We start from the raw sequence: 249,176 nt of genomic DNA, 5'->3' as shown, positions 1-249,176 counted from the left end.
ATCTTTAGGTTGCTAAGGCATACATTTCATCTAGGCCAAAATCCAGTGGAAACGACTGAGGTGTTGAGAAACTTTGAAAGATCTCAAGAGTGGCGGAGACGAATTAGTCCAGTGGGGCCTTGGGCATCTTGGTCCGCGTGCAATGTGTAGCAATACCACATTCCCTCTGGAGGTTGCTGCCCCATATGGGAATCCGGACTTTTCAGTTCAGCCTTCTGGTAGCCAGCAAAGGGCTCCTCCATTACCCTTTGTGTGCATATGTCCTTTGTTTAAGACAAGCGCTAGCTTTGTTTGAAAGAGGCGGCATGTGTAACCTCGCACCTAACACCTACCTCCTCCGATCGTAAGTGTGTGAGACAGGTGGAGCTCCCCTATTTTCTTTGCTTGGATCAGCACACCCGGCTGCAGACAGGATATGTCATGAGGGGACGTCGGCTCGGAATCAAGAGTTCTCATTTTGTCCCTGGAGTGAATAATTGGCCCCTGGATAGAGAACAAGATCATTGTAGCAAATCCAACATTTTCTAGGGTCCTAAGTGAATTGTTATCCACGTGTTATCTGTTCTTGAGATTTTGAACTCAGCGTTCAGTATTTTATGCTGCACTGTTTAGTATTTTTGTAAGTTTCATAGACTCTTTCCTAGGTTGTAGGTCATTTACACTTAGAACTTGGACCATTAACCTTGGTGCTGGGGATAGAGATTAAGTGATTTTCCTACATTAGCATATGACTTTGTCTTTATAGGCATCTTTTAAACCAATGTGAATGCTAGGGAACTGTTGGAAGTGTATTACAGGGAGGCTTTTCTTTAATGTGTGAATGATCACTAACACGACTTGGAAGTTCTCTTACAGGGAAGAATGTACCGAAGTTTATCTGGTTAGTGTGTTTGCCCAGTAGCCAAGAAAAGCGCACCCTGTACTGTGGGTTCCATTCCGAATGAGAAATGGTGGTCATCTCATCCATCGTCCTGTTTGTAATACACAGTTCAGTTGCCCAGGTGGCTTATAGAAGCATTCTGCTTTCATTTCTCAGCGCAGTTAGTCACATCCTCATGGTCTGATTCGTGGGCCCCATGAGCAGGAACTTTGTGATCAGCAGACGCACCATCTTCTGTCTTTCCCTTCGTGGAAATTTCTGTTTATTGCTCCCATAGGCTGCTTGCATTTGACCAGGCCAACTGGTTAGGAAGCTAAGATTGCAATCAAAGTGGGATGCTTTGGGTTAAGCAAATAAACCAGTGGTTTAAGTACTGCACAGCTGTCCAACCATTGTGCATTATCAGTGAGTTGCATCATCAGTGTGGATATATGGATATCTCATGGTCTGTTTAGTTCCTCAGGACCGGACAGAATAGCCCCGGCTTTCCTGTTAATGGTCTGGCTCGTTGACTGTCCCTAGTGAAGACCGTGCCCATTTCACCAATTTCCTGAGGGTCACTGGACTTGGAAAACGTTTAAAAATGTGACTTTTAAAAAAATAGCTAATGACCAGCAAGACCACCTGCTCACAGCCAACTCTACATGGGACATCGTGTTTTTCATTTAAAACCAGTCTAGTACATTGCTAAGCTGGCATGGCTTTTCTTAAGCCAGCCTTTTCTCTTGCTTGCTAGGATTTTTTTCTTAAGTGTTGGTATTCATCTTCTGGACTAGCCTTTCCCATCTTATTTATATCTTTTGGAGAAAAATTTATTTGCTTGAAACATGAAATTGACCTCATAGCCCGGCTTCACTCTGTGGGGATGTTTGTTATGAATTTTGAGGAGTAAACGATGAACCAGCACCCAAGTGCTTCGTCCCCTGGCGCAGTCCTTCACTTCCTTGTCTGCGTGCCGCCCCCAGGAGGGGCACCCCGGGGTAGCTGGTGAGGGGGGGGGGAAGGGGGGCCTTCCTCCAGAGGATTTGTTCCGTGCGGTTCTCTCCGAGTTGCACACGCATTCTGTTTCTCAGACTTGGTTGTCTCTTGCCGTTCGCTGGTCGTAATTGGGATCATTTGCTAAGCCCTGATTTGCTGAACACGAGCATTTTGTCAAGTGATCTTTCCTTGGAGAAATAACTGGCAAGCACGCTTTTAAACCCCTGTGTGTGCATGAAAGGAAATGCACTCGGTCCTGACGGCCATGGTATTTGTGCACTGCTGTGTTCCAGCTGTAGGACTCCACGCCGAGTGATAGTGCTGAAGATATTCTCATTTGTTTATAGACTCTACTTTCTCCAAGATTCCCATTTAAGGGCTTGCCCTTTGTCTTACTTATCATTTGTTGGAGAAGTTTCCTGTTTGTTTTCTAACAAAATATTGGGGTAACTTCGTTTACTCAACGAAATAAAAGTGTACATTTGAAGAGTGCCTGGACGGGCTTAGGAATGCCCATGTTGCTCTCAGCACATTTGGGAACCAGAGAAACCTCAACACTGGTTTTGGTCCTGTCTTTTTTTTTTTTTTAATACAAGGGTTTTTTGTTTTTGTTTTTTTGTTCTTTTTTTTTAGCATTTTAACGCACCGGGAAGGTGTTTTGGTCTCTGCTGCCCGGCCATCTGCATGGTTTTTTCAGTGTTCGGGATCACCCAAGATTCTGGGATTGGGTCTGGTGCATGGACCTTGGGTTTCCCCGCTGTCCTTCAAAGAAAGCAAACCTCTTCGTGTATTTTCTGAAAATTTTGGGATTCTTTGTGTGATTTAAGAAAAAACTATTCCTCTGCTTTAAAAAAAGATTGAAAGCCCCTCGTGTAAGATGTGGATTCACTTGCTGACCTGAGCACTGACTCTCCTCATTCAGTCGCTGGACCTCTGCACCGGAGCTGTGTGTCTGTGTTGGCCCAGGGAGCCCTCTATTGACGGCTGTCTGGGTAGCCTCTGACCCCTGCAGGGCTGGATGTGCTTCCTGCTTTATTTCACCACATGCAGCTTGGAGCGGCGTCCTCCCTTGCGCTCCGGAGAATAAGCTGGTGCCCCAGCTTCCCAGCAGATGCCCACCCTCCCACCTGAGGCCCGCACGTGAGCCCTCCGAGCGGGTGATGCAGTGACAGAAGATGTGTTCTCATTTTGGAAAGGTGTAAATTAACTTGGCAGTGAGTAACATGTGCTTTCTAGGAGGCTATCCCATTTCCTGTGGCTTCAAATGCACCCTGCCGCCCAATACGAGAGGCGCGGACTTAGATGGAGCCGCCATCTGGGCTGCGGACGGGGACCCCCCACCCTGGGTGCCGGGACTAGCGTGTCGCCGCAGCGTCCTCTGTGGTCCCCCTTGGGTGCTCCTGCTTGCCGTGCCCTCAGCACCTCTCTCCAGCATCCCCGCCTGCCCTCCCTTCTCAAGCACACAGGTTCTCCTTTGGCTCAGGGCTTGGTTTCGTTCCTATTTAAGATGTCCGTGGTCGCTCAGACTTGCTGGGGACCGGGCCTGCTTCTGAGCTCTTTGCAGGCGGTTGGCCCTCTGGCGCCCCCTTGAGTATGTCTCTGTCTGCCTCGTGTGGCTGGGGAGTTGGCACCAGTGGGGCTGGCTCCAGTCTGTGCTGCGTGCAGGTGCTCCCGGCCCCGTCCCTGCGGCCTGTCCTGCTTTACTGAGCTCAGCCCCCAGGAGTAAACTGGAGTGGCAGAGGCCCGTGGATATTGCCACAGAATGTTAGGGAACATGTGCGTGAGCTCTCCATGCTTGTAGCAATTAAAACAAAAGCAACAAAGTAACGATGATAAAAAGGGTCCTGAGGCCACACAGCCTGTTTCCAGACTCCCCTGCACTAACCAGTTGCTGACCTTGGGGAGCTGGCCCAGCATCTGGTCGGAAATGGCCAGGGGTGACACTGCCACGTTGCATCAGGGACAGGATTAGGCCGGTTAATAGATGTGCTCTCCCAGCACGGCCCTGGGGTCAGCAGCCCCGGACGCTGGTAGCCCTCCTGGTGTCATTGCAGGGCTGCCGGCTGGGGCCTCGTTGCTCATAGCTCACCTTTGCACTTCTGCCTTTGACCTGCCTCCCACTTTGACTCTGCTTCCTTGGTCCCTCATTTGAATTCTGCCGTCTTGTCCGTTTTGGATGCTTCTGTTCAACCCAGACAGCTGGGCGGGGTCTCCTGCTGGTCACGGCCCACCAGGGTGGAGAGACGTTTGCGGCTGGCCAGATTTCCACTAAAAAAACCAGCGTGAGTGGGTGGTGGGCAACCCCATCACAGACTGCCTCAGGGAAGTCGTCCTGAACTCCGCCGGAAGTTTATTGTCCCCACTGCCTTTCCTTGGTTCAGAGGCAGAGTCAGGGCCGGCTGCACACATGCCTTGGGTTTTTTTTTTTTTATGTCTACTCTTCTTTATAGCTTTAAGGGGACTTAAGAAAAAAAAACAACAACTCAGGGTCACTAGAGTACAGGAAAAATAAACCAAAGACTAGTCCAACCTAAGATTTGGAGCAACCAAAGATTTGTTTTCAAATAAATAAAGATCTTCAACGCAACACTTACGACAAGAAGAAAGCACACATTTCATTCTATAAACACAGCTGTTTAAAATGTGCTTTAGTTCTGTTTTGGGACCAATTAAGGGCACAGAAGGGGTGGTGAGGCTGTGGGAAGGGAGAGGAGATGCAGGGGAGGAGAGAGGGCGGAGGAGAGGGGTACGAGCACCGAGGCTGGCAGGGGCATGGGCCCAGAGGCGCTGACCATGACTGCGGGTCATAGCGCTGGGCTGTGGTGGTCGCCACCAGCCGCTCTAACCAGCTTCCTTAGCCCTAATCCCCTAATCTCTGCAGGTAAGAGCCTCACCCATCATGATTTCTCCTGGAAACAGAGCTTATTTGAATTCCGGAAGTCTCAGTGTTTGAAGAATGGTTTGCATTTTAGAAACTGATTTTAGAAATTTGGAGGTGTCCATCTCCTTGGCCCGCAAGCACGCTCATTGTTCACAAGCAAGTGGTTGCCTGGTTTCTCTTCTTGGGGCACGGAGTTGTTTCTGTCCCCAGTGCCCAAAGAACCCACGTTTACTCTGACTCCTGAGTGTTCTCCCACAACCAAACCTTTCTCAGTGTGTTGGTGTCAGTCCTAACGGTGGCCGTATATAATAGGAATCAAAGGGAAAATAAAATTCACCGAAAAAAAATGAGAATCAATGGGGTGGACGGCTCCCCGGTCAGAGCCTCAGTGTTCTCTTCCTGGAGCGGTGGCCCCAGCAGGACCTCCTTGCAGGGTCTGGCAGGCGCATCGCTGGCCCACTCTTGCCCGGACTGGATGGGATTAAGTCATGGCTAAGGACTTGCACTGCAAGCCGGCCCTTTTGAAGTGACCTCCCGGCCCACTGAGCAGATGACCCACACTACGTCTTTCAACACCGCCCCCCCCAAGCGCGGACACCCCTGAGCAGGTTTGCGGCTGGTTGAGCAGGAATTGGGGGGGCAGCCCCCCCTTTCACGGAAATGATGAGCTCTCCCAGACGATGGTGCCAGAGCAATAAAATCTTGGGGCGGGGGGAGCGTCAACTCCAGACGCCTCTGTGCTTTGTTGCGACGGCCGTGGTTTGGAAAATATTGAGAAAGAGAACCAAGTGGCTACCGTGAGTCTGCATGTTCATATGGTTCGTGTTTGCCTTGGAATACCCGAAAACCCAGCCCTTTAATTTCACTTGAGTCAAAGTGATACATTGACTGAAACGTCCCGTCCTACTTAAGTGGGGGCGACGGCCAGGCTGTGCGGCACTGGAGAGGGAGGGAGGGCTCACTTGCGGCAGAGCGCATCGCCTGGAAACGTGCCGCTCTGTGGCTTCTTGCGTATTCACACACCCGTGTGGACGTGTTGAGCTGCTCCAGCTCCCCAGGGCTCCCCTGGGCTCTCACGCTGGACACTGTGGGCACGTGGGGCCTCTGTGGCCCGGCCATCCCGTGCATCACAGGGGGCTTAGCATCCGGCTTCCGGAACCCCTTCCTGCTGTGACACCCCCACATGTCTCTCTCCACGGCCCCAGTCACCCCCGGCCAAGGACTGCTGCCGGAGACAGTTTTGGCTGTTTGGGACTTCCTGTAAATGCCATCACAGGGTATGCACTCTTCATGTCTTCTTTTACCTGATGTTATTTCTCTAAAATTAACCCACACGGTGGTTGGTTCCAGTCGCTTGCCCCTTTTCATCACTGAGTAGTATTCCACGGTGTAACCGGACCGCGGCGTATGGGTGCATGTGTTGTTGACGGAGGGGCGCCCAGAGCTCTGCAGAGTCTCCTCCTTGTCTTCTGTATGTGTGCGTGCTTGTTTCTCCGGGGTGTGCACTCGGGAGGGGAAGTGCAGGGTCTTAGGGTAGGCCTGTGTTGAGCGTTTGTGGACAGCGCCACACAGTTTTCCAAAATAGTTATACCGATCTTTATTCCTCCCCGCCATGAGAGAGGATGCCAGTCGTGGGAGCTCTCGTCCAGGTTTTAAATGCACTGCAGGGTGAACGCAACCCTTCTGATGTGCTCAAAGTCACTTTGTGTTGAAATTCACAGTAGGAGGATTTAAGGTCACAGGAATATATCCAGAGTGTGCCAGTTTTAATAATGCTGGGTCCACTCCCAAGTTATTCTCCAAAGGATAAAGTCTCATAGCTCAGAACAACATAAAACCCTTTTCTTCCTGTTTACCATTTTTTGAAGGCGTGCTGAGTAATCAGATGCCAGGCTAACCAGGTGACACTGAGTCTTGACACACATCTTCCTAATCCTTAGGGGTGGTGGGGCAGGATTCGTCCCATTCGAAAACAAGGAAAATGAAGCTTAGCTAGCGGGGCTTTGCAGAGTCCCCACATTCGGTCCATGGTGGCATAGCTCGTCTGTCCTGTGCTTGGCTCCCACCCCGGTGTCACAGCCTCTGGGGGATGGGCAGAGAGTGGTGTCCACTTACCGTGGATGAAGTTTGCGTGAGTGACAAGGCCGGCCAGCTCACCATCCCGCTGCCCACTGGGAGGGCAGCCCCGCCCGTCTCCTGTGCCTACAGCTTTCCCAGAGGGGCCCACGCCGGTGCTCGGGCAGCTGTACCACCCCTTTCAGAGACACACTTGCCACCCTCAGAGCCAGTTCCCAAAGCCCAGGGCAAAACCCTGAAAGCAAATACCCTCGTCTAAAACCATCACCACTGCTTGTCTTTTTAGGTTGCTTTTTAAAATCTATCTGTATGTGTATTCCGAGTTTTCCCCAATGGGTGTTTTTTACTTTCTAAGGTTATTTAATTTTTTTTAAAGGTTTTATTTATTTATTTGACACACAGAGAGACAGAGCACACAAGCAGGTGGAGAGGGAGAGGAGAAGCAGGCTCCCCGCTGAGCAGGGAGCCCAGTGTGGGACCCCCTCCCAGGACCGTGGGATCATGACCTGAGCTGAAGGCAGATGCTTCACTGACTGAGCCACCCAGGCGCCCCTTTCCTTTCTAAGTTTAAAATACTTTGTCTTGAGCTTGAGTTGCCAGCCCAGGATGGCTGGAGCGCCCCCGTCCTCCGCTTCCTGAAGACAAAGGGTCCTGGTTCCCCAAGACCTGCAGTTTGGTTTTGTTGCAACCCAAGGGGCTTATTTTGATTCCAGTAATTGAGGAGCACATCTGCCAAGTCTACACCCTCTTGGAATTCAAGTCCTGGTTTGAGAAGGACCATGGGATTCACTGTGTGCATCCGAAGCGCAAGTGTCTAATTGCACGTTTCAAATATGGGGCGTGCGAGCCTCCTGGGCATCGTGTGCCGTTCCGTTGGGATGAGCTCAGCACAAACAAAGCCTAAACTTAAGGATTAAATTCTCCTTTAAATACTTATGGGTTTCCAACTTCTGGGGAAAGTATGCCTGGGAAAAATATCTTTGGGGTTTCATCAAACACTTGGAAAGTAATCTGAAAAATTTTCCAAACCCTGGATGGTTCCAGCCTGAATCCTAATTGATACTTAATAACTACGTCTATAGGGGCTTTGCCAGTCTATTCTTAGTACTGTAAATGGACAAGGAGACATCTGTACTGAGGATTTGTGCTGGTGCAGATGAGGTCTGAGGGTCTCGCGGCCCTGGCCAATCTCTCCATCATCATAAACCAGCCTCCCCACTACCAAAAAAAATATCTTGCCTGAAGTCACTATTAACCAGTACCAGAATCAGATCTTGGGTCAGTTTCAAGTGTATTTATTCATCCTTCAAACCATTATTGAGCACCAACTCCATGCCAGGTATTTAAATTTGGTTTGTAGTTGCGGGGAGATCAGAAGTGAAGGGAGGTGAGAATTTGGACAACTTTGAATTTTGACCATTTTGATGAGTTCACGGTCAGTGGGAGGACGCTGGGCCCAGGGAGTGGGAAGGACGCAGTGTGAGTGCTCGGGTCACAGGACAGGACTGGGGGTGGGAGAGCCCAGACAAGGGCAGACTGTGCAGGGTGAGTTCAGTCTTACTCTTTCTCAAAATTTTTTTCTGTCTTCCGGGTCCTTTGGTTTCCACATGTTTCAGCTTGCCTCTGTCTACAAAAGGTGTGCTGCAATTTTGTTTGGAAATGTGTCAAGACGTAGAGATCAGTTTGGGGAGAATTTGCAACTTAATTACATTGAATCTTCCAGTCCATACACACAGTATCTCTCTCACTTTATTTAGGCCTTTTTTTAAAATTTCTTTCATTGGCACTTAATGAAACCTACAAGTCATGTACAAGTTTAGTTAGATTTATACCTAAGTATTTCATTTTGGAGGAGCAATTGTAAAGGGTATTATTTTCAGGATTTCTGCTATTAGTTGTCTATTTCTGCTATTAGTTGTTTAATCATAGAAATATGGTTGAATTTTATATGTTGACCTTATATCCTGTGGCCTTGCTAATCTCATTAATTCTATCCATTTATAGGTTACTTAAAATTCTCTACATAGACGATGATGTATGCAAAGGGGGATAGTTCTTTTTCTTCTTTTCTAGTCTGTCTGCTAGTGATTTCCTTTTCTTGGAATATCTCACTGGTTAGGCCTTCCAGTAAAATGTAGCAGAGGAATATGGTAAGAATATATATACTTGCTTTGTTTCCAGTCTTAAGGGAGGTAATTTGGTCTTTCTCCATCAGTTATAATGCTAGCTAAGGAATTTTTGTAGACGTCCATCGTCAAATTAAGGAAGTTCCCTTTTCTATCAGTTTTCTGAGCATTTTTGTCATGAATGGATGTTGAATTTTGTCATATGTTTTTCTGCACCAATTTTGATATGATCATGTGTTTTTACTTTTTTAGTCTGTTAATATGATGGAGTATGCTGATTGAGTAAATACTTTTTTAAAAATAAAATTTAAATACTTCACCAGCCATGCATTCCTGGGATAAACACCATTTAGAAGGTTTTTAACAACAAGTTCAATTTCTTTAGTAGATAGAGGACTCTTAGATGGTCTGTCTCATCTTGGATGAGTTCTGGTCATCTGTGGTTTATCAGGAAACTTTCTCATTCATCTGTGTTGTTGAGTTTATATGCACAGAGGTGCTCAAACTATTAACTTCATTAGCCTGTTAGTGTCTGTGTGGTCTGGTCATAGCTCCTTTTTATTCTGGATATTGGTTTTGTGTGTCTTCCTTCCTCTCTCTCTCCTCTCTCTCTCTTTTTTGATCAGTCGTGCTAGAGGTCTGTCAAATTTTATTGGTCTTTTTGAAGTACCAGTTTCTGGTTTCATTGCTTTCCTCCATTTTTCTGTTTTCAATGTCATTGATTTTTGCCTCTCACCTTTATTATTTCCTTCCTTGAGCTTGCTAACAGAGCGTGACTCATCCAGGGAGCGAATGCCCTTGGGTCGAGCATGCACAGCCGGGAATCTCTATTTTTTTTTTTTTAAGATTTTATTTATTTATTTGACAGAGAGAGAGACAGCAAGAGAGGGAACACAAGCAAGGGGAGTGTGAGAGGGAGAAGCAGGCTTCCCGTGGAGCAGGGAGCCCGATGTGGGGCTCGATCCCAGGACCCTGGGATCATGACCTGAGCCGAAGGCAGACGCTCAACGACTGAGCCACCCAGGCGCCCTGGGAATCTCTATTTTTAATATTAATAGTAAGCGCCATTGCTCCTTAAACACGTACTTGCACCCTGACCCTTGGGCACTCACCAGTTACTAAGCACCTGATGATTCTCTCATGTGTCTGCCCAGCAGCCCTGTGCGGTTGATCGGGCTTACTGTCCTCATTTACAGGCATGAGGAGAGAGAAGGGCAGTGACTTTCCCTGGGGCACACAGCAAGGAAGTGCTATGGCAAAGACTCAAACACAGCCCCTTTTTTATGGTGCCTCTTAGCCAGGATAAATTAAAAAAAAAAAAAAAAAAAAATTCCGAAGTCTCCCAGGTGAACACAGCAGGCTAGCTTACCTTTTGCTGACGTACTTCCAGAATTTCAGTCGGTGGCCGAGCTCCCGTTTCCTACTGACTCATCGGCCCGTCCGCCTCCATGTGTGAGCAGGCACTCCACAGCGACCTCAGATAGAAGCGAAGTAGCCAGGGCTCAGATGACTTTAATTTATTGGCAGGAAATGTTAGTAAAGAACAGTTAACCTTGAAAAGTTTGTACATTTATGGCGTTCCGTTTTGATGAAGAATTCTCGTAAGCCGGAGACGTCCTTCTGTGGAGAAAGCTGCCATTTTCCCCACCAGAGTTGGCTCTTTCTCCAGATGGAGCAAGAGCGCGTCACTCATGGGAACTTTTTAACCTTCCCTTCCGCTGACCCGTCCCAGGCTCGGTCAGCAACACTGACTCAGAGAGGTCCGACTCTAAGTTAGAGTTGGAACCAGAAATTTCCCCGACTCCGTCATTTGGATGAATCTCAGGAACAGGTCATGGGGGGCTGCCCCTCGACCTTCCTGAGGTTGTGGGTGTGTGCACTTCGTCTGCTGCTCACACACTTGTTCAGCTGCTGGAGGTCGATCTGGTTGCTGTCAGTAAATAGATGCTGACTGTGCGGCTCTAAGCTGTGGACTTAACGGGGGTTTCCGTCTGCTCCAAGTTCACGGGATGCAGCCATCGTCCTACATTTAACAGGGCCTTGGCGGGGTGCTGGGGGGAGCCTCCTGGCTTGCATGCAAATGCCCCACCAGCCTCTCCCTCCTCTCTCTGCTCTGCAAGATCCCCTCCATGTGTTTTCCTTCGCTCCCTCTGTCCCTTCCTCTCTTCCTTCTTGTTTTTGTTCTCCTCGTCCCTCCCACTCATTTTTCTTTCATTTTCCTGTTTTGCACATTTCCCTCTGAAGTAATACATGCTCACTGTAAACGTTTTTGTTAGGCATGGAACAGAAGAAAAGAACTACCCCCATAATATCATCATCCACATGAGTGTACATTTCTTTCCCTTTTTTTTTTTTCCAAGATTTATTTTTAGAGAGAGAGAGTGAGAGAGCACATGAATGGGAGGGAGGGGCAGAGGGAGAGAGAGAGAGAATCCTCAAGCAGACCCCCCGCTGAACATGGAGCCCAACACAGGGCTCGAATCTGGGACCCCAAGATCATGACCTGAGTCAGCTCAGGAGTCGGATGATCAACTGACTTAGCCCTCTAGGTGCCCCTGACTGCATATTTCTTTTTGGCCTTTTTATATTCCTTTTATGTATTTAGGATTTCTTTTTTTTTTTCTTTTTTTTAAGATTTATTTATTTGAGAGAGAGTGTGCGTGAGCGGGGGAGGGGCAGAGGGAGAGGGAGGGGAATCCTCAAGCAGTCTCCCTGCTGAGTGCGGAGCCCAAGGCAGGGCTCAATCCCAGGACCCCCCAGATCATGACTTGAGCCAAAATCAAGAGTTGGCTGCTTAACCAACTGAACCACCCAGGCACCCCTATATGTAGGATTTCTTTATATATTTAGGATTATACCCTTGATATGATGCTGCTCTCCTGTGTTTTTGCCTAGTATATTTCAGGAGCTCCCCCTCCCCCCCGCGCCCTGGGGTCATGTAAAGAACCATCATTTTTTGTGGTGGTTCTAGGGATCCCGGTGTACATCTTTAACTTATTGCAACCTAGTCAGGGTTACTATTGAATTACTCCAGAAAAATGCAGGGCCCTTGCAACAGTATATTTCCACGTATCCCTCCCCCTGACTTTGGGCTCTTATAGTCCACACACTGTAAGCCCCACAAGGCAGTGTTACAGTATTTGCTTTAAACAGTCCAGTTTATCAATCTGTTCGTTTATTGATTGCGCTTTTGATATTGTATCTAAGAAATCCTTGCCTAACCACACGGTCACAAAGACTTTCTCCTATGTTTTCTTCTAGAAGTTTTATTGTTTTAGGTTTTACATTTAGGTCTAAGATTGGGTGGAGTTAAATCTTGTGTGTGGTGCGAGGTGTAGATCAAGGTTAATTTTCTGCATATGGCAGTTCTTCCAGCACCTTTTGTCAAAAATACCCTCCTTTCCCCATCAAATGTATCTTTCATCTTTGCAAAAAAACTTGACCATTTACATGTGGATCTGTTTCTAGACTCTCTGTCCTCTTTGTCTCTTTCGACACCAGTACTACACGGCCGTGCTTCCTGTCCTGTAATTACAGGGTTGAGCTGCAGTGTAAATCTTCTAACTTGGGGCTTTTCTCAAAGTTGTTTTGACTACTTTATGATCATTGTATTTCCATATGTATTTTAGGATGTGCTCATTAATTTCTATCAAAAAACCACAAAAACTTGCTGGGATTTTGATTGGAATTGCATTTAACATATAGATCAATTCGAGTTCCTCAAATTTTGGTCTGTGAACACAATGTATTTCTCCATTTATTTAGGTCGTTAATCTCTCTTAGCAGCTCAGTTTTTGGTTTATAGGTCTCGATCATCTTTTGTGAGATTTAGACCTAAGTATTTCATATTTCATAAACAATAATAAATGGTAATTTGGAAATTTCAGTTTCCAACTGTGATTTAGATTTGTTGATTCCTCCTTTCAGTTCTCCAAGTTTTTGCTTTATGTATTTTAAAGCTCCATTATGAAATAGGGATTTTATATATTCTTAATGAGTTGGCCTTATTATCATTATAATAAGTTCCTCTTCATCCCTGGAAATATTCCTTGTTCTGAGGTCTGCTTCGATGCTAATACCACCACTCTGCTTTCTTTCGATGAATGTATGTCGGTGGGCTTACATCTTTCTGTGCCTTTGCTTTAACCTGTCTGTAGCTTTCTAAAGTTGGCTTCTTATAGGCAACATGTGTTGTACCCTGCCTTTTTCTTTTTTTAAAGATCTTATTTATTTATTTATTTGACAGAGAGAGACACAGCAAGAGAGGGAACACAATCGGGGAGTGGGAGAGGAAGAAGCAGGCTTCCCGCGGAGCAGGGAGCCTGATGCGGGGCTCGATCCCGGGACCCTGGGATCATGACCCGAGCTGAAGGCAGGCGCTTAATGACTGAGCCACCCAGGCTCACCGCACCCTGCCTTTTTATCCAATCTGATAACCTCTGCATTTCAGTTGGATTGTTTAGACCATTTACATTTATTTATTTATTTATTTTTAAAGATTTTATTTATTTATTTGAGAGAGAGAGAATGAGAGATAGAGAGCACGAGAGGGAAGAGGGTCAGAGGGAGAAGCATACTCCCTGCTGAGCAGGGAGCCCGATGCGGGACTCGATCCCGGGACTCCAGGATCATGACCTGAGCCGAAGGCAGTCGCCCAACCAACTGAGCCACCCAGGCGCCCTAGACCATTTACATTTAATACAAACTTTAGCATAGTTGGAGGTGAACCTGCCATCTTGCTCCTTGTTTTCAATTTGTCTCATCTCTTCTTTGTTACTTTGGTCTCGTTTTTCCTGTCTTCTTTTAGATTAATTGCATGGCTTCTCTGATTCCAATTTGTCTTTATTATTTGCTTGGAGATATTTAAAAAGTTGAAAGTTCATTAGGGATGTATAGAAAGTAGAGGTTTTCCCTAAAATAACAAGACCAATTACAAGAAGATTGGTTAAGGAAAAGGTCAACAGTAACGATGCATATTTGGATTTGCCTCTGGTTACCATTAGGAAACCGAATACACTTAACACTAGAAGCATTTTATTCCTTAAGCTCACAGTTGCAGTATCTGTGATTGGAATCATCAAAGGAGCAAAGTGGAGAGTTCTGGAAATTAGGGGGAGACTAGGTCATCAGGAATGACGTTCTCACCTCTGCTCCCCTTCCCTGTGGTTCTCCTTCCTTCCCTCATGCTAAGGTGGGAAGCTGCAGATTGCATGCTCCAAAACTGCCCTTGCCAAAGGATATTTCTCTCAACTAGAGTTTTCCAGTTCTTACCCTGGTTAAGTGCAGTTCTTGGGTGAGCTTGCAAGTCTCTCTGCCATAGCAATTCTAGGGAGCATTTTGGGGCTGACAGTGTGCCAGGCCCTGTCCAGCTCTTTACCCACATTAATTCATCTACTCCCAACAACACTCTGGGATTCACACTGTTATTAGCCCTACTTTATGAGGCTCAGGCCCTTAAGGAAGCTGCTGGGATTTAAGCTTGGGGTGTCTACTGATCAGAACCTGTGGTCTTAACCCCTAAGCTATCCCAGGGATGGCCCATCTTGCTTAGATCTCCTAGTTCTATCTTTCCTTCCCAGTGGCTGAAATGAGTGATGGGTAACTTCACAAGGCCTTCTAAAACATCTTCCCCTTCAACTGTGAGCCCTGTGCTGGTGCTCCGGAGGCAGAGGGGGTGAGACACGGTCTCTTACACATGCTTGTCATAAAAAGAGGTGAGGGGACAGGCAGCTGTTGCATAGTGATGCTGAGTGATGAGGCACCCGTAACTCTGTGCCTCTGTCTTGCTCCCAGGTGTGCGGCTCAGCTGAGAGTGAGGACAGTGGGGTCAGCTGGTCTAGGCCAGGTTCAGCAGGGCTTGCCTCTGAGCTGCAGGTTGGATCCAGTTCTACTCCACACATCTTGGTTCTGTGCCCAGTTCTCCAGGGGTCACGTGGGGGGCATGGTCTCCTTGTGGCCATGGCAGAAGCCCATTGGTCAAAACAAGTCACACTGCCAAATTCAAAGTCAAGAGGTGAAGAGTACTCTCTGCCTACCAGAAGGCCATGGTAAGCCCCAAGGTGATGGGGCTGTAGAACAGTCATCTAGCAGGGTGAAGAACTGGGACCAATGGCTCAGTTTACCTTACACAGCTGAGTAAAGTAATTTGCATGATAAATGCACAAAGAGAGGAAGCGCTCGATGCTAAGGAAGACAGAGTTGTCAGCAGCTGCAGCCCACCAGCCACATATCTTCACAGAGCAGGTCGCGTTTGTGCTGGGTCTTAAGAGGTGGGGTGGTGTTCCCCAGGGGGAGGGGGTAGAGCATGTGCAAAGGCCCAGGGGTGCAAAAGGCCCCCGTGGGTTCAGAGGGCAGGAAGAAGTTGGGTGTAAGTATCTGCAGGCGGGGTAAGGGGTCGGGTGCAGGAGAGGGAGATGACCAGAAAGCTGCCAGTAATGAAGCCAGCTGCGGTCTGTGAGCACTGGGGTGTCTCAGTTGGGCTTGGGTCTTCCGATGATACTTCTGGCTGCAAAGTGAGCAAAGAGCAGGCGCAATAATGACGGCTGTCATTTATAAGCTTTTAAGTAAGTGTCAGGTACTTCCTACACCTGATCGCATCCGAACCTTACAACAACCTAGCGAAACAGGTTTGGGGTGTTTGTTTTTTTTAACATACAAGTCTGTGAATTTTTATTTAAAGTCTTTCCTCATGGGCCAAGCTTGATGAGCTGGAGGCTTGAATGTGCTCTCTTGTAGGGGAAGGGAAAGATCAAGAGCAGTTCTCAACACGCCGTGTGGTTCCAGTTATTTGACATTCGAGACCTGGCAGAGCTGGGCGGGGGTGGGGGCGTGGGGGGGGGTCGACTCCGGAGGGCCACGAGGCGGTGGAAACATCCAGTGTGGTGGTTGCCATTACGCGGGTGGAGACGTTTGTCAGAACTCCTCAGGCTGTGTGCGCTTCATTGTGTATAGAGGTGACCTCTTGTAGGGTTGATTTAAAACCGCCCCTGAGGCCTCCTGCTGGTGAGAAGGGGGGCCAGAGGAAGGGGATCAGGTCTTCAGAACACATGGCTCTGCCTTCCTCTTTTGTGTCTCGAGGTACATGACCCTTTCTCTGCTCAATGGAGGCTGCTTCTGCCTTGGGGGGACTGGGCTTCCTTAGCAGGAGCTCAGCAAGAGACGAAGAGTGTGGGTTTCGCTTTTATGTCCTTATCGAGTCCTGAAAGCTGAAGTGGGTAAAAGAAGAGTTTCCTAAGTCCCTTTAGCTCCCTTCCCACTTGGGCATCAGGAATCACACCTGTTGAACTTGACCGTCAAGCTGATCACCAGCCAGAGAGGAGATAAAGTCCAGCGCTTCATGGAAGAGGCATCCTTGCGGCACAAGAAGGTGGGAAATCCTTCCCTCCCAGTTCCAGCCAGGGAGTGGGGAGATGACAGGAGATGGGGGTGGTGAGAGCCACCCCACAATGTGTGATGTGGAGGGGAGACCTCTGTGCACCGTGGTCCAGCTCCAACGGCAGGCGGGGGGTGGCTGGCGGCGTAAGCCTCAGCTGCTGGTATGGCCTGGTTAGGGTCAAGACCAGCTAGAGGTGAGCCCACGCTTGCTGTCCTGGTTGAGTGGGGCCCTAAAAAGATATATCCAAGTGCTAATTCCCAGAATCTGTGAATGTGACCATGTTTGGGAAGAGTCTGCAGATGTGATTCAGTAGCAGGTCCCAAGCTGAGTTCGTCCTGGACCACCTGGTTGGGCCCTAAATGCAATGATGAGTGTCGTTATAGGAAGAGGAGGAGGCCACATGAGGATGGGGGGCAGAGGTTGGGGTGACGTGGCCACAGGGGACACCTGGAGCCACCAGAAGCTGGAAAAGGCAGGAAGTATTTTCCTCTAGATCCTTTGGAGGGTGCATGGCCCTGCCAACACCTTGATTTTGGACTTGAGGCCTCCAGAACTGGGAGAGAGTAAACACAAACTGGGGGTGTTGTCTTAAGCACCCCCAGTTTGTGGTCATTTGTTACGGCAGTCCCAGGACATTAATCTTGCCTCCTGTCTTGTAAACAGATCTGGAGGGCTGGGGGTGGGCTGTCCCCCATCAAAACCATGAGGACCCCACCCCCCACCCCAGTTGGCATCTCAGGAAGGGGAGAGCTGAGGGAGACACAGCAGTGAGAGGCTCCAGATGGCACATCCATGGACCTGGGACCAGAGACTTTCCCATGAATGGAGATGAGGTCAGATAAGAAACTGGGGTACTGCTTATTGTCAGGTTTAAGTTAAGTACTGCTCCCGGCACCACCCCACTCACCCTTTGCAGAAGGTAAACACACACCTCTGAGTAGCTGCCCCGTCCCACGGAGGTGAGAAATGCACAGAGGATGGCGGCTCGGGGGGAGACAGTGAGGATGCGCTGGGCTCTCTGCCCACAGCCTCGGCCCCTTTGCCAGTCCAGCCTGGTGAGGGCTTCTGCAGGCGTGTCCGGGCTCCCCGGGTGGTGGCGGGCCGGCTGCTGCCCACCAGGATGCTGCAGGCACTCAAGGGCACTGGGGGTGCCGTGATGGCCAGGAGGACTTGAAGAGCCCACCAGCGTGGCTTGCGTGGACCTCCCAGACCACGCGAATTCTGAGACTGGCCACTGTCCGCGTTGCATCTGGAAAGTGTTACTCGATCACTAGGAAAATAATCAGGGCAAATCCAGGGCATTTCTGGTAAAGAGGCTGTAAGGAGGCGCCTCTCGGAGCCAGATGACTCAGGGCTGCGCCGAGCGCTGTGTGGTCTGCGAGCCGGCTGGCTGCCCTGGCCTTCCACGGCGTTCTGCTGATTCATGGTGGTTTCCCCCTTGAGGGGCGGTGCAGGGGCCCCTGGCCCGGCTCTGCAGCCACCCAAGCCCTTGCACGGATGCAGCTGATCCTGGGTCTGTGTTAGTGTCCTGCGGTTGCTGTGACAAGTCACCACAGCTTTAGCGGCTCAAAACAACGCAAATTCACTATCTCAAGTCCTGTAGGTCAGAAGTCCGAAATGGGTCTCAAGGGGCTCAAGTCAAGGTGTCGGCAGGACTGTGTTCCTTCTGGGGGCGCCAGGGGAGAGTCTGCTTCCTGGCCTCCTCCAGCTTCCAAAGGCGCCGGGTGTCCCTTGGCTCGTGGCCCCTCCTCCACCTTCAGTGCATGTCACTCCCACCTCTGCCTCTGTCACCACGTACCTTCCCCTTTCTGACCTCTGACCCCTGCTTCCCTCTTATAAGGACCTCCGTGATCACATTGGACCCATGGGGTAATGCAGGCTAATCTCCTCGCTTCAAGATCCTTAATCACATCAGCGGAGTCCCTTTTACAATGTATAGTGGGTGGAACAGAATTCCTGACTCCCCCCCCCAAAATTCCTGTCCACTCGGACCCTCAGAATGTGACCTTATTGGAAGTAGGGTCTGCACACTTGTGAGATCGTGCTGGATTAGGACGCACCCTGATCTAGGCACCAGCATCTTTGTAAGGGAAGGGACATGGGGACCAGGATGCACAGGGAACACGGCCACATGAAGACAGGGGCAGAAGCTGGGGGCAGAGGAGACACGGAATGCCAGGGATCGCCCGCGACCAGCAGGAGCTGAGAGAAAGGCCCACTGACACCTTGATTTTGGACTTCTGGCCTCTGAAACTGGGGGAGCACACGTTTCTGTTGTTTACCGCCTCTGTGCACCCCACCTTTGTGGCTTTTGGTCACAGCAGCCCCAGGAAACGAACTCATCATGTGACAACATTCACGGAGGCCCGGGAGGAGGAGGGGACGCCTTTGGGGGCCACCATTCGGCTGTGCTGGAGACTGTGGCCTGGAGGTTCTGCGCTTCACAACCTCAGCTATGCATGCACGGGCAGGTTGGGCAGCCCCTCTGGGCCTCGGTTCCTTCAAGTGAGAGGGCAGAAAACAGCACATGCCCTGCAGTAAGTGTGAGGACTGCACGACAGGGGACACGGGTCATATTAGAAGTTCTTATTCCACGAGTACTGAGTGGGCACCTGAGCATCAGATGGGGGCTCAGAGCTGGAGGCCAGTAGGGCCCTTAGAGAAGGGAACGGTTCCCTGTCCTCTGATGACAAAGCGGGGTTGAGCCAAGGTCAATGCAAATTTCCAACTCGAAGGTGTGGATGAGTAGGAAGGGGGGACCTCGGCCTGAGCTGCTTAGCAACTTGTATTGGCTTGTTTTGCCATAAACTAAGTCCCGCAGACTGGGGGCTTAAACAACAGAAATTTATTTGACACTGGTCATGACGATGACCTCATTTTAATTACTTTTTTTTTTTTTAAAGATTTTATTATTTTTAAGTAGTCTTTACACTCAATGTGGGGCTCAAACTTACAATCCTGAGATCAAGCGTCCCAGGCTCCACCAGAGCCAGCCAGGTGCCTTTCTTAATTATCTTTTTAAAGACCTGTCTCCAAATACGGTGCCCCTCTCAGGCACTGGGGGCTAGGACTTCAAATGTGACTTTGGGGGTGGAGGGGGGCACAATTCAGGCTAATTTTTACCAGACAGGTGGCTGTTTAGAGGAGAAATGTTTGGCCTTCAGAATCATCTCTCCTTGACAATGTTTGTCATCCCAGGACATGATCTGTTAGTGTTTGCTGCATAACAAAGCATCCCGAGCTGGAGGGGCTTCAAACGGTGACAGTGTATAATTCTCATGCTCTGTAGGGGGCGATCAGATGGTCCTTCTGTGATCTTGCTGGGCTCACTCCTGCGGCCGCAGGTGGCTGACAGCTTGAGTAGGGCTGAAGGTCCAAGGCCACTCATCTGAACGCCAGGCAGTTGGTGCTAGCTGTCAGTTCAGGTGCCTTCATTTGCCTGCATGTGGCCTTTCGTGCTCCAGAAGGCTAGACTGGGCCTCTCTAGAGCACAGCTGTCCCTGGGTCTGAGAGAGCAGAGCAGAGGCTGCAGACCCCTTAAGTCCCAGGCTTGGAACGGGTACTCCTCACTTCCACCATAATCTGTTGGCCAAAGTAAATCACACGGCCAGTCCACGTACAAGGGAGATCGAGTCCACCTCCTGATGAGACAAGGGACAGAGTCACACTACAAGGGGCAGGGCACGGGGATGTGGGTTTCCTTGGGAGCTGTCATTATAATTATCTGTAATGATTTACACGGGCATTTCTCTTTTGAAGAGACATTTTCAGTTTTGACTTGGGGTGAAAGCAGGACCTAATGAGCACCAGCCCCCAGTCATTGAGCTGGTGGCAGTGATCTGAAATACCTGCACACAGGATGAGGTCCTTCTTCCACGTGTCCCCAGGTCGAAGCACCTGCTAGGCCTTGCATGTCTGCAGGTCTCATGAATTCACTTACCCAGCCAAAGCCGGCCACTGGCCGTGGGAGGTCTGTGCTCCATCAGGGGCCGGTATGGCCTATTTAACAGGAACACTGGTGCCACCCCATCACTTGGAAATAAAAGTCTCAGTTTACCTTGGTTTAGGTGAGAAGGAAGACAGAGTGCTGGCACATTCTATTTATTAATGGCTCTGGGTTATTGCCAGTGTTGGCTAGTTTCTCGGGAGTCGGAGAGGGCTCTGTTCTAGTCAGCAAGCATCGGTGAGTTCCTGCCGTGTGCCCCGCAGGGTGTTCATCCTTCTTATTCTTTTGTCTGTTGCTGCACAAGAGACCATCCCAGCCCCTGGCGGCTTGGAGCACAGCAGTCTTTTATTTTGCTCATGTGTCCACTGGATCCGGAGGACCCATTCCAAGATGGTGCACTCAAAACTGCACGTTGGTGCTGGCTGTTGGCTCCTTCTAAGAAGAGGAGACATGGACAGATCAGAAGCTGGAAGAGGCGGGAATCCTCCCATTCCGGCTCCAGAGGGAACATGGCCCTGCCAACACCTTGATTTCAGACTCTGGGTTCTGGGAGAGAACAAATTCCTGTTGCTTTCAGTCCCCTGTTGGTGGTCATTTGTTACCAGCCCCAGGAAACCAGTGCATCCATATACCCTGCTTTTCAGTCTTTGACCACAAACTCCTTATTTGCTTGCTTCCTGGGGCGGGGGTGATTAGGGAGGGTGCCCCGGAGGAGGTCATGCTTGGCAGGGGCAGTGTTCATAGAAACAGGAGTGTGGACAACTTGGAGAGCAAACATGGACAGGATGATCCTAAGGATTCTCAGCAGTTAGCTTGTTTCCCGCCACAGCTCTGTGACGTGGCCTGTTGCTACTGCCATTTACAGGGGAGGACCCTGGGGGACAGAGAGGTCAAGGCAGGTGTGACAGAGCTTGGATTCGAGGCCCCACAGGGGATCTGCAAGCTCAGTGCCGTGAGGAGGGGGGTGAGGGCCCCTCCCCAGCAGGAGGGGAGTCGTGCTGTGTTTCCATTCCTGGCCTCAGCGAGGAGGGCTCCAGCTCACAGAAGGACCCAGCACATGCCCTGGGGGACATGGGAGAATGAGCAGCATCCGGAGACTTGGCTTCCTCCCAGGCAGACAGAAAGGTTTAGAATCTTCCGGAAACACCACACCCTGGGCGTGAAACTCAGGGCCAGGCCTCCTCTGGAAAAGCCTGCTTGTCACTGAGGGAGAAAGCAATCACCGTGGCAGCGTTTGCCAAAAGAGCTGGATTTCCTGAGCAGTTTCCAGTCATGGTCCTCGGTGTTCTCTGGCTCCTGTGTTTGGAGATCGGGGAGACCAAAGGGTGCAGAAACCCCTGGGAGCGCGGGAACGCGGGCGTGTTTTGGACATCGGTCTGGGCTGACCCAGGTTAATGGCTTCAAAGCAGCGTGAGCAAGGAGTTCCATGAAATTACAAAGTCGGGTTCTGCCCTTTCGTAAGGATGTGAAGACTCAGCCTTGAGCCATCTCCATCAGTCTGACCTTCGGGTGCGTCCCCTCCTCCCCAGCTCACAGTGCCTTCCGTCACGCTCATGTTGCCTGGCAATGCCCCCTGGGTCGCACGTGATTGACCAGGGGTGGACATCAGCTACCGACAGGGCCAAGTAGGTTCTGTGTCCAGGAACCGGAACTGGGAGGTGCCCGGGCACAGCCTGAGCTGGTCCGTGGAACTAGGCGGATGTGAAGTCATGCTGGAGGGATGGTCATGTCCACGGGGAGTGGGCAAGACCTGGCCACAGAGGAAAAAGGAAGGGACCCCAAATCAGTGCGGAGAAATGCTCACCAAGGACTGCCGGAAGGCCTGACACCCTCCACAGCTAATTCTAGTTCTTTGAGGGTCTGGACTGTCCTTGGGTTCCACATTAAGCTACCTTCTTTCCAGAAGCCCTCTTCTCTGCCTACACTAACTTGGGGGCATTTCTTTTACAACTTTAATCGATCAAGACCTTGCCCCAGATCTCCCCACCAGCAGGGCCCACACTGCCCCCAAAGAGTTGCCCACCAATAGAAGATGTGGAACTCACCCCGTACCGTTCCTCAGCAGCAAGTCAAGCAAACCCATCCCACTCAGATCCTGGAGGACCCCATGATTGGTACCTGTTAACCCAGAGGTGTTACCGTCTTTCCTGACGGTGACACCTCTTTCCCACTTTTGGTTCCTCTTTCTACACCATGCCCATCACAAAATGGTACCCCCACCCATGTCTCCTTGTCTCAAATTGTTAGCAGTCTTTCATGCAAATGAAGGCTCACCAACACTCTGTAGCTGCTGAATGGGTGTGGCAGGAACAGACAGAGAAGCTGGAACTTGATGTCCAGCCCAAGATCTTCTGATGAAAATAGCTGGTCAGCTGGTGAAGAAGATGTTGGTGTGAGTCCAAGACCCACCAGTCCTGTGGCAGCCTCATCGAGATAGGAGAGAAAGACCTGGTCTGTGCTCCAAGTGGTGAAATCCTCGGGACCATCTGGTGTCACCCACTGTTTTGCACTTCTTCGTGTGGCCTTCCTGTCAGCTTCCCGCCCCGGTTCTGAGGCAGCAGGTGGACAGAGGGCTGGAACCTCTCCCTGATGTTGAGACCAGGCCTGTGTGCTCCCCCTTCCAGGCTGGGGCTGCGTTCTAACCACAAAGACCTTTTCCTTTGTCTCAAACGCTCCATGACTTGACTCCTGCCTGGCCAGCAGACAGGATCCTTTACTGGGATTTCCAAGGATCCAAGTGGTCATTCCCTTCCCAGGAGGACTCCTGGGTGCATCTTGGCCCTTTCCCATGTTCAGAGCTTCTCAGGAACCCACATTCCCCGTGACACATCATCTTACTCGAATTCAAATATTACTTTCTGGAAATTGGATTCTAAGATTGCACAGTGATGGAAAATTGTTGATCAAGATTAAAATTATCTGTCTCTTAGTTTGTTGACTCTAATAACAATAATACTAACTAATTCTTGCCATGTGCCAGACCCTGTTCTAATTTTTCATTAATTAATGTATGCCTTTAAACCATTTAATGTTTTAAAGGCAGCCCATAGAAAGACGCCATTGTCGTTACCCTCAGTTCACAGATGGGGAGCTGAGCACAGGCCAGGGGCTTGGAGGTAGAGGAGTTGGGATTGGGTCCCACCCTGACTGGTGCCAAACGGTGGCACCAACCAGCAGGCTGCAGACTCAGCCTGCCCCTTTGGAGCCTGGGAGGCTGTTGTCACTCAGGTCAGGTGACTTGAGAAAAGACACACACAGCTGGTGCATGGTGGAGTCAGGATCGGAACTCCTCCACGGACATGCAAGGATGATGCTCACTCCCCTGGACTGCCTAGCTTAGCCCCATAAGAAGGATGGATTATCTTTTATCGAGTATCTGCTCGGTGCCAGGCTGTGTCTCCAAATTCCACGTATCTTGTCTGCAAATTCTTTGATCTTCACCTGTTGAGAAGGGTGATCTGTGTCTTCTCTCCCTGACCCTTGGCAGGCTCTGTGATTCAACTAGGAGGACAGCTGAAGTGATGTTCTCTGATTTCCAATGCCGGGTCATAAAAGGCCATGCACCTTCCACCCGCTTCTCTTGGGAGGCTTGTTGTGGGGGAAGTAAAATTCTGACTATCCCGAGACTGCCTTCCAGGAAAAACCACGTGGGGGCAGATCAGTTGAGCCGTCCTGCTGAGCTCCCGCCACGTGGGTGACAGCTTGGATGTCCAGCCCAACTGAGCCCTCAGATGCTGCCACCCCAGCCAACATCTGATGGCAACCACACGAGAGACCCCTAAGCAAGAACCATGCAACCAGGCCTTTCCCAGATGCCTGACCTACAAAAGTATGAGCAAAATACAATGGTGGTTTTAAGATGCAACGTTTTGGGTAATTTGTTACAAAGCAAGAGTAACCATAATGTCCCATCTGAGAAATGTTTGCCAGACTGGGATGTCAAAGAGAAACGAAATAGCTCAAAAACGCTCAGTGGATCCACCCTGCAGCAAACCCAGACTCCCTAATCCCCTCGGGTCACCTGGTTTAGAGGCCAAGGTCATGAGCTGTGGTCCTGCACCGCCTGAGTTGGAGTCCCAACCCCAGCACTCAATAGCCAAGTGACCCTCACCTACCTCAGCCTCAGTTTCCCCATCTATAAAACAAGGCCAACTAAAGCTCCTCTGCTCTTCAGGTTGTAAGAGGGTCACAGGCAGATGCCAGGGAAGCCCTGGGCACAGGGCCCGACACGTGGAAGTGCTTGCTGGACGTCAGTGGGCAGGGGTGGGCATGGTCAGATGCCAGGCCTTGGAGGCTCAGTGGGTCAGATAAGAAGCGGGGGTGGGGGGGGTAGATAAGGAGAGGACCACAGAGGGAAAGGAGAGGGGTAAGGGTCTGGAAGGTTCCGTGGTGTGCAGGGTACTGGGGCAGGGGCTGCCAGGCTGGACAGGAGCCGGGAGGCTGGTGAGGGGATGACACTGTTGAGAGGTGCCCCCCGGTGGCAGCCGTGTCAGCGGTGCCCCTGGAGTGCCTGGCCCGGGAAGGGTGTCCCCAGAGCCATCCTGGACCAACAGGGAGCCCACTGAGTTACCATAAAAAGCAACGGTAAGGAGGTGGGGGTTCAAGTTAGCAGAGCTCTGGACATTTAAGTACGAACTACCCCCACCCCCATGTGAAACCTGATCCTGTGTAGCTTTCCTTCCTCTCCTCTTTTCCTGGGTGGGGACCCAGTTTCTTCCACTCCCCCGAACCCAAAGCTTGTTGGTACATGGGCAGTGGCAGCTGAGTGGACGAGAGCATGAGTTCAAATCCCAATTCCTCCCCACGGGAGCAGTGTGGCCTCTGGAAACTACTTGCACCGGGTGCCCAGTTTCCTGATGACAACAGCACCACTGTGGGGGCGGGGGGAGGGTTGTGTGTGTGGGGGGGAAGTTGACAGGATAATGCATGTGAGGCCTGGTGCCTGATGAGCATCTCTTCTCCGTCCGGGTTTGTCCTTTGTCGAATGAGGGACTTGCTCTGGACCACGGGATACGCCAGTGTTTGGAACAGAGCCCAGCACACAGTAGGTGCTTAATAAGTTCTGCATGAATGTGGAGCTAGCATGAAGCTTCAAAAGTAAAAAAAGTAAAGGGAACAGACAGAGATAACAACCATAAAGGTGCCTGTGCCACTTTTTATTGGCATTTGAGCGGCACCGAAACCCTGGCAAGCGTTTGGGCTTTCGGAACTGAGCCATGCATTTCCCGGCCACTCGCTGTCCATCTTGGCTCCCCATCTGCTCTGACCCTCTGGATGCCCCCGATGCTTGAGATTCCAGAGGGGCCCTGTCCGCCCTGCCGGAGCTGCAGAGCGCAGGGGCTGGTGCAGAGTGACCCGGTCGGAGTGTGCGGAAGGAGCAGATGATTCCCGGTCTTCATGCAGGGACGTGCCACGTGAGGACGGGCTCCCCCTGCCCTTGTCCGCCCGCGGGGGGTCCACACACTCCTCTAGTCCTTCACCCCTTCTAGCCTTGGTTTCTTCACCTGCCAGCAAGGGCCTTGGATTTACGTGTTTCAAAGGTAGTGCCTTCTGGCTCTGAATGGATTCGTATTTGCCCGCACAGGTTAAGGATGCTAAATGCCTGTGGACAAAATGTAACTAGAGCGAGGCTGCTGCACCCCAGCTGTGGGACTGGCCACAGACACTCTTTTCTCCAGGCCTCAGGTGTCTGATCTGCGAAATGGGATCACTTCCCCCATAGCAGATTCCTGTGAAGGCGTACTGGGATAATGAGGGGCAAGCGCCTAGCCTGGAGCGCGGTTTCTTGGTCTGCACACTGGGAATGCGCGTGTGCGTGTGTGCGTGTGTGTGTGTGACGAGTGGAGTTTTCTGCCACCGTGTAGAGGATGGGAGTAAATATAGCAAGTGTGTATTCTGTGCCACAGTTTACAGAGCCCACACCCTTCCCGGTTTTATTTGCTACAATCCCGGGAGGTCACTTCCCTATTCCCATTTTCCATTTGAGGCACAGAGAGATGGGATTTGGTAAATTTGCCAACCCCTGGTGGAAAGTGCTTGGCACCTCGCCGGACGCACAGTAAGCGCTCAGAGGAAACGATAGTTTCATGGTCACGCTGAGGAAAGCGAGCGCGTCCTCTTCTCAAGCCCCAATCTCAGGACGCTCTGGTCCAGCCCTGCGCGCGCCGCCCCCTGCCCCCTCATCCCCATTCCTGCCGCCCGCGGGACTCCCGGGGGGCGGGGAGGGGAGAAGGGCGGAGCCGGGGGCGGGACTACGCCTCGCGGCCCTATCAGCGCCGCCGGCCTCCGGGGGCGTGGCGCGGAGATTCTATAAGAGGCTGCGCGCAAGGCCCCTGCATCCACCGCATCCCTCCGCTGCCCCCGGTGTGTGGTGCCTGCGACAGACCCCCTGTGCGACCCGCTGTGCCGACCGTGTCCACTGTGTGCGCGCTGCTGCCGCTGCACGACACGGGAGACACCGGCGTGGTGGTGATTGGAGAGCCCTGCGGGGGTAAGTGTGACTTCGCTTCCTCCCCTCTCCAGGCTGCGATCCACTCCACTAATCTATGAGCTGAGTTAACCAGAGCAGATACCATGTCTTGGGGCTTACTCTGTGCAGGCACTGTGCTGGGCGCGCTCCCTGCGGCTCAGAACCGGGCTCAGCCGCATGGCCTTTCGTAGATGGAGAAACAGGCTCAGAGAGACCAAGGCACTTGTCCAAGACCTCACAACCAGGGAGCAAGGGAGTCGGGACTCAAAGCCGGTCTAACTGCAGGTTCCTGCTCCTTGAGCCTGGGTACTCTTGCCTCCCTTTGCAGTTCGCTAGCATCTGTTGCATTCCTGTGTACACAGTGGGCGTCAATAAATGGAAAACGGATGGTGTGAATGTGGCAAGGGTTTGAATGTGTCTATCCACGTGTGGATGGTCAGGGTGATCCTAACGGTGTGTGCATTCTGCTAGGGTTTACAGGGCCACGCCCCTTTATGATTTTATTTGCAACAAACCTGTGAGGTAGCCTTTCTCTTCCCATATTTCAGATGAAGACACTGAGGGTCAGAGAGGGGAGGTGAGTTGTCCAGTTAGAGCCAGGGCAGCAACCCAGCTCTCTCTGCCTCTGAAGCTCCGTGTCCAGGTGTGGGGCATGCCAGAGTTCCTGCAGGCTTGGGAACACATGCTGGGTCTCTTCAGCCAGACTGGACATCTGCATACACTCCTTGTGGGGGAAGAATTGTGCTGGAAGCTGAGGACTTGGCTCTGTGGTCCCGGGGAGATCAGCTGCCCTAGATGGACAGGGCCAGGGCAGACCCCTTGTGTGGTGCAGACTCAGAGCCTCCCTTGCCCAGGACTTGGCTGGTGGACGAGTCAGAAAAGGCTTAGCTGATGCCTGCTCATTGAAATCTAACTTGAGCTGGGCATCTTTTATCCAAAGGCTGAGCTGCTGCTCCGGTTGAGAGGAGCAGCTGGGAGCCTGTGCAAATGCCCAGCTTGCCTGGCAAAGTGGGTTTGTACATTTCCACCCTGAGCATTTGGGTGCCATGTTCCGGCAGAATCTGGTGTCCCTGCCTTCCCCAGTAGGGTCGTCTAGGGTCTAAATCTGCCAGGTGAGAGCCCAGGGTCCAGCAGAACAAGATGAGAGGCATGCCCTCTTCTCCAAATAGACTGAGAGGGGGCCTTTGAAGGTTCTTGGTGTTTTGTGCACCTCATTTTCTGCTTCTGCCTCTATCTGGCTGTTTCCACACGGGAAGGAGGAGCAGAAGGTGTGGGAGCTGTATTGCTGGTGTGACAGGTGTGAGGCCATGCCACTTCCCTGCGTTTTCCTCCCTGCACACACCTGGGCAGTCGGCCTCTTGATCCCCATTTCACAGATGAGTAAACCAAGGCTCAAAGAGGTAAAGATCATGCAGAAGGTCTCCTAGCTGATATGCCATGCTGTCACCTCCAGGTTTGTCTGGTTGCAGACCTTGTGCTCTTAACCGCTGGGTCCTGCCTCCTTTAAGACATTTCTTTGCCCAACCACTAACTCCACCTCCGGACCTGACCTGCACACAAAATTTCGTGTTGTCTGAGAGGGGTTCCCGGAAAACCTCTCAGCAGAGTTAAGCCCAAGCCCCCAGGTTCCCAATAATATGCACCCGGGGAGGAGAAAGAGAGCGATTTGGATTCTTTTCAGAGTCTCTGCAGATGTAGGAGTGGGAGTAACATTTATAGTAATACCGGCAGCTGACGTGTACCTGACACTCAGCATGAGCCAGATGTGCCCGGGCTTTACACGGGTCATCTCACGGCCTTCCTTAGGAGGCGGACACTGGGCTGTCTTCCTTTTTACAAGGAGGAAATTGAGTCTCGGAGTGATGAAGGCATGTATGCGACATGACACAGGCAGGGCAGGGGAGAGCGGCCCTCCAGGCTGGGTCCCACCCCAGACTCTGGAAGAAGGCGTTTGCCCACTGGCCAACTGTTTGTCACAGCAGAGCTGGCTGAGAGGGCTTCTCGTGCCATGTGGGATCCGGATCCCTGTCCGACTTAGGGGTGGGCCTGGACAGGGGATGCCCTGACACAGGGGCCGGGGCTCTACTCTGCTGACAGGTACAAGTGTCAGCGTGTGGACAGCCCTGCTCTGGGACCCAGATCAGCCTCTGGACTGCAGAGGAGAGCTGGCTTGGCAGGGGAGGGCCTGGAGCCTTGGCAGAAGAACACGAGGCCTCTGGGAGTCCCACACTTCATCCCTCCCTCCAAGACCCCTCGTTGGATATCTGGCCTTTTGTAGGTTGCATTTGAAAACTGGCTTTTAGAGGCGGGACCCTCAAATGCTGACCTCTTTGGCCTTGTGGGAGCTGGAACATTTCTTTGCTCTGTCACCAGTGTAATTTACTACGTATGGGAGGTGCCTCTGTGTCTGCTTGCTCCAGACCTAGGAGGCTTTTTTTTTTTTTTTTTGTAAACTCACTGGTTTTTGATCAGTCCCAGATGTGCAAACCCAGCATCACTCAAAGGGGCTGATGGCTTGTCAAGAAAGGAAAATACAACACGGGCATCATTTCATTTCATCTTCAGTTAATGAAGCTGAGTAGCTGCTCAGCTCTTCTGAGAGGACAGGGACCCCGAGCCTCTCTGAAAGTCCTAACTGAGGTATACCGCGTTCTGGAACAGGAAGGCGAGGGCAGATCTGGGTGGTGGTTGGTAGGACCCGCCATAATCTTTCTTCTTCTTTCTTTCCTTGAAAAAATTATTTTCATGTGGTAAAATACGCATAAGCACAAAATTTACCATTTTAACCATTTTAAAGCGTAGAGCACAGTGGCATTGTGCATGTTTACAATGCTGTGCACCCAGCACCCCTGTCTGGTTCCGGAATGTCCTCATCACCCCCAAAGGACACCCCGTAGCCATTGTTACCCGGTCTCTCCTCCCCAGCCCCCCGGCGACCACCAGTCTGCTTGCCATCTCTGTGGATTTGCTTATTCTGGAAATCTCATATAAATGGAATGATGTGATATGTGGCCTTTTGTGACTGGCGTCTTGCACTCAGTGTGATGCTTTCAGAGTCCCTCCATGTTGTAGCATGTATTAGCGCTTTGCTCCTTTTCATGGCCGAGTAATATTCCACCGTGTGGATGGACCACATTTCATTTATCCGTCCTTCCATCCATGGACGTTTGCGTTGTTTCCACCATTTGGCTGTTGTGAACAACGTTGCTGTGGACACGTGTAGACACATCTTTGTTGGAACAGCTCTTTGTGTTGTTTTGGGTCCGCACCTAGAAGTGGGATTGCCAAGTCACACGGTCACTTCATAGTTAACTTATGGAGGAAACCGTGTTCTCCCTTCTTGGCTTCCTTCTTGAAGAAGCATAGACTCAGGTCATCTCACTGCAGAACAGATCAGGGCCCTCCGCCATGGACGCAGGGAAATCTGGGTGTTCTGGGGGAGGTGTTGGCATTCTCCCCAGGGTCATGGCAGCAACTGGTGGAGAATCCCGTCTGAGGCATTCTGCCCCAGGCTGTGTACTTGTGGGTGTTCCTGGACAGACCCCACCTCCCCCCCCCCTTGTCATGGCCATGAGGACAGACAGTTTCTCGTGGTTCAGCCCCAGGGAGATTTATCTTCTCTGATTGTCTCAAGTGCTGTGTCAGCTTAGACAAAAACCACAGGTTCCGGGGAAAAAGAAATTCATAATGCGGATCATGCAACTTCTGGACCATCATTTAAAAAATATTATAAATTAGGAAATCCCACATTTTCAACCCAAATTTCTGAACCGTGTCCCATTGTGAGTGCGGGAGGGCAGTATCCCAGAAGGAAAAAGAATAGAGCTTCCATTTCATTCGTAGTCAAATGGTCCTGGAATCGAGCCTGCTCTAAAGTTCTTCCAGACTGGAAAAAACCCACTCTGATCTCTCTAGGGTTGGGAGCTGGATGGCACCTGCTGGGACCAACTTGATAAGAGCCTGAAAAATCCTTCTAGAGCAGAGGCTAGGAAAGGTGATAGAGAGTGCCCCAAGTGGAGGGACCATGTGTGTGCAAAGGCCTGAAGATGGGGAGGGGCCTGCACCCGTGGAAAATGGCAAGGAGTTCCGTATGGCTAGAGTCTGAGCATCAGGCCCCCAGGCCCAGAGTGGCAAGGGTCTGCCCTGAGGGTAGGGTGAGTTTGGATTTCCTTTTTTTTCTTTTTTTCGAGAGTGAGCATGTGTGCAATTTGGGGGGGGGGGCTGGGGGGCAAGGGCAGAGGGGGAGGGAGAGAGAGAATCCCAAGCAGGCTCCAAGCTCAGTGCGGAGCCCAACGCAGGGCTCGATCTCACGACCCTGAGATCATGACCTGAGCTAAAATCAAGAGTCAGGCACTTAACCGACTGAGCCACCCTGGTGCCCCCTGGGTCTGGATTTCCTGTCACGGGCTGTGGGGCTTGCACTTGAGAACAGATTACCGTGAAATGAGCAGTGTTCCCCAAAGTGTGGGGAGCCATCCCCACTGGTCCCGACCGAGCCTGTGCACAGACCCAGCTGCAGAGGCGCCCCCTCCAGGAGCTGACCTTTTAAGTCAAGGCGAATGCGGGCATGCTGCCTGCCCAACAGCTGCCCCACACCATGCTCCCCCCTTGTGGCAAAGACAGAGCTCCCTCGGCATAAAAGTCTGTGGCTGGCGTCCGTGGCCAGCTGGGAGGCCCTCGCTTTGTTCTGTTTTCAACACGTGACGTTTTACTCCTGCCTTCCCTTCGAGGCAGAAGTGATCACGTTCTTTGCAAATGGTGGGGATGGAAAGTTACCTTTTCCAAGGAGAAATGTCCGCATTGAGGGTGCGGGCCACCTTACATAAAGTACACAGTATGGACTGGCGCAGGTAGCCGGGCGGGGTGGGGGGGAGGTAGGTGTGCCGAGGGTGGGAGTTTGGGAAGTGCTGCGTTCGGGTGGGGCGTGAGACTTGAGACCATTACAATCTGGGGCCACAACTGTCAAAGTGGGGCCCCCCTCCAAGGGGGGCGCAGCAGTACCTGGGAGCTTGTTAGGAATGCCGATTCCCAGGCCCCGTCCCAGGCTTCCTGAATCAGAAGCTACGAGGCTGGGGCCAGCAATCTGTTTTAATGAGGCTTCCGGCACTTTCTGGCTCAGGCCTGAAGGTGAGCCCTGCCACCCTATACAGCTGATGAAGACTTGCCTTGGGGCCCCGGCACCAACATGGGGTGGGGATGGCTGGCTGGTGGGGGTGGATGTGAAGTTGTGTGGAAGGTTCTGGATATAGGGCCTGGTGCGACCAGAGAGAGGTCACACGGCCAGACGGGAGTAAGAGCCTTGGGGGCTGGGATGGCCACCTCCGTGCAGGGTCGAGAGGCCCCTTCACAAGCTGTTGGCAGATTCATGGCTTTTCTTGCAGAAGAACACTCAGCTTGTTGGCACTCATTGCTCTGGGGCCTGAGCAAGTGTCCGGAGGAGTCTAGCATCTTCCTTCGGAGCACATTCCCTGCCCCTGTGTGCCCAGGAGCTTTCAAAATACATCTGTTTGTAAGCCCCAAACGCCCCCTCTGGAACAATGAGCAGTTCCCTCAACAGCGCTGAAAATGCGTCTGAGTGTATGTCCAGCGTCGCCGCCACCCCCTCTCTGCCCCACACCAGCTCCGACACAGCCCGTCTGTTCTCTGCCGGGGAAGCGCCTGGCCGCTGAAAACCCTGTTTATTCCCGGGAACCTTCAAGGCTCGGGCCTCACTGGCGCGGAAGGCATTTGCAGCTTTGGCACCGCCGGACAAAGTGCCCTCTCAGACTCGGGATGAACCAGGCCCTGTCTGGGAGAGTCGCTGTCTGGTCCAAGGGGGAGGCCCCCGCCGGGCGCGGGGCTTTATCTGGGCTGCGGTCTGAAGGGCTGTCGGAGGCCAGGCCCTGGACCTGCCTCAGCCCTGAGACTCCGTGGGGACAGCCCCGAGGATCTCCTCCTCCTTGCTGCGTCTCACACTTCCCTTGGTCCGTTCTTAGAAGCCAGAGCGACTTCAAACTTGAAAAAAGTTGTATTCAAGTTTCACGTTACCGGAGAGGAGTGCGCGCTCACTGGTGCGCTGGCGGGTGACTTTTCCCCAAGTGCACAAGCTGCAGGGAGCCTGAGCTGCCCCCCCCGGCCCCTCCCCCGGCCCTGCCCCCCCCCCCCCAGGGGGGGAACCATTTCCTGACTTCTAATGGCATAGGTTGGTTTTGCCTTGTTTTGAACTTGACGTAAACAGAACGGAGCCTGTTTAATCATTGGAGTCTGGCTTCTTTTGTTTGGTCTTGAGCTCTGCCCTGTGTCGTTGCATGCTGATGGGCTTTCAAAGCCTAAGTCAGACCCTGTCACCTTGACTGTACCTCGCCCCCCCCAACTGACGCTCCTCTTTGCATTTGGAGTAAAAGCAGGACTCCTCACCATGGTCTTCCAGGCCCCTGGCCACCTGGCGCTGCCCTCCTGTGTGACCCCATTTCCTCCCAGCTCCACAGCTTTGTGCCTGTCCTCGGTCATGCCAAGACGGGGCCCATCCCGGAGCCTTTGACCTTGTGGTTCCTGCTGTCTGGGGTTCCCCTTCCTTGAGATTTGAGCGAGACCTTGCTGTTCACCCCAGCCAGAGCGGTCCCTGTCCTTCCTCTGCCTGGAGTTACCATCCCATTCCCCAGGCGGTTTTCTCACGCCTTCTGTCTTTGTCTATTAGCTGTGAGGTCCCCTCCCTCTCTCGAGGCAGACTGTCTTGCTTGCTTGCACATGCGAGGGACTCCGTGGCCACCCGGGGGCTTGCCCTGGGATTTCCGTCTGCACGGCGGTGTGGAGGGTCCATAGCCTGGTGCTGCAGGATTCTTGAGCCGTGTGTCTTGGAGCTTGGTTCAGAGCCAGGGGCTGTGACTCACCCTTACAGATACCACCGGATACCATGAATCAGGGATTGCAGGCAGGAGGCTGGTGCCGGTGCTGTCAGCCCCGTACCGGAGCAGAGAGGATCTGAGATGCCTGAACTCACCCAGGAGAAAGGAAGGACCGTCAGTAGACAGCTCCAGAACCACTAATTCTCTCCTCCTCTTCTTACCCTCCCTCCTCTATCCCTGTGAGCAATTCAGGGCCTCATTGTCCCCCTTGAGGAACTGGAAAATCAGAGGCCGAGGGACCTTTTGGGCAGCACGAGGCTCTACATGGTGAGGCCACAGTTCGAACCTGGGTCTGACCTGACATCCACGCTTTTCCTCACGGCCCTGGAGCAGTCCTTGGGAGCCCGTGGTTTCCTGATGTTTATCTGAAGCTTTGCTAAACATCCACACATGGGCAAGAAGGCAGGCGAGGGGCCCCTGGAGTCAGATATCGGGTATTTTGAGAATATATTGATTTATTATCCAGTCACTTTAAAATGGCTTATTTATGATCTTGGTTTATATTAAACACATCTGGTTTTTAATTCTTTTTTTTTGCAAAATGAGCTCTCTTCTCCTTTTGCCTAAGATTTTGTATATTCTCCACATAGTATTTAAGAAATTGAGGGATGCCTTGGTGGCTCAGTTGATTGAACGTCTGACTCTTGATTTCGGCCCGGGGCATGATCGCGGGGTTGTGAGATTGAGCCCCACTTTGGGCTTCATGCTCAGGGTGGAGTCTGCTTGAGATTTTCTCTCTCTCCCTCTCCCTCTGCCCCTCTCCCTGCTCTTCCTCTCTCCCTCAAATAAATAAATAAGGAAAATCTTAAAAAAAAAATCGAGGGGCACCCAGGTGGCTCAGTCGGTTAAGCATCTGCCTTCAGCTCAGGTCATGATCCCAGGGTCCTGGGATTGAGTCCTGCATCGGGCTCCCTGCTCAGCTGGGAGCCTGCTTCTCTCTCTGCCCCTCCCCCCAGCTTGTGCTCATGCTCTCTCGCTCTCACTCTCGCTCTCTCTCTCTGTCTGAAATAAATAAATAAAATCTTTAAAAAAAAATCGATGGGTTTCGCATAGGCTCTTGCTGGCCATCTGTCTTCAGTTGCGGACAACCAGGGCTGGGGGTGGGGAGGCTGCAGGGAAGGGAAAAGCCTGCCTCCTACTGTGTCCAGCCCTAATTCCATGGGGAAGAGTTTAAGGAAAACCGAATGGATCCCATCGAGGAGGGGAGATCCCCCCCCCACATCCTGGGTGTCTGGTGCTTACCCAGATGCTCGTCCCTGGAGGTTCTGGCCAGTCCCGGGATCTGCCCCAGACATGCTGGGGTGTCCCTCCTCCCTCCTCCCAGCCACGGCTTCATTCCTAGAATTTTGGGTGGTTTGTGGGTATGACTGTGATCTGCCCTTGGCCCCACTCACATTTTGCGTTCCCCTCTGTGCTTCCGAGGAAGAGCAGAGCGTGGGGCACCCCTGGCCTTTCGGGCTAGCTGCTGTCACATGGGGCGGACGTGTTCCTGAATGAGCCCGGCTGACATGGGCGGGAGGTTAGAGCTGCCCTGACGTTTCGGAGACCTCACCTTCGGGCCAGCGGCAAGAGTGTGACGATGCATCGGCACTCGCAGACATTCTGTGTGACTGTGAGCAAGTGGCTTCTCTGTCTGGAGCCTCGGTTCCCTCACCTGTAGGACAGGGCCCATAGAGGCCGTGACCCCATCAGCCTGTGGAGTGCGGGAGTGGAGGACCCACTGCAGGGTCGCATCCAGAACGGCTGGCTATGGTGTTTGTGACAAATGTTTGTGGAGCAGTTAATACTCACTGGGCTGTGAACTGGAACACGACTCAGGGCCAGCCAGCGGTGGGCTGGGACCGGCTCCTTGCGTTTTGTTAAATTTTCAGAGACCACCCTTAAACATCAAATGACATGAACTTACAGTTAACATAAGTCCTCTTTACAACGAAGGTAATGAAAACTCAGAACTTACCTTGTCCCAGCCTTCTCCTACACTTCACTGCCGTCTCTGCCCGTGAGGTGATCGGTGCCTGTCCCATCCCTGTGGCGGAAAGACCACACAATGATGTGCCATCTCGCGTCTTTCCAGAAATTCCACCGTCAGTGATCTCACATGGGTTGCTTGAAATTGGCCACCGTGGGAATGTTTGTCCCGAGGGACCTGACAAACACTACATATCAGGGTGATTTTATTTTTTTTTATTTTTTGGAGTTTCGGTGTTTGGACATTTACCGGCATACACTGGTTCCAGCCCTCAGCAGGTGCACACTATGGTGGGAAAGGCAGATAGTATGAGCAGACATGATGCGGCCGTGGTGAGATCTAGGGCACCTAGGGCTTCTTGACTCAGCTAAGACTGAGCCCCGGAAGGAGCACGTCGGCCCTCATGGCACGTGAACTGGGTCATTGTCATCAGTGCAAATGACCATGAACATACGTATGAGCAGTTCCTGCCCAGAGAGTCAACATTAATGCCCCAGACCTGGTTCCTTTTTATTGTTTTGATTTTTAAAATTTTTAAGTCCAACGTGGGGCCCCGCACTCGTGACCCCGAGCCGGCCAGGCTTCACGACAGTTCATGACGTCTCGGAACCTGCTTCCCCAGAAAGCTGGGGAGAAAGTGGCCATGGCTCAAGGCACGTCTTGAGTAAAGTGTGTTTCGAATTTAGGGGACAGTTTTTAAACCCCACATGCGTTACACATTTAATATGATGTTTAAAAATTAGATTTTTGTATTAAGGCAGAGGTGGGGCTGTGAAATACTGTAATGAAGAGAGAATGGTGTTTACTCCCCGTCATTCATCCCGGGCTTCTAGAAACTTCTTCACACACTGCCTCTGCGGTGCACGTAGTGTTGTCATCCTCATTAATAGAGCTAACGCTTACGAAGCACCCATGTTCATGATCTCGTTCGCTGCTCATCACACAGCTCATCCCCTGACCCTAACCAGGCCAGGCGGATGAAGCCCTGCTCCTCAGATGAAAGGATGCTGCTTTCTGGAAGCTTCCTGGCGCTGAAGCATGTCCGCAGACCTGTCTGGCTTATTGACCGCTGAATCGCTGAGGTCAGACGAGCCCCGTGATTCCCGTCTACCATATAGACGTGGCAGCCCGGGCCCAGAGCAGGGACACGCCGTGCCCAAGCCACGCAGCCGGCGAGGGGCCGCGTCAGGAGCTGACTCAGCTCGGTGTTCCCGGAGGGCCTGCACCCTGCACCGTCCTTAGACGGCTCTCCTGACTTCCTCAGGAGGATGCAACCCACACATTCATTTCATAAATATTTATTGAACACCGACGTGTCAGATGTCAGCGATTCAGCGGCGAACAAGCCCGACAGGTGTGGTTGGGGCGTGATTCAGCTGTGACCCTGGAGCTGAATCGTAGCCAGAAGAGCAGGAATCCGTGGGGCTGGCCCGGGGCGAGGAGGGGGCAGGTTGGGGCCGTGGGATGAGCTGTGAGAACAGCATGTGCCAGAGGGAAGAGCTTTGGCACAGCTCAGAGCTGCCGGCCGACAAACGCACTGCTGAGATTCATCTTCCTGGCAGACGCTCCCAAACACGGGCAGAGCCCTGGTGGCGTGACGCACGGAGCCCCACGCGCACTCCCTTTCTGTCACTTGCTCCCAAGAGGCGGGGTTGCGGGCGGCCTTGCCCAGGAGGTGACCCTGAGGAGGTGCCATTGCTAGATTGGGAACATGGGGGTCTGCTGATCCCCTCTGGGCCCACACAGCCCCGGCGGGGCGGCGGGGTGGCTGCAGAGCGGATACCCCGGCCATGGGCTGAAAGTCCCCCACGCTTTCAGAAAGCTGGATTTCACGTCTTGGTTCCACCTCCAACGGGCTGCACGGCCTCACCAACACCAGGCAGTGTCTCCTGGACTCAGTTTTCTTTCCTGTAAAATAGGGTCAGAAACCGCCACCTCCCTGGTGGGCTCCAGGTGTGTTTAGGGGCCCTGGGCAGTGTTGTAGGAAGTTGATTCCCTGTGGCTTTCGTCAGCCAGGCTGGGGTCTTGCCACGGGCCCTGGGGCCTGAAAGCGTCCTTGGTCCCCCTCCCCACCTCCCTGGGGGCCTGACATCTGGCCCGTTCTCAGGAGTCCTGTCTACGGTCACGGGCTTGGGTTTGCAACTGTGGCAAAGGAGCGCCGTTTCGGCTGTGCTGTTCAGTGGTCCGCGACGCGTGACTCCAGCCACCGGAGACAGGCCGGGGGTGACAGAGTGGAGGAGGCCTTCTCTAGAAATGAGGTTTGCCCTTGGCGAGCCTCGGAGAACCAGGGGTCCAAAGAGTGCTCTTCAGAGAGCATCTGTCGATGTCCGGGGTCGGAGGTCAGCTCGCCACGTGGGAGTCACAGGTGCAGCGATGGAGGGAGGCTGGATGCGTGCAGGCCCGGTGATGGAGGCGTGTTTTGGTGAAAGGTCACCATGATGTAAGGTTTTAGTCCCCTGGGGGTGACACACAGGTGTCTTCTAACCACCAGGAACCACCATCTGACCTGCAGGCCAGCGTGGACGGGGCTGCCGCGGGGCCCCCTCCCCTGCAGGCTGGTGCCGGGCACTCCAGGAAGCCCACTCTTGGGGAGACAGGGCAGCGTAAGGAAAGGGTCCTGGGGCGGGATGGGCTGCGTCCCAGCGCTCAGTTTCTGCTCACCCACTGTACAACTTTGGGCTCTTCCGGACACTGCAGAGGCCTCAGTCTCCTCCTCTGTAAAATGGAAGCAGTAGAACCCAAGCCTCTGGATCATCAGGTGGGTGAGATGAGAAATCCAGGGACTGGTGTGCAGTAGGTCCCCCTCAGTGTCAGCCTCCCCGGTCGGTCTGTCGGGGACTGTACTTGTCCCTGGGAAGCCCCGAGCAGCCTCGGACAGTGCACGCATCTCATATAAGAAAGGGTTTAAATTGTCTGATGGTGGGTGGGAAAGGGGCTGGAGTGTCTAGGCCCTAAGTTCTGGTTGAGCTGTTGGGGCGGCAGAGGCTGGAGGGGCTGCGCAGGCCCAGGGTGCTGGTGATGCCCCTGGGAAGTGGGCCTTGGCCTCCTGATTTACCTTGCACCCCCCCCACCTCCTTCCCACAGTGGCCAGTGGGGTATTGGGACCGCAGTCCTGTTCATCCAGTATTTTCTCATACTTCTGGAGGCGTGAGCCCCCGCTGTGGGCAGGGCTGCTGTCCCCTGAGGCCTCTCTCGTGGGCTGTAGACACTGCCTTCTCCCTGTGGATCCTCCCTCTGTGGGTGTCTGCATCCCAATCCCCTCTCTTATGATGACAGCCGTCAGATTGGATCAGGGTTCACCTAGTGACCTCATTTTAACTTAATGACCTCTTTAAAGGCCCTGTCTCCAAATACAGTCACATTCTGAGGTTCTGGGAGTCAGGACCCCAGCCTGTGAATCTGGGGGACCACAGCTCAGTCTAGAGCAGCACTGTGCAGGGTCCCGGGAGGAGAGCCTCTGGCCACCTTGTCCTCATGGTTCTGCTAACGCCTTTGGTGTCGTCCTGCAGCCCAGACTTAGCAGGAGCGGCATGATCTGGGCCTCACTCCTACCCAGCGAGGACCCCCAGGTCCCCTGAGCTCTCGCCAGGCCAGGCCACTCTCAGAACCAACAGTGCGATGGGCATGCTTCCCCTGCGACGCTGTGAGTGGCACGACCCAGGGCATATCTGTGTTTCCCGGGTGGTGACTGGCTGAGGTGAGGCCAAGGAGGCCCTTGGAGAAATGTCTCGTCTCCTGTCCTTTGTGTTCTCTGTGGGGAGCGTGGGACTAAACCCCGGAAACGGTGCTCCCAACTCAAAAGCTGCCCTTGAGGCTTTACAAATTCTCTGTGGGGCCATGCAGACAAGGACCAGCCTCCAAGTGCTGGGCTCAGGCGGCCCCATCAAGTGCACAGTGAAGGCGGCTTGTCTTGTCTTTTGGAATAAGGTCTCACCAGTTCAGGAGAACACGCCGGAAGGATGCACATGGAACCAGCAATTGCTTCCTTGTCTTTTCATGCTTCGGCATTTTGTTTTCTTTTATTAATTGAAATTTTTAAAAACCAGAGACGTCCAAAGGATGGCATGGGCTCCCCACCCAGGTCCGGCCCCTGCACCCACCCTCCTTGGGCTACCGCTTTGCCGTTCCTACCAACTCAGCCTGTCCCCCTAAAGTGAACAGAGGTGGACAGTTTGCCCTATCTGCTTGAGATTTTAAAAATACAAATAATATGTTAAAGATTGAGATGAGGTCCCTCATATTCTCCTTCCCAGTTCCCCATCCCTCACCCTGGAGTCAACCAGCACCACGAACTTGGTCTGGGGTTCAGGTGTGGTTTTACTATATAAACACCCCTATGTACACATATGTACACACAGACACATGTATATGTGTGTATTATATATGTATACGATATGCACATGTAATATACACATATGTGTGTGTGTCTGTATCCATGTGTACCTGTAAGTTATACAAACTGTGGTCTGTATGTTTTAAAGTTGGCGTAAATAGGACCATTAGTGTTATATTCTCCAACTTACTTTTCTAACCCAACACTGGATTTGGGACTTACGTATGCTGACGTTCACATGGCTCTAGGTTGTTCCTTTTCCCTGCTGTGTAATACTCCACCTGACTGCCCCGCCGTCTATTTACCTGTCCCCCCATGAGAGTCGTTTGAATGGTGCCCACTGGTGATTTAAACCCCACCCAGGCTTTAGTCCAGTGGAATCACAGCTGAGTCCTAGGAGCAGTTCTGCTTCATGCCTTCGGGGGTACCTGGCCCTGAAGCTGCTGAGGCGGAGAGTGCCGCAGACCCCGTGCCATCGTGACGCCCAGTGGGTGCTCCGTGACGTGGGTCTCTGCTCTTGCTGCGTCACCGAAGGCAGTCCAGCGTCAGTGTCTTGGCATCTCCGTCAGCCTGGCCTTCTGCAGCTGGGAAATGTTCATATATGGCGGTGCGACTAATCTTGGAGAGGAGTCGGGACCGCAGGGGTCTGCATTACTGGTTTGATTCCCAGTGGGGCAGGCGAGCGCACACACGGCCTTCTGTGCCGTCCCGTCCCCGGGACTCTGCCCCAGAGGGAACTCCCCCGGAGGGAGGCTGCATCTCATCCAGTCCAGAGAATGCCGGGCCTCCCTGCTGGATGGTGGTTATTTTTGTCTGAAGCTCGGTCAGGACCCTGGAGAGTTGCCAGGGTCAGAGTGGGAACTGCCCGGTTCCCATGGCTCCTTGGCCATGCTCAGCCTCGCACTCTGCCTCCCTGCCCCTCCGCGCTGTGCCCCTGCCGATGCCTCTGCTGGATGTTGTCTTGCAAACCTAGCCAACTCAACTGATGAGAGCGGGTTGCGGCTCGTGTGGGGGAAGACCGAAGGAGCCTTGATGGAAGGACACGGCCCCTTGGGGTCCCAGGCGGGTCAGCACCCTGGCGGGGTTCCGCAGCCCCTTCTTCCAGCTCCTCGCCCGCGGTCAGCGCTGCCCCGCAGGTGGGGACTGTGGTTTTCCTCGTCTCTCGCCCCAGCCCGAGTGGGAGCTCCCCGGGGCAAGGCGCAGTGTCTATAGCACAAACTAGATGCCCAGGAAAGCTCCTGTGACTGACGGACTCTCCCTTGGAGGTGAAGCAGAGGCGAGATGTGTGAATAAACACACTCTTTCAAGCCCTGCCTTGTCCTCTCGGACACTCTGTGACCGTCTAGGGAGAGAGGAACCAGGGTAGCTCCACCTCTCCTGTCTGTGGGACCTCGGTTACTGAGCTTCTGGGAGCCTCGGTTTTCACGTCTGCAAAGTGGGGAGAGGGATAGCTGTTCACTGCTCAAGCTCACGCTGGAGCTGGTTTAAGACTGATCGACTTCTCCCCCCACTGCCCTCTGCTTTCCTTCAGAGCTTCCGCGCCCCAGCGCTGCCTCAAGAGCCCAGCCTGCTTGGTCCCCCTGGTCCTCGCTCCCTGCGTGGCGCCATGAGCTGTGTCCTGAACAGAGTCGTCCCCTTGGGGCTGGTGCTGCTGGTCTGCGGAGCCCAAGGCTTTTTCCTGCCCAACGTCACCCACTTGGAGAAGCTGCTCAGCAAATACCAGCAGGACAAGCCCCACTCCCGGGTCCGGAGGGCCATCCCCAGGTCGGACAAGGAGGAGATCCTCATGCTTCACAACAAACTGAGGGGCCAGGTGTACCCCCCGGCCTCCAACATGGAGTACATGGTAAGCGCTTCATCCAGCCCCATCCGCCGCCCTCCTCCGTCTGAGCAGCAACGGGGCCGAGTCCGTGAGAGCTGGGGTGTCTGTCAGCGAGGGGCTGGCAGAGGGGGTACAGTGGAGGGTCTCCCGTGAGCCTGGGGAAATCCCATGCGTAAGGAGCAGAGGGGCAGCCGGCCCTCCAAGCCCATGCCTCCGGCCCCACATCCACGCACGCCCCTCTGTTTCCGCCAGGACCGCTTCCCGTCCTCCCAGCCCCGTGACACACCTGCGGCTTTTCTCCCGTTTTATAGACTAGGAAACTGAGGCCCGAGGTCAGAGACGGTAGTGGCAGAACGGACCGCAGGACCCAGGCTCGCAGCCACCATCCCGCGCCCAGTTTAAACCCTGGCACCCCCACTGCCCCTGCCCGCTTCCTGTCTGCCCAGCCTGTCCCCCCAACACCTCGATCAGCCCTGGGGCTTCTCACCTCCCACGTTGTCCCCTGCTGGCCCGCCCTGAGCCCTGCCTCCTGCGCCCTTCCTGACCTTCAGCAAGCCTGTCTCCTGCTCAGGAGCCTCAGGGCCCTCTGTGCCCAGGATGGAGCCCAGATGCTCCTGCCTGGCTCTGGAGGCCTTCGATCACGAGCTCATCTGTCCTGAGAGGCCACTCGGTGTTCCCCGAAGATGCCGCCAGGCCCTCCCTCCCCCAGGAGTCCTGTCCCCACCTCATGCCTTATCCCGTCGTAAGCAAGCCTCACTCAGAACCCAGCTCCTCTCCCTCCTCTGGACTCTACTGTCCCGTTTCATGGTGCCTTGGGCTCTGATGTAGGTGGTGCTCGTGATCAGGGAGCACCCCGCGTGCCTGGGAGCCCCTCAGTGTCGCCGTCTCTGCCCTCACGAGGTGGCCCGTCACTGGCTACAGGGCAGATGAAAGGCTTGCCCTTCTGGGCAAACACCCTTGGAGCAAGGCTGTCCTTTGGGAACTCGTTATGAAACCATTTCTTCTTTCCCTCAAGAACATGGCCCAGGCATTTACTCTGAAGGGGTTGTGCTAATCTTAGGAAGAGCGGGCACCCCTTCAAAATACTAATGCATCAGCAGCTGGTGCAGGCCTTTTTAGGGTTAAAGACGTAGAGAATTAGAGTAGAATTCTTGGTGGCTTTCGGTGTGGACTCTTCCCCCATCCTTCCTGACACCTGGCCTGGTCCCCGGGGGGGAAAGGACACTCTCCACCTCTCTGTATAGGTTGGCCTTCCTCCTGGGCCGTCTCCCACCCCAAGGCCCTATATGGTGCCCAGCAGGGAGCAGGGAGCTTGACTGAGCCCCAAAGCCCGGGGATCCTGGCTGCTTCCTGCCTCCTATCGGGAACAGGCTCAGTTTACGCTCGTCTTCAGGTCTCCACTCTGTGCTTGTCCAGGCTGTATGGAAGATTCGGTGCAGTGAGCAGGGCTCACATAGGCAGCAGGGAACGTCAGTGCAGCCTCTCACGAGCCTGCCATGCTTTCCTGTCTATTTTGTGTTATTTCAGGGGTGGAGCTGGGATCTGGGTCCTTAGGTCTAAATGGCTTGCCTGTCAGGGGAGCTGGGCCTTCGTTGGTGGTGTTGGCCCCTCTGAGCAGGGGCCCCAAGGCAGGGAGGTAGCACGAGGCCCAGCCCCTCCACCCCAGGCCTGCCTATCTGTTCCGGTCTCCACCCAAACAAGGGGCACTCATTTGAGAAAGTATCTTGAAAATCCAGCTTCCTGCTCAGCCGTGGCTGCTGGGGCTCCGGCCGTGGTCCTTTTGAAATAGCCGTAGCCCTGAAAGGCGGACATTAAAACTCCAAAGAGTTGAGACACCCTATTCTGAGGTTTTATAGGTGGACGGGCTCTGGAGCCAGCCTGCCGCTTGGTAGCTGGGTGACTTCAGGCAGATTAGTTAGTCTCTTTGTGTTCATGTCTCCTCACCTGCATAATCGGGGACAATAAAAGTACCTTTCTCATAGGACTGTTCGGAGGAGTTGATGAGATAATGCACAAGTGCTAAATAAGTGTTAACTATACTGTTGCTGTTACTATTTTAGTGACTTATTATTTTAGTGGAGTGGGACCAGCCCTTGGTGACAGCATGCAGAGCAAGATGAGACCCTGGGAAGCCAGATAAAGCTGGGTTGTTAAAGTTCTAACTTCCTGCTGTGTAACCTTCGGCAAGTTACCTAACCTCCCTTAGCCTCAAGGGTTTTTTTTGTTTTTTGGGTATTTTTGTCTGCAACAGTGGGAAAATATAACTTAACCTCAAGGGCTTATTCTGAGAATGAAATAAGAAAGTGATGCTAATACTGTTCTCTGGCAAGTGGCAGGTGTTCAGGTACAGGGCCTAACCCTGCCCCTGGCACGTAGTAGGTGCTTGAGAAAGTTAATTTCCTTAATATCCAGGTACTGTTTACTGAGAGCTGCTCGGCACCTCGCCTGGGGGCTTGATGCCTGCTCGTTCAACCGTCCCCCACATCCTGTTCCGGCGACATCATGAGCCCAGGTGGGGAAACAGGCTCAGAGAGGTGAAGCCGCTTGTCCACAGTCACACAGCGAGCAAGGGGCAGGGCCTGGCCCCACACTCTCACCAGTGCCCCCCACTGCCTGGCTCTTTCCCTCTTTCTTGCCCCAGTCCTCCCTTTGGGGGGTAGAGAGTGTTCACCTGTGCCTCTCTGAGGTCCTACTACGTGCCAGGCACAGCTGGAGCCAAGAGAAGGGTGGGAGGTGAAGGGCGGGAGGTGAAGGGCGGGAGGTGAAGGGCGGGCCCAAAAGGAGGCCTCGAAAGCAGGGAGGGGAGAGCTGGGTCCTTGTCTGGCTGTGTCCTCTACCTCTAGCCAGAATTTCGGAAGCCTTAACCCCCAGAGATCTGCCAGGGCCCTCCCTACAGCCATCCCCGCTGAGCTGTAGAAAATGTTATGGATGCGGACCGAAGGCACACAAGGTTCACATTGATCAGAATAAATAGTGAACTTCTGAGAAGCTAGTGAGCCTCGGGGTGGGGTCAGCGCCTGCACGCACTCTGCCCTGCCTCCCTGGACTCTGGGAAGGGCCTTAGCTGGCCATGGCCAGAGGGATCTTGGTGTTCCCTCCTGTCCCCACTGCCCTCCCCTCGCAGTGGATGGCGTCTGTTCCTTCATGGAGCATCAGCGGGTGCTTGCTTAGAGATGGAGCCACCAAGTTGGTTCGGGTAGTTTATTGGGGAGCGGGTGATGCACAAGTCCAGAAGACAGGAAGGAGGAAGTCCAACATCACGGTATACTACGGGGTCTCCCGGTGGGAGCGGGGGCTTGGATCTGCTAAGGAAAGAGAGCAGCAGGAGGATCGCCCACCCGAAGGCAGCCTGTCCCCTCCCCACTTCAGGCTGTCCCAGGCTTGGGAGAAGGATCCTAGGCAGAAGGGACACAGTGCTTGGTGGGCACGTCAAGAGAGGAGTCTGATGTCCGAGTGTACCCAGAACATCCACTGCAACCGAAACGGGGGTTGCGTCCAGGGGTGTGCCCCAGGTCCGCAGGGGCGTCTGCCCTAGGCCAGGACTCGCCCTGGATGTTCCTCAATCTCCGGCATTGAGGCCGGAAAGAGGCGGCTGGGCAGGAGGTTGGGAGGTGCTCGGCTTCATGATGTTCCGTCCTGGGGGCCCGCAGTTAGCGCCGTCAGTGTCCCGTTCCCGGCCAGGTCCTGGGGCTCTGCCTGACCGTCTTCCCATGAGCACCTACTGTGTGCCGGGGGCTGGGGCGGCCCCGAGAGGGAACAGCGCCTGCCCGCCTGGCGACTGGGAGGAGGACGGACAGCAGCTGACCGGAGGGCAATGAGCCCCCTGCTTTGTTCACCGTATTCCTTCCCGGGGAGTTATGTGCGTTCCTGGGCCGGTGGGGAGGCAGGACGGGAGGTGCAGCCTGTCTCAGATCCTCTGGCCCAGACCCTGCCCTTGCCCCCCACCCCCTCCCCCTGGGTCCGGGTGGCCTGAGCCGCAGGAGAGCAGGATGGGCTGGGACGGAGGCATTTCTTGCTCCTTTTTCTTTTTAGAACAGTAAAATACACAAAACATAAAATTCACCCTTTCAACCACTTTTAAGCATACAGTTCTGTGGTGTTCAGCATGTTCACAGGGCTGCACCGAGGGCACCCCCAGGCAAGGGGCTTGTCTCAGCATCCCGGCCAAGGGGGAGCCCAGAGCAGGAACTGCGAGGACCGCCATGGGCTGGGCTGCCCTGAGTTCTTTGCTGCCCTGCCCCTCCCCGCTTGCTGGGTCAGGAGCCCGTCCAACATCTGCGTGGACCCCAGTGTCCGAGAACGGAGACCTGGCCTGGGCTCCGTGTGGGGTCCACGCGGGGCCCGTGGCTGCAGGTTTCGTTCTTACACCATCCCTGACCCTGGCGGCCCGTGTTTCCTCTCCCTGCAGACCTGGGACGAGGAGCTGGAGCGGTCGGCGGCGGCGTGGGCTCACGAGTGCCTCTGGGAGCACGGGCCCACCAGTCTGCTGGTGTCCCTTGGGCAGAACCTGGCCGTCCACTGGGGCAGGTAAGAGCCGCCGTGGTCCCCCCTCGCTTGTGAACTGGCCGCCCCTGCAGAGCACCTACTGTGTGCTGGGCTTGGTGCTCGCTGTCTGTTGTCACGTTTAAGTCCTCAGGATCCCCCGTGCCTGTCTGAATGTGGGGAAACAGGCTCAGTGCCCAGGGTCACTTCCAAGTAAGTGGCAAAACGGATGCGAGGCTGCTTGTTGGCTCCAGACACTGATCACCAGGCTCGGGGTTTCTAGCTTGGGGGTTCCATCCCACTGCCTTGAAAGGATTCTTGAGCCCGTTGCGGCAGGGAGCTGGCCGGGTGAGCTGGGAACACGGGGATGTTGCTTATGCAGTGCTGGTTAGAGTGTCTTCTCTGCCCCGGCACGTCTGGGTTCTGCTCCTTCTCCAGGCCCAGCCAGGTTCCACCTGGCGAGCAGCTGTCCCTCACCTTCCCCTCCTCGTCTGGCCATGGGGAGGCTCGCCCTCACCACCCAGGCCCCCTTGCCCGGAGGAGGCTCTTGAGCATGGTCTCTAAGATGCACGCACTTGAGCACCCACCCAGCTGAGGGCTGGTTTCCTTAGGGGATGTGGGGAACGTGCCTTCTCGCTGGTGCAAACTCATCAACCAGCCAGACAACATGCTGTGGACGCAAGTCCTCTGGGGCCGAACCCAGGGCTGGCCAGGGGCTCAAGGCCCACTTGTGCTTTGCCGGCATCGTTGAAAAGTTGGACCGGACTTGAAGTATCCCCTCAAAGCACAGGGTGCCTGTCTTGCAGCCCAGATATTCCCCAGCTCCGTAAGCGCCTGCGTTCAGTGTGGCTGCCAATGGTCGGCTTCCTTTTGGTCAGTGCTTTTCCAGGACAGAACCTGAGCAGGTGTCATGAGGGGTCCAGACTTCACGGAAGTGAATTAACACCTGGTTTTTTTTTGTTGTCTTCTGGTGAATTCTGCTTTTTGTAAAATCAGTCTTCCGGTAGCATGAAAAGAAAATGTCTACAGGGAAAAAACCCATCATTCCTTTGGCCTGGCTCAGCAGCCAGAATATTCCTGGACTCCTGTGTAGCATCTGGCTGTGGGCTGGCATATTTTTACTTCGTGGTAACGGTGGCCAGGACAGCTTTTAATTCTTTCTCCCCTTCTCATATGGTATCAGACAGTTCTATTCCGTAGCCGTCATGGTGATCATTGTCAAGGCTGCCTTCGGGCCATCGAGCCGACAGGCCGAATGTTAGCCATTCTTGGATCTGGTCTTGCTGTTGCTGCATCAGGCTTAGTACTGGGACTGATGGCGGGGGGCTCAGAGGGCTTGCCCCTGCGGGACGCTGAGTGCCGACCTGCTTTCCCAAAGAGCCCCCTTCGTTCTCCGGGCCCCTGCAGCAGCCTGGCCGTGGCACTCTGGGGGATCAGACGGGCACGGGTGTCCCCACACAGCCCTGTGGCTCCGTGGTTCCGTGGCTGCCAGCGTCCTTCTCCAAGCAGGCCCCGGCCACGTCACTGACCACCACCATGCGCTCTGGGCTCTGATGGTAATTGTTACAAGACCTCTAACTGCCCGGCTCACCACAGTGCTCTCAGAAACGGCCAGACCCCTCGTGTCTTCTCTCTTTATCGAAACCGCTTTGTTTACACTTGCTGGTGACGCTGACCAGTGATTTGTGTTCAGTTTATTTTCTTTCCTGGGAAGAAAGCAACGATGCCAACCTGGTGGATGGGGCCGAGCGAGGGGGCCGTGGCCACCCATGGTGATGACCAGGGTGGGGGTGAGGGAGGGCTCAGGGGATCAGATCCTAAATAGGAAGTTTTGGAAAGGATTTGCCCACGTGACAGCAGGGCTCTGCATCCCTGCAGGTTTCTGCATCTTCAGTTCATTTTCTACCTTGTATCTGAGTCCTTGGGTCCCCCCACCAGCAGCTGAGAAATGAAGCCAGTCACGATGATAGAGAAACGTGAGCCTCTAGGCTCTTGTTCGGGGGTGATGGGGACCCATGTGCCCTGTCCCCCATAGCCGGCTATTTTGCAGCTTTCAGACCTTCCCCGGCGTCCCTTCTGTGCATTACCTGGACAGTTACTTACTCACTGTTTTTCTCTGCACTGACTTTAAAGGGACTCACGTTTTCAATCAAGTTGTGTTTTAACAATCATATCTGAGAAATCGGGGGTTCGTGGGCTACATGTATTTCCCCAAATGTACATGGGCATAAATACATAATTGTAATATAAACAATGACTCACTGGGGGCCAGGCAAATGTCTCCTGCACACACAGGTGGCGTGTGGGCCACCCAGGGAAATTCCTGGAACCCAGGCACTCCGGGGATGCCCAGGTGAGCTCCTTGCAAGTTTGGGTCATAGGCACTTACAGCAGGTGCTGGGCAGGATTTGGGGCTGTTTGCCCACAGCAGCCCCTTCTCCAGCCCGCCCCGTGGGTGGCTGTGCCGTGAGCTGTGGTCTCGGTCTATTGCGTGTGTGGTGGCTGGGACGTAACTAGCTGATCTGCCCTCTCAGGTACCGCTCTCCCGGCTTCCATGTCCAGTCCTGGTATGACGAGGTGAAGGACTACACCTACCCCTACCCCCACGAGTGCAACCCCTGGTGTCCGGAGAGGTGCTCTGGGCCCATGTGCACCCACTACACACAGGTAACCCCCGAGGCCCGAGCTGAGGCCTCAGCCCAGCACCCCCAGACCCCATCACTCACCTGGCCCTGCAGGACTGCTACCCAGTTGGAAAACTGCTCTGTCATCACCATAATATTTTCCTTTAATTTGGTATTATTTAAAGTACGGCTGCTGGGCTGAGCTTGGGTTTGTGACACAAGCACAGAAACGGGGAGTAAGCGCTAGAAACTTGTATGGCAATTTTCCATCGCTAGCACATTTTCCTCGTGTGTGGTTTGTTTTTGTTTGGGTGTGTGTGTGTGTGTGTGTTTAACAAACATGGATCTTCAGGGGGTTTAAGAAAAAGTCTGGTCCTTCACCCCTTCACAACATACACGCCTTTAGCGCCAGCACCCTGGAGATCCAGGCCAGACTATGTTGTCCCGCTCTGCCTTGTCCCTGGCTCTGACACGTGGATGTCATCTTTTCAGATAGTCTGGGCCACCACCAACAAGATTGGCTGTGCTGTGAACACCTGCGAGAGGATGAACGTTTGGGGAGATGTTTGGGAGAATGCAGTCTACCTCGTCTGCAATTACTCTCCAAAGTAAGAACAGGGAACATGGTTGTATGGGTTGGGATGCGTTTGCCTGGCATGGAGGACCTTTGCTCATCAAATAATGTGCTGCTTCTTGGAGCACTGCCCTCCCTGTGTATGGCCTGTGGTTTGCATGCTGGCCATGGGGCCGGCCGTCGCCTAGCACCGGGCCCTGCACACAGTATGCCCTTGAGGCATATTTGCTCAGTGACCGAATGACATGAGGATGACCTCACTTACTTGGTTCGGGTCAGGAGTGGCCGTGAGGAGGTGGGATGAGAAGGAATCGCTGAGGTCAGGAGGAAAATAGATGCTCTCCGTCAAGTGTCTGGCAGCCCACAGGCCCGGCGTGAGGGCGGGTGGATGAGGTCATCGCTGCGGCTGGGGGGCACGCCAGCCCCGTGGACGAGCAGTAACTGGCCCACGATGGTGGGATCCCCGGCAGAGTGGCCGCTGGGGCGTGAGGGATATTTCGATTCCACTCTGTATAAAAAAGAAAAAAAAAAACACCTGAAGATCCTGTCAGAAACAGAGTTCTGCCTTTCTCAGCGCCCAGCTGTTTTCTTGAAAAAAAGAATAACGTATGGATGATACACACTAGTCTTAAGCGTGCGGCCCGATGAATCCCACACGTGTCTGCGTGGGCTAGCCGGCGCGGGCGGCCATGACCGAGGCCCAGGGGCTGCGCGTCTCAGGAGGAGGCACGGCGGGGCCGGATGCCGGCGAGTCCCTTCCTCCCTGTGTCCTCACGTGGCCTTTCTTCAGACTCCCTCGTGTCTCCTCTTCTAGGGACACTAGTCCTGGGGGATCAGGGCCTTATCCCGTGACCTCATTTCACCTCACTTACCTCCTGGGAAGCCCCGTCTCCGCACACAGCCCCCCCAGGGCTTCAACGCAGGAATTAACGGGTGGGGGGGGGAGATGCACAGTCAGTCCGTATGGTACGTATATAGCCCTGTAACTACCCCCAGCTCAAGATGGAGCATATTTCCAGGGGCCCAGGATGTCCCCCAGAGGTGCCACCATCCGACATCTCTCCGCATTGGTCAGTGTCTGGTTTGGACCCTCACGCGAACGGACCAGACACGTATGCTCTTTCGGGCCCAGCATCTGCTCAACACCGTGCGTTTGAGATTTGTGCATAGTGTTGCCTGTTCAATGGGCCGTTTTGATTGCTGTGTGGTATCCATGGCCTCTTTCCTCAAGAGTCTGAGCCCCTGGCCATGCAGGTCGCTGAGCCAGGCCCCCGACCTCCCTGGAAAGCCATCAGAAACGCCACCTGACAAGCTTGTTGATTCAGCAAACGCTCGCAGAGCACGCGACCTTCACCATGAGCAGGGCCCTGGTCTGAGGGCCTCCACGCCATCACTCTGTCACCACACAACCTCCCGATGGGGCCCCTGTTACAGAGAAGGAGACAGAGGGCCAGGGCTGAGGGCAGCGGTGGGGTCACACGGCGGGCATGGCTGGGGTCCAACTTGGGGAGTCGCTCTGGACTGCTCAGCGGAGGGAGGCTGAGGGTGGCCGGGGCCGGGCTGAGCTGAGTAGCGGGGCTCTGGATTGCCTTCCTGAGTGAACAGATGGGTGACCAACCAGGTCAACCCCGAAGGAAGTTTCTAGAAGGAGTCACAGAGACTGTTCCCCGGTCACGCATGGCTCCAGCCTGTGTGCCAAAGGCCCAGGCTCTGGGAGAGGGGCTTGGGGATATTGCTCCGCACCTGCTACCTGGCCCCCGGAGAACCAGGCCCTGACCAGCCTCCAGTTTTCCTGCCTGGGAACTTCAGAGGGAGGTGGGACGGTGTCCATGACATCAGGAGGGACCTTGGTCCCAACCGCGAGGGCAGAGTGCTCAAAGGCTCTGAGCCCCTCCGCTTGCTTGCTGTGTGACCTTGGGCAGGTCACCTAACCTTTTTGAGCCCCAGTGGCCTCCTCTAAAAAAGGATGGAATTCCAGCACATCCCTCCTGGGTGTCGGAAGGATGGGGGGACCTGGTTGTAGGAACTTAGTAAACATGAGGTACTCCCTAGAACATGCTGACTTTTACTCCTTTGAGAAACGGCTTAACAGGGGGGAGCTCAGCAGCTTTCCAGTACAAAGGGGTTGGGGCTGGGGTGGGGGGTGGGGGACAGTGTTCAGAGTTGTGTAAGGCAGGACACGGGCAGATGTGGGGCCCGGGGCATGGTAACACACACCCCAACACGAGGGGACCAAGGTGCTGGGGAGGAAGGATGTGTCACAGCTCCCGACCAGCATTCTTCTAGAATTCTCTAGGCTCCGTGCAGTTGCCTCTCCCCCTTTACCCAGCACACACACCCTCCTTCCTCCCCTGGACGGCCCAGGAAGGGGGAGAGGAGGGGCCCCCGGCCCTCGGGTGGCGGCCCCTCCTGATGGTGTGTTTGGTGTGTCCGCAGGGGCAACTGGATCGGAGAAGCCCCGTACAAAACCGGCCGGCCCTGCTCCGAGTGCCCGCCCAGCTACGGAGGCAGCTGTAAGAACAACCTGTGTTACCGAGGTAGGAAGTGACTTCGAAGCCGCCCCGAGTGGCTGTCCCCTCTGTCTGTGGGTCAAACGGGAAAACGGAACACTGAAGTCAAGGTGCCCCCTCCCCCTGCTTGTGCAGCCGTACGTGGTGGGCAGATCCCCCCCTCCAGTCCCGGGGTTCAGCCCCCTGGCTCCCTGGGGACACGGGGCTGCGCTGGCGTGTCCCCTGAGGAGGCCTCTCCCGTGGCCACACCCTGAGCTGGGTGCTGGCCGCACCCGCGTCCCTGCTGTCATTGGCGCTCACGGCTTAAATACACAACAAACCAGACTGTGCCCGTGCCAGGTGACCTCCAGGCTGGGCAGGGGTGGCCTTTCTCCTTGATGGCCTCCTTCCTTCCACCCTGTTTGCCTCTGGCCGATGCCTCGCCTGGATTTGCCGTAAATGTTCACGGTTCCCTCCCCGCCGCGGCCTGGGCAGATGCCCCGCTTTCAGGGGCCGTGTATCCGCCACGTATCCTACCCCTTGTTTCTAGTCGGCCTCTCGGGACGTTTCCACTGTCCCCGCTACTAGAAGTAACGTGTCTGGGGCCTAAAGTGTTGCTCACGTTTTGCAGTATTTTCTCGGGCTCTGTCCCAGGGGGACGGAACTGGGCCCGAGGGGCTAACCAGGTGTTCGTGTTCGGGACGTGTTGTCCCTGTGGCTGCCCCGGCAGGCCCTGTGACAGCAGGCAGGGTCTCCCCGAGGCGCGGCCGAGCAGGAGAGGGTGGCTCTCCACGCCGGGCTTTCCCTGTCAGTCCGGTGGGCTCTGGGGTACAGAAACGGGTGGGCTAGGGTGGGGGTCCCAGACCCGGTCGTGGCCCAGGGGCCCTGTTGTCTCGGCCAGCTGTTCACTGCTGGTTCTGCCCATTGTGGGGGCCGAGGGGCAGGAGGTGCAAGGATCCGGACGTGAGACAAACCTGTTCGTGCTGCTCCCTGGATCGTGTGTCATCCACGGGCAGTGGAGTGTCCAGGGGGCAGATTTCGAGGCTGGTTCTCAGACCCCTCGGTCGCTCTGCCCAAAGACGGGCATGACAACACCAGGCTTCCGTTGGGTACGTCAGGCTCCAGTGAGGGAGTCCACGCATTCGGTGTGGATGTGTTATATTAGCACCTGCCGCGTGCAGGACGTTGCCAGGTGGTAATTGTGGGGATGATCATGGGACCTGACACTTAAGGCCCTACCCTCATAAGACTGGGGTCAAGTGGGGTCATGGCCACGAGCAATGACATGTGTCTTCCCAGGGAGCTTACAGCAAGAGCATTGGCTGTCATCTGGCGGGGTCAGGGAAGGCCTCCTGAGCAGGTGGCCGTCGAGGAGGGAGATGGAGCCTCGGGGTGAGAGCAGGGGAGGGTGCTTCCCACAGGGGCCGGAGCACCTGCAGGCGCCCGTAGGTACGAGGGCGGCGTGGTCATGAGCCCCGGAGACAGGGAGGCTTGTTAACTGTAATTTCTCCCGTTGGCCCACCCCTCTTCTCTGTCTCCGAGGCGGGGCTCCACACGCTTGTCTTTAGTGAACCTCCCCCCCGGATATCCCCGCTCCGAAGCCTGCATTCACGAGACACGGGGTCTAGAGCCCGGCACACCTGCTTTAGGAACAGCATGCCGGCCACATTCCAGCCGCGGGACCCTGGGCAGGCCGCCCCCTCTCTCTGAGCCTCAGTCTCCCTGCCTGGAGGTGGGGGTCAGGGCAGGACGAGATCGTGGGTGGAGGCTGGTGTCTGGGCCCTTCCCTGTGTCCCTGGGAGGCAGGGCCTGTGGCTCCTGTCCAGTCCTCTGGGAGGGGCAAGTCCCCCGTCAGATCCCGAGTGCTGATTTGGGGACCGTGGGAGAGCGAGGCCTGTTGAGGCTTCTCCTTGGGTCTCCCGCTGTTCTTTGCTCCAGCCTAATCTCGGTGCAGGGCTGTTTTCAGGGCCCGTCAGCTCCTCCACGAGGGGCTCCAGGCACACAAGCCAGAGCTGCTCGGGCTCGGGGTTTCTTTCTTTTCTCCATGGTTATCGGAGGTGCGTACTCAGGCAAACTGCGTGCTCTCTTTGGGCCTCAGTCTGCCCATCCATAACAGTGGCAGTAAGAGTCCATCTGTAGAAGCTTTGCTGGGAGGACGCAGAGAGAAGGATGTGGGTTGCTAACACGGCAAGCCACACGTAGTGCCTTATAAACACACTGATTACCCTCTCGGAGAGGTGGGGGTGGGGAGGTATGACTGCACTTAGCACCTTGCACGGGGTCCTTCCTCCCCTGGTGGGGACTGTAGGCCCTCTCCCTGCCTGGGGGCTCATCCATGTGGTGAGCCTGGCAGATACCTTCCTCTCCTTGGAAACACAGCTCTGGTGTCACACCTCCTCCAGGGAGCCTTCCCTGACTGCACAGGCAGTGCACCTGCTTCTGTGCTCTTTCTGCCCCCAGACTCTCCTGGAACCCTGATCGCCTGTTGTTCCAGCTGTCAGTTTGCTCGGAGGGCTCTAGGGTCATGGAGCAGCTGTGTTCTGCAGGCCATCTGAATGCATATGCTGCCCATACACACACACAGTCATTTTCAAAGAACACACGCACACAAAGTCACCTCAGATGCTGGGTTACCCACCCAATGAAGCCTTTGTGCTTGTTTATTTTTGGTGGAAAACACCCAAGTCCCCTTGGCAGGCATCCCAGTTTTCTCAGCTAACCAGGAGGAAAGTCTCCCGTAAAGCAGCTTATCTGCATAAGCTACTTAATAAGCACCAACTGAGGGTGCCTGGCAAGGCCTTGACCTATAATGAAAATGGAGCAGAATTAAAGATAGACCGTTCGAGATGTTTCCGTCTCTCCAGCCTGAAACCGTGAAACCGTGAAACCGTGTGGTGATCAAGGGTGTGGGCTTCTTGGACGGGCAGCTCGACACTCAGCTGTGTGAGCTTGGGCAGGTAGCTTAGCCTCTCTGAGCCTCGGTTTTCCTGTCTGTGAAATGGGGCTGATCAGGCCTCCAAGGGAGCAAGGAGAGCACACCAAGGAAGTGTCGAGCTGGCGGGGAATCATGCAGTGTGGGCCCCGTACACATTAGCCACGAGCTCTGTCCCCACCTACAGAACCAGGTGGGAACCTGCAGGCCGATGTAAGCAATGCTGTGGGGCCCGAGACCCCTGGTCCGGAGCTGGATGGTGCGCACAGTAACCTTGCGGTGAACTTGGGCATGGAATTTCCCCAGGCCTGCGCTGCTCCACACAGGGGATCTTAATTAGGATGTGCTCAAATACAGCCTGTCCTCTGGGTAAGCATTCCACTTTTCATGTGTATGTCTGAGGGCAAGGACTGTCTGCCCATTTTCTTAAATAGTGAGCCCTCAAATGCTTTAGACGGCTTTACCAAACTATATTCGGCTGAATAAAGCCACGATTATGAGGTATAAAAATCCTAAAGGCCAGTGGAAGAAAACCCGGCTCATTCCAGAGATAGCTCTGGCTTTCGGTGAAGGGCAAAGCTGAATGGCCACATTGACAGGAAGAGCAGACCAGAGACAGAAGATGTGGGCCGAACGGCGTTTGCAAACCCAGCGTCTTCGTAAAGATTTCGCCTATAGCTTTTGGCTCCAAATGGTGCTTTCAGAATTCTTATCGTGAAGGTCTTTAAACTCAGCTGGGACTCTTTTCTTCTTGCTTTTTTTTCCCCGAAAGAACTCAGAGAATTCTTTAAGGGTTAGCTCATCCTTCATTCAGCAGATTTTGTTGAGCAAAACTGTAGATGGGAGCTGGGTGTCTGGGGTGGGGGCAGGGGGGTGGGTGAAGCAGGCTGGTTCCTGGCTCCAGGGAGTTTGCAGCTGGTGGGAGGGGCAGGTGGTGGTGGCCTCATGGCTATCAACAGAGCTCTGATAAGGATGGCACTGGGGCTCAGGACTGCCATCCGCCTCCCACTTAAATCCCACCCCCTCTCCTCACCTGGGCTGGCGGCTGTGCGTGGGGTCGGGGGCACTGGCCCGTGAAACAGATGCAGCACATCCCAGCCTTGAAAAGCCCTGGAGAATTGGCCCTCAATTTGGATCCTTGTTTTGCAGAGCCACAAAACACCTGGTCCCCCTTTGGAGAAGGGAGGTCGTTGCTCCTAAGGAGAAGTGGGAGTGAGGCTAGGGGGTTCATGAGCACTTGCTGCCGCTTGAATTTGAATCCCATGCCACAGAGAGGCCCAGGAGGGGCTCCCAAGGCAGGGGTTACCAGCTCTGGTCCTCAGACACCCTTGGGGAATGGGTGTGCACACTAAAGGTGAGAGGGCTCCCCCCGCTCGCCCCACAAAGGTTCGCATCAGTTAGTCCTTGGCAAGGCCATGCAGGCAGATAAAAACAGCAAGACTTTCCTGTGCGTTGGCTGAATTTACAGTTGGGTACCCTGATGGCCTACAGGTGGGTGCTGATGAGCGCCCACAGGTGTCTCTCAGGAGAAAAACTGGAAGATGCCCTGATGCTCATGAGAAATGGAATTTGTTTGGTTAATTAACATGTGTTAAACCTGGGGGTTGTGGTCATGGTTGGAGAAGAGATAATCCTGGGGGCGGGAAACATACTGGGACCCGATGGAGTAACTCTGTTTTTAACCCGGAGTTGGGTCTTTGGCTGGTTGTACACGTTGGGCAGCGAAGCTTCAGGGCAGAGAAAGGCGTTGGCTTGGTTGAGCGATGACTCACAGGGGTGCAGATGGGAGCAGAGTGTGCCCGGCGCCGGGGCGCAGCGTGGTCCAAGGACACTGACGCGGGTCATCGGACTGAGGAAGACCCCTCCCCCAGTGAATACCGGGGGCCAGAGGGACCTCAGGGCAGACAGTGCTAGGTTGGGGTCAGAGGGTGAGGCAGCCTCCCGAAGCCGCTTCCTCGGGCAGGTGGTGGCGTGCGGGAGGAGGGATGAGAAGCCACTGTGATCACCCAGGTGCGGCACTGGGGTTTGCGCCTCCGGGCGGCCCGGCTGCTCCTGGGTCCAAGGCAAACACGGCGCGCAGAGAGCCCGGCCGCCTCGCCTTGGCTGTAGAATTCCCCCTGGCCGGCCCTGCTCTGAAGTGTAACTTTCTCTCTGCCGCTGAACCGACCCTTTGTGACCGTGAACCTCAAGCCAGTCCACTTTCCCAGTTGCCGTTTTCCCCGTAAAGTGCATTTCTGTTGAATCCTCCCCCCACCGTGTTCTCTTTTTCGCCCTCTGCACTCTTAAGGAGAGACGTACAGCCCCAAACCCGAAACAGACGAGATGAATGAGGTGGAGGTGGCTCCCATTCCTGATGAGAAGCACGTCTGGGTCCAGCCGAGGGTGGTCAGACCCACGAAGCCCAAGAAAGCACCCGCGGTGACCTACATGAGTGAGTCGGGGCTCCGTCCTCTGCCCTCGGGCTGCCTCTGCTGGGGGGGCTGGGGGGAGGCCTGAGAGGTCTCCAGGTCAGCAAACAGTGGGGAACGGGGTGGGGGCGGTGTAGCTGCAAAAGCACAGCCCTAAGACATTTTTAAAAAAATGATATTTTTAAGTCATTTCCAAAGCAAGCATCATAGGAGTGGTGCTTGGGTGGCGTTCTCCCCCCTGCCCCCTGGCAGCATTTCAAGGTTAGCCCAAGGTTAGTGCCTTTCAAAGGGGGCTGGGCTAAAACTGGAGGTTCCAGGGGCGCCTGGGTGGCTCAGTTAAGCGGCTGCCTTCGGCTCAGGTCATGATCCCAGAGTCCTGGGATCGAGCCCCACGTCGGGCTCCTTCCTCAGCGGGGAGCCTGCCTCTTCCTCTCCCTCTGCTTGCCACTCCCCCTGCTTGTGCTCTCCCTCTCTCTATCTCTATCAAATAAATAAATAAAATCTTTAAAAAATAAAAAAAATAAAATAAAACAAGGTTCCAGTGGGACGAGCATCCCCGGGGCCGGCTCTGGTGGGCTCTGGCTCTTCTTCACCACATACTGGCTGGTGACTCGGACCCCCACTGGCCTCTGTGAGACTTGGTTTGCTCATCCATACAAGGGGGCAATAAGGCCCATGTGGGGTTGCTGTGAGGATCATGTGCAGTCATGGGGGCCACCTAATATCAGCTCTGAGCTCCTCACCATGGTGCCTCTCAGGGCTCCCCTCGAGGCTCCTGGAGGCCCGCAGATGCAGAATGTTGTGCTCACCCCTCACCCGGCTTTCCCCTGCCCTGCACGCACGCTCACCTCGCAGCTTCCTTCTTTCTGCCCTCACCTGCCCCAGCTGGAGCGCAGTGTTCCATGTCCCCGATGTAGCCCCTTTATGGAAGGTTCGGGGCTCCGGGGGGCATTTTTGTATGGGCACAACACAGGCCTGGGCTGTCTGCCTGGGATTCTCTGTGTCCCCTGAGCCCCCAATAGCATAAAACAGGGCTCCCCCATCCCAAGCAAGGCCGTGCTCGTGCTCGTGTTTCTCCACACCCCCCTAGTTTTTTGGGCTGCTCTGTCCCTGCCCTGCCTGACCAGTCTCTGTCCTCGTGGGCCTGACAGTGTCACTCTATCAAACTGTAACGCTATGCCAAGATTCTGATGTGTCACTAGAAAACAAACAAGGAGAGCTCGACAGAACTCTTCTCGGCTGGAGAAGGCCTGTGAGTCCCAGCCTTCTGGAACCCTCTGGGGCTTCGGGGCATGTGGTGTGGGCCAGGCCCCCTTCCAAGGCCACACTGACTTTCTCAGTGAATGCTCACAGAAAGAGCACCCACGGCACTTGTCCCCGCTGCTCCCCTGAACCTCAGAGGAGGGGAAGGCACGCATCCAAGGTCACACGGCTACTCTAAAGGGCCGGGTCTGGGATTCGAACCTCGCAGCTGATGCCTGCAGCCATTGGGCAGTGCTTCCGCTCAGGTTATGACATGGATTCCAGGATGTTCCGGAAACTTCGTCGGAGTGCGGGCTGGTATCTTTTACCTCAGACCTATCCCCTGTTTGTGTGACATGCGTTCTTGAACTTCTCTCCTAGCCCAAGTTGTCCGATGTGACACCAAGATGAAGGACAAGTGCAAAGGGTCCACGTGCAACAGGTAAGGTCTGGGCTGGGCCCCTCTGGTGCCTTTGAAGGGCCTGCTGTGGGTTGTGGGTCGGATCATAAGTTAGACTGACCGTGATGTCTCTGAGGTTCCTCCAACTGCCACCATTTATTAAGAGTTTGGCCCACGAAGGTGATCTGTGTGTCTCAGCCCAGAGCAGGGCTTCGGAACCTCGGCGCTCCTGACACTTAGGGCCGGATGGTTCTCGGTGGCGGGGCTGTTCTGTGCCCTGGAGGGTACTGAGCAGCATTCGGGCCTTAACCCACTGGATGCCAGGAGCACTCCCACCTCCAGCTGTGATGACTAAAAATGGCGCCAGAAATTGCCCCCCCGTCCTGGAGGGGTAAAATCACCCCCAGGTGGTAATAACCTTTGACTAGGGAGTTGGCCCAGGCTCTGGGTCTCCGTTCACCTGGACATATATTGCAGTTAAGTGTTTCGTCCCCAGTGGGGAGGAGGGGCCCGAATCATGGATGCTGTAGACATAGAGACCTCACGAGGTGTGTGTGGAGAGGGTCACAGAGTGGCCCGGGGTGCTGTGCAGGGGACGTTAGGGCGGGCCCACTATATAACCTGATCTTCCCAAAGCTGGAGGAAGACCTGCCCGGGTGTTCCCCGGTAGTCGAGTGAGGTCAGCTCGCTGATGGACCCGCTCAGCATTGTCCGTTCAGACGTTGCAGAATGGTTGCCAAGAAGGGCGGGTTTGGTTTTGGCCAGGCAGCTGCTAGGCTGCTCTTTCCGGCAGCAGAGGGCCAACATGTGTGGTGGCCTCACGCAGAGCCTCGGGCTCACGGTCGGAAAACCATGTCCACGGTAGAGAGCGGTCCTTACTCCTCTGCCTCCGGCTTCTGGGAGCCGTTCCTCTAAAGGTGAACCGTGCTATTTACAAGAGAAGGTAGCAGCTCCCACTTCATGCCACGGGGCATTGGAATTTGGTTTGCCGGGAGAGCGCCCCCCTTGGACCCTGGCAGGAGTGTCCGGAAGCTGACTTGGAGCGACCCGGGCTGAGGTCGCTCGAGGGCTGGCGCATCCCACAAGCAGCTGGCCGGCATGTCCTGCAGAAGTAAAAGCAGCCAGCTTACTGGTGAGATCAGCAACATGTGGCACTGAGGGGTGGTGGCTTACCTGTCCCCGTGCACGGCTCCAGGGCACCTGGAACGCGGAGTGGTCCCTTCGTGATGACGTACCTTTCTATATTTCTGTACCACAAGCTGGAGAGGAGAGCATCACCCCTGAGCAGTCAGTGGGAAGAAATTATAAGGCTCGGAGAACATCCATCAGATAGCACTGAGAAAATTCCAGAGTCGGGGGTAGTTGGGACCCCCCGCAAACAGGGAGAAGGACTATTCGAGGCTTCTAGTCAAGACCTATAACTCCCCCACCTGCAGACTCAAGCATGTCCACAGCCTGTCTCCTCGAAGGCAGCCCATAAATAAAATAGTATTTACTGGGCCTGTTTCCCCCACTGACTTTAAAAGGTATTCTTGTTCATGGTAAGTAATCCAGGAAAACAACACCACCACCAAAGTTTAAAGGAAAAATAAATAAATAAATGTCGCGGCATCTCCTTGATATCCATGGCAATTTGATGTAGTCCCTTCCCTTGTGCTTTCTGTGCACCGTGGGGTTGTGCGTGATGGTTTTCATTTAAGATTTTCCAAAGTCAAATATTTTTTTTTAAAAAGGTTTTATTTATTTGACAGAGAGAGACACAGCGAGAGAGGGAACACAGGCAGGGGGAGTGGGAGAGGGAGAAGCAGGCTCTCCGCTGAGCAGGGAGCCGGATGCGGGGCTTGATCCCAGGACCCCGGGGATCATGACCTGAGCCGAAGGCAGACGCTTAACAACTGAGCCACCCAGGGGCCCCCAAAGTCAAATATTTTTCAAAGGCTTCATTTCTAAGGGAAATTCCTTTGATAGTGCCGGCTCATTTCTAGTTTTTCACGATTATAAGCACTTGGAATAACACATGGGTCTGACTTTCCAACCTCTGGCTTGGGTTATACGCTCACAAGAAAAGTTCAAGAACGGGAGGATATGAATTTTTAAGGCTTTCTGGAAAGATTAATTTATGCATTTCATGGGCAGGAGCATCATCATTGGATTTTATTCTATTTAAAAAAAACAAACCCTTGAAGTTCGACACCTAGAAAGATGCATCTTCTTTCAAGTTGTATGTTCTTTGATGATGGATGTTTGAGGATTTTTTTTTTTTTTTTGGTGCCTTTAAAGCCACTTTTCTTTCTTCTATGAATTGTCCTTCTGTTCGCATCTCTGCCTTCAACACGAATCTTAAACACGGGAAAAGAAGGTCAGGTTGAATCTGGAATGGTGTTGGTGTGAACTCCAGCCTGGGTAAATCGCGACTTGTTTGGACACCGTGGATTTTGCGTCACCAAAGCTTCTCTCTGATGTAATAGTAGAGCTCTTGAAGGAGACGAACTCGGATGAATTCCTGGTGAGATTCCCTCACCACGTTCACCTCTGAAAACCGTCTGCTTTCTCCTCCATCAGGTACCAGTGTCCTGCAGGCTGCCTGGACAGCAAGGCAAAGGTCTTCGGAACTCTGTTCTATGAAAGTGTAAGTGCCCTGTGTGGACGCCCGTCATGCACTTGTAATTTGTAAGGGAGGCTGGGGGTTTTCACACGACGGGATTTTCTTTCCGCCCCTCAGTCCCAGAGCCGATCCGCGCCTATCTCTGGGCGCACAGACTAGTAAAGCCACTTTGGGGACCTGGGGCTCACCCTCGTGAAGGTCAGTCTCTGTCCTAGACAGAGTGTTAACATGCTCCACTGGATGGGGAGAAAGGGCTGTTTGTCACTGCTCTTAGTTTGTAAAGCCCCTTGGATGGGTTTTCTGAGATAAGCAACCCCGGGAACAAAGACATGTTCTAGGGAAAGGTGAGTCAGAAGTGGGTTGAGATTTGGCCAGACGTCTTGGCTTTTTGTGGGTTGAGGACAAACACCCCGGTCGTTTCAAAAGAAGCCCGGACAAAGATGAATTCAGATGTACTTATGGTGCCCCCCTCCCTGCCCCCAGTCGTCCAGCATATGCCGGGCCGCCATTCACTACGGAATCCTGGACGGCAAAGGTGGCCTGGTGGATGTCACCAGGAACGGGAAGGTCCCCTTCTTCGTCAGGTCTGAGAGGAATGGCGTGGAGTCTTTGAGGTAACTACTGTGGGATGGAGGATTCCTTAACACTTTTTTTTTCTGGTTATGAAACTATTGTCAAAATTTCGAAAAAGCACCAAACAATATAAAGAAGCAGGGGAAAAAAACTATAAAGATGAACTTAACTCCGTAGCTCAGAATTTATCCCCCGCAGACGATTTACCATCTCTCCCCTGAGTGGGTTTTCCTATGTTTCATTTGGGCCGAGTTTTGACCCTTGCTTTTCTTCCCATCCTTAAGTTTATAGGTTTATTCTTGATGAGCATTTTTTTCTTTCTGGAGAATGAGGCTTTTCATTTTTTAAATATATTGACTTTTTTTTTTTTATTGGCAAGATTCTGTTCTTCAGGTAAGGTCTGCAGATGGATGCAGGGCAGGCCGTCCTCCCCACCCTGACTTTCTGGGGAGCGGTGGGGGAGGCCACATCGTGGTCTCTCTGTAGAGTGGGAGGCATGAAGGAACCGGGGAGCATGGAGCCCAACAGTGGCCAAACAGACCTGGCTCTTTTCTCACTAACCCCGCCCCCCCGCCACGCCCATGACCTTGGGGCAGTTTCTTCATTCCTTCTGGGTGTAGCACCTCACTTGTTAAAGAGGGCCCTGGTGGGACCCAGGGCTGACACTCAGCTAGTCCACAGAGCTACCGCCAGCCAATTTTTTACATGATGCAACTCTCCCGCCATTGCTAGGAAAGCTCTGTTACCCAGACACCTGAGAACGTGCGCCGCCCCCATGCCCAGGAGCCCCCGCCCCATCCAGGATCTAGTGCCCAGCCCAGCAGGGACATTGGGGACCCTGCCTCAGCTCCCTACAGCCTTGGGCCATGGCGCATCGCCTCAAGAGAGCTTCCCCGTGTCAGTGCCCATCCCAGGGTCTGCAGCAAGGACCACGGTGACCAGAGCCCCTGTGTGTGTTCCAAGGAGCTCCACTCAGGACATTTCAGAAACCACATGAGTCATTCCCCTTTGAAAGGCCTGCTTCTTCAAGAGGTCTTGCAAAATTCCCTCTTCATCTTAGCTAGGGACTCGGGGGTTGTGTAAACACGAGCAAGGAAGTCTAAACGGAAGCAAAGAACATATTGTCGGAGGCCGAGTGACCTAACGCGGGCCACGCAAGGCTCAGCACGGGCACCAAGGGCTCAGCGGGCTGGCGGGGTCTGGGCCCCGCATGGCCTGACACGCTTGTCCTGGAGCCGCTTCTGGGCCCTCCCAGCAGCCAACTTTGTATCTGGAGCAGGGTTCTTCGCGTTTTAGGGAGTCTGCAAACATTGAAACAAAGCAAATCAAAGCTTTATTTTCTCTAACCTCTAATTGAAATGTAGTATTTCCTGCCGGTATGAATGTTGGCCCCAAACCAGAGTAGCATTAGCAGGGCCAGCGACTCTCTCACTGGGAGAAATCTTGTGCTGTAGACATCTGAAAACACGGTTTCTGCCATCATTACCCTGAAAGGATAGTGGTTAGAAGACTCGCCTCTCGATCGTGTGTTTACTGCATTCACAAGGAACCACAACTATTGCAAAGTTATTTTAATACTTGGATAACAATGTCACTAATAACCGGATCCCTGTTTATCTTTTAAGTTTATTGTATGCATTTTAAAGTCATTATTCTGAGAAGGGGTCCATGGGCTTCCCCAGCCTGCCAGAGGGGGTCTTGGCACAGAGAAGGTTACAAGCCCCACTCTGGAAGGGGCTTTCAGGCTGATGGGAAATGAGTAGGAAAATACAAAGTTGAGGCGGAAAATAAAACGCAAGAGCAATCTTGAACTTTTAGAGATGATTATGTTTGCATTTACCTCATGTTTTCTTTTCCAGCAAATACAAGCCTTCCAGCTCATTCGTGGTATCAAAAGTAAAAGGTAAGCTGGCCAGTCATTCTTTATGTGATCGTAATACACAGGTTACCTTGGGTTTCCCTGGACATTTCATTTTCCTTAGCTATTGATTGAATGTGTTTGATGCCTGTTAATATTGCTGTTCTCAGCACTATAAAGGTTTTTTAAAGGGGTTCCTGATGAAGTCAATTCTTTAACTACTTTCTAAACATATCTGAACTTGATATTGGCCCTAAATTGCTACACCAGAAACAGGACCAGGGCTCCCAGCTGAGTGTCACAGAAATACTAATGCCTGGGTCTAGAGTACCTGATAGGGAGAGTCCCTTTCTACTGGTCGACAGTAGCAGCTGGAGCCCTGTGTTGAGAAGGGTGCTGAAGCCCCATTCTTGGCTCATCAGAAAACAGGGCTTGGTAGACCAGTAATGTCAGCCATGAACATCAAAGGGAAACATGAGGAAGCCTGTGGCACATACTTGCCATCTCTGGCCTAGTTTTTCTATTGCCTGTATTTTATATTGCCTATGTATTTGCCTATTGCCTAGGGCATATTCATTTGGCAGGGTGGGGTGCATCCATGGGAGAGCATGCTATAAGCAGAGGTGGAGCTGTGAATTCTGGTTGCCCAGACTTGGCACTTGACTGGAAGTTTCAGGCAAATGGAGATGCGGGGGGACGCTGCCCAGCCCCTTCCTCAGGAAATTGACCTACAGACCCTTCCTTTCCTTTGGGAAAGCAGTTCTTGTCGTCATAGGCCCTGGTTGCAGGAATATCTAGTTAGATATCTATAAAAACATGTAGCAGCTTTTTTTTCATTTTACAAAAATAATGCCTATTTATTCCAGATAATTTAAAAATACAAAGAAGCATTAAAAAAAAAAAAAGGGATTTGGCCCAGATTCCACCACTCAGAGATAACATTGTGAACATTTTGGTGGATACCTTTATAGTTTATTTTCCCTATGATTAACAGTATTTGTACTGGTAATACATTGATACACTTTTAAAAATTGAAATAGAATTACGTAAATTTGGTCACCGGATTTTTTAAAAAAATAATAATGTATCAGGAAGATACTTCTGTGCCTTTAAGTGGTGTTCTCAACCTAATTTTAATGACCTCCCCTGCCTTCCATTGTATAGCGTCCCGTGGTATACAGAACCAATCCCCTTTGTTGGATTGCTGCATAGATCCCTGGCCATCCAAATGATAGGCTGGACCAGGGGTTGTCGAAAACGACCACCCTCAGGGGCAAATCCTTCCTGCCGTCTGTCTTTGTAAATAAAGTTTCATTGGCACACAGTTGCACCCATTCATTTACGCGTCCTTGTTAGCTGGTTTCTGCTACAGCAGCAGAGTTGAGTAGTTGCAACATAGTGCATAGGGCCACAAAGCCAGAAATATTTAGCCTCTGGCCCTTTAGGAAAAGTTTGCCAAGCCCTGGACTAGCTGCGGACATGCTCTCAGAGACCACAGGTGGCCAGTATTAGAGCCACTTTCTTACCTCTGTTGTTAAAACCAAGTGGCCTTGAAGAAGAGCTCTAGACCCGAAATCAGAAACCCAGCCTCCCACCATGTCCCGTGCAGACCCAGGGTGGTCTCCGGCCTTTGGGTCTCTGCTTCCTCCTCTGTATAATTAGAATAATACTCGCCATGAGGAGAAGGTAGGGGAGCAAATAAAAGGTATCGTTGGTCCCGTGGAGAAACTACTGAGGGTGATAACATTCCTGAGCTGTAGACACGCTCAGGCCATGGGGCTTCTCATCCCTTGAGGGCCCGGAGGTGAGGTGCCCGCGGCGCCAGGGCTCGGCACCTGCTGGCTTCTCATCCCACCTCAGTTCAAGGATCCCATGAGCCCCGAGGACCTGGTCGTCCGAAGGGCCGTCTCACAGGTTGGAGGCCTGAGACCCAGGCTTGCCAACGACCTGACCGTTTCCCGCCATGTTCCTGTCCCCAGTGCAGGACCTGGACTGCTACACGACGGTTGCTCAGCTCTGCCCGTTCGAGAAGGCGGGGACCCACTGCCCCAGGTAAGGCTCACCGGCATCTGGTTCTGCAAACAGAGGGGTGGGGAGGAGGAGGCATTGTGCTGAGTTGGGGGTCATGTCATGCGGCGAAGCACAGCCGAGTTCTAGGTGTGGCCCCTTTGTGCGGACACTCCGAAAACCGACCGCTTTGTGCTCAGAACCACAGACCCACTGGACCTCTCCCTCGACCTCTGGTTCTCAACCCTGGCTGTGGGGTGGGAGTGTCTGAGGGGCATCAACAGGTCAGATTCCCGGGGCCCCCGCCCAGACCACTGGGATCTGAGTCTCGGGGAGTGGCCCAGCGGGGCATCCCCGTAATAGCTTCATGGTGCCATTTGTCCCCTTTAAAGCAGCTCCTTGATTCTTGTGCCCCATCTGCCACATCTTCTCTGGGTCACGTTAGAACCGGCTCATTGTACCCCAGCTTTTCTGAGGTGTAACTTGCACACGATAAAATCCACCCACTGTAAGTGTACAATTCGATGTGTCTTGACACACGCACCCCGTCAGGCCGCCACCACCACAATCGAGTGTCCGTCATGCCAGAAAGTTGCCTTGAGTCACCCCCCTCCCTCCGCCTCCCGCCCGCGTCCCTGCCAGCCATTGGTCTACATGCCGTCACTATAATTTTCTAGCATCTCACGTAAACGGAGCCGTCATAGGGTGTAGACTTTTGTGTCTGGCTTCTTGCCCTCCGTATAATGCTTCTGAGATCATCGGTGCTGCGAGCCCGTCGCTGGTGCCTTCCCTCTTGTGGCCCTGCGGGGTTCTGGTCTGTGCACGGACCACAGTCTGTCTGAGGAGAAGGTCTTACATGCGTCTACCCAAACCTTAATTGGCTGATTTTTGGAGGAGGATGCATCATGACGTAAAGTGACATTTGGTAACATCTGCCTCTCAAGTACCTGTTAGGTCCTCTTGGAAGCTGTGAACCCTTCTCCTGGGCCTCGAGGCCTATGGATTTTCCTACAGACTGACCTTAAAACTAACATGTGGACACCCGCAAGGTGTGAGCAAGGAAGAGCCCCAGGAGAGTGCCAGTGAGGGACAAGACCCTGGGCGGGGACCCCGGCTCCTCCCCTCTGTGGCTCACATTTCTCTTGGGGCTTTCTCACGGCTCCCACTGCCATCACCATGCTGATCCCCTTTGAATGTTCAATCAGGGATAACAACCTTTTATTAAATATTAAATAGCTAACCCAAATCTTAAAGAGAAGCAGAAGGAAATTACGTCAGAAAACACAAATGAACAACAAAAACTTGACATACTGCAAGTATAGAAAATACAGGTTTCTGACCTGCCATTCTCGAAAAAGTAGGAAAGGATTTTCTTGCCCAGATTCTTTTTTAAAATCTCACGCAGACATCCTCCTCCTCTCCGCCCACCCTTGTCCCCTCCTGCCCACCCCCAGACTGTTTTAACTTCCCAATGCCTTTGTCTGAGCTCGCTTCCCTGCCAGAATCCTGTCTGTCTTGGGGCCAGATGGTTTCCGGCTGCCATCTTGGTTCCAGTAACATGGTGTACTGTTCCAGATAAAGGCAAAAAACCTTTTCTTTTTTCTTTTTTCTTTTTTTTTTTAAGATTTATTTATTCATTTGAGACACAGAGATAGAGAGAAAGAGAGAGCATGAGCAGGGAGAGAGGCAGAGGGAGAAGCAGGCTCCCCGCTGAGCCAGGAGCCCGATGTGGGGCTCGATCCCAGGATCCCGGGATCATGACCTGAGCCGAAGGCAGACGCTTAACCATCTGAGCCACCCAGGCGCCCCAAAAAGCCTTTTCTTAAGTTCATGCTTTTTCCCGGTTTGAATCTCTCACACCAGCTAGGGCCCACCCATTTCCAGTTTGAGGTGCTCTCCTCCTCCTCTATGCCTACGGCGGGGATGTGGTGACTGACCAGTGGTGATCTAACCCCTTCCGCCTCAGGTTATCAGTGCCCCGTCCCTGGAATAGTTTGACTCACTGAGGTGAGGGCCCTCCACCCTTTCCTCCCTTACACAGGAAAGTGGCCTCTAACAAAGTCTATTAATTATAATCTCCATAATGTACCCATGATATGAATTGGCCAACACTCAAGAACCGGAGGTACAATCTCTTACAATCCCATATTCATCTCTCTTACATATTTATTCTCTTTCACCTTGTTATTTCTGCATGTCTCCTTTGTACGGAGTTTGAAAATTCTATATGCACTGATTACGAAGAGGGACAATGTCTGTACCACTGCTAGGGTGGGAGAGGTGTGTTTTTTTTCTTAAAGAGTAAACTGTGTGGTAGTTTCCTTTCCCGTGAAAGTAGTTAAATCTTGAAATTCAAATAGGGAAGGCCAGCTGCTTCTCAAGAACTTTTGTCTTCTGCTGATCATAACCATCACACACATGTTTCTGGTTTTCCAGAGTTCATTGTCCAGCACACTGCAGAGACGAGCCATCCTACTGGGCTCCTGTGTTTGGAACTAACATCTATGCAGATGTGAGTATGCCGGCATTTTCAGTGACCGCCTCTCAAAGCATGCTCAGACCTCAGAAATCACGTTCCAAGGTCTGGGTACCAGACACCTGAGATCTCATTCCTGTGCTTTGAGCTAAATTTAGATCACTTCTTTCTGCGACCCTTGCCCTAGTTTCCCCATGTGTAGACGCATTAGTACTTCCACTGGTGTGTGCTTGTGGATGGGGATGCAGGTGGACCTCGTCATTAGCAAATGTTTTCATGGTTGGGTAAATGGAATCCTGCTTCCCCATTCATGTGCATTTTTAATGTGAAGGCTTTTAGGTACCACATACTTAACACTTCATTTCCCCAGCTATTTAATCATCTTTCCAGCTCTCCTGATACATTTAAAGAACTGGTCCACTCTACTCACTGCATTTCTTTTTTGGCTATGTCCACACTTAGCTAAAAGCAAACAGAAGGAAATACAAATTACGCTAATTGACGACTTGTTCATAACCACTCTTATCACACTGGAGTCTGTTCTTCCACATTTCCTTACTAACTTTAGCAAGGAAGCTTTAGCCTGATTTTTCTGAGTGAATCTTCCAGAACGTAGTCTGTTCCCTCCAGTTGCCCAGGGTGAAGGGGCATGGTGTCCCAAAGGATGGGAATGTGGTCACAGCCCTGCCCACCAGGCTGTGTGGCCTTCTTGTCAAGTTGCTTACCTCTCTGTAGAATGAGCCAGCTGGGATTTTCTAGTCCAAGGAATCTTCGAGACCTAACATTTCCTGATTAGATCAGCATCACCCATCCCCAGCTAACATTTTTACTCAGCTTTTTTCCATCTTCATTTTAATTGTTCTCTCCCACCCACCACCACCGTCTTTGTCTCCGTCTGCTTCATTTGTTCCAGATTCCTATAAATCTGAGGTCACTAAGTTCTGTAAAGTCAAAGCAACCCTCATGGCTAACCTTTTTTTTCCCCATCTTTTTTCTTTCCTCTTTAAGTGAGTCTTTTTCTTCTCAGAAGCCATTCAGCCAAAATTGAGTTTTAAAAGCTTAATGGAGTAAAATATTGTATACCAATTGTTAAACTAAATGTTTGAGCCAACCTTTGATTTTAAAATGACTTAAAAATAAAGGGATAGGCCAAGTGATTCTAGCAAAATACAGAGAAACAATAAAGCAGCAGTGGCAATATTGCTATCTGATAAAGTGGAATTTAAGGTTAAACATACTGAATGGGACACCACCATTCATTGTGGAATGGCATAGAAAGTTTATGAAGGTATGAGCTCACATCTGTATGCACCAAACAACGTAGCAGCCAAACATATAAAGTTTTTTTTAAAAGTTAGAAATGCAAGGAGAACTTGATAAGAATTAACAATAATATAAAACTATAATTTACTATCTTTTACATTCTTTAAGAACACCATTTCAGGTATTGTTGTCCCCATCTTATAGGAAAACAAAGTGAGGCTTAGAATAACCTGCCCCCAAAACACACAGCTAATACATAGCCAGGATGAGATGCCATGAGGGTTATGTCTTACTTTAGATTCTGTTCTTTCCCTGCCCTGTTCTTCCTTACTTGAATGTACCTGCACTCATAATTATACTGATGTGAGTGGGCATGGAAGTGAAGACCTGTGTGCAGTCTTTAACTTATTTCACTAGGATTTTTTTTTTTTTAAGATTTTATTTATTTATTTGACAGAGAGAGACACAGCGAGAGAGGGAACACAAGCAGGGGGAGTGGGAGAGGGAGAAGCAGGCTTCCCGTGGAGCAGGGAGCCCGATGCGGGGCTCGATCCCAGAACCCTGGGATCATGACCTGAGCCGAAGGCAGACGCTTAACAACTGAGCCACCCAGGCACCCTAATTTCACTAGGGTTTTGAGCTTTTGCAACTAGAGTGCTCAGCACAGGGCTTGGCACATAATGATTGTTCAATTAATGACTGTTGAAGGAATAAATAAATGAAGATACTACATAAGATACTTAATGTTTAAATATTAAGCTCTTCAGAAAATAAAAGAAGGAAGGGAGAAAGAAGAAAAGAGAGGGGAGACAGGGAGAGGAGAGGGGAGGTGTCCGGAGAGAAGGAAGGGAGTTCCATCCATCTCGGAGGTTCTTTTCTGGCCTTGGTTTCTAGGTCACTCTGTATTCTGGGAAATGACGATGCCTTTTGGGAAATGTCTGTTTAGCTAAGAGATTTATTTTGGGAGAGCTGTCTCCAGATCTTCGAAGGGCCTAATAGTGCTGCCGTTCCTGCCTGCTTACCGGGAGTGCATTACTTGGCAGCCCGCTCCCTTCGTGGTGAGCTGCAGGCAGGAGAAGCAACAGGGTGTAGCCCAAAGAGCAAAGTCTGGGTCACAAGATGTGAGTTTAAGACCCGGTTGTGAGATCGTGGGTGAGCCTTTCTCCTACTCTGAGCCTCGGTTTTCTTATCTCTCGGCGGCTGGATAAGTTCTCACACTTGGGCACACATCAGAATCCCCCAGAGGGCTTGTTCAAACAGATTTCTGGGCCCCACCCCAGCCTTTCTGACTCAGGGAGTCTGGAGCAGAGCCAGAGAATCTGCATTTCTAACAAGTTCCCAGATGCTGCTGATGTTGGTATTCCGGGACGGAAGTCCCTTGAGCGTTTTCAATAATGGTGACGGTGAGAGTGATGGTGACAAGTTAACTAATATCTACTGAGTGCTGCCTCAGCAAGCCTGCATTCAGCCCCTGAGCTTGTCGCGTCTTCCAGATAGTCCTCTTGGGCGCTTGCTGTCCCATAAGGAATGGTGGGCAGCTTGCTGGCTCGGGGGTGGGGGCAGTCTGGGCCCCGCTGTTTGCCAGCTGAGTGATTTGGGGGAAGTCACTTAACCTCCCTGAACCTCGTTCCACCCATCTGTTCAGAGAGGATAATAATACCTACCTTGCAGCGTTATTGAGAGATTTCTTCATCACTACACGGGAAGCTCATAGAACAGGGCCTGCCTTGGTAAATGCTCGAAAATGTTACCTATGATGACCCCCCCTTTGTATCGAGAAAATAGGGGCTCTTGGGGTTAAAACAGGTCATTCAAGGCCACCTAGCAGACAAGTGGTGGAGACAGGATGGGCTCTAGTCTCTCTCAGACCAGACTTCTGCTGATGGCAACTGTTAATAAATTTGCGTTGCTCAGGCCCTAAGAAGAGAAAGTGGACAACCTGTATCTTTGTGGAAGCTTGCTTCCTCATGTGTTGGACGAAGTGAGAGGAGGGGTGAGAAAGGGGAAGACAGGGCACCTGGGTGGCTCAGTTGGTTAAGCGACTGCCTTCGGCTCAGGTCATGATCCTGGAGTCCCTGGATCGAGTCCCGCATCGGGCTCCCTGCTCGGTGGGGAGTCTGCTTCTCCCTCTGACCCTCCCCCCTCTCATGTGCTCTCTTTCATTCTCTCTCTCTCAAATAAATAAATAAAATCTTAAAAAAAAAAAAAAAAAAAGAAAGGGGAAGACAGGGTTTGCCAATGTTGCAGTTGCTTGAAGAGGTGTGTGTTGATAATGGACGATAGCCGTGCCTATCTCGTGAGAAAGATCTGGCTGTCCCCGTGAGGTTTTCATACTCATGGCCCACAGCTTGATGGTATCACAGAAAATTTCTGTACCACTGGTGTCCAGAAATCCTCTGGGGACAGGAGGCAAAGGACTGTCCCAGAGGGCACAAAACCAGAGTGTAGCACCTCTTGGCAGTGTTTAGTCCTGAGGATGTACCTGCTGGAGGCGGGCTCGGGTCCCTCCGGGTGCTGCAACCGAAATGGCCCCAGGCCTCCTGTCTGGTAACTCAGTCAGCGGAGTGAGCAATAGCCAGAGAGACAGAAGAAATGCCTGCTGGTGAGAACAGCAAGCACGTTTGTACCCACACAGCTCACCGCCCCTAGAAGTGCGTTTAGAGGAATTCTCAAGCCTCCCTTTCTCTCTGAGATGCCCGCAAATGCATTGCTTCCTAATCTTTGGGGGGCACAAATCCTTTGGAGGACTGGAAACTTATGGATCCTTTTTCCAGGGGGATAGTTAAAAAGGCTTCCTCATACAGACAAGGTGACCAACTGTCCCCACTTCCCTGGGGTTTCCCAGATTCAGCGCTAAAATCAGGGAAGTTCTTGCTGACCTGCAACTCTGGGGCCTCCCAGATCCCCCAGAGCTCACTTCACTAAGGAGCCCTGTCCTCATCCGTTTGTTTATCGGAGAAGGAAAGATGCGTTGGCGCAGGGTCATACCTGCCTTCAGTGACTCAAGCGACTCAGTCACAGAAAGCAAGCATCCCCGTTCTTAGGTCCTCGGTGTGAGAGTTCGCTCGGGCTCTCAGACTCTGCACTTTGCACAGCACGATGCACTTCCCAGGGACCCGGCTTCTCCGGCAGGACCTGGTTTTGAAGGAAGGGGGCAGGAGCTCACCACCCGGAGGGGGTCCCTGAGAGGGATTGCCCCGGGCTCCCAACGTGTGAGATTTCAAATCCATGTGAGATTTCAAATCAGGATTTTCAAGGAGCCCACTTGAATCCGTTCACTCCCGTCTGGTGTTAAGAACCTGCTCGATGGGTTGCTTGTCCCGCTCAAAGTGCAGCTCAGGGTGCGGACTTGACCACTTCTGATGCCCCATGTGAGCAGAATCATACAGGATTCTTCCTCAGCCTACTCTCTTCACAAAGGAGGTGCTGGCTGGGTTAACCAGTGGTTGGGACCCGAGTCACCCCACAGGTGATTACAGGGTCCCAGGTACTGTGCAGACGGGTGGCCTTGAGAGACAGCCAAGCCCAGACCCCCCTCCTACAGAGTGACCATCACCTGTTGGTGTTTGCAAACTTGGGTCATGGTCCGCCGTGGCCTCGCCTCCACTCCCTGCACAAAGCACCGTCCCCCCGCCCCCTCCTCGACACACACGGAGTCTGCAGGCTGAGCCCCTGCTGATGGCCACGGTCACGGCTGCAGGTCACTAGGTCATGAATGAAGGCAGGACTAGAGTCTGCCCTGCAGACGTCCGTCTGACTTTAAGTTGGCAACTTGCTGAGCTAGATTGAGCAGCTGGTTCCGTCAGTGTGACTCAACGTGTTATCGATGTCTCAGGGGCCATTCTCCTGGTGACTTTGTTTTCTGACTCTTTGGAAGTCATCACACTTAAAGGGCCTCATCAGTGGAACATTTTGGTCATGAGACAGTGGTCAGAAGCTGTATGGGTTTCTTATGGCCGCTGTGACAGATGAGCACAGACTTAGTAACTTCGTGGCCTTTCTCTCGCGCGGTCTGGAGGTCAGAAGCCCAGCACAGGCCTCCCTGGGCGCAGGTCAGGCTGTCAGCAGAGCTTCATTCCTTCTGGAGAGCCCCCCCCTGTGTTTCCGTGCCTTTCCCACTTTCCGGAAGCTGCCCACAGTCCCCGCTTGTGCACCCCCACCCCGCCCCACATCTGCAAAGCCAGCCCTGTGGCATCGGGCGCCGTCACCCTGTAAAGATGCTGCAGGGGCTCTGGGTTGCGGTAAAGACTGACTCCCCCTGCCAAGGCCAGGGTTGGCTTTTTACCCCAGGCTGGATGACAGGATCGTAGAAGTGGCAGGAGAGGGTCCCCCACGTGGTACTTCACCTTGAGTGTGCCTCAGTCACCTGGCCCTTGTCGGGGGTGACTCTGAATCAGCCCGTCAGGGTGAGTGGGGACCGGCTGCCCAACCCCTGAATGAATCTCCCCAGTTTGAGAAATGGTGATTAATTAGTCTCAGACATTCCATCCTGAGGATCATTTTTCTATTGGATAACTAAAGACCCTAATGAAAATTTAACTCAAGGGTTTATTACCCAGGAATTGGACTACTTGGTAACCTTGGAAAACAGCACACCCTGCCCCTACTTGAAAGCCAGCGGCTCCCTTGGCCCCTAGAATAAGCCTCAACTCCCCCTGCGGTCCTCACAGCCCCACGGGATGGGCTCCATTCACCTCTCCCACCTGTCCCGCCACACTCCACCTGCCTCTGTGTTCCAGCCACCCTGGCCCGCCCTCCGTTCCTCGGACATGACAAGTTCACTCTTACCCCACGCCCTTTGCACAGGCTGTCCCCTCTGTGTGGGATGCTCTTCCCAGAGATATTCCTAGGCGGTGACCCATTCCTTTTTGTCCTCCAAATCTAAGCTCCAGTGTCACACCAAGAGCAGTCTTCCCGGATTAAACGTTCTAAGAGTGTCTCCACCCAGTCACTTTATCTCATGAGCTGGTTTTATTTTCTTCACAGGCAGAGTTGCTTGTTTGTGTATTTACTTGTCAGGCTCCCTCAGCTGCATGAAGGTCAAGTCTTTATTGTGTTCCCTGCTGAGTCTTCCTGCATCTAGCACAATGCGTGGCACTAGTAGGTGCTCACAAAATACTTGCTGAATAAATGAATGCATGAACGAATGAAGGAGGCCAGGTCTCTCTGGAGAGACCCCTAAGGAATCAAGGGGATGATGGGTATTTCCTAGAGGTGACTTGACACTCCCCCTCATCCCCAACCAGGCCACCAAGAACTGGTTGGCAGCAGCAGGGCCTCGCCCGGGAACGCGGCATCCTTGACGTTGACCATGGCTCTTCTGGCGCTTTCAGAGTTCAAGCGTCTGCAAGACGGCCGTGCATGCGGGAGTCATCCCGAACGAGAGCGGGGGTTATGTGGACGTGATGCCCGTGGATAAGAAGAAGACCTACGTGGGCTCGCTCAGGAATGGAGTCCAGTCTGAAAGGTAGGGCTGCGTTCTCCGGCTCTTGACACCCAGGGTCCACCAAGGGTGCCCCTGAGGCAGCCGGGAGGGAAGCCAATGACCTTGACCTTGGGAGTAGAACTTGGGCAGGCTTGCGCTCATTCCTACCAGAATACCCAAGACGAGCCTGTTCTTTTCTCTTCCTTTCTGTTTTAAAACTAAGAACTTTTTTCTGTGACAATATATGTTTTTGTAGAAGATTTAGAAGCGTCCCATAAGCCCAAAGAATAACAATCATCCATAACCTGTCACCTGGGGCAGTTACCGTGAGACTTGTGGTGTGTCTTCCTCTGGTCCTTTTACTTGGCGTGTACGCAAAGAAAACAAATGGGATCAATTTATGGTGACACAGTGGTTCTCTGTAGTTAACGATAGTATAGTTACATCTGTTACAGAAGTAAAAGCAAGGGGTCTGGAGCTCCGCCTCTCACCAGCTTTGTGCCCGAGAGCCAGCCACCTGATTTCCTTGCGCCTCAGTGTTCTCACCTGTGATATGGGGACAGCACTGGTCTCGGCCTCACAGATTGCCTGAGGATTAATCCAGTGGCTGTCTGGTAGCTGAGAGCAACAGGCCCTAAGGAGAGGAGAGTTTAGTACTCTGTACTTTCACTGAATAGATCATCAAGGCTGCTCCTAAGTCCACCCCCCACCCCCGTGTCCCTGCTGGTGACCCCACACAGTCGCATCCAGTGGGCCCCCTGCACCTCACTTCCTGGTTGGGCAGCCCAGCACTTTTCCATCCTGGGGGGCTGATCATCCCTGTGATGACCATCCTCACGGGGGAATGTCTGCACCTGCCAATGCTTGTTTCTGGAAGTCCCTGGAAGTGACATTCCTAGATCAAAGACCGTGCAAACGTCTGAGGCTTCATATGCCTTTCCAGAACGGCCTCAGGCTGCCAGTTTATCTTCTGGCACATGCTGCTCATCCTCACCTGTGTCCCTGTTGTCCACAGAAGCACCTCCCAGGCCTCACAGCCCAGGGATCCAGGCCCCAGTCCTGGGGTTTCCTCTTGAGAGCCCCGTGACCTCACACAAGGCACCAGACTTTCCCGAGCCTCAGTTCCTGTGTCTGTGAAATGGGTCTCATGACTCGCCTTCCCCGGGGCAGATCCCTCTTGGGGGTAGAGTTGTTCTCAGGGCTGGTGGGGCAAGGTACAGAGACGTTGCAGGGCTGGAGGCTGGAAGTCCCAGATCAAGGCGTGGGTGGGGAGGACTTCCTCCTGAGGCCTCTCTCCTGGGTGTGTAGACGGCCGCCTTCTCCCTGTGTCCTGACAAGGTCCTCCCTCTGTGCTCTTCGGTGTCCTACTGTCCTCCTCTAAGGAGACTGGTCAGATTGGATCGAGCTTCACCCTCGTGACCTCATGTTTAACTTCATTATCCCTTCAAAGACCCTCTCCAACTACTGTCTCCCCCCATTCTGAGGCATCGGGGGCTGGGATTTAAACATAGGAATGGGGTCTGGGGGACACAGCTGAGCTCATAACAGAGGGGAGTGCTGAAATTTTATATTTGAGGGCCCTTCTTTTGAAAAGGAGTATAAAATCAAGAACACAAAACGTGCCAGGCCCCCAGAAGCTTAGGCTTTCGTGGCACCCCCCATCCTCCCGTCAGGATGGTGCTGCTCGTGGGGACGCTGCATAGTGGCACGAAGACCCCCCCAGGGCCCACACAGGAACTCTGTCCTGAGCCCCGACGCTAGAGCGAGCAGCGTCTGCATCTTCTTCAGCATGGGCAATCTTTGTTTGGGAAAAGCTTAATGAAGGGAAATTCCACTGATTTAATGGGAGGGAAATGAGGCAGCTGATTAGGTGGCATTTCCTGGCCAGGCTGGGAAGAAGTCCCGGGACAGCACTCTGTTGAGTTATCTATACCCCTCGAAGAGGAAACGGTCTTGCTGAGAAAGGTGGCGGGCTGGCCTCCGGGCTCACTGCCCAGCTCATCCCTGAGCGGCTCCCTGAGGGCAGCCACGCGGCTTAATGTGTGGCCCCCGCAGGTGGGTGTCTGAGACGGGTCCGCAGAGTGGCTTCTTTCCCACTGTCAGCCTCCCTGCCCCCTGAGACCCGTCGTTCTTTCTCTCTCCCCAAGTGACCCGCCCAGCATCGCCATCATCATTATAAATACCTTCCAGGCAGGCTTTCCCAGGCCCAGAAGTGGCGTTGCCCACTGCGCTATTCAGAAGGGTTCTAGGGAGTTTCTGCAGCATCTCCAGAGTTGAGATCCCGCTTCCCTTCCTCCTTGGACTCGCTCTCTTGTGACTCAGTTTCCCCACCTATAAAGGGGAAGGTGATAACACCTACACCCTGGGGTTAGTGGTAAGGCAGTAGGTCTCACACCGGCCCCCACAGACCAGCAGAATCCAAATCAGCTTGGAGCTTGCTAGAAAAGCAGGTTCTCGGGCCCTCCCCAGACCTGTGGAGTCTGAAGCTCCGGGACTGGGCTCTGCGATCTGTGTGAACATGACTCCCAGGGGTCCTGGTGCAGGCGGGACAATGACGTGAGGGTGGTCGCATCCCCTGCACACACAGGGACCGTGGGGGACTCTGATATTCTGCAATTCGGACTCATTCTCATGGGCTACCAGGACCAGTGCTGGGGTCCATGGGTGTCGAAATGACACAGGCCACCCTGCACACACAGAAGGGAGAGGCTAGGCCAGGAGGGTGCAGGCATTTGGGAGCCTGCTCCCCTGCTCGCCAGCTGGGTGTCCTTGGGCAGGCAGTCTCCCCAAGCTTTGGTCTCTCCTCTGCCACATGGTTGCCGTGAGGATCACTGAGATGGTTTGTGCCGAGCACTGCCTGGTGCCTCACTGTAAGTGCCCGATGGATCCAGGGCCCTCTTGGCTATGGTAGCACTTACAAGGTCTGTTGCGCACTGCGGGCGCCGTGGTTCTTGCACGCAGGGCCAAGTGACTTGTACGTAAGAAATAGGCTGCGTGGATTGTCTTTTGGGACAAAGGGGAAAGCATCTTGCAGGATCTCACTCTTTCATCCTTGCATCCATCCTTCCATTGCACGCTCACCCATCAGGGGTCATACGCTTGGCGAGCACGCACGATGTCCCAGGCACTGGGATCCAGCAGGGAACACGCAGCTGGTCTCTGCCCAGGTGGGGCGTGTCACCCAGTGGGGTTGGAGCTGACAAGAGAAATGACCACTGCCGTTGCAGGGCCCCGGGCATCACTGTTCTGGGGTAGGGCAGGCAGCTGAGCACATGAAGCAGGGCCCAATCTCACTAGCTGGAGTCTCCTCCTTGGTGACGTGGTTCCACCCATGCCCCACCCGCCCCTTGTTTGATGGGGACCTCAGCAGCCCTCTGCACCGAGACCAGGACTGAGAAATCTCCCCAGAGCCTGTTCCCATTAGGGACTGTGGGAACCAAGCCTGGGGCTAGAGGGTGGCTCTGTCCCCAACGTCTGCTGGTACCCGAGAGCGGTCCCAGTCGGTCCCAAGGGAGTTGTGGATGCTGGACACTCTGGGACCTGTGCACAGCAAACTTCATTCTAAATTTAGGGAATCCTTCAATCAAGCGAGCAAACAAAAGCCTCCTGAAAAGAATTCTCAGCACATGGGCCAAAAGTCAGTCCGGCTGCAAAGTGGCTTTGGTTTAGCAGTGGTCTTTTTCTAGAAGAGGATATCCTGAGAGTTTTGAAAGACGAGTATGCAGAGCTGGAACACTGTGGGAGGACAGGAATCTTCTTTCTCACACATGCCCGCAAAGGATAGCAGAGGAAAGGAAAGGTTGTCAAGAAGAGCTTTTGACATTGGGACCAGGGTTTGCCGGAATATTCTCATAAAGAAGCTGGATATCTGGATGAATATCAGTTCAGGAATTTTTCCTAGACCAGGACCATTTTTTAAGACCGATTTCATAAGGAGATTGGGAAATAGACCAACGAAGACAGATAGCATTCTTGGTCACTTGGTTTTAACAAACGTAATACAGAGGTAGAAGGTCTGTATGTAGGTGGACTTCCATCCAGAAGAGGGCTATTCGTGTCACGTTCGTGGGGCAGCTTCTGTGTGGCAGGCACAGACCTCCTGGGACACGTCCAGCACTCACTTAACTGTGAGCCACACGGGATTCTAAATGTTCTAGTAGACACAGTAAAAAGTAAAAAGAAGGGAAAATTTAGAATATATTTGATTGAATTCAGTGTATCAAAAATATTACCGTTCTAATGCGTATTAATAGAAAGTTATTGATAAGAAATATGCCTTTTTTTTTTTTTTAATAAATAAGATCTTGGAGATCTAGTGTGTATGGTGCACACACAGCACATTTTCAGTTTGGGCGAGTCGCATCTCAAGTGCCCAGTAGCCACTGTGACTGGTTGGTTCCTCTACTGGGCAGCCCAGCTCTGGGACTCTTAAGGGTTGGGTGTCTGAAAATCTCTGTGTATCCAGAAACTCGGAGAAGCAGAAACCATTAAGCTGTTGTTTCCAGATGGCATGAGCTCTGCCCTCTCCGCCAAGCCAGCTGGACCGCGGCTGGGGGTCAGGTTCCCTCTGCTGTGCAAATGGGTGGGTTGCCCCCTCCCGCACCCTCTAAGATCTGCACACGCAGTAGCTCATCGAATCCCCCCAACAGCCCCATGCGGTGGGGACCCCAGTTAGCCCCACTTTATCAGCAAGGTAAGGGAGGCACAGAGAGGTTAAGTGACTTGTTCAAGGTCACCCAGCCAGCAAGCCACAGAGCCATGATCGAATCCAGACCACCTACCCCAGCCCCCGTGCTCTTCCCCAGCACACGTGACTCCACACCACAGATAGGTCCCTGAGCCTGGGCCACAGGCCCTGCCCAGGAGGGGCCGGGGGAGCATTCAGTACGAGGGTGCACTTGTTTCTATCTTTAAACTATTTATTAGAAAAGAAATACGTACTTACTATTTAAATAATAAGTCTCAGGAGTAGAAAATAAGAGTCCCCCACAGGTGCCCTGTTAACCTCTGTTAATTGCTCATTTACAGCTTTCCAAGCCTTTTCCCCCTGGGGCACATACAACACGCTTAAAAATCAAGACGGAGATCATGCTGCACACAGTGTTCTGAAACTCTTTTCCCTAAAGGATATTTTTATATTTCATGAAATAAGGGGAAGGGGTTTGATGGGGTTTGGGCTTTGTGGGTGTAGTGCATTCATCTCCGTGCATGGCCCCGCCGCACGCCAGGCACACCATCCTTTCCCTGAGGGGAGATCACGGCTTAAACCGCGTAGGAAGGATGAAACAGCTCATGCTGAATGCACGCACCGACCCCGGTGCTTGCCCTGCACAAGCTCGCGTCCTCTTCCCAGTCCCTAAGGAGTGGGGCTTCCACGAACGCTGTTTTACAGATGTGAGAACGGGCTCAGGGAAATGGACTAATAACCAAGGTCCTACAGATAAGATCTGAAGCCGTGTCTGTCTGACTCTTGAATTCTCAGAAGTTCAGTAAACAGAGGAGACTCTGGGAGAACAGGGTTTGAATCTTTGAAACAAACAAAATACCTACACAACACATAAAAATCTATACACATACATATATACGTATTAATATGTATATGAACACGTATATGTAGAAACGATATATATATTTTTTAAGATTTTATTTATTTCACAGAGACACAGCGAGAGAGGGAACACAAGCAGGGGGAGTGGGAGAGGGAGAAGCAGGCTTCCCGCTGAGCAGGGAGCCCGACGCGGGGCTCGATCCCAGGACCCTGGGATCATGACCTGAGCCGAAGGCAGACGCTTAATGACTGAGCCACCCAGGCGCCCCTAGAAATGATATTTCTTAATTAAAAAGAAATCGCACACTTAAAAAGCCAGGAGGGCAGTGAGGGGTTCCTTTCCTGCAGTCTTTTGGGCGCTGGGTTCTGTGACTCTGTGGAGCGAGCTGCCAGCTCGTGGGCAAGCCCGAGGTCCTTCCCAGGACGGGCCGCCCTGCGCTGGGAGCTCCATGCTGTACTGTCATTGCAGTCTGGGTGGTCTGGCGCCAAAGGGCCATCAGTCCCTCCCTGAGTGACCTTCACCGGCAGCTCCGGGACGCAGTCCAATGTTTGCTGCTCCTTGCGGGCCTGCAACCTCCCCTCTCCCTCCGGGACCTGGGGTGGGCCGATGTCGCCCTCGGAGATGGCGTGGCCACAGCCTGACTGCTCAGGATCATGGTTAGGGGCCTCGACACACCTGGGTCCACATCCCAGCTGCACCTGGAACAAGGTGTTCGATTTGGGGCAAATCACATCATCTCTCAGAGCCTTGGTTCCCTTTCTGTAAGCGGCGAGAACCTTAGGGATCTCAGAGGATGGCCTCGAGGGGTGCACAGGGTGAGATTACATAAGGACCTAGGTGGCATCCGGCGGGCAGTGAGGGGGGGCAGAGCTGCCGGCTCCCAGGGGTGCGTTCCCGCCGCAAACCACTCACCAGGGCTGAGTTGTGACCCCCTGAGGCTGCAGACACTGGACGTTTCCCAGAGCGCCCTTGTCACAGCTCAGCCCCAACAGATGAGCACTCTGCGTGCTTGGAGTCAGCTGGAGGGGCCCCCTTCGGGGCTTCCCGGCCAGTGCTGGTTCTCCCCAGCTCTGCGAGGGTCTTCTGTGTGGGCTCTCTCTTCCTCCCTTCTTTCCTTTTCTTCTTTTTAAAATTTGGGAGACCTCAATAAATAATTCTAATTTTAAAGTAATTTTAAGAAATCAATTTTAAGAGATTAAAATCTTAATTTTAAGAAACTTCAAGAAGATAATTTCAAGAGATTACGATCACTGAAAATCCCACACCCAGTGTCAACATTCTGGTGTGTTTCCTTCCAGATTTTTTTCTGTTCACAAACACCTTCTTGTTTTTGTTTTTACCCAAAAGGGATCAGACTCTGTGTATTGTTAGGTTAACTGGTTTTCCCAGTCAGTAACCGCTTGAATGTGCTCCCAGGCCACGACCCATGTAGCCACCCAATGTTTCAGTGGCTGCATCCTCTTCCCTTGTGTGGGCAGACACACATCTGTTGACAGACATCCGGGCTGGGTTGTGTTTTGTTTTTTTTTTTTTTTGCTTTCCTGTGATAAACAACACGGCAGAGAACATCTTTGCACAAGCCCTGTACTTTCCCAATAGTTTCTTAAGATAACTTCCTTTTAGTAGATTGGTCACAGCGCCAGATGGTCTCTTTCCGCGGGGAAGTATGGCTTGCTCCGGGTTAGATCTGCCCCCAGCGGCTTCTTTGGCGGCAAGACTGAAAGCCCCTTCCCTTACCGCGCAAGGTCACAGTGGATGCAATCCTTGCCCGTCCCGCCACCTTCTCGATGCGTTGTCCCTCCTTGAGACCCTTCACTGGCTCGCCTCTCCATTCCGGGGATGCACTGAGACCAGGGCCTTTGCACCCATTGTCACCTGACCCTGAATCCCACCCCCCCCCCCCAGCTGCTGGGGGTGTCCCCTGGTCATTCAGCCTGACTCACAGCTGCTGCCTCCCCACGCTGCTTTGGTCCCATCACCCTGCATCCCTCACCCCTGCCCTGCTCCGGTCCCATGACTCTGGTCCCATGACTCTGCATCCCTCACCCCTGCCCTGCTCCAGTCCCATTACTCTGGCCCCATTATTCTGCATCCCTCATCCCTGCCCTGCCTCACCTCAGTCCCCTTTCCCTGTGTGGTTTTACTTCCAGGACCTGTCACTCTCTGAGATGATCTCTTACCCATATTTAGCTGTTCTCTCCCACCCCCAGCCTAAGGTCCGTGAAAGCAAGAACCTCATCAGTTCTGTTAACCCATGTCCCCAACACACAGCCCAGAGCCCAGCACATAGTAGGTGCTCAGCTGCACACCGGTTGGATGACAGACAGATTGCCGAGTCCAGAAATTTGTTCGGAACTCATTGAATCATTTTTTTCAAAACTTTTTATGAAAATTATTTAAACCCTTTATTAAAATGGTTCAATGCCATGCCAATGGACACTCCCTTCTTGTGTGTGTGGTAGTTACAACCAACCCAAGGAGAGAATCGGGACCGGAGGGCAAGGCTTAGGAATGGCGGGTGGGAAGGCTGGCTTACAGTTTATCAATCACACCCACTCTTCATCAAACACGCACAGCCGCCGACTCGGCCGGCAGGATGGGGCTCAGTCGGCGTTTGAGGTACAAACGAATGGGGACCCACCCGAAGGCCTTTTTGAGTAGCCCAAACCCAGAGGAATTCTCCGCCTGAGACAGTGGATGAGCCTGACACTTGTCACATCGACACCCTCGGCAGTGTCAGCCCGCTGGTCTGATGTGTTAAGAAATACACACCCCGTTCAGCAGGCTCTGCTTTTTGCCTCCGAGGTGGATGGGCTGCTCAATGGGGATGCTTCGTAGGTAGCTTGGGGCACTTGTCCGGATGACAGCCTGACTGGCCGTCTTGTCCCTGGGTGGTTTGGGGCCCTGTGATGGGGAGAAGCCACTGCTTCATCTCTAGAATTTACACTAGTAAGTCAGAGACACAGACCTTGGTATTCTCCCCCGTGTGGCTTGCCCACCGTGAGGAGTAGCTGAGAACCTTGTGGCTCTGGGTGGCTCTCCCAGACTGTTCATTCAGGCAGAGAATCTGGGAAATCTTGCAGCCCAAAGGCCTGAGGAGGGCCCTGGAACTTGAGCTTTCCAGAAACCAGCAGGGCAGCCGGGGTAACCCCAGCCCCGGCACGGCCACTCCCTCCGTCCGCGGTCTGGTGGGGAGCTGCGGGTGCGGAGGCCGGCGGCCCAGCATTCTGCTCTGTCTGGACGCCTGGCTCTTGCTCACGGCCCCATCTCGCCAAGTGCTCCCATCTGATACACGTTTCAAAAGTTCAGTCCCAGGGTAGCCAGAAGCACAGAGCTGCCATGGGGAGAGGGGGAAAACAACCAGGAATTCCAAGCAGCCTGCTTCCCGAGGATTGCTACCCTTCCCGAGCCATCTGAGAGGGCAAAGGCCATCTGTCTGGTCCGGCAATTGCAGCTGGAGGGGAGACTCTTACAGGAAATCATGCTTAAATCAAGGCTCGGCTGTTAATCTTATGCTCAAACTCATTCATAATGAGCAAAATGCAAGTGAAAACTCTGTGTGGATACCATGCCCCACTTTTGAATGGCTGAGCACCAAAAGCTGGATACCACGCCGGGCTGGTGAGCTCGTGGGCTGCCCTGGCTGCCTCACACGCTGTTGATAGGACTTGTCCATTGGTGGGGCCCTTGTGGAGGGCAGTCTGGCAAGCTGTCCAGATCACAAATGCGTGTGTCCTGTGATCCAGCCATCCCACTCCTCGGGGCCGATCTGCAGGTGCTCTCATACATGTGTGGAAAGTCCCAAGGACGAGGCTGCGCTCTGTAGGATTGTTTGCAAGAGCAAAATATTAGGAGCTACGAAAGCTCCATGAGTAGGGACCCAGTTAGCTCTGTTGGAATACTTTAATATGATAGGATACTGTGCTGCTGAATACAAAGCATGGGGAGGCTCTTCGTGTACCGCAAGCTGTGCGTCTCACAACGGGGGCTGGCGGGGACGTGGAGCCCCCACAAGCCCCTCACGTGTGGCCGGTGGGGAGGTAAGATGGGGCAGCTACTTTGGAAAACAGTTGGGCAGCTTTTTAAAAAGGCGAACATATGTTTCACCTATGGACCCAGCGGTGCCACTCTATATCGAAAAGAAAAACATGTCCCTACAAGTGTGCACCCACAAACGTTCCCAGCAGCATTTTTCATAGATGCCCAAAGTGGAGAGAATCTATATATCCGTCAGCTGGGGAATGACTAAGGAAAACGTGGGCTATCCCTATGATGGAATATTATTCAGCCATAAAAAGGAGGGAAGTACGGATCACACTGCCAAATGGGATAAGCCTCAGAACCATCCTGCTGAGCGAAAGAAGCCTGGCGGTCAGACTGCATATCGTATGATCCCGTTCACGTGAAACGTCCAGGACAGGCAGATCTGCACGGACAGAAGTTGCCGGGGCCAGTGGGAGGGGAACGGATTAAAACTGGGCATGAACAGTCTTTTGGGGTGATTCTAATCATCTAAAACCGGTTTGTGGAGGTGACTGAACAACCCTATAAAATAACTAAAAATCACTGGATCGTACACTTTAAAAAGGGTGAATTTCATGGCATGTTATACCTCAGTAGAGCTGGGGTTTCTTAATTTTTATTTATGTATTTCTGTATTGAGTGTGCATGCGCTGGGAGGGGAGGGGCAGAGGGAGCGAGAGAGAATCTCAAGCAGACTCCATGCTCAGCGCGGAGCCCGACACGGGGCTCGCTCCCACAACCCTGAGATCATGACCTGAGCCGAAATCGAGAGTCCGCCACTCGACCGACCCACCCAGCTGCCCCCATCAGTAGAGTTGTTTGTTTGTTTGTTTTTAAAGCCTTCAGTTAGCCGAAGGCTTTAACTCCTGCCTTGAGAGAATGACTGTTACCAGCTGCGTGACCTTGGATAGTAAGTCCTTGCTTTCTACTGCTGCTGTTTTCTCACCTGCAAAACGAGGTCACTGATGGCACCCACCAGAGGAAGAAGGTGAAAAGGCGTGCACACAGTGCTTTGCGCGGTGCTCGGCACGGTGTCCTGGCCCCGTCGGTGTGCGCTGTTTCAGTCACCGCGGCTCAGCGTCAGCCAGATGGCCACCGTGGAGGTCGACAGGTGGTAGCCAACGCCAGGCAGAGGCCTCGGAGGGTGCCCTCGGTTCAGACGGACTGGGGCCAGCGAAACCCAGATGGAGCTCAAAGAAAAGAACTTCACAGCCCGGCCTGACCCAGATTCAGACCCAGGCCCGTTCGCAAAGAGAATGGAATCTGCCGGCTCTTCCCGGCCCCGGGGACAGGAGCTGTGTTTCCAGCAGCCGCGGGGAGGTGTCCCTCTGTCCCTCGGCCACGGTTCTCCCACCTCGGGGATGGGGGGCACCCCGCTCTTCCTTCCCAGAGCCGGTCTCTGTAGAAGGCCCTCCCGATCTTTCAGTAATGTGCCCTCTGCCTTCTTTTTCAGCTTGAGGACCCCTCGAGACGGAAAGGCCTTCCGGATCTTTGCTGTCAGGCAGTGAATTTCCAGCGCCGGGGAGAAGGGGGCGTGCGTCTTCAAGAGGGCTTCAGGGTTTTGCTTTTTATTTTTGTCATTTTGGGAGGGGGGTGGGCTGGGGATATAGAGAGGCAGGAAACTTCCTTTGAATGGCGTTTGGTGTCACACCCTTTGTGCCTTTGTCTCGAACCACATGGAGAAACAGCGTCCTTGGGGTCCCGGCCGGACAGCTGGTGACTGGTCCTGCTGAGGCCGAGGGTCTCCATTTGTGTGCCCTCTCTGCACGGACGGTCACCAAGGCGTTCCTCCCTGGTGCTTCTCGGTGGGCGGTGGGGAGAGGGTTCCAGGCCCTCGGAGATGGAGGGATTCGGAGCTCACGCCGGGGAGGCATGCAGGGGCGGGAAGAGGTAGAGTGAGAGCCTGCAAGGCGAGTTTCAGGAATGGAGTAGAAGGTGGTTATTTAAAAACTTTGAAAACACAGTCCATCCCTACCAATGGAGAAGAATGGGTGTAATGTTTGCTGGTCAGACACATGGGCTGGAACCAGGGGGTGGGGGAGCGAGGCCCGGGCCCCCCCCTGCCCCCCCCTGCCAGCACCCCGCCTCCAGCAGGCTGGTTCTGTAGACAGCAGTGCTGGTTTATTTAGAGTTCCACAGTAACTCCAGAGATTTATCTTGTCTTTGTCCTTCCCTTTGTCCACGTGGCCCGTCTGTTTGCTGCCGTGACCTTTGGTCTCCTTGAGGACAAATGAACCAGGATCCTTTCTTTGCCCCCTCCCCGTGTGGCTCCTGGCCCAGCCCAGACTGGTTTATGCATCACCTTCCCCACCAGGGTCTTTGCTTTGCAAGCGGTTCTGTTGGCAACACCCTCCCCCCCCCCTTTTTTTCCTCAACTCTTAGTATCTCTTGGTTCCACTGAGGTGTCTACAAACAGCCAGTTGGCAACATCCTCCCCCCTTTTTTTTCTCAACTCTTAGTGTCTGTTGGTTCCACTGAGGTGTCTACAAACAGCCAAAGGAGGGCTGTTTTGTTGCTGCTTTTAAAAAGCAACAATGAAATATGCAGAGTCCCCATGCGTCGGATGACCTAGTTTTTAGCAGTGGGAGGAATGGATTCCTGAGTACATTCCTCGCCCAGGTTAGCAGCTCTGGGAAGAAGAACAGTTTGTGGTTATGAAACCAGCCTGCGGTATAATAGCAAGAGATGGTAACACTCTAGAAGGATTTCTCTTCCTGTTTTTGTGGAACAATTCTTGCCAAATCCTCCTCGGGCTCCGAGGAGCGCGGTGCTCTCTGGGTCCCACTTTATAAAAGTTCTTCATGAGCCCAGACCAAAAACCCACAGTGAAATAAAATACCTTTTTGTAAATAGCATTGCTTTGCCAAAGGTAAAATTCTACCCTCCGCCACGAGGCTGGCCGATCTCTCACTTTTGTGAACGCCGGGTTTACATTTGATTTCACCCTCCGTCAAGATATTTCAAAGGCAAAGGAACTAGCAGAGGGTTTAAAAAAAAAACAAACCAAACCAAACAAAGCAAAACCAAGATGGTCCGGACAAGGAAGTCTACTTGGGGAAGTAAGCTTGATGTGTTCTCAAGAGCATCCCTCCCTCGTGCACACACTGGAGATAAATAGCTTCCTTCCTCCACCTTTAGGAATTGGGTAAGAGCAATGCTACCCTTAGCTGAACGGAGCTGAACTTAGCAGAGCTGTTTTTCCTTCGTGCACTGTGGGCTCGTAGTAATTCATAGGTTTTGACGATTCAGCCCCAAATGTCAGAGCACAAGAATTTGGTCAGCCTGTCAGTTATGTGTCTCGTGACAGCCCAAAGATCTGAGTACTTGGAAACTTCTGGATCCTAGGTGTTGTGCTGCTGGACGCTTGCTTCCTCAGCCCCTGTTCTGCCACCAGCCTTTTGTGGTCTGTGGCTTTGTTGGGACTGCAGGGTTGGGGTTTTTAGAATTCGCGACCATCCAGGGGCTCTTCCCAGAAGCATCCTTCCCAAGGGAGAACCTGAAACGTCTGGTGTGAGCGGACCCCATCACGTTCAACTCAAGTCCCCCGGTTGCTGGACGCCTCAGTAACCGGCCAGTCTCACGGGATCGGCAGTCCTCACCCAGAGCCAGAACTCGTTCTCCTCTCCGTACTCACCAACATTTTGCAACTGGAACCATTTTTCTTCTGAAAATGGAAACAAGGCTGCAAAGTCTATCCCCCTGTAATTAGAGACCACCTCTCATTTTGTGTGTTAACAGGACCCATCATGCCATCGGCACGTAACCCACATAGAAAGATGACAAATCAGGCCAACACTGTTTCTGGGTCTCCTGCCCCCAAAATGGACAGTTCTCGTTTCCTTCAGATTTCTACCCCATCACGTTCTGGTTTTCATATTGTCTGTAGGCTCACTCAGCCCACAGCTTACATGTGTGCTTTTTTCTATGAAAAATGATGTATTTTACTACTTCCTATGTACAAAAGTTTATTGTAAATTTGTGTGTGTGTGTGTGCTTTGCATGAACAGGGACCACGTTGCTGTTGTTTCAATAAAACTGGTTTGATTTCTAAAGTGTTTCTGTGACGTATCTTTTTTGGACAAATCTGAACAGTTTGCGAAATAAAACGTTTACAACCCCCCTCGAAGGCTCTTGGCTGTTTTATCTTCGGAACTTCTACCAGGAATGTCACACCGAGGCAGGGAGATGCTGGCCCCTGCAGTATTTTCTGGCGCCTCGGGGAAAGCTCCATCCGATAAGCAGGAAGAGATGAAGAGATGTTGTTTAATGTGTGCAGACTATGTATGGATGGGGTGGGGGCGGGGAGCTTGTCAAAATGCAGATTCTGGGGGTGCCCAGGTGGCTCAGTCGGTTGAGCGTCCAACTCTTGATGTCGGCTCAGGTCATGATCTTAGGGTCGTGAGATCGAGCCCCGCGTCAGACTCTGTGCTGGACGTGGAGTCGGCTTGAGATTTTCTCCCTGTCTGCCCCTCCCCTGCTCACACACGCTCTCTCTCTCCCTCTCTCTCTAAAAAAAGAAGAAAGAAAGAAAGACAGAAAAAATACAGATTCCGGTCCAGCGGCTCTGGTCTGGGGCCCTAGAGTCTGCATCTCTCACGAGCTCCTAGTGACGCGAGTGCTGCTGGCCCTCGAGCATACCGTGTGTGTCAGCGAGGAGTCTGCTCGGGCGCCCACAACAAAGCAGCTCAGACCTGGCAGCTTCCACAACAGAGATTTATTCCCTCCCAGTTCTAGAGGCTGGAAGTCCGAGATCAAGGTGGCAGCAGGGTCGGTCTCTCCCGAGGCCTCGCTTCTTGCTTGCAGATGGCCACCTTCTCCCTGAGTCCTGGACTTTGGGCGAGCACCCCTAGTCCTACTGGGTCAAGGCCTCACCCTTATGACCCCCATTGAACCTTAATTAACTCCTTAGAGGTCCTGTCTCCAAATATAATCATGTTGGGAGTTAGGGCTTCCACATCTGAACCTGGGGAGGGGGGGACATCAGCCTCTTTTGGTGATTGCTGTCATGTGTCCCCGGGTGTCCCAAGTCGCTGTAGCCATGGGGGGAGGTTCAGGGTCTTGGCTGATCTTTACGTCTTACCATTAACGCTTCAGCCTTTGTATTCCCAGCACCCCGTTTATGTTCTTTCCATTGATGGTGAGGATAGCTTTTCTCTGTAATGTGTATACCTAGGCTTTGAAAATGTGGATTTAAAAATATTGCATGAGCACTTATGCAGCTGGATTGCAAAAATCACAGACATTGGATGACTGATGTCTGGTGCACACTGGTTTCTGACAAGTGCATGGTCAAGTCCATGGAAATGACCCTGTTGGCAGCTCCCTGCAGGGCACTGGGGGGGGGGGAACCTCTCCTGCCACCCCCATCCCAGATCTGCAGCCTCTTCCTCCTGCATCTGATTTGGTCCCTTTTATTTCAGATATGATATTTTTCCATCCTAGAATGTCCATCTGGTTCTTTTCCTAATTTTCTAATTCTCCATGAAATTTTTCTTTTTTTTTCACTTATTTTGAAGATATTTTCCTTTATGACTTCAGCATAGATATGTCAGCTAATTCCTATGTCTGGGTCATTGTGGGATCACTCACCATTGATTGCATTTTCTCTTGAGCAAGAGTCGACACACTTTTTGTTAAAGGACCCAACCAGTAAATATTTTAGGATCATGAGCTGTAGCATCTCTGTCGTGAAGCCTCAACCGAGTGTTTGTGGTGTGAAGGCAGCCATAGATAGGCATAAATGGATAAGCGTGAGTGTGTTCCAGTAAAATTTAATTTTTTTGAGAGAGAGTGCACGTGGCGGGGGGGGGGGGCAGAGGGAGAGGGAGAGTGAGAATCTTATGGAGGCTCCACACCCAGCATGGAGACCGACACAGGGCTCCATCTCACGACCCTGAGTTCATGCCCTGAGCTGAAACCAAGAGTCAGATGCTGAACCAACAGAGCCACCTAGGCGCCCATAAAACTTCATTTTTAAAAGCAGATGGCCAGCCTGCAAGGCATCATTTGCTGACCCCTTCTCTTGAGTATGGACATTGTAAAAACATTTCTTTGTATGTCTAGTAATTTCAGATTATATCTTGGACATTGTGATAATGCATCATGGAGACTAGATGGTTATTCTTTGAGTAGGAAATTAACTTGTCTGGACTCAAATTCCAGACACTGCCCCACTGCAACGTCTGGCAGCTGAAATCATTCAGGTTTTGTTGGTCTTCGCTGCTCTGCTTGGAGTCTGCTCTCTGCATGCCTGGTTCACGGGTCAGCAAGAGACTTGGACGCTCCCCTCCTGTGGCTCTCTCCTTTCTGGGGTTTCCCCTCTCCTTTCTAGATGCTATGCTTTCTGGTTCTTTAAGACTTCAGGCTCTTAGCAGACATTTAGCCAACCCTGCATGGTGCTGACTGGGCCTGTCTTCAGGCAAAAAGTTGAAAAATCTGTGAGACTCATGCAGTGCTATCTCCTTTCCTCCAAATGTTGACTCCTACGTTTCCACCTGTCTGCTTCTCTTGATAAGCATCAGGGAGTTGTATTTTACATTTTTTTGGAGGTTATGGTCTCCATGTATAGGATGGTTGGTTGGACTATAGCCCTTCTGCCATTGCTGGAAGCAGAACCCCTGAGTCTGTGACTTAGAAATAGTTTTCCCAGATGTCTTGGCCAATAAATCTCGACTTATACCCCCATTGGTCTGGATTGGGTTCCACAGCCGCTCCCAGCTATAAAGGAGTTTGGAGATATGTGTATTTTTAACCATGCACAATGTAGCTCCTCCTGGAAAGGGGTCTTACTGAGGGAGAAGGAGGGAAGGGGCCTTGAGCGAGCAAGGGGCAGCCCTCCTGGGAACTTATCACAGGTGCATTAATTTCTTGGGGCCACTGTAACAAATGGCCACAAATCTGGCAGCTTAAACAACTGAAGTTTATTCTTTCACAATTCTAGGGGCCATTAATCTGCACTCTAGATGTGGGCAGGGCTGCACCCCCCTCTAAAGGCTCTAGGGAAGAATCCTTCCTTGCCTCTTCCAGATTCTGGTGGCCGCAGACATTCCTTGGCTTGTGAGCACACCCCTCCAGTCTCTGCCCCATCTTCACATGACCTTCTCCCGGTCATGGATTTAGGGCCAACCTAAATCCAGGATGATTCCATCTCAAGCTCCCTAACTAATTATATCTGCAAAGACCCTAGTTCAAAATAAGATCACATTTGGGGCTTCCAGGAGGTCATGAATTTAGGGGGACACTATTCAACCCAATCCAACAGGTAGAAACCTATCCTGCAGGCTGAGTGACAGTAGCTATTGGGCATCTTATCTCTCTGGACACCTTGCTGGTAGATGCACTGCTGCTCCCTTTTTGGGATTTTGCTCGAGCCCCTTTGCAGCTCTTCTCCATCAGAGCCGTGCTCCCAGGATTGCTGAGTAGTGTGGCTTCAATGTCTAGTCTCTGCTCTATCCCCTTTTTCCTCGATTCAGCCTCTCTTGGCTTGAACCTTTGATATGACACTTGTGAGGGGCAGGAGAGGAACCTGGAGCCAGCGGGTCTGGATTCCAATCCTGGCTCTACCACTTATGATCTGAGAGACCTCGAACAGGTTACTGAACCTCTCTGTACCTCAATTTCCTCAAATGTAAACTAGGGATGATAATAGGGTTGTTCTGAGGCTTAAACACGTTAACATAATTTTTTTTTTTTTAGATTTTGTTTATTTATTTGACAGAGAGAGAGCACAAGCAGGGGGAGCTGCAGAGGGAGAGGGAGAAGCAAGCTCCCCGCTGAGCAGGTAGCCTGACATGGGGCTCGATCCCAGGACCCTGAGATCACAACCCGAGCTGAAGGCAGACGCTTAACCTACTGAGCCACCCGGGCGTCCCTAACATCATTTTTTAAAAAAGTGTTTGGAAGCCTGGCACATAATTAAAGCTTTATACATATTAGTTGTTACTGCAACAAATACCATTATTTTAACAAATGTGTTGTGCTTCCCCAAGATTTTTTTCCCTCTAAAACCCTCCCCTGGGCCTTCTGGCAGCAGTCCCCACCATCCTGGCTTCTACCTCAGGGAAGGGAGGCCCCAGAGGGTCAGTTTTGGCTTTTAAGTTTCTAGACAGACTTTTCTGTTTGTTTTATAGCTTTTTATTTTTACATAATTTCAGACTTGCAGAGAAGTTTCAAGAATGTTACCAGAATTCCCACATAGCCTCCACTCGGATTCCCCAGACATGAATTAACATATACCACATTTGCTGGATCCTTTTTTTTCCCCTCGATTCTTTAAGAGGAAGTTGCAGACATGAGACCCTCTTTGTCTCTAAACACGTTTGTGTGTATTTCCTAAGAATAAGGGCATTCTCTTACTCAGAAGGAGAGATTTCCTTACATAAATCCTGGTATATTTATCTCAATTGGGAAATTAAAGTGGGTACATTCTGTGACCGAATCTACAGATAGAGACCTTGCTCAGATTGAGCCCACCGTCCCAGGAACATCCCTGTGGTAACAGAAACTCTCAAATCACAAATCTCCTTCAGCCTCCATGTCTTTTTAGTATCCTTGACTCTGGACAAAGCACCTCCCTGTATCTTCACCTTTTGTGATGTTTTAAAGATTATTGGCCAGGGGCGCCTGGGTGGCTCAGTCATTAAGCATCTGCCTTCAGCTCAGGTCATGGTCCCAGGGTCCTAGGATCGAGCCCCGCATTGGGCTCCCTGCTCCATGGGAAGCCTGCTTCTCCCTCTCCCACTCCCCCTGCTTGTGTTCCCTCTCTCGCTGCATCTCTCTCTGTCAAATAAATAAATAAAATCTTAAAAAAAAATAAAGATTATTGGCCAAATATTCTGTAGAGCATCCCTCCCATTGAGTTTGTTGGGTGTGTCTTCATTAGGAGATTCTGGTTAGACATTCTGGGCAGGAATCTCCCACAAGTGGTGCTGTCCCTATCTCAGTGCGGGGGGTTGCGGGAGGCACCCGTCTGTTCGTGATCTTGCCATGGATGTCAACTTTGATCACTTGGTAAAGGTGGTGTCTGCCACATTTCTCCACTGCCAAGGTCTTTTTTTTTTTTTTTTTTTGTAATAAATAATTATCTTGGGGAGACATAGGTTGAGGCTATGTAAATATCCCATTCCCCATGAAACCTTCACTCACTAGTTTTCGCCTTCATTGATAATTCTCGCCTGAAACAAGTATTCTGGGGTGGTTGTCAAATGGAAACTTTTCTGATTACCCTCTGCCTTCCACCTTTATTAGTTGGCACAACCCTGGCACGTCCCCTCTTCATTTACTCACACACACAAATGTTGTATTTTCTGTTTTATGAATAAGTTATATATTTGTATATACTTTGTATATGATGTCCATACATTATACCTGCACACACACGTTGGTATGGCTGATTCTAGTGTCATGCAGGGGATCACACCACCTTATACATTTTCCGTTTCGGTGCTCGCCCCTCCCAGACTGGAGCAGAGGGAGGCTGGCCGGCCGGCTTCTCAGTGCCTTTGACATGAGCCCCATCGGCTCTGGCACAACAAGATGTTTCCCGGCTCATCCTGTACTTTCCTCTCCCCAACCCTGGAATCAGTAATTTCCCCAAGGAGCCCTGGTTCCTTTTAGTGGAGATTGTATCTAAACAGACACAAAACTCTCTGACAGAGAAAACCGATTGAAGGAAAGGATGCTTGTATCTCAAAAGCCACATCTCAGGGATCGCACAACAGATATGGGGAGAGTCTGGTTCTTTGCCTTCCTGGGCTCTGCAGATGACAGGAGAGGAGAAGCCTAAAGCCGGGTGCCGGCCATCGTCTACGGGGTTCCCCAACCCGTGAGCTGGAGCCCCCTCCTCCTGGAGAGGCTTAGAAGCATCTGATACCCACTTCCCCAGACTCCCTTGCAGCTAGGGTGCACGCAAGTGGCATGCCTCCCATACTTGGAACTGGGAGCCCCTGATTCAAGGAAGTTGGTGTCCAGAATTCTTCTCTCAGAGCAACAGTGGGAGCTTTGGGAGCAGTGGGTAGGGATGACGGATTTAAAGAAAATAAAATATAATAATAACAATAAAATATTGTGTGGTACCTACTTTTACTAAAATATTATTCATTGTTTATCTGCAACTCCAATTGGACTGGGTCTCCTGTGTTTTATCTGGCAACCTTGGGTGTGGGGCTGACAGGAGCGTCCAGACTCCCACCCCGGGGGCTGCATGCCCGCGCTCAGCCGCCCAGCAGGGGGGGGGTCCCACCAGACCAGTTTTGTGGTGTGATTTTGGAGGCTGTTTCAGGCTGCAGAACCTTCCCACCTGGTCCTCCAGCCCTCCCTGAGATCCTGTGGTATCCTCACTGTTCTCATAACAAATCCCTTTTCTGTTTAAATGAGTGCAGAGCACTGGGAACGGCCACCTGTGCCCATCTCTGTGCTGAAGCCAGGTGGGGAAGAGGGGAGGAAGCCCCCAGATCGGTCTGGGAAACCAGAGAGTAGAATGGACTTGTCTCCTGCTTCCTTCCAGAACTTGCAGGATTCCCCAGCCCACAGGCTGAACCAACCATCCTTCCTTCTATCCATCCATTATCCTTCCCTCCTTCCTTCCTCCCTTCCATTCTCCATCCATCCATCCATCCAACCATCTGATGGTCATTGAGCACCTCCTGTGTGTTAGGCACTGTGCTAGGTCCTAGAGGTACCACAAATGACAAAACAGACACAGATGCGTGGTCTCCCGCGTGGAGCTTACATTTGTGTGGGGGTGGAGTGTAGGGGGGTGGCAGGCAGGAAACAAGAGAGCGCATAACCATCTTCTGTGTCAGGTGTAAGAAGTGCTATGAGAAAAAGAACCCAGACAAAGGAGGCTGGGAGTGCCAGAGGCAGAGGTGGTTGATACGTTCAACAGGGTGCTCAGGGAAGGTGAGGTCAGGTCTTTGTAAAGGGGGGATGGAGGTGTGGGAGGAGCCAGAGGGTGTCAGAGGGAGTGTGCCTGGCCCCAGGGAGCCCAGGAGGGCAGCATGGAGGGAGAGGTGACAGAGGGGCAGGTGAGGGCGGCCATCAGGCCTCGGGGAGGACTTGGGCTTCCAGTCCAGGGAACTGGGGAGCCATGGAGGGCTCTGGACTGAGGAGAGATGGGCCTTGACTTCCATTTCTCAAGGAGTGTGAGCTCAAGGAGGGGGCAGAGGGCTCTCAGAATGAACTGATTTAAATCAGAAACAAGTAAAACCAGGGTGCTTTTTGCAGAATGGCCAGTTTTCTTCTGAGTTTGTCAGCTATTGGGGTGGGGCGGGGAGGGGGGAACCTCGAGAGCTAAAGGTCAGGGTTCACTCTAGAGAAATAAAAGTGTGCCTTTTCTTGCAACCTGGGCGTGTGCCTTGAAGACTCCTGGCGGCTGGCTCAGGTTCCTCCTCCCGTGTATTCCTCGTCACGGGCCTGCGAGGCAGGTGCTGGTGTCCCCGTTGGCAGGCGGGCAAGCTGGGGCCCGGTGAGGCTGAGTGCCTTGCCAGGCCCCCGGGGCCACCCCAGGCCGCCTTCCCTGTGGAGCACCTCCCTTGTCAAGCTTCCTTCCAACCTGAGTCGCCCCTGGCTCGCCTTCGCCTTCTGTGGGACTTTGAAAATCAAGATGGAAATTACCAGGAGCCCAGCCGGCCGTTCCACCCGCCTGCCCCGCTCCACCCTCCCTGTTCGGGTTGGCCTGGAAACAGCCTGCTCTGGCCAAATGGGTCAATTGAGAAGGAAGCATTTGCGGGTGGGCGTGGACATGTGTTAACTTGGTTTTGCCCAAAAAATAAGGTGGTCCTGTCATGCGGGGGTGTGGGGGGGAGCACAGGAGTGCACGGACAGCTGGTAGGTCCAGAGCGGCCCCAGGCCGAGATCGGCGAGGACCGTCCTCCTCCCCTGGCCGACCCAGGCCAGGCCTGGAGCATGCATCGTGGTCAAGAGCCACCTTCCCTGGCTCCCAAGGCCGCTGGGATGACCTGCCCACTTCCGGAGGAGGTTGGCAGCGCCACGAGACGTCTGATCCCAAATGGAAAATTGAAACCATGATTCTCCGTCACTGCAGCCATTTGTCACTGGACAAGGACGCATATAAACAGCTTAATTGGAACCAGACCACCTTTCTCCCCCTCCCTCCGCTCCTTCCCAGGGCCTCCCCTGCTCACTTGGGGAAGGGAGCAAACATGGTGCAAGGTCAAAACAAAGGGCCTCTTTGCTACTCTTTGCTGAATCGAGCCTGCTAACCCACCCCATCTGGTCTCGCGATAGCCCATTTGTCCAGGAAGAAGCTGGAGTTCCATCATTTGGTCAAGGAAATGCAGGCAAGGCGCAGAACCAAGATCCCGGCTAAGCCTCCCCAGAGATCCAGCTGCCCTTTGTGAACATGGCGGTCGGGCTTGCCAGGGACCAGCACATGGCTGGTAAGTGCTAGAGCTGGGCTTCACCCCCATGGGGCATGACCCCTCTGAGACTCAGTTTCCCTCACTGTCTCAAATCTCAGTGCGCTGCCTTCTGAAGATGCTATCCTCACGTCCCAAGCTTGTGCCATCAGCACTCTCTTCTTCATCCAACATCATCGGGGGGGGGGGGTGCTAACTGAAGAGCTAGTAGCCCGTGGGTTAGAGCCCCAGCGTGGCCCCTTCTAGCTGTGTGGCCCTGGGCACGCTCCTTAACCTTAACGTCTCTGTGCCTGTTTCCGTGTCTGTCCCGGGGGGGCAGGAATAGCACCTGCCTCAGACAGTGGTGACGGGGATCCTACGAGTGTGTGGGAAGTGCTTACGACAGCACGTGGGCACGTGCATGCCTCCGAGTCATCACGGCAAAGCCCTGCGAATGTGCCGCTGACATTACAGTAACACGCGAAGAGTCGTAAAAATAGCGGTGCAACAACGAGCACGATACCGGTAACTGATGAGTGTGCGAGCGCGAGCACAGGGCGGGCAGCCCCGAGGATCGTGCCGTCAGCCTGGTTCTGCTCTCCGGGCTGTGCAGGCACGTGTGGGCGCTCGGGGGCGCGTGCCTGTGCGGGCGGGTGCGTGTGAGTAAAGGGAGAGCCCGGGGGAAGGAAGTGGGAGACGCGTGAACACATCCCCCGTGACTGAGCCACTGTCCCCAGCAGCGGTGTGATGCAGCTGCAGCTTGAAGATGAAACCAGAGTGAGTGATGAAACCAGTGAGTGAAACCAGACAGCCTGTTCCAGAAAGCTCCCTGTGTCACGTGTTCGCGCTGGGTGCTGTTCCCAGCTCTTCACAAATAGGAACGCATCGATCCTCATGACAGTCCCATGAGACGGGTTCCGTCTTTATCCCCATTTCACAGATAAGGAGACTGCCACAGAGAGGGTAGGCGACTTAGCCCATGTCACACAGCCTAGAGCAGTCAGGTGAGGAGCATGCCCCTCACCGGGGGTCCACACAACCCTCACCCAAGAGCCCAAGAGCTTGTGACGGCCACCCGTCAGAATCACGTGACAGGACGTGAGTGCTGACCGTATGTGGGGGCAAAACCTTCATCACGCACTTAATCCTCCAAACTTGGCTCAGAATGGCTGTCCTAGTTTCCAACTCGTGGGTCAAAACAAGAAACACATTCTTCAGAACCAACAAGTCAAGAAAGACAAAGACAGGCCGAAGGACTGTTCCAAATTAGGGGGACGAGAGAGACTGGGCCCTGAACCCCGGAGGCAGGGACGGCCATGGAGCGCCTCCCGGAGTCCCTGGGCACCGCGACCCGGTCCTCGGGCTGGGTGATCATACTCATCACGGGAGACTGAAGACGCCGTCACGCTCTGACGGCCCAACGTCCCCATGAGATGTTCGGCGTCCCGACGTGGATCGTGCTACTGTAGGTAAGGGATTCAGGAACAGGAGGGACTGGTGTCTGCACTTGACTCTCGAATGGGTTGTGAATAAACCCGCACACATACACAGAAAGTGCTATAGCTACAGCACAAATGCAAACAACTGGTGAATCTGGGCGAAGGGTGCACAGGAATTCCCTTTATTATTCTTGCAACTTGTCTGTAAGTTTGAAATTTTACCAAAATAAGAAGTTGCAGAATATAATAACCAAGCACAACCCCAAAAAAGGCACCGAATCCGTGTCATCACAAGTGCATTCTGGAGCTCTCGGGCACGGACGTCCCCAACGGGGAGGCACGTCTGTACCTTCTCAGCCCGCCTGCTGGACATCATCACGCTCAGGTGGGCAGCCTGTTGCTCGGTGTCCGAGAGGCTGCAGGTGCCCCATACACCCTCGCCGCGTCCCCCCAGCTCCAGTGGAAACAAAAGCATCTCCTGGGTGCCAGGCGCTGGAGTTGACCCCAGCGGCCCCGTGGCCAGTGAGACAGACCCGCCCCTGCCCTCCAAGGACCAACAGACACAGGACAAGGATGAGGAGGCTCCAAGGCAGAGCTGCAGGTGCTGAGGGGACCCGCCGGCCTAGGGCAGGGTGGGAGTTGGGAAGGCTTCTGGGTGGGAATAGTTGTGCAGGAGGAGAGGGAAAGCTAGGGGAGGAGGGAAGGGGGCAACGTGTATCCCGGCAGCTCTGTGCAATAGGTACTATTAGCCCTTTTTATAGGGGAAAACAGGTTCCAAGTGTGTAATTCGCTCGCCGGTGGTCTCGGGGCTAGGGTGGGGCAGCCCTGGGATTCGCACCCGAACGCTGCCACCCCCCTTCCTGTAAGAAGGAGGGGTGACGTCTACGGGGAGATGGAGCCCACTAGTGCCCAGGGCAGGGGGCACTGGGCCCAGGGCTCCACCCTTGACCTGCCGCCTCGACTCTGGTCTTCTACCTGCCGGAGCAGCTCAGACGTCCTGGGAGCGGGGAGCACAGCAGGTGTGGACCTGCAGGTGCGGAGTCTGGGTGTGGCCCGGCCCAGCTCCGTGGTGTATAAGCCCCAGATGGTGAGGCTAAGCCTCCCTGGTCTTGTCTCTCGAACAGACACGGATAGTGCACGGAGCCTTGGCTGGGTGCTCGACAAGCGTTCTAACGACAGCAGCGGTGTTGAGCAGAGTGACGATCGTTTCGGGGCTGAAACACTTCATCATTCTCTCCATTTGTGGCCCAGATGCGATGGAACTGGGTCCAGATCTTACCGTTTGGCCCCCTCCTTTCCTTCCAGACTGTGTGGGTTTGTTTTTCCTCCTGTTGCTTTGCCAAAAGCCAGAGTAGCAAACTCCACCACCTGCCACTTGGTAAGAGGAGAAGTATTATTTTTTTTTTAACACTGATTGCAGCAGGAAACCCTGAGGTGGGGGCAGCGATGGGTCCCGGCTTGGGACAGCCTCACACTCTCCACGTGTCACCCCCAGTGGCCTCTTCCTGTGTCATTTTGGACACTGGCTCCGGGGGCCCCGTGACCTAACCCCCAAGTATAGCCAAGGAGAGGGGGCTTAGAGGCTGGCCACGTGGAAGAGACCAGCAGTTTCCTTGTCGGGCTGGGCCTGTGGCCTCAGGCGACCCGGCAGCTGTCTTTCAGAATGGCCCCAGGTGGGGTCAACTGTGGGTGTGCATGCACGCACATGCACACACGCGCGTGCACGCCCAGATGGGGGCCCCAGGCAGCTCACTCACTGGTAACGACAGCCAGTGACTGCTGTAGTCGTGGCACGGACAAGTGTGTCTCCAAACTGAGCCAGGAGCGAGAACAGCGCGGCGGGGCTCCGCTTGGAACCCGGATACCCTCCCACTCCCAGGAGCAGGGAGCGCACAGTACCCAGCGGGGATTCGGGGGACCGCTGTCCCCAGTCTCCACTTCCTGCTGAGCTGTGTCCCCCGAATCTGCTAGACCAAGCACCAGATCTGTCTCCCTGATAAGAAAATTGGGGTGATCACGCCATCCTCAGCACTTAGGGTGGCAAACACCTAAATTTCGTGGGTATGTCGAGTGATCGCCTGTTGCTTGGTGATCACTGATCCCAAATTCTCCCGAGAAGGCAAGGTTGAAGAAAGCAGCCATGCCTCCACCATGTGAATTACAAGGCCACACGAACACCGTGTTTATGGGCGGTGCTGAGTGTTGGCATTCATTCCATCCACGGTGCGTTTTCAGAGCGTGTGCTCTCTGCACGGACAGAGTGGTTCCCAGAGGCACCGTGACGGGGGGAGGGCAGATGGCGGGCCCACAAACACCAACGAGCACAGTGGTGGGTGGCACATGGTGCCACGGGGGGCCGTTTGTGTGTGCAGACAGGGCGGCTTCCTGGAGGAGGAGTCTGGTCTAGATCCTAGGAGCAATGAGCTACAGACACCGAAGCTTCAGTCTTGGGGGGGGTGGTTGGTGATGGGATCAGATTTGCATTTTGAAAGCACGTTCCAGCGACAGTGTGAAAAGTGGATTGTTGGGATCAGGAATGGAAGCCAGAAAACAAGTGGGTGGCCATTGCGCAGCCCTGGGGAGACGCCAAAGCCAAGAATTTCTAAGGTGCTTCCCTCTGTGTCTGAGCCGGCAGCAGGCAACTTGGGGTGGCAGCCGTGGGGGTGCAGAGAAGTGGGTGTGTTGAGAGAGATTGGGGCGGCAGTGTGACAGGACTTGGGGTACACGGGGTTTGGGGAGAGGAGGAAATAGGGTCAAAGCTGCCTCCAGCGGGTCTGACTTAATTAGCTGAACTGGACCGATGGTCGTGTCTGTCAGTCCAGGTAACTCTAGGCTGGGGAGGGAGAGGAAAAAAAACCACATTTATCATCATAAGTTAAAAAAGAAAGTGTGATCTGCAGTATAGTATTATTTTCCTTTACAGCATGTAGAAAAAACACAGAAACACCAGGCTAACGGTTAACAGGGGTTCTCTGTGAACAGGAGATCGTCCTCTTTCACTTTTCTCTACTTCCCGAGTAGTCTTTGATGATCATGTGCTAATACTATGATTAGGGAAGAACCACATGAAAACATACATGTTTTCCATGAAATCCATGCTGCCGATGGAGGTCGTGTTTCCCTCTCCCCCCCCCCAAGAATAACTGGCTGGTGGGAGTCGGGAGAGGGGCTCTGGGAGCAGGGACACGGTGGCCATCGGTGGCACCTCACCCCTGTCCACCAGGCTCGGCCCTCACGGTGCTCCAGCCCTTCAATCCGGGTCTGCCGACTGCAGTCTGAATTCCCAAAGCTCAGTGTAACTGTGGCATTTTAACTTCCTCCTTACGTTTTCTTCCTTTCTCCCAAAGAAACGTGCAGAGCCAACCATAGCCTGGCGTGGTGGACATTTTCCCACAGCTCTTGGGCCTTTTGAAAAGCGAGAGGCGTTCCCTCCCCTGGCTTCCAAAGCCGGGAGACAGCTCTGTTTTGTTTCATCCCTGGCCCCGACGAGATAGGGTCTGGGTGGGAAGAGCCACTTGGAGGAAACCTCCACCGAGGCACCACGTGTTTGCTGGGGGAGGGACACGAGATGCTGGGGTGCTTGGAAAGCGTGAGCCTGAGACGGGGCCTGGCGCCTCAGGGCCGTGACCTTCGGGAACGTTCTGGGGAAGCCCTAGCTGCGCTCCGGGGAGAGGGACCGCGCCGCTCCCCCAGACAGTGAGAAAGGGCCCCCCTCTGCCCTGCGCCGGCGGCCTCTGCTTCTGGGGGTGCAGGGCTGTGAGCCGGGTTCCCGCGCCAGGAGCCCGGCACGCAGCCAGCGGGTGCGAGAGGCGACCGTCCCTCCTTGAAGAAGCTGGGAGGGCAAAGTCCTTCTGCCTTGCTGAAACGGTGATAGGAGCAGGAATGGGAGCAGGAATGCTACGAGGAGGAGTCCTGACGGGAACGATCCGAGGAGAACCTGCAGGAAGAACGGGGTAGTAACTAGCGGCGCTGGCCACAGACTCGGGTGCGGCAACACTGGCGGTCGGAGTGGAAGGGCCGTGGGGTGACACCGGCAGCAGCATTCACAGCCGCAGCAGTAACAGCTGGGGTACTAGCAGGGAGAGAGGAGTGACCGCTGTCGGCCCCGTCACGGTCCCAGAGACGCAGTGAAGGTAGTGGGAGTGACAGCGCGGGCGTGGTAACGAGCGGCTGGGTATCCACCGTGCGGGGCAGCGGGCCGATCGGTACCCCGGGAGTAGTGCTAGCGCGCCCGCGTCACCGAGCACCGCTGTGCGCTGCGCCCCGAGCCCAGCGCCGTGCGGGACAAAGCCACGCAGATGCTCCAGCCTTGCAGAGCTTAAATTGCCTTCTCCTGTGCTTCTGTCCTTGAGGACGTGGAGCACTTCGTGGGGGTCAAGGGGCTGAGGAATAAGGGAGGGTTCTCCTTGTCAGGCCTGGTGCCCCCTGGCCCATTCTGTGGAACACTCAGTTCATCCTTGGCTCCAACCTACCCCATCATCCAAACTTCCCCTCGGAACCAGTTACATAAGTGTTCCCTGAGGCTGGAAGCTTCCAGATGGCCGTGCGGCCCACCCTACCAGCTGCTCCCCGGGTGTCGGCCCTGGCCACTTTCCTGGGCCCGGAGATCCTGGAGCGGTGTGACACAGAGCAGCTGCTGAAACACTGGGTGGGGGGGGAGCAGGCGTGCTGAGTGCGCACATCAGCCCCCCGAGAGCCTCTGTGTGCTCCCCGCCCTTCCCGAGAGCAACTGCGCCCAGGGGCAGAGCCAGGTCCCTGTGACCCCGGACATCTGGGCCCATAGCACAGACCAGCCTCGAGGAAGGCACGCTGGTGACCTCCCCTCACTGGAACAGTCCGCCCTTGTCCCTCCTGTTTTGCCTGGACACGTTCCTGCTCCCTCTTGTGTGATGAGCTTCCTCCTGCCTACACTCAAATCATTTTCAGGGCCACGTCCAGGGAGCATGGGTTTCCAGACCCCCAGGTCGGTCAGAATCCTTGGAAAGCGGGTTTAAAATGCCCGCTGAGGGGGCACCTGGGGGCTCAGTCAGTGAAGCGTTTGCCTTCGGCTCAGGATGTGATCTCGGGGTCCTGGGATCGAGCCCTGCGTCCTGCTCCCTGTTCAGCGAGGAGTCTGCTTCTCTCTCTCCCTCTGCTCATGCTCTTTCACTCAAATAAGTAAATAAAATCTTTTAAGAAATAATAGAATAATAAAAAGACCGTTCAGGGGCCCCTACCCAGGCAGTCCGATCCCATAGGTCTGGGAGTGGGCTCCGGATCTTTATTTTGGACAATGTCCCCAGGCTGTTTTGATGCAAGTCTTCCTCAGGCCACGCTTGGAGAAACACGGACACAGATGGTGCATTCTCCCTTTACATGACAGGTGATAGATACATGGGGGAGGGTACTATTTTATCTCTCTCTCTCTCGATACATTTATGTAGTTAGCCGTATGTAGATATATTGATACGTATTGTATGAGTTTCCTATGGCTGCCATAACAAAGGATCACAAACCACACAGCTTAAAACAACAGAAGTATACTCTCCCATCCTCTGCGGGCCACAAGTCCAAATCAAGTGTCACAGGGTCACCTCCCTCTGAAGGTTCTAGGGGAGGGTCCTTCCTGCCTCTTCCGGCTCCCGGGGGCCCCAGGTGTCCCGTGGCCTGTGGCCCCTTCCTCCAATCCCTGCCTGTCCTCACACGGCCTCTCCCTTGGCCATGTCTGCCCCTTATCTGTGTTTTAGGAAGACACCTGTCCTTGGGTTTAGGGCCCACCCAGATGATCTCGTCTTGAGTCCTTAGTTACAACGACAGAGACCCTATTGCCAAATCAGGCACCTTCACGGGCTCTGGGGGTCAGGATGTGATACATACAAATTGCAAAGTGTCTCACAAATTGGCCTTCGAGCTGAAGGACAGGAAAGGCACCTGAGCTCGGGTCCCCCCCCAGGATGGCGCCTCCGGCTCCGCCCCTGGCCCCCCTTAGGACCGGACCGGCCATGCCCTGCAGTCGGCTGTGTGCTTGATCAAATGGTGGATTTCCCTTAAAGACCACAACTTCCAGCTGGTGTCTGCCTGTCAGCAGCTCCATCTCCACCCTCACGGCCTCCCTCCCTCCCCGGCCTCTCCTCCTGCTCTTCTGCTGTCTCCTCTGACAGCTGACCCGGGGTCCCTTCCCTCCTCGGTGGATCTGTCCTCCCTAGGAGAGCTCATCGCATCCCTGGCTTCAGGTGCCCTTGACGCGAGTCACCCCTACACCGTCTTCAGCTCTTGTCTCTTCTGAGGTCCGTAGCCTTCTAGGACCAGCAGGCCACTGGCCTGTCCCCTTGGACACCTTCCTGACCCTTCAGCTTACCGGTTGTCAAGGTAGCAAGCCTCCTAGCCTGTTTGCACCTGCATGGCCATGTCCGCGAGATAAGGATTAGTGGAAACTGACCTGGGAGGGCCTCACGGGAAGATAAAGCGGTGAAGCTGAGCACAGGGTAAGCACTCAGAATCGGAGGTTGGTGTCTTATTGGGCAGCTGTGAAGCCACACCCCACGCCTCCAGGTCAGGAGCCCAGGGCAGCTGGGAGGCAGGACCTCGGCCAGGTTCCCCCACATTCCAGGCTCAGAGGAGAGAGTTGCCCTCCAGGGGTCTGGAAAGACACCCCTGCCCCTTCCTTCTCCAGCCCATGAAACAAAGCCAAGGGGGAGCCTTCCTGCCCTTCAGTGATGAGTTCTGGGATTGAGGAGCAATCTCCCCGGAGGGGACAATCAGGGACTTGAACTTACTCATACTAAAGTACAAATGACTGACAGCAGATGAGTTACCAAGAAAGAGCAAGTATGAGGAGGCTGGCCTGGGGGGCCCTGGAGCAGGTCCCCTGGCTTCAGTCAGCAATCAAGGGGCACCTCCCAAAGGAGGGGGTGCAGAATTGCCCACCACCAGGGGGCAGCAGAGCACCAGGGAATCAATTCATAAATCTAAATCCAGGGGTCCAAATTAATACTTGGATAAGTTGCAAAACTCCTCCCCTACGCCCGTCTGGGTAGCCCCTCTTCTTCCTTCCAAACGACTGTGTGCTTCATTAGCGTATCCTCCGTAGCATGCCAGGCGGAGGTCCAGAAAGGTCCAAAGCACCTCACTCGTGAGTCAAGGAAGGTTCCTCCAGAAAAGCCCAAGTCCGCAGACTTTCTCAAAGCGGGGAACCCCGGCCGGCAGCACCGGCCTCACCTGGGAGCTTGTTGGAAATGCAGGTTCTCTGGCCCCGCCCCAGACTGACAGCTTCAGAATCTCTGGGGGCAGGGCCTGGCCGTGGGGGTTTAAACAGACCCTCCCCCGGGGACTCTCTGGAGGCAGCTCAGCCTTGAGAAGTACTGCTTTTGATGAATCAGTACTGGGAGCAGTACTGATCATCATCAAATAAAGCAGCGGTTTATTTGCAGACATATGTCGATGTGGCCTTGGGAAGGAGAGGAAGAACGCGGTGGGATGCAGCGTGCTACAAGGTGGTTGGTCTAGAGCGGGGGATCCACCGGTGGCGGTCACTGTGATGGATGAGCGAGTCGGTTACGGTCGTACAGCATCGGGACCCAGCCCAAGCAAGTTCCAGAAGGGGGAGTGAGACAGTGGCCTCGGGTTCTGGTTCTCCACGATGAGCATAGATGCGGCTAAAAAGGAGTAAAAAGGAGCTGCAGGGCCTTTTCCAGGAGCTAGAACGAGTAGAGCCCGCCCTTCGGGAGGCATCAGGAAGAGAGGGTTCAAATTCCTGCTCCGCACCTACAAGCTGGGCCTTGCTGCTCAGTGACTCAACCTCTCTGATTCCTCCGTCCCTGTCCCTGAACAGTGGGGACAATAACAGTACCCACGGCCAAATAAGCTGACTGTGAGGATGGAATTAAATAATTCCTGGGACCCCGGGCTCATAGTCGACACTCAACAAGTGTCCGTGAATCTTCTTAATAAACAGGTCATGTCTGTTGGAAACACCTGTGTTTTCCCAGTCCGGTGGTTTCCAAGGTGAAACAGACTTCCCGTATGACCCGGCGATTCCATGTGTAAGGAGACACCCACTTAGGTCCCCACGGAAACCCACCTCCAGATGCTCCCAGGAGCTCTTCAGAGCAGCCAGCAAGGGGACCCAAGGATGAGGTCTGAGGTCCCTCCTGCTGGAAGCATACCTGGGCCGTAAGGATGAGTGAGGAGCAGGCAGGCCCGCCACCGCGGACACCCCTGGACTGCAGCCCGCCCCGTGAAGGACACCGGTCACAAGCCAGGCCTCCATTCATACGGAGTGTCCGCAACAGGCAGATCCAGAGACGGAAAGCAGATTCGTGGTTGCAGGGGCTGGGCTGGGGGTCGGGAGATTGAAGGGGATAGCTAAGGGGACAGGGTAATGACAGGTTCTAGAATGGATGGCACGGCTAGCATGACTCTTGAATATGCCCCGAACTATTGAGTCGTACACTTTAAACGGCTGAGCTGTGTTGTGTGTGCATTAGACCTCACAAGAGCTGTTAAAAACCCCACATTTTCCCCATGAGATGTCCTAAAGCTATTTTTGTTCTTAATTGGGGGTTGGGGGGCGGGTATCCTGTGAACATTTTAATTTTTCCCAAATTGCTAAGCAAAAAAATTTAGAAAAGGTATTCGAGCTCAATTTTGTCTCCAAGGGAGAGGGCTCTGTCATGGGCCCCTCGTTCGAGGTCAGGCCCCCATAACAGCAGAGCGAAACAGCCCCTCAAATTGTGAGTTGTTTTTAAAGGCTGCGGACCATCCAGTTGCATTTTGTCTGTAAACACCGTGCAGACCAGGGCGGGTTAAGCCCCTAGGATCTTCAGGGTCTTGGGGTTAACGTATCAGAAAATTCCAGCATGTCCTGACCCAGGAAGGCAAGTCCAGATCCACAGCTGTCCTTGAAGGCAGTGCAGGGAGGCTTGCCCAGACCTTATCTCCAGAAGGAAATGTCCCCACCCTGCTCCAGTGTTTGTCCAGAAGGAGAGGGTCCAAGCGGAGCCGCTGTGGGCCAGAGGGAAAGTCACCAGGGAAAGGAGGGGCTCCTGGCACGGGGGCTGAAGGATGCTCTGTTCCCTGCCTCCTCTGCTGTTCAGAGCTTCCCCTGGCTTCCCATCACCCTCCCACGGCCTTCGGGCTTGTTGGGGGCGGGGGGCTCAGGTCCTGCAGCCTGCCCCTGTCTGCCTATGCAGACGCTCCTCAGCCCTGACGCTTCTCCCCGCTGCCCACACCCCTGGGCCTTTGCACGGGCTGTCATGGGTAGGCTCCACCAGGTCCTGGCTGCATGCCCTCGGACAAGTCACTCCCTCCAGGGCCTCGGTCCCCACCGCAGGGTGAGGAGCTGCTTGTGAAGAACAGGCTGCTTGTGAAGAACCCATTTGGTAAAGCATGCCCAGATGGACATGACTGACTGGCTCCCACCTACGAGGTGGCTCCTCCAGACTCGGCCTGCTGACCACCCATTCCCTTCCAGCTGGAGTTTCCCTCCTGCCTTACCCCCAGAACCTTCCAGAATGTCCAGGCACAGTGGGGCTCCCAAGCTCATCTATGATAGTCTGGTGGCCTGTTTGCTCTTTGGTCACAGTGACCACCCCTGGAGGGCTGGGTTCCCATTGCAGTCCCCCCAGCATGCCCTGCCTCCCTGCACCTGGCCTGTTGCGGGCTCTCTGCGAAGGTGTTCCCTGGAGTGAGTCTCCAGAATACTCTCTCTGCCATTATCTCTCTGGGTGTTCACCAGTCCCTGGAGGCAGGAAACAGGCTATTAGTCCTTGTGGACCACTGAGAAACTGAGCCTCAGGGGACTGGGCTGAAGGCCGGCCTCCTCCTCCTCAGCCTCCTGGGATTTCCGAGACAGTGGGACAGGGCCACCGGCCGGGGGTGCAAGGTAGCGCCTGGCACAGCTCCTCAGATGCTGTTTAAGCGAAGCCGCCAGGCCCGGCCAGGGCAAGAGGTCACGTGTCCTTTGGCCGAGGCAGACCTGCTCCCCGGGCTCAGGCTGTGTGTCTGCTGACTGATCAGTGCTGGCCCCGAGCAGCCAGCCAGGGCTGGACCAGCCGCTCTGCCTCCCCGCCCAGCCTGAGACCCAGCGCGCCTGCTCTGTTTATCTCCGATGGCAGGAAAACAGGTCCTAGGGGACCCCGAGGGCCACCCTTTTGGAGGCAAACGTGGACAAGCTGTTTAGGCCGGCGAGAGGACGTGGTTTTTTGTAGCCAACTCCTGCAACAGCCCAGACCGGGCAAGGGAATGGTCTAGAGAGTGGGGCCTGGCTGCTCCCTACAAGGTGACCTTGGGAAAGCAGGGACTCCCTCCACCCGTGTCCCTACCCAAAACAGGGGCAAGAGGTGCATAATGACGCCCTTATTCTGAAGGCCAGTCATGGGGGGAAGTGTTGGGCACAGTCCTGGACGCAGAAGTCCTTGGTTAATGTTCCTTATTTATAAAAAGTTTGCTTATTTGTGAAATTCCTCCGAAGTCCTCAGGGAAGAGGCAGAGTGAGAGAAAGCTGCAGCTTCGGGATGGGGAGGATTAGGGGTTCCTGTGTGAGGGAGGATGTGGATGGCAGGGTGCTGCTGGAAGCCGGGGCACCAGGGGAGTGGGGGGATGGGGCCAGTGACAGAGGTTTTTGGGGGGTCCGGGGGAGTCACTGAGAGCGAGCCGTTTTGGATGGCTGAGCCCATCCCGTGGGAGAACAGGACAGAAGTGTGTGTTGTGCACTGGTACAGTGGGAGATGGGGCGTGTCCACTTTAGTGCACTCTCAAAGCTCCTCGGTGGCTGCAGGGAAGGTCTGACTGTTTCTTTGAGGGAGGGAGCAACTTGGGGAGCCCCAGGGGTCTGCGGATTTATCTGGTTACATATCACTGTCACTAGCTGACCGTGGGGAAAGCCAAGTCTGTGCTTGGTGGAGGGTGGTTCCAAAAAGGGGTCTTTATGACCCCTGAAGGCCTGGTCCAAGTCTGCGCTTGGCTCCCACATGGTTTCTAGGTCACGGTTTCTGGGGATTGGAATGTGGACGTCTTTGGGGGCCATTATTCCGCCTTCCACATACTCTCTATCCGCATGGTCCATACCAAATAAAGTTGTCAGAATATTATTCACATAACTTCAAGTTTAGGGTTTGAACGTAACAACTTCTCTTCCTACAGATGCCACCACTATCCACCCCCTTCTTCCTTGAATGATAGAACGCCTCTGCTTCACTGGGCCTAAGACTGCTCATTTCTTAGCCTCATCTGGCCCGCGGAGCAGGGGCAGGGGTGGTTTGTGGCACTGCTGGGTGGTGCCTTTAAAAAGAATGAGCGTGGCTCCCTTTGCCTTTTCCTCCTTCCCATTACCTGGGATGTAGACATGATGGCAGGATCTGCAGCAACCACTTTGGATCCAGAGATAAAAACCCCGTGCTGAAGCTAGCGGAGCTGCCCTCCTAGCCCTGGACCCACCTCCCTCTAGATGGTGAGAGAAATACTATCTTGTTTAAGCCAAAGGTATTAGGGGGTCTCAATGCTGTGGGTACACAGTACCCTAACTTAGACACATGGACCTATGTATCTGAGAGGCTGCCTCAACCCTCACATTGCCAGTGACCCCAAGGGCCTCTGCCTCCTCTGTCTTATACCTCACCACTGCTGAGTTTGTGGAAACTACAGGCAAGATCATCAAACCTTCCTGACTCCGGCAGAGAGGAGATGTGGCCAAATGTTCGTTGCATGCTCAAAGCCCTGGCCACAGGCCATTGGCATCACCTGGGAGCTTGTTAGACATGCTCACATCTTCTGCATCCGCCTCTGCACTTAACGAGACCCTGGGACGTCTGATATTAGCTCTTCAGGGCTTTGTGTTCAAGCTGCCCCTGAATCCCTAGGGTTGTCCTTTGGGCTCCTCATGAGGGAAATGGGAAGCAGGTGGGTCTAGGTTCCCCACCCCTGCTTTAAAAAGTCAACAGCACATTTTTTGTTTCATTTGAGGAGGTTCTGCATAGATTAATTGGCCAAAGCGGAAGAATCTGGAAGTCCTGGTCCTGGGCTGGGTCCCCTCCGATGACCCCTGCAGGGATTGCCAGAGGTGCCAGGGCATGAGGCAGCAGAGAGGCTGCTACAGCGGAGTTTGGATTCCCAGGGCTCTCTCGGGCCTCATTGGACAGTTTCCCCATTTCCTTTGGAGGAGGCCATCTCCATGGGTGGCAAGGCCTGGAGTCTCATCTCCCGGTGCATTTGAGATTCTTATTTCTATGTAGTGTTGTTTTTAGATCATTTTCATTCATTTGCTTAGTGGATAAATGTTTACTGTGTGTTAAACACTATGCATTGGGAATAATGCACTGTTTATACCCAACAAACTTACCTCGTGGAGGTCACATTTTCCTACATGCGTGTCCAGGAAAGAGACATCAAGTCAAAGGGAATAGCCAGTGCAAAGGCCCTGAGGTCAGAGGTGCCAGGAGAGTGTGTGGAGCATTGTGGCTGGCTGGAGTGCTGTGAGTGAGGGGAGGCAGCAGGAAGGATGCATGGAGGTGGAGCAATCACAGGTATATGGGGGTGGCTAGGCTGGTGTAGCAGATCTGCTGGATACCCCCTGTCTGTGTCCTCTCTGAACTCACCATTGCTGTTCATGCCAACAGCTTCTTAGCTGTGGTGCATGGGAAGAATGTCTGAGGCATTCTCTGGCTGCAGGAGTAAGTTCACCATGCATCAGGGGCCCCAGAAGAGCCAGAGAACTGGTGACCAGCTTGTGCCAGTTTGCCCAGGACACTCCTGTCTCTAACGCTCAAAGTCCTGGAGCCCAGGAAACACCTTAGTCCCAGGCAGACTGGGATGGTTGGTCACCGTATGGAGGAGTTAATGTCTCGGGAGCAGCCCTCTAGCAAGGAAGGACAAGCGTGGGTATATAAACCCTGGCTCCCTGCCCTTCATGCGGGGTACTCCAAGTTGTCCCCTGGGGTCCCCAGCAGAATGCCCACTCGGGACGCCTGTCATTCCCCTGCCCCACCTCCCTTCTACTTCCCTCCCTTGTGCTTCCTGGGAACACATACCCCATCAACTATTTGTACCAAATCCTCGTCTCAAGCTCTGCATCTGGACGACGCAACCTGAAACATAAGGCAGAGGGGCTAATGAATACTGTGGGGAGACTAAGCCACCCTTTTGAGCTGCCCCTGTCTTGTGGGGAAGGATCTTGGAATTTGGGACTGTCCCTGTCCTGAGTCCCCTCCAGGCCTGTGCTGAGCTTGGCCTTGAGTCAGAGCGCACATTACAGCTGAGAAGCCGGAACCACGTGCTGCCTCCCCGGACACTTAGGTCATCCCAGCTGCTCTGCCATCTCGGCCTCCCCAACAGCCCTTCATCAGTCCCTTCTCAGCAGGAGGCAGCCAAGTTCGTGGCCAAGGGTGAGTGGTCTTTGTCCTCAGGCAGCAGGGTCACTGCCAGGAACCCCTGGGCTGAGAGGCAGCTCCCTGCCCGCTGCCAGGCTCTCTAAGGCCCAGTCAGCATCTCCGTGCTGACTCTGGCCTGTCTGCTCAGCCGTGGCTTGGTTTGGAGCCCAGGAGCTGACACTGGCCTGCTGACCTGGCCTGCCCTTGCTCCCTCTCTCCTTCACTTGGCTCTGCTAGTGCTGACCTCGAATCCCTTTCTTGGCCTCCAGCCCCGGCCTCTCCAGTCCTCTTGCCATGGGATGCCCAGATGTGCTGACGGCCTTCCTAGGGCTGCAGCGGCCCCTCCCCATGCTCTGACCTGCAGGGACTTTGACTGCGCCCGCACGCTCGGGCCGGTGTGACCCTCTCGGGCCAGCCGGGTGGTTGCGGCTGCTCTGAACCAAGGCCAGGGGACTCCCCTTGCATCGCCTCCCATGGGATGGCAGCCGCTGGAGTGCAGCTCCCAGCGCAAACGCGTCCTCTGGATGCATGTCAGGCGGCGAGCAACCCTGCCCCCTCCCCACGCTCATGGCAAAACCCAAGCCTTGCGACTGCCCCAGTCCGGGTTCACAATGCTGGTGGCCGCAAGGAAACCTGCCCTTTCCGCTCTAATGACCATTCCGGAAACCCCTTTCCCCCAACGCCTGAAGTGCGTCCTGCCTTACCATGAGCTCGCGGAGAGTTCTTTTGTTCTCCAACTAGCTTCACACACTTGGCCAAATCAAGATTTTTTTTTTCTCTCATAGCGAGGCAAGAGTAACTCGATTGTGAGGTCTGCAAACTGCTTTCTTCGAAAGGTGGCCCCCCCCCCCCCCGTTCCTTCCTTTAGATGAAAAGGTTCTTTTAGATTCAAAAGACAACTTTGCCTTCAGTGGACTGTGTGCCCTGGAGCCCGCGGACGCCTTATCCCTCCTGCAGCCTCTCGTTGTTCTGTAATAAGTCACTTCTGCTTCCGAGACAGGAATCCAGGTGTCGCCCAGGTCCCTCTGGGGCCCTTGCGCTCGGAGCCGAGGTATTAAAGCACAGTGAGGAGTAGCCCTTTGTGGTTCAGAATGTTTCCATGTTATAGGAGTAGTAACTGTGACCATTTTTAAGTGATTTCGAAGTGCCATGCCCAATCTCCGTCATGCTCTCAACCTCCCCATGAGGTGCTCCAACGGCTGTCCCCATTTTATGGATCAGGAAACAGAGGCTCAGAAAGCTTAAGTGATTTGCCCAAAGACACACAGTAGGACTCAGACCTAGATCTATCAGAGAGGGCCAGAGGGGCCCCTGGTGATTCATTTTGGAGTGTCTGAAGATTGCTTTTGGAATCAGTGTTTGTTGTACTCTTCTGTCTTCTTGTGGGTTTTGTTTTCCCAAATCAAAACCAGTTGTTGTTGTTTTTGATTTAGTTGGGTCCTAGTAGGACCTCCCGAAAGCAGGAGGAGATGCCTTTCCAGAATAAATGGAAACCATTTACACAATAGTTGTCAAATGCGTTAGCAGGAAATAAATCATATAGAATAACGCTTGAAAAGCTGAAATAAATCTGTGTGGGCAGCTGGTTTAACCCCGAAATTAGTTCCAGCCTTTAAAAAAAAAAAAACAAAAAACAAACTTTTCCTCTCTTTTTCTTGTTTATTTCAGCTTTTTTTTTTTTTTTCTTACGCACATTTTCTAGACCTGGCTCTCTGTGGTGTTGTTGATGAGTTAAACCATTCTGCTTATCTAAATGCCAATAAGGTCCACCCTGGTTCCTGAGTATCTTCATTCAGGCACACACACTGAGGTGGCCAGGAGGGGTGTCCACATGGGAGCGGTTCACAGAGGGGACGCAGGCCGTTGCACCCACTGAGCTCCGCCAAGCCCCTTGCTGTCAGGGGTCCCAGCCCAGACCTCCCGAAGCCACAGTGCCCAGGAATCTGCATTCCTGGCCCCGCATTAGACCCACTGCTCCCCGCCGGGAGGAAGCCGGGGTGGACAGAAGGCTCTGCTGAGGCCTCCACCTAGGTTCGTTCACCCGAAAAAACAGTTCTTCAGAACGGTGTAGGGTTCCAGCACCCCTGGCCCGGCTGGCTGGGTGGCCACGCCTACCCCAGGGCAAACCTCTGTCGATTTGGGAGCAAAGGAGAATATTCCAAATATTCCACGACCACCTTCATCATCACCTCAGCGTGGAGAAGTCACTTCTGCCCATTTCTACTTCCTTTTCCTTCAAAACATCAAAAATAATGTCTAAGAAATGTTAGGAACTCTGTCATCCACGTGTTTCTGAGTGCACAGACAATAGAAGGAACCCTTGGAGTCAGGACAAACCCTTTCTCTGGGGCTCCCATGGTTCATCCACTCGTCCAACAAACCCTTCTCTGAGCTTCTACCACGTACGAAACGCAGACCCGGATGGACAGATGGACAGGAGCCAGCCAGCCATGCCCCTGCCTGCCTGGGGCCCGACGGCCGGGAGACACCCCGTGTGATAAATTATGGAACCAGGGGCTCAGAGGGCTCACAGTGGGCTGTGACCCAGTTTAGGAAGCTGGGGCCTGTGTCCCCTGAGAGCTGAAGGGGGCGGGCAGTGGAGTGAAGGGGGCTGGGCTGGCATTCCTAACAAGGGCAACAGTGCAGGGAAGGCCCTGTGGTAGGAAGGGGCTTGGAACATATTAGGGTGCAAAGCCAGTAGAGGGTCTGGTGAGATGGCATAAGATGAGGCCTCATGCACCACGAGAAGGTTCCAGAACACCCTGCCCGTCCTGCTCATCTCCGGCCGTATGTGGGACAGGATCCAAGCGGGATCTTCCTCTCAGCTGTCCCTCTGGCCATCAGATGTGACATTCCTCAGGTGCCCTGGCCCCTGTCCGCTTGGACACCTTCCCGAGTTAGCCGAGCGCTGCCAGCGGAGATTGGGAAATCGGGTAAGGTTTTCCAGATGTCCAAGGCAAATCCAGGCCTGGCTTCTAAGAAGGACAGTTTGTTTGGCTTTCTGAGGTTTACAAACAGCGGGATGAGGTTCCCTTCCTCTCCCTCGTGAGGTTGCACGTGACGGGGCCAGGAGCCAGGGAGTGCCCGGCCGGCCGATGCTGCCTTTGAGGATGCGGGGCTTGTTCCGCATCCATCCTGCACCCTCTGCCTCCCGGGGCCCACCTGTCGGGACCAGCCGCCCTCGGGTCCTGTGGGGTTTGGCCGGTGGGAGACACCGGCAGGAGCTGGAGGAGATAAGTGGGTACTCACTCCCCCAGTTTCCTCCCTGTGGGTCTTGGGGCCTGGCCAACTGCATGCAGGTCTGGGCACTACACACAGACCTCCCTGGCTGGCCGATGGCTCCTTCCTCCCGCCCCGTGCTACCCGCTGAGCACAGATGGCTCCCGGACCGCCCCCCCCCCCCCCCCCCAGTTATCCTGATGGGGGCAAGCCCGCGGGAGCTGCTCTGCCCGGCCGCTGTCCCGGAAGTGGCTCTCACTCTGCCAAACCCAGGGAAGTCCTGTTCCATGACCACCCGCTTCCAACCTGGATCACTGGCAAGAGAGAGAGCCCACTGCTTCGTGCAGAGAGCTGTTCCCACAACTGAGGCTTGGCTTTGTAAGTTCCCAAACCCTGTGGCCATTTTAAAAGGGGACCCTTCTAAAATGTGTTTCTGAAAGGTACGGATGTAGGTTGTAAGAAGCTAAGCATGAAATAAAGAAAAGCGTGTGCGATTTGAAATCATGTGGATGTGACCCACCCCAACTACCCCTCAACCGAACAGTCTCTCCCATTCATAAGATGGGGAGAATGGTCATGATCCAGACAGGTGATGGGGCAGGAGGGTCAGATAAAGCTTGGCTAACACCCTGGGCGTATCGCAGTGATATAAAGATGATGGTTGATAATCACAGGGGCCGTGTGCGCAGGGCCCAGCTCATCACACACATTTTCACAGCGCTATCCTCCAGGGACTGCTATCACCCCATTCCTCAGAAGGACAAGTCGAGGCACAGAGAGGTCAGGCGACTTGACCCCCAGTTAAACTGCTAGTGAGTGGCACAGCTAGTCTTGACTCCAGGTCCATCTGACCCTGAGCCCAAGTTTGTAACCTGCGATAATCCCCCAAAACCCGCCACGGGGATTACCATGGTCCACTCGCCCACCTTCTTAAACAGAGACTCAGGTTCACATAATCATGAATATTGCCTGGGCTAGTAACATCCCAGGCTCGGTGTTGATTACAATATCGTCCACTCTGATCCCCAAAGGCCTCTCCAAGCCTTGGGTATCTTCCGTAGCATTTCTGCTCCCCGCTCAGGGAGTAAGGAATGGGTTCTGTTCTGCACCCAAGTGCCCAGATTCCAGCCCCCAAAGAGAAATAGAGAGGCAAATCCCTCAAACTCGAGGGAGGTCGTGTTGCAGTTGCACCAAGCACAGAGGATTCCGGGACATGCCTTTGACGTGAGCACAGTCCCCCTGCAGCCCACGAGACCCCCCGGCCCCACATGGCGCCACCCCACGCAGACACATTCACCAGTCTGCCGCCAGGCTGAGCTGAGGCGCCGGCCGCTCTGACATCGGGGATCAGCCCCCGGGATGTGGTGGGGAGGGCTGGTTTCAGATGACAAGATACGTCGCCTGTTTTCCCAGATAGATGTTGAGCATGCCCTCCCTCTGACTCACTTAGTGGCAGACGCTCCCGTGAGCAGCCCCGCCAGGAGGCGCCCCCAGCACCACAAACCCAACACACAAACAGCTCATTGCTCTTCTTCCAGAAGCTTCTGGAGGCCTTTGTGCTCTGGACCCTGATGATCCTCACTGTCCCCCCGCCAGTCCTCCAGAAGCTGGGGCCCCTCTATCCTTTCCTTGCCCGTTCAGGTGAAAATCTCTCTGCACACCCCTGTTCCTTCCTAGGCCCTCCCTCTGCCCGCATCCCTACCCCGATAGACTGCACAGCTCCAGCCGGTCTCCCCAGAGTTCAGGCTTGCCCAATGTGGGGCTTTTGTTTTGTTTTTTAAAATAATGAACTGAGGTGAACTCACATAACGTATCATTAACCATTTGAAGTGAGCCTTCTGGAGGCATTTAGTACATTAACAATGCTCTACGGCTGTGAGCTCTACAGACTTCCAAAATGGGCCCGTCACCCCAACGTAAAACCCCACGCGATGAAGCATTGCTTCCTATCCCCTCTCCCCCAGGCCCTGTCTCTGGATTTTCCTGTTCCGCACATCTCACACAGGTAGAGTCAGGCGGGCGCGTGACCGCCCGTGTCTGGCTTCCTTCACGTGGCAGCAGGTCTTCAAGGTTGATCCACGTTGTGGCCTGCGTCACTGCCTCATTCTTCTTTGTGACAAAATGAAATTCCACGGCTAGACCGTGTGTGGATTGTCCGTCATCGGTTGACAGACACTTGGGCTGTTTCCAACTTTCCCTCCTGTGAAATCCATGTACAAGCACTGGTTCCGGGCCCTGCTTTCCTATTTCTGGGTATATACCTAGGAGGGGGATGGCTGGGTCATAAGGTGACTCTGTGTGTAACTTTCTGAGGAGCCCATGTGTGTCTGCACATTCTTTGACCTCCTTCCTTTAAAGGTGGAGGCTAATTCCCCTCCCTTCGGTGTGGACCCGCTCACTAAGTCTCACTTCTAACTAGTAGAATGTGGTGAAAGTGATGCTGTCCCACCTCCCAGGCTAGGTCTTGGGAAGGACACCCTCTGCTTGCCTCTCCCTCTCTTGGGTCACTTGCTCTGGAGCAGCCTGAGAGACTGAGGCCTCCTGCCACCAACCAGCACCAACATGGTGGCCATGAGTGTCTCCCCATCTGCAATCGAGCCTTCAGGCCTGCGTGTTGACCCTGAGAAACCCCAAGCCAGAACTATCCTGCTGAGCCGTTCCCAAATACCTGGTCCGCAGAAACTCTGAGTGATCATAAATGTTTACACCTGAGTGTTGGGGTGACTTGTTACACAGCAATGTCTGGCTAATCCACCCACCCACACCCAGGCCTTCCCCCCACAGCAGCTACAATGGATGAAACATGCATGCCGCATGGACAGAAACAAAAGGAAAGAATAAATGAATAAATGAGGGAGAAGAGAAAGCTCTCTTTGGAAAAAAAGCAGCTCTCTGACAACCATAAATCTGCCAAGTAATGGATCCGCCAACAAATAAATGCATTAGGAACGGTGCGGTTAGATCATCAGTGGATGCGGAAAGCCTCACGAGAGACAATGTTTGGAGGAGCAGGATATTTATAGTCTCAAAGTATTTCCCCACAGATTATTTATAATTTACAAAGGAGAAAATGGTAACTTTTCAGTGGAGAAAGCAGGCAGACACAAGCTTAATCAAGTGGTTGAAACTAACATCAGCAACCTCCCAGTCACTCACGCCAGCCCCTGCCACCCCTGGCAGGTGGGGTCCGAGCCCGGCGGCCCTCATGCGGCTCTGCAGAGCACTCTCCCAGCCCAGCGGGACTGCCCCCCGGGCAGAGAACGCCCCAGCTGTGGATCGGAGAGCACAGGCCCAGGGCATGTGGCCGTTCCATCTAGAAGGTTCACCTGGGCTTGAAGCTGGCCCTGCTCCGGAATGGAATGTGAGTCTTCTGTTCATCGCTTCTGTATGTATGTTGCACATTTGGGGCAAGTATGCTCATTCACAGATTCAGCTACATCCATCTGTTTGTCATCGTAGAAGGAAAAAAAAATGCAACATATCTTGGACCAAAAGCATAGTGATTTTCTGTTCATGAGAGAGACATTTTCTGTAAGCTTACTGTTTTACAGGCAACTTAAGAATTGATTTTGAGGAGTCTATTTTTTCCTAGAACTAATAAACTTCTAAATTTCTTTTTTTTTTGAAAAATACTAATGTCATCCATATTAGACCAAACCAACAATCATGTCTCCGGAGGAGACGCACTCAGGGGACCAGAGCATCACTTCTGCAGGATTCCTACCCCAAATGCAGAACCGGGGTATAAGTGTGAGACAAACTCAAACTGAGGGACATTCTACAAAATAATGGGCCCATACACTTCAAAACTGTTACCATGAAGACCAAAAAAAAAAAGAAGAAGAAGAAAAGGCCAAGTACCCCATTCACAAGGAAAGGACACTCAAGAGACCTGGCAGGTAAATGCAGTGCAAGGTCCTGGGTCTTGTTCTAGAAAAAGCAAATACAACCACAGAAGACGAGCAGGACAGTTGGTGAGATTTGAATATGAACCACAAGTGATACAGATTAGATACGAGGATGGTATCCATGTGAATGTCCTGACTTCGATCTTCGCACCGTGATTAAGTGAGAGAATGTTCTTGTTCTCGGGAATCGCACACAAAGTATTTTTTTAACCACTTTACTGAGGCATGATTGACATCCAAAAAGCTCTCCGTGTTCAATGTGCACAACTTGATGCGTTTGGAGATAAGGCTACACCCACGAAACCATCCCCATAATCTATGCCATAAACATACGCGTCATCTTCAAAGTTCCATTCATTCATCCATCCATGCGTTCATTCACTCACTCATTCTTTCAGTGGTAAGCACGCTGACATAGGATCCCCCCTCCTAGCACACAGCACAACATTTTTGACGACGGGCTCTATGCCGTGCGGTGGGCTGTGGGACAGACTCATCTTACAGAGCGGACACTACGCGCCCTTTGATGACTCTCTCTGCTCCTAAGAGTCTGACTGTTGGATTCATCCTGCAAATGGTCACCTGCAGCATGAGTCTTTCTGCGTCTGGCTTATTTCTTAGCATCACGTCCTCCAGGTTCATCCATGTGGCTGCAAATGGCAGAATTTCCTTCTTTCTTCGGGCTCTGTAATCGTCCGTGGCACATATTTGCACATTTTCTTTTTGAGGGACACGTAGGTTGCTTCTATCACACTGAAGTGAGTACGGGTAACAGCGTCTGCTGGCTGTGACTTACGGTCACATGGCTCAGGGAGGGGACATGCATTCACACCCACCCAGAGCAACACGTGGGTGTGAAGCAAACAGGGCAAAACCCAAATAGTTGGTGAGTCTGCATGAAGAACACACAGGAGGTCCACGTGCTGTTCTTGCAACTTTTCTGTGAGTTTGAAATTATACCCAATTTAAAAGTCCCCAATTAAAAAAAAAAATTCAGTGCTGGCCAAAGCAAATGAGCTGTTTGGTCCAGGTGAGCCCACGAGCTGCCAGGTTTCTGTATGGGGACTGGATTGTAACCAATGCAAGGGCAGGCCCATCTCAGCTTCCCCACCCAAGTTCCCAGAACTGAGAGCAGCGTCACACACGAAATGGGTGCTCGGGACTTGTCCTTGGGTTAGAGAGATAAAGCCCAGAAACAAGTGGGACAAAGGAAGGTTCTGGGACGGTCCGGGGAAGGAACTGGGTGAATTGAGCCTTCTTGCTGTTCCTCAAACATGCCAGGCACACTGCCGCCCCAGGACCTTTGCACCTGCTGTGCCCTCTCCCTGGAATGCCCTCCCCCAGTAACCTTACCTCCTCACCACCCTCTGTGAGACCTTCCTTCCCAGGCTACCCCAGCTGAGAGTCCTGCAGCTGCCCCCACCCCTGCCGACATACTGCATTTCCCTTCCTTATTATTTTCCCCAGAGTGTTTTTTGAAATTTATTTTCTTTTAGAAAGGGAGAGGGAGATAGAGAATCTCAAGCAGGCTCCACGCCCAGTGCGGAGCCAGATACGGGGCTCGATCTCATGACCTTGAGATCATGACCTGAGCCGAAATCAAGAGTCAGAGGCTTAACCGACTGAGCCACCCAGGAGCCCCTTGAAACTTATTTTTATTTATTTATTTTCTTGTCCATCTTTCCCACTAAAATGTAAACTTCACAAAGGCAGGATTTTTTGTTCTTTTCGTTTGCTGCTGAATCCCCAGTGCCTAGCAGAGTATTTGAGACATCGTAGGCATTTAATAAATATTTGGCAAAATCAAAGAAGCAGGAAGAGAGGGAGGGAGGGAGGGACGGAGGAAAGAAGGAAGGGACAGAGGGAAAGGAATAATCACAAATCTCCCCTCCTCCTCGGCCAAAGCTTCTTCAGCCCCATTTGAGGGCCCCCAAGTCCCCCCAACTTCCTACTGCCACGTAGGAGAGCTGGTCTCCAATGTGGGTCAGCCCACGCTCAGCCCGAAGCTGTTGGCCAGGGAAAGACCTGGCCTCTCTCCAAGGACTGAGTCTTCTTCTCAAAGCCGATTGACATTTCCACTTAAAAAGAGATTGTCCAGCCCAAAGAAGCCTATTGCACACTTCCTGTCTGCTGCTTGCTCAGCTGGGGCCCCGGCTGGGCCAGCTCTGGCGTGTTATCCTCTTTGAGCATTTAAGCGACCCCCTGCTCTGGCCCAGTTTCGGCTGCCCGGGGCCCACCTGGCATGTGTAAGCCATTTCCTGCTGGCAGCCCACTGCCCACCTCTCGTTAACTAGAGGCAGAGTGGGAAGCCAGGCTGCAGGGCAGATCCTCAGTGGGACTGGCAGAGCTGGGCTCTGGGGATGGGCCCAGCCAGAGGCTGGCACTTTGTCTTGATCATATTTTAATTCTACCTCATCTTGGTCAGAAAGGAATGTGGTTAATGTAACACTGTGGACGGGCCCACAAACCAGCCAGAAAGAAGGTGCACACCTTCCGCCTGGGGTACTGGGTATGGATTAATACGCACAGCTGACAGACTACCCCGGCCTGCTCCCATCCGTGTGAGGCTCCCAGCCGGCCTCGCAGGCCAGGCCTGGGTCATCATGCATTTATGAAGGGGGAAACCGAGGCTCCCAGGGCTCTTGCCTGACCTAACGGGGGCAGCCAGGCAATTCCCTCTCTTCTCTCCCTCCTGATTCAGGACACACTTGTTTAAGTGTCTTCCCTCCCAGAGCTTTTATTTAGGTGTGTTATCGTGTAAGCACCGTGCAGATCACAGACGGAGTGGGATCGTGCTGAGGCCGGCTTTGTACATCTGCGTGTCACAGAGCCTGGCTCTTCCAGATCACCCCTGGATGCCGAGTGATGGAGGTCCCCGATTTCTCTGCGTCACCAAGGGCATGGGGCTGGCGGCCATCCTTACAGGAGTCCACGCATCAGGACCAAAGCCTTAAACCCTCTTCACCATGATCTGTTGTGCAAGACGCGCCCTGCCTTCAGAGATGTGGAATGGGGAGGAGTTGGGGACAAACGGTAGGTGCACCTCTCGGGCCACGGCACCTGCGTGGGGACCACCGCCTGTGGGGCAGTGATGTGAAATTTGCAAACCCATCCAGAGACATTAAGGATGCGGAACGTGCCTCTCTGATGGGAGGAAGTGTGTGCCCGAGGAGAGGGAAGGCTGCGTGTTCAGCCTGGAAGGGCTGCTCCTCGGGGTTGGAGCCGGATTTGGGCAAGGCTTCTCCCGGCTCTGGCTCGGGCCAGGTGAGCAGGAACGGTGGGAATAGCGGAAACGAAGGGTCAGGTTTGAAAGAAACAGAATCTACCGTGTTTGGTCTGAATGGGTGAACCAGAGCCCTCCCGGATTTTGAAAAAGGGAAGAGGCATTTAAATGAAGGGACATGAAAGGGGGTCCCCTCCACAATAAATGTCTTGGGCCACGAGGGAAGAGGGTGAGGGGCAGTCAGCCCAGCGAAGAGCCCCACGGATGGAGGAGACTGCTTGGGCCTGGGGACTCTCCTCCTCGCCCAGAGTCCGTTTTCGGGCGCAGAGGCTACTGTTTGGAGCCTCTGGCTTTGGGATTCTGGGCCCCGTCCCCCAAATTGGAGGCAGGCAGGGTTGGGTAAGATCCAGAACATCTGACGGGATTGCCATGCTTGGGCCAGACACGTCCCCCATGGCCAAGGCCCCTGCTCGCTCACAGCTGGATTTCAGTCCCCGTTGCCCCTGCCAGGTGCTTTTGTTCAGTGCACAAACTACACAGCTGTAGGAGTGGAGAGGTGGCCCTGGTCACCAGATGTTAGGTCTTAGGAACAAGCAACATCATCCTGTATTCATTGAACAAATATTAATCAAGCTCTTAATGTACATGCTGAGCACCGTGCCACACACATCAGGTCAAACAGAAAGGCCAGAGATCCTCTCACATGCCCAGACTGATTAGTAATGCCTGTTTGGAGAGCTGTGATCCATTCGTGATGTCTGCCATGGCCCGGGGATGGGACAGGGAGCATGGTGTGTGAGCAACCATTACTGGTTCTATTTCCCAGCTTGTGCCGGGGGCACACAGACAGGAGGCATCGACAGCCCTTGCTTTCAAGGGGGAGTTCACAGGCATAAACAGAACAAAGAACTAATGGCTCTAACCCGGTGTTACAATTCATGTGTGGCCAGGTAGTGTTTGGAGGCATTTGTTTATGTGGATTTTTTCTCACTGAGTCTCCCCCCCCAACTCCCCCATCCAGGCAGCAGCAAGGCTGGCCTCGCTGCTCGGGGAAGATGCTTGGAAGCCCAAGTGGGGGAGAGGCCGCCGGCCTTCCTGGCCCAGCCTAGCTGGGGAGAGAGGGGTTGTAGAAGCCCTGTGGCCACGGGAAGTATCGTCTTTCCCAGGAACTGAGAGACAGCCCTTATTGCTGGAGCAGAGCATGGAGGGTAAGAAGAAGCCAGGAAGGCCAGCAGTCACCTCATTCATGGCCTTGCAAGATGGCTTTATGAATCTGGCCTTTCTCCTAAGAGCCATGGGGAGCCATGGAAGATTTCAGAAGGGGAGTGGTGATGTGGCAATATCCTTCCCCTATGGAAGCATATTGCCCCTATATTGCTTCCATAGGGGAATGGACAGCGCCCTCTGGTGGCTGTGTGTGGGGTGGCATCTTCAATGCTTGTGGGCTGCACTGGGCTGTAGAAACTGCGGCCAGGACCTGTCCTGGGCTTGGTTCTAAGTCTTCCTTGCGGTCCTTCTGAGATGTCCGCCCTGTCCATGCTGGTGGAAACAGCTCGCAAAGGCGAGCCTCCCAAGGCAGGCCACCAAGTCACGCTCTCCAGGGGACACCAGGGGGCCTGCCACCATGCCATGAAACAGATGCATACAGCAGGTCCGGCTGGCCTGGGTTTCCTCCAACTGGTGCGGGTCTGGGTCTGACTTGAGACAGGGAAGGGAGGGGTCCTGATCACCGTCCCCTTAGTCATCTCTGACCTTTGATCTCAGACCTCAGATGAGTGTGGGCATGTGAGTGCTCAGCCAGCCAGCCAGCCAGCCAGTGAGCAAAGATGGAATGATGGCAACTCTAATCCTCTGCATTACCCAAGGCAGATAAGCCCCAACCAGCCAGAAGACGGGGATCTGGTGTCTGCTGCCCACGCCCTCCCTTGCACACTTGTGACCTGTTTCTCCCTGAACCTGCAAATGTTTATCGCAAATGGCAGGCAAGGGGTTAGTGTGGTTTGGGTATTTCTGCAGAGCACAGCCTTAAGCTGGAGACTTTTAGCAGCTGTTTTTCTTCATTTTTTTTTTTTTTTTCTGTATTTCAGACAGGATGACTTGAGTCAACTGGACTTTTGGAAAGAGGGATGAGATGTTTTTCCTCCTCCATTTTCAGAAAGGAACGCCCATGCCCGGTGTAACAGAGTCAAAGGGACAGTCAGGGACCCCACCTTCCTCTCACCCAAACCCCCATTTCCCTCCCAGTTAGCAGCATCTTCTGTCCTTCCAGAGAGACCAGGCTCATAGGGGCAACAACATATCACTGGCTTCTATGAAAATTTGCTCCTGTGAACACGTTCTGTCGCTTACTGGCTGCTGGCTTTGCTTCCATAGGGGAAGGATATTATAAAACAGCTCAGAGGTTTTCTTTTGGGGTTCCCCCCATCAGCACTCCTACTGCTATTACAGACCAGCCACAAAATGCAGCTTATCGCTCAGGGAGGAGGAGAACAGATACAAACGGACAAACACTCAGTTTTGAGCTTCAAAATAACTTTTTGAGGTTTTCTTAAGTCCTTAGTCAGTGGTCTTGGAAGTCGGGCATTCAAGTGTACATAATGTTTCTGGAATTCCCAGACCTGGGTGTTCTCACATGAAGAGCCACACGTGGAGAACCGACCTCGGCCTGAATCTGAAGGGAAGCTGCAAGATGCAGCCGAGGGAAGAAACGAGTCCATGGAGGGGAAGAGCGGGAGAGGCGAGCGGCCGGCTGGGGCGGCACCGTGGGAGGTGGAGGCTTGCGTAGCCATTGGGGTCCAGCCCGGGAAACACGCTCCTCTGGACACTTTGATGGAGGACACTGAATGCAAGGAGCTGGCGTGCGGTCCACAGAACGCTGAGAAGCCACACAGCGGGGCCGAGACCTGAGTCCAGCCAGCGCAAGAGGCCACCGGAGCTGTAGCCACAAGGGGGGAAGGGGCTTCTCCTCCAGTGCCCCCCTTGGCCTCCATCGGCGGACCCAGGCACCTGGCAAACACAGCCACTGGGGATCCTGTGACGCAGAGGATGGGAAGGGCCAGGACCCCCGGCCCAGCATCGCTTCCACACGGGCCTGGATGCTAGAGCAGAAAGGCCGTGAGTGGGGCCCCGGGAAGGAGTCTGACCGGAGAGCCCTGCTTCCCACAGCGTGTGTGTAGCATGTGGGGCTTTAGAAGTTCCGTGGGCCCCAGAGGGGAAAGTGGGATATGGCCAAGCGGGCAGGTTGGTACACTCCTGGGGTGGGGGAGAGGGGTCACCAATGCAAGGAGCAAAGTGACCCCGCTTGAGGATCACAGAACAACCAAGCTGGGGAGCAACCCACACAGTATCTGAGATCAGAGTTCCACGGCTCAAATCAGGGAACGCAAGTGACCGAACACCAGCGTGGTGCTGAGGCTGCCGAAGTCCGGCCTCGGGGGCCTGAGAGCAGTTTGAAGAGGTTTCATGAAATGGGAGAGTGGAAAGCACTTCTAAAGAGCCAATATGATTTTAATTATGTGTAAATATTATAATGTAAAAAAACAAGAGCAAAGAATAATTCACGCATGTTTGCACATCTGAATACCCGTCCGCAGGTTTGGACGACCCGACTACAGAGGTTGAGAAACGCCCGCCCACAGTCACAGCCCTCGCGGCTCCTGACTTACGTCATTCTGCCGGGCCTTTGGCACCTGTGTTTTCTCTGCAAACTCTTCCTCATTCCTCATTATAAGTCCTTTTTGGGGTGAGGAATCACTTCTTACCAGGAGTGGAGTTGGAACCCTATCCCCCCCGCCCCGTTTGGAGAAGCACGGGGTACTAGTTAAGGACATGCGACCTGCTAAAACAAGCCAATCTCCACGTTTCTGTGACTTAACTGGAGTTTGTTTTCCGCTCAATCGTGCAAAGCAGGTGGTGGGTGACTTTTCCACAGGGGGACTTAGGGACCAGGCTGTTCCTGTCTTTGGCTCGGCCACCCACCCGCAGCTCCAGGCTCCTGGGTGGCGCCCAGCAAGGAGGAGTGGGTGTGGGAGGTTTTTAAGAGGAGCTCAGGACTTCACCTGCGGTCAGTCACAGGGCCGCCCCTGACTGCAAGGGATGCTGGGAAATGTAGCCCAGCAGGCCCAGGAGGAAGAGGAAATGGGGATGGCGAACAGCCAGCCAGTGCCCCCCACACTCACACAGAGGCCCCATGACAGTGCCCGTACAAGGCCATAAACACTGCCCGGCAGACGGAGCCGAGTGGAAGCCCACTGGTTAGACCTTCGTTCCCGAGGCCCGTGGGCACAAGGCCAATCTCGCTCAGCGCTCCCTGGGCCACGCTGCCTGGACGTGCACCTGGACCATCATCCCCTCACTGAGCAAACATCTGCAGCGTGGCTCAGACTGGTTCCCACCGCGCGCCCTCCCCGCCAGGGGCCTTCTGTGTCTCTGGAGCCAACAGACCCAGGAAGGAACTGCAGAACAGGGCAGTGAGGTCGGAAAACCACTGTGCGCAGCCGTGCGGCAGGAGTTTGCCTCGGAGCTCCGGCTAACGAGCCCCAGCTGCGGTCAGCTCGGGGAGGCCACGTTCTCAGCAGGCAGCCTGCTCTCTCCCCCGCAGCTCTGACCCTGTCCGGCGCACCTCTCGCAGTGGGGACTGGGCTCTTGGAGCTGCAGCTTCCGTGCAGGTGGGTTACTCATGCACAGGGTCGTGACTCATCCGTGTGCAGTAGGGTTTCTCGGGCCTTTTGGCCATCGGGGCCAGATAATTCACTGCCATGGGGGCGCGGGGAGGTGTTGCCCTATGTACGGCAGGATGTTTATTTAGCAGCATCCCCGACCTCTGTCCACTAGAGACCATTAGCGTCCCCCAGTCTGAGTTGTAACAACCAAAAATGTCTCCAGACCTGGCCACGTGCCCCCTGGGGAGCAAAGGCGGCCCCAGTTGAGAACCGTTGGTCTAGAGCAATGGTCTCAGCACCTGATGACACATTTGGATCACCTGGGAAGCTGCAGAAACTTCCTGATCCAGACCCAGCACGTCCACTCCTAGCTGTGTGCCCGAGGCAGATGAACAGATACTTCCACAGAAGACCATAGGCCACTGTTCCGATCAGCTTGGTTGATAATAACAGATAACTGAGAGCAGGTCGGTGCCCATCAATGGAGAATAGATGAGCAAATTATGATTGTTGCACAATCCCCTGTGCATGAAGCTGTACAACAGGCAGAACGAATCTCTTATGACAGCGGCTATTTCTGGGGTGCCTTCCGGGGTGCTGGGGATGTTCTGCCATGATCTACAGGGGACCACACAGGTGTACGTGCCTTTAACCGTCCATCAGGCTGTGCATCTTCCTCGTGTGCGTTTGCTGCAACCGCTGTCGTCAATTACCGTAAACTTGGGGTGTAAAGGAACAGTATTGATTCTCTCTCAGTTCTGGAGGCCAGAATTGTGAGATCAAGGTGTCAAGGCCGTGCTCCCTCTGAAAGCTCTGGTCTCTTCTGGCTTCTGGTGGCTGCTGGTGGTGCTGGCTTTGTGGCCACATCCCTCCCATCTCTGCTCCTGGGGTCATGCCACCTTCCCCTCTGTGTGTCACACCTCCCTCTGCCTCCCTGTGGGGACACAGGTGCTCCCACCAGATAGTCCAGGGTCCCGCTTATCCCTCTCAAGAGCCTTAGTCATATCTGTAAAGTCTTTGCCACGGAAGGAAACATTTACAGGTGCCAGGGATTAGGACCTGGTATCTTTGGGGACCATTACTCAGCCTGCCACATGCCTAAATTAAAAATATATATATATTAAGAATTCCCAGTGTGATGGGCCCACCCCACACCAGTTGAGCCAGAAGCTCTGCTGTTTTTGTTCCTAAGTTCCACAGTGGTCCTGGTGCACAGGGTCCTGGTGCTTCCCTTCTCCTCCGTACGCCATGGGGCAAGGGATGCACATTTCTTGTCCATCACTTGGTCACCAGCACACAGCTGACCTGACAAACCTACCAGACCCTGAACGAGTTAATGCAGCAATGAATATAGACACGACTAAGATCTGTTTTTTACTCATAACGCTTCTGGCACCAAATGTGTGGGATTTTCACACCCAGCCATTCCCCGGGTCACTGTGGACACCAGCTGGGTGTCCTACAACTTAATTCAATCCTCACAGTCCCTGGAGTTAGCACAGACCCCTCATGTGAGGGCTCAGACCCACAAGACTGCCCCCACTTTAGAGGCCAGTCTGTAAGTAGTGGGTCCCCAGATTTCCCACACTTTTCTCTGACTTGGCTATACGTTGAGGGATCCCATGACCCCTTCAGGTTTGATAATCTGTGGTATCAGCTCACAGCACGCAGGGAAACACTTGCCTTGCATTTACTGGTTGATTATAAAGGAGACAAATCAACAGCCAGGTGCAGAGGTATGTCGGGGGAGGTCCCGAAGGAACTTCTGTCCTTTTGGGGCTTGGGGTGTGCCACCCTCCTGGCACATGGGTGCATTCATCAAGCCAGAAGCTTTCCAAACCTCTTCATTTAGAGTGTTGATGTAGGTTCCATTATGTAGGCGGGATGGGCTCAGTCATTGGCCGCTGGTGATCAACTCCATCCCCAGCCCCACTCCCTTCCCTGGAGGTTGGGGATGGGGCTGCAAATTCCAGCACTCTAATCACACAGTTGGTTCCTCTGGTCACCAGCCCCATGCTGAAGCTATCTGAGGGCCACCAAGGGTCACCTCATTAGCATCGACTCAGGTGTGGTGGAAGGGGTCTTGTTCCAGATGAACAAAGACGCCTCTCTCACCCCTATGAGGAAGTTACCAGGGTTTGAGGAGCTCTTGTGGCGGGAACCTGGGACGAAGACCACATACATATTTCTTATCACAATAGAGAGTGCGTGTTGCCATCGTAAATTGGAAAGACGTAAAGTCAGAAGACTCAGCTTCAAACTCCAGCCCTGCCACCTACCGGCTGAGTGACCATGACCCAGTCCCCTCCCCTGTCCCACCCTGTTTCCTCATCAGGAAAGTGGGGACACCAGTATCATGGGGAGAATTCATGAGATGATGTCTATTCTTGCAAGCTGTTTGAAATCCAAAACAAATGGCCTTCTTCCATGTGGAAGCGTCTGAAACTGAGCCTGTGTATAAATACTTCCGGGAAAATCAAGGTCAAAAGATGCTGGGTATTAGGCTGGGGGGATGTGTGTGCCTGCCTCCGTGTTGGCATAAGATCCGCTCCCTGTAAAGATGGCGGAGCACTCCTTGAAGACCAGGAGGAGGGACCCCCGAAGAATTTAAGTGGGGATGGTTTAGGCCCTTTTGAGGAGGAGGGCTGCAGAACCCTTTCCGGGTTGGTGATGTCCTAAATCAGGTTCATATTGCCTGCATGGTGATGTACCTGGTGCCCTTTAGTTCGATGGGGGAAAACTAACAAAAGAAAATAAACACCAAACAACAACGCAAGCCCCATCTGGGAGAGCTTGAAGTCTGAAAGTTTTTCCACAAGAAGCCCTGCTGGGTCTGGGATTTCAGGCAGGTTTGTAGGGGCAGAAAAGGGCCCGATCTCATGGAAATTTCCTAGTAGGGTTTATTTTGAAGCAAAGGTTTGGCAGCTCTGACCCAGTCTCCTTGGCTAGACAGTACCTCTTTGAAGAGAGTCAAAAACAGCAGAACGATGGGAAATGGTTCTGGAATGAGCTGGTGTTAGTGGAATCCTCTTGGTCCAAAAAGAACTGCCAGAGACCAGGCCAGGCTTCCCTTGCTTGATGGAATTCAGCTCCACTCACCTGTGGTCAGCAAAATAACACCCCCCAGACGTCCTTGCCCTAATTCCCGGAACCTGTGCGTATGTGACCTCGCGTGGCAAAAGGGACTTTGCAGATGGGATTGAGTTTGGGGCCTTGTGATATGGAGGTTATCCTGGGTTGCCCAAATGGGCTCAACTTTTCCAGAGGAAGAGGGGAAGGCTCAAAGAGATACAGTGTAGCTGGGTCTGAGCACAGATACACAATGTTGCTGGCTCTGAGCACAGATACAACGTTGCTGTTGCCAAGCACAGAGATACAGTGTAGCTGGGTCTGAGCACAGAGATACAGTGTAGCTGGGTCTGAGCTCTGGGGGAGGGCTCTGAGCCCAGGAATACCCCCTTCTAGAAGCTGGAAGGGCAAGGAGTAGGTTGTCCCCCAGAACCCCCAGAAGGAATGCAGCCCCACCGACACCTTGATTGAGCCCAAGGAGACCCGTGTTGAACCTCTAACCTCTAGGCTGAAGACAATAAATCGGTGCTGTTTAAGCTGCTGAGTTTGTGGAAATTGATTACAGCAGCAATAAAAAATGGAAATTGCACCTTTCTCGGGCACCTACTATGTGTTGGTGCTATTGGGAGGGAATCCCGAATCCTCATGACCACCGATGACATTGAACTTGCGATCCTATCACAGCTCTGGAAGCTGAGGCTCAGTGACAGGACAGGACGCCCGAGAGGCTTGACTGGGGACAGAACCCTTGGCTGAGTCCAGCTGCCCAGAGCACCCGGCTGCTCACAGGTAGGATGGGCGTGCGAGGGTGATCCTTTCTTCCCGATTGCCACTGTGGAGCCGTTATCAAGTCCATCCTGGCTTCCCCTGTGCGAAGACCTCCCCGACAGATGCCAACTCCATGGATGAAGGCTATGAGGATCCCACTGGCAGAACGGAAGGCAAGGCCCCTAGCCCCTCACGTGGGCCCTGACTGATGGCTATGTGACCTCAGGCAGGTCCCCACACCTCTCTGGGAAGTGTGTCGTTTGGGTTGGCAAACATTCCCTGCAGAGCCAGCCTCCAGGAAGCCTGTGAGCCAACTCAGTCCTCGGTCCCCGTCCAGAGGACTGGCCGGAGGGGGGCAGCTGCTGTGGGTCTGTGCATGCGGCCTGGGAAGTCACATGGGGCCCTGATGCAAGGTCAAGGCCTTCTGCCATCCAACAGGCAAAGGCGCCGATTTCTCTCCGCCATGAATTTCCGCTCTAGCCGCCCATTCTCCACTGGGCCTGTGTGCAGGGCTGGGGCTAAGATGCTGAGCTTCCTTCCCCAGGTCACAGCCCAGCCCTGGTCCGGCACCGGAGCTCTGCATTCTGGCGTAGCTTCGCCAATGGGCAGCTGGCTGACCTCAGGCTGGCTGCCCCTTGCAGGGGAGAAATGGGGAACCTCCATCTGTGAGGGCGGTGGGACAGCCCAGGGCTCCCCAGCTGTGCCTGGTGGTCCCCCAACCCCAGACATGGCCAAGAGGGAATCGTCCCTCCACCCAGCCTTTCTGACACCTCACTGGCAGCATGGGAAGGACACGCCCTGTGAAAAGATCCATTATCCCAAAGCTGTAAGTGGCCTTGTTTGGAAATAGGGTCTTGGCCGATGTCAAGTTAAATTAGGGGTCATGCTGGATGAGGGTGGGCCTGAATCCAGTGACGGGGGTCCTTATCAGAAGAGAGGAACTTAGATACCCCAGGAGAAGGCCATGTGGTGATGAGGCAGAGGTGGGAGGATGAGTCCGTGAGCCAAGGGACGCCAAGATTGCTGGTGGCACCAGAAGCCAGGACAGCAGGCGACGGTCCTTGAGAGAGAACGCGTCCTGCGCACGCCTTGATTCTGGACTTCCAGCCTCTGGAACTGCATGTCTGCTGTGTTAAGCTCCCAGTTTGTGGCACTTTCTCACAGCAGCCCCGGGACACATGCTCACTGCCTCTGTCTCCCATTCCCCACAGTCAGCGCTCTGAGGGAACCCGAGAAAATGGGCCGGCGTCCTCCCAATGGAGCATGTCCAGATTCAAGGGGTGGCCTTTCTTCACAGCTTATGTGCTTCCTTCGTTGTTGGCGGTTAAGCTGTCCTTTTGTGAAGGGAAGGTGGTCAGCGACGGCCCATCTCGCAGATGGAAAAACCAAGTCTCAGAGCATTCCCAACGCCCACGCAGTCGCTCCACACCTCCCCGCCTCGTCTCTTGCTGCCTGGCCAGTCCGGTGCATGGAAGCAGGTCAGCCTCCTTCCTGCCCAGATGTTGGACCAAGTCCTCCAAATTCCCGGCAGAAGGGAGAGGTCTGCAAGAAATTTCAGAGCTCAAATTAGGACAGTTGCCTGGCTCTGTGACCTGCTTCGTGGAGAGCTTGGGAGGTGACTTGAGCCTGGGCAGCACGACCTGTTTCCATGAGTGCAAACCACCCTTAGCCCTGTCGAAACAGAAGCAGGCTCCAGGCCTGAGGTTGTGGCCGCCGGACTCCTCGAGCCCCGCTGGTCAGCCCAGCCCAAGCCGCACAGCCACCGAAAGCCACCAGAAGCCACAGGAGTCTCCCCACCCAGGTGACCTCTCCTGCACTGTGCAGGCCCTGTAGTCTGCTCGAGCACCCACAGTGGCGCCCATCCCAGGGAGGGTCAGACCGGGTCCGGCCTTCCCTCCCTCGAATGCGCCAGGCACACACCGGCTGCCGGGAGGGCCCCGTGGGCGTCGTGCGTGTGGGCGGGGCGCTGTTTCTGCAGAGCCATGGGGGCTGGGAGGGCAACCGCCAAATGACCACCTTCGAGCCCTGGAGCCCCGTATCTCAAGAGAGGACAACAGGGCCCCAAGAGGAGGGGCGGCTTGCTCAAGGTCCTGGTATTTACAGCCTCCCATGGTGACACGGAGGCAGGTGTGTCCTGCAGGGCACACAGCAGGGCACGGAAAGTTGGGTAACATTGATGCCTCATTTCCTTGAGTCACACATTCAAATGTTGGGTCACCGCCTGTTACTCCCCCTTCAAAATGCAGCCCAAGGCCAACCACCTCCCCCACCTGTACTCCTCCACCTGGCCTGAGCCACGCGTCCTCTCGCCCGGACCTTGCAGGGAGCTCCTCACTGCTGTCCCTGTGCCCGCCCTCACCTCTGTGGTCTGTCCCAGTGCAGCAGGTGGAGGGATGCTCCCGTGCCTCCCCTGCTTAGAAGCCTCCGAGGGCTTTCCATCTGTATTGGGGTGAATAGTGTCCCCCCACAATTCACGTCCATCTAGAACCTGTGCGTGTGAGCTTATTTGGAAACAGAGTCTTGGCAGATGTCAAGTTTAGATGAGGTCCTACTAGAGAGGGGTGGGCGTGATGACTGGGGTCCTCGTAAGAAGAGGAAGTTTGGACATGATACGGAGGGCAGATAAGCATGTGAAGACAGCCAAGGGATGCCCGGGGCCACCAAGAACTGGAAGAGCAAGGAAGGATCCTCCCCTGGAGCTGTCAGAGAGAGCTTGGCCCTGCTGATACCTTGCCCTTGGGCCTCTAGCCACCAGAACTATGAAAGAATGTCTTTTATTTTATGCCACCCAGCTCTTGATACTTTGTTACAGCAGCCCCAGAAAATGAATGCAGTGGCCAAACATGGCACAGAAACACTGCACCCTCTATCTGCATGGCGGAGACTTGCAATGCCCATCATATAGCAAAGGCCCTGAGAAGTCCTGCAGGGAAGAGCATGTTCCATTTTCCTGAATGCATTCCAGTGCAAAAGCATTCATTCTCACCTACGCTTTAACCTCTTATGTGATACCCTTTGGGAAATGTTGGACTCAGAAACCTGTAAGGTCCTCTCCAGACTGAGAATCCTGTGGCTTTTGGAATTGGAAGCCAGGCCATGAAATCAGTAGAAATTTATATGCATAATTAGGTGCTATTTTTAAAAATAGCCCAAGTGCTCTTCCATTTTGAGGGGAAACAAAATGTCCGTGGAAGAACAAATGTTCTAGTTAACCAATTAGACGTGAACTCCATTGACCACATAGGACCCTCCATCTGAACTCCATCAGTGTGTGAATGAGAACAATTGCATTGTACAGGATTATTTCCTTGGGCTATGTTCCTAGAAGTGGAGTGGCTGAGTCAAAGACTTTGTATTTTTAAAGACACTGGATTCATAGTGTCAAGTTGCTCTCCAAAAAGTTGTACGGATTTAACCTTCCGCCGGCAGAGACTAGAGGTGCCCACTTCCATGCCCGCAGTGGGCATTATCCTACTTGACACCTTTAAACTGTCCTGTGTGTTTTGACCACAAAGGTAAATAAGAGCTTTTATTGGGTTATCTGAGTTTCTATTGAATCGTGTCCAGAGCAGCTTGCCCACTAGCCCATCCCTGCCAGTGGAGGACTCTTGCCAGTGACCAGGCTTCGGTGCCCTGAGGTCAGGCCAAACTTTTCAGAGGAAACAGCAAACCTCACTCAGATTTGGCCCAAAATATTAAACTCTGAAAAAGAGACGATTCAGTGTCATTGGATCCTTCCCCAGGGGCAGAGCTGGGGAGAGAAAAGAGGTCAGGATTTGGAGGCAGGAGAATCCGGGCTTTGTCCCGGCATGGCCCCATTCTGGCTCTGTGACCTTGGGCAACTCACATGACCTCTTTGTGTCTCTGTTCTGTCATCTTTGATGTGGGATAATGGCAGCCCCGGCCTCTGAGCCGTGATGAGGATTAAATTATTTCCTTGTTGTGAGATGGGCTTTGTGGATGTAACCCTACTATGACCCAGGTTTCCTGGCAGCACAGTCTAGAGAGTGTTGGAGAGAAGTGTGATCTAGAGACGGGAGACAAAGGAGTTTGGATTTTTACTTGCAATTCCCTAAAAGATTAAAGGAATCTACTTTTTCACCCACAGTTTTTTTTCCCAAATCCTGCAGCGACCCCAGGATGCCTCCCTTATTCACTCACCCCAGACTTCACCCCCCAAATCCAGCTTTCGTGTTTACCTCTCGCCCCCTCCCAGCCTCAGCCCTGCTTTCTGATGAAGATGAGCTTCTTGTCCCCAGTTTTGCTTGTTTTCTCATCCCTTTCTCTAAGATCTAGATTCTCCGCAAGAAGGGTGAGAGCTCTCACCTGAGTTCTCCTGCCTCTGTAGGTCCTGGCTCCCTCCATCTCTCCCCAATTCTGCCTAGGACCTGGCACCAGCCTGGGAACAACAGAATTCTGTTTGGAAAGCAAGGAGGAAGCTGAGTGGGTGAAGACAAGACATCCTGTAATTGGTGGGGGGCCCCTTCACGTGTGTGTGTCCCCGTCTCACCAGCCCCTGGCTCCTCTCAGCTTCTTTTCTCCTCTTTTAACTGAAGCCCTTGACATCTTCAGAGTCTCCCCTTAGAGAACATGTGTCTCCCTCCCTCTCCCCAAGGGAGAGGTGAGAGGGGGCAGATCATAACCTGGACTTTGCGGCCAATATGGCAGCCCCAGCCTCAGGAGGGACTGGGGGCCATGGGGCTAGCCCACTGCTTTGGGGAGGGCCCAGTGGGGGTTTCTTCCCTCCCACTGTCCGAGGGCCTTGGTTGGACACACAGTGTGTGTGCAGATAGAACACTGCCTCAGGGTCACTTCTCCCCCCTTGTCCTCACCCTCCCTGCTGGCATCTCTGAGACGCAGGCCATGTTTCCCCCTGAACCTCAGCTCACCCCCTAGACTTCCCAGCACACTCTGCTCCTGTGTGTCCCCTCCGGCCCCAACAGGAGGGCGGGAGCAAGGTTCAGAGTGGGGAAGAGCTGGAGTCGGCCAGCTCCCACTTTACGAACTGTGTGGCCTCAGGTAAGATGCTGACTCTCAGCCTCAGTTTCTCATCTGCAAAATGGGTATGATTGCAGAGCTGTGTGGAAACAAACTGTTAGGTGTGCTTAGATTTGGCGTTGATGATGGCAGAGATGACTCTTGCCATCTGTTCATCCCCTGGCTGTGTGCCAGGCCTTGTGGGCTCACTGTTCACCGCTCTGTGCTAGGGGTCCTGCCCACTCCTGGAGGTACCAGGAGGAATGGAGGCGAGTGTGGTGGTTGCCAACACAGTGCCCATCAGCCACAGCCAGTGGGCTTATGTGCTGTGCATATGGGCCTGTGGGCCTAGAGGAAGGGCCGAGACCCTGGGAAAGCTTCCTGGAGGAGGCGACATCTGCTCTAGGCCTTAAACAATGAGTGAGAAGTAGCCACTCACTTTTTCATTCATTCGATTAACAGGCATCTCCCCCATGTCCATGAGGCCCCGTGGCGGCCAACACTGTCAGGTGTTGGCTCTGGGAGGTCAGAGGCCAGGAAACTAGAGGATATTCCTTTCCAGGCCTGCCTGGGGCCCAGGGCTTGGCCAGGCCACGTGTGGGAGTGCTGGCCGGGCTGGCCCACACCTGAGGGTCACAGTGCTGCGGGGCCGTGCCGTGGTGTCGTGTGCAGCAGGGAAGGAGATGGAGCTCTCTGTGCGGATGGGAAGGACAGCAAAGTGCCCAGCGGCATTGGGCGGCTGTGATGCAGCAGACACGTGCATGCGCGTGCATGGGTGTGAGAGATGCCCAGGGCAGGGACTGGCCAAGAAGTGGCTCTGTGGACCCCGGTCTGAGACTCTGCTCCCGGGGAGGATGCTGGCTGCTGATCCGAGTGGCCCTCAGGGTTGCAGAGAGCCAGCAAGTCTCGGTGGGGTGGGAGCAAGGCCCAGAGGGGCAAACAGGAGCGGTGTGATACTGTGGTGGATGCGTGTAACGTGTGCACACACACGGGCCGGGGTACCGCTCAGCCATGAAAAGGAGGGAGCTCTGACCCAGGCTACAACTTGGATGAACCCCGAAGACAGGCTCAGCGAGGGAAGGCAGCCACATTTGTGTGATCCCGTCTGTAAGGAATGCCCGGCAGAGGCAGCTCCGTAGAGGCCAAGTAGACACACGGCTGCCAGGGGAGAGGAGTGGGGAGTGACAGCTCGTGGGCACGGGGTTTCTCGGGGGGGTGCCCGACACGCTGAGGGCGCAAACTGCCACTTGACTGTTCACTTTAAAGTGGTTAATTTTAGGTTATGTGAATCTCGCTTCAATAGGTTATTTAAAAAAGGAAAACAAGGAGCACCTGGCTGGCTCAGTTGGTGGAGCGTGTGACTGTTGATCTCGGGGTTGTGAGTTTAAGCCCCACGTTGGGCACAGAGCTTACTTAAAAAAAAAAAAAAAAAAGATGCAAATGCTGTTCTGGGCATGCGTGCATTTAGGGGGGTGGCCGCCAGCTACAGGCGGGGTGGCCGGTAGGAATGGGGACCCAGGGAACCCGTGAATCTGCATTTCCAGGTGAACTCTCCTGATTTGTACATGGGAGTGACTGACTCAGGGTATTTCCAATGCCACAGGGACACATCCAGGTCACACCACCAGCTTGCAGCCTCTCCTGTAGCCAGGGGCAGATTGCCCACCCCTGGTCCAGTGCCTGGACGGCCGCCCCCACCTCCTTGGGCTCTGCTGGGAGAAAGGAGGGCAGATGGAAAAGTACCTCCCAGCAGAGAGAAAGGCCTAGACAAACATGAAGACGCTGGTGGCTTTTAAAGACATGAGCTGCAGCCTGTTTAAATTTGTGGGGGATTGCAAATGTTTGCTCTGGTGGGACTTTGTTATAAATGGACTTGGTTTTGTTTAGCTGGTTAAGTTTTTGTGTTAAAAAAAAAAAAAAGCCTGCAAGACCATCTTAACTGAGAACACTGTGTTAGTCCAGAAAAACCAAGAAAAGGGCAAAAGACACGGACGAGGAGTGCAACCACCCGCGGCTCGTCGGGCGGGGCGTGAGGTCTTGCTGTGGCCACGAAGCCCTGCGCCCCCTAACAGACACCAAGGCGCATGGGCATCCCGGCCAGCCCTTACGGCCCTACACCTCCCGCGGGCTGCATAGGGGAGGACTGTGACATCATCACTTTGCAGATGAGGACACCGAGGCATAGAGGGGAAGGTGCCTGCCCCAAGTCACGCAGCTGGAGGGTGGCAGGTGTGGGAACTGCAGCCGCGTCTGGCAGGCTCTTTCAGCCCTATCCCATGGGCACTCGGAGCCAAACCTGCCCATGGAGTAACCCTCCCGGAGGCCGCCTGATGGCTGAGCTTTCTGGGGTGTTGAACAGAGTCCCTGACCGGATAGCTGTCAAGGCCACCCAGTACACCATTGTCCCCGGTGCCGAGAAAGGCCACGCACAGACGCCTCCCGGCTACTCAGACCCCTTCCCCTGTACCTCCAGGGTGCTTTCCACAGCAGCTGCCACCCCTGCTCCCGCCCCTGCCCACCCGAGGAGCCCTAACAACCCACCCGGAGGGAAATGTCTGAAGTCCCTCATCTTCAGAAGCCCATCTGCTTTGCTCCTGGGCCCTGGGGGAGATGGCTAGCCTGATCTTTACGAAACCTACTTTGGCTGGTAACCGGTGGCGTGTGCGTGTGTGAGCAGCCCCGGCACCTTCTCTGAGCCCAGCAGGCTGGGCCACGTGAGCTCTGTCAGCTCCTTCCACTAGAGCATTCTCTTGTTTTAAGCAGCTCCAATTCCAGGCTGATGTTAAAGAGACAAAACTCACCACCAGCCAGCCCTTCCCTGCCCCAGGGCCTTTGCATGTGCTATTGCCTCCACCTGGAAGGCTGTTCCCTCCCCCAGGGCCCTTCCCTGATTCCTCATTCTCCATGATGTCCCTCTCCCTGCTGCTGTTCATTTATAGCACGAATCACAGGATATAATTATACATTTAATTTCTTGTATCCGTGTCTACTGAGGGCAGAGGCCTCACGGGCGCACAGTAGGCATTCAGTAAGCATTAGTGGACCACCTGGCCGGATGAGCCCTGGCTGCAGGAGTGTCTGTGGCCAGAGCCGCGTGTGGACATGTGCTGTCTGGTGGTGCCCTCTGGTGGACGTTACGCTGATGCCAGGCTGAGGGCCAACGCCAACCGCTTTCTCTTTCAGCTTCCCTACCCCTGGGTCGCCCACTGGCGCAGGGCCCTGGCCACCAAGGTGACGTTCGTGAGCCTGTGAGTGGCAGAAATTGGTCCTCCTGGAGTTCTGTGAGCTGCTTCTGGATGAGCAGGTGAGTTGCGAGGTCAGCCAGCTTCTCACATTATTATTAAACTGCCAATGTTAACATTAAACATAAAATGGTCATTTTGTGCCACCTGTGGGCTCCAGACCAGCCTCTCCCAGTCATCGCCTGGGACCCTCCGGGCCTGAGTTCCCTCCCTCTCTCCGCAGCTGGCTCCTCCAGGCTTTGACGGACACCGTGGTGGGCATGTCCTGGCCACTGACCCAGCTCCGTCCCCCCAGCCCCCCAGGATTTGCATTAAAGCTCATGGAGAAAAGATCAGGCAGGTTTAGAGTCTGAGCCAGGGAGTGTTCAGCTGTGGACACACACATCCCAGACACTAAAAATCCAGGGTCTGAATGTCAGGGCGGAGCCCAGAAATCTCAGGGTTGGGCCCTGCACCTGCAAACGTATAAAGACCAGCACAAAGGCTTCCCTGGAGGGAAGGGGTCACGAGGACACGGACAGGCGTTGCTCCAGTGCCCAGGGGGACATGATTTAGCCTGGAAACAACAATGAAGTTTTCAGGATATACTTTGCAGTTCTAACGCTACTAAAAATATTTTATTGAAATAACCTCAGTGAAGGTTGCAATTTATGTTACTGTTTTTGACTTATTTACTCAAAAAGGGTTTTTTAAAATTACTTTTTAAACTCAGTAATTAGAAAATAAAAACAGAGGAGGAGGTAAATTAGAAAAAGTGTTTTATTCTAGCCGGAATGCCCATATGGGATCCTCCTCTTGCCCTCCCTGTGAGGACTGGGGCACTTCAGTAACCTCAGGGAGCCTGTCTTTTGGTCTATGAAATGGGCATTTTTTATCTGCCTCAAGGCTATAGTGAGATGCAATCAGATCATGGACAGGAGGGCATTTTGGAAACCAGAAGTGTCGAAATGGTGTCCTGGTGGTCACTGTCATTATTAAACCTTGCCCTGGGAGCTTTTATTGGAACTCAAGCCAATTCTACTGGCCAGGTGAAGATGAGCTGGTTTGTCAGAGGGTCATTCTGTAGGTGGACAGTGTCCCCGTCCATCCACACAGGCATGCTGAGCCCGGCGCTTGTCAGAAGAGGGGATTTCAGAGCTGGTAGGCCATCTTGCAGGTCATGCCTGGGACACAGCAAAGGCTGACCACAAAGTCAAAAAAAATGCCGTGTCTTTATGGAGAGCTTCTGCACCCAGAGGACCATTTCCTTTCAAGTGGTCCCCTGGGAACCTCCCTGCTGATTCGATGATGCCTCTGGGGCCTAAAACAGTCCTTCAGATAAGGAAGGTGCCTTCCCAGCTGGATGACTTCCCTCTTTCGGATGGCTGGGCTGGGGCCAGTGGTCAAAGTCATGCCGAGAGAGAATGCACCCCGCCGCGGCACAGTGACACCACCCAACTCCAAGAGCAGCCAGCGTGGTGGCTCTGAAGGACAAACGGTTCTCACCTCCCAGATGACACCACGGAAGGAACCAGTCTCCACTGACTGAATCGTTTCCTGCTTAAATAATTGTAAGAGCTGCTTTGTCCCTCAGCCAACTTCCTACGTGAACTCTATCAACCTCCAGGCTTTTCTCAGTAAGCCATAAATTCTTCCCAAAATGATTAAGTTCTAACACTTTTTAGAGTAGACGATAAACAGCTCAAAGCAGTGGTTTACTTTCTGGATTGAGTACTTTTTTCCTTTTAATTGCTGATTCCACAAACATATAACCACTTTGAAACTGAAATTCTACAAAAGGCTTGTCACCTCAACAAGTCCAATTGCTTTCACTTTTCTATGTGTCCTTCCTGTTCTGACTTTACAAAGGTGTGTATGTGTACAGTTATGATCCTGACAGGAGAGCAGAAGACAGTCTTCTTTACTTATGCAAGTATATTTCAGTGTTGGTCAAATGGTTAATACTTTCATTGAGTAGCTACCAAGGGCAAATTAACTCTTCCCATGTGGGCTGACATTTAGATTTTACTACTCAAAGTGTGGGTCTGTGGACCAGCAGCATTAGCATCACCAGGATTCGGTGATAAATGCAGAATCTCAGGCTGCACCCCAGACCTGCTGAATCAGAAACTAACCTTTACCAAGATGCCAGGGAACGTGTATGTACATTACGGTGTGAGCAGCTCTCGTTCAGAACTTATAAAATGTTGGAGTAACTTGAATAGAATGCCTTTGCACAACCTGGCGATACTCTTACAAGAATAAGGCCTTGCAAGGCAGGCAGTTTTACAGGTTTTCATGTGTGGGACTACTATTAAGAAGAACCCAAGGGGCGTTGGGGGCCCCAGTAAGTGTACATGCTTGCTCCCATCTGATCAGCCTGCAAAGTCACATCTCTTTGGAATATCCCAGAACTGAAAAAAATCACATCCACACGGCAAAGCTCCGCCACCCAACTTGGTCCAGAGAGAGGGGGCTGCACAGTGGGCCAGGTATTTTTAGGATCCGGGCTGATGGACACGAGAAGGGAGGTGGGGTGAGAATGGAGGGCCCAAGTCTCCTTAGTTGGATGAAGTGAGGTCCTTGCGGATCTCTGCAGTTGTCTGGCCTTACCTGGTTGCTGTTGTTTGTTACTTGGAAAACAAGCAGTGACCACGTTCACGTCAGACCTGCAACCTTGCCAACGTTCCTGTGGCCCCTTTCTTTTAAAGCTCTTGGAGGTTCATGTGTCTTGCTGCAGGCTTGTGAACGTGCCTATGTTTCCTCCTTCCTAGTTCATTCCGCATGACATTCTCAAGGATGACAATCAAAACAAGGGGATGGATGGGGCGCCTGGGTGGCTCAGTTGGTTAAGCCACTGCCTTCGGCTCAGGTCATGATCCTGGAGTCCCGGGATCAAGTCCCACATCAGGCTCCCTGCTCGGCGGGGAGCCTGCTTCGCCCTCTGACCCTCCCCCCTCTCATGCTCTCTCTCTCTATCTCATTCTCTCTCTCAAATAAATAAAATCTTTAAAAAAAAAAGGGGGGGTGGGGCGCCTGGGTGGCTCAGATGGTTAAGCGTCTGCCTTCAGCTCAGGTCTTGATCCCAGGGTCTTGGGATCGAGCCCCGCATCGGGCTCCCTGTTTAGTGGGGAGTCTGCTTCTCCCTCTCCCTCTACTGTTCCCCCTGCTTGTGCTCTCTTGCTCTCTCTGTCAAATAAATAAATAAAATCTTTAAAAAAAAAAGGGGGGGGGGATGCAGTAAAAGGAAGCATAATGAAACCCAAACATTTCATTTAGTTTGAATTTTGCTTCTTTATCACTTTGAGGTCTCAAGTCCCTCCTCCCAACAAAATCCTTCCTCAAGATAAAGATGTGCCACTAACACACCTGCCCCCCGGAGCACTCCTGCAGATTGAGTCTGGCCTTGTAAGTGGTGTGCTGTTTCTTCGTGATTCAGTCTTGGTAGGTTGTATGTTTCCAGAAGTGCATCCTCTCTAGGCTGTCCAGTTGGTGGGTTGTATGTTTCCAGGAGTCCATCCTCTCTAGGCTGTCCAGTTTGTTGGCATATGATTATTTATAGTCTCCTATAGTCATTTTTATTTCTGTGGCATTGGTTGTAATGTCTCCTCCTTCATTTCTGATTTTATTAAGTCTTCACAGACCTATAACTAATACTGAAGTTGAATCAGTAATCAAAAACCCGCCAACAAATAGAAGTCCAGGACCAGATGGCTTCACTAGTAAACTCTACCAAACACTGAAGGAAGAATTCAGGCCAATCCTTCTCAAACTCTTCCAAAAAAATTTAAGAGGAGGAAACACTTCTAAACTCATTCTGTGAGGTCAGCATTATCCTGACACCAAAGCCAGACACAGATACTACAAGAAAACTACAGAACAATGTCCCTTATGAAAACAGATATAAAAATCCTCAACAAAACAATAGCAAACCAAATCCAACAGCACATTAAAAGATGCATACACCAGGACCAAGTGGTATTTTCCCCTGAATACAAGGATGGTTCAACAAACAAAAATCAATTCATGTGATTCACCTACATTAACAGAATAAAGCATAAAAATCACACAATCATCTCAACAGATGAAGAAAAGGTGTCTGGCAAAATTCGACACCCTTTCATGCTTAAAAACAATAAACCAAGTTCTCAACTCTAAATAGAAAGTACTTCAACATAATAAAGATCATGTATGAAAAGCCAACAGTTAACATCATACTCAGCAGTAAAAATCTGCAACAAGACAAGGATGCCTTTTACTTTCACTACTTTTATTCAACATAGTACTGGAAGTCCTAACCAGAGCACTTAACCACAAAAAAATAAAATGCATCCAAATTGGAAAGGAAGAAATAAAACCATCCCTGTCTGCAGATAACATGATCTTATATATCGAAAACTCTCTAAAGATTCCCCCCCAAAACAAAGCAAAAAACCTCCAAAAATAAATTAAAACTGTTAAAGCTAATAAATTTAATAAAAGTTGCAGAATACAAAATCAATATACAAAAAGTCACGTGTCTATACACTAACAACAAACTACCTGAAAAGGAAATTAGGGAAACAATCCCATTTACATAAAAAAGAATAAAATACTTAGGAATAAACTAAGAAGTGAAAAACTCCATAAACATTGATGAAAGAAATGAAAGACACAAATGGAAAGACATCCCATGTTCATGGATTGGAAGAAGAATTACTAAAATGTTCACGCTACCCAAACTGATCTATAGATTCAATGTGATCCCCATCAAAGTCCCAATGGCATGTTTTACAGAACTAGAAAAAACAATTCTAAAATTCATACAGAACCACAGAAGACTAAAAATGGCCAATCAATCATGAGAGCAAAGAATAAAGCTGACGATCGCACTTCCTGATTTCAAAATATATTTTGAAGCCACAGGAATCAATACAGTATGGTACCAGCAGAGAGACAGATATATAGACCAACGGAACAGAATGGAGGGTCCAGAAATAAACCCAGACATGTATGGTCAACTGATCTTTGACAGAGGGTGCCAAAAACATATGATGGGGAGAGGACAGTCTCTTCAACAAATGGTAGAGTTGAGAAATTTGGTTATCTACATGCAGGAGAATGAAAATGGACCCCTTACCTTCCCACATACACAAACATCAACTCAAACAGAAGACCCGGAAACTACAAGTCCTGGCAGAACACACAGGGGTTGAAAACTTAGGTCCATACCAGCATGTAGCTGTTTCTAGCAGCTCTGTTCATAACTGCCAGTGCTGGGGGGCAAGCAAGATGCTCTTGAGGAGGTGGATAAATAAACTGTGGCACACAACAATAATCAAATATTAGCGCTGAAAAGAAATGAGCTATGAGGCCGTGAAGAAATGGAGGAAACTTAAATGCTTGTCACTGAGTGACAGAAGCCCATCTGAAAAGTCCACGTACAGTAAGATTCCAACTAGATGACCTTCTTTCTGAGAGACAAAACTATGAAGACAGTGAAAAGATCAGCGGCTGCCAGGCAGGGTGGAGGGGAAGGAAGGACTAAGTGGAGCTGAGGAGGCTTTTTTAGGGCAGTGAAGATACTCTGTGTATGGACGCCTGTCATTATACATTGTTCCAAACCCACTGAATTAACACTAAGAGCGAACCCTAATGTAAACTATGGGCTTTGGGTGATGATGTGTCAGCGTGGGCTCATCAACTGTGACAGAGGTACCCTCTGGTGGGGGATGTTGATAGTGGGGAAAGAGGGCATATGGAAACCCACTGAACCGTCCCCTCAGTTTTGCTGGGAATCTAAACCCACTTTTTAAAAAGCCGTGTGTGTGTGTTTAAGAAAGAAAATAAGGATAAAGGAACTAATAAAGGGCCCTTAGAAATTAAAACTATCATAGCCTAAATCAAATACTCAGCTAGAAGACAAAATTAAGACTATTTTCAGAAAACAAAGCATAGACAGTTAAGAAAATCAGAGGACCAGTCTAGGCAGTGCAACATTCAATCTGTAAGAGTTAGGAAAACAAGAAAATGGAGAGGATGGAGTTCCTGAAGATGTGCGACAGCACACCTGCTGGGACTGAAAAACATGTGTCTGGGACAGGAGGGGTGCACGCACACCAGTCCAACCACGGGGACACCTGAGGATCTGATAGCAAGAGGACAAAAAGGCTTCCTGTGGTTGAAAACACAGGCAAAGACACATGAGGCCAAACATGGGAAGAAGGGGCACAGACCCTTTCAGTGGCTGTGCTGGGGTGGGGGCTGGGGGTGGGGGCGGACGATGGGATGGCGCTTCCAACAGGGAATGAAAAGACCAAAACTAGAACCCGGGATCTGGCTACACAGTCCGTCAGCCAAGGTGAGGGTAGAATAAAGGCATTTTCCAACAGGCCACCATGTTGAAAACCTTGACTGATAACAACCCTTTTCAAGGAACCAGCAGAGAATGTTCTGCATCAGCTGCAGGATCCGGATGTGGAACCCAGGAACGGGGGGCTTGAACACACGTGCTTCAGGACGACGGCTGTGCAGCACCCCTGGAGAAGCCGGGCTCTGGGAGCAGAACTGGGTCGGGGAGGCCAGGCAGAACCACCCCGGGACCGGAGAGGCTTGCTGGGGTAGAGGAAGACCTAGCAGTGGGGACCAGGGCACACACCGCTCTTCTAGCTCTAGGAAAAGCGGGAAACTGTGTGTCACAGGACCCTACTTGGCTTAGTTTTTTTATCTAGCCTTCATAAACTATATAAGGAATAAAATGTCAGGCTGTGAACATGCTGGGTGAGTGGGGAGGGGAGGGGGAGCAGGCCAGGAATCCTGGGAAACCACGGGTCCCCGGGAATGCAGAATTTCCCGGTCTTTCCCATCATGCCTGGCAGCCGAGCTGTGCTTCCTTTGGCAGATCGAAAGCAAAACAGCCACAGATGACGTCAGCGTATCTTCCCTTTGCGTCTTCAGGCTGTCTCTGCTTATCAGTTGGATAAGAAGCACTGACGTCCTAAATCTGGTCCCCAGTCAGGACTGTAGGTAGCTCACCCTTTCACCGAGCACACCGGAATGCTACTTTGGAACCACTGTGGATTTGACGGGCACCCCCCTCTTCAGGTGCTTTTTCTGGGCCACCTTACAGGATGCTTTTCTCTGCTGAAGCAGCCAAACCGAGTTCACATACACTAGAAGATTGGATTTAGCCACCTTCGCATTTGGGTAATATTGCCATTATCCATCTTAACGCCAACGTCCTACTTCTAGATAAGGAGTCTACCCTCACAGCCTAGTGGGGGAAGACTGGGAATGTGGCAGCAAAATCCTGCACAAACAGAAGCCTGAGAGCTGCTGCCGGCCTGGCCGCCGGGCTCAGGGCTGTGTGTCCGGGCCCCGGCACATCCGAAACGCCAGCAGGCACCCCGTGCGAGAGTGTGCGGGCGGCATCCCCACGGGCGGGCACAGTGGGCGTGCGCGCAGCTGCTGGTCCTCCTGCCGTGGCGGTCGGACTGCCGGCACCGTCGCTCCCTTCACGGCCCTTCGGCTCCCTCGAGCACAAACATTAGGTTTGTTGAATGAAGCTGTAGGTGCCTGAGATTCTCGATCCAAGAGAGAGATTTTTTTTAAATTGTTTTTATTTCAAAGTGCACTAAAAAAATGACAGGAATGCTTTGAATCAAGTCAAGCTGGATGACACGCATCGACTTCGAGCAGACAGTAAACGTGGGTAGGGCACATTTTGGGAGGGCAGCGCCTGCCAGCCCACACCACTCAGCAGGGCACCAGAGCATTTCGGGGCTCTGGGACAGGGACGGTGGCAGCCAGGCTGCTGGTGCTGACGGTCAGTGAGGACCTGCACCACTTACCCAGCTGTCTGGGGCTGTCAGCGGCAACTATTTCACATAAAATGACGCTGAAGAGGTGAAAGTCAAGGATACTTGATTTGCACACACTTGCCAAGTCTCACGGGGTTCAACCACTTCGACCATGTTTTTATTGATAAACAGGTATACATTTTAAAAGCCTCACACTGAAGCCAAACACACAAGTCCACCCCAGACAACAGATGTGCAAATGAATATGCAACACGACCTCTGGACACTCGTCGTGTCCGGTCCCCCTCGGGCCTGTCCCTCTGGCAGGGACACGGCCCCTCCCCCATGGCTCACACATGTGTGCAGAGACTCGGTCCATTTCCAAGACACCTCCCCAGCTCTGCTCACCTGGCAACAGCTGTGTCTCGGGTAGGTCCCCCTGGGGATCTGCAGCAGCAGTGGCAGAAGCCCTGATTAGGAGAGGATACGGATTAATTCCCACAGAAACAGAACAGTTCACAGATGAACGGAACGGCGTCAAAGCCAGGAAGGAAACACCAACTCTTCTCAGCGTGCAGGCAGGCTCGCAAGAGAGACTTGGACTGTGTCATGGATCGCTTCCTCACGAGTCCCGCAGAACAGGTACAGACCAGGCCAAGTTTAAGGCGAGTCCCCAAGGAGGGGAGCTGTTTGCTTTCTGATAGCATTTTAAGCTCTGCACCAAAGGTCCTGTTTTATCGCTTGTGACGTGGGTAGAGAAACATAAATGATACAAAAAATAAAGCTGTTGACATCCTGAATACTCTCTGCAAGTGAGTGAGGCTCAGAGTCCAGGGGCTCTGCCTTGGGGTCCCCTCACATTCTCAGTGACGCCCAGAGGCCCACAGCTGTCTCTCTCTGCGAGTCACCGTGGCCAGGCCCGTCCTCCTCCACACCCAAAACGACATCCAGCTGCACAAAGTATTAGGCCACCATGAGCCTTCACTGTCCTCTCACTGAGGTGCCGTCCATACACTGCTGACTTGGCTGGGAAAAAACCACGTCCGTTCCAAGGCCCTCACGCACCCAAGATCTTTAAAATAAAGTTAAAACAGGAGGGCAACGAAGGACCACACAGGAGTGATTGTTCTTTGGATCAAGATATTCTCCAAAATGCAATACATTCATAGTAAACCCCACGGGGCCTTGTCCCGTGGCAGCTTTCCCCTCTTCCCTGAAACGTCGGTTTCTAAAAAAACAGCTCGTTGGCTGCCCGCAGCTATTACCTGTTATGTCACCTAAACAACGCTGCCAATTTTAAAGCACACATGCACACGCACACACACACACTCGCAGACACGCACAGACACACACACACACACACACAGACTTGCTGAAAGGGTCAAAGCACCCCTCTTCCAGGGCAGTGGGAGTGAACCTAAAGCCACCTTCACTGTTCAGTGCACAGTTCTTTTGCACATTCAGTGCAAAGTGTCAGAGCTCATTGAGACCAAAATGTGTTTCTATGTAAACGCCCCTTCTTGCTCGAGGGAGTGCACTAATGAAGCCCAGGGTCAACAGGAACACCCTGAAACCATTAGCTGGAGAATTCTTATTCACTGGATTGACTTTTTTTTTTTTCTTCATGATTGAAAAAAGCAGCTTAATACACAGGATTTTAATCACCCATGGAATATCCCACACAACTTCTTAGAAAATGCGAAGTGTTCTTAACAAAAATCCTAACTGTGCAGGAAGATAATGACATTTGGCTTCTTCACGTGGCCACGTACCTCTCGTTAGTCATACAGGCGAAAACTGGCCAGAGCGTCCCCCCGTCACTGGTTTCGAAATTCTGCAATCTGTGATTATAAATATAGAAAACTCTGCTTGCTGCAAGCAGCTGGTCTGTGTAGGTTCCGTCTGCCCTCATGATCACAGGCGAGCTGCTGATACCCTTTCAGACCCCAAATAAATAACTTAAAGTCTGTTGACAAGTTCCGGCATGATGAGGCCTCAGACAGAGAACTCTGGGCCCCCTTTCCTGGGTCTGGTCTGCAGCCGCCCAAACCGGAAGCCGACAAAGGGGTTCATCCAGAGGAGGGAGGGGGGCCCTCCGAAGACAGACCGCATCCCCTCCCATCGCAGTCTCCGCTCCCACGTCGGCTTCTCACTCTTCAGCCTCTCGATCTCCTGGAAGCAGAGAGGATCGCAGGTGGGCGGCAGCCCCCGCGGAACCCCCACCACGTGCAGGCCTGTGCTCACAGCAGAGAAGCCAGCACCAGAGTTTGGAATCCGGTTCCACGTGACAGCCAGACGCTCTGGCGACGTGTGGGCCCTCGGTGGCCAGCAGAGCAGACCCTCCTTGCTGTGCCAGCCCCCCGGCCTCCTGAGCGCCTGCGGGCTGTAGCCACCGGCCAAGTGGCCACCCGCACCCAGCCCGGGCAGCCACGGCGGTGGCGGGAAGGAGCCAGTCCTTGGGGTCAGGCCACCAACCTTTTTTGCATTTGTTACAAATATTTATCAAGTGCCTGCTCTAGATCTACAGTTCAAAGGCATGAAGGCCATTCGTTCGCGGCACCTCACACATAGCTGCTCCGGGGGGGCTGGGTCTCCTAGAACCTGGGAATCGGCCTGGCTCTATCTGCCCGGATCTGCTGACTCTCAAATCAAACTGATCCTTGAGTTTGCACCGCACACAAAGACAGGAAGGACAAACACAGAGAACCTGTCCTATCAAGCTCCTGAGTTAGTACGCCCGCACCTGCTGTTGACCCTGGGATTGCCCATTTACTCAAGCCAAATAACGTCAAGCAGGCGTGCCGGAGAAGGAAGCGTACCGTTTCATCGTTGCATATGGAGTGGATCTGGGTGCCAAACATAACTGCAGTGAAAGTGAAAAACAGAAGACTCTCAAGGCACAGGAAGATCAACAGGATTACAGTCACCGGAGGTGAGAAGTCACTGCATTCTGTGAACAAGAGAAAGCGGGCTGTGAGCGGGCCCCAGAGCATCGTGTTCGGCTCACAGAAGAATCCTCGTGGAGCCAGCCCCGGAACCAGGCCCAGCGGACCATCGTGCTTGCCTGTCAACGGCACATTCACTGTCACCGCGGGGCGGAGGCAGTCAGCCCTTCTGGGCACAAACCCACTCCACCAGCTGTTGGTCAGCAGTTCCCATCTCACCCGAGGTTTCTGGAAAGCTGTACCTGTGCGCTGACCTTCAAGGGAAGCCAGGAGATAGGACAGCCCCGCGTCCCCACCCTGCTCCGCACAAGCCCCCAGGGGATGCATCTGGCCGACCTGCTGGCCTGTCTAGGGAGGGGCGATCAGTGCCCACCTTACTGCACCTGCTGCAGTTTGCTCCGATACGGTAACTCAAGGCCCACACTGAATTCCCAGCTAGCTAACCAGAAAGCAAACTCAACGTCTGGCAGAACGACACTCATTTCCAGGTAGTCTTAAACTCCGCACAGATGTTTTGCAGGAACTGTTACGTGGCTAAGCAAGGACCGTGCGTATGTGGCTTCAATACACTCATGAGACCGTAGACCTGAAACCCGTACTCCTCACTAAAGGGATCTAGGAATTGATTGGAACATCTTCTCTTCTGGCTTTTCCCATTTTACCCGACAGCATGTGCTCACGAGAAGGGGACACACAGCGTGACTCACCAGTCCACTGCCCTCGGACACAGGACACGAACTGGAGTCCACAGAGGATCAGAGCGTGGACTGAGGACAGAGCTATGTACATCTGGAACAAGAGAGAAGCTCATTAGCAACCAGGAAGCCATCACGTGTTTCTAGGAGCAAAATCTACGTCAGCGTGTTTTCTCTTCCATTTCAATCATCAGTAGATTAATGAGGGGAGGAATCCATCAGAGCAGGTCACAGCTGCCGCCCAGGGTCATACTACACTAAGGAGCACAATCCCCCAGAACACGCAGCAGGGAAGGGAGTCCTAACACATTTCGGCAAGACCCTAATTAGCAACTGTGACTCAAGGTATCAGAGAGAACGAAACCGCATAAAACACCTAAAACAGTCACACAAGCAACATTTACTGCTTCCTGCCAAGGACAGTACGGTATTATCATTTCAATCCCAGAGAAAAGGTTGGAGAGAAAGTGGTCTGATGTGAGAATAAATTCACCTGCTCCAGACAAGATTCTAGTTAAAGAATTGAACACTCAACTTAAGTCACCACACAAGTACTTTTACTCACAGTGAAGAGCACAAAAAATCTCTGATTCTTTTCTCCTACACAGTTGTTCACCCACGGGCAGTGATGATCCATTTTCCGAATACATCTTTTGCAAATACTGAAAAGGAGAAGTCTGGTTTTCAGTATTCCATGCTCTGAGAACATACAACCCCAGTTCACGCATCCAATACACAGAATTAGGTGCTGGCAAGAGGCCTCCGAGAAGGGCCTCCTGTTCTGGGGAGGGGGCCGTGGTCCCTGCAGTGGTGGGCGCCCGGGCTGCTCTGGGGAGGGGGCCGTGGTCCCTGCAGAGGTGGGCGCCCGGGCTGCTCTGGGGAGGGGGCCGTGGTCCCTGCAGTGGTGGGCGCCCGGGCTGCTCTGGGGAGGGGGCCGTGGTCCCTGCAGAGGTGGGCGCCCGGGCTGCTCTGGGGAGGGGGCCGTGGTCCCTGCAGAGGTGGGCGCCCGGGCTGCTCTGGGGAGGGGGCCGTGGTCCCTGCAGAGGTGGGCGCCCGGGCTGCTCTGGGGAGGGGGCCGGGGTACCTCCAGTGGTGGGTGCCCGGGCTGCTCTGGGGAGGGGCCGAGGTACCTGCAGTGGTGGGCGCCCGGGCTGCTCTGGGGAGGGGGCCGGGGTACCTGCAGTGGTGGGCACGCTCGGGCTTGATGCAACAGCACTTGGGGCATTTGTAGATGACCTCTCCAGGCTTCAGCTGCAGACTCTCCATGTACTCTTTAGTAGCATTTCCTTTGGGTACCGCCCCCTGCAGTTCAGTAAGAATGTGTTTTGGTTGGAGAGAAAGAAAGATTAAAAAAAAAAAACAATAAATGTAGGATCAATCTTAGATTTTATACATTGTAAAAGAATTTGTAATGCTGTGGTTGCCACTTAAAGTACATGAATACGGAAAAAAGGGGCGCCTGGTGGCTCCGTCGGTTAAACGTCTGACTCTTGATCTCAGCTCAGGTCTTGATCTCAGGGTCATGAGTTCAAGCCCCACGACGGGCTCCCCACTGGGCGTGGAGCCTACTTAAGAACCAAAAGACAACAATGAAAAATAACCGTATAACTCAGACACGATCAAAAGTTTGACTTTCCATGAAAAATAGCACATGTATTAAAATGAACTCAAAATACTTTATCCTTCATAAACTGGTAGGTCACCTGAGTTCTTTCTAGCTTAAGGCAGGACACACCAGAGGCGAGGTCTGTTTGTCAAGTCATTCCAACTCAAGGGCAGCTGATTATCGCTGAAGGGCAGAATGTTCTGTCGACACCACTCCCGTGTCACCCCATTCTCATGGGCAGGGCTTCATGATAAGTGTGTCGCTTTCCTAGCAGCTGCCGGAGGGCAACACGGCACAGAACGATAACAAAAAGGGACTTTATCTCGTATCTGCAGTTGTGCAATGCACCTGCCGCCTCATCAAGAGCACTCACACACACACCTGCGAAGTGTGGCCCTGAGCACCTGACGCGATGGGCGGGGCTCGGCCCCGGGAGGAGCGGGAGGAGCAGCATTAGGGTGATGACGGTGCAGTTGCTGGCGTCCCACATGCTGGCCGAGGGGGGCGCCGGCGGCCAGGAGCAGGGGAGGCCTGTGCAGCGGGCAGAGGGCCTTGTTCTTTGGGCAGCGGAGCTGCTCCGTGAACAACACATCTGTGGGACGGACTCCGGGAGCCACGGCGGGGTGCGCTGAGGACGGTGACCCACCAGAGAGGAGGAGGTTCTACACGTGGCAAGGCGGGAACAGGGTCTCATCTCCCCTTGGTTAGCGCCACGGGGCCTGCGCTTGGAGCAGAAATGCACATCGGGAAGAGCAGCCCAGGGCTGCGGAGCGAGCACGAGCCCAAGGAGATGCAAGGCGGGAGTGAACAGTGGTGGGCACGGCGAGGGACTTCTCAAAGCCCGGATGCCCGGGCTGGCGCCAGAGCCAGAGAGCTGAACCTGTGTGAGGTGGGGGCCCGCATCCACGCTTGACAAGGCTCAGCGGTGAGTGTGCTGGGCTTGGAGACTGAGGACCACCGGCTCCAAGGCCCCCAGCAAGCCAGACCCAGAGCCCTATGAGCCACCTGAGGACAGGAGGGGCGGCTTCCGGCCCGCCCTCCACCAGTGTATTTCCCTCCACACAGGCACCTGTCCCTTCACCGTCCTAACACGGGGAAGCTATTCTGGTCAAGATCCTAGTGTTTCCTACCACTCCAATTGTCTCCTTAAAGAAGATTAAATAGTTAAGGGTTTAAAATGTTTTGGCTTTGAAAATTTAAACCAGAATGTTAGGCAAAACATTTTACTTAATTTACATACCACAATTTGGAGTCTTGAATCAAGTTTCCTCCACTGATCCAGGAGTCTTAAAGATACAATGATTTTGTAAATCCTGTAACGTCATACACGCTCCTGGTGACAGTTCAACGTTATATGTTTCCATAATAGGAGGAAACGGACCCGATTTTAGACCTCCACACACCTTAATTTTTATGCACTCTTCCACAGTAAAAACTGTGATCCGCTACAATACCCTTCTGGACTCCTCTGGAGAGCAGAACAACTGCCTGTCTTTCCCAGGAGATCCCTTAGGACTGTCTCCTGAGGCAAGGGCAGGTGGGGCCTGATGGCTGGGGCTCATGCGCGGTGGTTTGGGCGTCTTCGGGATCCTGCCTGGAGACCTTGTGGGTTGCTGCTCAGAACCCTGGGCAGGCAGCAGAGCCCCTCAGGGCTTCCAGACGGCCTGGCCGACGCCCTGCAGCTGGTGACCAACACTCGGATTCTGGGCCTCTCTGTGCTTTCACAGAGCAGATGCCAAGCAGAAGGGCGGGTGCTGTCCCCCCAGATCAGCACCGAGGGTCACGCGGGTCACGCCCAGAGGAGGGCCCGTTTGCTCGCACCTGTGGGGCCGCTCTTCACGCCGTCCAAAGAAACCCAAAGAGCAGAGACGTGGTCCTCAGGTTCACGTTCCTACTTGGAGTAGAAGAAGCATCAGGGGGTGCTTCTTGTAAAACCCATCTGCATGCTTCATGCCCAGCTCCCCAGGCCACAGCAGCGCCTTCAGGCGCCCCGCTACCCCGAACAGCTTTTTGCTCTCCTGCCGCCTCTTCCAGTACCCGGTCCCCTGTGCACACCCACATCCACCTCTCATCTACTACAGGGAAGGAACCAGATGCCCACCCTCGGGGCAGGGCTCCCAGCCACGGCCTATGTCCGGGGAGGTTACGCTTTGCAATGTACTTTGTGTTCTTTTTCCTCCCGTATATTCCCATCTTGTCTCCCCGACTCCCTGTCATGCATTCTGGATTCCCCAGGACCTACTCCAGGGCCAGCCGAGAACGGGGCTATCCCTGAGACCTACAGACTCATTTATGAACGCCCAGGGGACAGGCAGCATGTGCCAACGGGCACAGGGGTGTAAGCTGAAGACTCCAGAGTGCAACGAGAGCTCCGAGACTAAAGGCCCATGTTTCTTCCACTAAAAAATCCCGAGACACAGAGACTGAGAAGCGGAAGACACAGTCACCCACCGTCAGAGCGCAGGCTCCCGGCGAGGAGCAGTGAGCAGACCGAGACCCCGAGGCCGGCCGCGTGCGGCCGCGCACACACGGAGGGTCGCCGCACGTGCAGCTAGGCTTTCCCGAAGAAGAGCCCTTCCTCTTTCAACGTCCACGCAAATACTTACAAATCAAGTTTTACCATGTCTGCGATTTACCTCCAGAAGCTCTGGGGAGGGGAAGAGAGGGAGCAGGGAGGGTATCGCTGACACAAGACTGACCATGAGGGGCTAATGGGCTTCCTGCTCGACTTCCGTGTGTTGGAAACGGTCTACAAGAAGTTAACAAAAAGGCAGGGACTTTGGTGACAGGCAGACCTTGTTCAAAGCCTCGCTTTTACAAGAAGTTAACAAAAAGGCAGGGACTTTGGTGACAGGCAGACCTTGTTCAAAGCCTCGCTTTGTTCCCGGTGCAGCTGAGGGGTCGTTTCCTGGTGTGGACTGACCACCCACCTCTGCTCGCTGCTGGTGGACTACCAGAGGGGTGCCCTCCGTCGGGTGCCTGGGACAGGACCACAAAGGGCTCCCTCTGCCGCCAGGCGCTCAGCAGACGCCGGCTGACAAAGCGGACATTCATGAACACAGACCAGGGTCTGGGACAGCGGGCTCTGGGTCGTGGGTGGTCTTTCTCAATTTTAAGTCCTCAGTGTGTTCCTGGATGTTAAGAATGGTGAAAGTCTCACCTTCCAGTAGTAAGAGCCATCACCTCTCAAGGACCCCATCTTCCTCCCTGCTCCCCAGAGCCAGGGCCTATTCTCGAGTAACAACATGAACCGAAGCCAATCAACTGGTCCTGCTCCCTCGGAAAATGCTGTTGAGGTCCCAGTGGGGTCTGTGCCCTGACACGGCATCTCGGTTCTAGTTCAGCCCAGACCGGGCCCTGGGACAGTGAAGTCGTGACCCGCAAAGAGAAGACAGCAGACTCCCCGTGCTGAGGGACAAAGGGTGGCTGTGTGACTGCGCTGGGCCGTGCACTCTCCGCTTCAGAAATGGGGATCTGGCCCTTAACGATTCCAATCCGACCTGGTCTGTGGGGCTACCCTTCCTCACCAGACGGCAGGAGACACAGGCGCCCGAAGGGACAGAGGAAGCCCCAAGAGCCTAGCCTGCTCTCCCGCTGGTCCGCCCTGACAACAGCCTGCACGACCCGGTTCCCCAGCCTGTCAGGGGCCAGGTGTGTCCTTGCCCTTGGGCTCCGCAGGCTCCCCTGGGTGTCCCCAGTTTTATTTACACTGACTCTAGCTGTGTCTGTAGTTTGCCAGCAGAACCCTGACGTGTGGCCCGGCTGAAACAGTGACATCAAAGAGACAAAGGACTTGAATGGACAGTTCTCCAAAGAAGGCACACAAATGGCCAATAAGCTCATGAAAAGATGCTCGACATCATTAGTCATTAGGGAGATGCAGATCAAAACCACCGTGAGACACTGCTTCGCGAGCCTCAGCTGCAGTCACCTGAGAGAGGACAAGAGCATGAGGATGTGGACAAGCTATGTGCCTCGCACGCTGCTGGTGGGAGCACGCTCTCCAGTCTGGCAGTTCTTCCAGCAGTTAAACATAGAGTTACCATGGGATCCAGCAATTCCACTCTAGGTATTTACCCAAGGGACATGAAATACACCTACACGGGAATGTTCACGGCAGCATTATCTGTAACAGCCAAAAAGTAGAAGCTACCCAAATGGCCCTCAACTAATCATGCCTAGAAACAAAATGTGGCGTATCCGTTCGATGGAACATCCTTTTGCCGCAAAAAGGAACAAAGTTCTGATACGTGCTACAGTGCGGAGGAACCCTGACCACCTCATGCTGAGAGTAAGAAACCAGACATAAAAAGCCCCATATGATAGGATTCCATTTAGATGAAGTGTCCAGAATAGGCACGTCCGTAGACGGAAAGCGGGCGGGCAGGTGTCAAGGGCTGGGGGGAGAGTGGCCCGGGCAGTGACGGCTAAGGGGTGCAGGGCTTCTCTTCTAGGTGATGAAAATGTCCTAAAATTGACTGTGGTCGTGGATGCACAGCTCGGACTACATGAAACCCACTTAACTGTGCCCTTTAAAAGCACAAGTTTTGTGGGGTATGAATTCAGTTTGAATTCAAAACCCTGATATCCAAGATCCCAAACTCCTCCTTGACCTTGGACCTCCCTCCCGACGCTTTGCCCAGCGTTCTCTGTAGTGACCCAGCAAGGAGAATGAATGTGCCCATGACGGACAGGTGCAGTGTCGTGCACGCACCTTCTCCCCACCACCCGGCCTCCCCAGCTCTTGGGCCTTCCACTAAGCGTTAGACCTTTTCCCACAGGAGGAGGGGGGTCAGGACAGGAGTTGGACTGCGGGGGTTAGAAGCAGGGTTTCGCTCCCAAAGGGAGACTTTGCTGCATAAAAGGGAATGAGGAGAGGGCCCCTGATAAGTCTCTGAGGGGACATTGGATTGGGCTGTGGTCAGAGATGGCACAATCTTTGTGAAGTGAGGCTACGAAGCCACCAGCAGACCCTGAGTCTCAGTCTGTCCCACAGTGCTGCTCCCCGCTGCCCACCGGCCAGGTCAGTAATGCCATCCTCTGCCCAAGACCCCCACTGGGCAAGGGACAGAGTGAACAGCATAGGAAGAGCCCCTGGGATATGAACTCCGACAGCAAAAGTCAGATAAAAGTGCATGTAAACCACATTCTGTGGACCGATCGGTATCAGTTCATCCTCAAACAGACTCCTAATCTAATTTATAAAAAAAAATCTGTACCAACAAGATATTAACTTGTTAGTATTTTCTGTAGAGAAAGCTACCAACAAACATGAACCGGGTAGATGATAATTCATCAATCAGGAGCCCCTGGACCACTAGTTAGAAACCGAAGTTTTAATGCTGTGGAAAGCAGTTTTCAAATGCCGCTCCTCAGGGACCACCTGGTGGCGCGGCCTGTTGTGTGGCTCCCCTGACGGCAGTCACCTCTCCCTGGGGGCCCTGGGCATCTCCGGGCTCTGGGGGTGACTCCTGGCTGAGCTGCTAGGGTCTGTACTGCTCTGCCTACCCCAAGGAGGTCTCAGACCTCAGAGAAAGAGCCGGAAACCCAACACAGAGGTTCTGAATCCAGTGGCCTTCAAGACATCAGGGACCAAGGGCAGTTCACGGTGGTAGGTCTGGCCCTTCTTGACTCTCAGAGAACCTGCTCCCAAAAGGAGCCCAATACACGGCCCACGTGGCCTCAGACTTCAGCTGACACAGAACAATGAGAGAACTGTAAAGCTACAAAGAACTTAAGATTAGTTAAGTGGTGAAATCTAAAACCCAGATCTCAGTCTGTTCTTTAGAGGAACAGTATTTAAACCAGGAGGAATTTATAAATCACCTAGTTACAATCTCTCCATTCGTACAAACTGCCCAGCGGGCTGTTTTCCATTGCTGCACTGTGACATCATTTGTGTTTGAGCAATATTTATTCTCCAGTGAAGACATGAAAAATGTGGGGGGCCTGGGTAGCTCAGCTGGTTGAGTGTCTGACTCTTGGTTTCGGTCAGGTCAGGATCTTAGGGTCGTGAGATCGCGTCTTGCGACGGGCTCCGTGCTCAGTGGGGAGTCGGCTGGAGATTATCTCCCTCTGCCCCTCCCCCCACTCGTGCATGGGCCCTCTCCCTCGCTTGCTCTCTTTCTCTCTCTCAAATCTAAAATAAAATAAAATAAAATAGGGCGCCTGGGTGGCTCAGTTGGTTAAGCGACTGCCTTCGGCTCAGGTCATGATCCTGGAGTCCCAGGATCGAGTCCCGCATCGGGCTCCCTGCTCGGCAGGGAGTCTGCTTCTCCCTCTGACCCTCCTCCCTCTCATGCTCTCTGTCTCTCATTCTCTCTCTCTCAAATAAATAAATAAAATCTTTTAAAAAATAAAATAAAATAAAATAAAATAAAATAAAATAGAAATGAAAAATGTGGGACGCCTGGCTGGCTGAGTCAGTGGAGTAGCGACTCTTGATCTTGGGGTTTTGAGTTCAAGCCCAATGTTGGGCGTAGAGATTACTTTAAATAAATAAATAAACTTAAAAAAAAAAAAGAAGAAATGACAAACGCCACAAGCCTGTACCCGGGAATTAATAAAAGCCTGAGGCCACAGGAGCAGGAGGCCCTTCACCTCAGGGTCCGTGGCGCCCCATGACCAGACACGGGAAGTGCAGGGCGACGGAGTACTCACAGGGTCGGTGAGCATGGTTCTCAGGTGGGACGACAGGGCCAGCACCGCGAGGCAGTTAAACAGGACTCCGTTGACCACAGAGTACCAGAAGTCTTTGGAAGGCAGCAGCATGACGAATGTCACCACAAAGTCCGCATAGACGACCAGGAGCCACGTCATGACGGCACAGATCATGCCGCAGCCGTCGCGGATGAACCAGACCCTGTCGGCCACGTCAGCCTCCGACGAAGAGGAGGACGAAGAGTCGTAACTGTCATTTTCAGCCAGGAGAGGATGATGTTCGACGTCCCGAAGCCGGTGTCCTGATGACGGCATGATTTCCCCGGCGCACCCTAGAGGGGAACGGACAGAGCCGATGAGGCTCAGGGGACACACGCACGCTTGCTCGTGGGCCACCTGAAGCCTGATGGCTTCCTCTGCTCCTGGCCGTCTCACAAGCACCGTCTAAATAGGGCAGAAAAGAAGACAACAACTGAACAAGATCTGAACCCTGCAATCTTCCACCTTAGTGACTAGGTGACAGCCTGCGACACAGCCAGCCCCACCGTGTGGGCGATGCTGAGAGGCACGCACACTCGCCTTCGGCCAGCCACAGGGGAGCGAAGACAGTGGAAGGAGCAGGCCAGATGCAGACTCCCAGCCCCGGGGCGACAAAGCCAGTGCCACGCGGCCAGCATCCTCGCCGCCAAGCCCGTGCTGCCCCGTGTGTGCGGAGCCCCGGCCCCCGAGCCCCCGGCCCCCGCCATCCTCTGCTGGCGCGTGGACCCCGGAGCGCCGAGCTCCTGCCCGCCTCCCCCTCCGGCCGCGCTGGGCCGCGCTCCCCCACCGGGCCCGGGCTGGAGCGCCGAGGCCGGGGCCGCCGCTTACGGTGTGCTCGCCCTCACCTCTGCAGTTTCTGGAATGCCTTCCTCTCTGCGCTCCTCTCTTACAAGTCGCCTTCACTTGCTAATCCGTCCCTTCAGCTCTGCGTCCGACACCTTTCCTGTATTTCCTACAGCACCTGTGTCTGAGCGCACACAGGGCTGAAGGAACTCACGAGAAACTTCCCCCGGACTGGTTTGGACTGCTGCTTTAATGCACGCCCTTCTGTGACCAGCGTGCGACCAGAGGGCAGCTGGACGCTCGTGATAAACATAAGGAGGGGACATAGGAGTCCGTTCACCGGGCCTCGAGGTGTTCGTACAAGGGACAGAGAAGCACCGACAGTGTTTTCTCGAACGGCCCGAGTACCTCCTCGGCACCGGAGCTCAGGTGAGCGCCCTCCGTGCGAGAGCCCGGCCTCCCGGCGCCGTGGAACAGGAGCAGGAGAGAGGAGGATGCCCCGGGGCCGCCACAAGCCCTGCCGGCTCCATCTTTCCAGTCCGGGCGCGGCTTCCTTCGCCCCCCCCCCCCCCCCCCGCCCCCGACGCCAACTGCAGCACAGCGACGACAAGGACGATCGCACAGGCCTGCTCACGGACGACACGCGGGAAACCCTCTGCAGAATTCCCTTGCGATGTACAAATGTTCACCGGTACAAGAGAGACCTGAAACGGGGTCCCACTGGCAGTAAAAGAACCCTGCTCTTAGGTCTGACAAAAATAGCTTTAAGGTTTTTTGTAGGTGAAACAGAAGAAACTAAAGAGAAAAAGAACGTGGACGGGTTCCAGCCAGCCGTCTGGCTGGCATCTGCCGAGCCCTCCACCGTCCCCTGCAAGCACCGTGCCCGTCTCCTCCTCCCACACAAACCCTCCATGCCCCACAGAGCCTGACCTTCCTCTCTCGCAAGCACGCCATCCTGAAGGGTTCTTCTTCCTCTGAAGAGGGTTTCTGAACACCAGACGCGACTGCCTGACGAGGACAGCAGACCCTGGCTCTGCCCACACCCGGGTCCAGCCCCATTCTGTCAGGGGCCGAGACACGGGAAGGTTCTCCCTTCCCTGGGACTCCCAGGCCCCACTCATCAGTGCTGCCTGCAGCATACGGACCCCTTTCTATCTTAAGAGAGGCCTTGTGTGTCTCACCTCCTGAATGACTCACACAGAGGGACTGGTCTTCTCTCCCTGTGTTCCCTTTCGGGGTGTGCACGCTGTTGGGCCCCCAGCAAGTGCATGTCTGTTATCAGACAGATGCAACACCAAGAAACTGGTCCCCTTCTCAGACTCAAGTAGCTTCCTAGTGATTTCCACAAGAGGGTCTTCCTGAATCCTAACTATACGTCATCAAGCACTGAAGCTGAAAAATTCCTCCGGCCAGAACTCATTTTGCTTTATGGCTACTCCGGCGGGACACTGCCCACGACAAGTGGGCGCCTCCTGTCAGGGCAGCACGACAAGAGCCTACAGGCTGGCCTTCTGTCCGAGCACGTCCATACAGTCTGAGTTCCCTCCAGAAAGCAAGAACCGCAAGTCTCTAGAGGCACACACAGTGAACGCAGAACCAGCGCAGCCCAGCCTTCCCGGTGGAGACACTGGTGAGAGCCCCCCCAGAGAGCCGGCCGCAGCCCTGTCGTGGCACACCCCTACCCGGGCCGCAGACGGCAGGTCTAGTCCTGCAGGAAGAGAAGCCACAAAGACGCCAACGCTGGGCGTGGTAGGAGATTCCTAGACAAGCTCACGAGGATGTGGATGCATGATGTTTATGTGAAAACGTTACAAAGCCAAATTTGTACAATCCACCCGAAGGCAATGGGAAAATCATCTGATACCCAAAAGTCACCTTATTTTCAAGAAAACAATCAATGAACACAGCAGAGTGGGCGGATAGATTCAGTTCTGTGTAGCCCACTGCACGGGCCTTCTGCTGAGTCACCGTGTTTATACTTCATGAACGCAAGAGGAAGGGCGGGGAGGAAATGAAGCAGCAGCCCCTTCACACGGGACCGTGTGCGCATGCGGGACACAGGAGAGCGGGCCGCACGGCATCTGCGCGGCAACACTAAGTGTACCAGTCCCTGGGGTCAGGGTGCGTCTCTTTCCACACTCACCGCCACACTGCCATCGATCTCCTGCTGGAGACCATTTCTGAGAGAAACCAGAAAGCACCACGCAGCGACTAACAGGCCAGCAGATGGTGCGCCAGCATTTTTTTGACTTTAATGGCCAATTTAATGGGATTTTGTCCACACTCCCAAACCTAAGCTTAGTTTATGCTCATGTTAGAGAAAGCCCTGCTTCCCAGAACAGGGCAAGTGCCACAGGAGATCGCCACAACTTGAGCAGACGACCATCCGAGCAAAACTTTCCACTAGCTGTCACTTGGCAGGCGCCTCATCCTGCAATAGCTGCGGGGAACTTCCAAATGCGTCACAGAAGCCCCTCCAGAGGCACATTCTACCTTCCGGGTAAGTGGTGAGCAAACCAAAGCCGGGAGGTGAAAAGACTGCCCTTCTATACCGCCTGCGCTGCCCTTCCAACGAGCACAGTCGATGCCCGTGGCAGGAAGGACGCCGCGACAAGACACCTGCCCAGAGTCACTCGCTTACCTCACAGATGATCTCTAAACATCACTTGAACATCTTGCGCCTCTTCTTTAGGATCTTAAGGTGCATAGTGTCCTATGTGACAGGATCTGAAAGATAACAAACGCAATTAATTAGAAAAGTGACTCATTCAATGACAGAAGTACGTAACATTTCATAGGATAGGATCAACTGGGGGAGCTATATAACCAACGTAACATTTTACACGTCAAGTTGTCATTCAGAACTATCCTTAACCATGAAATCATTACTCTGTGTTTTCATTACTAGTAAACTATGAAATGATTGACAATCCTGAAAATGAAGTCATTCACTTTACATCTGCCCATTTTACCCTCCTGCTATCTGAGCCCTGGCATTAAATACAAATCGAGAAGCCAAAATCTCTTGAGAAAGGTCCCCAGGGATCATCCAAACCAAACCGGACCAGCCTATATTTCAAAAGTCAACAAGTGTTTTAGCAGCCACAACAGAAGACTTCCAGAGAAAATGGGAGAGAGCGAGACCAAGAGGTGAGAGGTGCTGGACAGGACGCCAGGCCCACTGTGGGAGGGAACAAGGCACAGGAAGCAAGCAGGGAACCAAGCGAGGCCATCTACTGAAGGAAGAAACTCCCAGGTGGCATCTCCCTCCCGGCTCCCAAATCGCTGGCAGGCGGGTGACCCGATGTGGCCTCTCCAAAAGTACGCGTCTGGCCCGAGAGGAAAGGCCTAAAGATACCAAGGTGGTGGGGGGAGTCCCCCCCAATATAACTCGTCTTTATTTCCAGCACAGATCTTTTCATGAGTTTTTTTAAAGCTGTCCATTTATTTCCAGCCTTAATGACATATAACTGACATGCATCCCTGTGTATGTTCTAGGCGGACAGCAGAATGCTTCGACGGACATACAGGTCAGAGGTTTTGAAGAAAGCCCAAAATAGGTCTCACGAGAGACAGAGCCCCAGAAAGAGGGGAAAAAGGAATTCAAAAGAGGCAAAATGCAGAGAGAAACCTTAAGAGTTAAGACATTGTATCTGTGAAACAAGAGGAACATTCTGAGAACTTCCTAGTTACTGAAAAATAAAAATGATAGCATTAAAATTAAAAAAAAAACACAACAGGATTGGACGAGAGATGAGGAACTCTCCCAAAAGGAGAATTAAGTGACAGAGACCTCAGGAGAGAGTGTAAAACAGAACTAGCTGGCCCAGCGCGCCCGCGGCAGGAGGCCAGCAAAGCGCAGCCCTTCCCGCAAGCCCTTCCCGCAGCCCTTCCCGCAGCCCTTCCCGCCACGAGTCTCGCTTCCCTCCTGGCCGCCCGCTCCGCGCGCCTGGCCGCTCCGTCCTTACCCCGTTTCCTTCCAAGAGATGATTTTTCTGCTTAAGCAAACCCTCCGTCAGAGTCTATCTTCTGAAACCAAGACCCCTGACTAGGACAGCAGGAGGCTGGCGTGGAAGAGGGGGGAGGGGGTGGCCCGCAGGTGGCACGGTACCCCCAAGTCTCTGCCACCAGTCAGACTCTCCAGGGCAGAGCGGAGGCCGCTCTCTGTCCAGCCCCGAGTTTGCCCGGCCTCCGCCGAGGCCAGGCTGTCACCCCCTCTGCCCAGCAGCCACGGCAAGACTCCTCAGGAGCCACCTCTCCCTCAGCACTTACCCGACAGCCTCCCCGCCGCCCCGGGGCCAGTGCTCCGAGCGCCTTCTGAACGTCTGAGGGACACAGGCGAACGTGACTCCACGCTGCCGACACTAGTGCGGGTGACTCTGTACATACAGTGATGTTGTTCAGGGGATGGCTATACAACAGCCAGCAACTGTGAAGACCCGTGTTTTAAAATAAAACTGGCTTTGCAAGATGTAAGAATGCTCATCGCAGACATCAGGTTTCCCGCAGAATCTCTAGAGTGAGACCAAATCCCCAATTACTTTTATACATTTTGAAAAGGAACCAACACAGCAACCACTTCGAAAAGCGGCCTGACACTTTCCCCAAGTAGGACACCCACCCTGTGAGTCAACAATTCCGCTTGTCGGTATTTACCCGGGAGAAATGAATCTGAACACAAAACAGGTAGAGAACTGTCCGCAGCAACTGTATTCATAATACTCCCAAACCAGAAACAACCCAAACATCCACCACCGGGAGATGCACAAGAAACTATGGCATACTCATCCGAGGGCACGCTGCTCAGCAGCGAAGAGGAAGAAAATGGTTTTATGAGATTTGCGACCACATGGATAAATCTCAAAGATATTATGTCACCCATATGACACCTGAAACCAGGCAACATTAATTTTTTCTGAAAGAAATCACAACAGGGGTTTGAGCACAAGGGGAGTGACTGAGAAGAGCCCAAGGTAACTTTCTGAGGTGACGGAAATGCCCTATATCCTGAGAGGACCACTGGTGCCACCGGCACATGAATCTGTCAAAACAAAAGTCAACGAGCTGGTTTAGGAAAAAACCCAAATGATCAAGAGTACACTTAAAGTTGTACATTTCACTGTGCATTAATTATGCTTCAATTAAAAAAAAAATGAACAGGAGAAAAATAAGCAGCACGGTTATAGGGACGGGGTGGGAAAGGTGAAGCGGAGGCCAAGTTCCAGCCAGATGCTTCCTCCAGAAACTGCGCTCAGGGGCCACGATGTCTCTGACTGACCTCTGTCTGTATCTTCAGACGAGGTTCTTAGCCTCTTCCCTCCTTTTGCTTTGGCTGTAAACAATGTATCCTCAAATACAAACTGAAAACAAATAAATAAACAAAAGACATCAGTATTCTTTGGTGATCAGTCACGACAAAAAAGAATCAAGAGGGGCGCCTGGCTGGCTCAGTCAGTAAAGCGTGCAACTCCTGGTCTCAGGGTTGTGAGTTCGAGCCCCAGGCTGGGTGTAGAGATTACGTAACAATAAAATCTTAAAAAAAAAAAAAAAAATCAAGATACAATTACTTTCACTATTGCAATAAAAAGAATGTCTACCCTAGAGTCTGATAATCATGTTTATATTAAGATGCTATTTAAACTCATTATGGCTTTACTATTCATACACCCACTGATGACCTATAAAAAGCAAGAATAAGCAACTCTCTGCTTCAGGCACAGAAGAAGCATATGAAGCAAACGCGAACCCTGAGAGATCTACTTAATTCAGCCATGGGGGGCGGGGGCTCCAAGCACCATCCTCTACACCAGGCCCCAGGATGCACAACCACGGACGGCGGCTTTAGCTCACAGGAGCTCACAAACCAGCAGAGGCGGGAATCAGGCCAGTAAATAATGTGCTAAGTGTTATCCCCAAATCAGGAGCAAAGTGTGATAAGGGAGAGAGATGACAACAGCTAATTCGATCTAGAGGAGCCGGAGAAAGTGTCAGTAAAGAGGCCAGCATGGTGGGCCCTGACAACAGGCGAGGTACACACAGGAGGCGAGAACAGTGTGAGGAGGCCCAGGTGGGAGCAGGAACCCAGCAAGCCGAAGGGCCTTGAGCTCAGGGTGAAGGAGGGGAGGGAAGGACGGAAGGGGAAGGGCAGATGGGGCCACTCACAGAGTACTCAGAATGCCCAACTAAGGAGTCTGGAAGTCTGGACTCGTTCTGCTGGTACGGGAGGCACCAGATCTCTGGTGAATAGATGTTTTAAAAAATAATTGGTGAGACCAAGGATGGAAGGAGGAAGCCAGCCAACCAGGAGGCCGTTGCCACCACCCAGAACAGAGAAGGAGCTGGCCGGGGCCAAGAGGGGAGTGGGGCCTGCAGGGGACTGAGCGCTGTCCCCAGAAGAAAGCACAGCGGGGACCAATGGCAAGGGACGGCTGGGGCACAGCATATGGAAGTGAAAGGGACTCGGAGGCGTTTCTGTCCCGCTTGCTTCTCCCAGAACACGGGAGCCGCAGACTCAGGCTCATGGAACTTGAGGTGCCTCAGGAATAAACCAGCAGACAATCATCTGCCCTCCTGCTACTCCGTCCTCGAGAGACAAAGTGGGAACGGACGTGACCACCCAAGGGGCCACAGCAGTGTGGGGCTGGAGCTCTGACAAGGGTCCAAAGAGCCACAAGGGAGCCAGGGGGGCCTAAGAGCAGGGAGCTAAGAGCACGAAGGCTGGAGCAGTCAGCCCTCCCAAAGCAGGTGCCGGGAGAGGCTCAGCTCAGTAGGGACCTTTCCCCAGCAGGTTTGGTCAAGTGCCAGGAGCTTGGGAGACTGGGCGGTGAGGAAATTAAAGAAGCACTTTTTTAAAGGTGCAGTTAAGTCCCGGACATATGCAGCTAGAAGGAAAAGTCGAGGGAATTCTGCCTCTCAGCTTGCGCTCTCGTGTATTATCTCACATAATGCTCCGACAGCGATCCTTAAGCGCAGCTGACTCTGGAATAACACGGGGGCTGTGTCGCCACCCTGCCCCAAACAGTCGAAAATCCATGTACAACTTCCGACTCCCCCAAATTTAGCTCCTAATAGCCTAAACACTAAAACATAAACAACCAATGAACACAATTTTTGCATGTATTCTTATGATAAAGTAAGCAAGAGACGCAAAAGTGTTAAAAAAAAAATTCCTAAAAGAAAATACGTTTACAGTACTGTATTATATTTATCAAAAAAAATTCACATATAAGTAGCTTGTGCAGTCAAACCCACGTTGTTCAAGGGTCACGTAGACTTGGTTTCCCCACTTGCACACGGGCCGCCTTGGACCCACGGGGTTAAGTCCCCGCCAGCCCCTCACCCCCGTGAGTCCCTGGGGCTCCACACAAATCCCACCATACTGCATCCTGCTTTGACCATGGCTAGCTTTTAAAAGCCGAGGACAGCCCCAAAAGTGATTTAATGGAAACAGAACGAATATATGTGCAGTTAAGCCAATTAAGCTAGCAGCAATCTAAGAAAACATCAGCGAGGAGGCCCCGCCATGCCTGCTCCTGTTTCTTTTTTCTTTCTCATCCTGTACTTATTTGAACTTTTCTTACAACTACAGAGATAATTTAGGCTCACTGCAGTTTTGTTTTTAAAAAGAATGAGTGCCCAAGTTTGCAGACTCAGGGGGATGACCCTTCTTCCTGAGACGGAGGAAGCAACAGTGGGGCGGGTGGAAGGGGGGACGTCTACAGAGAACCATGGAGATGGACTGAAGCTAAAGCCGTTCACACTCCATAACACCGTCTTCTGAGCCAGGAGTCAGGAGTGGGTTGGGGGCGTTAACAAGTGCAGGAAGCAACTGAGATTGGAGAAGAGACGCTGCGGGGAGGACAGCCAAGGGAGCCGTGGGCCCAGGCAGCGCAGCAGACCCCCAGTTTCTAACACCATGATGGGAGTGGCTCGCCCTGCTATCCAGAAGCCCGGCTCGGCACCCAAAGCTTTATGGGGCTGGAGAGTAGCCAAGATGATAGGAGAGAAAACCAGGGTATCAAAGGCAAGACTTGGGCTGAAATGATTCACCGGGGAGTGCAGGATGAAGGGGAGAAGGCTGACAAGCCAGGGGACAGCAAACTCCAGGGACCTGGAGGTCCTGGGGAGACTAAGAACCCAGTGGGGAGGAAGTGACAGGGTAGCCAGGTCGGACTGCAGGGCAGCGGTAAGAACTCAGTGGAGGTGCCACTCAGGGTAACAGTAAGATCCGGCAGGTCGCGACCTGGAAGGGGGATGAAGGGGAGTGAAGGGGGAGGTCAGGCACGCCTGGCCTGGGGGTGTCAACCTTCAGTCTGGATGCTAAGTGAGCCGGGACCCAGTGGGAAGACTGCAGACAGTGGAGTCCTGGCTGAACTTGCTGAGAGAATGGAGCATTCAGATAATCTGCCACAGTGTATTTATGGCAATTACATTCTCAAATGTTCTTTCCGTCAATTTGTAATCACGAAAGATTTAGCTTGCGCTTTCAAACCCTACCGATAATACATGCTGTACAAAACCACTATTTTCTCAAATTATTGAATCTAAAGAAAGAATATTAACCTTTAAGGAAAAAAACCAACAGAATATTACGCTAACTAAAGCCAAGTCTCAATAACAGCCTGGCACATTACCCATACTGTGAACAGTAAACTTATTTAAGGTTTCTAGAAAGGTCTTCCACACTAAAATACGGAAGGATGGCGAATGGCGGAACGCACCCATGTGATGGGACTCAGAACGCAGTCAATCTCATGAATGGGGGGCAGGGCAGAGCTGGGTTCTTCCTTCTTTCCCACGGGCCACACTGCAGTCTCTTACTGGGTCCCCGTCTTTGTAGACTCCTCAGTGTCCGCAGTGCCCAGGTTCAACCCTGGGTTTTCCCTTTGTCTATGTGTTCTCTCTAAACGATATTAGAGGCTCTCAGGCCCATTGTCACTGCTAAAAACACATATATCTAGGAACCCCCCAACTAACCATGTGTCGCTGAGTGTATCAGCCGGCTCCTCAACAAGGCCCTCTGCCTACCAGACCCTTCCGACATTCACGGTTCCATGGGGGCACCTCCATCTAGCTGTCAAGGTCAAAACACAGGAGTTACCCTTCGTTGAACTTTCCCCCACCTCCCCACACTGAACCCTTCAGCAAGTCCTGGGGGCGCTACCTCCAAAACCAACCCCAATCTGACCCCCTCCCCCTCCCGCCCAGCCAAACCAAGGCCCACGAGCCTGGCCCTGGGCAGTGTGCAGGGCGCCTCCTAAGCACGGTTTCTGCTCTCACTGCTGTCCTCACCCCACAATCCACCCCCATTCAGCCGAGTACGTTTTCACAGATCTAAATGAGATCACTTTCCTCCCTTACTTAAAACCACCCAACGAGGGCCTCTGCAGTTAGAATAAAATCCAAAGGCCTTCCTGTGGTCTAAAGCCCAACCCGACCCAGACCGTGCTGACCTCACTTACCCTCCCTACCTCGCTGGCCGGCTTGCTACTCTCTCACCACCTCCACACGATGCTCCCCGCTGTCCCGACACACCCCCAGGACGCTCCACACTCCACACCCATCTGTGGAATGAATAAGAGAACCAGGGAGCGCACCTGAGGAGGCCCACAGGAACAGGAAGGGGGTCAAGTGGGATCTGGCACGGGGGGTGAGGTCAGAAGTCTGGGAGCCTTGGGGAAAAGCAGTCAGGGAGAAATGTGGAAGGTTATGGGGAGAGAGGGAGAAGGGGAGGAAGAGAGAAACCCACTTGCAGGGGTTTTCTGGGGGAACCTCCATTTCTGGGGTGTCACCCGAGCGTGCAGGCTCGCTGAGGTGGTCTCGAGGGAACGCTCACCCATATGCCAGAGGTCCATTAGGCCTGCACTAGAGCCACAGCTGATTCTGAAAGACAAATGGAGCAGCTCTTCTAAAAATCCCAAGAAGGTAAATGAACCCTGAGGAATTCTAAATCCAGAAATAAAAAGAACACTAGGGTTCCAAGCCTCTCTAGGTGTCCTGTCCCAGGGACTAGCTGAACCTCAATCAGGCTGGTGAATCCCCGCCTCTTTCCAGATGCTCCTAAATAGGGTTTCCTTGTTTAAAATGAAATGAACTTTTATAACATCAGACTCAACCAAATCCAAAACACTACGAACATGTGCCATGCTACTAATGTAGCCAGCTGTCAGATGCGAATCTATGACGACCTAAGATATCGTAAAGGAAAGGAAAGGCCAATTCCTACCACCGTCTCCCGGCACCGGGGGCTTTATACGCATCAGTCCACCAGAACCAGCGGCTGCCCTAAAAGCAGGGCGCTAGTATCGGCTCATTTCAGACACAAGTAGATGAAGCCTTAGAGCTGTAGTCACCTGCCCAAGCTCACAGCCAGGAAAGGGTGGACGCAGGACTGTCTTGACTCCAAAGCCCACGTTCTTCCATTAAAATACACTGCCTCCCAGAGCAGTTGGTTTTAGAAAATGCATTCTGTAATGAATAAATTGAATTAGGGACTCTGGAACTCTGAGAATTCAAAACATTTCAACAAAGAAATGATACTGTAAAAGCCTGTCTCAAGAGACACTGGAAGCTTCTCTATCCTGACTGCTCCCTGCTTACAGGGTGCTGCCAATAAACTGCACCCTCTCCCAGAACACGGAGCCTAGAACTGCACCCTTTCCAAAGCACCAGCGACACAGGGAGCTGGCCTCTCCTCCCACGTACTGAGAGCACTCCTCATGCAACCAGTATTCATTAAGTACCTTTTACCCTCTAGACACACAGCCCCTCACCCCTTCCTACTTGTGCAAGGACACTCCCTGCTTAGGGCTCTGCCCCCTCCCTGCTCACCTTTCCCACAACCGAGTTTAGGCACCCTCACCTCTGGCGGGTACCTCTGCAGAATCCTAATCTCAAGGTCACCAGGTCCATTCACCACCCTCTGTGTAGCCACAGGACTTACGGCCAAAATCACAGTGTGGGTCACAAAGGCAGTCTGGTTCCAAACCTGTTAGCCCTGCCCGTGGCATTCGAGGCTCCACTGAATCTGGCTCCCCTACCTTTTCGGGCTCAGTGCTCGCCACAGTCCCTTCCACAAGGCGCTCATGCTGGTCCCCTCGCCATGCCCTTTCACCCCTCCGTGCGTCTGCTCCTGCTCTTTCCTCCAAGTAGAGGACTCTTACTCTCTGCCCAGCCAAATTATTCATTAATCAAGCTCTTACCAAGCCCCCACTACATACAAGACATCCCAGGATGACTTAAGTATTTTCAAAACTAGAAGATGCTGTACCAATGCATAGCATTACCTTGGGCCCACACGGAGTCTGGATTTTATTAGACAATAGGGTTCTAACAAGGCTCTACAAGAATGGAATAAAACTTAGCAGTAAGGAGAGCTACGAATAGCAAGACAAGAACATGTTTGTAGATAGAGGCAAAGAAGTCAGTGAATCGGAAGAAATCAAAGAGGCAAAAGTGAGAGGAAATGCCTAAATGCCTGTCCCATGATAGGCACGGCAAAGAACAGACACAGAGTTCATGGAACGATGGGATTCTCTCTTCCTCAGAGGCAGAGGAAAGAAAAAGACTGATGGATATTGAGAGAGATTTTTAGCTAGAAAAGACTCAAGGTTGAGAGAACTCTCCCAGTAGCCTCTGTCTCCTCCATGTTCTAGAAGGTAGTCATTCGTCAGTGGTAAAACAAAAGAGTGTATTTTTAAGTAGAAAGGGACCATGAAAAAAGGAAGGATGCTGTGTAACAAAAAAAAATACAACCTTGCCCAAAAGGAGGTTTGGCCTTTGGCCTTGGCTGACAATCCGATTCAGGGTGGGAACTGACCAAACCAGAAAGACCAATAATGTGACTCAGAGGGGGGCTTTGGGTCACACAGTATCACCGTGGTCCATTAATGAATCAGTTACGCTTATGAAATGGAACCCCAATAAAGACTCTGAGCACCGAGGCTCATGTGAGTTTCCCTGGTTGGCAATACTCCCGTGCACACTGTCTCATATCAGTGCTAGGAATTTAACACATTCTGAGTCCACACAGAGAGGACGACAGACGTTTCACCTCTGCTCCTTCCTCAGACTCTGCTAGAAGCCTCTTCACTTGGCTGATTTCAATCTTTATCCTCTACCTGTAATAAACCACAACGTGAGCCTAACAGCTTTCAGGGAGTTCTGTGAGTCCTTCTCTAAATAACCATCAAAACTGAGGGTAGTTTTGAGAACCCCAAAACTTGCAGCTGATGTCAGAAGTGAGGGTGGTCTTGCAGACTGCTCCCTCTGAACTCTGGATTTGACTCTCACGGGTGGCCTGGACACTTCTCAGATGCTACAGCCGAAGGGTTACAGAGAAGTTGTGAATACTGACCCTGGACACTGGCTTCGGGGCCAAAAGGGAACGCAATGAGTGTTGAGACCTTATGCTCTGCTCTAGTGTTTAACTTTGTTTGTTTGTTTGTTTTTAACAAAATAAGCTGTATTTGTGTAACAAAATAAGAATAATAATTACTTATTATTCTTAAGAAACATAATCCCAAAAAGCTGCTTTAGGAAAATTGTCTTGTAGAGCTGCCCAAGATGGAGTGGAGCAGGGCCGCTCCCACATCATCAGGAAAACTACTTCCCAATTCACCCCAAACATGAAGTCCATATGTAAACTTATTTCTAGTGCCATTTCTCAAATTACCAAAAACTATATTATTTATAGCACTAACAAGTCCCAAGCCTGCAGGTAACAGTTTCAGTAGGTATGGAGAAGTCAATCCATACTTTTGACTGAATCAAGACTACGTTCCTTTTAGTACTTTCTGTCTCACTGAGAAGGCCATTCTGTTCATACTAATGCTTGTCCTTTCTAAAAGATTTCTGCTTCTATAGTGGATTAGCACAGCTGTAACAGTCCAGTTTGTACACTGTAATCTAAGGCAGGCTCTGGGCGATTGGTAGTGGAATACTTCTGCACACACTTTACCCCCTTTGCTTTGAGCTGAGACAGCTGCATAAAAAGTTCCCATGGTTGTTTAATGAATTCTTTAGGAAACCACCCCTCAGATAGTCTTGTTCTCCTCCCTTTCTAAACTCAAAAGTCAGGGTGAACCCACCAGTCTAACTCCCCAAAATACACAGCCCAAGTAACTTCAATAACTTGAACCCTTCTATCTTCCAGAATGTCAAGAAATGCAATTTAACATTTCTGTTCCATCCTATTTTTTTTTTTTTTTTTTTTACTATCCCAAGAACCTTTCACGTGAACAAAGTTCTGACTTCCTAACAAGCAAATTTAACAAGGTGACTTTCATAAAGGTGGCTCTAGGTAAGTACAAGTTGTAAAACAAGGTCAAAAAGATTAAACTTGTCATCTGTGGGGTGAGGAGTTTAGGAAGAAATAGCTGACCCAGATTTCTAGACCATCTGAGACGGGACGAGTACGATAGACAAATACATGTGCGGTAAGTACATACACCAAGCGGACTCACTGCCCAAGTGGTCAGTAGAAGAGGCTACAAGGCAGCCAGCTACCTCAACAGTTCTTACACTCCTATTTAACTACCATCATGAACGTGTTATTTCTAAGCTAATAAAGTTTGTCCATCACAGCAGAGACTTAGTTCCAGCAGCAATGACTCCTTGGGAGACATGAACCTTGGCAGCACCAAGAGATGCAGACGTTGACGTGGTTGTCCGAGATGCCCTGTCCCGCACATGTATTTCCCCACAAAGACCATTGACGGGGTAAGGGAAGATAACCAGGAAGATGGGCAAAGAATAAAAGAGAATAGTTAAAACTTTTTAAAAGGAAGGTAAGAACAGGAGCATTCGAGAAGCCACGGGCGATGTTCATGGAAGCCCATCGTAATACATGCCTATAAACCACTCTTACAGCTCACAGTAGGGTTTTATAGTCACCCTCTCTTTGGGCCCTAAGAACAAGCCCGTGGTTAGTTTATGAGAGGGGGAAAACAAGGCTCGGAGAGCTTGGTGTCATGCCCAAGGTCAGGCAAAAACCTGGGGCTGCAATTCGGGCCCGATCCCGAGAGATCAACGAAGGAGTGACGAGGAGACACCTGGAAAGGAAGTCAAGTGCGGGCACAAGGTGGCACAGAGGTGCCCCCGAGGAGCTCGGGAAGGTCGCAGGTGCGCAGCGGGTGGAGGAGAGGACGCAGGGGGCCGAGGGAAGGGCGGCCGGGGGCCGGGAGTGGCCGGGAGTCCGGGGCGTGAGCAGCCTGCCGGGCCCCAGCCCGGCCCAGCCCGCCGCACTCACCCGAGGCCCGGGCGGGGTCGCCCGGCGCTGCGGCTCCTCCCGGCCTGCGGCGGCGGCGACTGCACCGGCCGAGGCAGGGGCGCATCATGCGGCCGCGCTCATGGCCGGGCTGGAGCGGGCCCCGCGGCTCGGTTCGGGTGGGTCCCGCCGGGCCGATCGCAGGGAGGCGGCCGCCCAGCACACACGAGGGCGCACAGCCCAGCCTGGAGAGCCGGGCTGCGCGACCCCCGGAAGTGAACCCCACGAGGTCAGGGGCGCCGCGCCTGCGCAGTTCCGGCTGCGCCGCTGCGGGCCGCGGAGAGGGAGCTCGAGGCGATTGGCGGGGACGTGGAAGCCAGGATCCTCGCGGAGCCGAGAGTCTTGAAGACTAACAGTTCCTTGTCAAAGGCAGCTCTTAGTCGAAAGCTCCTCTCGCCAAAATAGAGGGACCCGTCCAAACTGAAGTCCGGAAGAGAAAGGCTGGGGGCTACGGGCTGCCGCACAGTGCAAGCCGCGCCGTTTGCTTGTCAAATTCGGCGGACCGCTCCTGTCCGGGCGCCCGAAGCCCGCGGCGGCGTCTCAGAGCCAGTTTTAGGTGTGGCTTGTACGGCGTGAGGAGCGAGAACTTCGAAAATGGGGAAATAGAGGAGCGGGAGTGGAAACAATGAAGCCAGACAGCACGTGGGGAGAAGGGGAAGCGCACCGGACTGGGCACTCCTGGGGCGCCTCTGAGCCTCCGATCCCCTCCCTGAGCACCCAGCGATTCCTTCCAGATGCTAAGTCCTAAGTGCTTTGACGGTAGACACATGCTTTTTATTTCTTTGGCTTTCCTATAACATTTGGACAATTTTCGCAGGGCTGGGAAGTACGTGCTCAGTTAGTGTTTGTTGTCAAACTGGTAAGTACTCGCTGACTCGTAAGATTAACGAAAGCAGTGATTACAGCCCAGGGATCTATCAGAATCTCAGTCTGCAAGCCACCGTCTCAGCATTTACCGTTCTTGCTTCCAGAAACTTTTTTTTTTTTAAGATTTTATTTATTTATTTGACACAGAGAGAGACAGCGAGAGAGGGAACACAAGCAGGGGGAGTGGGAGAGGGAGAAGCAGGCTTCCCGCCGAGCAGGGAGCCAGATGCGGGGCTCCATCCCAGGACCCTGGGATCATGACCTGAGCTGAAGGCAGAGGCTTAACGACTGAGCCACCCAGGCGCCCGCTTCCAGCTAAACTTTTGGAAGTAAGGGGTGCATTTAAAAGTTTAAACTTTTGTTACTGTATCTTGTACCTCTTTACTCAAAGTGGTGCTATGTATGCATTTAGTCAACTCTCTCTGAGGCTCCTGTCTCCTGCTATCTTTGCTTGGGGATTTGTTTCCACGAGGGAGGAAAGTGAGTGAGGCCTTCAATCAGTGATCAATTTGTTTTGCATTGGCTGAAAGAAAGGATGGTTATCTTTGAGTAACACCAAGACCTGCAAGTAGCCCTATATTTGGGATATACTTTTTATGAGCAGTGTTAAAACAATAGGTCTTTTTTAATTTTTTATTTTTTGAGAGAGAGCGAGCCCGGGGGGGGGGGGGCAGAGAGAGACTCTTATGATCTCATGACTTTGAGATTATGAAATCAAGAGTGGGATGTTTAACCGACTAAGCCACCCAGGAGCCCCAAAATGGGTCTTTAAAAAAAAAAAAAAAAGTTATGTCAGACAAATATAAACACATGTCAAGGCTTTAATTTAACTCACTAATTAATGAAGTATGTAAGATGATACGTACAGTTGGTTCAGAGATAAATCCAAAAGGCAGACATATATCTAGGCAGTCAAGCATGCTAAAATGAATTTGCTTAATAGATGCAGAGCTGGCTTCTGCAGTGGGGGAGGCAAATCAATTGAACTTTCACTAGGCAAAATTGACTTTATGTCTAATACCTGTGGACAAGAATCATTTGCATTGCTTTCAGTTCTCTGCAACCTGTAAAGTTATAAATAGCTTAAAGGAAAGTGAAGACCCCAGGAAACCAGATAACCCCGAAGGGTGAGTCAGACCTCTGGTTGTTCACCGAAGACACCTAACAATCTTTTTGACCCATTTCAAAGTCTTTCCCAAAAAATGAAGAGTGGATTCTTGTTAGAGTCCCCACACTTGTTTGTGTTGCCTAGGTCCCTTAATCCTGGTGCAGCTTGTTTATTGTAACTTTGAAAGTGCACCCCTTGCTATAGGAAATGGCACAATAAAATCATTCATTAAAATATTTAACAGGAAAAGCAAAGGTTGACGAAAACAATTCTGTTATCGAGGGTTTTCATCTCTTTCTCAACAGAATTGGTATGTTTTTTAAAAAGGCCTTCTGCAAGGTGAAACCCTGTGGATAAAAAAAAAAAAAAAAGCCTTCTGCAAGTCATTTCCCCTCTCCAAGCCTCAGCTTTTGTTTTTGTTTTTTTTATCTCTAAAATATGAGATTAGATTTGATTTCTAAGGTTTCTTCCTGTTTTAAGAGTGTGGTTCAACTCAGAGGTGGTTTTTTTTTTTTTTTTTTTAACCCTCTCCCTGATTTCACTGAGGCCCTGGGAGCAGAAAACCTAATATTTCCCATCCCCTTTGCAGGGATGGGAAACATCCCATGTCCAGGGTTAGTTCTGTTTATCCATCAGGAGCTGGTTTCCAGCTTACCACTCATCCCAGGAAGCAGCCCTTTTAAAGCAGATGCTCTATTCAAACATGGGAAAAGATGCTCAGGCTCATTCAGAGTAAAAGGGATGAATGCAAATTTGAAGTACAAGGAGATGCCATTTTTCACTTAGTAGGTTGGCAAAGCTGAAAGTTTGGTAATACTTGGTATTGGCACACAGACTCAACTGATGCAACTTAAATTTGTTCATCTCTTTGCAGAGCAAAATAGCAACATGAACCACAAAAAAAATGAAGTGTGCATGCCCTTTGACCCAGCAATCCCCCTTAGGAATTTATCCTCCAGATAGACTTACCCACGTGCATGCAGCTTTTTGCGCTTGCGTACATACGGTAGCATGCTGTAGAAGCAAAAAACTGGCAACATCCCGTAGGCCTGTGAATATATTCGTAAAATATGTTGTACACACACAAGGGAATCCTGCGCTGTACAACTGGGGAAAAAAAAATGAGGCCGATTTTCATGAATTCAAATGTCTGGTCTTCAAGGTATATATCAGGTCTGTTGTGTCAAACTGTGTGTGTTCTTGTGTAAGAAAGCAGAGTGGGGAGATATACATGTTTATATGTACATAGAATATCCCTGGACAGATATACATGAAATGGGTCTGTAACTTGTTAATTTTTTCAACCATGTATTTATTTTTAAATACATATAAATATAATGAGTAAGACAGTACAGCAATTGGCAGAATACTCAAACAGGTACTTCACAGAAGAGACTCTCCAAAACATGAAAAAGCGCTCTTTTTCATTAGTCATCAGGGAAATGCAAACTTAAACCACAATGAAATATTTACACACCCACCAGAATAGCTAAAATGAAAAAGCACCAAGCATTGGCAAGCATCAGCAGGAACTAGAACTTCCATACACCGCTGGTGGGAACCGTTAGGAGTATCTGCTGAAGCCGAGCATACATGAACCTATGTTCACCAAAGGAATGTTCACAAAGCACTGTCCACAGTTGCTCCAAACTGGAAATGTCCATGACCAACAGAAGGAATAAATAGTGTATATTCATACAATGAACTGCTCCACACAGAAATCAACTTCTCAAATACGTGTTGGGTTAAAGAAGCAAGACGTAAGAGCATACATACTATATAATTCCATTAAAAGGTCCAAAATGGGGCAAACTGATGTTTAGTATAGGAAGAGAGGGCAGGGCAGTGGTGACCATTGAGGCAATAATACTTCATCTCTTGATCTGGGTGCTTTTTGTATGGGTGCCCACTTGGGGTCAATTCATCCAGCTCTGTACACTTAGGGTTTGTGCGCTCGATTTCAAGTAAACAGTGGGAGAGAAAGAGAAAGAGGGATGCTTCCAAAGGTTGTACAGTGGAAAACCTGAGGTTTCTTCCGGAAGGGTGTTTGGGTTGTTGCTTATTTTTTACCACGGACTTTGTGGTGGTGAATGCAACGGCCAGAATAGGGAAGCGAGAAGGCCAACTCTCCACAGCTCATGGTGTTGGACACGGCCCACGGAGTCTGAAGGACCCAAAGTGGTGTGATGTGTCCCAATTCCTTCACACAGGGCCGCCTCGCCTCCAGCTGTGGGTAAAGCCTGCTGGGGTACCATGGCCATGCTTGGTGGGGAAGGTGTATGGCTAGTGGACGTGTGTGGAGCGCTCACTGAGTGCCACGCTCTGGCCTTGGCACTCTGTGTCGCCTCCATAGCTCTCTCATGCCCTTCAGGAACTTTACTCAGTGGCATCTTCCTCCCTGGAACCCTATCTAAAGTTTCCCCCTCCCTCCCATCCCGGTGGCTTCTCACTCCCCCTCCCTGCTTTGCTCCTTGTCAGCTTTATTTATCATATGTCTTTCACTTAGTTACTCTGTTGTGCATCCCTGGCTATCACGCAAGCCTCGTGGAAGGCGGGCAGTTTTCTTGTTGCTCTTGTCCACTAGTGCTTCCCCAGCTCCTGTCAACCAATAAATATGCATTGAATGAGTGAGTGAACACACTATGGGAGGCCCCTTTCATAGATGAGGAAACAGGCTCAATGAGGTCAAGCACTGTGCTCAAGGTCACACAGCTAGGAGAGGAGAGCCAGGATTCAGACACAGATCTGTCTTCTCTGCTGCTGTTGCACCCATGAACTCACTTTGTCCTCACAGCCCTATGAAGCTGGTGCGATCCCTTTGTACAGCTAAGGAAACTGAGGCTCAGAGTGAAGTGATTGCCCAACAGAAGCAGAAAGCACAGCTGGCTTGCAGACCTCTTTCTGTCTGCCTGTGAAGATCCTGTTCTTTATACTGTACCAGACTCCTTCTCTAAGGAGCCAGAGGCCAGGCTGGATACGGATGCAGCGCTATACCAGGCCCTGATGGCTTGCTTGCACCTGCTGCCAAAGGCCCCATCACCAAGTCTCCTGGAAGCAAGGTCCTGCCCATGGGTGCTCATCTTCTTGTCTCCTCCTCCCCAGATCCTTTTCTTAAACTCATGTTGGTTTTTTCAACAAACATTTAACGATCTACTCTGTGCTTGGTGCTGCAGACACATGAGTAAGCAAAACCAGCCAGTCCCTGCCTGTTACGGAGCACAGAGACTAAGTGAACAAGTAAATAAGTGCACAATTACAAACAGGGGTGTTCCTATAAGGGAAAAGGACATCATGTGGTGAAAGGGTCTACCTGGGAATCTGGCCTGGCCTCGGGGGTCACATGGCTTCCTTTTGGGTGTGATAGGTGAAGGACATGTGGGTATTTGATAAGCAAAGGAGTGCAGGGGATGGAGGTATAGGGTTCAGGCAAAAGGGTAGGTGGGAAGGCCTTACAGAAGAAAGCAGCATGGATCGCTGGAAGTTGTGGAGGGCGAGCGGGGAGTGAGGAGACCAGGCTGCAGAGCTTGGGAGGGCCAGGCCATGCACGGCCCCAACAACCAGAAGGGTTCTGGCTGCATCTGAGGAGCAGTAAGAAGCCACTGAAGGATTTGGTCACATTTGTGGTTTCTAAAGGTGACTTTAGCTGCTTTGTGGGGAACAAAACTGGAGAAGGGCAAGGACAGATGCAAGATACATATCGACCGAGCCATTGAATTAGAGCACTCAGCATTTTGCAGTCAGCCTAGCATTATCATTACTGGATGCTAAACCACCGGGTGAAAGTTCATTGGAAAAAGAGGATATTTAAATAGTCTAAAAGTACCTTTCCCAAAGATGACTAATTATTGTTTTTTTAAAAGATTTTATTTATTTGACAGAGAGAGACACAGCGAGAGAGGGAACACAAGCAGGGGGAGAGGGAGAGGGAGAAGCAGGCTCCCGGCTGAGCAGGGAGCCCGATATGGGGCTCGATCCCAGGACCCTGGGATCATGACCTGAGCCGAAGGCAGACGCTTAACGACTGAGCCACCCAGGCACCCCCAGATGACTAATAATTGACAAGGGGGAAAAAAAATACCGTTACAGTAGAGAAATATGTCACCATCTCAACCATCGGTCAACAGCATCGGCAATAGTGAGACAAACGGACGCTTGTGCCTCCTGATCCGATGCCCTGAGGACACATCCGTGCCGCGCTGGCCACACTGCTCTACCTGACTATGCGGGGCAGGCAGAAAAACCTACACCGGAGACATCCTACAAAACAACCAGCCTGTGCTCGAAATACGCATCCGTGCCCGGAAGGACACACAAAAGCCAGAAACTATTCCAGCTTAAAGGGGTCTGCTTTTGAAGATGGAGGAAGACTCCCCCCCCGCCCCCAGGCAAGGGGTGCTGGAGGCCCCCAGAAGCTGGAAAGGCAAGGAGGCCATCCTCCCCCAGGGCCTCCAGAAGGAATGCAGCCCTGCTGATACCTCGATTTTAGAACTTGACCTCCAGAGCTGTAAGATAGTAAGATAGTATTGTTTGAAGCCACATTTGTGGCAATATGTTACAAAGGGGGAGGGGAAAATAGGCATGGTGGGCAACCAGAAGCCGAAGTGATGCTAAGTCACGTCGCCTGGTTGATCTCGTAGAATTGTTTTTTGGAGCCATCCTCTAGTCAAAGTATTTTTGAGTATTGACTTTGCCATCCAATAAATTTACTATTTCTCCCACCCTTTCTTCATGTCCTTTATATCAGGAGATACCTCAGCAAATGCTTTGTCCTGGATATCTGTTGCATTCCCCCATCTGCCCAGCATCTATCTTCTTTCTCAGTTCCCTGTGGCGACCCACTCTCCCCGTGCTCTTCACGCAGGGAGCCGGGTGGGGCTGATCCTCACTCCTGTCCAGGTATGGCCAATCCAATTATCCCAACAAACTGGCCTTAAGAGATTGGCTTAAGGGGGTGAGCACACGCCCAGTGTTGGTCCATTGAGATCAAATCCTAGGACTTTTGTTGGAAATACTGAGGGACAGAGTCCTTTTTCCCCCTAGGGTTGCTAAGTTGAAAGGACATATGCCTGTTGCTCCTGGAGACCACCTTATAAAAAAGGCCCTAGTCCTAGACTGAAGCCAGCTTAGAGGGAGACAGTCAAGTAGGGAAGAGGGACTGAGTTCTGATGACATCGCTGGCACCCCTGGATCCCGCTGAGCCAACCCCAGAATTTAGGGGAGTTACATGAGCCAATATATTCCTTTTTTTTTTTTTTTTTTTTTTTGAAAAACCAGTTTGAATTGAGTTCTATCACCTGTAGCTGAAAGAATCCTGGTAAATACACCTCCCAGGCCCAAATACACTATTTCTATCCTATTTCCTGACTTAGCAGTCTATCCATTTCACAACAGAAATATGGTTAACCTAGCAATGACCTGATCTTTGTCATCGATGCTTCCTCTTCTGAGGAGTCACAAATATTTTTTGTGAGTGATCTGTGCTGAATATTTCCCATGCCCAATGTCCAGTTCACTGGCCTGTGGTTTGCAAAACTCTCTTCCCCACCCTTTTTTTTAACTGGCCATGTATCTGCCTCTCTCCAACCTTCTGGCAAGGTCAGAACACCTTTTCTGAGGCATGGAGAGGCAGGGTTCATAGGAATCTCTTGAGAAATGCTACTTCCCCCAAATGGGATCTGACCCTGAATGAGTTCACATTTTCCAGTTTTCCTGAATAGTTATCACCAGAGTCAGGTCAGGACTGCTTGAGTCCTTGCCTCATGCCGTGTTCACTCATTGAACTAGGTGAGGAGTTCCTCCAGCCACAGATACAATCCTGTTCCCATAAAGTCCAGTAGATGGGCTTGTATTCTGCAGGAGGCACAAACAGCATGCCCACCTATTTGTAGTATCCACTTAAGGGAATGAAGGCTACCTTACACTCCTTCCCTTCCTGAGTTCACACCAAACTTGAAATACCCTGAGACCCAGCTTCTCATACATCATGGCCACACCGAGCTGGTCAAGCAAAACTGGAATGGACCAGAAGCAGCTATGACACGAAGGTGCTATAACTCTTGTGGATAAAGCTCCCAGCTTTTTCCTTCATGTTGTTTTCTTAAACTTTGCCAAGCAAGTCTTAAGTTCCGTAGGTCATTTCACAGGGACCAGCAGGTGCACTCGGGGCACAGGAAAGATGCTTGGTCATCAATCCATGTCACCTTTTTTCCTAAAAGTCGCAGATCTCCAGATCCTCCCATGTAACTCCTAGGACTTCAGAGAACCTGCTGACATTCAGTCCTATTTCAGATAGCACTACATTTATTTAGACAGGGCTTTCTTATTTCATACAAGCAACCACCAGAAGGAGCCCTAGAGCTCTGTAATGCAGCTCTGGAAACATGTTTGGAGAATGTAAGCCCACTCTCTGGGATCATACTCTCTATTTTGCTGGTGCTAGGGCCAAGTTTGACATAACCCCCAAATTATTGGGAGTGGGTGTCAGTTTATGTTTCTAGACTTCCTTCCTCCAGAACTGAAAAAAAACTTCCATAGGAGACACTCCTATTTTTTTAACCTTTTCTTTTCTTTTTTTTTAATTTTAGAGGTGTGGAGGAAGCCTGAAAGTTGTTTACTGCATTTGCTGAAAAGATGCAGACTAGCCTAGAACTTTCGGTGCAGGCGAGGTGGGATCTATCAGCTTTTTAAGATTCCCCCTTTCAAAAAATAAATTGCCCTTCTATACCATGCTTCCTTACCTGACTTATTTTGAAAGTGTGTTGTTAACGTCAAGACTTCACCCTATCCCTGGAATAGGAGGGCAGGAAATGGCAAATGGCATCTTTGTGTTAAAGGTGGAGACACTCAGGGCCCGAAGCAACCAGAACCGGCCTAATTCCCCGGCTCCCGGCCAGGGCTTCCCCAGGCCTCCCGACCCAAATCACCAAATCCCCCTCTCCTGTGCTCGCAGAACGGCCCATCCCACCCAACTGTTCCCCGGGGGAACCCGAGTTCTGAGCAGATCCAGAGCAGGTGCACTCGGGCTTTCCGTAACAGCGATCCACGGGAGGTGTCCGCGCGTGCTCCCGGGGACGGTGGGACCAGACTTCCCGCCCAGGGACAGTCCGGGTACCGAGAGATCCGCGACGGGTGCGGGAACCCTGACATCCAGGCCACGAGCAGCCGCCCCGCCCCGGCCCGTCACGTGACCCGCGCTCGGTCCACCCCCGTGGGGAGGGGCCGGGCCACTCTCGCGCTTGCGCAGGTGGCGCCGCCGGGGGGGCGGGCACGGCCGCCTGACTGACAGCTCGCGCAGCTGGCGCCTCGGAAGGACCCGGCTCTCAGGCCCGCGCAGTGGCCGCAGCGCCGAGCCGGAAAGCAGCCGTTCGCTCCCCGGTCCGACCCGTCGGCCGGTGCCCGCCGCGGTGAGAGAGGCTCCCGCCGGCGCCCCGGAGGGGGAAAACGCGTCACTTGTCCGGGCGGCGCGGGGCTCTCCGAGGGCCGGCGGGTGAGGGGCCGTGGGTGGAGGGAGGGGGCCGTGGGATGATGCGGGGTCGGGTTGGGGGTCGGGGCCTCGGGGGCTTTTGCAGGGTCCGCGCGAGCTGGGGGTGCGGAGGTGGAAGGGAAGCCGAGAGCCCGCGGTGTGGGGGGCAGTGCAATACCTGGGGGGGCGATGGACAAGGGGTCCCCACCCCCTGGTGGCAGATGGTGTCGCCAAGTGGCTTTGGGGTGGAGTCGACTCCTCGGTCTTGGGGGAGGAAGAACCCCCAGACTCCTGGAAGGGCATGCTGGGGAGGGGGTGCCTGGAACCAGGATGGGAAAGACATTTGCCAAGTCGTGCTGTGTGTTCAGGTGCAAGTTTGCTGCCTCTCTGCTCGGAGTGGCAGACGGGTGGGGTACGGGGTGAGGGAGAAAGGGCTCTGGACTGGGGGCCGCCCCGTCAACTCCACCCGTGCCTTCCCAGGGGCCCCCCATCCTCCGGACGGGTCAGTAAGCAAAGAGGTTTGCAGAGGGCACAGCGGCGCGGGCGCCCTGTTAGCAGCTGGGTTTAGAACAGCTGGCTCAGGGCGGACGGAACCAGTGGCCCGGGGGAATTGGAAAGGACAGGATGCGGTCTTCCTGGAGCTGGGTGCCTTTTCCCGCCGGTACCGGGTTTGTGCTTCCCTAGGTTGCACTGGTTGGATCTCAGAGAACGACTTTGCAGTGGGCACTAGCCATGGCCAGCTCGTCTAACTCTGTGGTTAAGTGTGGGGCAAGGGTGCCGATCTGCAGACTGAGCAGGAACTTGCCTCTGAGCTGGCCCAGGTGGGGCGCCCTGATGTGGAGGTTGTCCCTGCGGTGAGTCAGTGGTGGAGGCACGCAGACAGCTGTCAGGGGCCAGGCTGCCGCCCAGGCCATTGTCACCTAATGCTACTGTTTCAGAGTCATTTCATGAGAGGAACCCCCTCTGGAAACCTAAACCAGGGCAGCCAAGATATCGAACGGGGAATTGAGCAAAGAAAAAAAGAATGATTTTGACTGGTTACGCAGGAGCGCTCCTCCTTGGTCTTTTACATCTTCCCATTTGGAAGTTTATGTTTTCTCTTTGTTCAGAGTCTCTCCCTTCCACTGTCACTTTTTTTATGTTGTTCAGAAATAGGACTGCTCACGCATCTGATGCACAGGGCGAAAGGCTTTTGAGATCAGCTCACAATGAAAAAGTTGACTCATGAGATTTTCTTTTTCTATAAAAGAAATGAAGATGACTGAGGACGCACACATAGGCGCTCTTAGTGATTACAGATTATCTCTAGCCTCTTGTATGGTTCTGGGATACATTCCCACGTTTGTTTTTTTTTTGTAGTGCGTGTCTTTTGTATGGCGTGTCAGTTAACGTGAAGGTGGTTTGTGTTATCTGAGAACGTGACGACTAAAGGCAGTGAAAAGCTACTGCTGGGTGACATGAGTAAGTCAGAAACCTTTAATTTGCTACAGAATTCCAGAGAGTAGAGAATAGTGATTCTCTTTGGATGATGATTAATTTTGGTTCTTCAGGGGTAAATTGCCTTATGGTGACCCCAAGAGAGGACACCTTTTAGGACAATCCCAAGAAAGGTTTAGAATGGAATGAGTCATGCTATATGGTTCTCTCTCGCTCGCTTGCTAGCTCACTTGCTGCCTCATCCCTCAAAAAAAGAAAATAATCAGGTTAAAAGAAACATCAAAACAACCTGGGAAGATTTAAAAAAAAGGTCATGAAAATTCAACCGGCAGCAGGAAAAATACACAAAGGGAGGAGTAAAATCCTGTTGCCCATAATAACCCCTCACTTTTACATGACAGAGTAATTTACAAAGGGCTTGTGCACAAAATCTCAATTGAGCTTCACCATAAACTTGGAGTGATAGGTGGTGTTAACACTCCCATGTCACAGATGAGAGAACTGAGGCTAAGCCAGTGCCCAGAGTCACTTAGGTCCTAGGGGGCGAAGCAAAAGGATAAACCTAGCCATCTGGTGTCAACCGGATGCAATAGTCTGTCATCAGCCTATGGAATGGGATATGGGAAGGATAGGACAGATTACAGCGCATCCGAGGACGCCAGCATCCGCGGGCAAAGCATCCTTCTCTCCCACCACTTGCCTCTTCACTAAGTCCGCTCAGCTCCCCGGTGCAGCTGCAACTTCACCACTTCCCCCACCCAAGCCTGAGAGAGTCTGCGTCTACTCAGATTTGTTTATCCGTCTTGGAGAAATCTAGTAGGAAGTATGCTTGCAAGGAGCCTCTTGCTCAAGTGCTTGGTGTTTCCAAACAGTCTAGGTGTCTTCAGCTGTGATGCAAGAGAACAAAGCAATTCTAGGGAAACTTGCCCTTAGAGTTTTCCTTGTCCTCCACCCGGAAGAAAAGTGTAGTGGTTGTGAAACGTGGGGAGCTGCCCCAGTAGTTTTGTTTATTGGATGCACCATTCTATACCTGACATTGTCCGGGTTATGGTGACGCCTTTTTTTTTTTTTTTTTAACCAGGGCACAGCTGTTCTCATTAGAGAAGAACACGCTTTAATCCCACTTTCTAGATCTGGACATCTAGCTCTGGAAAAGGACTTCGGGGGAGGTTATCTGAGATACGTTTCAGTGGGCGGTGGTACAAAACAGGATTAAAATCCAAGACAATTTTAGGGCACAGCAATAGATGTATAGATCTGAATGAGAAAGATGACAGTTCCAATCTACGACTCCATGCTTAGAGTATTGTGTTCTTTTCTGGACATCACATTTAAAAAGGACATAGAAAAAAAAAATCAAGAATATTCATTGGAAGTTGCTACAGGGGTGAGTGAATTATAGCTGATAAGCCTGAGAATCTGGGGAGCCATGGTCACAGAAGGTTCAGGGCTGTCATTAATAAACTTGTTCTATAGTGGCCCAAGAACCAAAGGACGCAAGTTAGGAAGATTTTGATTTAGTTTTGTTTTTGTTTTTTTTTAAGATTTTACTTATTCATTTGCAAGAGAAAGAGCGAGAGAGAGAGCACAAGCAGGGGGAGGGGCGAAAGGAGAGGGAGAGGCAGACTCCTTGCTGAGCAGGGAGCCTGAAGCAGGGCTCAATCCCAGGACCCTAGGATTATGACCCAAGCCAAAGGCAGATGCTTAACCAACTGAGCCACCCAGGCACCCCAGGGAGATTTTAGTTTTAAGAACGTTATCATGCCAGTAATCTTTTAAAAACTATGGGTTGACTCATACCTCTCCCCAGTGGCTTCCCAGTACTCTGGGGATTGAAATCAGACTTCTCACTGTGTTCTACTTGGGATGCTAGATGAGTGCTAGCTGACCTTTCTTGTTTCTGCAGCTTCATGAGTTACCACTCTCTTACAAAAAGCCCACCTTCTTCTTGTGCCTTGAGCACATCCAGTTCACTCTGCCTCAGGGCCTTTGCATTGGCTTTTCATTTTGCCAGATTTTCCGTTGGCTGGCTCCCTGTCATTCAAGTGAGTGCTCTAAGGTCACATCCTTAGAACTTCCCTGACAACTAAAATAGCTTCTTCCTGGTCCCCAACCCATCCACTTTATTATATTATAGTGTTTTATTTCCTTCATAACAATATCAGAAATGATCTTCTTTGAGAAAGCTTTTATTGTCTGCTGCCCATTTACCACTGTATCAGCAGTTCCCCCAAAGAGTGCCTGGCATATAGTTTCTCAATAAATATTTGTTGAATGAATGATTTTAATGACAGTCAGACCTTTTCAGAGATGGGAGGGCTAGCTGCCTTGGTAGCTACCCAGTTAGTTTTCTTGTACTGGGGACAGTCAGACATAGGCTGACTAGCCAGCCGTTGGGCAAGACAATTCAAGCACTAGATAGATAGGAAAGCAGATAACTTACTGTACTTCTTTCCCGGGGCTGCTGTAACAAAGTACCACAACCGGGGTGGCTTGAGACAACATCTGTTTATTCTCCCACTGTTTTAGAGACCAGGAGTCCAAAGTCAAGGTGCCGGCAGGGTTGGTTCCTTCTTGGAGGTTCAGAGGGAGAATTGGTTCATGCCTCTCTCCCAGCCTCTGGTGGTCTCCAGCAATCCTCGTATTCCTTGGCTTGAGGCCTGCATCACTCCAGTCTCTGCCTCTATGGTCACATGGCCTCCCTCTCCCTTTGCATGTGTGTGTGTGTGGGGGGGGGGTCTGTTTCTTTTCTTATGTAAGGACGCCATCAAGTTGGTCATATTCCATTATGACTTTATTGTAACGTAACTAATTACATCTACAAAGTCCCTGTTTCCAAATAGGGTCACATTCACAGATTCTGGGGGTTAGGGCTTCAACGTATCTTTTTAGGGGACACAGTTCAACGCATAACACCTTTTAACTTCAAGATCCAGTGACATTTTAAGATTTTTAATTTATTTGACAGAGAGAGCAAGAGAGCACAAGTAGGGGGAGCAGCAGAGGGAGAGGGAGAAGCAGGCTCCCCACTGAGCAGGGAGCCCGATGTGGGGCTCGATCCCACACCCTGTGATCATGACCTGAGCCGAAGGCAGTCGCTTAACTGACTGAGCCACCCAGGCACCCGGATCCAGTGACATTTTAAAGGGAATGACTGGAAGGAGGTGCTGCATTCTCTTTAGGGATAATGACGTGGATTTGGGTATTTTTACATGAAGCATTGTGCTCTTTACAACTTGCAAGCTAAGTGGTGATCTGCATGTGTCAAAGTGAGGAGGCCAAGGGTCCGAGCAATTGAGTGACTTGCCCAAGGTCAAGAGGACAAGATGAGTCTCCTGTGTCAGATTGCAAGGCCCGTGGCCTCCCCCGCCTGCTACCGGAGGGGTCTTACTAGTGGCGCAAGGCCAGGGTAGGATGTGGGATTTGTCTGAGTGCTCTGCCGGAGCCCTTGAGGGATTATTTCCTTCCTCGGCGGTTTGCTTTACCCTGTCCTTGTAGGGGAGGCATGGCTCCTTGACGTCCCACGGTGAGGTAAATGGTGCACGTGAGCCTCACCCTGCCAACACCAAGCCTCGCGTGGCCAGCTCTGATGGGCCCTATAGCATTAGGAGAAGTTGTGTTTCCCCCTGTTGGGCTTTCCCAGGGATTCAGAGGGGCTTTTCCATAAGGCTTTAAGAGTTCTGGGTTTTAGTGTCTCGGGTTATGACCCCGAAAAAGTATTGCTGGTGTTCCAAAAATGAGCTATCCAAGAATTCACAGGGAAACTTTGCATTTTGGGGCCTGGGGTTGGGGGAGTGCACGAGAGCAGGGCAGGCTGCCAGCGAAACATCCGAAATGACTCGCACCTTTGCCTTTGAGGCCTTTTCATTTCTGGCTCCGTCTCGCCTTATTAAGGGAGATAGATAATCCCTCCTTTATTTAATGTAATGAATTTTTGGACAAGGTAATACATCAGATGGTACAGAATTCGGATGGTAAGAAAAAGATGTCCGGTGAAGAGCAGTTCCTGCCTCTGCCTTCCCTGCCCCCTCCAGCTTCCCAGTCCCCTCCCCAGGGGCACCCATCACCCCCAGTTTCCTCCATCTCCTTCTAGATCTGCTGTCCCCTTTAATGTCCCCGAGTGCCACCTCCTCTCACACACCCTGAGGGCTCTGCTTACATCCCTGCCTTCCATTCTTCCTTCTGCTGCATTTTCAGAACCCCTTCCGTGGGGACCTGAGGGCTGATGCATTCCCACGTGTTAGGAGTTGATGACGACCTCCTCTGCCAAGAGTTTTATATTTGGAGGGAAAGTGCTCAGAAGGAATGAGTGTGTGATGTAAAATGTGCGGTTCTGAGGCCAGAGGGTGGGGAGAATGCTTGTATTCCTGGGGTGGTTCTCAGAGTCCAGTTCCTTTACCATCAGGGTTAGCCCTGAAGGGAGGCCAGTGCAGAGCATTCTGGGGGAGAAAGGTGGGAGGGGCAGTTGTGCTCCCGAGGGGGTGTGTTGCTGCGACAGGTCATGCTGATTGGCTTTGCTCTGCCATACCCAGCAGTGTGCTCAGCGCTCTCTGGGGTCATCCTGCTAACCCCCGCAAGAACACTCCCGGGTAGCTGCCGGTGCCGTCCCCAGTTCACAGACGAGAAACCTGAGGCGCGGAGAGGAACCTGCCCGCTGTCTACGGTTCTCATCTGTGTACGGTGTAGTGGTGCCGTGTAGAACAGTGTCTTCCTAGCTCTCGAAAGGAAGAGTGACTCACATGTGGCCTGTGTGTGAGGTTGGTGCTGTTCAATAGAGCAAGGACGTTACATAAGAAGGACGTGCTTTCATCCTCAGGGATTTTCTGGGCTCCTTCCAGAAACGTTCTCTTGCCTCTCACAGTCCAAGACGAATGACCAAGATTCGTTCCACCATAGGAATAGTCTCCAGCAAATGCTGAGGGAAATGGCAGATTTGGAGGGGGGAAAAAAAGGGAGAAAGGGGGATTTTTTTTTTTTCAGTTAATTACTGGATCCACTTAGGAAAACACCATGTTCCTCAGTGACGTCCTTTCATAAACCAGGTGTGTGTCCTGAGGCATTTTCCTGGCCTTTGCATCACAGCCAGGCATGACTCAGAGCAAATGACTCACCAGTGGCAAAAGTGACCAGTGAGCTAGGGGAAAAACGAGGATCTAGCAACAGTAGAGCAAACGGTAAATGGAAAATACCAGAGCAGATGAGCTTAGAGGGCTGTTGTTTGCCAGCACTTCTGAGTTAGGGGACTTAGGGGTGAACCCAGGAGGCTGAGATGGAAAAATAGGGCCCAATTAAAAGGGGTGAAAGCCTCATGAGAGAAGAAAACCAAATTTTGAGGTAATAGTAAAGTAGGAAGAATGACTTCATTCTTTTTTTTTTTTTTTTTTTTTTTTTTAAGATTTTATTTATTTATTTGAGAGAGAGAGCACAAGAGGGGAGAGCGGGAGAGGGAGAAGCAGACTCCCTGCCGAGCAGGGAGCCCGATGCGGGACTCGATCCCGGGACTCCAGGATCATGACCTGAGCCGAAGGCAGCCGCTTAACCAACTGAGCCACCCAGGCGCCCAAGAATGACTTCATTCTTGCATTCATACTTAAGTGCATTAAGTGAGACCAAAACAATGACAAACCTAAAAACCCCCAGTTTTAAAAACTTCATTAGTGCGGTGGTGCAAGGAAATAGGAAACCAGTTAACAGAGGAAAGCTAGTCTAACACCCTCCCTACTCTGCGAGGAGGCAGGTTAGCTGAACTTCATTAAGCAGCAGGATGGCTCTGAGAATCCTGATGCTCGATTTGGATAATAAAAAAAATACTTCAGGGGCGCCTGGGTGGCTCAATTGGTTAAGCATCTGACTCTTAGCTTTGGCTTAGGTCTTGATCTCAGGGTTGTGGGATCAATCCCTGCATTGGGCTCTGCACTCAGCAGGGAGCCTGCTTAAGATTCTCTCCCTCTCCCTCCCTTCACCTTGCACTCTTTCTCTTTCTTAAAAAAAACAAACTTCATTTACCTGCTCTTGTGGTGGAAAGAGGTATTATATATAATCAAAATTTTAATGTTAGTTGAATTAACCAGACCTATCTATCCTATGGGAAAGAAGTAGCATCTCTGATGTCATCTCCTATCCTCTTCTTTTTGTTTTTAAAGATTTATTTATTTATTTGAGAGAGAGAGAGAGTGTGTGAGAGAGCGCGTGCTCTCTCTCACACACACACTCTCTCTCTTTGTTTCTCAAATTGGGGGGAGGGGCAGAGGGAGAAGGGGAGAAGCAGACTCCCTGCTGAGCATAGAGCCATATGCGGGGCTTGGCCCCACAACCCATGAGATCACGACCTGAGTGGAAACCAAGAATCGGCTGCTCAACCCGACTGAGCCACCCAGGCGCCCTTCCTATCCTCTTCTAAGTAACCCCGCCAGCTGACCCAGAGTGGCCAAAAGCTTGAGGGGTCCCACGAGGTTGATGCCTCCCTCCTGGTGGTCCTGCTTCTGTTCTTGCTTGAATGCCAGTCCTTTCTCCACACAACCACCAGAGTGTAGCATCTTGGTAAAGCATAAACGAGGTCATGATGTTCCCCTGAGGCAAACCCTCCAGTGCTCTCCCATGGCTCCTGGGATGAAGCCCCAACCCCTTAGCTTGGCCTCCGAGCCCCTGCCTCGCGCCTGGCCCGCAGCCCTGCCATCCTCAGCTCCTTCCCTCCCTCCCTGTGTCTACCCCACGGACCCATACACCCTCACTGTTGCTTTAATGGGCCAGGTTCATTCCCACTGCAGAGCCGTGAATTTGCCATTTCCTCGGGCTGGGATGCTGGTCCTCCAGATGGTAGAGTGACCCTCCCTGGCTTCTCAGGCTGAAGGGGCTTCCCACCTCCATCTGGTTTCTCTGGCCCAGCACTGCCCAATGGAAGTATGGGGTGAGCCGCATGCATTGTATTAAGTTTCTAGCAGCCACACTAAACAAGTAAAGAGAACCGGCAAAATTAATTTTTATCATGGATTTTATTTAATCCAGTATATCCAAAATCTCATTTCCACATCTAATCAATATAAAAATTATTTTTTTTTAAAGATTTTATTTATTTATTTGAGAGAGAGAATGAGAGAGAGAGAGCATGAGAGGGGGGAGGGTCAGAGGGAGAAGCAGACTCCCTGCCGAGCAGGGAGCCCGATGCGGGACTCGATGCAGGGACTCCGGGATCATGACCTGAGCCGAAGGCAGTCGCTTAACCAACTGAGCCACCCAGGCGCCCTCAATATAAAAATTATTAACGAGACATTTTACATTCTCGTTTTGTGCTAAGTCTGAAATCTAGTGCGGTCGGCACAGCTCAATTTAAATGAGCCACATTTCGTGGGCTTCATAGTCCTGTGTGGCCGATGGCTACCCTGTGGGACAGCAGAGCTCTAACCCATCGTGCTTTATGTTATTCACAGCACTTAGACGGACTGTAAGGATCTCTTTGTTCTCCGACTAGAACATAAGCTCCCTGAGGGCTAGGCTTTTGTTTGTCTGACTCTTCTGAAACAATGCCTGGTACACTGTGAACGCACAGTATTTGTTGAATGACGGTAGGAACCTGTGGCAGAGTGAACGAGACACACCACATCCGCTTAACCTCCAGGGGCAACTAAGTAGCCAGTGCCATTTGGAGCCTGTTTTAATCAGAGGAATTCAATGCACAGGGTTTGTATAATATTATACAATATATCATATATATAGTATATAATATTAACTGTTTCATATACAGACTTAGATATTGTTTAAGGTCTCCTGTGATCACTTTTATTGGGTTTGTTTTGGGGGGGTACAATGATAACCAAAGAGAGAAGGGTTTTCACTAGGAACCAGTTAACAGGATTGAGATTCTTTGGTGTTGTTTGCTGCTCGGAGTTAAAATAGATCAGAGATTTCAACTGGGGGAAGCATCCAGAGACATTTTTGATTGTCACAACTTGGGGGTGCTTCTGGCATCGGTGCGGAGAGACCAGAGGTAACCGCCCCACATCTTGCTGTGCCCACAGAGGACAGCCCTCACTGCAAAGACTGACCCAGCCCGAAAGTGCTGGGTAGGTCGGCCCTGCTGTAGATCAGCGTGGTGCCAACATTTGTGGCGTTTCTGAGTCGCCTCTGATAATGTCGGGAAGGTTATTAGTCTCTGGAAACTTGACAGGTTCTCTGCAGACCCCATCTTTTCATGCCCTTCTCTCTCTCAGGCTAAACCTGCCTCTGCTTATCAGCTCTTTTCCTAAAAGGGTAGACCGAACAAAACGGCCTTCAGCTAAAGCATTTGAGAGGAAAGAAAATTAGCTTCCCTTTTAAACTGGGAGTTAGAATTCTGCAGGGAAGACATCTGGAAGAGCCTGTGTCCTCAGAACCGCGGATCAATACACTTGAAGTGCCCCCGACAGCTGTTTAGTTACCTTCTGACCAGGGCAGCACCTGAACCTGATTTCTTTTCAGTTATGTGCAAGGAAACATCTGCCAAGTACGCTTGTAAAAAATCCTTATTTACACTCCAAAGCAGGATCGGAGCACAGAATTATGTGCATTTTAATTCTTGTTATACATGAAGGCCCCCCAACATAAGAGAATTTGGCTCCCATATTATTGGGGGTAGAAAAATGATTGTACGTTTCGATTTTCAGGTTTTGGGGAATACGGTTGACTCTGGAACAGCAGGTTCAACGGGTTTGAGCTGCACGGCTTGCTTATATGCAGATAATACAGTACCGTGTCGTAAGTGTATTTCCTCTTACGATTTTCTAAATACTGCTTTCTTTAGCTTGCTTTATTGTAAGACTAGAATATGTAATACACGTAACATAAAACACATGTTAGTAGACTGTTTACATCATTGGTAAGGCTTCTGGTCACCAGTGGGTTATCAGGAGTTAAGTTTTTGGGGAGTCAGAAATTATATGCAGATTTTCAACTGTGTGTGTGGGGTCACCCCCCAACTGTGGTTCAAGAGTCAGCTGTACTTGCAAATACAAACTGAACTTGTACCAGACTTGGTGATCAATATTTGTCGTCCCTCGCAACTCTCCAGCAAGGTCTGAATGTGACTGTGTTATCGGTGTGCGGGGTATCTACTGCCTTCCGCTTCATGCTGTTCTCTCTGGAGTATCTTCCCTAGTCTGAGTGGCCGGCTTCTACTAGATTCAACCCCAGGAGTGCAGTCTTTAAAGTCTCCCCGGGCAGAATGGAGCGCTCCTCCTTCTGGGCTCCCGCTGACATCTGCGCCCTGGAATTACGGCCCTCGTGATGTCCCTGTGATCATTTCCTTATATCTGTCCCTCCCTCGATCGCGTTGGGGAAAGAAAGGCCCCGTACCCTGTTGTTCCTTGTACCCCCAGGACTTACTGCAGTCCCCACGACATGGTAGGGGCTTAATACATGTTTGTCCAACGAATGACCTGAATTTTACAAAATAACACCATTCACCTGTCCACGTCGGTAGTGCCACCATCAGCGAACAAAAGGGAAGCAGCGGCCACATTCTTTGGCCTAGGGCGGTGACATTCCAGGACGTGGCCCTGAACCGGGAGATGACACACCAGTCCAGGGACGAGAGTGACCATTTTCCCTGGTTCTCCTTTACCCATTTGGTGATGCTGTGGGCAGAAAGCATGGGCTCTGGATGCAGCTGTGCGGGCTCTAGATGAACCGCTTTGCCGCCTTGACATCACTCTGTCACAGCTACTTCCGTGAGTCTGTGCCTTTCCCCCGTGCCTCTCTTGTCTGTCTGCCAACCCCCACCATCCTCCGGAAATCTCAAGTCTCATCCAACTCTAACATCATGGGATTTTATTTGAGTTAAACAGGGTCTAGAATTATTTAGGGATAACTGTTTTGTTCCCACTCCTTTGCAGGCATCTCTTCTATTAGTGTTACTTTTTGATTGTTCAGGGTTTTCTTTTTTTTCCTTTAGACACTGAGTAACGTCTATGAAAACCTAGCATTTGTGGGTGACCAGTGCTGAGCTTTCCTTCTTGGCTGATCTCTACTGTAATAGAAATTAGGAAACCTCTTTAAATGCTGTGGAATAAATGTCTAAATCAGACATTGCCTGCATCACCCCCAAACAGGGAGACCCTTGGGTTGCGTCTTCTTCCGTAGTGATGGGCAAGAGATGGTGAGTCTGCAGCATCTGTTTGGAGGGTCCCTATCCACACCTAGGGTTAGCACAGTTACCAGTTTGCATTACAGTAAGGCTGTAGCATCTGGCTCTGATTGGGTTTACCCAGACTCTTTCATTTTGGCTCTCTGGCTTTAGACAGCTGTTTAACTTTTCTAAGCCTTCAAGCTTTTTTTCAGTCGTAAAATGGGAATTCTATTCTAATAGACTTAGCCCACATGTTACGGGACAGTTAAATCAGGTTATCCGTGTAGAGCATTAGCTCAGTGCCCCGTACATAGTGAGCATGAACGTTAGTGGTAATTATCATTTCCCTATTAACAAGTACTAAATAGTAGTTATAGTTAGCATTATGGGGAAGAACAGCCCAAACCAGCTTGGCTTTCTCGCACCATCGCATTCACCAAAGCAGCAGACGAGGAAGCAGGGGCTCTGACCTTCTAGGGAGCACGTACCACTGGGAACACCACGGCATTTGGGTGTGGCAGGACAGCCCACGCGTGCACGGAAGAGGAAGAAGCAGTGACTGTTTCGAGATGTCTGAAAATGCCATCCTTTTATTCAAATACGAACTTGTAAGGGGAGAAAAATTTTGGAAAAATGTGATTGTCTGTAGCTTCTAGAATGGGTAGTATAAAAATCTTTTAAATGTTTGATAGAAAGACCTGTCATGTCACATCTAAGACCACTCAGCAGAATCGTGATGCCCTGTCATTGGGTCCGGCAGGGAGTCTCCGTGGGTGCATACATGTGTATGTATGTGTGTGTCCCTCTCTGTTTGTCCTTCTGTCTCTGTCTCTCTGTCCTTCTGATCGTTGGAACAACCTAGCAGGGATGGTCTGGCCAGAGGCACTCAGTGAAATAACCCTTTCCTCCCTGTCATGTTTTGGGGGATTCTGAGTCCAAAAAAAAAAAAAGTCATACTTGATCTCTCAGGTGAAAACTGAGTGTCTGGAATGGGATCTGAGGAAGATATTCATATGTGCTCAGTAAAGGAACAGCAGTTGGGCAATGGGGCAAATCACTCCAGGAAAGAAAACAAGCAAAGCAGGCCACGGGGGTGGCGTCCTGTCTCCTTTGCAGTCCCGGCAGAGGAACCAGCACAGCCCTCCCTTGGTTCTCCTGAGCCTCGATGTGTGACTGTCCCTGGCGCAGGCCCCCGGGTGGAGAGACAGGCTGACGACTGGCAGAGGTTTGGGTCAGGCTGTGGCCAAGCAGGGAGAATATGACCCCCACCCCCACGGCCGCATTGCCTCCAAAGACCAGGGTGCTGCCCTGCGTGACTCCCAGGCCATTCTCTGTTCTCTTTGCTTGGGTTGTTCTGCCGTGAGCCGATCGTGGTGACATCTAATTGCCTGAAATGCCTTACATGGACCGTTGTGCCCTTAGGAAGACATGCACGCGAGTTTTTCACCTCTGTCTCCTTAAAACCACAATGGCTCAGAAGGAAGGAAGCCCTGGTTACAGAAGGCCTGTCTTTTTCCCTCAGGGTCACTCGGTGAGTTCTCTGTGGCTCAGGGCCTTTGTCCAGTCCATACTGAAGAGGCTGGATCCTCGTGTGGGTTTGCAGGAAGGAGGCGACCCCGGGCCGGAGCGCACGCCAGGGCTGCAGGCCCCCAGGAAGGGGAGATGGTGGTCTCCTGCTTCACCCAGGGCCGGTCCCAAGCTTTCCAGGCCGTGACTCAGAAACCAGGCCCCTCCCCTGTGACCCTGACTGGGGAGCTTTGACTTCTGCATTTACTTTATTGTGATGCAGAAGAGTGAGACCCCAACTTTACCAGGAGCTTTGGAGACAGTCTCTCCCTCCATGATTACTAGGTCAGCAGGAAAGGAATCCTCCAATCCTAGTCATGGAAATGGTCTGTAACAGTCAGAGATGCCCTTCTGGACACGTCTGTGGCATGACAGAGTGGAAGGAGAGGAGGGCAGGACCGCCAGCCAGCTGGTCTCAGCTGCTCAGGGCTGTCGGTGAGCACCGTTCTTCGGGGAGAGAGAGTCCTTATATGTGATGCTTAAGCAGATGCCCCATGCCCTTGTTTTAACAGTGTAACAGAGGGAGTTCGGAAATTGGGTTCCACTTCAAGGATTCAGTGATCCTAAGTCATTGTCACCTCAGATGAGGTGATAGTTCCCTTTTTTTAATAAGAAGTTGGGCTCTAGAGACCCAATTCTTCAGCTCCTCGGCTGACGTCAGCCCATCATCCATTCACGTGTCCTAGATTTCTTGGATGTGGGGGGTGCTGTGCTCCAGCCTGTTCAGGCTGCATGGGCAGTTGTCACCTCCGACCAGCAATCAGCTCAAGGCTCTATCAGCTCAAGCCCTTTTGCGTGCCCAGCCTTGACCCTGACATCTAGCTCGGGCTTCCTGTACCCCTCTCGGGTGCAGGGCTGTGCTCCTAATGGGTGAGGCCCATCCTTCAGGGGCATCCACTTAGGGAGGAGTCCAGAAGGAAGCGTTGGCAGGTGCTGGGTAGCCCTCAGGAGGTGAGCCCGGCCATTGCACATGACAGTGCTGTGTTCTAGCTTCTCAGATGCAGGGAGTTGCCCTTGACTTCACTTTGGTCTTTGGCTATTTGTGCTTCATGTAGGGAATCTGGCAGGAGTCATGCCTGTGGGTTTCCCTCATTAAATCTTTCTCGCCATGTGTCTTTTCCCTCCCTGTAGTCACGCCTGCTCTGTGTGGCTGTTCTACCTGTTTAGTTTGAAAACAAAACTGACTTAATCTGGGCTACTTTTTCCATGCATGACTCTCTCTTCCATGTACACAAAAGATGAAAAGGATCACAGAAAAATTGGGGACTCTGGTATTGTAGAACTACCCACTTCTGTGCTTCCACCCTGCCTAGCAAGAATGGGGACCATTTACCCACTGGAGGCCCTTCTCCCCTGCCTTCATCATATCTGGCCCATCTCTGTCTGCTGGACCCTCGATTGTTCTTTGCTTCCCTCGTGCGGCAAAGGAAGAATTCCTTTTCCAAGAGAGTGGGTATTGGTGCATAAACAGCACAGAAGGGACAGCCTCTCTGTGGCCGGCGCCATCCTTTGAGGTCAGCTGGTGGTGGAGAGGCGATGGCTGACTCGGTTGCCCCACATTCTCCAGGGACCCACATTCAGAACCTGCTTGTCAGGAAAGGTGTGTAGCTCCAAACAGACACCTGGGAGAAATGTGGACAGAGAAACCAAGAAATCTAGGACACGTGAATGGATGATGGGCTGACGTCAGCCGAGGAGCTGAAGAATTGGGTCTCTAGAGCCCAACTTCTTATTAAAAAAAGGGAACTATCATTTACTTAGCCCCTGCTATGTTCTGGGAACTCAGCTGGCTGTTTCCACCTCTTTTTTTTCTTTTCTTTTTAATTAACCTATGGTAAAATTGACCTTTCCTTGGAGTAAATGTCTATGAGTTTTAAAATGTATAGATTCATTTAAAAAATAAAATAAAACATAGAGATTCGTGCAAACACTGCTGCATTCCATTAGGAAACAAAACATTTTCTCCATCACCCCCCAAATCTCCTTGGGTTCTCCCTTGTGTTCACACCCACCCCCATCCCTAACTCCTGGCGACCACTGATACTCCTCTTCTGGGGCATGTCTTATAAATGGAATCATACCATAGGCAAACTTTGGAGAATGGCATCTTTCACACACCATAATGTGTCTGAGGGTCACCCGAGGTGTTTCATGTAGTAGGATTTTATTGCTGAGAGGTAGACCATTGTATAGGTACCCCACAGTGTTTATTCATCCACCTGTTGAAGGACATTGGGTTGTTGTCCATTTTTGATGATTAGGAATAGAGTTGCTAGAAACATTTGTGTACAGATTTTTGTGTGAACCTAAGTTGTTGTTTCTCTTGAATATGTATGTAGGAGGGGCATTGCTGGGTTGTGTGACAAGTGTATGTTTAACTTTGTAAGAAGTGACCCAAATCTCCCATGCAGAATTCCAAATAATGTCTGTAGAAGCTCTACCCTGAAGGAGGTAGAGCATAACTACCCACTCCTTAAGTAGGGGCCGCCCATGGTGACGTCCTTCCAAAGAGCATAGGATGGAAGAGGAGATTAACAAAAGAGTACCCTGCTGTGGGGAAGCCTGATAACTATGCCCTCAGCTGGTGCTCAAGTTCAGCAGTGAGAAGTGCGGTCGATGGAATATGCCTCTGATATGACGTGGTGACAGTGGCACTTTGCTTCTGGTCTTCCTCCCCAAAATCCATACCCCCAGTCTAGCCAGGAGAAAAATGTCAGACAAATCCCACTTGAGGAACATTCTACGAAATACCCAACACATACTCCTCAGAATGGTTAAGGTCATCAAAACCAAGCAAAGTCTGAGAACCTGTTAGAGCCGAGAGGAGTCTCAGGAGCCACAATGACTAACTCAGGGTCCTGGAACAGAAAAAGGGCATTAGGGAAGAGCCGAGGAAATAGGAACGAAGTACAGATGTTACTTACTGAGAATGGATCGATACCGGTTCATGAATAGTGACAAATAGGGCTTATTAATATAAGATGTTAACAGTAGGAGAAACTTGATGTGGGTTATGTGGGAATTCTCTACTATCTTTGTGACTTTTCTGTAAATTTAAAACTTCAAAATGAAAAAGTTTATTAAAAAAAAAAACACCTGCCAAACCATTTTGCATTCCCACCAGCAACATATGAAGAGTTCCAGGTGCTCAGCATCATCGTCAGCACTTGGTACTATCAATATTTTTTATTGTAGCCATTTTAACAGATGCGTAATTGTAGCTTGTCATGGTCTGGGTGTGCCTTTCCCCGTTGGCTGATGATGCTGACCCCTCTTCCTGTGCTGACGTACCATCCACGTGGTCTTTGTGCTGTGTCTGTCCTCCTTCCCCTTGGTAGTAAGTTGGCTGCTGCTTCTTTATGTTTTGAGAGTTCTTTCCACATTCTGGACACCAGTCCATTGTTGGCTCTGTGACCAACGGCTATTTTCTCCCAGTCTGTGACTTGCTTTTTCATTGTGGTAGCAGTGTTTTTCACACAGCAAAATCTTTTAATTTTTAGGAAGTCCAGTATATCAACTTTTCCTTTTATGGATGGTGCTTTCGATGTAATGTCTAAGAACTCTTTGCCTTGTTTTATCCTAAAAGTTTTGTGTTTTATGTTTTACATTTAGTCTGTGATCCATTTGACTCATTTTTAAATAAGATGTGAGGGTTAGGTCCAGATTCTTTTTACCTATCTATCGCTCTACCTCTCTCTCTTTTTTTTTAAGATTTTGTTTTTGAGTAATCTCTGCACCCAGTATAGGGCTTGAACTACCAACCCCAAGATCAAGAGTCGCATGCCATGTTCCACCAACTGAGCAAGCCAGGCGCCCCAATCTTTCTCTCTTTGTCTCTCTCTCTCTGTCTCTCTATCCATCTCTCTATTCTCCCCCCCCATCTATCTTTCTATCTCTATTTGCCCATGGATGTCCAGTTGTATCAACACTACTTGTTAAAATGACTATCCTTGGGCAGCCCTCTTGGGTCCCCTCCCTCTTTGGGAGCTTTGTACTCTATCATTCAATAAACTTTACTATTGCTAAAAAAAAATAATAATAATTAAAATGACTATCCTTGCTCCATTGAGTTGCTTTTGAATCTTTGTCAAAAATTAGCTGGCTGTACCTGTAAGCTGTCCTGTTTCATTGATCTGTGTGTTTGTCACCCACCAACATCACACTGGCTTGACTACCATAGCTATCATAGTAAGCCTTAAAATCAGAAAGTGTGATTCTTCCAACTCTATTCTTCTCATTCAAAGTTGTCTTAGCTATTCTAGTTCCCTTGTCTATCCATATAAATTTTAGAATAAGCTTGTTTATATCTACAAAAAGTCCTTCTGGGATAGGAACTGTGTGAAATTTGGGAAATACCAATTTGGGGAGACTTCATATCTTTACTGTGTTTGGTCTTCCAATCCTCAGACACAGTATGTATCTCCTTTAGTAAGTCTTCTTTGGTTTCTTTCTTTTTTTAAAAAAAGATTTTATTTATTTATTTGACAGAACGAGAGCACAAGCAGGGGGAGCAGTAGAGGGAGAGGGAGAAGCAGGTTCCCCACTGAGCAGGGACCCCAATGCAGGACTCGATCCCAGGACTCTGGGATCGTGACCTGAGCTGAAGGCAGACACTTAACCATCTGAGCCACCCAGGCGCCCTGGATTCTTTCATTAGTGTTTGGGAGTCTTCAGGATACAAATACTGTACATGTTTTGTTAGATTTGTGCTTAAGTATTTACTTTTTTCAAGTTATTGTAAATGCTATTCTGTTTTTAACTTCAGTTTCCAAATGTTCATTACTAATATATAGAAACATGGTTGAATTTGTGTTAACTTTGTATCTTGCAAACTTGCGAAAGTCAGCTGTTCTAGAGATTTTTTAGAAAAAGATTCCTTAGGGGGCCCTCTGTCTGGCTCAGTCAGAGGAGCATGCAACTCTCGATCTTGGGATTGTAAGTTCAAGCCCCACGTTGGGTGTAGAGATTACTTAAATAAATACTTAAAAAATATATTCCTTAGGGTTTTCTACTTAGACAATACGTCATCTGTGAATAGACAGGATTATTTTCTTCTTCCCAATATTTTTTTCAGTGCCTTTTGATATCTTTCCCTGGCCTTACTGCACTAGATAAGACTCCTGTTGTACTGTGTTAATAGAAGTAGTGAGAGCCAATATTTTTGCCTTGTTCCCAACGTTCTAGGGAAAGCATTCAGTCTTTCACCATTGTGTATGCCAAGTGAAGAGTTTTTATAGATGCTCTTTATCAAGTTGCGGAAGTTCCCTACTATTCCTATTTGCTGAGAACTTTTATCATGAATGGGGATTGAATTTTGTCAAATCTATTTTGTTGTATCACTCAATATGATCCTATGTTCTTTCTTCTTTAGACTGTCCATGCAGTGGATCACATTGTTTGATTTTTGCATCATATTCCCAGGATAAACCCTACTTGCTCATAATGTATTATTCTTTTTGTGTGTTGGTGTAGTTGATTTGCTGATGTTTAACATGTCTGCATCTATGTCCATGAAGGATGCTGGCTTGTCATTGTACTGTCTTTGTTTGATTTGGTAGAGTAATACTGGCCTCATAAAATGAATTAGAAAATGTTACATCCTCTTGCATTTTCAAAGAGAGATTGGGTATAATTGGTGTTGTTTATTTAAATGCTTGGTAGAATTTGCAGTGAAAGCATCTGGACATGGAGATTTCCTTTTTGGAAGGTTCAAAACTATCAATTTCTTTAATAGTTATGGGACTATATGCGTTATCCATTTCATCTTGGGTGAATTTAGGTAGTTGTGATTTTTAAGGAACTGAAATTAACCATCTTATCTAGCTTGTTGGCTTTATGTGTGCCCTTATCATCCATTTATTTACTTATTTATTTATTCATTCATTCATTCATTCTTAGGGAGTTGGAAAGAGAGATGAGGAGGGCAGAGAGAGAGGGAGAGAGAGAATCTCAAGCAGGCTCCACGTGGGGCTCGATCTCACAACCCTGAGACCATGACCTGAGCCAAAGTCAAAAGTCAGATGTTTAATCAACTGAGCCACCCAGGAACCCCTCTTGTCATCCTTTTAATGTCTACAGGGTCTCTAGTGATATTCCCCTCATTTATTCTTGATATTGGTGATTTGTATCTTCTCTCTTTCTTCATCGATCTTGCTTGAGGGTTATTAAGTTAAATGATCTTCTCGGGCACCTGGGTGGCTCACTTGGTTAAGTTGAATGATCTTCTCTAAGATAGAAGACATTTTTAGTTGTATTGGTTTATTTTCGTTTTCAAGCTCATTGATTTCTGTTCTTTACTATTTCCTTTATGCTACCTTTTTTGGGGTTATTTTGATCTTTTTGTAGTATGTATGTGTGTATGTATGTATTTATTTTTAAAGATTTATTTATTTATTTGAGAGAGAGAGTGCCGGTGGGGGAGGGGCAGAGGGAGTTGGAGACAGAAATTCAAGCAGCCTCAGCGCTGAGCATGGAGCCCCAGGAGGGGCTTGATCCCATGACCCTGAGATCAGACCTGAGCCAAAACCAAGAATCTGACGCCCAACCAACTTCGCCACGCAGGCGCCCCATTTCCAGTTTTTAAGATAGAAGCTTAAATTATTGATTTGAGACCTTTGTTCTTATCTAACCTAAGTATTTCATGCTATAAATGTCTTTTTAAGCCCTGGCTTAGCTACATTTCATAGGCTTTAATTTGTTGTATTTTCACTTTCACTTACTTGAGTACATTTTCTCGTGTTCTTTGGGATTTCCTTTTTGACTAGTGGATTGTGTAGAAGTATGCTGTTTAATTTCCAAATGTTTGAAGATTTTCCTGCTATGCTTCTGTTAACTTCTAGTCTAATTCCGTTATGGTCAGAGAACATCCTTTGTGTGATTTCAGTTGTTTTAGATTTACTAAGGTTTGTTTTATAAGCCATGATGTGGACTGTCTTGGGGAATATCCACTTGAAAAGAGTGTTTATTCTGCTGTTGTTCGGTGGAATGTTCTATAAATGTCAGTGAGATCCAGTTGGTTTATGTTATTTTTTTTTTTTTTTTTTTAAAGATTTTATTTATTTGACAGAGAGAGACACGGCAAGAGAGGGAACACAAACACGGGGAGTGGGAGAGGGAGAAGCAGGCTTCCTGCTGAGCAGGGAGCCCCATGTGGGACTCGATCCCAGGAGCCTGGGATCATGACCTGAGCTGAAGGCAGACGCTTAACGACTGAGCCACCCAGGCGTCCCAAGTTGGTTTATGTTATTGACCCACTCTTCTCTATCCCTGCTGATGTTCTGTCTGCTACCTACATAGAGGAGTAAGAGACGAATCCTAAAGTCTCCAGCTGTAAGTGTGGTGTTGTCTCTTTTCCTTTCAGTTTTGTCACTTTTTGTTTCATGTGTTTTGAAACTCTGTTGTTAAGCACATACATATTTAAGATTGTTGTATCTTCTTGATGAATTGACACTTTTTTTTTTTTTAAAGATTTTATTTGACAGACGCAGTGAGAGAGGGAACACAAGCAGGGGGAGTGGGAGAGGGAGAAGCAGGCTTCCCGCGGAGCAAGGAGCCTGATGCGGGGCTCGATCCCAGGACCCTGGGACCATGACCTGAGCCGAAGGCAGACGCTTAACGACTGAGCCACCCAGGCGCCTGATGAATTGACATTTTTATCGTTCCGTAGTGTTTCCTTTTATTCCATGTAAGTCTCTTAGCTCCAACCTAAACTTTGTTCCTAACATAGCTTTTCCAGCTTTCTTTTGATTAGTGTTTGCATATTTCTTTTGTCTCTCCTTCTGTTGTTAATCTACTAATACCATTACATTTGAAGTGAATTTCTTGTAGGTAACCTATAGCTAGGTCACATCTTTTTATCCATTCTGATCATCTCTGTCATTTAATTGGTGCATATTACACAATTTACACTTGATATAATTATTAATAAGTTTGGATTTAATCTACCATTTTATTGTTTGTTTTCTTTTTGTTCTGTGGAGTTTTCTCTCCTCTGTGTTCCTTTTCCTGTGTTCTCCAGGATTATTTGAATTTCTTAGCATTCCATTTTATCTCTTGAGTTTTTTACTTTACATATACAGTTGGCCCTTGAACAACATGGGGGTTGGAGGTGCCAATCCCCTGCACAGTTGAAAATTCACATATAACTTTTGACTCCTCCAGAGCTTAACTATTAATAGTGTACGGTTGACCCAAAACTTTACTGATGACATAAACAGTTGATTAATACATATTTTTATATGCATTATATATATTCTTACAATAAAGTAAGCTAGAGAAAATAAAATGTTATTAAGAAAATCATAAGGAAAAGACATTACAGTACTTACTGTATTTATTGAAAAAAAAATCTGCATATGAGTGAACCGAGGCCGTTCACACCCCTGTTGTTCAAGGGTCAACTCTAGCTGGCTTTTTTGTTTGCTTTGGGTTTTTCAGTGTTTTCTCTAGTGATTACAATATGCACACTTAACTTTTAGTCCACTTAGAATCAGTATTTGACCATTGCAGGTGGAAAGTAGAAAGCTTACCACCACGTAGGTCCCTTTATTCTTTCCCCTTTGTGTTGTAGTTTTAATATGTATTATCTTTATTTACGTTGAAAACCCCATCAGCCAATGCCATGATTTTTGCTTTCAACGGTCCAACATATCTTAAAGAACTCAAGAGGAGGAGAATAAGTCTCTTATATTTACCCAGATTTTCTCCTTTTCTTTTGCACTTGCTTTATTCCTGATGTTCCGTTTCCTTCTGGTATTATTTCCCTTCTGTCTAAAGAAGCTGTTTTATAACTTCCTACAGAGCCGGACTGCTGGCAGCAAATGTTTTCTCTTCGCCTTCATTCCAGAAGCAATTTTTTTGCTGGACATAGAATTCTAGACTGGCAGGTCTTTTCCTTCGGCACTGAAAAAGTGATGTTTCACCTCCTTCGTCATTAGTGTTCATTGAGGCCTGTGGCTAGAGATTTCTTTGAATTTAGTCTTTTTTGTGTTAATGTTGCTGCTCACGTCTGAAGGCTTATGCCCTTCACCGAATTTGGGGAGTTCGGTCGTTATTTCCTCAAATCTTTTTGTACTGCCTTCTTTCTCCTCTCCTTCTGGGACTCTCGTGACACAAATGTTACATCTTTTAGTAAATTGTCCCATAAATCCCCAAGGCTTTGTTCATTAAAAAAAAAAAACATTTTTCTTGTTGTTCTCATTAGGTCATTTTCATCGATCTATTATCATGTTTACTGACTCTTACTTTTGTCCTATTAATTCTACTACTGAGCCTATCCAGTGGTTTTTAATTTTCAAGTTACTGTGTTTTGTTTTGTTTTTTTAGTTCTGAAATTTCCATTTGATTCTTCTTTATATTTTCTGTTTCTTTGCTGACAGACTCTTTACCATTCCCTTCATTCCAAAAACTCTTTACTTTTGGGAGTATTTTTTAAAATAATAACTGCTTTGAAGTCTTAGCTGATTTCAATAACGTGTCACCTTGGCATTGGTGTCTATTGATTATCTTTTCCCATGTGAGGTGAGGATTTTCCTGGTTCTTTGTATGTTGAGTAATCTTGGATGGATCCCGAATATTTGGATATTACATTATGAGACTCTGGACCTAGTTTAGATCCCACGGAGAATGTTGTTGTCTCTGTTTTAGCAGGCACTCAGATTCTGAGTCCCTACCAGCCTTCGTGAGCTTTAGCATCAGTTGTGTTTTCGAAGCCTTTGTGGTGCCCTTCAGAGCTGTCCCCCGTGTGCCACCCCGTGGCCAGCGTGGAAGCCCGGCAGTGGTCTCTCCTGAACCTCAGCACTCAGAATCTAGAATATGCTGTTGAGGATTATATATGTATATGCGCAGCTCTGGGGTGAGCCCAGGAGCTCGTAAACAGCTTTATGGGGTTGTTCTCCCGAGCTCCTCCCTCTTCACAATCTCCCCGGTACGTTCCAGCTCCAGGGACCTCCTCCCCTTGGGCCTTCAGCCAGAAAGCAGGGGTGTTTACTCCTCCTGCTCTGCTACACTCTCCCTGAAACTTAGCTCCCTTCCGTGACTAAGCGGGAGAAGGGCTGAGAGAGAAAAAACCAGTGGGTTGTCACCCTCTTCAGAGCACAGCTCCTCCAGTGGGAACGGAAGGCTCCCTCCTCCGTGGGCCCCTCTGCGGCTGTTGTCACTGCTACTGCAGAGTCACCGAGGAGGGGCGGGGGTGGGTTGCGAGGGAGCTGGGAAGACGGAGGCACAAGAAAAAAGGAAAAACCCTGGGCTTTGGCTCATGGTTTGTGAGAATCGGGGACCCCTTTCCTGCTCCTGAAGCAGGACTGGATGGCTTCCCCTCGCGCTGTGCTTTCTGCACGGAGGCCCGCTTCTGGGTGTCAGGTTGTGAGTTAGTCCAGGCGGGGGTCCTGGCCGGGGGGAGATGGCAGACTCACCACCACTTCGGTGGTGCTTCAGATTCTCTTGTCCTTCATCTACCTGCTGCTCTTTACTGTTCCGGGACGTCAGGTCGCTGCTCTGTTCATTCTGCCCGGGTTTTATAGCCACATTCGGTGGGTGAGGCTGGGTGGAGTGTCCTCGCCCATCACATTCAGAACCACAAGGAAGCCAGAAGTCATATGTTTTAGAGGCATTCAACAAAGAAATCGGGATTAAACAAAGGAATGAGGAAGTCGGGAAGTATCTGGTGCAGGAGAATTGTGGTTTGTGTGGAAAAAGGAAAAAGAAAGGTTGAAGGTAGGTGTTAATGGAAACAGGTGCCATGCAGGGTCCCATAAATGACTCATGGGGCCCCTCCCTTGGGAGCTTTCCTCACACCCATCCTCATGTATCTGCCCTTACAGAGAGAGGGAGGGCTTCCTCGGCACCTGCTCGGGCTGCCGGGTTGATGCGAATGTTTGGTTTGATTATAAGCCAGTGAGCTTTATTCCTCCTCACCACCAGGAGTGCTGGGAAAATACCCATGGAGAAGCGGAGGAAGATCTCTCTGTGCGTCGAGTCTGTACTCTGCAACGCCAGGGAATCCCCTGTGTGCACAGCCTCGAGCTGCAGAATCTGATCTGGTCTCGGGAGAGAAGTTAAATCCGTAAAGTAGACCTGTCTCTCCTCTCTCTCTCTCTCACTCACTCAAATAAGGCCAAGCCTTTATTGCAAGAATAACTCTTGCTTTGCTAAGACTTTCTGAATGAGTGGTCTGTTGATACCAGTAACTGTTGCCCTGAATTTCCACCTGCACGTGTTGACACAGATAAAAACAAAGACTGTCTGTAGGTTGTAGAGCCGAACTTTTGAAGTGGCCTCTTTCTTGGGTCTCTGATGCTGATGCGATCTTCAGGGTTTCCATTTCCCTGTTGGCTCCTGCCCTGAACGTTCTTCAAATGCCTAATTATTAATGCCCTTCAGAATTTGTACGTCAGCCTTTTTTTTGCTGCTCTGTTAGCTCATTTGATGGTAGTAGCCACGGCGCAGGGCAGACAGGATAGCTGTGTTATTTTCACAGTTAAGTCTTTGTTTTCCATTGCCCGCTTCATTTTCATGTCACATGGGCGTTGTCACGATGCCGTGTTGTCATTACTGCTCTGTGAGACTCCGACGAAGCTCTAGAATCAACCCAGCAGAACTCACCCAAGTCCTTGGCGTGGAGAATTTAGGTTATCGTCACTTCTTTTGCTGTTTTAAATCGCGCTGTACATCAGCTCCCTGGCCATGTTTGGGGTTATTTCCTTAGGATAAACCAAATAGATAGACTTTTCAAATATTGTCAAACATGTTTCAACATTAAAGAGGATTTCAAAAGACCACAAATGACCTAGAGAGGGCACCAGCATAGCACATGAACAAATTTCAGATTTCTCCATGTCGAAGAGCGGGGTTGAGATGTGCCAAGAGATTTAGCCAGAGGAACGTGGGTGGTGGGTATAGGGAAGTGAAGAAAGCAGTAACAAAGGCATGGTGTGTGTGTGTGTGTGTGTGTGTGTGTGTGTGTGTGTGAGAGAGAGAGAACGCGAGGAAACCAGCCAGATTAAAGCAGAAGTTGGGTCTTGAAGAGGCCGACAGCTGCATGCTTGTGGCAGGTTCCTTTTGAGCATGTGGCCATTGGAGAGCCGTGTGGGCAGCCTCGACCAGCTCCAGACTGCAGAGCACCTTGACCGCCAGCCAGAGATGACCTGGCCTGCCGGCTGAACCGCATCCAGGAGGATTTGCCCAGAGCCTTCCCTCCCAGAGACACGATGTCCAGTGTGCACGCTTCTTCCTTGAGCCAATGGAGCAAAGCACCAGCCCGAAGAAAATGGATGTTTGTTCAATTCATCCCTCCCCTCCCCTGGGTTCTTTGGAGAGGGACCAAGTCCCAGATCTTTTAGGGAGCCCATCCCAATCCAGTGATTAAGTGTGCCTATCTCCATACCAGGGGTTGGAGCGGTACGAATTTATTTTGTCAGATTATCCAAAAGCGTGGAAGGCCAAGTCAGTCTGTATCCAAATTGAATCCAGCTGTCACCGAATTGTCAGCTGTAGCCTTTTTTTAAAGAAGGCCAGCTGCTTGCCAAGGGAGGGATGTGCTTCGCCGTAAATTCTAACATTTGGTTAGAGTGGCACCAACTCAGGAAGTCAGTAGCGAAAGTTCATGGGAAACACCTGTCGCCAAATTCCTCCTCGTTGCCTCGAACTAGAGGGCTCACCCGTTCACTGAGGGGTTGCCTCGGATGAATGAAACATTAGCAAAGTGCAAAATGTACATCCAGATGTTTGTGTGTGGTGACTCTCAAGTTGAGACTCAGGACGACTTTTGAAGAACTAAGAAATGTAAAGTCTTAGACCATGGAGGAGGCGTTGGTGGGCAGCCCTCGTCCCCTTTTCCCACCTCCCTAATCCACTTGGGGCCGATGGAACTCCTGGACCCTTTGGTTTTTTGGCAACGTGGTGAAATGGCATTTGTTCCGGAGCCTTCTGCAAGCTCCACGAGGCAGGAAATTTGTCTCTTCCACGGCTCTCTTCCCAGCACTTAGCACAGCACCTGGCCCGTCATCGTGGATTGAAAACTGACACGGCAGAGTCATGGTTCTGTGGGGAGGTCTTTGTGGACAACTGAACCCGTCTCACTCTCTGACCACACTGGGGAACCAGCAGATGGTCCCTTATCTCTTTTCCCTGTGAACTGTGGACGCTTTAGATGTTTCTTCCTGGAGGTCATAAAATAGGGGTCCTGTTCGGATAGAAGCTTTATAACAGCCTCAGGGGGGTAAAGCCTGTGTTAAGCGTCATAAAATGTTATCTCAGAATGCCAGTGGGTTCGGGTCCAGCGGCCTCTCCTATGGATAACCTGCTGACGAGCAGACATCCGCCCTCTGCTTCCGGCGGCCTGGAAATGAGACGGTGGACACTGCTGCCTTGGTGGGCCTCCACCCTTAGGCTCACTTCTTCCTTCTGCAGCCACACAGAACTAATCTGGCCCCTCGGTCAGGTGCCCACTCCTCACAAATTTGAAGACTCCTGTCCTGTCCCCCGAGTTACTTACTCCCAGGGTTGGTTTCTTCAACTTCCTCATGGTTGCTCACGTGACATGATTATCAGGTGGGCTTTCGTTTACATCTGTATTTTTTTGGGTGCTCTCCAGATTCTCAATGGTGCTCTTCTTTTTTTTTTTTTTTTTTTTTAGGTCTTAACAAACATTTGCATTTATCGAATTAAAATGCCTTTGCAAGTGTATTATTTTCTTCCTGAGCAAGAAATCCTCATGGGTTGCTTTGGACTTAATGATGGAGGAGAACAGTGTGTGGGGGCTCTTGGACACGTGTCCTCAGTATTGTTCCTTTCCAGATGTGCGATTGGGCGTTAACGGGCCGATGGCAGCCTGACCAGCAGAAGCAGGGTGGGGTGGGAATGGCCGCTCCTGTTCTGGGTCAGCGTGCTTTCATTGACGCAGGTGGAGGTCGGTTTGTAGTTTGTTGTTAGCATCAAGCACACAGACTCACAGTGAGCGCAACGCGTCCCCCGTACTGGGCTTGGGCAAGTCCGTGCCCAAATGTCAGACTCCCTCGCTAATCATGTATGAGTTACTCAAGGGCAGAAACCACATTGTCCTTACCTCTCTCTCTGCTGCCACATCATGCCTGGCACATGGAGGGCACTCAGCACATGCCCAGCAAATGAACAGATTTACTCTTGAGAGTGTCATTTAAGACTTAGCCCACCACTGAAGTCCGCCAAAAGCTTGTTGGGTCCTGATTGTATCATTCCCAGTGTTAACTGTCCTTCTGGCTTTAGGTTCTGCACATTCTCCATCACCATGTTATTTGCCTCCTAATTTGAGTAATTGATGAAGGTGTAGGGTAGCGCCTGGACTGGAGTCGCTTGCCCATTAGTGACAGACATCTTAACCAAGGTGACTGTCGGGTCGTGCAGCCAAGCACCGTATTTCATCGGATTTAAGACCTCATCACTTGTAAGAGTCACCATTGTCTTATGCACAATGAAGAAAGAATAAACACTGCCATTTTACTGTCACACAGTGCTTTCTATTGAAAGAATGCCTTTAGAATTACTTAGATTATTATCAAGTGTCACTCTGGTCCATTGCAAGGAGGAAAATGCAAACAAAACAAGTTGCTTAAAGTACTTCTAAAACTTCTTCACATTCAGAGACCATTCTTCTGAAGTACATGGGTTTCTGCAAAAATCCTCTCTGCCATCAGCATGCTCTTTATGGAGTGTCCCGTCCATGTCTCTTTGGGGAAGAGGGGAGTACCAGGGGCAGGGGAATAAGGAGAGCTGATCATGTCCACTCCCAGGGAAGGCAGGATACTTGGGAGTATTCACTTGGTGAGAATTCAGTGAGTGATACAATTATGATTTATGCACTTTTTGAATTTATTTCTTTAATTATTTTGCAAAATAAATGAGGGTCCACTCTTGTCTCTGCACAATGACAACGGATCATGATAAGCCTACCTAAGAGCAATGATGAGGCATCCAATTTCAGAGATATTAAAATGCAAAAAAGTGGGCACCTCTGTGGCTCAATCGGTTAAGTGTCTGCCTTCAGCTCAGGTCATGATCCCAAGGTCCTGGGATCGAGCCCCGCTTCGGGCTCCCTGCTCAGTGGAGAGCCTACTTCTCTGTCTGCCGCTCCCCCCTGCTCTCGCTTGCTCTCTCTCTCTCTCTCAAATAAGTTTTTTAAATCTTTAAAAAAATAAATAAAATGCAAAAAATTGTATTTCAGGGCAATGAAATACAGCATTTATAAATCCACCTAATTTACACAATGTTCAGGCCACATTTGTCCATTTCATCCTCAAAGGTGTGATGAATTTGTCAAGCGCCTTGCTGGAAGTAAACCCCTGTGTACAATTTGCACAGTATCCCCTGGATCTACGAGTACATAAGACCAAACACACACAACGCCGGAGATGAGGTTGGCTTGGAGTGTGACTTTGGCCCTCACCACTTCCCTCCTTCGGGGCTCACAGAGCTGCCTTGTTAATAATGGCTGGATATTCCCTGGCTCAGCTATCCCCCTTAATCTCTTCATGGCGTCTCCTGCCTTCCCCTCTCGAAGTGAGGTTGACACATTTGTCCCTGTCACATCTCCCCCACCTGTCATCTTCACTTCTTCAGAGATGAGAGATCGTGGAGGCTTCCACAAAGGCTGGGAGTTGTAACTCATCACTGTGGCAGCCACATGGTCCATCCCAGTCCCCTTGACCGGCGTGGGCTCTGGCCCCATTAGAGCCCCTAAGCTGGTGCCTTGTGCTGGGCTTTGGACTGACCCCGTGCTCCTCTTTTCCCACACCTGCTGGTGCCCCTTTTCCTACACGGCTCCTCCTCTCGCCAGCACTCAGCTTTGCCCTACTCTGCCCTCTGTGTGGTCCTGTGCTTTACCTGTGCTCCTGCCTCATGATCCCCAAGTGCATGTCTAGCCTGGGCTTTCTGGGGAGCTATAGCCATCCAGTTTCATATGTCCACCTGCCAGGTATGTCCTCACTCAGGGGAGCTGAGCATTGTGTTGGGATGGATGACATGAGGGTGTGTGGTTGGGATCCAGGATCCAGAATGTGGATCCCAAATGGCCACAAGCGCCCCTGCCCCTCCCCAGACCTCCACCCTGTGCTCCTCCTGTCAGTGACATATTATAAAAGCCCACCTCTTCTAGGAGGCCACCTCTGAACATGTTGCCCACTGGTTTGAATACCTCAGAAGCCTCTGGTTTCAGATTTGGACAAGACCGTATGAAGTTACCCCCAGGGCCACACCACAGTGGTAGCTCAGTGCATTCCACAGGCCACCCCATCGGAAATGTCAGGACTCTCCAGGGGCACTTCTCTCCCTGTCTCTACTTAGCAGAAATGGACCCAGCCTTCCAAGACTCTCCTTGTGATTGGGTGTGGTCTTGCTTCTTCTGAGCCTTAATCTTCTCCAGCCCCGTACCCTGTCCTGTGCGGGTGCCCCCTGCCTGTCGGGACAATTAGTTAGATCCTCATACTCTCCCTACTAGGTGTGCACTTTGTAAAAATTGGGTTGGCAAACCACTCTTCTTTGCACCTAGGCAGAAAACCGGTTTGTTTCATTTGCATTCTGGAATGCGTTTTCTTTGCCTCCGGGGTTATGTTGGAAGCCCACTGAGGTCTGGAATTGTGTGGTCTCCCTGTGCAGCCCAGCAGAATGGCTTAGGGGCAGGACTTACCAACTTTATTGACTGAAAGGTCAGTAGTGATCCTACAGTTTTTCCTGCTTCCAGTTGTAAAAACATGGGCAGTGGCCTTTTTTTCTGACCGTCTTCCTTCACGGAGGCCAAGGGCAGTGGAAGAAGTGTGTGCCCATGATTAGGGCTGGGTGGGTGGGCCAGCTCACTTGGCAAATGCAGCCTGGGACCTGTGCTCACCTTTGAACTCTGACCTGGGAGAGTCCCGCAACAACAGATATTTCCTGTGCAATTATTATGTGCCTGGCCCTGTTCTGGCCCTGAGAACCCTATAGTGAAGAAAGCAGACGAGGCTGCTGACTTGCCGGGAGCCTCTCCTGGGGGAGTGCAGTCCTGAGGCCACAAACCCCGGGCCGCGAAGAGGCTGAGCCAACTAGAGGGTCTCCTCGACACTCCAGAGTCAGAACACTCCCACCAGATGCCCGGCTCAGATGCACGCCCTTGTAGGGGGCTGCCGGTGAGCAGCCCGTCTGTGTGGGAGCCAGGTGTGCCCGTGTGGCCGCGGAGACAGGGCAGGGGGCTGCCACCGTCCTCGATGTGACGGGAGTAGCCCCTGCATGCACCTGCGGGTCCACTGCTGTCCGTGTCCGAGGGAGGGAGCCAGCAGGACAGTCCTCTCCCCCCTGGGAATGGTAGCATGTGGATCCTGTTTTGGTTATCATGTCTGAACATGGGAACACCTTATCTTCACCCGAGTAGTGCGCTCAGACCAGACTAACTCCTGTGCTGAGCTGATTTAATGTATGCTTCAGACTTCTGGAGGGACATTTAAAAATGTATGTTGCCAACATCCCTGTTTCTTTTATAGAGCCTTTTAACTCTTCATGACAGTGATCAGCAGTTTTCATATGAGGACTTCCTTGACAATTTCACTTTTAAATTCAGTGTCTGGAAAAAGGTACTCTGCAGATGAATATGTCAGAATGAGAAGGATTGTATGACCCAGTATGCTTCCTGATGTAGGAAAGAACGAAAGAATGTAGTTAGGGTTCGAAGCCCGACGGCCAAGAAAGAATTCTTGAGACATCTTTGATGCAAAAAGGTGGTTGTATTGAAGCACAGGACAGGACCCATGGGCAGAAACAGCTTCCCCCGGGGTCATGAGGAATGGCCTGTTAGATAATTTCAAGTTGGGAGGGGGTTTGGGATTGCATCATTCTCTAAGGAATTTTGGAAGCAAGGTTTCCAGGGCCTTGAGCTATTATTGGGAAAAGGTCATTTATTACCATCTAATAAAACCTGAGTCATGAGACCCTTCAGATGTCTATCGGTGGGCTATATGCTTGGGGGATGATTGCCAACACATGAGGGGTTTAGAGATAAAGGAAGTTTCCAAAAGAATTTTTATATGTTAAAATAGACTTAAAGGATCCTGGGGGTTGGGGGAGGCGGGGGGGTGGGGTGTGTGGAATGTCGGGCTAGGATTGCCTTTTGCCCTCAGCAAAGTGTCAGCATGGAGACAGTTGAGTCCCTAGAGGAACTTGTCAATGGGCTGGAGGGAGTAAGGAAATTTAATCATTTTTCTTCTGCCTTTGTTTCCCACATCACTTCCCTTTTTTGCTTTTGCTACCAGGAAACTCCATGAAGCTCCTTGCCCAGCTTTGGGAATGGGTGTTGTTGTTGTTGTTCTTGTTTTGATTTCACAGGCCTGTAAGGTACCCTAGATCCACACTGACTAGCTTTAAATCTATGTCTGAGCAGCTGCCCGAACACACTGACATCTAAAAGGACATCGGTGACATTTCATATTGGACACAGATTCATTCCCTGGAATGACTGTTGCTTCATAGCCCCAAACGGCCCAAACCTCTCTTCCTGGTTCAGAGGCAAAGTCACCTGTCACCCGGCCAGGAGGGGAGGAGCAGATGTACTTGTCAGGAGCCCCAGGGCTGAGCTGCTCAGCCCCTAACAGAGGCAGAAGAGAGTCCTTGTTGTGGTCTCGTGGTGTGAGAGGTTCTGAGTGACAAGAAGCGTGTTCTTACCAGCCTGGGCTAGTGACTGAGCTCTGGCTGGGGCGCTGGAGGGCCCGGCTCTGCAGAGGGGCTCAGGGGGCTTCCTCACTGCCACCCGCCCCAGGCCAGCCCACGGGGGCCCTTCTCTGACTCGGGACTGGGGGGCGTGGGGCGCAAGGGGTAGCAAGGAGTGCGTTGAGCAAACGCCGGCTGAGCAAGAAAAGCCCTGGCCTGAGGCTGATTATTTTTGGCACGCTGTTGGGGGGCGAGGGAGGCTGTGGAAGCAGCTCCCACACCACGAGGCCGTGAAGCAATGGGGCTTCCAGATAACCTTGGTGGTTTACACGTTCATCCATGGTGTTCCCAGCCGTGTCTTTCCCTACAGGATGATTGCATTTAGCTTTCTCCTCCTTCTGCCTCTCCTCCACTCCAGTGGTTTAAGTAGGCACAGTCTTCCTGGAAACCGTCCATTATTATATCTCATAATAGCAGAACAAAACCGGGTAGCGGTAACCTCATAATTGACCAGGTCCACTGTTTCAAGGCAGCCCCGGAGACCAGAGATCTAAGCCCAGGGTCTGTCTCCCCTCATTCCTGCCAAACCCTGTCGACCTGCCGTTAGGTCCGCTTGAAATAAAACGCGCTTTGGGGGACGAGCGAAGACTCTTCAGCGAGGTCACCTGCATGTTTGCAGATGGGAGAGGGATAGCCAGGTGCTTGGCCCGCAGCGGACATTCGGGCCTCCCTCGGCATGGTCGCGGTTCGAGCACAAAGGCGAGAAGGAAAGACACAGAAATGGAGATGGCGTTTTAGGCGTGCTGCCATCCAGAGGTTTATGCCCCCTTCTGTTTCCCCAAGACCTTTCTCTAATGATGTGTTCACGATGGAGGGAGATGGAAACCAGATGACCTCCACGAGCTTGACCCGATGCTGGGACGCATCCGTTTCACGGGGATCCGTGTGGAGTCTGCATGGGGCTTGAGGCTCACGTGGCAGACAAGGGATGCGGCTCGGGCGTGGGCCCAGGCCTGGAGGTCGCCACGCTCACGGCGCTGTGGTGTCTTTCTCGTTTTGTCCTGACACGCCTAGGCTAAAGCAAATACTGGGCGCTTCAGTGGGTCTTTATGTCCCAACCACATACTAGCTGTCTTTGTTAGTTTCCTACAGCTGATTTAACGAATTTCCACAAATTCCGTGGCTTAAAAATCTCACACATTTACTGTCCTACAGTTCTGGGGGTGGAAGTTCAAAGTCAGTCTGATGGGGCTAATGACAAGGTGTGGGCAGGGTGGGTTCCTTCTGGAGGCCCCAGAGGAGACTCTTAGCCCTCAAGGTTTCCACATTCCAGAGGCACCTGAATTCCTTGGCTCACACGCAGCCCCTCCTCCAGCAGCAAAACCAGCGGCAGAGCATTGCTGCAGCTCCTACCCTCTGACCCTCCTGTCTCCCTCTCCCAAGGACCCTTGGGGTTATAATGGGCCCCCCTCAATCATCCAGGACCATCCCGAGGCCCCACACTCAGTCATAGCTGCAACGTCCCTTTGCCGTGTAAGGTCATGTATTTGTAGGTTCTAGGGATGAGGACGTCGGCACCTTTGGGGGACCACTCTTCAGCCTACTACACCATTTGAAAAACTATTTTTCTTTCATTCTTCATTGCACACGGCCATTCTGTTTTCCTGTTCATATTGGTCTTCGGGCACTACTTGCTCTTTATAATGGCAAGCTGCAGAAAATTCCGCTTTGCAAAAATACCAGGTCACAGGAAGGAGTACAGCATGACCTAATGGTGAAACTGTGAGCTACCTGAACCTCGTAGTTTGGTCTGTGTCTGGAAGATGTCAAGTATTGCTGTGTTTTCCTCAAAATATCGAAATATCCCACAGCACCCCTGTGAGTTTGCTTAGGTATCCCGGGGTACCCTGGCACCAGTTTAGGAACCACAGCTGCAGGTTAAAAGCATCCTTGCTCAGCTCCTTGGGCTCTGCCTTGTGGGGTAAGGATTGGGGGGACCCCCTTAGCTAGGCTGTCTCCTCTAGTTGTGGGCAGCATTCAGCTAAGACGTGACTCCAGAAAAGAATGCAGTGCCCCAGTCTGCAGATGCTCTTGGACCCATCGTCTGCTGCTCCTGGCCAAGCCCTGGCCCTGTTCCTGACCTGCTGTGGATGGGTTAAGGGTCACTGGCCTCCTTAGTGGGTCACGTGGACCCTGCCCTCCGTTCACAGCTCACGCAGTCATGCTTCAGCCTAGCCCGCATCCACGACCACAGAGGAAGGAAGGATACTTCTCTTGGGTTCTCTGGGTGTATTTTGTTTTTAATTTTATCCTTTTATTTGAGAGAGGGAGCGTGAGAGAGAGAGAGTACGAGTGAGAGAGCACACGAGCAGGGGGAGGGAGAGGGAGAAGCAGACTCCCCGCTGAGCAGGGAGCCCGACAAGGGGCTCGATCCCAGGACCCTGGGACCATGAGACCATGACCTCAGCTGAAGGCAGCCGCTTAACCGACTGAGCCACCGAGCCTCCCCCTTCAGGTGTGTTTTCTAAATAAGACTTAATAAAAAGTCACAGAAGGCATCCAACTGATGTGAGGCAAAGAAGGCTGCGTGAATGCAGAAGGGTGCCCGTGTCTGGGGGGTAAACTGTCTTTCAGGGGTTAAATCCCAGAGCTTAAGGGAGTCTGATGACTGCAGGGGAGAGGTGTTTATATTCTGCTTCACACCCAGGACCCTCACCTTCTCTGTGTTTGGATGGTACCTTCGCACGAGGCAGGTGGGGTTGAAAGTCTTATGACTCGAGTCTCAGGGTCAAGGACTTTTAGTAATCAACATCGGGCAGAGGTGTGCAGGTTTTGATTTGCATTGGCCCTCCACAACCCTTAGGCCAAGCAAGGTGGATGTTCTGTGGGGAGTTAGCTCACTATTTTATGTGAGGCCCCAGGAGGTGACGTTCAACTTGTGGCTGGAGAGAGGTCAAAATGTAGCAGAAGCTCAGGCAGCAGCTGTGAGGGACCTTTGACCTCTGGTCCTAAACCAGTAGGTGGTCCTGCTCTGCACCCACCCGCAGGTGACCCCGCGCAGCCATGCACCTGCCTCCCCCAGCCACAGACATCTCGTCTCTAAAATGGGAATAAAAGCGCAGTACTGCGCAGCAGCTTGACGGAGTGGTCCAAGACGATGTTTCTCTGTATCTCTGTGCCTCGAAAAGTGTTGACTGTTCTGATAACGGCCTCAGCGTCGTCTCTCAGCTGTCTCGACATTGCCGCGGCCAGGCTCTTGTTCAGCTTCTCCTCGTGGGCGAGGAGGACAGCAACACATCTCCGTAAGACCGGCCATGTATTATCTCATTTATCTTGATAATACTCCAGATGAGTCTGGGAAAAGAAAAATTCACATTCACGTTTTCCAAAAATAGGAACTGGTTGTGATTTAAATGACTTTCCCAGCGGTGCCTGGCTGGCTCAGTCGGTGGAGCGTGAGACTCAATCTTGGGGTTGTGCGTTCGGACCCCATGTTGGGTGCAGATTACTTAAAAATAAAAAAAATAAAAAAAAACACTTTCCTGGTGTGAGTCTGAGTGGAGCTGAAACCCGAGGCAGGAGGCTGGCTTTCTCTGTTCAGGCCAGTCATCGGGCAGAATACTCCAGCCACACGCCGTCGTCGAAGGCTGGGGCTCGTGGGAAGTTCTGGCTACAGAGACGTAGCTGGCCTCAGTTCCCTCGTCTGCAGAATGGGCCTGCCCTTCCTGGCACACTGCCCACACTTGACCCAGAGTGAAACAAATGGATTAGAGTTCTGAATCCAGGAGGTTAGGTGGTGTTTTGACTTTACAGTTGAAAAGGAGGTGCGGATGTAGAACCCACCGGGTATATATAGCCACAGTACAGACTTGGGGGAAGGTCATCTGATAGCACCCATCGTCAGCCCTAGTCACGTGCCCGGACCTCTCTCCTGTCATAGGACCCTGGAGTCTCTGACCCAGCAACCCCACTTCTAGAAATGGAGCCCCAGGGGAGCACCGAAGAGGTAGCTGTAGGGGGACCATATGGTGGTCAAGAACAGGGACTTCTTGGTTGACATGGATTGTGCATGCTGTCGCTTCCTAGCCTGGAGTAAGTCTCTGAGCCTTGATTTACTGATGTCATGAGACGAGGAACGAGCTGGATGGACGCGAGTGTGAGCCAGCGTGTTAGGGATGCCAGGTGAGCGAGGCTTTGCAAGCCCTTCTCTTTTTGTGGGAAGAGCAGCACGTCTGATCGCTCTTGGACACACTAAACAAGAGGGAGTTGCCTGAGGTGGATGGCAAAGGGCAGAGTTACAGAAAGTTCCGGATTCTTGCCCAGGGAGCCTCATCTGATTGCTCAAGGTCGACCTGCTAGAGATGTCCTGGCTCGGGTTGCTTTGGGATGTTGGGGAAATCAGAGTTTGAGCAAAGCCTCGTGGGGATGTGGCTGAGCAGCTGCAAGAAGGCAATCTCCTGAGTTCCTTCTGCAGCCGGGGCCGCGGGGGCGGGAAAAGGCTGGGGGGCGGGGGGGAGGGGAGGGGAGGAGGTCAGGAAGCCTCCCACTAGGATGTGATCACCTTGCCTGCCCCCCCACCCTTTGCTCCTGTCCCATGCATGCAGCTGCTTGTACTAAAGCTCGTCCCGTGGCTGCCGGTCAGCCCAGACCCCGGGGGTGGCCGACAAGCCATCCCTGGATGCCTGGCCGACCTCTTCTCCATGAGCGGTGCCCCTCGCCTCATGAACCTCCTGGTTCCTGAACTTTCCAAAGTCATTGCTGCCTAGGGCCTCTGTGCAGACTCTCCCTCTGCCCAGACCTCTCTCCTGTCAGAGGACCCTTGAGTCTTCTTGGCGGGTCCTCCTTCCCTCTCAGTTCCTATCTGCCTCCCCAACTCCCGGTCCAAAGAAGCCCTTCTCGGGGCTCTCAGAGACATCTCCTGGAGACTCTCTGTAGCACTCAGTGCCCCCAGAAGTTCTTGTTTGGGTTTCCATTTTATTAACAGTCTCTTACAGACCTCCCCCTGCCCATCCCCACCCCCGCCACCCCTTCTCTTAGCCTGCGCCCCCCCCCCCCCCCCCCCACGACCAGATGCTCCTTACAGCCTTGTTCATGCGTGCACTCCCAGATGCTGGGACACTAGCTGATGCATAGTAGCTGCTCAGTGGATACCGTCGAGGGGCGCCCAGCTGGCTCACTCAGTAGGACACACGACTCTTGATCTCAGGGCCGTGAGTTCAAGCCCCACATTGGGTGTAAAGCCTACTTAAAGAAAAGAAAAGAAGTACTTGTTGAATGAGCAGGTGGGTGGTTAAGGCCTTCGGGTTACAGGTTGACTTAGAATTTTAGCCTAATTTGGTTGGTAGAAACTCATGCTGTAAGGCCCAGGAAATGAATTGCAAAAGTTGCAAGAAGGTTTGTTCTGCTTCGAGGCTGTAGAAGAGCGTTTTTAATACACACGGTCTGTAGGTGTAAAGATCCTGCTGTGATTTGATACCCTGAGTCCCAGCCTGTGGCCCTGCAGTGCGTTCAGGACCTTCCTTGTGCATGGGACAAGGCAGATAGATTGCGGCGCAACCCACAGATGTGTTTTCTTTGGCCCGCAACATGTTTTGAAATAAATGTAAATTAGTTGCCAGTGTTGAGGAATTAGAGGATTTTGCGTCATGCATTTCAGCCATTCTCTGGACATCTCTAGGTCTGGTGCCGCTGGGCCTGCGCTCCTGAGTGTAGCACCCGGCCGGCTCTGCTTGGGGGCCATGTGGTTGGTTCCCGCTGGGCCCACTTCCTCTGTGTTCTCTGGCTGGCCCAGCACAGGTAGTCATGGGAGGTGTGCCATCCTGGTGTGTTCAGAGTGACCGCCACCTTGTCCCGCACCGAGGCCTGTAATTACGTTTCCTTCCTGAAGGAAGAGGGTGGGGGTGCTTCCAAGGGTTCTGCTCTGCACACCACACCCCACGGTGCCCTCACACACCCTGGCCTGGGTCCCCTGCCACTTCTTTCTCCCCAACAGTCAGGCCTCTCACTTTGTGCCTCCTGCCTGAGCCCACAGAGGAGGCTTCTGGGAAAGGATGACTCACACACTCCCAGAATTTCAAGCGAGGGAGACGCTGGGAGAGCCGCTTGTCAGCCTCAGGCTGGACCAGAAATAGCCGTGATAATTTGCTCTGATCTTGCAGCCCTGATGCTGCGGTGTTCTGCTTGGGTAAATAGATGCAGCCCTTCTGACTGCTTGAAACTGTTTCAAGATACAGAAATTTGTTTCCTTTTCGCTCCGAATATTTTATTTATTGCAAACTGTATCATTATGATCAAGCACAAAATCAAAAGGAGAAATGACCTCAGTGCCAGGACTATAATACACTTCTGTCTTCTTTTCCAGCCCTTTTTGTGCATATGCTTTATTATTATTATTATAAGAAAATTCAGGGGCGCCTGGGTGGCTCAGTCATTAAGCGTCTGCCTTTGGCTCAGGTCATGATCCCAGGGTCCTGGGATCGAGCTCCGCATTGGGCTCCCTGCTCAGTGGGAAGCCTTCTTCTCCCTTTCCCACTCGCCCTGCTTGTGTTCCCTGTCTCGCTGTCTCTCTGTCAAATAAATAAATAAAATCTTAAAAAAAAAAAAAAAAAGAAAATTAAAATTCATGCACTCCAGCATTCCCAGCCCCCAGACAAAAGGACAGCATGCCGTGGGATTCAGTAAATACTCGTTGACTGCAGATTATTTTGTTTACTTAGCTATAAAGTGAACATCATTCACTGATGTTCTGATTGTTTACATCTGCATCATTCACTGATTACTATTGCATCAAGTTGTTAGAATTTATTTGCCATTTTCCTGTATTTAGATTTTTTTCCTCCAATTTATCAGGATTTGAAATGCTGTTGCAAGGAGCATTTTCTTTTCCATGTAACTGGTTTTGAGTGTTTTAAATTATTTTCTTGGGGTAAATTTCAAGCATTTGAATCCTGGATCAGAGGATAAAAAAATAAAAATTATAGAAAATAGTTTCTAGGGGTACCTGGCTGGCTCAGTTGGAAGAGCATGCAACTCTTGCTCTCTGGGGTCGTGAGTTCGAGTCCCACCGTAGGTGTGGAGAATATATACATACATACATACAAAAACAAACAAACAAACACCCTTTCTAGAGTCTTATTTATCCCTATTGCCAGGATTGCTTGAGAATATTAACTTTACCATGGACCTCATCAGCATTTAGATTGCATTTTAAAGTTTTTGCTGATTTAGTAGTATAAGATGGTACCTAATTGTTTTAATTTGCCTATCTACATGTGTGGTTATCAGCGTAGGTTGAAGAATTGTCTAAGCATTTAATAAGAGTATTTCTTCTTATGTGACTTGTCTGTTTGAGTCGTTTGTATTCCTTATTAAAACAGAGTTTTCGGTTGGATTTGGGTAAATTTATAATACAGATATTTTTGACCCAACTTTCCTACCATAGCGACTGTGAACATCTTCCTAGTGTGTGATTTTCCATTTTTAACACCCAGTGTGTTGTTACAGGTGTGATTTTCTGTGCTTTGGAGAGTCTGAGAATGTGGTGGCCAGAAGGACCTTAGAATTCGAGCCCGACCACAGTGTCTCAGACGGGGAAACTATGGCCCAGGGAGCAGAGGCTCCGGGTGCAGGTGGTGGGAGGGGGGCCAGGGCTGACCCAGCCTCAGACCGCCACTCCTCAATCTCCGCCTCTCTGCGTGGTGGTGCTATCTCCTGAGCTCCTAAAAGCCCCATGTCGCTCTCCTGGCCCAGACGGTTCTTTTGAGGGGAGGTTTATGCTTCTCCTCTTTGAGCCCAGGCAAGCTCTATAGGACTGTCCTGAAAGGGTACCCTCGCCACTCCAACAACAAGGAGCCAGCCGTTCCATCTTTCTGACTCAGGGCATTTAAAAATGTCCTGAGCTGGGGAATTTAGAGGAACCTATGATCGATTTGTGAGCATTAAGCTCTTAACCGGCAGCAAAGACAGTGTAATATCGAATTACCCACAGAAGATGCATTGGTGCCGCAGCGTCGGCAGCTACCTGTCTGCTGGGGGTTGTCCTAGATATTCGGGGTCTGCAGAGGGTGAGGACAGGGACAGGCCCAATCTGGAGGCTGCTCTTGCCTTGAGGAGCTGATGCATCAGGAGGGCTCTTGCTTCATGCTGAGCTGTGTGCCGCTCACCACCGGGGAAGGTGGGTCCCAGACCTGGTAGGCGACTCCCCAGCTGGCAGTCAGGAAACCCGGTTTAGACTTGAAGATTTTCGCCCCAGCTCTCTTGCTGCGCCGCCTGCATCCTGGCCCCCACCCCAGCTCTTCAAGTACATTCATGGGCAGCCCTGTCCATCCAGTCGCAGTCACAGCAGACCTTTCCTTAGTCCAGATAGTCGGTTGCTACAGAGGTGCTTATATTGTAATGGGATGAGCAGAAATAGAAGTATCTGTCCGTCAAACAAGCAGAATTTTAAAATGGGGGTAAATAAAATGCTGGAGGTACACAGAGGCACCAGGGAATAGTTTTGACTCGGGGTGGAGTGAGCTGCTCAGAAGAGGTGTCACCATGTCCGCCTGGGGGATGAACAGCATCCGGGCAGGGTGAGGCAGGAAGAAGGGATGGACTGGGGAAGGGAGAGGGCAGAAGGAACAGGCACCTCGAGACGCATGCCCTCATCCAGGTGTCCTTACCCGGAGTGCAGGGAGAGGGCAGGACGGAGAGGCTGCGTCTGGGCAGCAAATGAGGCTCAGAAGCCGGTGGAGGGTTGGTGAGTGATATGAAAAGGGGCATCTGTCTGGCAGCCTGGGAAGGTTCTGGGCCTCTGGAAGAGTCCTCAGGTAGGAGCCCAGGAAGGAAGAGATGCCAGCCCAGGAGGGGAGGGGCCCACGTGCTTAGCAGATGCAGCTTTTCCCAACGTGCCAGACGACACCATCTCCCATAGCCACTGATGCTAACAGCAGTGATCAGGCAGATGTGTCTCTGGGGATTTTCTGATTCTGATTCTAGCCTGGGGTCAGCCTTTTTATTTACTGGCATCAGTCTGGTAGGCCAAAGCAGGGAGAGGGCAGGCAGGTGCAGTGGCTTTGAAGTCTGTGTAGTTTGGAGAAGTCCTGATCGTTGGTGTTTATGTGTTTATTATTTCAACAAATAGTTATTGTGTGCCTACCACGCACCAGGTGTTTAGCAGTAGACAGTAGGGAAATGATGTCCACGTAGGGATGACCCAGATTCTAGAAGTTTGGAGCCTATTCTCTTTTCGGGGAATTTGTGGCCTCATTCGTTCATTTAAGTCTGGATTTTCAGTGCTGAATTCCCCTTACGCAGAGTAGCTCTCGTGGTGATAACGTTTCCGTGTCTTCCGTTCTAGATGCCTTAGGGCCACGAGCGCTGCCCCTGAGGACTCCTGGTGGCCAGCAGCTCCGAAGCCATTCAGGCGCTTGGCCTCCAGCTCCCACTGACACATCCGGGAATCCTGTCTGCTGGCCTTCCAGCCTGGAAGCCTACCCGAACCATGGAGGCCCCTGAGGTCCCCGTGGGAGCGCTGATTGACTTCGGGACTGAGCCGTCCCCCTCCTCGCCCCTAGAGACACTGCCTCCGAAGCTGCGGGATGGGGACAGCTCCCAGGGCGACGGTGCTTCGGAGAGCGAGACTACAGAGTCTGCAGACAGCGAGAATGACATGGGCGAGTCGCCCTCACACCCGTCCTGGGACCAGTACCGCCGCTCCTCCTCCAACGAGTCCTTCTCTTCCAACCAGAGCACCGAGTCAGCCAAGGACGAGGAGACCCTGGAGCTCCGGGAGTTCATGCGCAGCTACGTGGAGAAGATCTTCTCTGGAGGGTGAGCCCCCAGGACCTGCTCTCTGCCCCAGGCTCTGTCCTTGACAGGGCACCCGCTGGGGCCCGGGCTTTCGCTCCCTCATGGGCCAATGGTGGGCCACCTGGGTGGTTCTCAGCCCCCACCCCCGGCTGCAGGTAGAAGTGTTTGGGGAGTTTTCGCTGCCTCTTCCATCCCACCCCCGGCTCCAGCCACTCCGCTGACATGCTCACGTCCTCACTGCTAAATCCAGAAGGACTCTAGGTTTGCTTCCCTGTGTCTGAGCCCTTGCAGGTTAGCGTCAGACTCACACTGGGCTAGGGCGCCTCCACGACTAGCAGACTCTCAATGCAGGGCAGTACGGTCCAGAAGGTTTCGATTACCCGTACTCCTTGAGATGCTCATGGCAGCTGAGCCTCAAGCCCCTGCCAGGATGGGGACCCTTCCTTGCTCCTCCTTCTTGCCTTTCTTTGACGGTTCTTGAAGGGGTAAACAGGAGCCCTGGCAATTGGAGCAGCAGGGAGCGGAGTTTGGGTTGGGATCAGACTGAGGAGGGGGTGTCTGTGGGTACGCCTCCAGCTCCCCCACCCACTCTTGTTAATATCTCAGCATGGGGGTAGGGAGCCCACAAACCCAAATTCCTGGGTTTCGGATGTCAGCCTTGCCCTGCATCCCCACCACACGCTAGTCACTGAAGGCCTTGCTGCTCGTTTGCCGGACGTGGACCTGCAGCATCCGCATTATGGGAGCTTGCTAGAAATGCAGAGTGTTGGGCCCCACCCAGACCTGCCGAGACTGACTCTGCATTTCAACAAAACCTCTGGACTCTCTGTTGCACGCACTGCAGTCCGAGGAGCTCAGGGACCGAAGGGATCATTTTCCCATTTTATTAAAGCAATAGGAAGAATCTCTGCCTGTTGATTCTGTGTAAAGAGGATATTATTCCCTACTGTGATTAAGGTCCCTTGTTCGTAACCTGGCGAGGTGGGATGTCTGCCTTTTCCAGGCGTGTGTCCATTTTCTTTGCAGTTAGAACAGGGAAGAGAGCTCAGTGATAATCCAAATATTGGACGATCCAAAAATGCATTCATGTTTGATTTTGAATGCATTCTGAGAGAACAAGTAGATGTGGTGCCCTCCTAATTTTGTTTGACTAACACTGGAATTAGTCAGCTTTCTTGGAGCACACCCAGTTAATGAAAGAGGAGAAAGCACAGAAGCTTGCTAATTTGTCAGGAAGGACAATCTATATTTGCGGCAGCCTGTCAGCAATATGGAACATGGACAACTGAGCTGGATGCATTTTCAAGAGCATTCGAGAAATCACTGAAGACTGGCTGGCGAATTCCCCTATTTCATCTGGTGTTGGTATTTTGGGATAAATGAGACCAAGATGTTTTCTACCAAACCTTAAATAAATGAAAAACTACATGAGCTAATTGATCTTCAGCCTTCTGTTTCTTTTTTATCTGGTCTTTAAATCTGGAGGCAGAGTATTAGCCTCCCACAATGAGTGATCAGAGGTGGTTTGAGGTCAGGTGAGCATTCTGTTCACCCTGGCCGTGGTGACCCCCCTGGGGTCCCCCAGTCTCCGTCCCTCACATACAGAGCCAGGATCGTCAGAGAGGTGAGTAGCTGGCTCTTCAGAACAACCAACCAGTCTAACCTTGCGGCCAGCCAGTGTGTCTTGCGCATGAGGGATTCTTAAACTCACTGTGTGGTTCTTTGCTGACTTAGCACCAGTGAGTGGGAAGGCGGTGGAACTTGAGGACCAGGACCTCAGAGGGTCACGTTACCCTTGTCAGCACCCCTGTTTCACTAGAGGCAGGACATGGGGGACGGAGCCTGGGCTTTGGAACCCGGAAGTCTGGATGGAGCTCCCATTCACTACTCAGCTGTGTCTGATCCTCTGACCCAGTCTCCTCATCTTTGAGATAGAAATGCCCCCATTTCCTTGTGGGCCCAGCCGAGGATGGATGTGCCCATGTAAGTCAGGTGTCCATGCTTGGCTGGGGGGCCATATGTCCCCATTCCCTCTCCTGCGTCTTGCCCGCTCTGGCCGTCTTTGTTGCAGAGGGCTGAAAGTTGCTTTTCCTGCTCTGTTCCTTCCAGGGAGGACTTGGACCAGGAGGAGAAAGCCAAGTTTGGAGAGTACTGTAGCAGTGAGAACGGAAAGGGCCGCGAGTGGTTTGCTCGATACGTGAGCGCCCAGGTGAGGGGACGGCGACGGGAGGTAATGGTGGTGGGGCCCCTTCTCATCGGCTCTCCTGCTCCCGCTCTGGAGAAAAGCCACAGGAAACAACCCAGCAGAGAAATTAGTAGAACTTACTTAAAGATGTTCCCAAAAGGCCTCGTTAGAATAGCGGGAAGCGGGAAGTCACTCATCCGGATGCCCCGCTAGAAAGAATGAGCGAGCAAACTGGTCTTTCAACTGCGTGAAGTTACAGAAAAGTTCCTTTTTTAAGGGCAAGAATGTGGACGATGTCCACGCATAGTTTTGTTCAATAACCCGCAGTATTCAGTTTTACAAAGATAATGTAGGGCAGTGACAGCCACGCGAGTTCAGAAAAGAATTATTTTTTGTCAATACCTAGTAGGGTCTTTTTTTTTTTTTTTTCTGTAAAGTGGCTTAAACTCTTGGTTTTTTAAAAGTATTTTGATCACAATTTATTTTTCCAAGAGAAATTAGAAAATGCAGATCAGCACAAATAGAGAAATGGCCCATACCTCTACAATCCAGAAATGGCCCGTGTTGTCTTCTGGGGGTTTCAACCCTCCACACTGGTTCTGTGTTGTATAGGGGAGTTTGTGGGGTTCCTAGTTCTTAAAATTTCAAGGAGACACAGGAAAATGTTGGCTTGTGCTCTGCTCGGGGGCCCGGCTGCTCCCGTCCCGGGCTCGCGGCCCCCCTGTGTCTAGCGGTGCTCAGCGTGGTGAGCCCGGCGCCTGTCTGAGCTGCACCACGCCTCCGCCGCCTGTCGCCCAGTGACGTGTCTGCCCTGTTCCCACACAGCGCTGCAACTCCAAGTGTGTCTCGGAGCCGACCTTCTACCGCCTGGTGCAGTCTTTCGCCGTGGTCCTGTTTGAGTAAGTGACGCTGTAGCTCAAAGCCTTTGTCCTAGAGCACGTGTTCCCCACCTCTCCTGCCCCGTACTAACCCAGTCGTAACAGCCGTGTGAGTCATCAGCGGGCGCTTGCTCTGAACACCATCCCCCGCCCAGCAGCCGCCGAGAGGCAGCATTGTACCAGCCTCTCTTGGGAGGGAGTTAGGGTCCTCCCCCGGCAGTAGGGGTTAGGGGACAGCAGCTGGGCATGAGTAAATCCCTCCATGAGTGCTGTCAGGACAGGCGGGGATGACACGCAGTTGACCCTGCCCTCCTGCTGCGGAGATGTGGCCTTTTCTGGATTTCTTGTTGTGAAGTACCTCCAACTAGATAACCACCCACTTAATGATGTGATCGGATGACTTCAGCCTGCCCCGCGTGCTAATTAGGCCCTGCTGCAACCTTTTATCACAAACAGCACAGTAGAAGCTGGAGGGTGATGAAAAGGGCCCCTCTCTGCATCTATGTAGCTGCGGGAGGCGGGCCATGTGACTCACAGGCTCTCTCCTCCTGAGGCCCCAGGGCCCTGGGACGGCCACACTCACGTCATACATCTTGGATCTGCATCAGAGCAGGTGACGGCCCCCCACCAGCAGGAAAGGAGGGGATGTGTCTGCCTTGGGGAAGCGGACAGCAGCTTTACTGATGGGGGAGGGGGTCACTGTGGGTGAGAAATGGGAAAGGACGGGGAAGAGGAAGCCCCGATCTGACTGTTGTTTCTGCCCTACTTACCCTCGTCCCCTCATTCTGGCCCCGACGCAGGTCCTGGTCCCGTGGTTTGTCCCCATGTCCCTTTTGTCCTTCCAGGAAAACCCCCTCCTTTACTTTCCCTTCCCCTTTTCCTCCCAGCAGAGACATAGCTGCTCTTGGGAACCTTAATTCCCTGTGTCTAGATGTCTCCTCACCTCTTTATTCCCCCCGCCATGAACATGGAGCATGGGCTGGAGGGAAAAGACCAGAAAGTGGAGGATCCCTATTTTTCTGGCACCTGCTTGGAATGTCCCAAGTTGAGGATAGGCTCCCATGGGGGGATTCTGGGTCTCGGAGCTGGCAAGGGTGGAGGGACGAGAAAGCATCACGGAAGGAGCGGGTTTCAAACAGGCCCAGTTGTCTTGTGTGCAGCCTGCTCTCAGGCACTGAGAACCTCAGCTTCCGAACATTCCCACCCGTAGGATTTCTCACGAATCCATATTGTGCAGAGATGGCACCTGTCCCACTTGGTAACACGTATTTAATTCTGCACTGACTTTGAATTTTTCCTTCAATAAAAAGGGGGGGGAATAAAATTCAAGTTCCAACCCAAGCAAAACGCAGAATCTCCCCATTTCTCGGTGAGCATATGTATTTCTGTATGGTTGGGGGAAAAAAAGGGAAAAAACCTTATAATCTTCTTAAAATATGTATTAATTTTTAAAATTTGAGTTTCATAATTTTTAGTTTATTAGTGTCTTATGTTTTTACTTTTATTTATTGTCCTTTATGATTTTTTTGGCAGAGTTTAGTTCTTTAAGTTTTTTTTTTTTTAAAGATTGTATTTATTTATTTGAGAGAGAGAGGAGAGACAGAGAGCACGAGAGGTGGGGAGCGGTGGGCAGAGGGAGAAACAGGCTCCTTGCTGAGCAGGGAGCCCGACATGGGCCATCCCGGGACTCTGGGATCGTGACCTCAGCCGAAGGCAGACGCTTAACCAACTGAGTCACCCCTGATTAGATTATTTTTGTATTCAAAGATAAAACTGGCCCTGACCCCACTATCTAGATACATTCTATTGACTTTTCTTAAGTAATACTTGTGCAAGGTTAGAAACTAAACAGGAAAAAAAAGTACAGAAGAACAGGGTAGAGAAGCACAGTGCCTCAAATGGAAAGGAAACCCTTTTTCACAGCCCTGTCCTCGCTCCTGTGGTCCTCCTCCCAGCAATAATCCCTGTTGATGATATGCATCCCAGCGAATATATATCTTTCTGAAAAAGATAAGCAATTGGGGATTCTTTTTTGTTGCTTCTATGTAGCATCTGGGGAGTGAGATATTAATGTGGACATATTTATAAAATTTTTAGGTCTTGCTTCAGGAGCTTGCAGTGAGAAAATTGGGTAGAACAATTCTTTAGCTAGTCAGCCTTCCTTGTCATTTTAGGTGTCATCAGATGGACGACTTCGGGCCTGCCAAGAACCTCATGACCATGTGCTTCACCTACTACCACATCGGTAAGGCCCAGGGACGCGGCCACTGTGGAGGGCAAACATGGAAACTCAAGACTTGTCACCTTGTAACATGGCATCAAGTGAGGATTTCTTTCCCATTAGCGGCAAAGTTGTGAGGCTTCCAGAATACAATAGAACCTGAGGTTAGGACGGGGTGCACAAGGAGTGAGATTCCTGAAACAGGAGGAGAAGACATGCGGTCCATATCATGGGTCATGAGGCTACCTATCCACAGTAGGAAGGAAGCCACCCAGCAGCTGGGAGATGACAGAGTAAGTTCATTTGGTGGGAAATTTCATGGTCGACTCAGGAATTGCTGGATGTGAGGACATCGCTTTCACGTTTTAGCAAAATACGCATGGGGTTGGCTCTGGAAGAGAGTGGGAGGAGCAGTATAGGGTCTTGGGGTGGAAAGCGTCCCTGGGTGTGGGCTGGTGATGCCCTCATGACGAGTGCAGATTGTTCTTCATCCCGACGTCTGACAGTTCTTCTGGCTCATTGCTCTTTAACTTTCTGGTAATCGGAGCTTGAGGTCTCCCTGTGTGAAGTTCCTTGGGTGTGATGGCAGGGATTCATTCAGGCCGCTGCAAGCAGAAGGCTGCTAGGGGCCCGCATGTGCACTAGAGCCAAGTCAGGGCGGCAGTAAGCATGGCCTCTCTTCCCACCTCTCTCAGGATGCACGGTTTTGCTCTTGTGTTGAAACCCTGCGTCCTCTGCAGCTTGACTCTGTCCTCCCCCGGCTCCCACTCCCCATCCTCCCTGTGCCTCAGTTCTGCTGGCGACAGCTGGTCAGAGTGCCTTAGCTCCAGGCCAGGCCACCACTGGGAGGGTCCTTCATGCCAGACCTTTGGGTCAAATGGGAACCCCTCATCCAAACCGTGGCTCCTCAAAGGAGTGGGAGTCACCTCTGTGCACAGAGCAGCTCAGATTAGTAGGGGACACTTAGCACCTTGACCTGTAGGGGGCCCTTTGACCTGCAAGGCTCTGAACGGTAGGTATCTTTTTTTTTTTTTAAGATTTCTTAAAGGTTTTATTTATTTGAGAGTGTAAGCGAGAGAGAGAGCACGAACAGGGGGAGGGTCAGAGGGAGAAGCAGACTCCCCGCTGAGCAGGGAGCCCAACGCGGGGCTCAGTCCCAGGGCCCTGGGATCATGACCTGAGCCAAAGGCAGATGCTTAGCCGACTGAGCCACCCAGGCGCCCGAAGAGGGTATCTTTGCCCTGAGGTAGGGTCTTGATCTGCAGGGGTACCTTGACTTGAAGGAGACTCTGACCTGAAGGAGACCCTTTGGCCCGCAGGGTGCACCTTGGTCTGTGGGAGACCTTTGGCCTTACTGTTCTCTCCCGGGATGCCCACTCCCGCCTCATCCAGTTTTAGGCATGCCTCCTCCTGGGACAGGGAGAGGCTCTTGGTCCCCTTGTAACCCTTGGCCTCCAACACCATGGTGTAGCTCTGTGTGTACATTGCTCCCCTCCTCCAGGTCCTTGAGCTTCTTTAGGGCCGGGTCCTCTCCTGTTTCTTCTTTGGTCCGGGTGCACCTGGCTGCCTTCCTGTACACAGTAGGTGCTTAGCTGTGGCCCCCAGAGGCCCGGCCCTCCACCTTCCCCTGGTGGCTTCCTGGGGCCTTTGCTGGTCGCCCCTGCACCCAGAGGCTCCGGCGCCCTGTTGTTCCTGCTACACAGCGAGGTTCATTCTTGCTCCCTCCCACCTCTCCCCCCCTCCAGGTAAGCCGCACCTGCTGCCTTCCGAGTCCAAGGAGAAGCCCGCGGGGAGCATCGACTCCTACCTGAAATCCGCCAACAGCTGGCTGGCAGAGAAGAAGGACATCGCTGAGCGGCTGCTGAAGAACACATCGGCCAAGACAGAGAACGTCAAGGGCTTCTTCGGGGGGCTGGAGACCAAGCTGAAGGGACCCCTGGCCAGGAAACACGAGTAAGTGTCACCAGGTGGACTGTGGGGGGAGGGGCAGGTGTGGCCGAAGGCAGAGGCCATGTTCCGCCTGCCAGTGGCGGTGACAGGGAGGCCATGGCCTGGCCGTGGAGGAGTCCACGTGGCCGCCCTGGGTGACCTTAGGGGCCCGCGAGCAGCTCCTGAGAAGCACAGCTTGACCCTCCACCCCCCAGAGTTTTCTGTGGTTCGCACATGCCTTTGGGTTGGCTGACAGGCAGGGATGTCCTGGGGTTCGGGGTTTTCTAGGACGGATGGGGAGCATGTGGAAACTGCCGGAAGGCAGCAGGGTAATTACAAATCCTCCCTGGCCCTTCCTCCTGGAAGTGTGGTGAGAGCGCATGTGAAGGGAACCACGTAGGCAGGGGACAGACCCCTGTTCCCCAGGACAGCCGTTCTGCAGCGGGAGCTCAGGAGCCTGCCGGGACCAGGTGCTTGAGAATGCAGTGTTGAAGCCAAGACCTCCCAAGAAAGGGGGCACATCAGCAAGAGAGTACCCTGGGCTCCCCGAAGTCCCCAGTGTCCCCTCCAATGGCCGGTTACAGCCGGGTGACTTGGCTTTGTTCCTCGTCTGGTCCAGGCAGTTTTGGATTCAGAGAAAATGGTGCAAAGGAGCCTCCATGCCGCATCTCCTTAATTCTGGAAGATCGGCAATTGGGAAACATTGCACTGACTTAACACTTTTGTAGAGGAAACCACATGCAATGTAGCCATTGCTAAGAGACGTAATCCTTCAGCCAGGTTAGACCGCTTCCCTTGAGCTGAGAAAATGTGTGTGGGGGGGATTGTTTTGTCACTGCTGTGGTTCTCTCCCCCAGGGAGGAAGAGAACAAGCCCAAGGAGAAGCCGCAGAAGACTGGTGAGTGCCTCCCAGTGCTCTCCAGGCCCAGCGGATGTCCGGCTGTGGACACACAGAGCCCCTGGTCCCAGAGCCAGGCCCCACAGGGTCTTCGACCGGCCCTGCTGGTAACCGGTAGCACCACCAAGCAGGCCCCTGAACCTCTGGGCCCCTCCCGCCGGGGCACGAGATGCTGCCATTGATGACTCCCGACTTCTGTCCACCCTGGCCTGGACTTGCCTAGTGAATTTCGGGGGGAAACCTCTTCTCTGGGGAGAGGATTCGGGAACCAAATTCCACGTCTCAGGGCAGGGAAGGAATGTATTACTGGGGGTGGGGGAGCCGTGCCAGGGACCCTTCCCTCAGAAGGAATTCCCAAGGCCAAGGTGGCAGGATTGTCCTTCCCGGCCGCGGGTGGCAGGCAAGTGGTCTTGGAATTTCCACTGCACGTTTCTGTGACCTTTGGGGAGAAGCGGTGCCGGCCGGGAGGGTCGCTGAGGGGTTTGCCAACATGTGGGGGCAACCAGGGCCACGGGCAGTCTTTGTTGCCCTCCCGCAGTGACCGTGTGCAGCCCGGAGGAAGAAAGGAAGGGGGAGAAGATCTACCTGTACACACACCTGAAGCAGCAGCCCATCTGGTAAGGCCGCTCCCCAACCTGTGGGGCCGCGCCCCCAGCCCCGGCGGCTCCCTCACCGACAGAGCTCGCCCCGCCCTCCAGGGTGGCCAGAATAAAGAAGGGGAACCGTGGCAGGTGTGTGAGGATGTGGAGAAACTGGAGCCCTCATACCCTGCTGGTGGGGATGGAAAGGGGACAGCAGCCGTACAAAACAGTCTGGCAGCTCCCCAGCATGTTAGCGGAGAGTGAGCCCGTGGCCCAGCAGCTCCGCTCCTAGCCAGGTGCTCAAGAGAACAGAGAACAAGACTCATGCACATAGGCTCCCAATAGCCCAAAATTGGAAAGAACCCGGATGTCCACAGACATGGACACGTGATGTGTGGATACGCAAAACACGATATATCCCTACCACACGGTTTTCTTCAGACACGGGAGGGAGTGAGATGCTGACGGTTGAGACGCAGGTGAACCTGGAAAACATTTTGCAGAATGAAAAGGCCAGACACGAAAGACGCCATGGTGGATGATGCCATTTATACGAAACGTTCAGGATAGGCTAGTCCCTGGAGACGGAGTAGCTGAGCAGCTGCCCGGGGCTGAGGGAAGCAGGGGATGCGGAGGGACTGTTCACGGGTACGGGGTTTCCTTATGGGGAGGATGAAGAGGTTCTGGAAGGAGATAGTGGTCATGGTTGTACAACTCTGAATATACTAAAAACCACTGAATCGTGTACTTTAAAAAACTGAGTTTATGGTACGTGAGTTATATCCCAATGAAGCTATTTTATGTGAACGTCTAGGAATGAAGGTCATGAGTAAAGTGAGAGGCCGGCGGTCGGGGGAGCCCTTGCCCTCTGTGTCGCTCTGTGGATGACGGTTTGGGCTGCCTTCGTCCTGCTGAAGCCTCTCCATCGCCGTGCTGTATTCACCCACAAGTAGGCAGAGAGCCAGCCCCTGGAGCCCAAAGGGTGTCAGACGTGCCCCTCCCTCGAAGGCCACAGTGGCGTAGTTGGCTGACCCCTGATCTTTAAAAATGTCTCTTACTTGTGTGTCCCTGTGAACATGTTTGTTCTCTGCACGCGGTCTGTCCGCACCGGGTTCCCGATTATGTTACTAGACCCAGTTTTCTGGCAGCAGGTGTCCCCAGACCCCCGGCTTCCTCTAGGAGGCCCAGCGGGGGTGGAGAAGCGGAAGACGGCCTTCACGTCCCAAAGGTGGTGGCTTCAGTTTTGACCAGATGGAGGCGGGATTTACCCGCCTCTGTGTTGTACCTTCATCCTGGGAGAGATGTGACCCTCGGCCGGGAGCCCAGGGAGCCGCCTCGGTTTGGGACAAAGGCGCATGGTCATTTTTCTGTTCCCTGCTCTGCCTCTCTGTGACTTGTCAGAAGGTCCTGCAGATGTGGTGGGAAACAGTGCGCCTTTATCCCTCCTGTACTGAGACCTGCCTCCCTGGAGAGGACTGACAGACGCCTCTGTCTTACAGGCACACGCTGAGGTTCTGGAACGCGGCTTTCTTTGACGCCGTCCACTCTGAGAGGAGAAAGCGGTCTCCCACCACCAGGTAGGAGCAGCGTCTGGGCCTGCCTTGCCTTGGGGCAGAGGACCGGGGACTGGCTTTATTGTCCGGTTTCTGCGGAGGAGAACAGAAGGATGGCTGAGTCGGTGCGTCCATCTCTTCTTCAGCCCCTTCTGGCCCCGGTGCCCGGCGAGCTGCCTGGAGGGTCCCGGGCACGCACAGCTTCGTGGCTGGCGGGGGGGTGTCCTCAGCTTGCATGAGCGCTTTCTGTCCTGGGCTCTGGCATGAGTTGGCCTGACCCTCCTCCAAAGCGCACACTCCCCCAGAATGCAACCATCAGGACCCCCAAGGATCCACCCCCACAGACTCAGCTCGAGAGAGCTGACGTCTGGGGAGATGCGACTGCTGCCTTCAGCTTAGTGCTCTGGTCTGCAGCCTGAGACCCTCCCAGGCTCCCTGAGCTGGTCTTGCCACATCAGAAGACCCCCTTTGTAAACCATCACACAGAGCCCAGGGCGGCAGCGAGGGCTGGTGGTCCTTCCCGCTCTGGGCCCGCCGTGTCTAGCGGCTGGGCAGGAAGGGGCAGTAGCCCTCCCAGTCTTGGGTCCCCTTACTGGCAACCTCCCCCCAGTCATGAACCTCTCCTTCTCTAATGGGGAGACCCCCTCAGCCTTCCTCCCTGGCAGGGGACAGCCGGGGCCTGCTGTGTATGCCGGTGCACTAGCGCAGGGGGGTCTGAGGTGCGGTCTTTCTGTCTGGGGGGGCAGCTACACCCTAGCGGGGCGGGACGGCCTGCAGGCCGCTGCGGCTGCATCTCCTGAGGGAGGCAGAGGGAGCACGCGGAGGGGAAGCTGCTGAAGCCATCCCGGGGGTTCTAGAGAGAGAATCCCACGCTCTGCCAGGAAACCAGACTGAAGGAAGCGCTTAGATGCTTGTAGGCGAACGGGGTTTCCTGCTGCTTCTGTAGCTGTCGGGCTCCTAGCAGATCAAGGGTCTCGAGTACCCCGTCTCTCTCCGTCTCTCTGTTTCTGCCTGTAATAACGCTCCTCTCTCGCTGTTCTCTTTTTTCCATCCACATATCTTGCATGACTTTGACATGTTCCTCTGTTTACCTGTTTCTGCTGCCGCTCCAGAGGGGATGCTGGAGAGGAGGAGAAGAAGAGGTGTGTGTCCACGTGACTTTGTTCATGTTACAGGGCCGGGGGTCCCCGCCAGGGCCACCTCAGGGCGGGAGCCGCGCGCTAGCTGCCGCAGGGGGCAGAGCCCAGGCGCGGGGGCAGCCCGGTACCACTGCCAGGACAGGCCGGTGGCGGGTGGGGGCTCGCCAAGGACAGAGCACCAGGAACAGGAAACAGAGAGGGCACTCGACACCCTGCAAGGCCCAGGGTGAGTTCAGAGAGTGAGCAGCCAAGTCCGATTTTGAGCGGCTCCAGCCTTCTGGCACTCCAGCCCCTCCTGAGCAGGCCTCGAACCCACCCCCTTGACTTCACGCTTGGTAATCTGGTCACGGCACAAAGCCGTGGGGGGCACAGAGGCTCTTCCTCTCTGCAGCCAGGCTCAGAGGTGTGCAGGGGTCTGGCAGACCGTCCCCCGCCCCTGGGACAGGCTCGGGGGGTCAGGGAGGAAGGATGGCTGCCCCCTCCTTGCCAGCCATGTCGTGGTGAGGAGCCTGTGTGTGTGTGTGAGGGGGTCCTCTGAAGAGAAGGGCCTAGAACAGGGCTCTTTTCTTCGAGCCCCCAGTGGGGTCTCTCATCGTTTGACCTTTGTATTCGTTAGATACCTTTTGTAATATATTTTTGGAGCGAAAGGCCTGCCGATTCAAAATAGTTTCTGATACAATGATTGTTCCTTCGTAGGACATTTCCCAAAGCACACTTCCTTTAATCAGTAATATATTTTTAGTGCTTATTGTTTATGAGAAATCTTGCTTCTTATGCAGCCTTATTATGGCTATAAAAGGAACACTTAGGCATAATGGACACCCCCTTTACTACAAAGCCCCTGCGTCTCCACAGTCTCTCTGGGTGGGAGCATGACTCACCGCGGCCTCCCAGGGACCCGGTTGCTTAGCAGCGTGGCTGAGGCCTAGGAGAGCTAGAGCACCGCGGCCGCCTCCAAGCCCCTGAGGGAGTGCCGGCCTCTGGGCCTCACGGGCCTCACGGGCCTCACGGGCCCTGTTCCCCAGAGCAGACGTGGTCTGACCCCACATGCCCCGGGCCTCAGCCGGAAGAAGGGCAAATGTTCCTCCGAGATTGGGGTGGGAGGGTAGGCTCTGGGTCCCTGGGCAACCTCTTGCCTCCAGCATCATATCTCCTCTTCGGGAAACTCAGCTGATGATACTCAGAGGCAGAAAGGCCTCCATTTCCAAAGGCGTCTATTGCTCACATCCAAATTCCCACTGTGGCAGTTTAGACACATGCCCTGCCCTCTGTGGGATTAGACCTCGACTGGTATTGGATACTGATCTCAGTTTTAAGGAATTGATTGGATTGTAGGCAGCACCTGACCCGCTGAGTGCTAACGACCTTCCACCTCTTTCTTCAGAGGTCAGATTAAATGCCCCACCTCTAGTCCTAGCCATGGCAAAAAGTATCTCCTTCTCATCCGGGTCAGGAGGGTTAGGGCCGCCGGGTGACTCCCACAGGGTGTGGGGTTGTGCACGCACAACTGTACACGGCAGACCTGATGGTGGTTTGGGATTTATGTGCCTGGACCACCCTAAGGGTAACCACTGGGAGAAAGAGGGTGGGAAGCAAAATGGGATGGATTAGCATCATGCCTGGAAGCACGTTCTGGGTATCTTCATGGGCGTCCTGTCCTCAGCGTGAGGAGGCTGGGAGTGACACCTGCCCCCGGCGTCCCGTGGCCTCCTGCTAAGCCACAGCAGCTCGCGTGGCCCTGGGCCCGGCAGGTGGAAAGCAGTTAAGGTTTGATGTTGGGTCTTTTTCTCTTCCTTTGGCTTCTCCATTGCCCCCACCCCTCACTCCCTCACTCTGCCTCTTCTCTCCCTCGTCTCTTCTCTCTCTCCTAACCTTGTTTTAATCAGACTCCTCACCCAGAGCTTAATCTTTAAGGGGCAGGGGGCTTAAGTGAGCATCTCCTCCGCATCTGCATCTGCCCCTGCAAGGAGCCCGCTTCTCAGGTAGACATGGAGGGGCCAGGGATGAGTCCCCCATCCGCTCGAGACAGGGGTGCTCCGCCGGGGGGGGAGCGAGCGCACCTGCAGTGAGCTGCTGGAGGCAGCTTTCCATCGGGATGCAGAGTTCATGGGGCTCAGAGAACGCCCTCCCTGCCCCGGAGCCTGCGCCCACTCATGTCCCTCCGTGGGGAGCAGACAGAGCCAGGCTTCAGAGTCCCACCTGGGCAGCCGCACACAGACTGCATTTCTTTCTCTTGGGGTTTTTGCACCTTGTGCCATCTTCACGGTGGTCAGGGCGGGGGAGGAAAGTTCCAGGGGTCCTTCGGGAAGATCGGGGTCTCATCTGTGTGCTCCGGGGAGGGGCGTGGAGCATGAACCTGGCCTCTCAGGAAGTCAGGGCCGGGAAATGCAGCAGAGCCAAGACCCCGCCTGACAGGACAATGTGGCCCTCTGCAGCCTCCCCTGCTCCCTGGGCCTCCCGGCCACAAAAGGCTGTGCACGCTGCCCCCTCCAAAGAGCCCAGGAGGCCTGCAGATGAAGCACCAGCCTGAGGGCCTCCCGGACGGGTTCTCAGCTGCCACCCTCCAGGGACGCCGGCAGGGCCCTGTCCTCTCTGTAGGTCATCCTGCCTCCCCAGTGGCCCTGGGACCTCCCACCCTTGAGCCACAGAAAAGGACATGGGGGATGGTGTTCTTGTCTCCTAGAGAATGTTCTGGACAGCCACTAAGCACATGTCATCTCTGGGTCAGTAGGAAGCATATGAGCTTTTGGATCTCCTCATCTCAGGAAGGATGAAGTGAAGTTTGTATTTGGGGCCCGTCAGGCCGAGTGTCAGAACCCTGGGCAGGCTTTGTGGAAGAGCAGATCAAATAGCTCTTCAGGGGAGGTGCTCCCCACTCCGTGTCAGGGAGGCAACGCTGGGGTGCCCCCTGTAGATCAGAGCAGGGGGGCGAGAGGTGGGGGACGCGACGGCATTCTGGAACGCTCTCCTGTCACCTGTGCTTGCAGGGAGAAGTGGTGCCACATGACCCAGGAGGAACGCAACGACAGTCTGCGGTTCAATGAGAACATCACCTTCGGGCAGCTGGGGTGAGGGCACCACGACGACCCCACCCTGGGGGTCCCGACCGGGTGGGACATTGGGGACGAGGGCCAGCCTGGGGTTCTCTCCTGCCGGAAGGCCTGTCCTCATGGCTTCCAGTTCCCCACAGACGCACCTCCTGTCCCCATGCCCGGTGGTGGGCCAAGGCGGCCGCCCTTCATTTCCACTTCTTACAGTTCCAGGCGGGCCCCCCTCCCCTGGCGCCCCCTCCCCAGGGAGGAAGAAGGGTGCCAGCTCATGGGTGTCTTTTTCTCCAGCACGTTCACTCACAACATGCTGGCGTTCGGGCTCAACAAGAAGTTGTGTAATGATTTCCTGAAGAAGCAGGCCGTGATCGGCAATCTGGACGAAGGTGAGTAGCGGCCAGAGGTGGTCGGGGCTCGGGGCTGAGGAACCAGTGGTCTGCCCCACCCCGCTCACAGGATTTCCACGGTTTTAATTAGAAATGTGATGCTGAACTATCGGGCAGGTTCACCCCTGCTCTATTCCTGTCTCCCTACATGCACGGGACACTTCTCATTGTATTTGGAAGGCCCTTTCTGCTAGGTGGCATTTGCCAGGGGTCAGGGAGCTTCCCCCTTCCAGTGTTTCCAAATGGGGCCAAAGGTAAAGAGGGGACTGGGCGCTCAGACTCTGAACTTGTAAATGGCCAAGCTCTGACCATGAGTTGCCCCTGCTTCTAAATGGCCTGCTTTGTTTCTTGAACCACAGTGCCGTGAGAGGTATGGGGGCTGTGAGGTTTTTCTAGAGTCTCTGATTTCTTTAGTAAGAGCGGATACGTTACGTATCAGCCCCCCAGTCTACTACTGGAGCCAGCCTTTATATGTCATCCTACCTGCTACAAAACAGCTTTCCCTCGTGGCGTAAAAAATCTTCCACTTAAATATACATTTGGATTGACACAGTATTCTTTCAAAAACAAAAAACAAAAAAAACCCTCCACCTGGGGCGCCTGGGTGGCTCCGTCGGCTAAGCGTCTGACTCTTGGTTTCGGCTCAGGTCATGATCTCAGGGTCGGGGATGGAGCCCCGTGTCTGGCTCTGCGCTCAGCGGGGAGTCTGCTTGAGATGCTCTCTCTCCCTCTGTCCCTTCCCCCCCCCCCCAACCACCACTGCTAGCACTTTTTCTCTCTCAAATAAATAAATCAATCTTTTTTTAAAACCCTCCATCCTGCACCAAATTAAAAGGGGCCACAGAGGAGTGGCCTCGGGAGGCAGGAGAATGCTCGGTGCTTCCCTGGAAAATCGCAGAGTGCTGTCACCAGCCCCACAGTACCGGGCAAGAACACTGTCCCCTTGCCCGCCGTGCGGCCCTGTGCAGCTCGTAGGACTCAGGCCTGGCTCCTGTGGTGCAGTTCATCTGCCGGCACTGTGCCTTCCCCGGGCTTCACGTCCTTTCCATAAGAAGATGCATCCCATTTCCAAGGAGCCCACTTCCGGGTGCCAGGTGTGCAGCTGGCGGCTGAGGGCTCGGTGTTACTGGTGACACAGCCATTCCTGGTGAGGTCCTGCTTTGTTACTGCCCGGATGAAAAGAGCAGGGCCTACCTGCCGATGTCGACACCTTTCTTCCGAGAATTAACATTGTTTTCTTTTCCAGAGCAATACAAGCTGCTGAGCGACCACATTGAACAGATGGCCATCGAGTAGGCAGGCCGTGGGAGGTCGCCCAGAGCACCCCCCAGGAGGACTGAAGGTGCACACCCCTCTCCTGGGCCAGCGACTGGCTGTCACCCCACCTGAAGACCCTGCATGACCTCAGCAGCACCCAGAGCCGCTCCACACTGCCCTAGAACTAGCGGTTAGAACAATCTGGTTGCCCGTCTCCCCACCTCCCTTCTGCCTTGTCTGCTCCCCCCATCCGCGTGCCATAGGGTCCCTGGGATTACACGATAAAACCAAGGTGACTGCCCCTACTCCTGGGTGTCAGGCCCGTGACATAGGACCGAGCAGGAGGTGGAGGAAGGACACCAGGGCCGAGGTGGGCCCAGGGCAGCACCTGCTGCAGCCGCCTGCAGGAAAGGGAGGGGGTGGGGTGCCCGTGGGAATGCAGATGGGGGCATCATGAGCTGGCACACGCCAATGACACGGGTGACAGTCTGGGACCCTCTTCTTCAGCAGCAGGATGGAATAGGGGTACTCTGCCAGTCGGGGCTCCTGCTGAGCCACAGCCCTGCGGAGGGGGCGGTGGGCCTCCCCGGGCAGGCTGGGTCAGTCCGTGGCTGCTGCTGGCCCTGCCAGCTCCCCACTGTGTGACCAGAACTGGAGTCACAGGAACCGCTAGGAGGAAAGAGACACTTCCTATTTTAGGGAGGGAGAGAGCCCGGTGCAGAAGGCCCTGGCTGCGGAAGGCCCAGCGAGGGGTGTGAGCACCCCAGAGGCCTCGTGGGATCTGCGTGGCTGCTTGGGACTCACACCAGCACCGAGGTGTCGGTGTCAGGCCATCTGAAATGCTCCTGGTCAGCGGACGGCTTCCTTCTGAAGCAGAGAGAGTCCTGCACTCCGTCCCTGGGCGTAGCACGGGCTGTGTGCCCCGTGAAGAGGCACCAGAGAGGTCTCTTCAGTAGCTGCAAGACAACCACCCTTTCTAAAAGCAGACACTGCTGTTCTGTATTTCAAGGAAGACAGAAAAATCTGCGTCGGTGTTAGACAGAGGGGCAGAGGCGGCTTCTGGGGGCAGTTGCATGAGGCTCATGGGCGGAGCGGCCATGCGGCATGGGGCCCTCCGCCCCCCGGCAGCCTTGGGAAGGCGCCTCTGCCCCCCTCGGCCCTCGCCGGCTGACCGCTGTCCTGCACACTCTGCCCATACCCCTCGTCGTGCATCCGGTGACCAGGAACCCTGGCTTTTCTCTCGGGGTTTGTCCCGGCTCGAGAGGACTGACGGTGACAGCAAGCAGCCAGCATGCGGCTCCTCCGGCCTGAATATTTCCCGTCCGTCCGCTTCCCTCTGCCTCGCCCCTCGCGCTTGGGCACTGACCTTGAAAGCAGGCCCAGGGGCGCTCTCCTTCATCCTCCTCTCCTGTTTCCCTCTCTACCTCCTCTCCTCTCGGTCATTACATTACAGTCTCCTCTGGAGCACAGCAAAAACATGCCTGGTAGTCACTCACCCGGCCAGTGCTGGAACGCTTTCCCTCATGGGATGCCTCCCTGGAATGTTCCAGAGACGAGCATGCCCCGACAGAGCTGTAGCCGCACGTCTCGGTGAGGACAGGAGAGGTGACGTGGAGCATGGTGTGATGGGAGTGGGCGTGAGGACAGGAGAGGTGACGTGGAGCACGGTGTGATGGGAGTGGATCCCGAAACTCAGCTTGTTTTTATGATGGCATCGTGTGTGTGTGTGTGTGTGTGTGAGAGAGAGAGAGAGAGAGAGAGAGAGAGAGGTCAGCCTGTCTGGCGATGTCACCAAACAGAGCACAGCTGTGTTGCTGGGGCAGGTCCCACAGACCGGAGGTCCCCCCGACCCCCCGGCCAGTGTTGGGCCCCAGGGGCAGTGCATGCCTCTACCGAATGCATTTCAGAGAAATAAGGTCAAATTAATGAGTATGTGGACCCTCCTCCAATGCCTATTTCAGATAAGGCATCCCCTCCTAAAATGCTCAACCGTGACCCCTGAATCCGTTGTGCTCCCCTCCCTCTCTGTAGAATCAGGGCCGCATGGGGAGGGGGGCTGTCTGAGGCCCCTGCAAGGCTCTCCTTTCAACTGCATTATCATTGGCTTTATTAGTCATTTCTCAGTAGTTAGTTGAAGTGCGTTACAACTTTATCGTAAGGTGCCCCAAAGACTTATCCTTGTATATATCAGATTTTTGTATAGAAGCCTGATTCTGATTTCTGGAGGGAGTGAAGTGGGTTCTGAGGCTCTTTCCAGAATGCCAGGGAGTTGGCGTGGCCCTTTCCCCCTGCGGAGGGGCCGGCAGGACCCCTCGGCCTTTGGAAGGAAACACCCCTTTGACTTCTTGGGCTTTTCCAAGCACTTTAATTTCAAAAATGATATTGAGACGTTGATTCCCCCCTGTAGGCCTCTTGAAGTAGCAGTTGGAGGTGGAAGCAAGGCCTGCTTAGGGTTTTCTCCCTCCCCCCCCCTCCCCCGCCGCCGTTGCTTGTTCTTCTGGCTGGGCAGAGTGGGGTTGGGCTGCCGGGCTTGCTTGGACGGTGCCAGAGACCTGGACCCTCCTCAGAGGCAGCATTTCACCTCACAGTGCCTCTGGCTGGTGTCACTTGGAGGAGTCCTGTCCCTAGAAAGAAGGCTGGCAGCCTGCCCTACTGAGGGTGCCTCTGTCCCTGGGACTCGGTCTCTCCCCCTGGGGGCCCGGCCAGAGCAGACCGACACGGGACATCTCAGAGGTCCCAGCGTGCGGAGAGGGCTCCCTCTGGTGCACACACAGGGACACGTTGGTGTGAGAGCCCTGCGAACCCTTCCTATAAACTCAGGAACAGTAGACTCAGTGCAGGAAGGGTCGGATCATATCCTAGAAGAGAGCTTCCCGTCCCGGCAGGTAGAGTGTCCGAAGCCGGGAGCTCTGAAGGCTCGCCCTTCAGCACTGGTGTTTCAGACTTTCTGCTGGCTGTCCTCCGGGGCTGTGGAAATCACAGTGAGCCAGGACAGCTAATCCTCTCAAATAAAAAGTTCCCTGCTTGAAAATCATAACCTGAGCTGAAACCAAGAGTCGGATACTGAACTGACTGAGCCACCCGGACGCCCCAAGATGCAGCTCTGTGTTTAGCCTTTAATTTTAGCAATATTGGTAGATGTGTAAGGGGGGGCACGTTAATATTCAGATTGCATCTGCTCTGTGTGTGCATGTGTGTTTAACCAAAGGTAGGAGAGCAGGATTCCGATATCCTAAGTTATTTGTACAGTAAAATGGAGTGAACTATGATTTTCCTGTTGCCAAAAAAGGGGGGAGGGTTTGCTAAGAAGTTCTTAAGTTACCAAAAGGAGGACCAGAAAAGAGTCCCATTTCCTGAGTTCTGTACCCAAATCAAAATCTAGGATGTTCAGGTTAGCCCGAGAGCCCACCTGAGGGCAGGTCAGCCGGTGAAACCCCCCAAGCAGATGTGGACAGAGGCCCAGGGCAAGAGCCAGGCATGCCTCCCCTTTCTCTGTGCTCCTCTGCGGAGTCGAAACCAGTGTGTGCGCTACTTCTCCAAGCCCAGCTAGACCGCAGAGTTCATTGCCGGGGAGAGGAGACCCAGCCTTGGAGTTTGCTCCCCGAGGGAATGTTTTATGCGACTAGCTTGTGCCACAGAGCGCCTGGCATTCCAGACTCCGGATGCAAGGCACACCACGAAGGAGTTTGTGCGAGGCTCTGTCTAACCCTGGTGACCGTGACCACCAATCGGGGCTGAAAGCTGCAGGCCTGACCTTCCTGCTCGTTACAGCTGCCTAACGGTGGGCTTTTATTTAGGGAGGATCCAGGTGAGCCCGTGAGGTTTGATCAGTTTTGTTACCAGATTACCTAAAACTGGAGACACTTGGCAGCCGGGGTGGGGGGTGGGCGGGAGTCCTTTGCCCAGAACAGTGAGGAAGCTTTGGAAGAAGAGTTTGTCGTCCAGAGGGGGGAGGCCGGGCGCAGGGGAGGGAGGTCCAGCCCCAGCCTCGGGAGAGGGGGGTACAGCGCTCAGACCAGCTCAGGCAGCTCTCTTCTCTCCCCATCTTCAGTCAAGGACCAGCTGCCGGGTGGGGGTTCCTCCTGCCCCCTAGTCCCCCAGCCTTGTAGTTCTGAACCCTTACTCTCATGTCTCTCTGCCTCCCCCTGGCTTCCCTATAAATCATTTATTCCTTATGACTCCCGGGGATGAGTTTCACCAAAAAGGGAATTGCATCGGCTAGAAGCACCCCTAATTGAGTAATGTGCAATGTTCAGACCTCAGGCAAAGCCACACAGGCCATATGTCCCATACATCCTTGTCGTCGTGGGGCTGGGAATAGGGGGTGTGTTGTTCACCAGATAACAAATGGAGGAGTCCTTTTCAGATTGTTCACCTTCAGCAAATATACTCGATGCTAAGACCATCCTCCATGGCAGCCTCCGGTGGGCTTCATCGGTGTCCCTTGCTGTCCCTGGGCCCGAGAGTCTCATACTCCTCGGGGAAGGACGGAAGGGTCTCGTGGGGGCCGGCGTGCTCTGTTCCTTGGTGCTGTCTTGTGCTCCCCTAGTCAACCAGAGCCCGGGAATGGAACCCCACCCCAGCTGTGTCCAGGGGACTCACATGTCCCCAGGATTCCAGTGGGCACTGTTCCCCCGTGTGGGCTCTTGGTTACTAACAGAAAGGGGTAAACTTGTGATTTCCAGAAGAGCGTCAGGATGGTCTGGGTTTGCCCATCTTCCCGTCACTTCCATACACACCTGTCACAGGGTGTCCGAAGTTGGGGGAGAACTCGGATCGTCGCCTAACCCCCAGACTCCAAGGCTTTGACAAGGCAGAGTCAGAGCAGAGCCCACCGCCACCTGGAGCCCTCCTGAGCTGCCCCTGAAGGGGTCTGCACTTTAGCTAAAACGGATCGCCTATTGGTAAATCCCCCTTGACCCAGAGGTCAGTCCTAGAACTGGGGGGCTAGTACCTGTTCCCTCCTTGGACATGTGCTCGTGAAAACAGGGCAAGAAGGTACTGCGGGCGCTGTCCCCGCACGTCAGCTCTGACAGGGGCGGGGTCCTATTCTCTTCTGTGCCAGAGACAGCGTGGGTTAGCTTCCTCCGTCCCTGCGGTCGCGAGCGAGCCTGGGGCTGTCACTTCTGTAAGGCGCCTTGAAGAAGACAAGCCCAACCTTTGAACATTAGGAAATGCTAGAAATTCAGACATTAGAAATAGATCCCCTTCAAATATGTAAATGTGTTAGAACAAGGCCCGTCTGTCACCTTTGTTATAAACCGTGGCCTCTGCTGGGGCTCTCGGGGATGGTTTACACGTGTGCATTAATGCGTTTTCTCCTTCAGCCAACTGGTCTTGGACCCTGACCTCGCCATTGCCACACCCAGAGCTTGCCTTTAGCAGCCCCAAAGTAGAGTTCCGTGAAGCAGTTGTTCTTGGTGTGACCATTACGCAATCCTGTGTCCCACCAGGTGATATCCTACAAACAGTATTTTAAGGCTGAGGAAGTTTCAAGGTGGGAAATCTCAGAACAGTGCTAAAATCAAAACTTTCCTGTGAAGAAAAAAAAAAAAACCTATGTCTCTATATTGCACCTCAGATTGTCAGAAGGTGGAAACTTAAATAAATTATCTTTAAAAAAAAAAGCTAGTCTGTTTAATTTTTGTTTTCACGTATCGGTGAGGACTTCTTACAGAATCGGCAATCTTCTCAGTGACATGAGCTTTTCAGAAGAAAGCATTTTTTTTTCTGGGGTCAAATAGATGCTTTCCTCACTTAGGCTGAGCGTGAGGGTCTTGTGCAGATGCGCATGCGTCTCGTGGGAGTTCGAGGAGGAGGAGGAGCGCCCCTCGGAAGGCCAGCCCGCGCCTGGTCTGCACGGGGGGGTCTGTGTTGGTGGAGTGGCGCCCGTGGACAGGATCTCAGCCCGGGCCTCCAGGATGCCTGCCAGCCCTTCTAGCTGGAATCCTGATCTTGCTCTTCCTCTGAGCCCCAGCTGCCTCCCTCCTGTGTTTTTGAGGCTTGGGGTGGGGGTTATAGGTGGAACCCAATTGCATCTCCTACCTGGCAGGAGCGGGATGCCTTTATCAGTCCTTTCCAGTGTGGTTTGACAGACATGTTTTTTGAAATGTTGGGCTTTCTCTTTTTCGGATTATAAGAAGTCAGTAGCCATGTTTAAATCTCTGGCCTAAACAGATGAGGGAGGTGAATCTGGGGAGCAGTGAAGGGCCTGGGAGAAGGGTCCTTAGCCCGCGGGGTGCCCAGGGGCAGGATGGGGTGAGGGCCTGACCTCCATGTCCCCAGTTCTCCCACCCAGTCTGGAGAATGCCACCCCCTCTTAGCCGAACATAGAGGGATGGCCTGGGTGGTAGATGCTCCCGTCCCCAGGCTGTCACCTCTGACTCTTCCTCTGGTGCTCGGGGGAGTCCGCCACCAGCAGCAGGCCAATGGTGGGATTCAGAGGCAACTACGTTGAAGGGGAAGGATCCCCTTAGGGCAACAGAGACCCAGAAGACCATGGGGCAGGGTGGGATAGCCCCAGGAAAGAGGCCAGGTCCCATCCCACCTCCCTACCAACTGCCAAATCGTCCTTTGAGCCTTGGTGTCTACATCTGTAAAGTGGGAAGAACATAGCACCTATCCTAGGTGGTCCTGTGAGAACCACACGTGGTATACACAGACCTCAGACGGTGCTGCTCACCGCTGCTCTTGCCGTCATTATCCCCACGAAATAAACCAGGGGCTGTGCCCGCAGGAGGGCTCCCACCTGTGAGAGAGAAGAACACCAGACTTTCCTGTCCAGCTTTTATAGGGATAAATTTAAAGTGTCTTATTCAAGATTCACAAAACTAGATATAAAATTTAAACAGTGAGGCCTTCAAACGGTCTTTCTCTGTGGGTTGTAACTTTTCTCCCTCTGACTTTATGGAAGCGTTGAGGGGACACCCCTCTGTTTTCTGGAGGGGATGCTGCTGCCAAATTTATGGGTCTCTTAATAAAGCCAACTAGATCCTCTATTTGGCTGCATTTTGTATTTTAACAGAAGCGTCCCTGTGCCTCACCCCGCAGCGACGGGTCCTGTCAATGTCATTGTTTCGGCGCTCAGCAGTTCTGAAAGGGATGCATGCTAGCTCATCCTTGTTCTAATCTGTGATTCCCTGATACGTAATCTAGAGCCTGTGTCCATATCATGCTTGACCCTCTATCTTCTCTGCTGAGGTGTCTGTTCAGACCTGTACCCGTTTTTGATGGGGTGGGTTGTCTTCTTATTGTGGAGTTATGAGAGTTCTTTGTATATTTTGAATACAAATCCTTTGTCAATAGGGGTTTTGCAAATATTTTCTCCCAGTCTGTGGCTCGTCTTCTGGTTCCTGGAACAAGGTCGTCCACGGAAGTAGAAGGCTTAATTTTATAAAGTACACGTTGCCGATCTGTGTCTGTGTGTGGATAGTCTTTTGGTGTTTTGGGTTAAAACTCATCACCCAAGGTCGTGTAGATTGTCTTCTGTATTTATTCTGGAATTGTTACAGTTTTGCATTTGGAATTTATCAGTGGACAGTTTTGAGTGAATTTTGGTGTACGTTGTAAAGTTTGTAGCTGCATTCATTTCATTCTGTACGGCTTCCAGTTAATTGTCCCTTAACTATCTTTGGATAAGGCATGGGATATTTGGCTCCATTCGGTTTGAATTTCAACACCTGGGGGATTCAGCGGGCCCCAATGCGGCCGCTGAACTGTGGCTGGGCGTCCTGCACTGCCCCGGGGGGCCGGCAGGGGGCAGCAGAGCTCCCCCACCCCGCCCTGCACTGCGCATGCGTATTCCCGCCTCGCTCTGTCTCCACACGTGTCTCCACGTGCCCGCTGACAGGAGGCGGTGAGGACGCCGAGGAGGAAAGGATGCGGAAGGAGGTGAGGAGGGGAGGAGGGGAGGACGCGGGAGGAGCAGGGAAGGACACGGGAGGAGGAGGGGAGGGCCTGAGAGGAGGAGGAGGTGAGGCCGTGGGAGGAGGAGGGGAGGAAGCGGAAGAAGGAGGGGAGGGTTTGGGGGAGGAGGTGAGGACACAGAAGGAGGTGAGGAGGGGAGGGCTAGGGAGGAGGAGGAGGCGAGGACGTGGGAGGAGGAGGGGAGGGTTTGGGGGAGGAGGTGAGGACACAGAAGGAGGTGAGGAGGGGAGGGCTAGGGAGGAGGAGGAGGTGAGGACGTGGGAGGAGGAGGGGAGGGTTTGGGGGAGGAGGTGAGGACACAGAAGGAGGGGAGGAGGGGAGGACGCTCAGGGAGCCGCATCCCGCGCATGGCCGGCGTCGGCTGAGGGCGAGTCTCGGGAGGACGCGGGGGGGAAGGGCTGGATGCGGAACCGGGGCGCTCGTCGTCGGTGGCCGGGCTCGTGTCCCGCGTGGCCTTGGCGATGGGCCGACAGGCGTGGCCCCGGGCGCCTCGTCCGCCCCGCCGAGCTGCGCTGCGCTGTGCGGTGTGGCGCTGGGAGCGCGTGCGGTGGGGCGCTGGGAGCGTGGCGCCTGCGGCG

The 249,176-nt window shown here is 52.4% G+C and overlaps 3 protein-coding genes and 3 long non-coding RNA genes across 23 annotated transcripts; 3 read left to right on the top strand and 3 right to left on the bottom strand.

Annotated features, from left to right (window-relative positions):
• Positions 1-13,955: 13,955 nt before the first annotated feature.
• LOC144380334 (uncharacterized) lies at positions 13,956-18,027 on the bottom strand. Its single transcript, XR_013444441.1, has 2 exons — positions 17,248-18,027; positions 13,956-16,671 (listed from the first exon to the last, which is right to left on the bottom strand). It is a non-coding gene; the product is annotated as an uncharacterized LOC144380334 (long non-coding RNA).
• Positions 18,028-26,612: 8,585 nt separating this feature from the next.
• Positions 26,613-150,940, top strand: CRISPLD2 (cysteine rich secretory protein LCCL domain containing 2). 7 transcript variants are annotated; one of them, XR_013444450.1, is made up of 16 exons: positions 26,613-26,752; positions 41,449-41,763; positions 46,148-46,266; positions 48,756-48,888; positions 49,338-49,453; positions 51,856-51,956; positions 57,128-57,271; positions 58,872-58,932; positions 61,453-61,519; positions 61,979-62,109; positions 63,928-63,971; positions 65,906-65,978; positions 68,370-68,445; positions 75,006-75,139; positions 138,816-138,936; positions 145,225-150,940. XR_013444450.1 is itself a non-coding variant. In XM_078063806.1 (15 exons), exons 2-15 carry the CDS (start codon positions 41,524-41,526, stop codon positions 138,865-138,867), a joined length of 1,491 nt encoding a protein of 496 aa, XP_077919932.1. In that variant the 5' UTR covers positions 26,613-26,752; positions 41,449-41,523; the 3' UTR covers positions 138,868-140,563. The 7 variants fall into 7 exon arrangements, 4 of the variants coding, with proteins under 4 accessions (XP_077919932.1, XP_077919931.1, XP_035960766.1 ...); XR_013444449.1 differs by lacking the exon at positions 145,225-150,940 and adding an exon at positions 139,970-140,563; XR_013444448.1 differs by lacking the exon at positions 145,225-150,940 and adding an exon at positions 139,098-140,563.
• Positions 100,455-104,922, bottom strand: LOC144380338 (uncharacterized). Its single transcript, XR_013444452.1, has 2 exons — positions 104,802-104,922; positions 100,455-102,401 (listed from the first exon to the last, which is right to left on the bottom strand). It is a non-coding gene; the product is annotated as an uncharacterized LOC144380338 (long non-coding RNA).
• Positions 120,789-131,166, top strand: LOC118543699 (uncharacterized). The gene is made up of 3 exons (XR_013444451.1): positions 120,789-121,967; positions 124,245-126,824; positions 130,572-131,166. It is a non-coding gene; the product is annotated as an uncharacterized LOC118543699 (long non-coding RNA).
• Positions 146,788-173,830, bottom strand: ZDHHC7 (zDHHC palmitoyltransferase 7). 7 transcript variants are annotated; one of them, XM_078063809.1, is made up of 12 exons: positions 173,608-173,830; positions 168,821-169,241; positions 168,336-168,432; positions 164,638-164,719; positions 163,632-163,873; positions 162,001-162,086; positions 158,538-158,869; positions 151,449-151,573; positions 150,837-150,933; positions 150,284-150,365; positions 149,451-149,581; positions 146,788-148,803 (listed from the first exon to the last, which is right to left on the bottom strand). In XM_078063809.1, exons 7-12 carry the CDS (start codon positions 158,850-158,852, stop codon positions 148,627-148,629), a joined length of 927 nt encoding a protein of 308 aa, XP_077919935.1. In that variant the 5' UTR covers positions 158,853-158,869; positions 162,001-162,086; positions 163,632-163,873; positions 164,638-164,719; positions 168,336-168,432; positions 168,821-169,241; positions 173,608-173,830; the 3' UTR covers positions 146,788-148,626. The 7 variants fall into 7 exon arrangements, with proteins under 7 accessions (XP_077919935.1, XP_077919936.1, XP_077919938.1 ...); XM_078063810.1 differs by lacking the exons at positions 163,632-163,873; positions 164,638-164,719; XM_078063812.1 differs by lacking the exons at positions 163,632-163,873; positions 164,638-164,719; positions 168,336-168,432 and having other exon boundaries at positions 168,821-168,922; positions 169,195-169,241.
• Positions 173,831-174,166: 336 nt separating this feature from the next.
• On the top strand, positions 174,167-244,791 carry KIAA0513 (KIAA0513 ortholog). Of its 6 annotated transcripts, XM_036104877.2 has the most exons (14): positions 182,883-183,003; positions 193,139-193,229; positions 224,147-224,619; positions 226,708-226,807; positions 227,609-227,682; positions 229,836-229,906; positions 231,628-231,835; positions 232,669-232,709; positions 233,248-233,326; positions 234,790-234,867; positions 235,956-235,985; positions 238,970-239,050; positions 239,321-239,415; positions 240,662-244,791. In XM_036104877.2, the coding sequence occupies exons 3-14, from the start codon at positions 224,291-224,293 to the stop codon at positions 240,709-240,711; spliced, it is 1,236 nt and encodes a 411-aa protein (XP_035960770.1). In that variant the 5' UTR covers positions 182,883-183,003; positions 193,139-193,229; positions 224,147-224,290; the 3' UTR covers positions 240,712-244,791. The 6 variants fall into 6 exon arrangements, with proteins under 6 accessions (XP_035960773.1, XP_035960768.1, XP_035960775.1 ...); XM_036104880.2 differs by lacking the exons at positions 182,883-183,003; positions 193,139-193,229 and adding an exon at positions 174,167-174,384; XM_036104875.2 differs by lacking the exon at positions 193,139-193,229 and having other exon boundaries at positions 182,862-183,003.
• The last annotated feature ends 4,385 nt before the right edge of the window (positions 244,792-249,176 follow it).

This window comes from Halichoerus grypus, chromosome 15 (assembly GCF_964656455.1).
Source record: "Halichoerus grypus chromosome 15, mHalGry1.hap1.1, whole genome shotgun sequence".
NCBI lineage: Eukaryota > Metazoa > Chordata > Mammalia > Carnivora > Phocidae > Halichoerus > Halichoerus grypus.
Note: the sequence above shows the minus strand (reverse complement) of the source record. Positions and strands in the feature narration are given on the sequence as shown.

Excerpts from the sequence above, each read along its gene's own strand:
- KIAA0513 (XM_036104880.2), top strand. The coding sequence starts at position 224,291 with ATGGAGGCCCCTGAGGTCCCCGTGGGAGCGCTGATTGACTTCGGGACT. Across the intron at positions 226,808-227,608 it reads CTCGATACGTGAGCGCCCAG|CGCTGCAACTCCAAGTGTGT; the intron begins GTGAGGGGACGG and ends GTTCCCACACAG. Across the intron at positions 239,051-239,320 it reads ATCACCTTCGGGCAGCTGGG|CACGTTCACTCACAACATGC; the intron begins GTGAGGGCACCA and ends CTTTTTCTCCAG.
- CRISPLD2 (XM_078063805.1), top strand. The coding sequence starts at position 41,524 with ATGAGCTGTGTCCTGAACAGAGTCGTCCCCTTGGGGCTGGTGCTGCTG. Across the intron at positions 58,933-61,452 it reads AAAGGGTCCACGTGCAACAG|GTACCAGTGTCCTGCAGGCT; the intron begins GTAAGGTCTGGG and ends CTCCTCCATCAG. Across the intron at positions 63,972-65,905 it reads CGTGGTATCAAAAGTAAAAG|TGCAGGACCTGGACTGCTAC; the intron begins GTAAGCTGGCCA and ends TCCTGTCCCCAG.
- ZDHHC7 (XM_078063809.1), bottom strand. The coding sequence starts at position 158,852 with ATGCCGTCATCAGGACACCGGCTTCGGGACGTCGAACATCATCCTCTC. Across the intron at positions 151,574-158,537 it reads GAACCATGCTCACCGACCCT|GGGGCGGTACCCAAAGGAAA; the intron begins GTGAGTACTCCG and ends ACTGAACTGCAG. Across the intron at positions 150,934-151,448 it reads GAGCGTGCCCACCACTGCAG|TATTTGCAAAAGATGTATTC; the intron begins GTACCCCGGCCC and ends TCTCCTTTTCAG.